The 275,290-nt window shown below is 40.4% G+C and overlaps 10 protein-coding genes across 19 annotated transcripts; 7 read left to right on the forward strand and 3 right to left on the reverse strand.

Annotated features, from left to right (window-relative positions):
- Positions 1-17,223: 17,223 nt before the first annotated feature.
- On the reverse strand, positions 17,224-25,257 carry tap1 (transporter 1, ATP-binding cassette, sub-family B (MDR/TAP)). The gene is made up of 13 exons (XM_061240267.1): positions 25,166-25,257; positions 24,394-24,716; positions 23,937-24,126; positions 23,377-23,491; positions 23,140-23,270; positions 22,468-22,673; positions 22,078-22,275; positions 21,495-21,623; positions 21,064-21,252; positions 20,614-20,787; positions 20,209-20,368; positions 19,774-19,910; positions 17,224-18,515 (listed from the first exon to the last, which is right to left on the reverse strand). The coding sequence occupies exons 2-13, from the start codon at positions 24,706-24,708 to the stop codon at positions 18,276-18,278; spliced, it is 2,184 nt and encodes a 727-aa protein (XP_061096251.1). The 5' UTR covers positions 24,709-24,716; positions 25,166-25,257; the 3' UTR covers positions 17,224-18,275.
- Positions 25,258-26,346: 1,089 nt separating this feature from the next.
- On the forward strand, positions 26,347-35,793 carry notchl (notch receptor, like). 2 transcript variants are annotated; one of them, XM_061259080.1, is made up of 11 exons: positions 26,347-26,603; positions 28,613-28,757; positions 29,006-29,335; positions 29,423-29,643; positions 29,984-30,308; positions 30,802-30,986; positions 31,235-31,296; positions 32,694-32,823; positions 33,806-33,903; positions 34,190-34,521; positions 34,775-35,793. In XM_061259080.1, the coding sequence occupies exons 1-11, from the start codon at positions 26,546-26,548 to the stop codon at positions 35,298-35,300; spliced, it is 2,412 nt and encodes an 803-aa protein (XP_061115064.1). In that variant the 5' UTR covers positions 26,347-26,545; the 3' UTR covers positions 35,301-35,793. The 2 variants fall into 2 exon arrangements, with proteins under 2 accessions (XP_061115064.1, XP_061115068.1); XM_061259084.1 differs by lacking the exons at positions 33,806-33,903; positions 34,190-34,521; positions 34,775-35,793 and adding an exon at positions 33,361-33,795.
- A 1,597-nt stretch (positions 35,794-37,390) lies between these two features.
- On the forward strand, positions 37,391-43,116 carry LOC133132401 (tapasin-like). Its single transcript, XM_061247837.1, has 9 exons — positions 37,391-37,563; positions 38,253-38,441; positions 38,624-38,872; positions 39,595-39,954; positions 40,281-40,604; positions 40,970-41,071; positions 41,198-41,226; positions 41,736-41,776; positions 42,500-43,116. Exons 1-8 carry the CDS (start codon positions 37,503-37,505, stop codon positions 41,745-41,747), a joined length of 1,326 nt encoding a protein of 441 aa, XP_061103821.1. The 5' UTR covers positions 37,391-37,502; the 3' UTR covers positions 41,748-41,776; positions 42,500-43,116.
- Positions 43,117-45,142: 2,026 nt separating this feature from the next.
- On the reverse strand, positions 45,143-56,568 carry pbx2 (pre-B-cell leukemia homeobox 2). 4 transcript variants are annotated; one of them, XM_061259186.1, is made up of 11 exons: positions 56,031-56,568; positions 55,092-55,165; positions 52,870-53,004; positions 52,718-52,768; positions 49,220-49,464; positions 48,947-49,137; positions 47,893-48,028; positions 47,426-47,567; positions 47,146-47,240; positions 46,010-46,066; positions 45,143-45,735 (listed from the first exon to the last, which is right to left on the reverse strand). In XM_061259186.1, the coding sequence occupies exons 1-11, from the start codon at positions 56,264-56,266 to the stop codon at positions 45,664-45,666; spliced, it is 1,434 nt and encodes a 477-aa protein (XP_061115170.1). In that variant the 5' UTR covers positions 56,267-56,568; the 3' UTR covers positions 45,143-45,663. The 4 variants fall into 4 exon arrangements, with proteins under 4 accessions (XP_061115170.1, XP_061115187.1, XP_061115178.1 ...); XM_061259203.1 differs by having other exon boundaries at positions 52,870-52,950; positions 56,031-56,567; XM_061259194.1 differs by having other exon boundaries at positions 52,870-52,953; positions 56,031-56,567.
- Positions 56,569-57,726: 1,158 nt separating this feature from the next.
- On the forward strand, positions 57,727-61,469 carry LOC133140412 (G-protein-signaling modulator 2). The gene is made up of 5 exons (XM_061260356.1): positions 57,727-57,907; positions 58,342-58,913; positions 59,680-59,830; positions 60,401-60,639; positions 60,907-61,469. Exons 1-5 carry the CDS (start codon positions 57,877-57,879, stop codon positions 61,045-61,047), a joined length of 1,134 nt encoding a protein of 377 aa, XP_061116340.1. The 5' UTR covers positions 57,727-57,876; the 3' UTR covers positions 61,048-61,469.
- A 4,574-nt stretch (positions 61,470-66,043) lies between these two features.
- Positions 66,044-74,059, forward strand: dnase2 (deoxyribonuclease II, lysosomal). The gene is made up of 6 exons (XM_061222953.1): positions 66,044-66,166; positions 66,926-67,088; positions 70,014-70,113; positions 70,417-70,581; positions 71,810-72,046; positions 72,564-74,059. Exons 1-6 carry the CDS (start codon positions 66,069-66,071, stop codon positions 72,914-72,916), a joined length of 1,116 nt encoding a protein of 371 aa, XP_061078937.1. The 5' UTR covers positions 66,044-66,068; the 3' UTR covers positions 72,917-74,059.
- Positions 74,060-76,703: 2,644 nt separating this feature from the next.
- rgl2 (ral guanine nucleotide dissociation stimulator-like 2) lies at positions 76,704-98,411 on the reverse strand. 6 transcript variants are annotated; one of them, XM_061251967.1, is made up of 21 exons: positions 98,168-98,411; positions 96,359-96,528; positions 92,047-92,175; positions 88,671-88,718; positions 88,408-88,485; positions 87,321-87,487; positions 86,893-86,949; positions 86,360-86,553; positions 85,856-85,965; positions 84,910-85,125; positions 84,423-84,526; positions 83,896-83,980; positions 83,354-83,413; positions 81,967-82,053; positions 81,834-81,866; positions 80,771-80,892; positions 80,479-80,568; positions 80,003-80,096; positions 79,549-79,776; positions 79,173-79,287; positions 76,704-78,864 (listed from the first exon to the last, which is right to left on the reverse strand). In XM_061251967.1, the coding sequence occupies exons 4-21, from the start codon at positions 88,701-88,703 to the stop codon at positions 78,683-78,685; spliced, it is 2,055 nt and encodes a 684-aa protein (XP_061107951.1). In that variant the 5' UTR covers positions 88,704-88,718; positions 92,047-92,175; positions 96,359-96,528; positions 98,168-98,411; the 3' UTR covers positions 76,704-78,682. The 6 variants fall into 6 exon arrangements, with proteins under 6 accessions (XP_061107951.1, XP_061107928.1, XP_061107921.1 ...); XM_061251944.1 differs by lacking the exon at positions 92,047-92,175 and adding an exon at positions 97,890-97,975; XM_061251937.1 differs by lacking the exon at positions 92,047-92,175 and having other exon boundaries at positions 98,238-98,411.
- Positions 98,412-105,614: 7,203 nt separating this feature from the next.
- phf1 (PHD finger protein 1) lies at positions 105,615-118,472 on the forward strand. The gene is made up of 15 exons (XM_061250593.1): positions 105,615-106,012; positions 106,485-106,563; positions 106,694-106,775; positions 107,368-107,454; positions 108,096-108,190; positions 108,584-108,732; positions 109,151-109,246; positions 109,478-109,546; positions 109,992-110,115; positions 110,556-110,623; positions 111,328-111,459; positions 112,164-112,242; positions 114,040-114,155; positions 114,693-114,776; positions 116,431-118,472. Exons 2-15 carry the CDS (start codon positions 106,486-106,488, stop codon positions 116,690-116,692), a joined length of 1,521 nt encoding a protein of 506 aa, XP_061106577.1. The 5' UTR covers positions 105,615-106,012; position 106,485; the 3' UTR covers positions 116,693-118,472.
- A 2,659-nt stretch (positions 118,473-121,131) lies between these two features.
- On the forward strand, positions 121,132-243,337 carry syngap1b (synaptic Ras GTPase activating protein 1b). Its single transcript, XM_061253979.1, has 22 exons — positions 121,132-121,197; positions 144,560-144,693; positions 155,843-155,948; positions 192,076-192,575; positions 195,006-195,127; positions 205,740-205,893; positions 206,309-206,407; positions 207,686-207,925; positions 208,244-208,579; positions 209,283-209,427; positions 209,720-209,864; positions 210,105-210,341; positions 210,612-210,813; positions 211,955-212,160; positions 212,249-212,459; positions 213,197-213,757; positions 214,748-215,155; positions 216,620-216,790; positions 218,543-218,754; positions 225,828-225,900; positions 235,411-235,693; positions 240,531-243,337. Exons 1-22 carry the CDS (start codon positions 121,176-121,178, stop codon positions 240,575-240,577), a joined length of 4,614 nt encoding a protein of 1,537 aa, XP_061109963.1. The 5' UTR covers positions 121,132-121,175; the 3' UTR covers positions 240,578-243,337.
- A 1,801-nt stretch (positions 243,338-245,138) lies between these two features.
- Positions 245,139-266,432, forward strand: smg5 (SMG5 nonsense mediated mRNA decay factor). Its single transcript, XM_061216045.1, has 22 exons — positions 245,139-245,540; positions 248,544-248,642; positions 248,759-248,882; positions 249,359-249,515; positions 250,254-250,343; positions 250,765-250,854; positions 251,762-251,840; positions 252,236-252,361; positions 254,199-254,267; positions 254,596-254,807; positions 255,312-255,449; positions 255,983-256,771; positions 257,622-257,791; positions 258,382-258,457; positions 259,703-259,878; positions 260,573-260,731; positions 261,378-261,437; positions 262,754-262,913; positions 263,871-263,961; positions 264,468-264,542; positions 264,636-264,774; positions 265,637-266,432. Exons 1-22 carry the CDS (start codon positions 245,476-245,478, stop codon positions 265,718-265,720), a joined length of 3,228 nt encoding a protein of 1,075 aa, XP_061072029.1. The 5' UTR covers positions 245,139-245,475; the 3' UTR covers positions 265,721-266,432.
- The last annotated feature ends 8,858 nt before the right edge of the window (positions 266,433-275,290 follow it).

The following is a 275,290-nucleotide window of genomic DNA, read 5'->3' on the forward strand; positions in this document are numbered from 1 at the left end:
TCACCGCTGGTGTCCACCAGCGGGTTCTTGGGTTGCCGCCCCGACAGGCACCGATGACCTTCTGGCCACAGCTCCTGCTTGCCGCCTCTGCAATGGAGGCTTTGAACATGGCCCACTCGGACTCCATGTCCCCAGCTTCCCCCGGGATGCGTGAGAAGTTCTTCCGGAGGTAGGAGTTGAAGACCTCGCGAACAGGGGCCTCCGCCAGACGTTCCCAGTTCACCCTCACTACATGTTTGGGTTTACCGGGTCTGTCAGGCAGCCTCCCCGGCCACTTGATCCAACTCACCACCAGGTGGTGATCAGTTGACAGCTCTGCTCCTCTCTTCACCCGAGTGTCCAAGACATACGGCCGCAGGTCTGATGATACGACCACAAAGTCGATCATCGATCTTTGGCCTAAGGTGCTCTGGTACCAAGTACACTTATGAGCTACCCTATGCTCGAACATGGTGTTTGTTATCGACAATCCATGGCCAGCACAGAAGTCCATTAACAAAACACCGCTTGGGTTCAGATCAGGCAGGCCGTTCCTCCCAATCACCCCCCTCCAGGTTTCTCCGTCATTGCCCACGTGAGCGTTGAAGTCGCCCAGCAGCACTATGGAGTCTCCGGGTGGCACCCTTTCCAGGATGCCACCCAGTGACTCCAAGAAGGCCGGATACTCTGAACTGCCATTTGGTGCATACGCACAAATGACAGTCAGAGCCTTCCCCCCAGCGACACGTAGTCGCAGAGAAGCGACCCTCTCGTTCCCCGGGTGGAACTCCAACACAGTGGCACTCAGCCGGTGGCTTGTGAGTATCCCCACACCCGCCCGGCGCCTCTCACCTTGAGCAACTCCAGAAAAGAACAGAGTCCAGCCCCTCTCCAGGAGTTTGGTTCCGGAACCAGTACTGTGCGTGGAGGTGAGCCCAACTATATCTAGTTGGTACCGCTCCGCCTCCCGCACTAGCTCCGGTTCCTTCCCCACCAGAGAGGTGACGTTCCACGTCCCCAGAACCAGTCTGCGACGCCGAGGATCAGCACGCCCGGATCCCCGCCTTTGCCTACTGCCCGTTGGGCAAAGCACCCGACTCCGATGCCGACCCCTGCAGGTGGTGAGCCCACAGGGCGGCGACCCCACGTGACCAGTTCGGGCTGTGCCCGGCCGGGCCCCATGGGATAAGGCCCGGCCACCAGACGCTCGCCGACGAGCTCCCCTCCCGGGTCTGGCTCCAGCAGGGGGCCCCGGTTTCCCTTTTCCGGGCGAGGTAACTGGGTCTTTGTGTGGCCGTGTCATGGGAGTCTTTGAATCGCTCTTAGTCCGGCCCCTCCCCCGGGACCAATTTGCCTTGGGAGACCCTACTGGGGGCTAACAGTGCCCCCGACAACCTAGCTCCCAGGATCACCGGGACACACAAACCCCTCCACCACGTTAAGGTGGCGATTCCTCGGAGGGGAAAAACATGTGACTTCACATAGGATAGGTAACCTGCTCTCATTTTATAAGTGGGATTATTTTTATAGTTGACATGTGTACTTTTCACACCTTGGATGTTCACATATGGTCAGAGTTTCCAAATTATTGAAACATTGCATTATGGAACCTATCAGGAAAATGTGCACAAGAGTTGGAGTTATACTAAATACCCCTTTGATAGACCCAGCATCCTGGATATATGAAAAAACAGAGAGCTGATTGATGACAGCTGAAATATTTCAGTTTAACTATTTAATAACATTTAAATGTAAACATCACCTCAGTCTGTCACAACCGACCGTAGATGACATTACATTCTTTATTTAATGAGTTGACTCAGACAGGATGATATTTACACATGCATTACTATATTCATATTCATTTACAAATGATGAGACAATATTTTTCAATTAATAGATCTGGGATGGTCCTTGTGATGTAGATATTTATTGCTAAACTATGTTTTTTTTTTTATTGTTTTGTATTTTAGTGTAACTTTTGTGTACACTGTATGTACATGCCCTAACATGAATTTGTTTCTCAAGTTTCTGAATGGTACAAGTCTCTTCTTTAATTTAAGTCTTCAGCCACATCCTCGTATGCTGTATGATATATAATGAGTAGCTATATCTGGCCGTTATTTTACATTTCATTATTCATTATAGCATTGCAAACTGGATTCTTAAACATACATAATTCAGTTCATACATGTTAGGGCTTATATATTGTTATTGAAATTATTATTTATTTTTTTTAACTGTGAAAGGAAATGTTACATGAACAGAGTAGTCAATACCATTGGACATTTTAAGAAAAATACCACTAAAATAAAATACCTGAAAATAGACCAGGAAAATACAACATGAAGGATTTAACAGCCCCAATATTGCATAGTACATAGTACATTCTTATCACAGAATGGCACACAGTCTGATGACATATGGCGTATTTTTCAATATATGAAGAACAGTGGGTTGTACATCATTTACTTTTTAAAATATCCATAAGACAGAAGATAAGAATTTGTGAAGCAATGCCCTGCTACCCTTTAAACGATTCAATATATTGGTTGTTAAAACACGAAAGAAAAGCCATTTCCATATTGTGAAAACATCTGAATCTATATCCAATCCAAGCAAAACAACATTGAATGCATCAACATATTATTTAAAAATTAGATTAAAAATATGTAGACTAAGTTTTCAATCACCAAGAAACACAGAGTTCATCCTCATGATCCAGTTGCTTAATAATTCTGCACCTAGAAATGACAAGAAAATCATATAGCCAGTGAGTTAGAAATACTATTGAACAGTATTAGAAAAATCAACTGAAAACTGAAACATAAATTGAAAGTGCAACATATACAATATGCATGACCATTTTAAATATAATACAACTATTAATACTATTCCTGGTATTACTCCATAATATGACTACTAATAAATGATGTCATCAAAACCATCAGTGGAATAAACAATTTTAGAATCATTAGAACAACAATACCTTATCTTAACTTGATGGGACCAGAATTCTCCCTGTTAATCCAAAACATATAAAACACAATAACTCTCAACGCCTTCCCTTTTTGCCTAGTTATCAAATAAATTAAAACTGTATCTTCAATTGTAACCAAAAGCTGGCAGAAGGCAATAAATTATCACCTCTATGATCTTATTCAAGAAAATGTAGTTCACCAGGAAATTCTTTTCATTATATAAAGTAATTTGCAATCGTCTAAATTCCTGATGCCCAGTCAAATCGCAAAGGCTAATTGAAATGCTTATTGCAAGTTACATCAAACTATGCAAAAAGGCCTAGTAATGATTCACAATTTTTATTTGAATCTGTTGATAATATTTCTATAATCACATTTGTCATAGTTGAACTGATAAAAATGCCCTTTTTCATAATCAACATCACTAGCACGGTCAGTTTAAAATGAAATTAATAGAGAAATAGTGAAGTTAAGGGGATTATGAAATTATTTTTTTGATTATTCATTTATTTTGTATCACCATACTATCATCCAAAAACAGAAACAGCACTGGTCTATTATTGATCACAACATTAATAGTGACAACAGTAATAGCGATATCAAAAAAAAAAAGGGTAGTGCATATAATAAGGACACTGGAGGGGTACGTGTACTGAATGTGCTTTTAAAAAAAAAAATTATAATTTCAGATTTTCTTTCAATTTGGTAGCCAATTGTATCGCATCTAATCCAATTAGAGTTAGTGTTAGATACACCGCCCACAGCCTGTCCCTCGGTGGCCGAAGGCTCGTGACCGTGATTCCGAGGCACCCAAGGTGCTTTATTGTGCAGTGAACAGCTAGCCCTGCTAAGTCCCTCTCCTCTGGAACAGAGAGCCAATTATGCTGCTTCACATGTCCCGGCCAAACCTTTTGGCAGGACGGGGAATCGAACCCCAGTCCTCGGTGTGCAACAGCAGTGAACTGCAACTGCAAGTGCATTGCATCTTAGCCTGTTGCGCGGCTCCGGAACTGAACGTGCTTGTTGGAATATTTGTGCGCTTGCTGAAATGACCGCATCAGTGAATGAATCACGTAGTCTTTGAGTAGAATCTTTGGACTGAACTGAACAAACAGATGCAAAATGATCTGTCATTTCCACCACTACTGAACACAAGACTACAAGGCAAACCTGACCCAAAACACAACAATATGTTTAATGTGCCATGTATACAGCATGTCACCAGTACATAGGCTTTTGCATTTCCTATGAGCTTTGAGAAAATATCAGCACCGAGAAAATGACTTAAGAGTTCAGAGCCTAAATATCTTGTCTAAAATAGTATTATTGTCCATCCATCCATCCATTATCTTAACCCGCTTATCCTGAACAGGGTCACAGGGGGGCTGGAGCCTATCCCAGCATACATTGGGCGAAAGGCAGGAATACACCCTGGACAGGTCGCCAGTCCATCGCAGGGCACACACACGATTCACTCACACACTCATACCTATGGGCAATATAGACTCTCCAATCAGCCCAACCTGCTTGTTTTTGGACTGAGGGAGGAAACCGGAGTACCCGGAGGAAACCCACACAAACACGGGGTGAACATGCAAACTCCACACAGAGGCCCCGGCCGACCGGGATTCAAACCCAGGACCTCCTTGCTGTGAGGCAGCAGTACCAACCATTGCACCATCTGTGCAGAATCTTAATTATTTGGACTACCAATTACAGGATCTATGACTAAAACTACCTTCCCAGACTGAAAATATGTAAATGCTCACCTATAGTCATTAATGATACTACATTGTTGCATTTAATTATGATAAAAAAGAATCCATATCAGATATAACACAAATAGGACTACATGCTTTGTTTAATGATAATACTGTAGGTGGTTGAAAGCTTGCTTCTTACCAGTGGATTTCTTCTTGTAATAGACCACTCCGGCAATTGTGATTATTAGCCCCAGCACCAGGCCAGAGGCACCAATGATCACCTTGTTTCTCTTTACTTCAGACATGTTGGGGTCTGAAAAAACAATGTTCTCCTTGAGCCAAGAGCTTATTCCAAATAAGAAAATCATGCGTTCATAATAATAATCCATTTTTGAAAGTGTGGATATTGCGACTTTTGAGTGGATGTTTTGAACTGGCTAGAAATAATGCTTACTTTCTAAACAAATGCATTTTTGAAAATAAAACTGCACTGCAGACTAGCATGGAGGTGTGCTTGTGACTGCTATGTGAAGCAGATCTGATTTTGATGGTGGGTTTGGGTATATCTGAAAACAAGCACACATCATGTTTTATTTCCCTTTCCTCATACCCTATTCTATATTTTCCCATTTCAGTCCTCCACTATCGGCTCACATTTGTTTTAATAAAATGTGTAATTACAGAATCACACTACATTATGGTAATGACTGAGATTACATCATGAGAATAATCAGAATTGGGTCTCCCCCTATTGAAGGAATGCTTTCGGTTTAAATAAACTGTCAAAATGTTAACAATGATGGTGGGATTTTCATCACCCTTAATACTCACTTTTCTTGTCCAGTATGTTTGTAAAGTCCAGTTCAGCATTAGGCCTGCAGTAGCCATCCAGATTTGTATGCTATCCTTCCACAGTTCCATCTTTCAGCATTTTTCACCCCATGTTCAGTGTAGCCAATGTATTTATTCAGAGTGCAGTTTTATCTGGCATACTCCAATTTATTAAAGATGTATCTGTCAATGAATTCCAAGTCATGCAGGTCATTAGAGCTGAAACGGCACTCACGGAGACTGTAGTGGAAATAGGCATCTGATTAAAAAACAAGAAAGAAAAAAAAGCGAATCAGGTCAAATGTGTAATACATTGGGTGAAAGGCAGGAATACACCCTGGACAGGTCGCCAGTCTGACACTCATACCAATGGGCAATTGAGACTCTCCAATCAGCCTAACCTGCATGTCTTTGGACTGTGGGAGGAAACCGGAGTACCCGGAGGATTATGATATGTTAAATGGAAAATACTATTCTCGATCACATTTTCACACAAAGTTGAAGATGTGCAGCATCCTGTCAGTAGTCAACATACAAGCTGCACCTTCCACTTCAAAGGGCTCAGAGTGCAGACATGTCCCAACACTGTCATGATAACTTGCAGTTACTTGAACTAACAATCCAGCGTCTGGCAAAGTAACAATTACACAGAAAACAAGTTAAGAAAATATCTTAATCTCATGCTTGGTTAAATAGATCTCAAAGACAACAATGCAGAACCAGAGAGACCCAGTGATCCACAGTGAAAGAAAGAAAACAGCTCCTGGGCAAGTAGTAACTTAGAGTGTGCACTGAACTTAGCAAGAGCACCAAACTGAACAGGGAATCCAAGTTCTCGTCATTACAATCCCCAATGTTTCTTGCACTATCTGAACTTCAAAATTGCACGGAAGCGATATCGATGCTGCCTGATTATCTGATTTTAACAATTCATTATTGCTATAATGGCGGCACGGATGGTGCAGTGGGTAGCACTGCCGCCTCACAGCAAGGAGCCGGGGCCTCTCTGTGCGGAGTTTGTATGTTCTCCCCATGTCTGCGTGGGTTTCCTCCGGGTACTCCGGTTTCCTCCCACAGTCCAAAGACATGCAGGTTAGGCCGATTGGAGAGTCTAAATTGCCCGTAGGCATGAGTGTGTGAGTGAATGGTGCGTGTGCCCTGCGATGGACTGGCGACCTGTCCAGGGTGTATTCCTGCCTTTTGCCCAATTTATGCTGGGATAGGCTCCAGCCCCCCTGCGACCCTGATCAGGATAAGCGGGTTAAGATAATGGATGGATTATTGCTATACATTCATGCCTCAGGATGTTCTGATGCAGTCATTGCCTCCCCTCCCCTGACAGAAAAAGGAAACCAGACTGGGGAGATGGGTGGGTGACAGGGTGTCAGGAGATGCAACAGCACCATGCTGTGATGAACCCAGTGCTGCATTAATCTCACTAAACTCATCAGTTAGCCCATCTAAACTGTCCCCTGAGTTTTTCCCAAGGCATGTAATGATATCCTTGCAGTGTTCATGTATTATGCCAACCACTCAGCAACAGAAAAGGACCAAGGACAATTCAACTCTACACATCCAACAAACAGATTCAACTGCATATCAACTTAATAAGAAACACGCTACTCATTACTTCATCTTGCACATTTCACAACCGCTGAAAGCAATTTCAAAATAATATTCACACATTCCTGTCCTAAACAGTGAATGTTGGAAAGAGATGAAATGATCAGAAATCAATCAACAACTGCCGGCATTCACCAGATAAACCTGCACCATTATTGAAATGCAGCATTTTGCTATGTTTGTGAACACATTAGTATCATTCAGGTGAAAATAATGAGATTACTTATTAATCTGAAAAAAGGGCAGGGTAGAGGGGAGAATGGTAGGGGATATCATACCATGTCTAAAAAAAAGTTACCCTGACACAAAACAAATTAAAAAACTGCACAAATAAAAAAATTTACCTGACTTTATGGTAATGTGCCTTAAGATATGCACTGCCACAGCAGCAGGGAAAGAACATGGAAAAAGATATACTGCCCATTGCCTTTGCATCCCCATAGAAACTGCTGGCCTTTCCATTGACTGCCAGACTGCCATAACCCATGGCAACCATCCCACACACCACCTACAACACTGGGCCCATAGGAACAGGCTGACAGTAAACTACAGTTGTCTCTCGTAATCCAAGGCCATGGGCTTCTGTAAAACATATGGATTTTATCATTAGACACTTTTTTGCCAAGTGCTGCTTTTTTGATGGAGTGCAGGGATGAGCTGATCTTTCCTGCTTTAGCCATTTCTTCTGCCTGGTGGTCTTGGAGAACTCTCTCAGCTCTGAGCTCCCAGCACACATGCTGCTCACTGACTGCCCACTGACACGCATGCCCACTGACACGCATGCTGCCCACTAACACGCATGCTGCTCACTGACACGCATACTGCCCACTGACACGCATGCCCACTGACACGCATGCTGCTCACTGACACGCATGCCCACTGACACGCATGCTGCCCACTAACACGCATGCTGCTCACTGACACGCATACTGCCCACTGACACGCATGCCCACTGACACGCATGCTGCTCACTGACACGCATGCCCACTGACACGCATGCTGCCCACTGACACGCATGCTGCTAACTGACACGCATACTGCCCACTGACACGCATGCTGCCCACTGACACGCATGCTGCCCACTGACACGCATGCTGCCCACTGACACGCATGCTGCCCACTGACACACATGCTGCCCACTGACACACATGCTGCCCACTGACACGCATGCTGCCCACTGACATGCATGCCCACTGACACGCATTCTGCCCACTGACACACATGCTGCCCACTGACACACATGCTGCCAGCATGGGAGCGCTTGCACCACAGCACCAAGTCAGCCCAGGTCGATGGAGCCCTGCCATTTGGCCATAGGCCAGTGGGCAAGTTTCTTAGCAAGAACAAGGCTGCTACCTCTCGTAACCCAAGGCAGTATTCAACTTGATTAACCCCTCTGTGAAGAATTACATGGATTTAAACTGCTGATGTTGAAAAATAAATTAATAATAATAATAATAATAATAATAATAATAAAGTTTTCTAACAATTAGCCCCACTGAAGCAGCCAACAGAGCGTATGACCTGATCCACTCTCTGGTGCTTACTTTGGCTTCCTAAAGGGGTTGCCGTTGGGAAGTTGAGACAATTTTAGCTAAAGCCTCGTGAACCAGACAAACAAACAAGGCTAAACACAAGAATACAACGCTCAACTTAAAAATAAAACTAGAATGGAAATATTATTGAAAAGAAGCCATATATTATGAAACTCATCTTAAATGTCCTGTCTCGCATGCAGACGAGACATTTAAAATGATGCATGAGCAGGCAACATGGGAAAAGGAGTCACCTGTTCCACAACCAATTCCATCAACTATCAATAAACCTCAGGTGATGTGTTCAATAGCTTAGACTGCAAACACACATTCAAATTTGAAGACCACCTTGGGCACTCCAACACACAAGGCGTGTTGAGGGAAGACAAGGCCACAGCATAGCCACAAAGCACTTCTCCATCCTGCTCATTTCTCAGACACGAGCCGCCCGCTAGCCACACCACCTTTTCGCTGTGCTCAGCATGTCAGGATAGCAGGATGCTTAAACTGCTGTTTCTTGGAAAGAGGGAGGAAATATGGCTCTCCGGGAAGTTCAGCAGAATAGAGGATGAGATCTGCATTCAAATGTTTTAAGTTAAAGAGTCTAATATATACTACCTAGAAAGTATTAAGTGTGTAAAAAAACATGTGGCTCACAATTCTGGCACTGCAGGGTCTGCATACATTTCCTCCCTCCTCCCTTTCACTTTCTGGGGCATTTTGGTACTACTTCATCATCCAAAGGCTATAAGTGAGCATATTACCCAAGTAAATTTCAACAATGACATTTAATCATACATCCGGTTGGAAGAAGTTGGTATATCCGGAGCCAGTTGCACTAAAGGAAAGTAGTACCTGCACAATATAAAACAGACAAATTATTTGTATGTACAGCCTCTAGAAACACAGCAAGTGTTGTACCAGCTGCTTTAGTCACTCAGAATACATTTTATTGCTTTAGACCAAGCGCCATTGTAAAGCCAGCTGCCAGTCCAAAACTTTTGCAAGTATCCAAAATATAATTGAAATTTGAAAAAATACATAAATACATTGACTGGAATTATCAAAAAATATATCATAACACTCCAAATTAACCCTTTCAATGAAAATGAAGCACAAAGAGAAGACTAGTTAAATTCTGGAGCCAACAACAGCAGCACATAAAAGCAAGCAATTATTAGCATTTTGAATAAAACTTGGGACAACTGTTGATTTGATTACTTTATACAATCACAAACATGTTAGGTAACAAGGAAACGAAAATATGAAGACAATTTTTTTCAGAAAGTTGTTTATTAAAAAAGTTTAATTAAAGCAAATGTGGCCCAAGTACAACAAATAATCACCTATAAATGCAATTGACAGGTGATTTAGCAGGGTACACAAAGAAATAAAGGCTACAAAAATGAACTATAGCAAATAAACTATTCAAAAATATATAAAACATACCATGAGGTATTAATGCAATTTGCACAGGTAACCAAATCAAAATGTTTTTTGCGTACCCAACAGAAGATTATAAATGCCTGAGAATAAGGATAACTAAGGATTAATTGCATCACAGGTACCCTTTCATTGAACAGAAAAAAATAAACAGTAACTAGACCCGTTGCACTTACACTACCTTTGCAGTATCCAAGGCTTGGAAATGTATGCCCTAATTATCCCTTTACCATAGTCAGTTAAAATAATGTAGCTAATGTGGGATATTTAGTGTCAGAATTCAAAGAAAGGGCTTAAAATGTAGCCAAAACAATTACTTCCAAAGTACATTTTACATTTACATTTTTGTCATTTGGCAGACGCTTTTAATCCAAAGCGACTTACAAGTGCATAGGTTCTACCATAAGTCAAAGCATCACACCCAGAACTAGGAAAACACACATGGAATGTTGTTCTAAACATAGTCGTCATCATAAGTGCAATTTTATTTTTTATTTTTTTTGGGGGGGAGGTTAGACAAGGATAGGGATATCAGAAAGGAGGGGTGGGGGAAATCAGGAGGGAGGACTAACAGATGCAACCAATGTAATGCAGACAAAATATTTTCTAAATAGAATGCTTTAAAGTTTAAACCAATGAAAGGTCTCCGCTACATCAAATGAATGGAATGCTACCTGGCAATAAAATAAAATGATTCAGACTACTTCAGAGTTTTACATTTCAACTGGCAGTAATTTAGCCATTCAAAAATGAGTTCAACAAATCAGAAGTAAAAATATTTGTGCCCCTACTTTGACAGTCAAATGTATGTACGACAATTAATTCGCCGTAATACAATGTTTGTAAACACGGCACGGGGCTCGCGAAACATCTTGGCAACTAAACGAGGGATTTCGCGTGAATGTTCCAGACTTTAGGTGTAGCTAACATTAACTTATACTTTATTTCAGGGACGCTATTTGCCCCAAAAAGCGCTCGGAAAAGCATTCCCTCATAACTTACAGTAATATTTGTGCTCGATTTAGAGCGGCCTGTGGGGGGGGGGGGTGTCCTGTAGCGTAATGGTTAAGGTACAGGACTGGAATACGCAAGGTCGGTTGTTCTAATCCCGGTGTAGCCACAATAAGATTCGACACAGCCCTTGGGCCCTTGAGCAAGGCCCCTAATCCTGCATTGCTCCAGGGGAGGATTGTCTCCTGCTTAGTCCAATCAACTGTACGTCACTCTGGATAAGAGCGTCTGCCAAATGCCAATAATGTAATGTAATGTAGACAAGTTAGATAGGGATGGGCGTATTGATACTGCAGTATTGACACTTCGATATTCACAAGCTACTCAATTTGGTATCAATCCCTTTTGAGACTTTTGCATGTTTTGCCAATGGAAAGTCCTGAGCTGGTCCGTGTGTCACATGATTGTGGAAACCTGTGACATGATTGGCCACATAATATGCATGATTCAATCAAATAATTTAACATTTGACATAATGGTGGAAAGAAAACTCAGTGTTGCCTGGTGCTACTTTTCACCACTTGATAAGAATTCAGCAACCTGTAGTATTTGTGACAAGAAAGTGTTACACAGCAGTAACACCAGCAACTTGTTTAAGCACTTAAAAACAACACACCCAGATAGCTACAGAGACGGATTTCCTCAAATCTAAGTGTCCTGCACCACCCTCTTTCCAGCAGATTACGTTGCAGGAGAGTTTCAAGAGAAGCTTAACATACCCAGGTAAAACCGTTATTAGTTATTATTATGCAGTCTTATCAATTGCAAATTGCAAGCATTCACCTCTCGTTGTTGTTGTTTCTTATAATATAGGGAAACAAACAGTAGCCCACAATATGTACTGTTTATGGCAGAATATTGTGTAATGTGTACAAGATACAGCATTCCCTCTCAAACAAGCTAACATTTAAAGAGATTAATTCAGAAAAATGAGTGACATTGTCTTGATGCAACATGAAACAGAAATAGTGTAAAATTCATCTTAAGACGCTTGGTAATCTATATTTTTCCCCCTCATAAAAAGTAACTTTAAGACAGGTGAATGCTTTTTTATATTTACGTAATGCAAGACAAAAAGGACCCAAATTAATTCAACTTCCATTTTGTAATAGGAAACTTTAATCCTTTTCAGATGATTCCCAAAAAGCCCGAGACATCTCATGGAGCCTAGCCAAGATGATTGTTGCTGACTTGCAACCTATTTCAATGATTGAGGATGCAGGTTTCCGTTATTTTATGAAGGTGGTTGATCCCCAATACAAAATCCCTAGAAGGAAATCCAAAGTGAAATTGCAAAGCCATATGAGCAAGTCAAAACAATACTGAAGAACTTCATAGAATCTGCAAGCAGTGTGGTTTTAACAAGTGATATGCGGACAGCAAGAACCACTGAAGCTTATTTGACTGTGACAGGACATTTTGTTGACAAAAATTGGCAGATGCAGGCTTGCACTCTTGAGGCCATGTAGCTTTAAAGCACACAGAAGACAATATATCTAAACTCCTCACAAAAATATCTGATGACTGGGGCATTACCAGCAACGTCCATGGTGGGGAAAAATGAGCACAGTTCCCAAACACTGCTATTAGGAAGTGTTAAATGTTTTTTACAAAATGTAAATCATTATGTAAAAAGGTAAGTACAGGTCCAGGGTTTGTTTTCAGACTGGAGTTGAGACAACTTTTGTGAAGTCGATTATTTTCTTTCAAATTATAAGAAATTTCTATAAACACTAACAGATTTCAGATTCATTTCAAACCCAGGTCCAGAGCTGTGCAGATGTTGAAATGATGTTGAGTCAGAAATCTTTAAGAAAGTGCAAATGTGCACGTATTTTGTTATGGTTATTTTAATTTAATTTATTCATATTTGTTATATGGGCGGCAAGGATGGTGCAGTGGGTAGTACTGCCACCTCACAGCAAGGAGGTCCTGGGCACGAATCCCCGTCGGCCAGGGCCCCTCTCTGTGGAGTTTGTTCTCCCTGTGTCTGCGTGGGTTTCCTCCGGGTACTCCGGTTTCCTCCCACAGTCCAAAAACATGCAGGTTGGGCTGATTGGAGAGTCTAAATTGCCCGTAGGTATGAGTGTGTGAGTGAATGGTGTGTGTGTGCCCTGCGATGGACTGGCGACCTGTCCATGGTGTATTCCTGCCTTTTGCCCAATGTATGCTGGGATAGGCTCCAGCCCCCCTGCGACCCTGTTCAGGATAAGCGGGTTCAGATAATGGATGGATGGATGGATGGATATTTGTTATATTTATTTTATTATTTATTTTTTGTATTTTATTTCTATTATTATTTAGAAAAACTTTTTTGTGTTTGTGTTTTTAATGGCTGGTATGTGTCTTGTGATTTGCCTTTTAACGTAATGATCTTTTTTAAAATTACCATTATTTTTTTTTTTTAAATCACGTACCCATCTAAGAAATTACCAGTATCAATATCCGTATTGGTATCGGTAATTGTAACAAAAAGTATCGGTATCGTATCGAATTTCAAAATTTTGGTATTGGTACTAGCTATCTTAAGCAAGTTACCTCCCCAGACTGAACCGTTATCCATTAGCTAAGGTTACACACCACAGACCACATAGCAAGCTAATCTCAGCGACCAGACCTTGTGTCACTTGGTCGTAATCGGTAACGCTAACTATGCAAGATAGCGGTCTTGATACGCCTTTCAACTAGTTAGCTAACGTTAAGCTTGCTAGCCAAGTTAATCATCATCAACAGGATATGGCGGCGTTTCCCGCAACTCCGATAATCATTAGCTAAGCCAAAATTAATAGCTTGCGTTATTCTAGTTATATTAAACGACAATGAATGTGCCATGTAGCTGTAATTTGCCTCATGCGAAATGTATACGTTCGTAAATCAACGATACCTAGGATATTATTTTATTTTATAATTCGCTCATTTTAGCGTGGTAACCATTGGCATAGAATACCATAGCAACGTGCCTACAGTAACAACAACAACAAACTAACGTTAACCTATTCCGTCGGCCAGGTCTGCCAGGTGCAGTCTGTGTAAAAGGAACCACTGAGACGACTAATGTCAGTCTGTAAGGCTAGCTATGGTCAGGTCCTGAAGAGTGACTGGCTAGCTAGCTAGAAAATGCACAAATCCCGCACTGTAGAGTACGTAACTTAGACAGAACAAATAGCGGCGACGCAGTGACGATATTTGAGAGCGCGCATAGAGCGGATTCAAAACAGTCAGAGATGTAATGGAAGTTATCTAGATGGATGGACAGGACAACAAAAACATGCATTGGAAACCTAAAAACATACACTGGGATATTGTATTCCACCAAGGGCCAGAAAATAGTGAGCGTACCAAACTTCAAATACACGATACCGAGGTAGTTGATAGGAATCCTGTCAATATCTGTTCGACACGCAAGTTTAACGCCTGTGGTTCCAACAGGTACCTGTCAAGGTACGGATTATGGCCGTTTCCATCCGGATGGATGCTGATTCTTTTCTATTCTATTCATATTTAAAATAAAATAAGATTTTTTTGTTATGGAGTCCCTTCCTTTCCTTTCACTTAGGCACCCTCCAGCACCGTCCGTCTGTGAAATGGCGCCGCATCACATCCGTCCAATTCAGTTAATATGCATGATTCTGAAACTGAACGTAATTCCCGTCACCTGTCTCCTGCCAGGCTTTATTCCAACGCAGTTCACATAAACACGTCCGCTTGTTTCTTCTCTTCATCGGCCTCAACTTCAAGGGAAGGGGAGGTCACATGGTTTCTTCTTTTTCTTCTTCTTCTTCTGCTGCCGCTGCTACTGCTGCTGGTTTGGTATACTAGGGGCGGTCAGCGCATTGCTGCCTTTCAATCCTCCTTAGCACCGGCCAGTTTTATACCCCAGGGTATAAACTCGTTGTAGTCAGGAACTGGCTAACTTTTTCTTCCACCACACTCTGTTGATCTCTTTCTCCCAGTTACAGCTACCGTCCTGGGTTTTTGCATACACTACAGTTTCAGTGTACACATTCTTAATGCGAGAAGGAGACCGGACAGACTTGTTCAAGTTAACAGAAGGTAACAGCTGTTAGCAGAATGGTATGTCTGAACACACAACTTGTAAAATCTTGAAGCTGAATGGCTACAGCAGCCGAACATCACGCCGGGTTCCACTACTGTTAGCTACGAGCAGGAATATACGGCTATAGTGGGCGCATTGGTCACCAACAGTGGAGGATTTGAAGAGCTTGGTCTGAAGAGCTTTGTTTTATGCTGCGACATGCAGATGGTATGGTCTGTATACTGTACATCAGTAGTCAGATGTTGAGATTTTTTTAACTGGGAACCTCTGGCAGTTACATAATACATACACACTGTACATACAGGCTATAATAGATTATTATAATTTTCACTAGATGGCAGCATAGGGCTTTTGTGTTTGATTTCTATGCTGACTGTATGCTTGCATGGTCCCAAGATGCGTTGCATGATATCTATACACAACTCTTTTTTTTATTGGTTCTCACACCTGCACCATCACCAGTTACTAGAGCAAAGACTGCATAGGGTTTGTCTGAAAGGCAAATAGTTATCCTCTAAAATTGAGGCAGAGGGTTCTTTTATAATACACTTGTGCAATTCCAATGTTTTAAAGGTTAAATTGAGGTCATTGGTAAGCTCCTAGTTCACATGCCTGAGGCTTTGCGACAGGGATTTCTATATTCTCTTCCACTGGGTGAAGTTATTAAAAGCATGTGGGCAGTAGTGCAGGTGCTATATTTGTGAGGGACGCTCCTCACTCAGAAAAAGGAGATACAGGCCGTTACTGTGCAGTAACTGTTTATCTGTATTAGGAAGTAAAACTCTATTCAATGGAATGTGATTTGTGACAGGGTATGCCTCTTTCAGCCAGTATGTGCTGGGCAAACCCTTGTTGCTTTGATTTCTCCTTAACAGGTCTGAAAATGAAGTAAATGGAAGGCAGTTCTGTACCTCGTACTTCAGCACATTGCGTTGCAAATTTGTATGAAATTTGTATGAAATTGACCAAATTGTCACCATCATGAATATAGTAGTATTCCCTCTAGGGTCTTTCAGCGCACTTATCCCTGGTTATGGGTATGCACTTTGTTGTGCGTCGCTCTGGATAAGAGCGTCTGCCAAATGCCATTAATGTAATGTAATGTGGTACTGCACTTTGTTTATAACATGTTACATGTATGTTACTTTACAAATTTATTGGCTTGAAAAGATATTTTTGCCCTCATATTTTTGCCTCACTGTGTGAGCAGATGTGAGTTGTGAGCTGCTCCCCCAAAGTAACCAGTACCGTTGTTATTTGACGGATGAATGATACAACTCTTTTTGCATGATTGTTAGGACTCAAAAACATTGTGGTTCTGTTGAGAGAGCTACAATTAGGTGGCTCATACTGCAAAAATTAAAGTGAAATTAGTAGAGATGGGACTTTCCAGTTAAAAAAAAAAACCACAATACACTAATTAAACAATATCCAGCTGCTCTTTGCAAAAAAGGTTTAGCCATACCGAACATTTATAGCCTCATAAGGGCCATTGACCTGGTGTGGGATTTGTACAACCAACTAAAACGGTTCTTTGGGTCAACTTGCAAATATAAAAGAAATACTTCAAAAATAAATATTCAGTTACTCAAATTAGCTGTACCAGCTAAATCAGAACCAATGGTTTCACTACTGATACTTTCCACTACTGAGTTTTTGGATCCTCCATTCCCAAATAATTAATAAAGAACATTTCACCAGTTATATGCCTGTGTACTGTGTAAAATTCTTACTTGTAAGAGTGGCTTGATACATTAATTTAGCTGATACATACATTCATTTTAAAATTCTGGAGTCTTGCCCCATCATTGCAAGTTAAAATTATCCTTAAAAAGTCTGAAATGTTATGTTGCATGTGAAGTTTTACAATTTAGTCGTAACTATTAGCAATTACTACTCACCATTTTGTTGAAAAGAATAACTACATTTCAGGCATACTAATGACTAATTTTGTGGTGATCGTGTTAGCTGGAGGAACTGCCCAATAAACACAATTACTTAATCAATATACATTCAAACATACATCATGCATCCACATAAAATGTAATCATAGACATGTCAAAAGTTTATGGAAATATTTACTGAGTTTGAGAGAAATAATGAGGAAATTGAATAGATACCAGATACAGTGCAAGAGTTTTTCTGCTATCTTCCTAAAATATTCACTGTGCCTTTCAGGGAGCAAATGAAAGTTACAACCAGGTCAATAGAAAAGTGTAAATGCCACTGTGTTTTGTCTGATGGAAACTGGGCAGCATCAAGAACACATTTCCAGAGCTTCAGATAAACATATAACTGTAAATACCACATTTACACAAATCTTATGTTTCAAAAGCAGAGATGCTGTTTTTAGAAAAAAAAAAAGGGAAACCCTGGAAATATATACATAGAAATAAAATAGATTTTAGGCTCACAGGAACTTAATCTGCACCATGTTCAACGGTGTAAGTATAAGCACCTCTACAGTTTACATATTTTACCTTTGAGATTTGCTTTCACACATACATACTTTATGAAGACAGAGATCAACCATTTAGGAAATTATTACAATTCATGACTGCCATTTCTGCACTGCATACCACATTTTCTCCAATCATTCATTTCCCTGGAAATGTGTTTGCTGGGATGTCATTTAAATACTGATGTGATGACATCATGTGAGCAAATGGAGACAAATATGCAAACTACTTATAGGGACTAGCTAGCCAAAGCCATATGTGAGAAATTTAAATTAAGACATCTATTTTTATGAGACGGAAAACAACTCTTTTAACTAACCACATCCAGCAGTGTGCTGACAATTCACACGCAATTATGTGGCACCATGCATACAATCTTGAGAGGAAGCCTCTGCAGCCTGACACTTGCTTACATTTGTGCATCCTAATATACCTCTTTTGCTTCATCTTCTCAAACTGTCAAGTGATGTCATCACAGGTGCCCACTCAGTCATGCCTGCCTTTTAATCTATGCTCATTTAAGCCTTATAACCCTTGTCCAGGCTTCTCTGTGAATTAGACATTGGTCTCAGTGTAAATCTCCCAGCCAAAATAAATAAGAATAAGAAGATAGGGTGGGAGCAAAACCTCACGAATCATAACACAGCACCAGATCATATGGCAGCCTCCCTGTCTGCCCCTTCCTCAGTGTTACGCTGGAAAGCAGTGTTCTGCTTCTGCACAAGCTGTGCGTAGGCCCCGCCTTTCTTCAACAACTCCGCATGGCTTCCCTCCTCTAGCACCTCCCCTCCTTGGAGGAAGATGATATGATTGGCTTTTTCCACTGTGCTCAGCCTGTGAGCGATCAACAGAATGGCGCAGCGGCTTGAGCTCTTCAGCAGAGCCTGGTGAACCTAGGTACACAAGGGGAGATGTAAGCAAGAGCAAGAGCAATGTTCAGTGCCCAATTGATAACAACGAGAATTTACAGAGAGGGGTGTTAGGATAAGAGGGGGCACAGACATTCTATAATCACTAATGATACTACTGTACAAGGACACAAAGGAAGACGAGAACAAGTTTGGTGGAAAATAATGTTGTTTCTGCACAGCTAAATAAACAGTTATGCAGTTGTCAGTGTGAGGCTGATTGTCAGTGCTGTTGTGTGGGATCAGAGCGTGAGGCTGAATGTCAGTGCTGTTGTGTGGGATTAGAGAATGAGGCTGAATGTCAGTGCTGTTGTGTGGGATCAGAGCGTGAGGCTGAATGTCAGTGTTATTGTGTGGGATCAGAGCGTTAGGTTGAATGTCAGTGCTGTGATGTGGGATCAGAGCATGAGGCTGAATGTCAGTGTTATTGTGTTTCTGCACAGCTAAATAAACAGTTATGCAGTTGTCAGCGTGAGGCTGATTGTCAGTGCTGTTGTGTGGGATCAGAGTGTGAAGACATACTGTCTTCATAAAGTATGTATTCTCTGTTGTGTAGAATCAGAATGAATGTCAGTGTTATTGTTTGGGATCAGAGCGTTAGGTTGAATGTCAGAGCTGTTGTGTGGGATCAGAGCGTGAGGCTGAATGTCAGTGCTGTTGTGTGGGATCAGAGCGTGAGGCTGAATGTCAGTGCTGTTGTGTGGGATCAGAGCGTGAGGCTGAATGTCAGTGCTGTTGTGTGGGATCAGAGTGTGAGGTTGAATGTCAGTGCTGTTGAGTGGGATAAGAGCATGAGGCTGAATCTCAGAGCTGTTGTGTGGGATCAGAGCGTGAGGCTGAATGTCAGTGCTGTTGTGTAGAATCAGAGAATGAATGTCAGTGTTATTGTGTGGGATAAGAGCGTGAGGCTGAATGTCAGTGCTGTTGAGTGGGATCAGAGTGTGAGGTTGAATGTCAGAGCTGTTGTGTGGGATAAGAGCATGAGGCTGAATGTCAGTGTTGTTGTGTGGGATCAGAGAATGAGGCTCATTGTCAGTGTTGTTCTGTGGGGTCAGAGAATGAGGCTCATTGTCAGTGTTGTTGTGTGGGATCAGAGAATGAGGCTCATTGTCAGTGTTGTTGTGTGGGATCAGAGAATGAGGCTCATTGTCAGTGTTGTTCTGTGGGGTCAGAGAATGAGGCTGATTGTGAGTGTTGTTGTGTGGGATCAGAGAATGAGGTTCAATTGCAATACTGTCTGTACCAGGTGCTCGCTCTCAGTGTCCAGGGAGCTGGTGGCATCATCAAGAACCAGGATCTTAGGGTGTCCAATCAGGGCTCGGGCAATGGCAATTCGCTGCTTCTGACCCCCTGAGACCTGGCCCCCCTTCTCTCCAGCATCTGTGACAGAAGATGAATTGTAGTAATATATAGAGAGGTATACAGTAGTTATTATATAGAGGTTCAGGAGGTTCAATATCCAATGCAGTTAAAATATGCATCATTGTGCAGCTATAGATCCATCTGAACACACATGCATGCTTATGCAAAGATGCACACAACAAAGGAGAAACAGATAAACCTTGGCTGGTTATGTTATCGACATAACCAGTGTCAATATCAACATTATTCACAGCATAGCAAACACTTAGAAACCATCCACAGAAGCATCAACAACTACAGTGTTTCTCAGACTGACCTGTGCTGTATCCATTTGGCAGGTCAATGATGAATTTGTGTGCATTAGCCATTTCAGCAGCCCTGAAAATCTCCTCGTCAGTGGCATCCTCTCGACCGTATTTAATGTTTTCTTTCACAGAGCGAGCAAACAGCACAGGCTCCTGGCTGACCACAGCAATCTGAACGCAGAAAAGGAGAAGTCATTGAAATGGCTTGTTGGGCATCAGAATGGTTAGGGAACTGGTCTTGTATTTTCCCCACTAACATTCTTTCTACTATCACCATGCATTGTTTGCCATTTAGTATTCTGCAGTGGACAAAGACCACTGCAGCTGTATGCAATTGTGTGGTTTTTGTTGTAGGTACAAATTACATCATGAGGCAGCTACTTTGTGCATTCTCCTGTGCAGAACATGAATGGTACCTTTCTGTGCAGGTACTGGTTCTGGTAGCTGTGCAGTGGGTTTCCATCCAGCAGGATCTCCCCTTCCTGCGGCTCATAGAACCTTTCCAACAGACTGACGCAGGTGCTTTTACCACCACCTGAGGGTCCCACCAGGGCAGTGATCTCACCTGGCTTCAGCTCCAGAGAGAAGCCCTGGGAAACCATTCACAAAGCATTCAGTGTTCACAGAGCTGTCACACAGAGTATTTACAGGGAAAGGCACAGGGCATTCACTGAGCATTCACAGAAAATGGCATAGCCTATAAAATGACACACACACACATTTTAACACATGGTAAATGGTAAATGGCTGGCACTTATATAGTGCTTTTATCCAAAGCGCTGTACAATTGATGTTTCTCATTCACCCATTCATACACACACCTACACACCAACGAAGATTAGCTGCCATGCAAGGTGCCAACACACCTTGAGTACAGCTGTTTCGGGCCTCTTTGGGTAGGTGAAGGTGACGTTTTTGAACTGCAGATGTCCCTCCAGTGTCTCAGGGGCCAAAGAGCCATCAGCAGGAACCTGTGGCTTGCGGTCCACGTACTCAAAGATCTTCTCTGAAGCTCCAATGGCCTTCTTCACATGGGGGTAGTATGACATGAAAACCTGAGGGGACAATAGCCAAGCTTACAGAAAGCTCAATACAACTAAAAACAGTCACTTTCAACCTCACTGACCGCAACTCAACTCAGATCAATTCTAGTCCTAAATACCGAGTCTACTTTACACCCCACTCATAGGAATCAGTTCCTTTATCTTGCAAAGGACCAAATCACCCAGTGTGGAAACAAGACTCAAACGGACACAATATTGCCAGGGGCTGAGATTACATTGAAAAGGATCCGTACCTCTATAGCGGAAGTGAACTGCAGCTCATACAGCACAAAGGACACCAGGTCACCACTGCTGACAGCACCGCCTGTAACTAGCCTTCCACCATAGTACAGAATGCTGACCTTCAGGGCCAAACTGGACAGCTGGAAAGAAGTTCATTTTATTATTTTAAAAATGAGTTCATTTCAATGAGAGTTATGCCATGACTCTTTCATGGAAAAAAGTACTCTGTAGAGGCTAATCAGGTTAATATATACTGCTTTTGCCTCTGCTCAAAATGTATTTATAACTTTTTCATATGAATAGCTAACCATGGGTTTCAAGTGTAGAAAAAGAGGCATCAAGGGACAGAGATGGGAAGAAAATCGGATCATTTAACCCCCTTTTGAAACAATGAATATACGTGCTTTACTGTATGTATCTCTTCACAACTTGTACAAATTATGTGGTTTTGGCTACCTTTTCCATATGCTGCTTGCCCTTGGTAAATCTGATTTAATTATTCTTACAATGACATTATTGACCATGCAGGTGTGAAGTCAAATATCTGTGGACCTGCTCCTGAATTATGGCATCTCTGAAAAGCATCAGACTTACACTGTTGGTCCAGGTAGAAGCGGCATAAGCTGCAGCCTCCTGCTTGTTGAGGGAATATGTTTCCTCCAGCCGCTGCTGGTACCTCCGCGTCTCACCATCCTCATTGGCAAAGCTTCTCACTGTCTTCATGGAAGAGAAGGTCTCCATGGCAACATCATTGGCCCGAGCAAGAGATTCCTGAACTTGTGCTGACAATGACTGGAAGAGACACAGACACAGACACATAGTGTACACATTACTTAAATTACATAAAGTCTACGTACACAGTGGAAGTTAGGGAAGCCAAATAATAAATACTTAAACTGTAGTCACTGTTGGAAGTTGAATGGAGGAATGACTGGCCCTTTGCCTATTGTGCCAAGAGACTGTGTTTCTGGAAATCGGCCTTACCTGGTAGAACTTGCCAGAGAACTTTGGAATGACCCAGATGATGGGCAGCCCCAGGGCGGTGAAAATGGACAGCTTCCAGGAGAGCCGGAGCATGAAGATGAAGAGGAAGATGACACGCATGCAGTACCACATCAGCAGACTGAGCTTCTCACTCAGAGACTCGCTCATGGTGTTGGTGTCCGTGGTAATGCGTGATACAATGTCACCTGTGAAACGGGTGGGGGAGTATAAGAATGTACCACCTTCACTTTCATGGAAATAGTTCAGTCAGAAATCTAAATCAGTGGTTCCCGAACCCAGTCCTGAGGTGTGTATGGTGCAGAATTCTAACAAGATTTTTTTTTATGTTCAGAGGAATTATTTACCCTCTTAAGCTATATTATGTCAGAAATAAGTGTGGCCTGAAGAATAAAAATCCTATGTTCACATTGTGCTTACTGCACCACATTGCAAACCATTACAGAAAAGAAGGTAACAAGATTTTCGAGGTGATCAATATTCTAAAGTATATTTAAAACTGTGAGGTAACAACCACTCTATTATAATGGATGTGGCTCCCTTCTGGATTTTGGACTCTTTCCACCATGGCTTAACCACTGTGTGCGCTGTGTATATAGTTTATGTATGCATTCCATGTAAATGTAAATGTATGAGCCCCAGCAGCCATCTCACCAGTCTTCACTGTGTCAAAGAAAGCAATCTCCTGCTTCAGGACAGACTGGAAAACCAGGCCCTGGATGAAGGTGTGGATGCAACTCATGGTGATGTTGTAAATCAGGTCGCAGATAAACTCGCTGACTGCACTGAGAGTGAACAGAGGAAAGAGAATGAGGCAAAGATTACTTCATCGTTATGATCAGTATAATTATTACGTCTGTCAGGGCTACTTCTGGCCCTAAAGCAGCTTACCTCATTATAGTGATCAGGGACATGACTGTGATGGCGTGAGTGAAGGCTTCAGGGTCGTCCTCGTTCATGATCCAGTCTGTCATTTTGCCCGTGTAGTGGGGAATGGCCATCTCACCTGTGAATAGGCACACAGTGCTGTCATGGAGTGACTGCTTGCTTAGCTGTCTGCATTCTGTCCTTTAATACTAAAAATGTTATCAATGGCATTTAGGCCTCTATTCAATCTAACTGCAATGTACTTTGTCCTTCAAGAAAGAATTGACAGGGAAACATCCCTGGGATGGAATTAGGACATAAAGGAAATAAAAGTTTGTAACTACCCAGATAACAAGTGACCCCTGACCGGATCTGCACCAATTCTGGTCTGAAGTTGCTTATTATCTGGGTAATATTGCATCTGAAAACAACACCATACACTTTGGAACAAAACAAATGACTACAAAAAGTTGTTCAGCTTCAAAACAACTGTGACAGAAGTGCCAGCAGAGTCACTGTACACTACTGTACTGCAGTGATGAAGCAGCTTCATTTTGACATAAGGTTAGCAAGTTTATTCTTACCCAGGGAGGAGATCACCACAAAGAAGATGATTGCTGCAAACCGCTTAGTGTATGGGCGCATGTATCCCAGAAGTCTCTGCAGTGAAGCATTTTTTTTCTCTGGTTCCTTTGTTGTCTCAGTAGAGAGTGAAGGGATGTATTGTTGCCAGAGCAACGCAGACACAGCTGTGACTATGTACCCCTGCACTATCTGCAAGACATCACAATGTACTGTACAGTTAAGAAAAGAACAACTGCCCCCTTCAATTATTCAAAACAGCTATACTTCTTTTTCAGCTCTTTGCCTATACAATCAATGAGTACATTGCATACACTCTTGAATTAAAACCAAAATTATTCTCATACAAATACTTGGAAAAAATGCTAAGATATATCAGATCTTAGTTTTCATGAATGGTCACATCTGGTCAAGTGCTCTTAATTTTGCCATGGAATGGCAAATGGATGGATGACATACCCCGAGCCAGGAGTGCCATCCCCAAAGTAGCTCCAGTGTGGACTGCCCACAGACCCACAGAAGGGTGATGTAAGCTGGGGAGAGGAAGCTGTGCACCCCCAGTGTCAGGACCCAGTCCTGACCTCTCAACCACTCTGGGCACCCTGGGGAGAGGGTGAGGAGGAGCAGAAGAGATGCACGGAGCAGACCACCACCCCACAGAGCAAGAAAAGGATGGGAGACAACCGACGGCAAGAGCTGGGCCAGGCGCACTGTCTGCACAGCACAGACGTCCACGCACAAAAGCAATAGCGTTGAGAAAGCCATCTTCGGCATTTTAGATTCTGGGGGTGAGAGAGAGAGACATAGAGATTTGGATGAGGATGATACTAACCATAAAAACAGCACGCAAATTCACTGTTTAGATCAAGGACGCTCGGAAATTCCCTAAAAGTTCTGACAGGTTCAGTAGATCGTTTAGACTTTCGCTTTCACTTTCTGCTAGTTATAGCTGTGCCTATTTAGCTGACTATTATTAAATAACATTCGTATTATTTCTCCAAGCAAGTCATCGCTGTAACAGGTTAGCTAGCCACATTAAATTAAATAACACAAGTGTGAATTCGAAGTAATTTACGTGTTCGTGAGTCGAAGCTTATACTACTAGGCTACTTGGTGCAGCAGCCTCCCTCTCCTATAACGTAGATACACGAATTTGCTATTCTATGATTATTGTGTTTTAGAAAAAACAAGCTTGTGAAAATTTACGATGTAAATGATATAAATTAGTTACCTTCCTCCAAATACGTGCTTACTGTTGACACCGCTTTGTGACTTTGCGCTAATCAAAACCGAAAGTAGGCTGTAGACGGCAGAACACGCCGCCTTGTGGAAATGAGTTATCATAAATGCGGGTGGGACTTATTATTACAGGCGGAAAACTCTTTCCCCAAGAAAACGTGCATTCATTCAGACAACGCGGTCATAACTTGTTGTCTGTGCTTAACATGTTTCATGTGATATAGGGGAGTTTATGCTGTATGAAATAATTATGCTCTATGAATTAATTAATAAATGGTCTGGTCTAAGCTGGTTTCTAGCTGGACAAAGAGGTCAAAGCTGGTTAAGCTGGTAGAGTAAGATTGTGGTCAACTGGTGGAGCTGTAGGCTGGTCAAGTGACCAGCTAGTTGACCAGCTAAAAGTGTTGAAAACATATCTTAAACTAGAATGACCAGCTTAGGCCGGTTTAAACTGGAATTTTCAGCAGGATGGATAAATAAAGAAATAAGTTGGCTGCCAATGCTAATGTGAACACTGGGAATCCATTATGGACCAAGTTGTGCCAGGTTTCACTGCAAGTAGGTTTAAATGAAACTCACACCATGCAATTTATGACTCCTCCTCCCTCCTCTCTGGGCCATCCAATCTATGCTATCCCAGTAAACTGCCTTTGAAATCTTATTCTCTTTCTGTGGAGGGCTTGACTGATTGTTTCCTGCTTCCAGTGATTATTGAGATAAGGGCAAAGTGGTCTTAGAATCGAGGGTATCCACTTCAGAGGTCATTTAAGATGAGCTTGTGGGCTCCACCTAGGTTTAGCTACACATAATGACAATATTACATTCATCCTTCCAAAGCATATCACAAATATCCAAAAAAATAGGTTTCCTCCACAAACAAATATGCTACGTTATATCTCTTGTGGGGCTTTTGACTTAGACAGCTACAGCATTGTTATCCCATCACCTCATACACAATTAACACAGAAGTATTAACATAGAACATTCAAAATAGCTAGTCTGCACACACGTAGTGTACACACTCACTCTGCTGCAATCCATACACAATGATACACACACCCTATTCCTATTCTTTTCCACACAGTGGCAGGAAGTTGTCCAGATATCCGCAGTGCTTCTGAAAAAGAAAGAGAGCACGGGGGGCGGGGGAGCATAGGCTAAATTCAAGCTTTCACACGGTTCCACAAAGCTTAGAAACAGAGGGGTAAGAAGACATGATCAGAGGAGACCCCGACACAGAAAAGCCACACAGAGTAACGCTTCACAGACACACGCTGGACACTGGCATTGTGGAAGACCATTTTTCTTGTGAACTAATATAGTAACACACAGGGGAGGACGATAGTGGCCCAGTCTCCATCCTTCTGCATCCATGCCACTGGCTTTGACCACTGCTCTGCTGCTCAGCTCTTGGGGATGGCTGGGGCAAGGTAAGCACATAATCACATCACTCCACTCTGCAAGGGTAAAACTGAGTGATATAACTACATGGTTATGTATCTGCGCTTACAGCAAGTTGAACTGTGATGATAAAAAATAAGTTTGTGATACTGTTCAATTTATGTAAACAGGAGTAAACACACTTGATATTGTGATCTGATTTCATAGTTTATAGCATACTTCTCCCAAAAATACTTGCAGCATTTTATTCTGTGATCATTTTCTCTTTAATTTAATTTAATTTTCTCCTATATATTCCTCATTATGTCTGTCTGAGAATAAATGGCTTGGTTTGTGAATTTTCTTGTTTGCCTTTCGCTGAAAAATAATTTTACTGTAAAATTGAGGCACAGCAATGAACATGCAGACATGTATCCCGGACTACAGTTGTAAAATTACTGTGAATTCCTGTTCCATTGTCAGCTCCTAGCCTATGTTTTGGATTCATTGTTCTCTACACACCTGCCAAGTCTATTGTTACTTATTACCACAGTGATGACCTTCAATCCTCCACCATTACCACCCACCCCCCTCCATTTCCCGTTGCAGCCTGCCTCTCCTGGAAACTTCCTGTTTGTGTCAGGCCCTCGATTTCCTATTTCCTGTGCAGTTCACCCTTAAGTTCTTGCAGTAATAGAATTGGTAGTAATGCAGTAATAGAAAGGATCCACAGCACATTGTGATATGAGAGTTTTTATTATCTCTTAGGGTTTTTTTAATCCTTATGTCATTTTTATGTACTCAATCATATATTTATGTTAACATAATCTGAAGATTCATTCTGCATCAGTATTTGCAGCAAAACATTTAGCATGTCCTTGTTTGTGGTGTTCCTCATACACTGTGGACACTTCCATTCTTAAGGAAATATAAGTATATCAGGTATAAACAATTTCACCATTTGTGCAATTCCAATAGTGCTGACTATGGTCAGCAGACACGTACAGGGGCATACCTGGCTGCAGGATCAGGAGCTTAGGATTCCATGGGATTGTCAGTGAAATTAATTAGTTTTAAAACACTGTAGCAGACTGCTACATACACTAACTGTAAACATATTGTTTCTATTGGCCACAATCAGTTACAGATATTGTGCACCTTGTTCAATAAAAGGAATAAACCTAAATTAATAAACATACAACAACGTCCAAATAAATACATCATAAGAAAGAGGACATAAAAGTTTATCTCAAACTATTCATAAGAATGCAAAATTCAAATCTGAGAGAAGGAACTCAAATTTCTATTTTACATTCTGGCCAACAATACTATGATGATTTGTAAGGATCTACACATTTTTAGTTAAATCAGTATTGTTTTACAAAAACAGTGAAACAGTATGGCACTTTCCAGGCCATCCAGTGGGAACATATGTTAGCTACAGTATAAAAATGAATTACTGTACACATTAATCGACATTCTCAACTTAATAAGATAACAACTGTCAACATTTCCAAGCTGTAACCCTGGGAACAGAGCGAACTGGTTCAAAATGGTGCTATCTTAGAAGTTGATACACTCCCAGGCTAATTAAAATGAAATTAACAAATTAGAAAATTGGTAAACTAAAAGTAGTGGATACATTTTTTAATAGTGTAATGAATTTCATCTCATTTTCACATGACATGCTTCATTTACTGCAGGAATTTGCACAATTGATTAAATTGTGAAGGATCAAGTACATGCAGCTGAAATAATGCTTTGTGATGCATCTTGTGTCATTATTTTGCAGTGATGGGCTCTGGCTTTTCTGAATACAAGGCACACAAATACGTTGTGGCAGTTTGACAAGCAGATAAATGTATTAGCTTTGTCATTTTTTATGTGGAATTCTGTGTGCGCATGTGGTCCCATGGAAAACTAATTAAATTAAATTAATCAATTACTAATTCATCAGTCCTAATGCAATTTATATCAAGCAAATATTCAGCAGACACTTTTATGTCTGGGATCTCAATATGTTCTACTTTTTCTCTGTTAATATTTTTGTTCATCACAGCCGCTGTCCCCAGCGACCCCTGGGCCCAGTGCCCTTCTGCCAAGATGTGTAAGGATAAATTTGCAGATGGAAAATGTGACAAACAATGCTCGGAGCCAGAGTGTCTAAGAGATGGGTTTGACTGCCTGGTGAAGAACAAGTGCGAGTAAGAAGGATGTGCCCGACAGGAGAGCAGGCTTCCTTGTTGTCACCCACCTGCATACCCCAAAATTGCTTGAATTGATCGATTGATTTTCTTGTCACATGTCAGGAAAGAAAAGTAACCAACATGTCCTTAGGTGTCCTTCATTAATTCCAAATTATAGTCAAGGCATTATTAATGTGTTGGTTTAAGGTTTCATGTGTTTTCTTGCCATTTAAACCCCCCCCCCCCCCCCTTTCCTCATCTTTCAGTGCACATTACAAACAGTACTGCCAGGACCACTATGGCAACTCATACTGCGAGCATGGATGTGACAGTGCTCCCTGTGGCTGGGATGGGAGTGACTGCTTCAACCAGCAAAGCCCTCTCTGGGCAAATGGTACCTTGATCCTCCACACCAACATTCCCACCCAGGAAATCCAAAGCCATAACAGGTCTTTGCTGTGGGCCCTCAGCATTGTCTTACAAACGGCTCTAAAACTGCGGGGTGTTGCACCATTCTGCTCCAGCAATAACCTGTTCGACCCTGACCCTCAGAAGCTGGCTGAACTGTTGACTCAGGTGTCTACACATGATAATGGGTAACTATTGTAAGTACTTGTTTATTTATGTATTCTGTTTCTCAGGTTTTAGTCGATCATTTCCTACCCTGTTTCTTCTTCTCTTAGGTCACTATTATACCTCCAAATTGACAACAGACCGTGCTCCAGGCTCCCCTCTACCTGTTTCCAATGTGCCACTGAAGCAGCCAACTTCCTGCGCATGCTGATGACATTGGAGCATACAACATATCGCCAACTCCCAGAAATTGAACCCGTCATTGCTGTGAGGGGTGTGAGTGAAGAACTGGGAGAGCGAGAGAAGTACACTGCAGGAGAGAATGCAAACAGTATGCCAATTATGTTCTGCAGACCGCCTTTCAAGTTATGTTTCTCATGTCGCCATCCAATAGTACTGAAAAATGTATTTTACCTGAAGATTGGAGGGCTGATGATTCCTCGACACTGTGCATGAATCATGAATCATGAGTCATGAATTTTTTCAATTGCTTTGTGCTTGAATTAACAGGTTTCTCAAAACAATCTATTGATATACAAAATAAAAGTAGCAAACCACAAAGGATGTATTTTTTCTTCAATGTATGTTTACAGAACAGTGGCTATTTCATTTATTACTTTTTGTGCTGTCCTTATTTATTTTATTCTTTCACTTAATAATGTATTCCATAGCTTCTCCTTCATGGTTATGGGCAGTGGTTGGCGTGGCGACTGGACTTGGATTGATTCTGGTTATACTGGTTGCCGTGCTGGTGAGGCGGGCTCGGCAGAGGAGAGAGCCACGGCAGGCAGGGCCGAGGGTGCGACACAGGTCTACAGCTACAGACAGTGGGCAGGAGAGGCAGGCCTGGGCCCAGCATATACCACAGAGAGGGGAAAGAATGAGAGTTGACAAAGAGAATGGGAATAAAGGAATTGGGATAAAAAAGAAGAAAAGGGGAAAAGAGAACGGGAAGAGGCGCAGAGAGCCACTCGGAGAGGATGCCATTAGACTACGGTGAGACTGACTCTTAATTCGCCACAAAGGCAGAAATCTAACATGAGCAGTACTGCAGTACCCTCTCTTCTAAACATATGTGTAACAGGTATTTTATTATCTGTTTAATAATGTTCATTAGCATGTCACCGAAAAGCTGCAATACAAAAATTATGTTTGATTGAAATTAACATTTAGGACGACTTTAAGGTTGACAGAGACTGAACCGTGAAGAGTGCATTTGTATAATAAGCTATTTTCTGATTACTAAAGTTATTGCTATTGTAAAAAGAGCATCCTATAGAAAATCTGAACAAAAATCAGTGTATAAGATGAATATGTTTAGGCTGATTTTTATGCAACTGAGAGATATAATACCTTTGAATTTTGTTAATCCTAGCATTGAATAGTTTCTTGTTTTCTTCAGCAGCTCTTATTGCGCCTGGGTAAATTGAGGAGATATTGGCATATACTTTAGCCCTTGCATCTCTACCCCCTCTTCTGTTTGTCGCAGGCCTCTCAGAAAAGAATTGGATATAGGAAGTGATACAGATATTACTCAAAGTTCTATGGAAGACATCAACGTGAGAAGTTCACACCGACAGGACAAATCCATTTGTGACCACCGGCCCCAGGAGCAGAAGCAGTTTCATGCCACTCCTAGCAGCCCCCAGTCACAGACACAGGGCAGCTACGCAGGTCAATCTCACACTTTAAAGACATTGGTTGTGTGGGGTCTCGTTTTTCATGGAAATGTTATCACATTTAGATGCATGTACTTTATACAGTTTTTCTTAGAGTTAATGTCATACAATACATTTTTAGTTTGAGGGGAAGGTTGCAACAGTTTTGAATGTTCATTGCATCCAAGATGAAAGAAATAGCTGTGTAGCTAAGGTCTGATGCAGGCAACACTGTAAATACAATGAAAACATTTATATTTACAGCTTCACCTGGAGGATGGGAGAGAAACAGCAGCCCAAACAACAGGAGTCTAAATCATAACAATGTGAGTCTAAATCATATTGTATTTGTATTTGTATTTGACTGAAGCTGACTTTAGTTTACATGTTTTTTAAACTCATGGTTAAGAATAGTATATATATATATCTCAATGTGATTTCATAGCCACAAATTATAAGGCAATTATCAGGGTTGGGAGGTTATGCTTCTGGAGTGCCATATTTAATTTTGATTCAAACCCGTGTTCAGTTTGCTACTGAACTGTATATACTATAAGTAAAATGTTTCACATAAGGATGCAAGAACAGTCTTCAGCCATCTTCCATAAGCTTATGAATAAGAAATGTCACATCCCGTAGGTTATTGGGCTGGTCATACACTCAGTGATCACTTTATTAGGTAAACCTGTACACCAGCTGATTAATGCTCATTTTTAATCAGCCAGTTAAAAATGAGCATTAATTAGCATGTGGTAGCAAGTAAATGCATAAAAGCATGCAGACAATGTCAAGAGGTTCCACTGTTTTTCAGACAAAATGTCAGAATAGATAGGGAAGAAATGTGATCTAAGTGACTGACTGTGGAATGATTGTTGGTGGCAGACAGGGTGGTTTGGGTATCTTAGAAATTGCTGATCTCATGGTATTTTCATGCACAACAGTTTCTAAAGTTTGAAGAGAATGGTGCAAAAAAACAAAAAACATCCAGTGAGCAGCAGTTCTGGGCAGAAACATGTTGTTAATGAGAGTGGTCAGAGGAGAAAGGCCAGACTGGTCAAAGCTGACAGGAAGGTGAAAATAACGCAAATAACCACACATTACAACAGTGGTATGTAGAAGAGCATCTCTGAATACACAATACATCACATCACATACAATACATCAATACAAAAGTGGATAGGTTACAGCAACAGAAGACTTAATAAGTAAAAAATAAAGTAAAATGAAAAACTTAAAAGAGTGCTCAGTGAGTGTATATTGAAGAGGTAAATTGGCATTAAATACAGAAACAGATACAGCCATCCAGGAAGGGGGATTCTCACCCCTGCTTCACATGGACATGTTGCACATGGTAAATGGTTGGCATTTATATAGCGCCTTTATCCAAAGCGCTGTACAATTGATGCTTCTCATTCACCCATTCATACACACACTCACACACCAACGCCGACCAGCTCGTCAGGAGCATTTGGGGGTTAGGTGGGACACTTCGACACAGCCCAGGCGGGGGATTGAACCGGCAACCCTCCGACTGCCAGACGACTGCTCTTACTGCCTGAGCCATGTCGCCCCCGTGCACATATGAAACATGCTATACCTTACCATATAGTGCTCTTAAAGCAATCAGAACTCCCACTCTCCCGCTGTGTCATCCTGCAGGGTGTGTGTATTACGTAGTGATGTACTGGTGTGGCCAATATAATGCTGTCTGTTTGTTTTCCAGACTGCTCCAGTTCAGTGGTGTGGTCCAGATGGATCTGTGGTCCTAATTCGCGCAGTCAGGAGTGGTCTTGATCGAGTGGTTCTGGAATTGCTGCGTGCTGGGGTGCCGGTCAACAACACAGACCACACTGGTACTGTACTATACAGCATATCCCCTCACTCTTTGCCCCGGGCTCAGAGCTATGCAATGTATACAGGTTAATACCTTTTAATACATTACCTAGCCCTAGGGTTCCGTGCTTGGACACAAAAATAGAGGTGTGCAACTCATTTTAATCTCTTTAGACTGGTGGCAATTTAGTTAAGAACTGAACTGGAAACAAAGGCATTTTAAGCTGTATGCCATTATATCTGTATCTCTAATACTTGTACTTGTCACCAGCTGGTGAGCTAATTTGTCTTTTCTGTAGCACACTGGCAACTCTAAAATGAATAATTTAAGTCATACCTTATCATTGTGTATTTTATGTTTCTGTACTGCAGAATTCCATCTCTTTGTCTTAGTATGGCATTTCCTGTTCAAGCAGAAGGGTCCTGTATAAACTGTTCGACCTCTCTCTGGTTCTCCCCACATCCCATTCCTCCTTCTTTACTTCCTTTTCTGCTACTCGAAAAACAAACGATTGAAAAAACACTGCTTCCTCTGCTCCACGTCTTTTTCACTGTAGCACCTCTGCTCCCCCCTTCTGATTCAGAACAGAGTTAATGTGCTGTAGTGTCCAGTCAGTGTGAATGTACTGTATTAACCTCACCTGCTTATCCCTCTCTCCTTTCTCCCTCTCTCCTCGTGGGCTGACTCACTTTCATTCACTGCCCGCCCCTGCTTTTTCATTCTCCCTTTCTCTCCCATTCCATCTTTCCTGGCTCTCACCCTTTTCTCACCATCCTGCTTGTACTATTGCCCTCACACTATCTGACATATTCTCTCCATCCGTTCTTTTTCATATTTATTTCTCTCACCTTCTCACGCTGCTACCATATTCAACACATATCTCTCTACCTTATTTTCTTTTGCTTTTTTCCCACCCCACCCACTCTTCTTGACTTCCTCCCTCTTTTTTCATTTGTGCCCATCTACGTTCCACCCCTTCCCCCTCCCCACCACCCCCTCAGGGAGATCTGCCCTTCACTGGGCATGCTCAGTTAATCACCTCTCCCTGGCTCGAACTCTCATTCGCTATGGTGCAGTGGTGGACCTACAAGACTTCAAGGTATCAAAAAAAAAAAAAAAAAAACCTTTAGGATAGTATTACTATCCAGTTCTCCTTTTTAGAACATGTAATATATGCAAATGTGTGCTATTGTGAAACGGATAGCTAGAGCAGGATCAAATTAGATCAGAGGGACCATAGTCCTTAGATCACCTAGCTAATGGTATATTTTGTCATTATCATGAAGATGATGAGGTCTGTGGCTTGAAACCGACAGCAGATCTAGCATAATCATACGGAGTACTGCAGAATAATATGATCCTGAACACTTCCTCTCTTTTGCCAGGGTGAAACTGCTCTCTTCCTCTCCGCCCTCCATGGTTGCTATGACACTGCCAGGTTTCTCCTCCTCAATGGGGCTAATCAGGATTTGACTGACCGCCGAGGTAGACGTCCACTAGAAGCAGCACATGAAGGATTACATCATCATGTCCTAGAGCTCCTTTTGGCTCACAGGTCCCATAGAGGGCATGTCTCCATGGAAGCAGTCAATGACATGTTATGTGAGGACCGCAATTTATCCTATTCCCAATGGGTTGCACCACCTGGCCTATCTGGGAGAAGCGCTTCCTTTTCGGGAGTTATTGGCCATCGGGAAGCCTTGCCACCTTACCCCAGGTAAATCAAAATTAAGTAAAGGTAAAGCTTTGGACCATTCACCACAGTATTTTTCAATCTGTCATGTTTAAGGTCTCCACCACAAACAAAAGTAAGCAAAAAAAAAAAAAAAAAATTGTAAATCTATTTCAGGCATTCCTTATGGCAGCATAATGTGTTATGTTTCATTCACCTTTACACAGTGCAACTGATGTACTGGCACAGAAGAGTTTTGCTAAACATCAGCTTTATCAACTCTTGCCTCTCTTTGCAGTGATTGGTCAGGAGGTAGAGAGCGATGCGCCTCTCCTCAGAACTGGCGCCCACAACCACTCCAATCAGTAACTGCATTGGTCTCTCCCAGAATCCTTGGACGCCCATCTCGTCCGATAAGCACTCTACAGGAAGTAACCTCGGAAGCAGAGGAAGAGGACAACGAAAGGTCCCAGGAAGCTGCTCGGGCAGCAACACCCCACTTCCTGTCCCCCCAGCCTGCACCTAGGCAGCGGTCTTTCTCGTGCACACAGCATGCACTGCAGCGTCGCTCAAGTGGTGCCCAGTTTGAACACCCTGTTGCATCACCCGGGAAGCCAACAAATGAGCATATAGAGATAGTGGTGTCTGGCCCTATTACCGAAGCCCCCCTTCAGCCGGAGTTTAAGCCAGCTTCTGGCCTCCCCAGTCTGGTTCAATCAGACTCTGAGGCAAGCAGCAGTAGGAATTGCAAACAAGAGCAACACGGTGAAAAAATAAGCAATCCACATGCTGATTCTGAGACTTCTGGCCAAACTGCCCTTTGAGAAAAGAAGACTGACTGGACTCTTCAGTACAGTACACAAGCCTGCTCAAATTGTTTTGGGCAGCATTCAACTTGTATGTAGACCTAGTGCCAGACCTCTAAAAATCAACCTAGCTCTGCACCCCCTATACATCAACAGCATAGAACATACAATTCTGACTGGTTATGTTTTTGTTTTGTTTGCTTTGTTCTGTTGTTTTGTCAAAATTTCATGTTGAATATATAATGTGTAAAATTTAATGAAACCATATAGAATTTTAATATTCTCTCCAGGCTTCTTACATTTGAGCCATATTGCACTTCAAATTCGAAGTTACTATAAATATACATAAATAAAGATAATTTGACAACTACTGATTTGACAGCTTCCATAAAACACTTAGTTGAGAACATTTTTTAGTAAATAGGTCAATAGGTTAAACTACTGGAAGTGGGAACCTGAGAGCACTTCCAGAGGTAAAAAATAATAATCATAAAGAACTGTTTGAAAATTATGCATACTGGTTGTGCCTGCTTGTTGTTTTTTTCACTGATAAAAAAACATTCATATTCCAAGGCAATGCCACATGAATTTCCAAGCAGAAAAGACACATATTGCTGAATGGTAAAAAAAAGAAATGGAGGGTTGCCGACAAAATTTATTTAAGCAAATTTGCTTTTGTAAGCAGGATCTACTGATGTAAGTTATAGAATTTTTTCATTAACCATAGCCACACAGGATCAGATAGGGTTCATGGCTCCAGCTGAAAAAAATGGCCACGCCCACAACAATTTATTTACTTGTCATGGTCATGAAACATTCTATGTAAAATTTGGTGAAGATTAAATTAAATTTGTAGAATTTAAAATAATCGTTGGGAATAAGCCAAGGAATCAGAGGAAAAAATAATTATGATTCTAGATCACGCGGTTGAGGAGTTATGGGTAAAATCGTAAATGGCAGCGTTACAGTGCAACCATGTGGCCATAAGGCGTAATTGCGATAACCCAAGTAGTGGGGGAGGATAATAACATAACTGCAAAGTTCCTTCCATACCTCTGGGACCTGTTTTTGCTGCCCATTCTGTTTTAGGGAATAATAATAATAATAATAATAATAATAATAATAATAATAATAATAATAATAATAATAATAATAATAATAATAATAATAATAATAATAATGTTTGCATGTTCTCCCCGTGTCTGCGTGGGTTTCCTCCGGGTACTCCGGTTTCCTCCCACAGTCCAAAGACATGCAGGTTAGGCTGATTGGAGAGTCTAAATTGCCCATAGGTATGAGTGTGTGAGTGAATGGTGTGTGTGCTCTGCGATGGACTGGCGACCTGTCCAGGGTGTATTCCTGCCTTTCGCCCAATGTATGCTGGGATAGGCTCCAGCCCCCCTGCAACCCTGTTCAGGATAAGCGGGTTAAGATGATGGATGGATGGATGGATAATAATAATAATAATAATAATAAGAAGAAGAAGAAGAAGAAGAAGAAGAAGAAGAAGAAGAAGAAGAAGAAGAAGATGATGAAAAATATGTATATCTTTTAAATTACTAATCAGAAAAAAATAAGAAGAAGAAGAAGTTGATATTGATATTATGATTTGATATTTATTCATAGTATTTCATTATTTATTTATTAAAGACTACCTTTCACTCTTTTGAATACTTTAGAATGGCTAGCTTTGTCCAGAATTGCATTCCATCTCTAAAGGTCGCTGCAGCCAGCCTTACATGTACTGCCAGTGAGGACGCGCGTTTTTCTAAGAAGTTTAGCGCCATCCTGTGTTTATAATCGCATTTTAATTATTAATTCATTCATTCAACTTCGCAAATGCTTCGCAAACTTGGTGTAGCTACGAGGTTATTCTGCTTTACTAAAATGTATTAATTGAAATAAAGTGAATTGCATGTCTAACGCAGGCTTAACTCACATAGCCTAAATGTCGATGCAGCAGAATGGGCCAAAATGTTCTTGAAAATTTAATTCAGGTTATTCGATACCGGATGGTTTTTCAAAGAAGCCAAGCTAATGTAACCCGAAAACGGCATCTTAGAACGACATCTATGCGCATGATCAGTTTAGTGAAACCGAAAGTGAGTAATAAATTCACTGCGTTATCAACGGTTCGACAGCGCACATCTGTTCTCTTGACTTATTTTAACATTGAGGCATTGCATATATAATATATGAAGTTGATCGACGCCAGCCATCATGGCAAATAGTTCGACTCTATACACACTCGCCTTGTTGGCCGCGAATTACATTTTGCAAGGTAAGTAGCGTGAGCACGTTGACGTATGGTTCGCAACAAGATGAACGCCTGAATGTATGCATAATATATCATTGTTAATGTGGAAATGTATCAAATATTGCTAATCATTTGAATGGATTATTTATTTTTGAGTAACTACTGTATGTGTGTGTTCGTGAGTGTAAAAGCGAGGAAGAGGGAGAGAGGGGGTGGGGTGTCGGCCGTGACTGTTGCTATGTGTCAGTAGGGTTCTACTCTCAAGTAAGTTTTAGAGCAAATTGAAAGTAAAACAGTTGGACGATGTTCTAGGAAATATTATATTCACAGACAGACACACACACGCACACAAACACGTATACACACGCACAGCGCCACACGCTGTATGACCTCCATAGCATTTCGCATAAATACATAGTTTTTCTTTATTTGGATCTGTACTCCACAATTTTAGATTTGTAATCAAAACATATTTCACATCGGTTAAAGTGCAGATCCTCAGCTTTTGTTTAAGGGTATTTCTATATATTTTGCCGTCACCATGTAGAAATGACAGCACTTTTGCCCATTTCAGGGCACCATAACATTTGGGACATAATTCTTATGCAAATTAAAATTGTCATGTTTAGTACTTTGTTGAAGTCTTTGACCCATAGAAATCACCAAACCTCTCTCTCTCTCTCCCTCCCTCCCTCCCTCCCTGCTTCTATCAGTTTATGGGACAAATTGTCCAGTTGTGGAGTGTTGGTTTGTACAGGAGAAGCCAGGGCATGGGTTCCCAGCTGCTATGAGTCAGGACAAGTCCTTGATGTATGTTAGAATAAGCCCCGACAGTACAAGAGCAGAGTCGCAAAAAAAGCCCCCTGTTGGCATAGACCCATCAAGAATCTACCACGTCACTGGTCAGTATCAGTCTGCATATCAACATGGTTCATGTAACGAATAAGTTTCTGAATTAAAACCCGATTACCACTGTGGAATGATTCCAAACACTTTCTGATGAACAGACACATGCATGAATGCAGTTACTTACTCATTAACTCTTAACTGCAAAGAATGTAATGTTTACCTCTCCTGTTTACAGACCCAAGTGGCTCCCTGTGCAGTCCATCTCTTCATTCACCAGAGGGCTCTGTGAAGAAGCCCCAGTGTGAAATTAACCCTTTCCTGCCCCATCCTTCTCTTGTCAATTGGGCCGCCCCCCTCACTAGATCTGGGCTCAGCCCAGTCTATCTGGAGGCTGATTGGTTTTCAGCTTCCCTGAAGGGTCTCGACGAACAACTAGTACTATCTAGTGTAATACGGGCTGCCAAGACCACCAATGAACTGAATGGTATGGTATTTTAAAGAAATAGAGCAAGTTATATCTAGGGTGCATTAAATGAATGATACAGTTATGTGAAGTTTGCAGAATAGCCAGCTCCAAAATGCTCACTGAATGACAGATTGTGTTCATCTTTAGTGTGGACCTCCAGAGAAAAACAATGAGCTGTGACTAATGATAATATCAACACTGCCTATCACAGATAAAACTGCAAATAAATTGGGAATATAGTACAGCTTTAAGCTTACACAATATTAAAATGGTTACAATACAATAAGTCCTTTACAGTTAAATATTCATTTTAAAAGTGAAGCTTTAAAAATAAAATAATTCTAGTGACTTTAATGATTAATAGTAGTAGTTAATTCCATGTGCCAGGTAGCTAAATTGAATTGCAACAGATCAGAACATTAAAATGCAATTCAGTTTCTGTGGTACAATATGCTGTAATGTCAGATAAAGTATTTTTCTCAGTTGGAGAGAAAGCAGTACAATTGGAAAGTGTATTTTTGTAAATAATCAAGTGGTGTGGAAACTTTGGTGTATAAACAAGTCTCATTATTCAAATATATGATATTCTGTTCCGTCCTCAGGTGTTATCAGTACATTTCTAGATATAAGAATGGGTACTATAGACATTAACCGTAGTAGTTCAGCTCAAATGCTGAACCACAGCATTTACATTGAAAGCTTTACCCACCCATCTCATTTTGCTCCTCTCTCCCAATCAGTGATCCTCGCTGTCTACAGTACATCTGCTTTGGTCCGCTCCAGACTTGGTGTACCTGTTGTTCTTAACTGTTGGTTCTGGAAGGAGTCCTCCTCCCCCCTCTCTGAACTGGGGTTTGCAGTAGAATGGCGCTACCAGTTCCGGGGGGAAGGGAGGCTTGTTGTGGCCTACGATGCCAAGAACGATCGACTGGCTGAGACCTCAGAGAAGGGGGCGGAGCTTGACATCAGTGGCCTGCATCAAACAGGAAATGCTTCACTACTCCTTGAGGATGCTCAAGTCAGACACACTGGGACTTACATCTGCACTATATACCTTCCATACCTGCTGGCTCAGGTCACTATAGATTTGGAAATAGTGGGTGAGTGGAAATGTCATTCTTTGGAAGTCCGTAACTTTTTTGCTCTATAATGGCTGCTGATTCAGCAGTTACCAGTCACAAGGTATTTTGTATTATGTACATTGCCAAAGCCTGTTTTAACTTTAGAACTAATGTAATTTCATACTTATCAGTATTCAGCTATCGAACTGATTAAAAAAGGTTTCCATGAGAATGGTTATGAGAAATATTGTAATGTTGGTCATATGTCAGTAGTCACTCAGCTATTGCTGTATTTATAATAGTCCTTAAGGATTGTGTATTCAGTGTCTATGTATACCGTACTCATTGTATGCTTTCTGTCCCAGAACCCCCTTCCCTCTCCATCTCCCCCTCTCCTCTCCCCATTTCTTTCCCTGGCCAGACTATTACCGTGCAGTGTGAAGCCTCTGGCTTTTCCCCCCTCTCTCTGGAGTTCCGCTGGGAGTTTGTGGGGGCAGATGGGGCAGTGCAGCCCCTGGTCAACGGGGGGATGTCAGGGCACAGGCAGGCCGTGGATGGCACCTTCAGCCAGAGCAGCTGGCTGACGCTGGACCTGGGCAAGTTGGACCTGGGCCGGGGAGGAGAAGTGACCTGTGTGGCTGTCCACCCTGGGGGCACCAGGCGGACCAGCACAACCCTTAGCATCATTGGTGGGTTGAGGAAGGATGTGGTGTCAAATACTGTTGCTCTAGAGATAAAATCCCACTGTACTGCAAAGAATGGTCTGAACATGCTGAGTTTATACTCTATTTTCTTGAAAGTGCATGTATTTATCTACTACCACTTGTAATACTTGTGTCCAATTGAAACTTTAATCATACAGACCAATCTACGACCAATCCTATTTCCATTGTGTACATATGATTGTATTCATTGCAGTATGTAATTGAATGGCTGTTTTCAGTTAACAATTAGCCTAATTCAGTCTGGAAACTGATTCTTCATGTAATTCTGTAGTTGTAAAACATGCTATTTCTATATTTTCCTCTTTGCTGTTGCTGGTTTTCTCACTCAGGAGTTAGTGGTCCCACCATAGAAGACTCCATGGCCATGGTGGCTGTGGCCTTGGGATTGTACGGTCTAATAAAACTCTGCTCTTGGATGTTCACCAGAGCTGGTAACTCCTTTCTTCTCACTCTTACAGTATTTAGTGTAGTAATATTACTGAAAAGTGGAACAGTTATTACCATTGTATTATCCAAACAAATTTGCCCTCCCTTGACTGCTGTTTCCCATTGCACAGGGTCCATTGACAGTGATTCAGAGGAAAAGGTAAAGTAATACCATGTTCCAAAGGAGAATACAATCAAATGAGGGAGTGTTTGGTTTTTGTTGCTGAAATGTTGCAATAGAATTAGGATACAGTGTAGTTCAGCATGCATATTGTTTCAGTTTAAACCAAATGCATATTGTTTAAATTTAAATTTGGCTTTTGGTCAATTTCTAATCTAATGACTGTTATTTCATTTCTCGATCAGTAGCACAGAGGGAAATTTGGGTCATTCTCTGATTTGATTTATGAAGTGTAGGAATTATTGTTATTCCTGTATTTGCTGTCTTCTGCATTTCTCCATCTGTCTTTCTTTTTTTGAGGTTATCATTCTCCCTTCCCTTCACCTCTTCAGTTCATTCCTTTAATTTCATTACCTTTTAACCCCTACTCTTTCATTTTTAATATACCTTTCTTGAGTTTTCTTCTCATTTCCTCATGGCTCCTTCTTTAGAACTCACTCTATTAGCCTCGGTTGTTTTTCTGTAAACATTCTTCCTTTCAATTCTAGAAGGAGAAATAAACTTGAGAAGACAAAGAATGGCTTTGAAGGTGAATATGTCGTTCTAAATAGCGATGTCTGAATTCAAATGCAAATATACAGTATTGTATTTTTAAATGTTAAATTTTAAGTACTCTTCTTTGTTATCAGCTCTTATGTACTATGGAGACTTGCATAAAAACCTTTCTTCCTCATTTATTTTGTGAAAAGAAGTGAATAGATGCTCAATTAATTGACTTATCTTAAATCAGGGGTGTCAAACTCCAGTCCTGGAGGGCCACAGTGTCTGCTGGTACTTGTGGTTTCCTTTCAAACAGCAGTCAATTAAGGCCTTGAGAACAAGGTGTGTGGACTCTTCAGCCAATGAAAGACTTGGATCTCTCATGCTGAAACACACCAAAACCCAGCAGACACTGCGGCCCTCCAGGACTGGAGTGACATCCCTGTCTTAAATGTAACATTGTGGAGTAAAGGGAGGTAGTGTTAGGTTCAGTATAATTATAGTATTTATTTATACTGATTTCACAATCAAATATACTATACTGAAAATATACTGAACATGAATAGACTAATTATGTTTGGAAATATGTACAAAGTTCACAATCGCTTTAATATTCCTATATTTGTTTTTATTTGATTTTGTAATATTGTCATGGCTTCTGAATTTTGTACAGATTAATATGATTAATTGTGAGTTTGATGAAAAATAATGATCAAAACATAGTAGTAATTCAATAGAATTTATTTTTTTCTTCCAACAACTTGTTTTACAGATGCATAGATACATGCTCCTGTGGAGGACCTTGAATTGTGTGTGTGTGTGTTGTGTATCTCAAGTTTCTTTTCTGTTTTTTATTTTATTTGACAAAAGGGCTTGGTCTGGCAGTGCCATTATTTCTTGCAGGTGTGACTCATCTATCCTGAACAGATTCAGTGTCCATGTTTTACTACTACCTGTACGGTTGATGATCATTTATCTATGCAGGGTCATTTGTGTTTTTTTGCTTTTTGTCTATTTGTAATGAATACAGCTACAGTACATTTTCCCAGGTTCTGTGACATTGAAGAGCAGATTAACTTTACTTTGTGGGTGGTCGATACAGATCGCAGGGCCTATTGAAAATGATTGAAACGAGTACAACTACAAACTAGAAAATAAGAAAATTCTACTGGAATAATTTACCTTGCACAAATGTATAAGCACCACCACATAGCTTGCCCAAAGCCAAAGAATCCTTGTAGCCATTTAAGAGAGACTGTGAAATCCGGCATGTACATAGAATGGAAAAAAATAAAAGAGATGCTGTATATTGAATTATTTTTGTTTCAATAACTAGATGTTTTATTGCATAATTTTTCTGGGTAACTTGAATTAAACAATTTGAGGTAATTCTTTGTATTTTATCTTTCATTTCATTTTCTATAACTGAACCTTTGTCCACAAAATCAGAGTAGAGCGTAGTATCTATAAACCAGGGGTGCGTTTCCCGATAACGGTGTCTCTTAGCGCTTTACGAAGACTCTGAGGTATACCTTACTAAAGTTGTTTACTTTTCTACGTGCGTTCCCCAAACTATCACTTAGGCCAGAGGTGTCCAATCTTATCCTAAAAGTGCCGGCGTGGGTGCAGGTTTTTGTTTTAACTCAGCAGTAACACACCTGATTATACTAATGAATATACTAATGGGGCGGCCTGTAGCGTAGTGGTTAAGGTAAGGTAAGGTATGACTGGGACACGCAAGGTCGGCGGTTCTAATCCCGGTGTGGCCACAATAAGATCCGCACAGCCGTTGGGCCCATGAGCAAGGCCCTTAACCCTGCATTGCTCAGGGGGAGGATTGTCTCCTGCTTAGTCTAATCAACTGTACGTCGCTCTGGATAAGAGCGTCTGCCAAATGCCAATAATGTAATGTAATGAACCAATCGTGGTCTTTAATCAAGACCTTGAAGAGTAGAATCAGCTGTCTTAGTCCTGTGCTAAAACAACAACCTGCACACACCGGCCCTTTCTGGATAAGATTGGACACCCCCGACTTAGGCTGTTGCTTAAGCTTCTACGTGCGACGTAACTAGGCACATCGACTCGCTCTAAGATCGATTATGCACTCCATGCAGCGACTGTTTAAAAGCGTTAAAAGAGAAAGTAGGGTTATTTATGAATAGAACACTGCAGGAATACTTTGAATTTATGACGACTGTTGGGAACGTATTAATAGAATTAGAAACTTACAAACTAAATTATCTAACGGAATATATAATTATATATACGGTTAGTGATACGGTTTGTGGATACTACGCCTTCTTTGGCATGTGATGTTTTATATATTTTAATTTCTTTGTCATAGTGCCTTAAATTACTTTGCATTTGATTTGGCAGAAGCACCATCACATTACTGGTGTAATTAACTATTTTCTCTGATTAGCTGACGTTTTCAATGAAAGCGCACCAAGAAGCAAAACGAACACGAAAACAAAAAAAAGACAAGATGTGGCGGGAAAAAAACTAAGAAATAAGCGGTCCTCACAGCAAACGAAATGGAGATATTGTTAGACGTGGTGCTGAATAAAGAAACATTATTTTCCAGTTTTAGGACTACGGTGTCCAAGAATACCAATAAAGAACTATGGTTAAACATGGCTCTAGCACAAAGAGATATAAATAACATTAAATAACATTTAAAAGGCAATTAGGCAACATGTTCAATAAAGTGCAACATAAAGTGCATGGTAACATCCTTCGTAATTTACAATTTTATTATTTGCATGAAAACAGTGCTATTAATGTGGTATTTTAGTAATATTATTAGCCAACTAAAACTGTAGAATTATTAGTGTACATACTACTTAACAGATTGAGATGCAACTAAGAGCAACAGCTGATTTCAGACGCTTGCGGTGGTAACAGTGGTGGCCACTAGCGGAGTGAGCTGACAACATCGCTAAGGTATAGCTAAGAGTGGTCCAGACCAACCTTACGAAAGTACGACGTACAGAAGGTATACTTGGCTAAGAACGTTTCGGGAAACACGCTGAAACGTTAAGGTAGAGCTTAAGGTACAACTTACGAACGACGTAGCGTTAAAATGGCTTCGGGAAACGCACCCCAGATCCTTTCTTTCTTCACACTTTGGACAGCTCTTTGGTCTTCATGTTGGTTTATCTTTTCTAACACAAATGCAGTCTTCACTGCAGGCAAACCCCCAAGGCTAAAACCAAGAGTAGATATTCAGATCTATTTATATTTTTTAACCAATCAATCTAACAGGACACAAAAATGCTACTGTTACAGTAAATACTATGTGGAGATATGACTGATTGAATAGGCATAGATAAAGGGACCAAAACAGAGGCATTAGTATATAGGGTTATCCAGAGAAAATTAATCTTCCAGGAACAAGCACAGAGCCCAAGAAAGGTACATGTGTATACAGAGTTTATTGTAAAAGAGGTAGAGAATACAGGTGTTTCACTGTACAGAAAAAAGACAGCACTATTGATATACTCATTCAAACTGTTAATATCAACAAGGTACACACACCTCATTCGTATAATTAGATGCACACAAGCAGCTCAGTATAAAAAAAAAAAGTGTAAAACAAGCACACACAAAACAATCTTTGGATTTATTTCTATTGCCCCCTCATCCTTATACTTTCACTTCCATCTTAGCACAAAAGGTAAAAATAGTAATATAATAGTAGTGATAATGGAGTTTCAACAAGTCATCCCTCCCTCCGCACTCACACAGCAGTAACAAGCAGTGGAAAACCCAGTCCCAGTCCTAAACCTGACATACACCACACACTCAACCACCCACACACCATCCTCATACAGGGATCGATGCTTTGGGGGGAGAAGAGGAAAAAGAAACAAAAAAAAACATGGTGACATAACCCTCTTTTCTTTCACCAGCGAAGACGCCTCTTCCAACAAACCGTCAGTTTGAGTTTTCCGAGTGGTCACTACCAGGTGAAGGGGGCGTGGCCTGCTCCTGCCAACTACCATTAGTCTGAAAGTGAGGAACAATTGATCAATGTAGACAAGGATGATGAACACAAAGCTCTTCACATTACACATCATAACAAAGCCATATACTGACAATTCTGCACTGGCTGCAGGGACTACTTTCAAAGTCAAGTGGAAATATATTAATGATTGTAACCATTCAGAAGCCCAAGATCACCACACTACTGATCGGATATGAAATTAGAAAAAGATACAGCATGTGCTAAAAATGGATTTAGGATTATTAGGCCCTACTGATGTGATATTAATGTTCTCACCCGGCTCTCTCTGGGGCTGTACAGTCTGTCAGGGAAACGGGACTGAGCCACCGGGTCCTAGTACAGAGAGAAGAGAGGGTGTTCAGACAAAAGCACATCCCAGTACAGAGAAGAGAGAGGGTGTTCAGACAAAAGCACATCCCAGTACAGAGAGAAGAGAGAGGGTGTTCAGACAAAAGCACATCCCAGTACAGAGAAGAGGGTGTTCAGACAAAAGCACACCCCAGTACAGAAAGGAGAGGGTGTTCAGACAGAAGCACATCCCATCACAATGAGATTCAGTTCTTACCCATGTTCAATATTTGAATATGATCCCAGTCACAAATTATATCATGAACACAGATACGCACACATTTCAGTAAATGTATGACTTGTTCACATTAACAGGAATGACTCTCCTGGGAAACCAAATACTTTTTTAAAATGGCATTTAAAGTCTTTCAATAATACATAAAAATAAAAATGATTTTTTAAATATTTTTAAATACTTAAAAAACACACCAATTCATTTGATTCAATGTATTATAATTGTAAAAATGAATATTAAGATTATTATCCATTATCTTTGTCTTTAAAACCAGGATTAATTTATCTATATTACTATACTATAAAGTCAGTAAAGACAAAGAAATGAAAAGAAAAATTTTCAGATGTCCCAGTGACAGACAACAATTGAAGGTTATTGGCTGAAATGGTTCAACAATCACGGCAGCACTTAATAGATTTTGCCATAGATCTGGCACGTATACCGTGCCATGTGATGGACCACGAGAACTTCTGGAAGGAGGCATTGGGGCCAGATGAAGTGTATGGCACAAAGCAAACATCACAGCCAAGTCATATCATCCCTACCATCACACAGGGACTGGAAAGCTCGTTTCCACCGGGACCAAGATGGATGGAGCCAAATACGAGCAAATCGTTGATAACTAATTTCAGTCCGGCCTTAATGATGAATACGAATATATTTTTGTATGATTTATTGTGTTGCTGAAGGGGAAATATTAAAATGTATTCAAATGTTAAGGTATAATAGGGAAACGTGGGCAAAAATGCGGATAATTTGGGGCATACACTATGAAGGCATTGTATGTAAAAGGTATAACACCACACAAAGCAAACTGAAGGTTTAGTACCTGAGCCCCCATGTGGTAGGCTGCCTGCTCTCCATTCATTGGAGGAGCTCCCAGAAACAGGTCAGCTGATCCAGAGAGAGAGAAGGACCCTGAACCTGCAAAAGGAAGCAGAAAAGAACGGTTGACTAAAATAAAGCCAACACACCAGCACGAAAAAAACATGAATACTTACAACTTATGATTAATAACAGATTAAATCAAAGTAACACATCGGTGGAGGACACGTTAATCAAGAAAAAAATTGAGAGAAACTATTAGAAATCCACACGTAGAAACTCACCCGTAGAGTTTGGAGTGTGTGGAGAGTCCTCGTTCTGGGTTGCCCCTATGGCAGTCTTCATAGCGTAGATATTTGCCTCCTCTTGGAATTTGCTAATGTTCTTCTTGTAACGGATCCGCTTATTACCAAACCAGTTTGAAACCTGTTCAGATTCATAAACGTTAACTTGTTAACATATCCTCTTAATCCACAGACCACTACTCGGAACTTATTTACATACACAGCATGAGTGGTTCAAGCACTCAGAAAAAGCAGTGGGCTGTAGACTGCAGATGAGGCTGTAAACACAATGAAACAAAGACATGTAGAAAGACACAGTATCAGACGTGTGCAGGAAGTAAGGATTGTGCCAGTCAGTGGAGTAAGACCATGTCTGTATGTCTACCAGGCATAAGTATTATCAGAGTGCAACAGAGGGAGGAAAGACAGGAGAAAAAAAGAAGAAAACGAGAGATGGAGTGACATACCTGAGAAAGAGTGATACTGCACTGCTTGGCCAGCTCCTCCTTGGCCTCCTCGCTGGGGTACGGGTTTGAAAGGTGAGAGTAAAAATATTCGTTCAGGACCTCCGTCGCCTGCTTGCTGAAGTTACGCCGCTTCCGCCTGTTAAAACAAAGGATGCAGATGTGGGCTTAAACAGCAGACGTAGGCTTATAGCGATCTACATCTAGACCACCATAATGTTATGACAGCACAGTAAACTGGAATTGGGATCCATTATTGTACAGTGAAGGAATGTTGTTCCCTATTTATGCCCAATGGTGTGTTTCTTGTTTTGCTGAAAAGATGTGACAGTCTGACAGATTAGGCCTAATGCTGGACTAAATTGCATTCTCTCCATACCCTCCATCCGCCCTATATTTCCTAGCCAATTCTAAATTCTTCTGAACCTTTTCATGATATCGCGCATGTTGGAAACTATACACGTGGGGAAACCATGTATGCGTGTGTATCTAGAAGACACAAATACAAGTAACCTTGTGTTAACCGGCCAATAAGTGAATTTCTCCAACTCTTTAATTGAATCTGTGATTTTAAAACTGATACTAGCAACTCACAGAAAAATAATATGATCCACAATATGGAGATGTTTATGGCAGTACACCCTTAAATCCCAATCTACTGTGGTTGCAAAATTATTTAATGTGTTAATTCTTAATGTGTAAAACAAATAAAAGTAGAAGATAAAAGTAATGTCATTCACTGACAGCAGTAAGCACAGCACCTTGTGTCAGTGGCCGTCAGACTCATCAAGAGGCGATACTCACCTATATTTGTTATCTGTATAATTTATTAGCATAATTATTGATTTAATTTATGAATTTAATTTTATTATATATTACATTTAACATTACTGTCAAACTCACTGTTTGCCCAGTGCTAGCCAGAAGCAGATGGGCTCCCTCTCTGAATTCCGTGCTGCTCAAGGTTTCTTTCTGTAAGTCAAGTTTTTCCTTGCCACTAGGCTTGCTCTGAGTGGGTCGGGGCTCTTTTTGCGAAGCAGCTGCTTTGTGCACACACCTGGCGTCCAGGAAGCGGGACCGCAGGATCATGACTGCCTCGCAGGTGCTCTGTTTGAGCTGGGTCTGGATGGAGCTGAACTTGCGGTGTATGATGGCCACCATGCGTTCGATCTCGCGGGGGGAAACAGGACGGGTGCGTGACTGCTCCCTCAGCAGGTTCATCACATGTGTGGTGAACTCACTGCAGGCCTGGAGGAAAGAGTCACATGATCACTTCCACTGATCTACTGGACAAGTCCAAACTAGTCCACTAAATACACCAGTAAAGTACCTGCTCGTATTTCTCAAGCTCAGTGTGGTAGATGTTGCGAATCTGGCTCAGCTTGCTCTTGTAGTCAGAATGCTCCAGTGAGCTGTCCGGTGACATTCCGCCCGAGCTGGTTGCCGCGGAGACGGCAGCTGCGGCACCGCCTCCTTTTTCTGGCCCGGCAACACCTTCTGCCAGCAGCATGTTGTCCAATCGCACAAGCTGGGGATCCTGGGGCTCCTCCTCTTGAGCGCTTCGCATAGACAGGCCTGAAACCGAGGAGAAGTCTATCAGTTTTGGCTGACCAATCAAAAGTTGCCGTCCCCTTAACTATTCATGAGACATTGTTCTGTCAGACTTCTTGTGGGCAATAAGCCGTCCAATCCTCAATGTCAAATACCTACTTCAGTCTCTTACAAAACAAATAATATTCTGGGAAAACACCTAGACATCAAAATGCAAAAACTGCTTGGATGCATACGAAAGCCTAATTGTAACCCTGTTGTAGACCTGTGTCAAATATGCAATATCTTTGGGATCCACATACTTTTCTACCCTTTACTGAGCTTGTCTGGTATATTTGGAACATATGAAATACTCTCACAAAGCGTAAACATAGCCATCTGCTCCTCTTGGTAGGCTCAATTGCACCAGGCAAGATCAAAATATAGTATATGACTCCAAAACAATTACATACTTGACCAAGGTCTGTCCTGTTGTCTAATTTCTTAGATAAAATGTTCAGGACTTCAGATAAAATGATTCATACCCAACTAACTACGACCCCATCAGATACAGAAAGTGGGTTAAATAAAAACAACATGTTAGGGGCCCTGTATCTACGGTCTGCTTTATGCACAAAAAAGCCCCAGCTTTACCTTTGGTAAAAGGTAATTATTAGGATCTACAGATCGGCCACCAAGCTTTTGTGGACTATATTTATGAAAATAAATGTGTGATTATTTACACAACGTAAGTGCATAACTATGCAGGCTCTGTCATGAAATTGGACTCATTATAAAAGTACATTTTAGATCACCTCTATTATAAACCTGAATGACCTATATGCCAGAAACAATATGGAGCATGAGGACACTTCTGTGCCATAGGAATGGCAGGTTGGTGCGGTTTCATCCCACCACAGCATATCATATTATGGGACCTTATAGGTTATGACAAAACAAAACATTAGCATAACAGTCATTGTGATTGGCTTAAAGGGTATGAGGTCGAGAGTGCCACATAGCACTCTTGGGATTTAATGGTAGATACGCTTGAGTGCCACATGGGTCTGAAAGGGTTAAGGCAGAAAACGAACTTCCCAGATCTCCCTGTAAGTATCATATCTGATAGAAACCTGAGATTTGGGTAATACATTTTTTATTTTTTATTTATACATTTTTTTCTTAAACCAAAGTGCAGCAGTTTTGACCCAAAAGGAGCCTCTTCCTCAAGACCCTGTAATGTAATATGCGAACGGCACCGCTGATTGGGGAACATCCACGGTTCTCTGAAACACTAGTCACAAAACACAGCTGCTTATTTCACATGTAGACTACTGAAGCTTGCAGAGCCGAGTCGAAGGTAGACCCATCACATGCAGCTTTAGCATGCAGTTCACAGGCTACTGACTGACCATGGAGGGGGGCTAGATGGCAATGAAACATGAGCCCCAAACACAGTGGCTCCCAACCTTGATCCTCCATGCAGGTTGGGGCACGAAGCAGGTTTGGCTCATTCCAATTTGTCTCCGAATTCTTCATTATTTACCAACTGGTTAGGTTTAGTGGTTATGTGTCCACTCTCATCCAACTAGGCACCTAATTGTTCCACTTCGGTCTTTATCTTGATCAGTTAAATAATTTAGTTACCTCTTTTAATGAAATTGCAATATAAATGTGAACATGGGACATTTATTCTACATGGCATGCATAGCGGTTTCTAACATGGGATTTAACAGGGAAATAATTCCACTGAACATGATCAGCATTGAACTGAATAACAGCTTGTTAAAATGCTGGGATTGCAACTGTTTGGAACAAAAATAAACATGCACAGGGGGCCCCAGAGCCAAGATTGGAACCACGGCCTTAACTGACTGAGTCCTCCCACAACCATGCGTGTGCGCCCTGGAGCTACCGGCCACCAGTGGCACTGGCACGGATTTGATTCATCCTGAGACTGAGACACATCTCATGCACCACAACATATGACTACATAAGCCTCTTAGCGGTCCTCAGGTAATTTCGAAGTATGCAGCCCATAGATGTGGAAACCCATCCGATTTGAGACGACTCCCACAGAAAAGATGCAACTTTAATTTTCTTAAAATCACCTCAATTAAATGAGCGTATGTTCCCTGTTTTCAAACCCGACCAAAAAGTAAACTGACAGGGACAAGAAAAGTTAATCACAACACACTGTTCTTTTTGGACATTCTCAAAATCAGTGGTTCTCAAACTCGGTTCTCGGGGACCCCTGTATGTCACAATCGCAATCCCAGAATTTTAACAAGCTGCTGATTCGTTTTTATAAATTAGGTACTTGTTATGTCTGCAGGGATTTTTTCACACTTAGAAGGTACAATAGGTAATTTGGCACTCCTCAAAGGCGGAATTGCAACAACAAACACCCTCAAACCACAACACTGTTTATCCCTCCCCCTTCTCGGTGAACGCGCTGACGCTAAAACTCGCCTGCTCGCTCCAGGTTCTCGTGTGCGGTTTTGGAAAGCGGACAGTGACAAACGGCAACAGAGCCTGCCGTCTTTTCACAGTGTTCTATTAAGAAAATGCTGATGCTGACTTTACGAAATGTTGACTTTGTTGTGCTACGCAACACTGTTTATATTTTTGTCTTTCCGAAGTTTTAACTTTAGCTAAGCAACTATATTATGAGCAAGCAAGTTATTTGTCTATGTAATTGGTGGCTATATAACTAACATATGATATTCTGCGATGCAGCTGTATGGCAGCTAACAATACAGGTTTAGCTAAACGCCGTTTTTTTTTTTTTTTTTTTTTTTTTTTACAGACACAACACATACAGTACTGTGCAAACGTATTAGGCAGGTGTGAAAAATGCTGTAAAGTAAGAATGCTTTCAAAAATAAAAATAAACTATTCACATTTTTATCAATTAACAAAACGCAAAGTGAGTGAACAGAAGAAAAAACTAAATCAAATCAATATTTGGTGTGACCACTCTTTGCCTTCAAACCAGCATCAATTCTTTTAGGTACACTTGCACAATGTGAGGGATTTTGTAGGCATATAGTTAGGGGTGTGATTAACCAATTATACCAAACAGAAGCTAATGGTCATCAATTTAATATGTAGGTTGAAACACAATCATTAACTGAAACAGAAACAGCTGTGTAGGAGGGTTAAAACTCTGTGAGGAACAGCCAAACTCTGCTTCCAAGGTGAGGTTGCTGAAGACAGTTTAATGTCAGATGTCATACACCATGGCAAGACACAGCAACAAGACAAGGTAGTTATACTGCATCAGCAAGGTCTCTACCAGGCAGAAATTTCAAGGCAGACAGGGATTTCCAGATGTGCAGTCCAAGCTCTGTTGAAGAAGCACAAAGAAACGGGCAACATTGAGGACCGTAGACGCAATGGTCGGCCAAGGAAACTTAGTGCAGCAGATGAAAGAAACATCATGCTTACTTTCCCTTTGCAATTGGAAGATGTCCAGCAGTGCCATCAGCTCAGAACTGGCAGAAACCAGTGGGACCCAGGTACACCCATCTACTGTGCAGAGAAGTCTGGTCATGGAAGAATTGCGGCCAAAAAGCCACACCTCTGACGTGGAAACAAGGCCAAGCGACTCAACTATGCACGAAAACACAAGAACTGGGGTGCAGAAAAATGGCGGTAGGTTCTCTGGACTGATGAGTCAAAATAATATTTGGCTGTAGCAGAAGGCAATTTGTTCACCGAAGGGCGGGAAAGCGGTACAAGAATGAGTGTCTGCAGGCAACAGTGAAGCATGTTGGAGGTTCCTTGCACGTTTGGGGCTGCATTTCTGCAAATGGAGTGATTTGGTCAGAATTAATGGTCTCCTCAATTCTGAGAAGTACAGGCAGATACTCATCCATCATGCAATACCATCAGGGAGGCATCTGACTGGCCCCAAATTTATTCTGCAGCAGGACAACAACCCCAAACATACAGCCAAAGTCAGAACTATCTTCAGCGTAAAGAAGAACAAGGAGTCCTGAAAGTGATGGTATGGCCCCCACAGAGCCCTGATCTCAACACCATCGAGTCTGTCTGGTATTACATGAAGAGACAGAAGCATTTGAGGCTGCCTAATCCACAGAAGAAGTGTGGCTAGTTCTCCAAGATGTTTGGAACAACCTACCTACCAAGTTCCTTCAAAAACTGTGTGCAAGTATACCTAGAAGTATACCTAGAAGAACTGATTCTGTTTTGAAGGCAAAAGGTGGTCACACCAAATATTGTTTTGATTTAGATTTTTCTTCTGTTCATTCACTTCTGCTGTTCATGCATTTTGTTAATTGAGAAAAATAAATCATTAACATTTCTATTTTTGAAAGCATACTTATTTTACAGCATTTCTTCCACACCTGCCTAAACTTTTGCACAGGTCTCATTTGCTTTGGTTTAACCACAGGAGCTGAAGAATCTAAGCATCACTTGCGGGTAGACTTCGCCATTGTTGATGGGCAAGGTTTATGCTTGTGCCCCCCCCCCGTACAGTGTTTTGGTACAGAGTGTCAGTCCATCAACTGTATATTTTGAAACCTGAATTTAAAGACAGACAGAGGGTGAGTCAATATGTCCGTGAGCCTTTTTATATGATAAAAAGGGATTTGTGATGGACATGAAAAATCTTACCTATTGTACCTTTAAGCCACATTATGTCAGAAATAGCTATGCATGACATGAAGAACAAAAGTCTCACATTCCCACATGTGCTACATTGCAAACAATGGCATGGAGTAACATAAAATTACCGGGCCATGAAAACTAACTGTAGATTGTGTAGGAAGTATTCAAGTACAGTGTAAGAAAAACATAATGAGACAAACCTGCCAATGTCAATAAACTTGTTAAAGTCGCCAGACAAAAATATGAAAGCACTTTCACCTACTTTCAGCAACTTAATTAGGAGCCTATTGGATAAGTTAAAATATGTGACCTCATTTTATGATTTTAACGACTTGTTAAAAAATTTGGGATTGCGACGGTGGTTGGAACGAAAATCAGCATACACAAGTCTGAGAACCATTACTCTTTAAGCTTTTGATTGTCAATGGTATTGGTCTCATCGACACACTTGAACAATTGATGTCTTAACACCGGACAGTGGCTCACATTTTGTTGAAATTCTGTTAAACGACTTACAAGAACCATTATCATGCTTAGGCTGTACGCACCCTAATGCACATTGATGTCCATCCCTTTTCCCAACATGTTTTCTTCTCGGCCAACATTTAAGTGACTTTACGAGCCAAGATGGCGTCAGCTTCTTGGTGAAACCAAAACGCTAATTTGCTAATAGGAGAAGCAGTAACGTTATATACTTGTCCTATCACTACTGTATTATGAATTCAATTACTCAGTAAAAGCAAACAATGGAGAGAATCATTGCAAATCTAAAAAAAACAAACAAAAAACATTTGACCGACCACCAGTTCTTTCCACTTTCCTTTTTTAACACTAACAGGAGCTAGCTAGCTAACATTACCAGCTAGCTGAAGATATGAACCAATATGGCGTGTGCAGATCTTGTGTGTATATAGCTAACATTACCGACTGAATGCATATAGAAAAAATAATTGAAATAATCTATTAAACGAAATAAAAGATAAGTGTAAACAATAGTAACCGCTAATGAAATTATAATAAAAAAGAAAACTCACCGGTTTTCTCTTTGATTTCACACAACACGCTGAACAAAGCCGGTTTCATTCGGTGACAATTCAAGGCGTGTTTTCTGTCGGGTAAAAATAAATAGCTATAGCTATATAAACAGAACTTCATAAAGTAAAAACAAATGTCTGCATTAACGTTATTTTGCGCAAATATAACCAGCTATTGATGACGTATGGTGTGAACTGCATCGCTAGTCAAGTTAGCTAGCTTGATCCAACTTAGAATTTCAGGTAGCTAGCTTTAGCTGCTGTATAACTAACCCGCAGTGGTTTGCTCACAACAAGCGTTGGGTTTCCATAACAAACATGAATTGTCAGGACTTACAAGCCGGCTTTATAACCGACTTCGTTCTCCAATTTTTAGGCTTAGTGTCCATTTTAGCATTAGTTAGGCTAGCAGTTCAACTTAAAGTTAACGTTCGTCGATGTAGCAGCCAGAAAGCCCTGTGTTTGCGAACGCAATACTGGCTGACTTTTAGCCAGGCTAGTCCACACGAACTTAACGTTGGCTTACTAAATATAAAAGTTAGCATCGAGGGCTAGGTGTTTGGAATACACATCTTAAGGATTAAGATTCAGCAACGATAACTCCGATATGAAAGTTTTGTGTCTGCTTGCAAGCGCAAAAAAAACAAGGAATATGCAAGCGATAGCTATGTATTTGTATGCTACTAGCTAGCTGTACTGTATCTTCGAAGCCAACTACCTACATAAAACAATGAGCTAGCTAGCAGTAGCAAACTACTACAGCACTTGTCAAAACTCACCGAAACGTCATAAAACTTGACAAAACGTATAATTTCAACAACATAGCAAACTAGTGTTACTGCAAATAATAAACCAATCGACGTTAGTTAGCTAACGTTAGCCAGCAAACTTAACGTAGTCTAACATAAGTTAGTTGAAAGTGAATATTTTGTTACTAACTTTGCTTGGGCTTCGTCCAGACTCTGGTCGGTAATAGTCATAATTTGTTGTAAAATATCGCCGATGTCTCTACGGCTTTCGAGTCCATTTTCGGAACCCTCCAGGCCCGTTTCCCCTTCAGAACGGTGTTGCGAGGGTGGATGCACCGCGTTGAGTGCGTGCAGACCAGGGTGCGTATTCATTCCGAGGCCTCGGCCATTGGGCCTGTTCCCCGTTAGAGGCTGCTGCTGCAACATCTCGCGCAAACGGTCAATGTGGCGGTCGGTACTCGTACGTATCCTTCAAAAGTTACACATAAGGTCCCCTAGCGACGTGCAGAAAAACGACGTGAGGTTGCGGAAGTAAATTTAACTTGTGACTTAATAAACAACATGAAACATAGTCAGCAAAAGTGTAACAACTCATAGCTACTATACATGTCTGCGGTGATATTTTAACAGACACAGATTTTAACCCTCTTATTTTGCAGCGTCTTTTTTCAAGTGTTCCTATACCCAATTGATGTGCTGTTCTGTTGTTGTGGCTAGAGTCGAGTCATTCCTGTATTCCCCCGGTTATACCTTTTCTTCTAATTTGGAATGGATTGACCGTCATATGTGTGTCTCATCACTGTCATAACCCCTCCTAATGGTTTCCTCCAAGGTGCATGTTGCCAATTGACATTTATTTTCTTTGCAGTTCACCAGTGTGGAGTCATTGCATTGTAGGAGGGCACTTAATATGTAGTTGGTGCAAGCAGGCTGTAGGTCAATCAACCAGAGTCACAGTTGCACATTGAGACAAAGAAAATCCAATTGACCCAATTCATGTACAGGACTCTGCACTTGTGCCCAAGAGTAGTCTTTGTTAATACCCTCCAAATATATACACTGGTTTACATAATTAGACATCAAATAATAAAGTAAGTACTTATTTAATGTGATACAAGGACCAAAGCTTTAAATTCAGAATATTCTAAAGAATATTATCATTTTACAATCTCTTTCCCTTGTTCTCTTGCTCTTTGCCAACACTACCAACATCTCTGCCTCCAATTGTTTCTTTTTTTCTGGCGCTCTCTCTCTGTCTGTACTTCTCTTTTAGCCATAAGTCAACAGGAAGTCAGTATAACCACAAATTCGTTGTCACACAAACAGATGCCGAGTTTCAACATAGTTTCTATCATAAGCCCTGTTGCAGATGCTCTGCAAACAGAACAGATTAAAAAATATATGTGGACACTTACCATAATTTACCACACTTTAATAATTGAGGCACATTTTTCATATTTTCAGGTCAAATGGAATTAAACAGTGACTCATGCAAACATTCAAATTCACATTCCAGATAGGCCTCTGCAGATATGGACAGGTTGTGTAATGTGGTATACACAAGCAAAACAAAGACGAAAATGATAACTATTTCAGTGTAAAGTGTACAGTGCAAACATAGGGGTGTTAGTCTAAGGTGAACAAGGTCACAGTAGCATGTAATTGCACACATTCTCTTCAAAATGAGATTGTTTTTGTGATTAAAAAAAAGTTAGGTTTCTTACATTTGACTGAATATTTGCAGTGTCAGACCCCAGAACAGCAGAAAACCTTCAGTCATAGTATACACTCAATCTACCTCATCAATTTTTACCGCATAATGTCAGATGCGTACACATATTAGAGATATGGGTGGGGGCTGGGGGTAAGAGAGAGGAACAGGAAGAGAAAGATACAGACGGAGGGAGAAAGAAAGAACACGCCTTGTGACTCTGCATTCCCTGCTTAATCACAATTTTTTGTCGTAAATTTGTTTGCAAAGGACAATCTTTTGAGTGAATTATGCTGCCTGTACTTATTGTCAATTCAAGGAGCTGATGTTCAGCGAACGACAGATGTCAAAAACAGGTAAGAGAGCCTGAATGTTTATTTTATGGGTAAGGAAGTGTGGGGGTGGACAGACAGACAGACTCGAATGCAGTTTCTATGAGGGAACATTAGAATTACAATGGTACTTATGTACAGTCCAATGTGGAGGAATTTCAGGAGAGAGTCAATTTCTTAAGTCTGTGTGAGTACTGTGCATTGCTTTAAGGATGATATACAACAAGTCCTGATAATATACAGTATAGGACAAATTTGTTATGCCATGAATGGTGTCTGTTGATTAATTTGTGGCAATGTCATGGAAATGCATATGTGAGTCAAGCATGCTGTTTATTGAATGTACATTCTATGCTTCAAAAAATGTAGGAGTATTTTTATGGTTTCAGTGTTATAATGAAGTATATTAATTTTGCGTGTCACAGTTAATAATAAGTGTGTACGCTTATATTGTTCAGGTTCCATGTTTGATGGTGGACTGATACAAACATCAATGGAGGCAAACACTGAGTCTGTGGACATCAAAGTTCATACTATGAAAGAAGATAAAGTTTGTGAAATAGACAGTGAAGATGAGATGGTCAACAAAGAGGACACAGAAGATCCAGAGGAAGAGAGAAAATACTTTAGTGGAAAGGGAGAAAGTGAGGATGGTGAGACAGGGGTAAAGAATATAATACAAGACTCAGAGTTGGAAATAAAGAAGCAGAACAAGGTTGAGACAGAGAACGATGAAAAAACAGAAGAGGTGAATCAGGGGCAAAGGAGGGACAGTGAAGAGAGGGAGGAAAAGAGGCAGGATTTTGAAGATCAAACAATCAAAGATGTGAATGCAAAAATAAACAGAGAAGAAGGAAGCCATATCATAGAAGGGATTAAAACACCAAGGGAGACAGACGCAGAGGAAGTAAAAGACAGAGAAAGACAGCAGGACACAACAAATGCCAAGCCAGTAGCACAACTTCTTGCTCCAATATCAGCTGAACCAAAATCCAGAGACAGATTGAGTCCACAGGATGTGCAGAAACAGGTAAAATGATCCCCTCTATTTTCTCTGTCACTCACCCTCCATCCCCTCTTTAAGTAAAGGTATCTGGTAAAGACTGGAGGACTTGGAGGATGAGCCATCAAGAAAAATATACCCCTTAAGGGAGAAAATGAATAATAGCTTATAGGGAATTGCTGGGATATGATTAAAGCTTTATGAGAGGGGGAAATATGGAATACACAATGACTTGTGACAGATATTTAGATCATCAATTGAAGACTACAAATTATGACACACAAGATACACACAAGATACTGCCATGTACTGCTATTCTAGATATAGCACACTAATGATGCATTTGTAAGATTTTATTTACATTGTCCATTTTTAGGAGGGTCTTTCAAAAATCAGTTTTGGTTCCCCCTGTTTTAATATACTTGAAAACAATACAACAGTGCAACAGTAGCCAAAACGATTGGCTGAATAAACATGATAAACATTATCAGATGTAGCTGTAGCAGACAGAAACGAACCCACCAGCATCATCTCACATAATTATTTATCTTTCAAAGGAATGGATTCATTTAAATTTGCAGGCACCAAACACACCTATTACATACAGTGTATTTATGAATGTAGAATTGAAGGCCAGAAGTTGCCAGGTCTTTCAAATTGATATATGGCTGTAAATATTTACTGATGTGGCACAAAGAATTAGCAGATATATCATGACTGTGTGCAATAGGTAGTATAAATATAAATATTTCACACTCTTTTTGTTCCTTCTTCCACCCTCTCTCTGGCTTAGATCCGCAGACTAACTCCTGACTTCCCAGACTCGCTGTATGAACTGTTGTGCTCTTTACAAGAAGGAAGAAGGCTGAATGACCAGCGTTGCTCTTTCATAATGGAGAGGAGATGCCATTCTGAGCCAAGTACTCCTGTACCGCGGCACCGAGGTGAGAGTACACTAATGGCTGTAATGCACAGTAAAACATTCTTATGACACACAAGCTGCTTGTTCATAAAATTACAGAATCTTTCAAGTTTTTATTTTCTCAGAGTGAGACTAACACAATGGTGCATTTGACCTGAAGAAGCATTCTCACAAATTTACTCTCTCAGTACTCGCTAATGACATAGATTGAGTTCAAATTCAAATTTGAATAAGAATAAGAAAACAAGAAGGAAAAAAGGGAAGTGAACGAGAGAAAAAAGAGGAATTCTGAAAACTGTACAATAGATATTAATGTCAGGCATGCTGTGATGTGCATATAGTTATGTTTGAGTTGTATTTAATGTGCAATCATTCTAAAGCTTTGGAGAACATTTTTACTGCTTTTACGCACTTTGAGCTACATTTTATGTATGCTATTTAAATAAAGCTCATTATTATTTTACAATTAAAGAACTGTTCCAAGTTGAGTAGAATTTGCAACACTGCTATAACTACAAACTTTGCCTGTGAAAAGTATATGCAATATGATGAAACTTAATTACTATGTTATGTTTTCCATTCACCACCATAGTGGTTTTCTCCTCGATGACATCATTGCAGAAAGAGGAGTTCTTTGAATTTGTGGCTACATCCCAAGGCCGCCGTCTTGATGACCAACGAGCAGAGTTACACGATGTCCCAGCCCCACAACCACCTCTTCAACCAAAAGCCAGTGACAGGAAGACTAGCCTCAAGGGGGCAGAGGCAAGGAGAGTGGCTCCAAGACCTGCTCCAAAAGAAGAATTATACAACATGATTCTGACTTCTCAAGTAATTATCATGATAGTTTCCAGGATAATGGGAGCAATAATCTTCCAGATTAATATAATATAAAAGCCTTTGAATAAATTATACAGGAATTAAATGATGCTGTTCTAATAATTTACTCCATTTCACAAAGCAGGAGCAAGGAATTAACTTTCATCCAGTTGAATATGATTCAATTCAAGATTGTACATATACATTCCTATTCATATACATGTAGTTAGACAGTGTATTGTTTTCCATTTTTGTTGTCACTTTCTTCCTCTTTCACAGGCTCAAGGAAGACTGGAAGAGCAGCGTAGTCCTGCTCCCGGTCCAATGGATGATGAAGATTTCTTCTCACTGCTCTTGAGGGTACAAGGAGGCAGAATTGATGAGCAGAGGACAGAGCTCCCTATTACACTTAGAGACTAAAGGGTAGGTGACCACAAAAGCAGGATGGGACTCCTCACATTCAAACTCTGCACAAGACTACCAGACAGATGCTACACATGCTGTTTTGCAAGTCACCAGTTCTACCAAGTTGGTTTCCCTGTCACAATACTTAATTTTCACAAAATATCCCCTGTCGACACAAAAAACTTGCTTGCTTATTTTTGTATATGTGAAATGTATCAATCTAAGTGCATTTTTATGTACAGAATATAGTATTTTAATCAATGTGCAAAATAAAGGTGTGAATCAGTTAATTTGAAAACATTTTTCAAAAGCACAAAGGTTTGAAAAATATTTAATGGTATGGTATATATTTAAACCAACATTAAAATGTATTTCAATGAAGAGTTTCAAGTGTTAGCATACATAATAAACTGCATATAATGTGTTCTTGTGAACAATGTCTGTATATTTACTGATTTGCTTTTGGTTTCTGTTTGTCAAACCATATTTTAATTATTTATAATTTTACAGCCATATTTCTAGTATAAGACATTGTGCCTTAAACATGCAGGATCGTTCACCCTTGCTTTCCAACAAATAAATGAACTGAAAATAAATGTACAGCCTACAGTAAAAATACTGGAACTGACAAATATACGGTATTTATATCTACGCAATTAAAATAATAAAAAGTTTATTAGTCTATTAATGGGATTATATAAATGTTATATTTATTATTTATTGGCTGATAGATGAGGATAGTTCTCAACAGTTAATAGTAATGCAGTTCATTAAAACAGCTCCGCTCCGGCATTTAATTAACTGCATTACTAGTAACTGTTGAAAACTGAGAAAAATGCGCAGACCAATATCACTGTCATTTAACCGTGACCCCTAGTGGCTAAAAGCTTCCATTACTTTTCTTTCATAAGGACAGGCAAAATACATCCTACATTTTACCTTATGACCAGTAAAAAAATCGTGTCACAAAAACATGATTCATAAAATTAGCGTACGGGTGAAAATCATTTTGTAAATCACACCTTTTATTTAGGAATCACAAATATCCGTAAAAGTGTGCAAACGAGAACGCGCTTTAAGACGCCAACCAGTGAACGCTCTCAATTATCCTTATGTGGTGGCTTAGTGCATCTTATTTAGCTATTTAAGTAGTTGTTAAATCGCTGTAAAAATATGTCAAATAACGCCATTGTAATTACTGTAAAACATAAGGGAACATAATTGCAGACTGGCAAAAATAATAATTTTCTCATTGAAATAGGTGTTAACGAAGGCAAGAGCACAACTTTAGTTTGGTTAATCATCATCAATAGGCTACTGTTTCCAGCGAAAGGAAATATCTTGCTTGGCAAGCTTTAACTAGTTAGCTCTGGTAATGGATTTCTTTTTTCGTGAAATCTTCCAACGGTGTTATAGCGCAGCTTTGAATGTGAATAGCTCACACATGGGTTTTTATAGTTATCTATAATGAGTTAATATTGTAATATTTCACGACTGTAAAGAAAGTTATTGTTGCTGGTGGCATCACGTAGCAATACAGTAGGCTATTTTCTCTATTCTATGCACCTATAACGAGCGTTAACAAAAGTAATTGACTTAACTAGACTACGTGGTTCGTTTGCTACGAGACTATACCCAGCTTGATTTTAGATCTATTTCAACAATGAACAGTTACAATAGATTACTTTTATTAGAGGCTATGAACCTACAGAAATGTGTCACATAGGGAAAGGGGTACATGTTATTTACTTACGATACAGTGTGAGGTACAGCAAGTAACCTATCTCTTTCTTTGTCGTGCAGTGTATCCATTTACATTTTGTTGCTTTAACGCAATATTTAAATGTTTCGGCTCAGGCTCAGTTGTTAACGTGATTGCCTTTGTTTCATGATATTCTTTTTAACTGTTGTGCAATATCATGGATTTTAATACAAACCACACTAAGTGCATGTAGGTAGGCTATTAATTACATTTTTGTTGGAATTCTGTCCATATTATTCACATATTGCGGTCGCTTTTAAACGACCAAACTACATTTTCACTGCCCAGATCGTAGGCTACACATTTATGCTCTTCAGATATCAAGGTTGTTGACAGGTGTAGAATGTCATGAGATAATATCTCATGCCTGCAATACAGCTGAACAGCCACAAGGAATAGTTCGTACGGATGGTCTGGATCAGGTGTAAAGGTACGGACATTTTCACGATAATTTCAAGTTTATAAATATTAACGTTGTCGTGGATTTCGGCATAGACACAATTCATGGTAAAGTCTTTATGTATGAGGGCCCTGGTGTTGCTTAACGTCTTTAGGAGACCACAATGGACAAGTAATTAGGTACCTATTATTTGAAAGCAATTAATTTTACTCCTCGAGGGGAGTATGCTATATGCAAATTGTTTTCTTGAGTAGCTTTCCGTAGTTTTGTTTCAAATATTACTGAGCCGGAACGAATAAAAAAACGTTTTTTGTGTAATAAGAAAATAAATATCTCAGTTCCTTTTTATGTTTTTAAATTGAAGATATAATAATGAAAAAATAAAATAAAAACGGGAATAAAGATGACCTGAAATGAGAGTCTGCCAGCAAGGTATTGCACGCTGTTTAGGAGTACCAGGTACCTGCAAATTAGCATGTTATATTGAAGCTCAATCAGGTTTACACCATGGTGTTTTCTTTGGAAACTATGTCAAGATTACGGTACATTCCAATATAGCTTTCAGCATGGATTTGTAACTTGCTGATGGCACATTGTTGCAGTTGATCACTCCATTAGCTTCAGTGTTTGTGGGCTGTTGCGGGTGTCTCTTTTAAACACAGTAACTTGAGAACTTTCAGGATTGCTGTCCGTGTTGTCTGTCATAGCATACACACGTAAAGTCTGTAAATATGGCGTTTAGGGTTTAGGACCCACACTCAGAGGACAATGAATCTTTGGCAATGTGGCAAATAGTGGAATTGTGAATTGACATGTGAGAGGTACAGTGCTGTGTGTTCCATGTGGACATTAATTTGTCTCTCGCATTCACATACCATTGCCATACCAGTTCAGATTTCTGAAAATGATCATAATGTCCAATTATATTGATAAAATATGACCATTGGATTGCTGATCAACTTTCCTTCTGAAAAAAGGGAAGCAGACTCGTGTTCATTTTCATTCACCAGAAAACTGAAATAAATTCATCCTCCCTATATACTGTATACAGTATGTATAGAGGAAGGATTATAAATTACCTTGCAGCTGCTTACAGTTGAGCGCAGTTGAACCCTGTGCATGAAAAATAATCTGACCATAAAAACAAGACTGTGTCAGAGTGCATATTGTACACCCACTCTTGCTCTGCAACATCAGCAGTTAGTGTTCCAGAAAATGTGTCTGCTTGACTCAATATTTCACTGCAGTGTTAATGCATTGCAGTACCTAGTATGTATAGTATGGACAGTGTGTAAAACCCTCCCCTTCTAGTATTCATAGACACTCCCTCAAAGGAGCTGGAGTTCAGTACCCTCAGTACCCAGTATATCTCAGCAGTAATGTCATGGGAATTGAAGTCCTCCAGTCTCTGTCCCTTGGATTCTACAGTCTTGAGGGCCAAGGCCAGTGCCCATACAACGTCGTATGCCAGGGATGCCTTCTGGAATCCCCCAGTCTCCTCTGCATTCTTCTCTCACAATCGAGTCATCAATTGAGCTAGGAACCCTTGAGATGAGTAGAGATAGTGAAGACAAAGAGAGGTTAAATCTCCTCAAAATGGCTGTCACCCTCTCTGAGTCTATACAGATTATTTTCATATGGTTTGTGGACTGTCACTGCTTCATAAATATATATTCCGTTGTGTTAAATTGACATTCCAGGGCTATGAAAATAGGGCTATGACAGTCTGGGACGTATGCACCTACAGTCTCCTCCAAAAGTATTGGAACAGCAAGGTCAATTCCTTTTTTTAGCTATACACTGAAGACAATAGAGTTTGAGGTAAAAATATGTACAGTACCAGTCAAAAGTTTGGACCCACCTTGCCTTTTTCTGGATTAAAAATATAGTATATAGTTATATACTGTAACTCTTTGCATTTGAATGGATATCTATGGGAATTGGGGGGTGGGACTAGTCAGCTGTAAATTACTGTATTGTGTCAAAGGGGAAAATATGTATTCCATGGAGGAAGTTACACGACATTACATTACATTACAAGGTATTTAGCAGACGCTCTTATCCAGAGCGGCGTACAATGAAGTGCTGCTTTGTTTCAGTTTGGGACCATCATGTAGATATATGCTCAAGGTTCTATGCTCATTATTAAGCAAAGCAATATCACTTTGCAAGTCTAAAAGAAAGGGCGAGGGAGCGGCAGATTTTGCAATAATTTAGCTGATGTCCACAGAACTGTTACTGCCACTTCCTTCTTTCAGCCTCCACATAATCTCCGCCCACTTGTGGAATTGTCTTTGAGACCAAAACAGTCGCTAGCCGGTGTTTCAACCGTTTTGAATCTCGGAAGCGAAGATAAAGCCTGCAGTAAGGGGTGCTCGAAAACAAGTGAAATGTTCTGCGTGAGAAATTGAGAGCTAGCTAGCTAGCTTGTATTTTTCATAATTATGCTTACTGTTTTGCTGGGTCGGATATAACTTAGAACGTTAGCTAAACAAAGCGAAGTGTCAGTTCACCAGAGTATGCAGGCTAGTAGCTGGTAGCCGAGCCAGCTAATCATAATAATTATCCTGGCAAAAATGTAATAGCGTAAAAAAGAAATAGCTTAATAAAAAAACACTGAATTTGAGTTTTCTGTTAATTTATAGCAAATAAACAGTTGAATGACTTACTGGCTGCAACAGCGTATAGCTAGCGACCAGCGGTTAATGATAAGCTCTAACGTAACGTTAACATTAGGTCAATCTAATTGTGATTATTCAGCTAAAGTGTTGATATTAGCAAATAATGAATCAAACAGTTTCAATACATTGAAATTCGCTAGCCAGAAAGATGTTGTTACTTTGTGAAGTTAACTCTACCTGTCATTCTCAGGTCATGTTTTCACTCGGTTTCTTGTTCCTGCTGTATACAGCAGCAGAGTGTGCTGCATCACCCATCTCCTGCTACAATGACCAAGGGGACACCGTGGATTGGTGAGCAAAAGTATTTAAGTCAAGTGAATGTGCTGCAGGTTGTGGCGTGGCAACTGGTCCACATGCTTTTTGGTGAGTTAGTTCAAATAGTTTTAATATATTAGTTCTAATATAAAATAATGAAATAGGTTTTAATAGGTGTAAAGTTGTTCTGAACATGTCCCCTGCCCCAGTCCCTGAGCTTTTACAGAACCATGTACAATATGAGTTCTCTGAATTACCGTAACTGAATATAGGTAGGGCGGCCTGTAGAGTAGTGGTTATGCATGACTGGGACCCACAAGGTCGGTGGTTCGATCCCCGGTGTAGCCACAATAAGATCCACCGTTGGGCCCTTGAGCATGGCCCTTAACCCTGGAGCAATGCCGGTCTCCTGCTTAGTCTGGGGGCGACATGGCTCAGGCCGTAAGAGCAGTCTGGCAGTCGGAGGGTTGCCGGTTCGATCCCCCGCCCGGGCTGTGTCGAGGTGTCCCTGAGCAAGACACCTAACCCCCAAATGCTCCTGACGAGCTGGTCGGGGCCTTGCATGGCAGCCAATCGCCGTCGGTGTGTGAGTGTGTGTATGCATGGGTGAATGGAGAAGCATCAATTGTACAGCGCTTTGGATAAAGTCGCTATATAAATGCCTGCCATTTACCATTTAGTCTAATCAACTGTACGTCGCTCTGGATAAGACCATCTGCCAAATGTCATTAATGTAATATAATAGCCTGGTTGACTCCTCACGGCATGTACTTATTACTACCCCCCCGTTCTCAGGTTCTATTTGTACAAACTCCCTCATCGCAAACACAAGCCAGATGAAGGGCTGAAATATCTGCTGATGGATGGAGGAAGTGAGGGATGGACAGAGGGAAGGGGGCTGGTGAATGACAGTGCAGGAGCTTTGGGCAGAACTGTGGGACAACTGTATGAACAGAAGGTGTGGGTCTGTTCGTCTTAAATTCTGTGTGTTTGGCTCAATGCCTGACAATTACTGGCTCATAACAATTGCTTAAATACATTTCCTAATACTACTACGCAACCAGTGGAATTTCATTAATATATCCTACAGTGACAGACCGTCAGTTGTACTCAGTGTGCTAAATGAAAAACTCTGAAAACCTTTGCTTTTCAATTGGCTCATGTCTTGTCAGTGTTATATCTTCTAGTTTACCTGCAAGGGTATAATTTATAGGGGATAGGGGTGTTATAACTATTACAATAGTGTCATATTACAAAACAAGTCAAATAACTTCCAATGAGCAAGAAGAGAAGGAAATGCTGCTTTGCATGACCGATCCACTGCAGTCCGTGGCAATATCCTCACATACCTCCTCCATTGACTGGAGGAGGGGCGGGCGCACATCTTCCACCGCCAGGCCCCAAATTCTTTTTTTGTGAAATGTGTGATGTAGAATTGCTATTTAACCAAAAAGCAAATGTATTGTATTTTTGCAGAATTGGTATAGGAATTGGCACGTGTGTCAGGTTCTGGTAATCGGGTCTCAAAATTGTGTTTTTATGTGTAAACACCTGCAAAAAATCTTTATCCGAACAGTATCTAATTTGAATACTAATCAAGAACTGTATTTAAATATCTAGAGTTATTACTACAGAATTATTGCCACCCATGACTGGCAATGCACAAGAAATATTCAAGAATTCACAATATAATTATTGATAAACTCACAAATGTCAACATGTGAAAAGTACTGTACTTTCAATGGAACCTATCAAAATCAAACATGGATTTAACCAAAATCAAAGTTCCATAATTATTGGAGTCTTTTCCTGTAATGCTTGACAAGGGATTTTGGACCATTCCTCTATGCAGATCCTTGCATGATCTTCGATTTGCCCTCTTCAGTTCAGCCTACAGGTTTCCGATTGGACTGAGGTCTGGCACCTGAGACAGCCACTGCAGAACATAGATTTTGTTGTCACAGAACCATTTTTGTGTGGATTTGGAGGTATGCTTTGGGTCATTGTCTTGCTGGAAAGTCCACATACAGCCAAGTATCAGCCTTGTGGCAACCAGATTGTCAGCTAAAATGACCTGATACTTGGAGGAATCAATTATATTGATCTTATTGATCTTAACCAGCGCCCCTGGACCAACAGCCCGAAACATCACTGACCCACCACCATATTTCACCGTGGTCATGACATGCATCTTCTTTTATGCGTATCTATTTTGACGCCAAACATACCGATGCTTTATCTGACCAAGCTGCTTGGTCACACCTGACTACTGTACCACTTGTTTGATCTAAATGACAAAATGAGACCACGATGGGCTGGCTTGGTCAGATACGGCATTGGAATGTTTGGAATTGAAACAGAAAGGCATAAATGGAGATGAGCCTCATACCCACTGTGAAATATGGATGAAACATTTCTGTTTGTTGGTTCCATTGAAACATGAATAAAGTAGAGTATTTTGACATTTTTGAGTTTATCTCAATATTTAAATTGTTTCTGCAGTGACAGTCAGGGGTGCCAATAATTCTTGAGCCCACTGTATGTAATAGGCCTACTCTGTGTACATCTGTCCAGGACATGCACGTATGAGTATGTTGTCCACAAATAAATGCAATATCTATGTGGAGTTACTTAATCAAAACACATACTTCATTGACATAATTGAAAACACTTGCTAGGGTGTATTAGTAGAATATCCCATTTGGATTGATTTCTGAATTTGTGACTAAGAAGGCCATGGCAATAAGGTTATGTTCTTGAAGCCATCTGCAAATTAGGTGTACTGGTGGAAAGGGGATTTGACATTTTACAAATCACATCTGCTTATGGGGAAAAATGTTCACTTGGTACCCAAGTCAAATTTGACATCAGCCATATTTTCTAAGGGAAGTACAGAACCCTGTCAATGGTGGAACACGGACAGTAAAGTTTTTTTCTTTTGGATTATTTGCTATGTGTACCATGGTTATTCCTAATTCTCTCTCTATTTCAGGATGTGTCCCAGTATTCTGAAGTGCTCTAGGCAAGAATAGCCTTACAGTTGTATGTTTACTGTAAACTTTGACCTACACTGAATTTGTGCTTGTTTGCAGATTATGGTATCATATCATATGATTTCAAAGCTGAAAGTATGTTAATGTGCAGTTGATATTTTTTGGGGAATAGAAAAGGAACCAGAAAAGAAATGTGGAACTGTGTGGTTTGTCTTCTTTTATTATTCAAAAATATGCTATGTACGGTAAAGGTTGTGAAATTATTTTTTCTTCAGTGCCTAGCTGTGTTGCTCATATTTAGTGCAGAGATCTCATCACATGATTTTTGAATGCTTACCACAATTTATTCCTATTAGATTTGCCCATGCTGTGATATGCTATTTTGGTTTTACTTGACCTTTCAGTTTCAGTGATAGCTTTAATAGTAACATTTCCCCATTTCTTCAACATCAAAAATGTTTTGTAATGCTCTTTCGCAGATGGTATCCTGTATAAAGTCTCTATATTGTTATGAGCCTTTTATACAGGTGCATCCTTTATGTTCCATGAAAAAAAAAAAACATTTTTATTCCTTTTGATTGGGGCTAAAATGGGTTAACTGTTTTTTTGTTTTTTTTTAACCAATATTTAGATTACAGTTGTAGTTAGAGTTAACAACACTGGTAACAGCAATATAAAGTCACTTAGTTGGGTTAATATGTTTAAAAAAATAAATATCATAACTTGGCCAGTAATACATTGTGTCATTGAAACAATAATTTTGTTACTGTACAGTAATAGAACGTATCTGGAATGATTCTCAGGACCAAAGCCACTTAGTCTGGCTCATTGCTTGTGTTTGCTTGGATTTTGAGGTGTCTGTATGTTACATCTGTTTGTCATATTTTCAGGGTAGTGAAATTGCCTACATCCTGTACAATGACCAAAAGCCCAATAATACAGGCGAAAAGGGAACTGATGTAGACAGTAATAGAAGAGGTCATACTAAAGGTAGGATAAGTCTCATACATTAAAAACATGCTGAAAAAAATAAAATAAAAAAGCAACATGTATCACAGTGAACCGCACCCTTTATTATTCATTGTAAAAATCCAGCTGTAAACCAGGATGACTGAATCAGCTACTTAGCTTTTATTTTATGAGCTAGGCAATTGAGAAAATTGGGTGAATAAAAAAGAAAGTTATTTTTGTATCAATAACTTAGAAACCATCTACTGTGTTGCACTCTTTCTCTCAGTTCAAATGATGCTGTGAAATGCACTCAGTATTTTCTTGACGTACCCTCTCTTTCAGGTGTTGTACTGGTGGATAAGACCCAGGGCTTTTGGTTGGTCCACAGTACACCTAATTTCCCCTCTGTCAAGAAAAGAGGTGAATTTTCATATCCACACTCAGGGATCATGAATGGACAGAACTTTCTCTGTGTCACGTACCCACTGCGGATGTTCCAGACCATTGGTGAGACTATACAGTACATTTTGGGGTTTAAGGGTGGTGTCCTGAAACTGATTAATTACTGTAGGTGACATTATACGTTTTTAATGTCAGTAACTGATTTGAGCTAAAATTATGAAGCTTCAGCTAGTGATTGCCTGAGATTTGTTACTTTGGAAGTAATTTGGGACGCCAAACTATAAGTGAAAGCATTAGTGCTTTACAATTAACTACTACAGCTGTGCCATCTTTGTAAGTGCAAAAGCAATCCTCACAGCTGACACTGGAACACCTGCTCCCACCATAGCAACTGTAAAAATGATGCTTGCAACTGGCACTGTCAAAAGGGAAATGAATACTTGTAACTAGTACTGTTACCATAGTAACTGGGAATAACCCTTGCAGATGCCACTATCACCATAGTAACCAAATGTAACCCTTTCAGCTGGCAATGTAACCATAGTTACAAAGCTGTGTAGTCTGTGTTTTCGCTCTTGTGGTGAATGAAATGAGTATGGCTGATTTGGTGCACTGACAAGTTGTTAATTGTGATAATTATGTGAGATTTCTCAATGCTGGTCCTGACCAGCACTGTCTTCTCATTTGGTCTGACCTCTTAATTACCCTGCCAAATTGACCTGTTAATTAAGCACACTCATTTGATTCTCCTTATCTCAGTATGTCTCTGAAAGATCCAACAAAGATTCTCTGATTCAGAATAATACAACATTCATGACAGCTGCATGCTCTGAATGCAGTTGAGATCACATTACATTCATTATTGGCATTTGGCATTTGGCAGACAGACTTATCCAGAGCGACGTACAGTTGATTAGACTAAGCAGGAGACAATCCTCCAACATTCCAAGCATTAGAAAATATTTTAAGAGGGAAAGTCATTAACTGCCCTGGGTGACGCATACTGAGAAAGTGGCTATTTCTTTTTTTTTTTTTTAAAGGGAATCTGTAGACAGAGACCTGATGATGAATATATGATGAAAAAAGAATATGTTGACTAGTATGGCAATGTTACTTTATGCTAAAAGTCCACCAGTTCATAAAAGGTCTGACGTAAGCAGAGATTGATTGCCGTCAGTAACTCAAGAAACAAAGCAAATAGTGGTTGTGAGGTGCTGTCTCTCCAGGCGCTATTAGGTGGTCATCAGGGCAATGATGAATGAATTTACCCATTGTTGGGCACACTGTTTGTTGCAGTGGTATGTTCATGGTGTTTCCACCTGTGGTTTTACAGGTGAGCAGCTGCAGATCAATGAGCCTGTTGTCTATGACTGCAATGTGCCTGATTCCCTGGCCTCTGTCCTGCCATCCATGGCTGAGGTCTGTAGGAGGGCCAAAGGTGATGAGAGAAACCTCAGTCTCTCTCACTCCACCCACTTCTCTTCCCAGTTATCCAATCGCAGCGTCTCCCTAACCTCATTGGCTGGAACCAACTTCATCAGCTTTGCCAAGAGTGCATCTTTTAGAAATGGTGAGACAGTTGACAGGAACAAATGAGTATGATCTAACTATAGTATCACGGTGTACACTCCGCTTCAGGTAAAAGGTTCTAGAACTGACAAATATGTAGCTTTTTCTTACAGGGGCGACTGCATGCTGCTATTTTTTTAACCACTGTTGGGTCAGATGAGAATAGTATATGTGATGTAATATATTTGCAAGGTAAACATTTGGGAAGAAAAACAGTAAATGATTCATGATTTATGCAAATGTATGATTTTTAACACATGTATTCTGGTATTGGTCTCCCAGATGTTAATCAAAGCTGTCTTGTCAGACACTAATAATGTATTACTGAGCATGTTAATGAAAAATGTCAGCAAAATTACAGGTCATGTGATGTTTAGAAATGTATCAGCTCCATGACTCAATTGTGAAATGTGACAATGTAAAAATAGAAGAAGTGGTACAATTCTTAGTAGCATGCTGTGGGATTTTCAGTGATTATATTTTATAGTACAAAAATATGTCTCTCCTTTGACTCCCAGATCTCTACCACTCTTGGGTGGCCCCAGCACTTCAGTCGGACCTGCTGGTCCAGTTCTGGCACTTGTCACGAGGCATTCTTCCCTCAGACTGCTCCAGCAACTGGAAGGTCCTGAACATCAAAACTATCTCGCTCGGGGAAACGGCCACATTCAATTCCACTTATGACCACTCCAAGTGGGCAGTCAGCAAGGGGTCTGGGGCCCAGGATGAGGCAGGGGGCTGGATTTGTGTGGGTGACATCAACAGAAACGAGGCAGAGGAGAAGAGAGGGGGTGGGACAGTGTGCCACAGGGATGCCACCGTGTGGAAGGCCTACAGGACTGCGGTGATGGAGTGCTTCCCCTGCGAATGAGTGGTGCGCTGGGATCAAGGGGAGGGCTTAATCAATGCATAATTAATCAATGCATATAATGCTAATCTGGATACGGTTGATAACACACAGTGAAACAGCTACGCAGCAGAGAATGGTCTAAGGGTTATGTATGTTTGCAAATTAATTTTATTTTGGTATTTTTAGAAATTCAGCAGTACCAGTGAGATAACTATATGCTGCAGTAATAGCATAGATGATCTGAGCAATCAAATGCGTTACTAACATTTTAAAATCCTAAAAAAAAGTCACAACAGATTTCATGAGAATAAAAATGTTATTTTAGTTAGTCATAGTAAAAATGAGCCTATTCTGTCATTTAACTATTAAAAAATAAGCCTATTCTGTCATTTCTTCTCCAAAAGTAAACTAATAATATGGATCATCTGATATGGTCATTACATGTACTGGCTTCTCCTGAAGCAGTTCCAAAGACTTTGGGCTGAACAGCATTCTCAGCTCAACTAGATTCTGTGGATTTGCACGTCAAAGGTTGTAACTGCATCCACTCTTTCTGCTGTTATATGTAGAATAAATGAAAGCTTCTATAGACACATAAATTGGTCCAACACAAATTCAACTAATCATATATTTAATCTAATCTCTGGCCATCTTCCAAGACAGACTGAAGACCTACATTGCTCATTTTGATTTCCTCTCTGGATAATGTTACCTGTATAGCTGTGTAAAGATAGATTCTCTTTTTTGTTACAATACAAACTGGTTTATTTTGTTAATAAAGCAATCATTGATTGTATGGGCCTTTGTGCCTTTCTGAGATGAAGACTGGTGTTCTTCACTTCTGTTAGCTGCTATTGAAAACATTGAGGCTAGTACATTCTTCACTTTATGATTCCCGCTTCATATCATTCTACTGCAATTATTTTGGTTATGATTTTTAGAATTTTTTTTTTTTTTAAGTATTGTTTTTTGCTATAGCAATGCTGCTGCTTTTTTGCACTGTTACTCAGCACTGTAACTGGAAAGGTGTGGGATAAGGAGGACAGCTAAGCACAGAAAATGAAGCACAGAATCAGAAATCATTTTTATTTTTCTAAAGAACATAGCAAATGTGAGTATTGATTTGTCTGATTTGAAACTAATAAAATGAATTTTCCCAGTTAACATATGCTGGAACTGCACATTTATAATGTCAGGTAGCTTGCAAAATGGGTGAAGCTATTGAATTATTGAATTTACATTTTCATGAATACACAAATCTGAATTTTCATTATTAGATTTGATTCAAATGAAATCCAAAACCTTTAATAGAAACTGAAACTAAATTTAAGTGCATCAGGTAGATAGAATCCATTAATTAAAAGTAATTCATTTGATTAAAATATGAGCTATGCTGTAATCTCAGTTTCAAGGGACTGTAGCTCGATTACGACTGAAGTTCTTTCATATACCTTTTTGGACAGTTGCTAAATGGCAAATGCACAATTAAGTGGTAAATAAATTAAATCTAAACCCAAACAGTAGCACCACAAGCTGTGATTAATGCAAAACTTTAATCTCTGCACACCAAAGCAATGGAATAATTTAACAAAGAAGCAGGAATTTGCAGAGAAAAGGCCATTCAGACAATTTTGCCTGATCACTGTTCTGTACTGTACACTGTACCTAAAATAATAACATTTCCCAAACTATGGCACTATTTTCCAAAATCCTATGTGGAATTCTCTTCTCTCTTTCTCTCTCTCTCTCTCTCTCTCTAATTCAGGTATGTGGGAGAACTATGAGTATATAGAACATGGCACAGACTAAGCTGCCTTTTAACTAATTATTTCTCTTGAGGTCTTGATAACTTGGCTAACTGAATTCACGCCTTATCGTTAAATCAATGAGCTGCCCTCATCCCATCTCATGGGGGTAGCACAGCAATTTGGAAAAGGAATTTAGTGGCATCCCTGGTAATAAATGGTAAATGGTTGGCATTTATATTGGGCTGTCCAGTTGATGCTTCTCATTCACCCATTCACACACCAACTGCTCTTACCTCCTGAGCTATGTCGCCTCCATAATTAACAGATGCCTGCCCTGTCACACAAACAAGTATATACTGATGGGAAGGAGGAAGTACATCCTCTTTCCATTATGTGGCTTTACAGCCACATCATTTCAGAAAATATATTTTGCAATGCCAGGCATCCAACTTTCTATAATTAGCTCCATGTAGACAATTTGAAGAAAGCTATTTATCCAATGAGACCAGGATAGGGAGTGTGATGGCTTCCGCCTTTGTGTAAGCATCTTATGGTAGAGGCTCGAATTGACACCTTTACTCGTAATGGAAAATCAATCTTGTGACCATATAGTGCTAAAACTTTGTGTGATTAAAATGATTAGATTATGGAATATTTCAACAATTTTTATATTTTCTTACCAGTGTGGGGCCAGTGTCCACTGCAATGTTTAAGTGAACATTTCAGGGCGGACTTAGGACAAAGTCTTTAAAGTGATGTTTGATTCTTTATGTCTCAGATTCCACATGGTATTTTTTTATAGATCATAAAAATGATTTTAAATATAAACCAGAAATGCGCTATCACACCTAAAATATTTTATCTACCAATGATTAAATATGCATCTGAAACCACATGCACTCACCAAGCACTTTATTAGGAACATTTTTACTTTATATGCTACATGCTTATTCATGTGATTATCTAACCAGCTAATTGTGTGGCAGCAGTGCAATGCATACAATAATGTAGATACGGGTCAGGAGCTATAGTTAATGTTCACATCAACCATATGAATGGGGGGGAAATGTGATCTAAGTGACTTTGACTGTGTAATGATTGTGGCAGATGGCAGGGTGGTTTGAGTATCTCAGGAACTGCTGATCTCCTGGGATTTTCACAGACACTAGTCTCTTGAGGCGGCACGGATGGTGCAGTGGGTAGCACTGCCGCCTCACAGCAAGGAGGTCCTGGGTTCGAATCCCCGTCGGCCGGGGCTTCTCTGTGCGGAGTTTGCATGTTCTCCCCGTGTTTGCGTGGGTTTCCTCCGGGTACTCCGGTTTCCTCCCACAGTCCAAAGACATGCAGGTTGGGCTGATTAGAGTCTAAATTGCCCATAGGTATGAGTGTGCCCTGCGATGGACTGGCGACCTGCCCAGGGTGTATTCCTGCCTGCCCAATGTATGCTGGGATAGGCTCCAGCTCCCCAGCTCCCCAGCCCCCCTGCGACCCCGTTCAGGATAAGCGGGTTCAGATAATGGATGGATGGACTAGTCTTGAGTTTGCAAGAAATGGTGCAAAAAAAAAACAAATCCAGTAAACAGGAGTTCTGCAGACAGAAATGCCTTGTTAATGAGAGACGTCAGAGGAGAATGGCCAGACTGGTCAAAGCTGACAGGAAAATGACGGTAACGCAAATAACTACACATTACAACAGTGGTATGCATAAGAGCATCTCTGAACACACAACGCAGCTCTAAGTGGATAGGTCTAAAAAATAAGTCTAATAAATACCTAAGGTGCTCACTGAGTGTATGTTCTATCTCCAGAAAATTTAATATCTCTGTTGAATTCCAGTCTGCAACAATATTGGACATCCAGTTCAGTTGTCTGTTTAAAGAGAAACAGATTGTATGTGCCATTATTTAATAAAAGTACAGGTGATCCCTGTCATGCAACTTTTAAATCATCTCACAAAACTCAAAGCAAAAACAGAAACATTTAATTTATTAAATGACAAGGGATTAAAACATTAAATGCAGAAATATCCATTATAAAGCTGTGACACTCTCTCCCCCCCCCCCCCACACACACACACATAGTATAAGACAACATAAACAACTTAAAGAAGTCTGTAAATTTCAAAGCACAATGAGGTAAGCCCATCTGACAGCAAGGCACTTGAAACAGCTGGTTGATACGCCTGTCTACCTTCCAGAAGATGACTCCTATCACCTATACTTCCATTTTCATGCCTCAGTTTCAAGAATACAGAAACTTCATCAGCACTGTCAGAGGAATCAAGGTTCACAAGAGCTCATCTGGTACATACTGCTATGATACTGCCAAATAAAAAAATATATTTTAATAATTTATGATACTTTTAAATGTAAAACTGAATTTATTTCCTAACCCACAAATCAATGGACATGAAATAGTGTCTATGGAACCACTGGTAGGCTCTATTATAAAGCTGATTCAGTCCTATAGAATTAGACTGTGTGAAATGTTTTCATGCATTTTGCCAGAATTAATATATTGTACTTTTCTATGACCACTTGGAATTAAAAAATATATATTGGCTGCTTAAATGTACTGACTTGTGGTTATCAATATGTCCTGTAATCTTTTGAATACTTGATATGTACAGACCACCTAGTACATAATCATTTACTTATTTGGGCTGTGTCAAAAATATGTCCATGCAATAACATACTGGCAGCCATGCCATAAATGATGGCAACTTTGACATGGCTATTTCGTCCAAGGTGACACACTTTCAGAATCTATCCAGTTTGTTTTCTTGGACATGGTCTGCACTGTAGTACACTGCATTACAATGTTAATCACCCATATCACAATCTACCAATCACAGTGGCTCAAAGATAAACCTTTGAAAATACAGTAACAGTATTATAACAGTGCTATGAATGGAAATATCAATGTCATCCAAATGATTTGATCCACATTCCTGACAGACTGCTCTTTAAGAAATGTAAACTGATTTTGCATGTCACCTGCACAGTTCAATAATCTTATATATACAATATAATTACATAAATATCAAACAAACAATCCTAGTGTATTACAGTGTTATAAAAATAAAATGCTTGTCTTTGGAATACATTTTCCAAGTCTGTCAAGAGAACATATAACTCAATATCACAATGCAAGTCATACTCAGCACTTTGTCAGTTGTGTGACATTCCCTGCATTTCCTACAATCTCAAGACACTGACTGACTGACTCACCCACAAATGAAAAATATCACCTAGCAGATGATGCCATTTCTCTTTATCTCAATCACAAATTAAGACTTAGAAATTGTGATTACTTGGTATGATGAGGTTGTGGTTTAAGCTGCACAGACTTAAAACCATTTTTTAAATATACTTTTATGAATTTACAACCTGTATTCAATGCTTACAAATTTTATATTAAGGTAATCGCTGAAGTACCTTTCTCAAGTGCACAATGCCAGTGTCTCACCTGAGATTTGTGCCCAGAAGCCCAGATTCGGGTACCTTAGGCTCAACTTTACTACTGATCTTATTTGTGGGGGAAAAAATTACTCACATCTTATATGAATATAATGTTCCCTGAGAAACAGAACTCCAGGACCACCTGCCATCTATACAGGCCGGTGTGTGATTTCTTTTGGGTGTGCCAAAGTTTTGCATTCATCCATGACTGTATTTAGGTCAGTGCAGCACATAAAACCAGCACACATAGACCAGTGAATACTTTTTTTTTCCCACAGGGAGTGTTTACATTCTTGGGTCATTTACCTGACTCCATTATGGAAAGGAATCATTTATGGTCTTTGTTGGTGTCACATCTGACAGAAGTAACACATGTTAATCAGCCCTTCACGAATTGAGTGATGAGCTGAAGGAGACATTTCAATCACCAGGAACTCTCAAAACACAGCAAAAATCAGTTTAGATGAACAGGAGAGGAAGACTGCATTGCTTCAAAGTTCTGCCAGAACCTCCTTTAGAAGCTGTGCGATTTGCAGTGATGCTTGGTGTTTAATTGGGGTTACAAAAGACAGATGATGTCAAAAGAGTGTCCTGACCAGTCTCCGTCCCTTTGCTTTGATTCGTGGGAAGGTGGCACTGGTCTCACTACTGAACGAATGAGAGCCAAGAGGTGTGGTCATTCCCTGCCTTCTCAACTCGAAGTCCACACTGGAGGATGTCATAGCGTAGAATACATTTCCTGTGGCCGGTATTGTCAGCTCTGACAGATGATAAAAAGATTGATAATTAAGGTTATTACTGGGCTTATAACATATAACCTATGTTCCTATAGTATTTATGTTACAATAACTTATTGCCATTTTAACACATCACATTGATCAGTAAGACGAAGGTTTCAACCTGTGTTTTTACTGCGATCGTTAAATTTGTCACATCATTGTATCTTTCTATTGGTGATGTAACAGGAAACAAATCCAATCTCATTGGCTTTTTTGTGGGACAGGAGCCATTTTTGTGGTTCAAATTTGAAGATGGGTAAAAATAATAAAGATAAGAAAACACTCCAACCTTTTCCATCAGGCAACAGTTGGATCAGCTCATATCGGCAGGCTTCTTTGGGGTCCTGGTTGTGCTTTACCAAGGCAGCGCTGATTATAGACGGAGTCTTGTCATTGCTTGTCACCTTATTTGGCAGACAACAATGTGTATGTCAGCAGTCTGACTACAGCTTGAATAAAAAATGTCCATGATATTAAGTCTACATGCTGTGCTTTGATAGAACAAAGATGGAGATTTTATGGATGCCACAATATTGCTTACTTGTAGACATAACATAATACTCATATTATCTTGGATCATTTTTACTTGAGAAACTTAACTATTAGATAAAAATGAGATGTATTTTATGTTTCAGCTAATGCATGTCATCAATGTTGGTTGATACCAGTATACTGCGATATAAATTTCCATCTTCAATGTCCATTCGTATCCTGATGATTCGCATATCAGGCCCAGCCCCTTGGCTGTTTTTGGCTGGAGTGTTGCCACAGGAAACAGAGCGACGATGTGATTTGACGACGTTGGTGGACGGGGTCAATGTGGAAGGGGTTTGATCAGTGGATGATGGGGAGGAATCCACATCGAGACAGGAAACCGAGGGTGATTTCATGTGCTGAAATAACAGCAATGATGCTTCATTAGACAGGCTTCATTAGACAACAAATCATTCCCGACACCAAAACTATAACAACAACACTGGCTTTTCTGATACATTTACAGTAATAATCAAACTTTTGTATTTATTGCAAGAAAATAACAGTATTTATTCCACAGAGGAAGGATATCTGTAATACATCAATGCCAAAAATGAAAACAGGTATTAATAATCAAGATATTACCTTGGCAAGTTTAGAAAGCAGGTGATTGACAGGTGAAGGAAGTTCAAAAAGCCCTTCATTCTCAAAGGCAGGGCTGGTCTCTGATGGGAGAATGCTGAGAGAGACAGAGGTGAGGAAATTAAATGGCAGTATAATAACTTGAGGATTTTGAGCCAGAATTCTGTCAAAAATTAACAGAGATAGAGTCCCATCAAAGGCAGTGCTAGCTAGCACAGGGTTCTGTACAACATTGAGCAAAATGTTCCAGTTCAAGCTATGTTTTTACAGGGAAGTGGAATATTTTGTCATTTCCCACACTTCCGCCTACTACTTTGCAAAAACCTTCCAGGACAAAAATATGTTTTATGGGACCTCTAAGTTGTGATGAATAGTATTTCAATAATATATATTTATATACAAAATGGCTAAAATATGACAAAAAATATTTTAGCCGTAATCAACATCAATGGGAGTGGAGATCCTCTGAACATACTTACTCTGGGCAGCTCGTGATTACAACTGTAGGATTCAAGCCACGAGTAAGGCTTGATTCAGACAGCCCTTCAATCTGATTGGATAGTCTGTAGCTGTAACAATTGGCACACCATTGAAGTTATATCAGTAATGTTCAACTTCTAGTAAAGCCATTTCATATTATTCAATTATTCACATTCAAATATTTTTGATAACTGAACATGCTGGGCTATTCATACTATGTGATTTAGTACATGCCCAAGTTCTAACAAGAGTAGCAATAATAACAACCACACACTAAACTGTAATACTTACCTCTCCTCCTCACTCAAAGTGGGCACACTATGGTACCACTGTAGAAAAGCCTCATCACGGATGAAAGAGCAATTTTTACAAGAGGACTGCAGGAGTTTTATTTGAGCTAAAACTTCAAATTCCTGAAAATAACAGAAAGCGTTAATACACACCACAATTTTGTTTTAGCTCATTCTGGAATAAAAATTCATTCAATCTGTCCCAATTATTATTGTACATAAACTTGACAAACTAGATAATGCACTCTATACACTTTCTTGTGGAGCACTGTGTATAGAAACAATGAACTGAGAGAACGAGAGGGTAATATAGCAGGCACACATTGATTGACTAAATAAGGATGTCAATGCTGGATTGATTAATAAGTTACACTCAAGCACATTAACACTGCATTGGCACACACTGACAGATGCAACATTATCATAAAAACAACCCATACCACCCCTAATGAGAATGCAGATTAATCACTTAATTGAAATGCTCAAGGGAGCACTGCAGTGTACAGACCTACAGCACATTTACATTGCTGTGAATGTTTGGAGGATTAATACATATCCTTCTACCCCTGTTCTTAGCCTTAAAGGTACAATAGGTCATTTTGGACATTTTGGTCAAGAGAGGAATAGCAGTAACAAACACCTTCAAACCACAAGACTGTTTATCCCTCCCCCTTCTCTGTAAATGCACTGACGTTGAAACGCCATTGGCTGTGGCAATTGGAACCAATTTTCAACCAATGAGCTTGAATTATACAGTTGTACAATTGTACAGTTATACAATGTTTTGGGCCATCAACTGTATATTTTGAAACCCAAATGTAAGGACTATAAACACAGGCAGAGGGCAAGTCAACATGTCAGTGAGCCTTTTTCAGTGATAGGAAGGGATTTACAATGGTCTTGCAACAATGTTTTAACACAAAAATCCTACCTATTGTACCTTTAATAGTGTAAAATCGAGTACCTTTAAGAATAGCAGACCATTTGTACCCATATAACATGTTAGAATGGATTTAACAAGTAAAATGTTGCTGTGCATCTTTGGTTATGATTTCGATACTTACCCGTCTTCGTTTGTCAAAGTTGACATAGCCATTCTGAAATTCAGAAGAAGTTGTGTTAATACTCCTTATTTCAACTTTGTTTCATATAGCTGTGTGCAACTGGACAGTTTCTATAGACAGGTAAGTATCTTACCTCCAGTCGGTCTTTAACTGCTGCGTCCAGCATGGTGAGGTCTGTGAGAAACATGCCCAAGTAGGGGACAGTACCCTGAACCACAGACTTAAATAGAATCAAGGACATAATTAGCAAAAAACACAATCCTGATTGCTTGAAACATCAGATAAAAAGTAATGTTTTAATTGTTTTAATGTCCTATGTGATCATTTCTTTATGTGAAGTGCTATGATATGCACTCAATGCCATGTACCAACTACTCATACAGTACATGTTCATGTATGTATTTGTGTTTATCTAAATGCTGTCAGCCTCTTTACATTTTTATATATACACACACCGAGCACTTTATTAGGAACATTTTTACTTTATTACACTACTACTTATACATGCGATTATCCAATCAGCCAATTGTGTGGCAGCAGCACAATGCATACAATCCTGTAAATACGAGTCAGGAGCTTCAGTTAATGTTTCACACACTCTAGTCAGTAGAGTTTGCAAAGAATGGCATTTAAAAAAATTCATCCAGTGAGCAGCAGTTCTGCAAACAGAAATGGCTTGTTAATGAGACGTCAGGGGAGAATTGCCAGACTAGTCAAAGCTGACAGGAAGGTGACAGTAATGCAAATAACCACACATTACAACAGTGGTATGCAGCAGAGTATCTCTGAACACACAACACATCATAACTGTGTGGATAGGCTACAGAAGTAGAACTCCAAAAAATAAATCTAATAAATACCTAATAAAGTGCTTGGTGAGTGTATATATGCCTGTCACTACCAAACTGCATGTGTGATGTGGAGTCTTTGCATGTCATCATGTGATGCATAGTTTTGTGCTTTTTATGCATTCTGCATGTGCTTGTTTTCTGCTGTATATGCTTGCCTTATGTGCGCCATTGTTCCTTTGCATGTGCCTGCTTCTGTGTTGCTTATGCCTGCTTACAAGCTCTATGTGCCTGTTGTAATGTGCTTTTAATGCTGTACTATGGCTTCTAGTCTGGTCTGGTTGTTATTAATGTGTAACATCAGGCTTCCCAGGGACAGCAGATGGGAATCTGCCACATTTACATCACAGAACAATGATGTAGATCAATATGTTTTGTCCCTGTCAAATAAATAAATAAATAAATAAATAAAATCAATGAGTATCCGGCACAGGCCCAAGTATCAGCCAACAAGAGCCATATAAGCAAGTAAATGATATGTAATTTCAGACTAAGTCAGTGGCCTGAATTGTTCTGAAGGCATGGTATGTAGAATATATGTAGAAAACAAAAGCCTTGTTAAACCCACAACGTTTACAAACTGTATGTTTGCTAGCTCCAATTACATATTGAAGCCAAGAAGCCAAAAGTGAACGAGCAGAAATGGCTGTTATAGAAGGGGAGCCCTCTTACCCCGACTTGCCTTCCGTGGTTTATCTTAGTGTCCAAGTTAGCAAATTTTGATGTGCCCTCCTGAAATGTCAAAATAAAACTTTTAAAGCATGTCATTGATGAATGATGTCAAGGACAACCCCTTATCTATTATCTATCATTGTTGCAGGATTATGGCAGGAGTATGACAGTAAGATAAAAAACAAGGAACCTAGGATGCATGAATTCATTCACATAAACCTATGCCAATAGCATTGTTGTTGGACTCAGAAAGCCTGCCATCTTTTCCTCAAATTGTTCTCTCAGGTCTAAACTAGCTCCAAATCAGCCTCCCAGAACCACACAGTAAGCCTATTAGCAACATTTCACACCTCATATGACAGAGGTAGCAACATAATCCCAAGTCAAAGATGAAGGATAGCAAGCTGCTTGATGAAATAAAGACCAGCTTGTACCCATTGAAGTCAGCCAGCTACTGTAGCTGTTTGTCATGTCAAAGTAATTTTCTCTCTGCAATTTACTGAAAGGAATAAATGAAATGTGTTTTTGTCATTGGGACTCACCTCTTTGAGCAGCTCGCGGCTATGGGAGTAGTTGTCTTTCTCAGAAAAGATGTCTGACAGCTCCTCATACCTTCTCACGGCCTCCCTGTCAATGTCAAGCCACAATTTCGCCAAGCACACTTTTCAATGGATTTAGGCTGCCACACCGCACAAAATGGGAAATATATTTCATCCTTTAATACTTTTCACATGGACACATAATATACATTTGAATAATAGACACTGAACAACTCTGTTCAATGTCTATTATTCAAACTATTGAACTTTCAAACAATAAAAAAAAAACCACACACAAGAAGGAAAACTGACAGTGGCATTAAAATGACAAATCAAGCATATTTGAACTAGCATATGTTACTTCTTGGTTATATTATTTTATAGTGTAAAACTGTACTTGAAAAACTTGGCTTTTAAAATATTTTGTTCCTGTGAAATGTTTTACATTTTTTATTTCATGTTTCATTGCATCTTTAAATCCTGCCATGCACATGTGCGAACCAGCTATGTCTGTTACTCCATTGGCTGACCTGTCTGTCTCTGCCCAGGTGCTTCTCAGCCGGTGAAGGGGGTTGCTCTGCAGGGCAGACACAATGGCGTATAGCGAAGAGAAGTTCTTCCTGGCACGACACTCCTGTCAATAATCAACATTGCAGACAGGCTCTCACTAACAGTAAATGAGGACAAAGGAAGCCACAGAACTTTTGCCAAGTACTGAGCAGTCACTGACAACAACACATCTTAAAGGAGGACATGAGATTACTTTTATTAATGTATTTTGACCATTTGTAGAAGGCAGACACAAACAAAAAATTTAGGATGATCACCATTATGTGAAGAGTCATGTGCGTCAAGAGACAGATGGAGGGAGAGAGAATTTGTGTGGATAAAAAAGGTGTAGGAGAACAGGGGCAACACATGCATGAAAATAGCGATATTGTGCAGCTGCCGCACACAGGCTTACATGCTTCGTCAGGTCCTGTAGAGGGAAGTTAAACAGGACAACTCCACCCTCACCTCTGCAACACGGATCCACTTCTCCAAGAGCCGGGCCCTCTGTTGGGTCCGCAGGCCCGTGTTCCACAGGCAGGAGGCCGTCACGGCGTTGGCCAGCCGGTTAAACTGCCGCACCGTAGCCCGGACGGACCAGCAGAGCCCCTCTCTCCCCTTCTTATCCCGCTGGGACCACAGAGAGCCCAGGCAGTGGTAGGGAACCAGACGCACAAAGAGCTCCTGACAGAGAGAGGGAAGGTTAGATAGAGGGCGGGGAGACTCAGGCCCCCTCCAACATGTATTTCAGGTTATGTAAGGTGCATTCAGGAGAAATTGTGTTCCAATCGCCCAAACCGCCTCCAGAGGTAGTCAGGGATGCATTGTGACCGCACTGTGACCACATTAAACACAAGTGTAAATGCAAATGCGTTTTCAATACACATGCAATAACCACGTCATTAGAAATACGTGTTCACATAGCTTCATGGATGACCACCATTATCTTTCATCGGATACTTTTTTATTGCAATAATAACACAGTAACGTTAGCCTACAAGTTGTTCAGGGGATTTCTGCACTAGGGAGGACATGCTGTTGTTTGAGCAGGAAGTGACCGGATCATGATCACATCTCAATGCGGACAGTGGAGATGCCTATTAATGCCAGATGTTAATGTAATCCGGCTAAATCATATCTAGCCAGTGTCCGTAGGTATGAACATACATGAAATGTGAAATATGCTCTTTCTTATTGTATTGCCTGTTATTTCAAATATTGAAATACTGAACATGTATTTAGAGCAAAAAAACAGCACTGGAGAAGGTTCAATTGGTAAAATAAATCCATTTGTTTACCAAGCTGTCAAAAAAGTGTCCGTCTCTGTCAGAACATGCAGAAGCAGGTATGGGCCACGCAGTGCTGTACAGTGAAAGTGCAGCCCCATGGCTATCAGTCTGGATCTCTGACTCACCGTCTCTATCATGGTCAGCTGCTCGGCAATCATCTGACCAGGAAAGCCCAGAATGTTGGTGGCATCAAACTTGGCAGGGTCAGTGGGCGTGAACACAGAGGTGATGCTATCTGCAAAAACCCATCACGCAGTGTGACATCGATCCTAGCCATCGCTTAGGTACACATCAAGGTCTGTCTCGCTATTTTAGGAAGCTTTCTGGGAAAACTGCCTACATCAAGGCTGTCAGATCACAGCAATAACAAACAAAACAAAGGGTGCTGGGTAATAGAGCTCTAGAGTTGCAGATACTGCTGTGCACCTGTACTTCAGCTGAACACAATCACTTTATTTGCAAATGTGGATCATATGAAAGCTTTCAAATGAGTAGCTTCACCCAGATGCATCAGCAAGTCAAGGACAGAGTGCAATGTGAAAATTACTTAAGGGAGCATAATTGCCATAGATATCAGAAGATCAGAATAGAGACTGAAGGAAAACTAAGAACAGAACGGTGACTGTTACCTGTAGGAGAGTCACACAGCAGTGTCTTCTCACTCAGTTCTTCAGCGATTTGCAGTAACCGACCTTTGACCTCTGACCCAGAGGAGTCTGTGGGGAGGAGGGGGACGAGACGGAGGATGGGGGCTGGATCTGAGAGGGAGCGGAAGTCCTCGGGATACTCAGCCAGCCATGCGCTGAAGACTGAACACACTGCCCTGTAAGAGTGAAGCAGTTGAGGGCTATCGCGCACACACGCACACACACACACACACTCATACACACAAATGCACATGCCTGCACATAAACACACAACACAGAAGCAGCAGTGTTGTTCATTTTGATTCCTCAGTGTTGTATTCTAACTAAATATATGCAGGCATCTTTGTCCTGTTCCTTTCTACGGTATAAACCATGCTCCTTCCTATCAAGGGCACCTCATTCAACTATAATGATAGCAACAACAACAACAACAACAACTAAAAAACAGTGATAATGGCATGACAGCGTGACGATGGAGCGATATCATGTGGTATAGTATATTGGCTACAACTCACATGTTGAAGGCCAGTCTGCTCTGGCTCTGTCTGTTCTCCCCGGGTGGATGCTCCAGTCTGCACAAGACAGACGTAATACAGACAGCAATATACAGACAGCAATATACCAGTGCCTGTGCCTGTCTCCATTCAGCTACAGACTCAGTGTGACCTAGCCAAACTCACATCAGTGTTCATATGGCATCAATACATCACATTTATCTCATTTCAGTAAGCAGCGAACTCATTACGATATAATCGTTTCGGAACAAGCTTATTTACTTTTGAAGCTGAGAGTTAGGGATAACCGCATAGGGATATTGCAGTAGACTGATGTAGGCCCTATGTTATTGCATTCCCTGAGAGGACAGGTTCATGGTAACGGACATACATACACAAAAATCATACACTCTTCTGCAGAAAGTGGCATATAAAGTCTCTCTCTCTACCTGTCAGTGAGAATATCCAGCACTCTCTGTGTGGAGGTGAAGGAACGGTAGGTGGAGAGGAATATAGAGACATAAGAGGAGTCCCCCATGGAGAAGGAGTGCAGGAGGTGACGGACCAGCTTCTCTTCAGTCCCTGCTTTCACGCACTGAGAACGCGAGGTCATTGGCTGGAGAGGGAGAGGGAGAGGGAGAGAGAGAGGGGGGCGATAGAGAGAGAGGGTGAGAGTTTTTTTGTTTTATTGTGACACTAACACATTGTAACTAAGTATCACGGGCTATTAAATGCAGAACAGCCAAAATTGAAAAAAAAGAAAGAAAAGAAACCAAGCAGACAACACAAAACACAACACATAACTACAGCAAAGACAAAGAAAACAAAAAATGTTTCACAGAGCAATACAAAATGAATCAATGTCTGTATACACTTCCTCAATGCCGTGAACCTGGGGCCAAAACTAAAAACCTTGAATGAAACTTGATACAAACTCTTCAGCAGGCTAATAACCTGTGCTAAGCGAGAGAAGAGAAGTGGGCTATAGTCTGACTCCACAGAGAGAGAGAGATTTAATAATTGTGAGCACAGTTTTTTGAATACAGTGGCATTTACTTCCTCCGGGCTAATCTATCAGCAGCTATAATATGTTCCAACAGGGACCTGCACACAGCTGTTGACCCACAATCCACAGGCAGCTGATTCCAAAACAGATTCACATGCGGTATGCAATGTGCCAGTGCTCATTAACCTAGCAACAGCACACATTAATCGCACATTACAGGGGCAGCCTGTACCCTCGTGGCTAAGGTACATGACTGGGACCCGGAAAGGTTGGTGGTTCAAGCTCCGGTGTTTGCCACGATAAGATTCACACAGCTTTCCGCACAGCAAGGTCCTTAACCCCACATTGCTCCAGGGGGATCGTCCCCTACTTAGTCTAATCAACTGTCGCTTTGGGCGTTACTATTAATCAAATTAAAATTCCATTTTTACAGACTACTACCTAAAACCATTCTTTGCTTATTTTTTGCATGACTAAATTAGATAGTGTTGCTGAGCAACAATAACAAAAACAAAAATGTGCAGTCTCACCGCTGGACAGGTGGGGGAGACATTCTGCTGTTTGACTGTGTAGATCACCCCATCCTCCTGCTTTTCTGACACTGATGACTGTGTGAGGAAGAGATAAAAACATGTGAACAATGGGAGAAGATTTACAAAACATGTATTAACATACAGAGTTGTAGTAATTAATTGTTCACCCGCACATTTTCAAGTCAGTCAGTCAGTTTTACTGCACTGTATTGCTGTGCACCTACAGTTCTCTGTCTCTAAGTTTATTTGGTTTGGCTTACCATGTCCAGTGGGCAGTACCATGTTGTCTTCATTGGTGAAGAATCCACCTGGACAACACAGATACCACATACTGAAGCAATGAGTAGGCAGTACCACAGCTGATCTGCTGCTGATCAAACCCATTAGAACCAAGAGTTAATGGAGAGCAACACTATTCACGGCGGGCGGGCGACATGGCTCAGGCAGTAAGAGCAGTCGTCTGGCAGTCGGAGGGTTGCCGGTTCGATCCCCCGCCTGGGCTGTGTCGAAGTGTCCCTGAGCAAGACACCTAACCCCCAAATGGTCCTGACGAGCTGGTTGGCGCCTTGCATGGCAGCCAATCGCTGTTGGTGTGTGAGTGTGTGTATGAATGGGTGAATGAGAAGCATCAATTGTACAGCGCTTTGGATAAAGGCGCTATATAAATGCCAACCATTTACCATTTACTATTTTGGTTGGGGAACTGGGATTGATTCTAGAGGTTATTACATTCAAAATTCAAACTACTTTCTTCTTATTATTCTTCTCATCCTTATCATTAGAGGTTAACCACACAAACTGTTATTCAGATAAGAGTAAAGTAGCTTTTGAACTAAAGAAGAGAGTACCCTGTGAGGCACAGTTTAGCGACCTGCTAATCTAGGTCATGGTCACTGTGTCCAGTCACTGATACACCTTACACCAGCAGTCATCTCCTTTTACCATTACACTGAAACAGACCCGGTGGCCTTGCTTCTAGAAACAAGCTACCTTGTGACAGGCAAAATACTAAAATATTTTACATAGCATTCTATTCAACCTATATGCAGAGCAATTGCAGGAAAATCTATACATTTAAAGTAACAACCTCTTTCAACTTATTATGGTATTACAATTTTTAGCAATGTAAGGTAGACAAAATTTCTTTCCATCACAAATTAACTATTGATTTTCTTAGCTGACCTATACGTGTTCTCTTCACAGACAGATTGAATAGATATCCCCTGAAATGCATTTGGACAGATCTGCTTGTTAGTGCTCAATATACAGTAGATACTGTAGGCTTCCATCCTGAAAGAAAATGTAATGATGAAACATGACCTCACCCACCAATCACATCTTAAATCACTGTTTTGGAGAGCTACAGTACAGTCAGAGAACTACCCATTTTCTCTGTCATAAACACAACCTTGTCATGACATCTCCTATAATTTCTGCATGCATCAATCTGAAGGTGCCACTGCCTGTTAATCTCTATTGCTCCCATGCATGTGGTGGCAGCTGTGATACATTAAGCCATGTTACTGTCCCTGCAGAGGTTTCATTAGGATCACTCTATTATTCATGTGCCATGGGGGTGGCCTTATTTGATCCATGACTACCACTGACTTAGATGTTGTTTTTAAAGAAATCTGAAACAAAACATAAATTCCTACCCCTCAATATCCATGTTTTCCCGAGAAATCCAGGCCTGAAGTGCCTGAAATCCAAGTGCCTGAAGTGGCAGCGAGGCCTAGCCCTGTGACTGTCCTGTTCCACATTGTTCCACTCCAACTGTTCATACAGTACACCACTGTGGCCCTCTCTACCTCCTGACCCGCACTGCACCTGCATCGACATTCGGCAGCAAAACAAGGAGTTACCTTGGACTTAACAAGTTCAGACGGGCCGAGCGTGGCGAGCTTCCTGGAAATCTTCACGATCTGGGAGAAAAGGCTGTCTTCCACACTCTCTTTCATCTGGCTCTTTGAAATGTTTTTTCTCTCCTGTGGCCTTGTGTCTGATGCGTGATCGTCTGTTTTGCCACCGTTTCGCCTTTGTTTGTCTTCCTCTTTCTCTCTCTCTCACAAGCGAACACACCTGAAGCCGTCGCTAGGCCACCCCCCCCCCCCCTTCTGTTTGAACGTCACGGTGGCACACCCACACCGCACACACCTCACACAGCCTGTCGCTACTGGCTGCGTGGTGCTCCGTGTCAAATCCCTTTCTCTCTCTCCCGCCCCCTGCTTATAGCTCTTTATTCCTCCTATACTGACAAACCTGTTTGACAGAGCGGCTGCAGCAGACAGAGAGAGTGGAGAATGGCAGAGAGATATTGTGGTGACTCTGTAGTGGATCAATTTCAAACCATTTCACTTCTTTCAATCCACTTAGAAACACAAAACTATGCAGCACAGATACCACCACACACTTTAGCAGGGATTAATTTAAACAGACAGGGAACAAATGTATGAGGAACTCCACAATGTCTATTGTAGGCACTAATCACAAAGGCAAGTTGATACATGTTTACTAAGTAAGATGTTTTCCGTTGTGCTGAATTTTTATGGATGGTTGGGTTACCTGTTACATTGCATTACATTACAACAATTTGGCAGGCGTTCTTATGCAGAGCAACTTACAATGAGAAGACAAGTTTGTCCAAGATGTGTTTGTCAAACACTACAGCTACAAACATTTCAACTTGGGTCACTACTCCATTGTCACTGCCAGCTTTAATTTCAGCTCATATCAAACTTCATCTTCGAACATCAATAACAAATTAAACTCCCTTCATGGTTCTATGTTCTTAACTCAGGGCCACAACAAATACAATTCTTGCATTTAATTAAATGAAATAAAAATAAAAATAAAATTACTGAAACTGTTTCTGTGAATATCTAATACCCAAGCACTAATGTTGAAACCAGGTCATATATAAATTATAAATGATGCTGTGTTCATTCCTCGTTCTGAGAGGAGAACTTGAGGCTTCAGTAGTTTATTGCTCACAGGGTTGGTTTATCCTGTTTTCTGTGGCATAAAGCAGGCTGTCAGTGAAGCACAGCACCTTGACAGGGAAGCAACCTATCACAGGCCTTTAGCCTGACTGATCTCTAATGCTGAGGCAGTGGGGACCCGTTTAAAAGCCTTTGATACTGCCCAGCTGGAGATTAAACCCGGACCATTCTGAGGTCGGTCTGACCACAGGGCATGAACAACACTGCCACAGAATGGCTTCCTATCTTTCTTCCATCTTTGTATGTGACTTTGAGAGCCGCTCCCTTTCCTCCACAGTCTGGCCTTCAGTGCCACCATTTTTATCTCCTTTTTATTTCTTTCTCCTTTAGTTTTTCTTTCCCTATCCTTTCTGTCCAGACTCAATACTGCATCTTTGTTCTATTTTCAGTCCTTTCTTTGTGTAAGAAAAGCTCTGTCGCTCTGTGACTCTCTCCTCGCCTCTTTCCATTTCTGTTTTTTTCCCCCTTGAACAGGAAGTGCATAATGGGCAAAGACAAACACGGGAAACAGGACACGCTGCTGGCAGCTGCATTTCCTCCTCTGTCCACCCTCAGGGAAACACACAGCAATAGTGTGGACCAAGAGCAGTGACAGCATGGAGCAAGCTGAAGAATCTCTCTTTCATTCGGAACCTACCCCCCATTCCCTCTCCAAGCCTGTACTCCAACGCCATCCCCAGGTTTCTGTAGTTTGCTGTGTTTAAGGTTGAACTGAGTGAGATGTTCAGCGCAGATTCAGTTAGGCACTCTGCTACCTCCATCATGTCTGCTTAAACAAACAATGCATTTTGAAGTCACAAACACAGCCTAAGGAGACTTATTTAAAGAAATCTATTGTTCTCAGGGCCTTTTCTGTCCTCCCCACCTCTTCCTTCCAACATCTTCCTGCTTCTTTTCTCACGCTTTCCTCCATAGACTATGAGTAGGCTAACTTCCCCATCTCTCTCTCTGTTTGTAATTATTTGAAATCATTTTCTTTGTATGATACAGGAGAATGAAGCACTGACAAATACTGTATATACATGCAACTGATTAATAAAACATGCTTTTAGAGCCTTGTTCTGAAAACGACTGCTCATTCATCACGCCTGCATCCTTGTTATCTCATACAATTGCTTGTGCACAGGACACATGAATGAGTTTCAGACATAACCAATCAATTACATTGTATTTAAGATTTAAAATAGTGCCATTTATAAAGGACCTGGCTGTGAGCGCCTCACAAAGAGCTAATAAAAAGCGATGCCTATAACAACAGAGAAGCTATTTGGTGTTTTGATGGCAGCTACAGCATGCACTGGATGGAATAAGCTCAGCAGTGATACACAAGACTCACTGCTACTGAACTGAAGACATAAGGAGTCAAGGAGACTGGCACCTACTCTCACAAATTTTTTCATGGAAGGGGATTCATTCCATCCATCCATCCATCCATTATCTGAACCCGCTTATCCTGAACAGGGTCGCAGGGGGGCCGGAGCCTATCCCAGCATACATTGGGCGAAAGGCAGGAATACACCCTGGACAGGTCGCCAGTCCATCGCAGGGCACACACACACCATTCACTCACACACTCATACCTACGGGCAATTTAGACTCTCCAATCAGCCTAACCTGCATGTCTTTGGACTGTGGGAGGAAACCGGAGTACCCGGAGGAAACCCACGCAGACACGGGGAGAACATGCAAACTACGCACAGAGGCCCCAGCCGACGGGGATTCGAACCCAGGACCTCCTTGCTGTGAGGCGGCACAGCAAGACTTTTTTTTCAAAATAATTCTATTAAGTAAACGCATCAAATAAATTAGGGTTTTATGTGGGTATTCATTTTATTTTTGAACGAATCATTTGAATTATCGTATGAATCACATGTTCCCTGTGACATGAAGATCCATATCTTGCAGTCCTAGCATGAAATGCAAGTTTTCCATAAAGGGGCCACTTAGTTGCAATGCAAGGCTCTAACTCAGGCCTTGGTTCAAACTACTTTTACCATTTACTCTGACTAAAAATGTTTATTTTTCTCTTCAGCAATCAACTTCAACTTGTGAAACTGGTCTTGTGAAGAAAAAAAAGGCCCCTTGCATTTATTTGTCTAAGTCAATGTTAAGAGATAATGAATCCAAGCCATAGCCACAGTTCTTTAAAATATGTGACTGCTGAGTGCCTACCGAGTCGACCACAGTCTCAAGCACAGCTTTTGGAAGAACCCACAGGTTGGGGTACTGGTCCACTTTTAATTACTAAATTAATCTCTAGCTGAATACTAAATGTTATGTTCGGCTGAATGCTGAATGGTACGTCCAGGTTATTTTAGGTATTGAGACATATACTCAGAGAGCAAATTATTAGGTAGACCTGTACACCAGCTTGTTAATAAAAAGGTTCAGCTGTTCAGACCAAATGTCAGAATGGGGAAGAAATGTGATCTAAGTGACTTTGAAAAAGGAATGATTGTTGGTGCCTGACAGGGTGGTTTGAGTATCTCAGAAACTGCTGATCTCCTGGGTTTTTCATGCACAACTGTCTGTAGAGTTAGCAGAAAAACCAAATAAATCCAGTGCGCGCAAAAATGCCTTGTTATGAGAGAGGTCAGTAGAGAAGGTCCAGACTGGTCGAAACTGACAGGAACGTGACCATAACGCAACCACACATTACAACAGTAGTATGTAGAAGAACATCTCTGAACACACAACGCATCAAACCTCTTAAGTGGATAGCTTATAGCTGCAGAAGAAGTAATAAAAATTAGTCTAATAAAGTTCTCAATGAGTAAAGATACTAGAAGATAAAATATAATGGCACTACCATTGGCTGTCATTTTTAAATTACAAATTGACATTTGCAGTGTATGCTTTGATACATTTTGCTATCTCACAACAGATGCAATTTTAAAGTATTTAGGTTGTTTGGTTAGACAAAAAACCAGGGAAACTGTAATTAGAAATGCTGTATGTTAAATCAGATGTTTTTAGGGCCTGGTCCTGACTTAGTGCCCTTTAAATGCAATTATGACTTCTGCTGCAGAACTGGTTCTCGGGCAACACTGCTCAACCTGACCTGGGAAACATACTCTGTTGAAAACTGAAGAACTGGCGGGGAGGGGGTGCATTGTGTGGTCTGACAACAGCACAATTCAGGTCTGTCCCTGTGCTTAGAAGCGTCCTCATCACTCTGTCATGGCCGCACTACGCTGCTAGGTACAGATACATCTCACTGAACCTTCCCTGGGCTGGGCTGTGTCATCTGAGTAACCCAGTTCTTCTGAGAACCAGTGAATTATACAGCAGTCATTACTGCATAATTTACCACTCAGTTGCGAGGTAGTCACATGACATACAGTGGAGGGAAGTTACCACAGAAATAACTGTCTGTGTCAGTGTGACTTCTTTTTATAGCCTCTGGAGTTTCTGGAGTCTAGGTACTAAATGAAGCCGAAGTGTTGTGGAAGTGAACAGGGACCATAAACCCTGAACAGCAGCAGTTTAGAATAGCGGTGGCAGCTGTGCGCTCAACCCAATGGTTATGAGTTGAAAACCACGGCCTGGCTTTCTTTTATCTTTTACATGTCTTTTAATGTAAAAGAACACACCCGCTGAGAACTGGCCAATAACACACTGTTCATTGTTCCACTGTGCCATTTAAACCAGGGGGCATGAACTTTGTGGAAGCTCAGGCTGCCTCTGAACACCAGCACAACACTTCTGTTTCAGTTTGCAACTAAGCATGAACATTGAGTAAGCTGACATATGCAGCACTGTACAAGAAGCCTTTCACTATGCATTCATCACTACCTGATTACCAATTTCATTCAAATGTATATGAAATATTGCACAGTTCCAACATTTCCAACACAGGAAAATGTGTGTACTTTCCACAATATGGCAGTTAATGCTTTTGCTGAAATTCTCAAAATTGACAAATCATTGAGAGAAGGCCTGTCTTAGTTCCTTCTGCTTTTGCGATAGTGATACTGTTGTGGTCACCTACAGTATGTGTCACATACCTGCAACCTCCATTTCTGAGTAAGGATTCTACAAGTGTATGCATGATATGAACAGAGTATTTTGGTATGGCACATGTCCATATACTGTATAGCAATGTAGCATAAAAATAAATGCTATATACAGACCAACATAGGTACAGTAGCTCATTGATGGGGAGTCTCCAAGGTCTCTCTATTAAGAAATGGCTTGGGTCCCAGGGAAACCAGCCAACTGAATCTGCTGTTTACCCAAGCCACTGAGGCCCTGCTACCAAAGGATCAAAATAAAATAGCTAGCCTAACAAACACCTACAAAACACTTACCCTAACTGGTGCCAAATGAGAGAACACAAAAATGAATTAATGTTTGTTGGAAGGCAAACGGAACCTGGCCTAATGATGTAAGAACTGAACAACCTTGTGCTGAACCTTCTGTTTTGTCTCTGCAAAATGAATGAGTCACTGTGTGCCTGATAAAAAGATTTGGATAAAAGATCCTCCTCAAACAATGGATGGATTATCATGCAATAGTACCCCACAGAGCACTGATCTCCCTGTTGCTGCTTCTGTAGCCTATAAGATACTGGTGGCTGTTTATGGCTGAAGGCTAACTGTTTATGGGACAAACACACATGTTACCCAGTGGAATCTGCATATAAACGTAACCATTTTTTCCAATTTCATAAATGAAAATGGTGGTTATAACAATTCAACTTGATTCCTGAGATATAATATATGTATATGTGGAGGAGGGGACTTTGAACCCTGGTTGATCACTCTATAATGCAGCTTCATTTCCATATTCCACAAAACACAAAGTAGAATGTCCTGCTTAGCTGGTCTGACAGTTATGATTAACACACAACAAGAACACTTTGGCAAAATAATGGAAAAAATTGCCACCTGTCCAAATTCAACTATCCTCGAATATTAGCTACCAAGATACCATAGAATGAGTCTAACCTGTTGCGCATCCAACTGCCTGTTGTCTGCTTGTTTCCCGGGTTCACCACTGGAGTTGTCAGTCTCAGGCTGCAAAGGCCGATAGCCAATCAGGGGCACATCCCTTGGCCCCACCCCTGGCAGGTCCATAACAGTGGTACGCATACTGCGAGGAAGCATGGTGCCAACCACTATAACACAAAAAAGGAGGTGGAGTGGGGGTTATAGGCTACCTGCTGAGACTGTGACATTGACATTTAATTATAATTATGAAAGGCCTAATCTGTTAACATATAATATTACACTTTGGAGTTTAATGTTAAATTAAAACTCAGTAACTGATATGTTATGAGATATGTTATCTGATGTGGTCATTCTCATATGCAGTTGCTATCTTATAATCAGATAAGAGAAGTGTGAGTGAAGAATTATCCAGGAACTAAGAGAATGAGCCACAGGAATAAAGGTACAGTATTGTGCTGGCATTGCAAAAATATGTTGGTAGTATTACAATTCTCTTCAGAAAACATTAATGCACTGTGCCTGGATTATTATTATTATAAGGAAATAATCAGTCATTGGTGACAAATAAATACTCATTCTTCTGTTTTCATGCTATAATTTGCCATCTTTACTACTGAACAATGCTCTGGATAAGAGCATCTGTTCAGTGACTGTAATGTACGCAACGTAATGTATTTTATGTAAACTAATACACCTGTAGTTCCAGAGAATATATTATCGGATTATGCAAAAAAGCATGGGTAAAGGATATGTATCCAATACATTATAGAACAAAATGCTTGAGCAAAAAAGTGAAAAGATCAGAGATGTAGAAATATTTAAAGTAGAACAGTTGCCACTTCTTTGATGCAGTGCAGTCACTTTGTTTATTTGATTTACATGTCGCTAGGCCATCAAATTTTGCATCTAAGCTCCTCCTTCCCTTTCCCTTACCTCTGTGTTTGGATTGCCATACTGTATGAAAAAAAAATGCCTCTCAAAATAGAGGGAATAAAATAGAGGAAGAGGGAGAAAAGATAAGAAGGCCTATTCATGACATTCTGACAACTTTGCAGCCTATCGTTAAAGAGCATCGCGTTTTACGAAATAAATTATGTCTGTAGCAAGCAGACATACTTTCCGTTCACGACTAGATTATTAGTTCGTTGTTTCTGGTAAACTTTTAATTTTACGTTTTGCCGATGGCTACATGCTGCAATTATAGAAATGAATTGCCATATGTTTTAACATGACTTATGTCCTTCTGTAGGCTACTTTATTGGGTTTGTACACATGCCACTGGTGAAAATAATTAACTCTACTGTAGCCTACAGACAGTACAGTGGGGCTTGGTAACCGCTAGTTAGAAGTCCTCAACACTTGAAACGCGATAATAAACTCCTGCATTTTCTTGCTTTCAGTTTTAAATAACGTTCTCAAAATGGCTGCCAATAACCAAGGCAAAAAATATAATAACAGTGTCATACAGTAGCCTGTTATGTCACACCCAAATGAATATAATGAATATAATGTCCCCTTTCTACTGTACCAACGACTCAACCGATGGGTGGTGCTACATGCTATGGCGTAGAAGCGGGCGCTCGAAGCGGTTGAAAATAATTCCTTGTTAGAAACCTGCGAAAACACATCAAACAGCAAGCATTTTTTTCAATGTCATATGACATTACAATTATTGAAAGGAATATAAAGTACCGGTAGCCAAGCAAGGAAAGGCACAAACAACACAGTTACAGAAATCATAGCGAATATTTCAGTTTGGCGGTAATTTGGCAGCAGTTCTCTATTCACAAAGTAGGCTACACTCACTCAGTGAATGCCCGGTCCTGTGAAGATTTGGCGTTTCCAAAAATTACAGTTAGCGAGTTGCAGAACTCACAGTTTTTGTTTAATATATGTAGACTGCAAACATGTCATTTCCATCCATTCTCGTTGGCCTCTCCTCGCCGGGGTCTGTAACCATCTCCCTATCTCTTCGTCTCCTTCTGGTCGCCTGTCAGACCTTATCGTCTGATTGCAGTACGTGTCGTCCACAGTACGCTCACTCCCTTGCTCTGGCGGGGCAGTTCCTGGATAAGTTGTGTACTCAGCGTGTTTATTAACACAGTCGTCATACTAAGTGGGAGCGAGAGGAACAACCGTCCTGTAATGAACCGGGGCTGGTTGCGTTATCTTAACAACATTATTCTTCCATGTGTGCAGTGTAGGGGAGACCGGGGATGGTTAAACATTGGGTTTGTTGTAACACCATCAATTTGACCAATTTGAGTTTGGTAATGGTATCACTATTGTTCATACCCATATTCAATTTTGAGCCCACAGAAGAAGTTATTGGTAAAACAGATTTTATGTTACAAAATGTTAACGATATTAGAGGCCGTTTTATATTTCATCTTTAACAATAAAAGTCTTTATTTTTAATTAGTTGTATTGAACATGACGTACTTTTGGCCTATTCAGAATTTTTATTTATTTAAATTATTGTGTACATTTCATAGTGAGGGTCTGATTTAAAATGTTCTGTTCTTCTTATATATCTCCAGCTATAAAACTCAACCCAGTAGAGGCGGAGGTTGTAACAGTAGAACTGTTTTTATTTGACATTAACTCACACATTCTGTGATATTGTAGTAGATGTCTAAATGACTAGTATTAGTAGCAGACACATATGGGTAGCTAATAGCAACGTTTGAGAGCATAAACACTGGTTTAGTTATCCCCTACATTTTCCAGAAAATAAACTTAATGTCCATTGAAATAGGTTCACTGTCATATCATCACAATCGCGCAGCAAACTATATCCTACATTAGAGGTACAATAGGTAATTTTGGACTTCTAACGGTCAAGAGAGGAATAGCAGCAACAAACACCTTCAAACCACAACATCCCTCCTCCTTCTCTGTAAACGCGCTGATGTTGAAATGCCATTGGCTGTGGCAATTAAAACCAATGAGCTTGAATTATTGTACAGCTATACAATGTTTTGGTACAGAGTGTCAGGCCATCAACTGTATATTGTGAAACCAGAATTTAAGGACTATAAACACAGGCAGAGGGTGAGTCATCATGTCAGTGAGCCTTTGACAATGGTCTTGTAACAATGTTTTAAGACAGAAATCTTTGTACCTATTGTACCTTTAGGCTATGAGTGTATTGTGGCAAGTGTGCTTCTGATCTGATAGACAAAACATGGTAATGCAATCCGTATCAGTGTTTTGAAGATGGGCCTACATATTGAAATACCAACAAGGTAATTGCAAACCACTAGGTTTATATACACCCATACATTACATTAATGGCATTTGGCAGACGCTCTTATCCAGAGCGACGTACAGTTGATTTAGACTAAGCAGGAGACAATCATCCCCTGGAGCAATGCAGGGTTAAGGGCCTTGCTCAAGGGCCCAACAGCTATGAGGATCTTATTGTGGCTACACTGGGATTAGAACCACCGACCTTGCATGTCCCAGCCATTTACCTTAACCACTACGCTACAGGCCGCCCCGTACAATTTATTAAGCACACCTCCCAATAGTCACTCCACTTTCAACAAGAATGTAAGAGAGCAATTTTAAGCAGATTATAGCCAGTGTAAAGATTAAGGTCACCACAGGAAACACAACTATGATCAGGTTAGTGATAAAGTATCCAACAGCCAATTATGCATTTCCTTATGCTGTTTATTCAACTTTTAGAGAAAGATAAAGTAAAAGGTCAGCCTACAACTCCTGCCAATGCTATTTATGGGCTCGTTACCATATGCAAATTACAACAGTGAGAAATTAATTAATATCAGTTTTTTTTTTATAAAGTATGCATTCCTCAAAACAATGAACACTTGAATAACTGTTTAACATGACTTTCGATTTCATGGTGGACAGTTTCTGTCTGCAGCAGGTAAAAACTGACAGCTCTCCTGAATACACACCTGTCACCAAAGATCTTGGTGAAAACATTTTTAGAGCGAACATATGATCCAGTGAGGTCATGCAGGTTCACATGCCCTCCATTCCTTGCCTGAGTGCATAGGATCTCAAAGTGAAGGACTCTTGCAGAACTGCACAGTAATAATCAGTGGACAACTTTAAGTAAATGGCCTAAATTTTAATTTCGCTCTTCTTCATTTTATTGCCACACGAAAATATGAGTACATTCAATATCAATTCATAATACAATATTCTTTGCCTCATCACATACAGCTGAAAGGCAAGATTTTTTTTTTGTAAAATGCTGATCTATGCTGAATATAGTGACAATAATACATTATTTCCAAACATAAATACAAGACCAAAAATATTAAAATCCAGTTTCTTTCACAGTGGTCCCAACATCTGAATCCTGAATCAACTTTATATCCAACAAAACAAATTATGCATTGCATAAGTTCTCATTTTAATCTCTGATGTCTGTAAAACCTCTTGTCATAATCATAGATTTCCATGATAAATCAGCCCTCTTAAAGAACAGGTTTTGTCTGCACAACAGTAGATGTGCCTTCATCTTTGGATAGGATAGATGATTGACGAGAATAATACATTCCAAGACAACATGCTTTGAAATCCACACTGCAGAAAGATGAAAACAAGCTGAATAGAACCACTGAATGTGTTCACTTTGAAACTAGGTACAAACATCACATGAAAAACCATGCATTTGACATACTTCCATTACATACTAAAATGTATGGTTGGCATTATTGTTGAATAAATAAAACAGATCTCCTCCTTGTACATAAGAAAAATGTTACATTTCCAGATAAAAGCAAAGAACAAGAAAGCATAAAACGCCATCTTATACCATCAGTATACCCTTTTCCGAGATACTGGAATTCTGAAAGCTGCCATTGATAGCACCTGGCAAATAGTAGTGTCATTAACCCTTCTGTTATACGTTTGGCAACAAATATGGCAAGACATGTTTTTAACAAGGAGCAAAAATGTGTGTTGTTTACACAAAATATTTAAAATTCAACAAATCTCACAACCCATTTGCAGTTACTGATGAAATGTGTTAATTCATTAAATTAATAGGTTGGACTATTTCCAGAATTCACAAAAAAGTAAAAGGTCAAGTGCCACCAAGTTCTTATCTTTGTTACAAAATCTGTTTTCTGTTTTCGGCAAACATGTTGGGAGTATGTGCAATGTAAGATTAAATTAAATTTGAGCACCATCTACTGGACAGCTGTTGCATAATGACTCTGTACATATGGCTGTTTCCACATTGGGACATTTTAAGAGCTTGTTTTTGGCCTTGCTATTTCTTTACTCATTTCAAAGACATCATTCTCCTCGGGAGAGCTATCTTAAACCTACCTGAAAATATGTGCTTCATGAAAATAGCATGTTCCGAATTTAAAATAGAATGAGTTTCCAGCGAAGCAGTTTTGTTCAACAAACAATACTGTGCAGCCTGTATTTGGACATTGACACAGTTTTAGCACTGTAATCCAGAACATTGGATTTGAAATTAAGCAATGAATATGAGGTTAAAGTTCAGACTGTCAACTTGTGAAGGTAATTACATATCCATATCAGGCTGATTTACAGCCCACATATTCATTGTTTCATTGTGCTGGAGTGGAGTGCCAAAACAACAAAAAACACTGGGTCATACTCAGCCTACAGAATGCACTGTATCATTTAAATTTATATTAATCTTTCAAGCTGGACAATGTGAATTTTTAAAATGGACAGTTACATTTTAGTAACAGGAATTCTCTAAACCAGTTTAATCACCTTTTATTTTTCCTTTGAGGCCATGTGTATTGCTATAATCAAGTTGTGTACAGTCCATGCCATAGCATAATTCAGGAATTGCAGACAATTTAATTGTGAAGAGATTATAATGCACTATCATAATAGTTTCTGAGCCAGCATTTGAACCGGTTGATTCAGCCCTCCAAAACCTATGTCACATGCACCCACCCACCCACACTTTATCCAAAACTGCTGTTTGGGAGCTGTTCCTCCTCCCCAACTAGTTTAGATAGAACTGTGTGTCCCCATCTAATCTATAGTTATCATTTACATTAATTAAATAGGCAAGGTACCTAGATTACCATGTTACCTAATAATATACAGTTTAAAGGTCTCAGGCTTTGGGGAAGGGAGGGGCATTACCTCCCTGGTGGGAACTTATGAGTAAACTATAGGTTTAGAGATTATTTTTTACAAAACAAGTTATACATTTTCCCAATGAGAGTTTAATTGTGCACTTGAATAATGTTCTAAAAATGAAGGCTCTTTGACCCAGGCCTAACTGAGTGCCAGAGCTGACTTGATTCAAACCTAATTTGAGTCCTGACAATATCCAACCAAAAATGTTGCTGGTAAAGCATACATAAACACACAACCCCATTGAGGGCTGTGTGTTTATGTAATTTCTCCAAGACACCCTTGCCCTGTACCTAATTAGCAATGGTTCACATTGTCATATTGACCTGCACTGTTTATTTAGCTTATTTTGATTTTATAACAATACAATTGTGAAATATAGCTATTTTAAAATACCCAATATACCCACAGGGTTTTGGACTCATCTCATCACATCACATATCCACAATTCATAAAAATAAATCGGACAAAAACGCTGCAGAGCTATTAGCTCTCAGAGCCTTCAGGAGATTCTTCTGAAGCTAACAAGGCAGTTTGTTCCCTTATCGGTTCTCCCTTTAGCTAAATGGTTGGGATTTATATAGCGCCTTTATCCAAAGCGCTGTACAATTGATGCTTCTCATTCACCCATTCATACACACACTCACACACCGACAGCGATTGGCTGCCATGCAAGGCGCCGAGCAGCTCGTCTGGAGCATTTGGGGGTTAGGTGTCTTGCTCAGGGACACTTCGACACAGCCCGGGCGGGGGATCGAACCGGCAACCCTCCGACTGCCAGACAAGTGCTATTACTGCTCAGGGCAATAAAACACAGGCAGCCTCTGCATACCCTGGTGGTTTGTGACACCCTGAAGTACATCATGGGCAAGCGGCTGCCCGTGGGCTGGATACGGCCCGTCTCTGTGACACGATTTCAAACTGATTAAACTTTTTTAAATGAACACCATATTTTAAAATGCTGTAATACTAACTTAATGACTGCTGTCCAAAATGAGCAAAAGGAAAATTGATGATGAATTTGAAGGTCCAACAGTGTTATGTTGAACCTGCAGCCTGTTAATTATTTGAAGCTGACTCTAAGCCTGGTGATGCAATTTGCGTCAAAAAGCATCCCTTTAATCTCCGGGAAATATAGGAGACCAGAGAACAACCAAACACTTTTAGGTTTTTGCTTAGTAAAAAAGATATACATATTAGAGCAAATATTTTTAATCCAGAAAGATATAGGTCGGCGACACGGATGGTGCACTGGTTAGCACTGCCTCCTCAGAGCAAGGAGGTCCTGGGTTTGAATCCCTGTCGGCCGGGGCCTCTCTGTGTGGAGTTTGCATGTTCTCCCTGTGTTTGCGTGGCTTTCCTCCGGGTACTCCGGTTTCCTCCCACAGTCCAAAGACATGCAGGTTGAGCTGATTGGAGGGTTTAAATTGCCCATAGGTATGAGTGAATGGTGTGTGTGCCCTGCGATGGACTGGTGACCTGTCCAGGGTGTATTCCTGCCTTTCGCCCAATGTATGCTGGGATAGGCTCCAGCCCCCCGCGACCCTGTTCAGGATAAGCGGGTTAGGATAATGAATGAATGAATGAAGATATAGGTCTTTGCTATGACTATAAACCATCTGTACAGTTCTAGGACATTCCTGCCAATTACAGTTCAGTCGAAAGTAGTTAGAGTGAAACTGTTGCAACATAATCTTGCAATAATTGTCCTGTAAAAATGGTCTATATTTTGTGTAGACCAACCACATATGGCAACATTAATAGGCCATGTAATGAATGCCTGGGAAGAGATGGATAAGAGCGAGTGCTAAATAGGACTGCATGCACGGGACACATGGAATATACAATGTTACACTACAGGTTATTGTCAGGTTGCCATCAACTGCTGTTCCTTGGTCGACCTGTTCGATATCTGTTGCTCAGTACGGCAGTGGTTTCTTTCTTTTTCAGGACATTCCAAGTTGTTGTACAAGCTATCCCCAATGTTTGTGCAATGGCTCTGATCGATTTATCGATTTCCCCTCTTTTCTAAACTTCAAAAAGGCTTGCTTTTCTCCCAAAGACAGCTCTCTTGTCTTCATGTTGGTTTAGGTTTTCTAACACAGATGCAGTCTTCACAGGCAAAACCCAAGGCTAAAACCAAGAGTAGACATTCAGAAGTATTTATTGTTTAACCAATCAATCTAACAGGACACATCTGGGCAACAAGAAACACCTTCCAATATGTTCCAATACTTTTGCTCACCTAACAATTGGGTGGTCTGATACAAAAGGTGTTTTAAGTTGTTTAAAAAATCTAGATAAAAAATACCAGGAAATAAAAGCTGATATTCGGATCTGTCATCACATCTAGTATGACCTCAAACTCAATTGTCTTCAGTGTATAGTAAAAACAAAGGAAATTACCTTGCCGTTCCAATTCTTTTGGAGGGAACTGTATATAAACACTTCTGGGATACATTGCAGTTTTTTGTTTGCCGATGTGTGGGAAAGTTATCTTATCATTTTATTTATCATATTAATTCCTGAATGAAAGTATTGTAAATGAAAGCTTGAAAGACTGCGTCGATCTGAATACTTTTGGATACTGTTTTACGATCTGAATCTGATGGATAGGTCGAGAATACGAAATAGCTATAAGAAATATCGTAATTATTCTAGTTTTTGGATTAAATAATGTATCCCGGAAGCACTGTCGATTAAATTGCGGCAGATTTAGATAAATAATTTTCTAGAAATTACTTTACCTGTCAAAATTTTCGCGTGCAAATGTTTTACAATTATAATCGTGTTTTGCCATTTAGCAATTGATATAGCTTATCGAAAGATCACCGATTTCAAACTTTCTTTAAAACTCATTATTTAATTTTCCAGGCACTTTACGGTAGGTCTAGGCTAATTAGCGCCACACTTAAATTACCCGCAATAAATTAACGCCCTTGCCGATTACTGAATTTATTTCGTCGTAACACGTCTTCATTTTCACTTATTTGAAATAAACATTTATTTCAGTTGCTCCACCTGGGGGTTTTGGGTCAGACCGTCGCACACGAAGATGTTCTCACCCCTCTCCTTTGGTCGCTCTATCTCCCTCCCTCTCTATCGTTCTGTGTTTTATGTCTGCGTCACAACAAGTCGGTCGAGAGAGAGGCAGAGATGATGGCGTCTCTCACGGGTTGATTTCTGTGCAGCGCTGGCAAAAACGTTTAATAACATCAATAGGAAGGGAAAAGAGAGGAGAAAGACGAGAACATGACGAAACGACTCCGCGACAGACAGAGAGAGACCGACGGACAGACGCCTTTATATTGACGGGTTGACTGACATACCCGTCTCTCTCTCTCTCTTTCGCTCTCTCTCGCTCTCGTTCGTACACACGCGCGCGCGCGCATACGCACGCACATATACTCACATGCTCACACACGTACACATACACAGACTAATTGAGACGAGGAAAAACACTGGATGTACAGAATTTCATGTCAAGCTTTCATAGTTATCTCTGTGTCCCCGACGGAGAGGAGTTCGACTTGACAGGTAGCTACAAGCTTTCTTGCTATCCAACTGTACCGCTGTATGCATTTATCCACCTAATTATGTTCTGCCGTATGTTATGACTTGTGTGCATGGTACAGATCCTATGTTTGCATTATTTAAAATTACATTTTTAATATGATGTGTTCATCATAGTTTTCAGACATTTTTTGCCAAGAATAAGGAATACATAACTGCATAAAATGTAGTTTAACCAACAACACTGTAATTAAACTACAAATATATGTGTGTAGCGAGTGGAATCAATACACACTGTGTATCATGTTAAGTGAACACTGAATCCACTTAAAATATATATTACCAGAAAATAACTGAATTAACCCTTCCATCTGTATCTGATTATGTGCCTACAGTCTATAATGATTAGCCTCTCTCTCTCTCTCTCTCTCTCTCTCTCTCTCTCTCTCTCTCTCTCTCTCTCTCTCTCTCTCTCTCTCTCTCTCTCTCTAATCAGGATGGGGGGAGTGAGTGAAGGAGATGATGTTCTGGCCCGATGGAGTGATGGACTATTATACCTAGGCAATGTCAAAAGAGTGAGTGTGTGTGTGTGTGTGTGTGTGTGTGTGTGTGTGTATGCGTGTGTGTGTGTGCGCGCCTGTGTCTGTGTGGTTATGTAAATGGGTGTGCTTGTGTGTGATCATGTCTCTTTTCCTTCTCTTTCAGGTAGATGGAGTTAAACAATGTTGTTTGGTGAGATTTGAGGACAATTCTGAGTTTTGGGTCCTGAGAAAAGATATCCACTCATGTAAGTAAAACATTGAAAATGTGCATCTCTGATGTACTTTACAGTATCTGCAAGGACTAAGACAAGTGTGCTGAGTGGACCTTATACTTTAAACTGGTTTTGAATTAAATAAAAACTCTGTTGGTAATGGTAAAGCCAATCATACTCTGAGGCTAGAATATAACTTAGTACTGATCCACAATAAATTATCAAGTGATTGATTATTATATATTGTTACCATAATATAATAATTCTTTACAGAACGAAGATGGAAACTAAAAATATAATGTGCAGATAAATTACTTGATAAATGTAAATGTTTACTTTTTAAAACAGGGTGTTAGATCAATCTTCTAGTGTGAGAGAGTGCCCCTTATTCCGTACAGGCAGTAACAGGAACTACTGCTGGTTAGAAATGATGCAGGGCCAAATATTCAGATGTCAAAAGGAGTGAAATGTGAAAGGGTTCTGGAGACACTGAAATCAATGAAGGGCCAAGGAAGTGAATCAATATGCATAAATTAACTCAGAACTGCAGAATGATCTCTCTCTCTCTCTCTCTCTCTCTCTCTCTCTCTCTCTCTCTCTCTTTATCTCTCTCTCTCTCTCTCAGTTTCTGCTGGAATAGAGGAAGTTTGCTGTGTCTGTGATGCCCCGCCTCTTAAAGAACCTCTCATCAACTGTCTGAAGTGTCGCCATGGTAACCAGAGTGCTCACATCCAATATCTTATACATAGAATGTCATTTGAGCCAGTTTATATTAATGCCTGCTATTAGGGAATCATTTGTAGAGCTTACTTGAGTTAATAGATTGAATAAATACTGAAATTATCTTAGTATGGTATTCAGGATTTTCTGTTGTAGTGGAGAGACTTTTCAAATGGTTTAATGAGCACAGTCTTAGAAGAACATCATGCCCATAATCAGAGAGTCTGAATACCCAAAATCCCATTTCATAATCCTAATTTATTTTTCATCTTTTGTCAAAATAATGATGTATGATTGTGTAATGATTTAAAGAATAACATATGGTGTTTATGACATCTTACAGTCAAAAGAGATATTGAAGCTACCCTTATCTCTGTATATTTGTATTCTGGCATTATTAGCAGTTATCATATTTACTGTCATTGTCCCATACATTTAAAATGAAACCGTTTTTATTGATTAATTATTTATATTTTATGGCTAATATGTATGTTTCGATAACTGAACAAGTCCAACATTTAAAAATATCCATGGGAGCATACAGTATGTAACTACATTATTTTAAGTTAGTTCAAAATGAATTTGACTGTAGTTTTCAGTGGTTTACATTCACTTCCTTTCCTGCCCTCTCAGGTTATCATCCCCAATGCCACATTCCATCGATAGAGCCTGAAGCCGACAGCAATACTTGGATATGCCGACAATGTGTCTTTGCAGTTGCAACAAAGGCAATAAACTCTGTCTCTTTCACCACAAGAAGCTGTGTACACTTACAAGAGCAATTTATATTGTTGTTATTCTATATGCATTTGCTTAGTAGTGAATGTATTGGAATGAATTGTATTTTGTTAGTGTATAACTTTATTAGACTAAACAAAGCTAATATTGCATAGTTTTGACTATAATCTGCCACTCTAGACCAAGGCCACAGAATGCAGCTGTTTGTCTAATGAAGCATTGACGCATTCTGTGGCCTTGGTCTAGAGTGGCAGATTCTTGCCAAAGCTATGCTATATTTGTTGTATGACTTTGTTAGCCTAAACGAAACATATGTAGCATAGTTTTATATACTTTTATTGTGCCATTAGAGTATTAAAGTTACAGACTGCTTTGTCTCTTAGAGAGGGGGAGCCTTAAAACGGGGCCGTTTTGCCCGCCTCATGCAGCTAATGAAACTGGGACTGCCCTATCAGCTTTCATCGCTGGATTGGGATCCCCAACACCTAACAAATCAGCAACAGTGTTACTGCTACTGTGCTGGCCCTGGAGAGTGAGTAACATTGTGGAAGTCTGCTTAATAGAGGAATATCTTTGTGGGTTTTTTTTTAATGTTGACTGGCACAATTAGATTATTTTTGAGCAGAACATAGTGCTGTCAAGCTAAATCCAAATTTCAAGTAAACAATTTCCATGGTGATATGTAATAGAGAAATATGTAATGGAGAAAAAAATCTTCCAAAAACCGATAATTATTGGGTCACTATTATTCAGATTTCCTTTGTGGTCAAATGTGGTTTTTATTCAACAATGTTTTTTTTCCACTTAAAGCATTGCCCTCTACCTCTATCTATCCAAAGTTGTGGCCACTTGGTTCCAAAACCATTATTATTCTCATAACAATTATTGGATCTTTATTCAATAATACAATATCTTATGTTGTGTTTTTTTTGTTGTCCATTTTGCTGCAGGTGGAACCTGAAGATGTTGCAATGCAGTAGTTGTGGTCAGTGGTTTCACGAAGCTTGCACACAGTGTCTAGCCAAACCACTGCTGTATGGAGACAGGTGATGCACTGCATAGTCTGATATAATTGTTACCCATTGCTTCTTGTCATTGAGATTGGAGTTTTTACAATATAATGGTCCTTGGAATATAAATAAAAAAGACACACAATTAATGCTTCACTGTATGTCAGTAGAATTATGACCTGAGAAGACATCAATTTGTTAGATCTTTAGATTAAACAGCTGTCCAGAACAGATGCTCACTCTATGTTCTTTTGTTTTTTTCCATAGGTTCTATCAATTCCAGTGTTCAGTTTGTACCAATGGGCCAGAGACAATTCAAAGACTTCCTATGAGCTGGTGAAAGATATTTTCTATATCAGTTTGAAACATTGCACATTAACAAATTAACAGCTATGATTTTTTTTTCAACATGCCACCTTCCTGTATTCTTTGTTATTATGTTCCTGAAATTATAAACTCTAAAATGATCTAAAATTACCACCCAGTAATATAAAGTGGTGAAACTGAGTTGTAATAACAAATTCTCCACTTAGGCCCAGATCCAAAGCAATGCAACATTTTACTTACTCAAAGCATATTTTTCTGTACTTTTTGTTATGAAGTCATTGTTTCTGAGTGAGTAAACAAAGTCACCATGACGTATGTCAATGTGAAGGACAAGATGATGTTTAGTACTGAATGTTGGATGCCTTGGGCCGGTTTTGCCTGCCCATTTGTTTATTGAAAACCTCATTTTTCTTTTGTAAATGGGTTTTTCATTGTAATACTGTTGTTATTGCAGGGTAGATTTGGCCCATTTGGTGCTATATCATCTTTCTCTTTGCTGCAAGAGGAAATATTTTGATTTTGACCATGAAATACTGTCCTTCACCAATGAGAACTGGGATTATTTGCTACTGGGCACGGTAGGAAAATCTATTATTCAAACATGAATGAGAAACTCCTTAAAATATCACTAGTACTTTTACTTTCACATTTCTTTAATACTGCAGTTTTGTCTAAGTGTGTTTAGGTCACTAATACCAATAAATGATCTCAGTTCATACCGGCACTGTATACGGTCAACTGTATTTTCAGCTTTGAAATGTACTTTTTTGCACTATGAAACTGCCCCCAGTCATTGTAAATTGAGAGGCGCAATTAGCAATCCTAAACCAGGGAGAAAGATTCCCCAATTATCCTCTACCATTGTTACCTGTATTCATATCACTGATACTTTTTCATGACATCATTCAATTACTCCATTTATTTCAGCAGTGACATTAAATCTCTTTCCTCTTCCTAGTGTTGTAGAGATTACCCTCACTGCCCCTCCTCTCTCTTCCCACCTTGTTTCTCTCCCTAGCTGTCAGACACACCAAGGCAAGATCGCTGTCAGAATCTACTCAATGCTTTAAATTCTCATAAAGACAGGTGAGAACTTGGACATTAACGCTCAACAGGGGGTGAAACCATGATATACTTTAACGTACAATCTAAAATGGGAAATTTTGATATGGTACATAGTCTGTTTAGCTATCAAGAATACATAGATTTATTTTCATTCATGATTTAGTTCATATTTATTTCCATGAATTACACTGTGCACGTGTATATCTATATCAGTATTGCAATCTAAAAACAAACTGTAACAGTTGAGAGCATACAGGATTAAGCAAGAGCAATGCTACCAACTCCATATTTACATATTATGCCCTGGATAATTGATTTGTGCCAGTCTATTACATTCTCAAAATTGATTATGGTCATATCAAGCTTCTTGCCTATTATAACATCAACCTCACATAAATGGCTTATTAAATATTGTATTTATGTTTTAGATAACATTTTGTTTAGACAGTATTACAGACATTTCATTTGGCAATGTGGGTGTGTTATGTAATATAGTTATTTTTATATGAGCTTCTAGTAGTACAGAGATATGTATCTAAATTTGATCTCATAAAATTGAATTACAAATCTCTGTTTAACCTGTCAGTGGCAGACCAGCGTCAAGCTATTCCTTATTTCATTGATGTTACATCATCCAGCAATGTGTTTTTATGAAATACCTCATTTAAGAGTGACAGCTGAAGCTTTTCACTGAGTCCTCTGCCTGTCTCCCTGATCTTGTTGAGGTTCGTCTCTGGCAAAGAGATCAAGAAGAAGAAGTGCCTTTTTGGGCTTCAAGTTCGTGCTCCTCCTCCTCTGACCTCTGACATGTCACCCCTCATCACAGACCATCCCATCAACATCACACACAGGAGAAGGTGAGCCAGGTTTCAGAAACTCCACACCTCCTCCGCAGATGAAGACCACATTTTGCCAGTAACAACACTGCACATGCCATTCACACATCCAGGAGAATGCTATTCTTCATAAATTAACATATCAAATGCGCAAGGTAGTCCCCTTGGCATACAGACTGCTGGGTGCAGTTTGATTATATTCAACTAAACACTTTCCATAATGTTTGCATCTCATTTAGCAATTTCCAGAAATTTATACTGAATTTCTGTCACGAGCTGGATTCATATGAAATCCTGGTGTATTCATTTCCTTAAAGATATCCTTTAACATACGTTTGGAGTGGTCCAAGGAATATTGCAATTATGTTAAATTTGAAGCAGATGCATATGTATGTATGTTAATATTGTAAACTAATGTTTGCTTTTTGGTTGTAATATCAAAGGCAACTTTAAAACATCATGTACTGTAGTCAGCCTCAGAACCCCTGACACCACAGATTCACATCTTGCCTTATTACCTGTGTGCCAAGTTTGGATAATAGCTGATTTTACTGTAGGGACACTAATTAGGTGAACGAAAAAGATGGCTGCCTGTGTACTCGAAAACGGGGCTGGCATCTTGCTGCAAAGTTGTAGAAATAAAGAAAAAGCAAGATGTTCACATGACCAGAACATGACAGTACTCAAACTGACAGTGTTTGTCTTTGGTTTTATCTCTGGTTTAGCCCCCTGTCTTTGACGTGTCATAGACGAGCAGCAGAGTCTGAGTCGCGGAAATCAAAACGTCGTATCATGGAGACGCAGGTGAGGGGTTCAGCCTACAACGGGTGCTGAATTCAGAGAAGGGAGGTCATTTTAAATATGAGTGCTGTCCTTACCTGTGAAACTGGATTAACATTTTCTTTCTTTTAGTGGGGGGGTGTTAAATTAGTGTCAAGGCCATGCAAGAAAGCAATATTGAAGATACTAATATATAAGAATAGGGTTATATGCAATATGCTGTTTTTATGAGGATTTGCATAACTGGAAAGAGGGAAATACTCTGTGGGAAAGCACCATGGGTGACAATAAACGTGCATATCTGGTAGCCAACCAAATTGATAAATACACAGCCTCATACTAAATTTAGCTGAACTTTATGTTTGCTGTTGTAATGAAAGCATAGGTATACAGTAAGATGGCACTCCAGGAGTGAGTCCAGTTTCACTTCTCAGTGGTTTGCAGTTTGGCCAGGTGGCCAGTGTTACAGAGCAATGGTGATTGAGCGGCACAGATTTAAAGGCAGAACTCACCATGGAGGGACTTTGTCATTCTCCAGTATTACATGGAAAGTAATGCACACCATAAACACAACACAAGTAAAGGGCCTAAACTGTTTTGGACATTAAAATAATTTAAGTTTAAGAGGAAGAATTTGCCCTTTACTAAAGCTGCTTTCTATGTCAGCAAATATTTTGTGTAAGGAAAGTAACCCTTTATGTGGACTACAGTTAATGTTGATACAAGAGCAAAGCCATAGCAAATTGTACAATAAATAATTATCTATTCATAACTTTTACAGTTTACAGCCATTTTGTATTGAATTAATATAACACATCCATACATTTATATAGAATACTGCAGGCCTGAATTCAATCGACATTGTCCTTAATTTTGAAAATTACACTGGGCTCCAGAATTATTGGTAGCCGTAATAAAAATGGACAAAAAAGGACAACAACATGGATAATGATCTATATGTTATGTTCAAATATATGGAGGTACTTTAATTTCAATATACACTCTGAATATTGGGAACTTTATTATGTAGACCTGTATACCAGCTTATTAATGCAAATATTTAATCAGCCAATCATGTGGCAGCAACTAAATGCATGCAGACATGGTCAAGAGGTTCAGCTATTTTTCAGACCAAATGTCAGAATGGGGAAGAAATGTGATTTAAGTGACTTTGACCGTGGATTGTTGGTGCCAATATCTCAGAAACTGCTGATCTCCTGGGATTTCACACACAACAGTCTCTAGAGAAAAAAAAGTTCTGCAGGCAAAAACGCCTTGTTCATGAGAGAGGTCAGTGGAGAAGGGCCAGACTGGTCAAAGCTAACAGGAAGGTGACAGTGACGCAAATGACCACACATTACAACAGTGGTATGCAGAAGAGCATCTCTGAACACACAGCGCATCATAACTTTAAGTGGCTAGGCTACAGCAGTAGAAGTCTAATAAGTCTAATAAATACCTAATAAAGTGCTCACTGATTATTTTTCTCAGATTTTTCTTTGAAAAAATGTGTGTCAAACTGAAGATAAGTTAGGATAATATTAGTTCACAGCATTTAATAGCCTTAAGTCATTAAAATAATTCATATCTAAATAATAAATATCTGTATGTCAGATAGAATAACATATGCTAAGTTATACATTTTGGAAACAGTACTTTAATGTAAAGTTGGCCATAAAAAAGTCACAAAACGGTTATTTATCTTTCCGTAACTCTATATATATATTTTTTGTTTTGAGCATATGAATAGATAGTTACATAATTACAGATTTAGCATTAGATTTCTGAAGTGGTTCATGGAATTTGTTTTTTTGTCTTTAGCCCCATCCGCAAGGTGTTGATGCCAATTCTGTTGATTTGGTGCCATGTTGTCATGGTTATGTCGGTGGAGCCAGCGTCTACAACTCCAGAAAATCTGAGGATGAATTGAACTCTGGGTTAGTACAATGCATATTCCTATATGTGTGTGTTTAGTGTGTGCGTGTGTGTGTGTGTGTGTTTGTGTGTATATACGATGCCCTTAAATTATTTACACTATGAAAATCTGTATGGAATAAGCAATGCAGGCAATGAGCTATAATGTGCTAAAAGTTCTTTTCTTTTACACTAACATAATTGCTTGGAGAAAAACTATTTTTCCACCAAAATTGTTATCACAGTTATTCACAGCAATGGATTCAACACTGCGTGTACCCTCCCTTCACAGGGTTAACATTACTTAAGTGATCGTCTACATGAGGATGAGGATGGTGACCATATTGGGGTTTTACCATTCCTCCATACATCACTTTTACATTCCTTTAATCTGTGCCTGTGGGCTCCCCTCTTCGATTCAAATCACAGAATTTATGTATTGTTCAAGTCTGGAGACTGAAATGGCCATTGCAAATGGTCATTTTTGTATTTGTGGTCAGTTATTAATGTCTTAGTTGATTATAAAGTATGTTTAGGATCCTTGTCCTTTCACGTCCAAGGTCTCCCCCTAAGAGGATGTTTGCCCTCTACCACCCGTCTTACAGTGGAGCACAAACCCTGTCCAGAGCTCTACATCATTACAGGTCTGTATGCAACCTAAAAGTATAAAAATATGCATGACCTTTCATTTGATTCCAAATGTTTTTCAAATGTTTGACAGCCCAGTGGCCCGCACACCTGGTCCTGCAGAGCCGCAGAGTGTGCTGTGTTTTTTTTGTTCGGCTGAAGCCACACATCCTGCGTTGAGAAACGATAATGGCATCACCCACGTTCATTTCCAATGGGAAGAGATTTTCTGTGTTTGCTGGGCATTTTGGGATACCTGGTGATGTCAGACAATCAGGCAAACTATGTTAAGTGGCCACTGGTTTCCCACCAATGTTGCACAAATTTATGATGCAAAGAAAAATAATGCATTCTCAGAATAAACTGGTAGGCTAATCATTGTACCTATGGTCTTCGTTATTGCAAGAATAAATAGTTTGATTGTTAACCAGGCAATCGGGGGTTGGGTGGGGACCCCTGGTCACTTCGCCTGCTTCTCTCCCGTGGCCAGATATCCCAAAATGCGTGAAAAATCTCCTCCCATTGCAAATGAATGGGAGTCTTACTCAGCACTTAATCGATCAATTAAAGTTAATTACACAGTTAACTCACCTCACCTGGTTTCTTGGGTCTGAATTAGTTGCTGATATTATGGCGAAAACAAAACCCAGAACACCCTGCAGCTCTCCAGGACCAAACAGATTTATCTAATAGATACCCCCTCATGCAACACATAATTTATTCACAAGACTTACAGTATCTCTATCCGGAAATGTCAAGTGTAGGCCTGGATATGATATGGTTTAGTTGGTGAGCCCCATTATATGATAAAAAATGAATTACTAAAAAATATGTTCCCTTGAGTATATCTCCAAAATCAAAAATGTCAGTTGAGGTATATTCTATATTACAAAGGTTGTATAGTGTAACCACATCCTATAGCCGTGTCAATAGGCCATGCCATTGCTTTATAATGTATAGAAATATCAGCAGTACCTGGTGTAACTGAAGGGTTTGGTTTTCTTTTTTTTGATAACCATGCAACCAATTAAACAACCAATTCATAACTATGCATAGCAATACATTATAAAAGAAAAGTAAATATAACTATCTATATTATAAAAATACAAAAATGAATAGGTCAAAAAGCCATTATGGTTTGACCGTCAGAAAATTGTGCAGAGATAAACTTGGCAAACAAAAGTAAAAGCCTTTATTACTAGACAGCAAGAATTTAAAAAAAGCACTGAACCAGTGCATTGTAGGTTCATGTGGCATGATGCAGGGAACCCTGATTTTCGTATTTGATTTGGTACTTCACACATTCATTTTTATGTTTGGCATTTGTGGTACACTCTACTCACTTACATGGGTATACTCCAAACAAACGCGAAATGTTTACTACACAATGATTTAAGGTTCACTTTCATTACAGTATCTTAGTGTTTGGGGTTGGTGTCATTATGGCATCCACACAGGATAACGCCCTGCTTACTGAGGACCTGAACGACCTTTTTCAATCTAGAGTATAGCCATGTAACTAAAATCCATGTAAAATCCTAACTAAAATCTACTGTCATACATAATTCCAGTGATATCATTCTCTCTTTATTTCTATCTCTTCTATTCCCTCCCTCCCTTTTTTCACACTCCATCCTCACTGCCACTCTCTCTTTGTGTCCCTCTCTCCAGTGCCGAGGATCTCTGCAGCCTTCCGCCACCCTGCCCTCCTTTCTCAAAGTCTCCCATTCACCAGGCAGAGCAGAAACCTGACCTGTGCCCTGCACTTTTCCTGCGTGACGTCACTTCCTGTCCTAGTGGGGTTGGGGGGGAAGGGTCAGTCCAGGACAGAGGGTGGGGAGCCGGGGAGGCCGTGAGGATCCTGGCGAGACGAGTCACGCCAGACGGGAAGGTTCAGTTCCTAGTGGAGTGGGGAAATGTGAGTGTGTACTGAGGACTGGGAGACATGCAGAGAATGCAGATTACGAGGCAAACCATTGAGGTTGTGAGGCCAAAGAGGAAAATGGGGAAGAGAGAGGAAGACAGATCTAACCCAGGCCGCAGCAACACACCTACTAACAGTGTGGCTGGAACAGAGGAAACACCTGGTGTTGCATGGTTGAAAAGCTCAAGAGCTACACCAAGCCAAGAGGAAGTGCTTTATTTAGAAAACCTGGATTATTCTCAAATATGGGCCTTCTCAATGACGTTAATTAAAATTTGTGTGTCCAATAGAAATCTGAAGGTTTTAAGTGATGATAGCTCACATTATGTCCCCTTCACTATTAACACTTTCAGTTTTGAGTAAAACATATCCATCCAACATATCCACATTAGCATTTGCATTTATGTTTCACTTTGACACATTTGAACAGTACCAGAGTATCAGTACTCATTGTATTTGTGGTTTCCTTGCCGTTTGACCTTTATTTACAGTAGTGCTATGATGCTGGTGTTTAAGCTTACAACCACATCATTCTTTCAGCAATGTTCTGACCTTTCTCAAAACTTTAAGTTACACATTGCAATTATTCAATCTAATGTATTATTTAATTATTTCTCATTGAAGAATTCCAATGGGAGATAAATGGTCTTGCAATGGCAGTATACAACCGCAATCCAATGAAAGAGAATAATAAGGTGCCGTAACATTTAAATCATATCTTGAGATTGTATATGTGGGCTTCACATTTCTAAACAAACATGAAGAAAATAAGATTGAGAATTAACAATTTGTATGAGTTTGTCCAATGGGACACCTCTATGACTGCGTTTTAAGGATAAAGGTGGTAAGTGTGGAAGAAAGAACTGCAATGCTGCAGAAATACCGAAACCCAGTTTCAGACGTTCCATCAAAGATCAAGCTCATTGATAGTCAGCGTAATCCTTTTATCTTATATAGGGGTGAATAATTTAGAGAAAAAAAAAAACTACTTTCAGAAGGCTTTTGTGCTGTTTTGTTCATTGTGTTCTTACATAATATTAGCAAAGATTCATGAGGAACCACTGAAACAGCTATGCATTCATATGTGCAATTTAAACTATGATCAGTGACCGGAATATTAAGTTCTGAAAATGGACAATGGACAACCCTAAAGGATTGAGGGCGATTATTGTATGAGAGGTGAAAGAGTGACTGTGTTTTTCAAATTCTTCTCAAGTTTATTTGTTAGAATATATTTGTATATCAAAAAATCTCAACAATAATATTTGCATTTTAGGATATAAACAAATTGAGAAATTTGTGCTTCTGCGTGGACTGTAGGATTGCATCATCTTTAGGACCCAGCAGATGGAGTTTACAGTTAATTGAAGTGTTTTAAGTCTTTCTCTGAGTGCCGATGCATGAATGCAGGTAATAGGCAAGGTCCAGCCACATTTATGGTAGAATTACACTTTCAAAGAAATTGGCTGTAATTGGCTACATAGGAGCGACTTCTGCTAGTGGATGGTGGTGTATTTGTGCTGTCTTTTCTTGGGGTTTTTGTTCCTCTGTCAGATGGTTGTTAGATCATGGATGGAACTCTAAAAATCTCCCAAAAGCCAGTGATCCGTTTCAAGCACAGGAGCTGTAGTGAGAACCTGTAGCAGTCAGTCTGTTGTCAAGTCCCAAGTTCAGTTTGATGTATTGTTTTTGAGTTTTGTAAAAATTCTGTTTATACTTGTACCCAGGGTTGCTGCACCAAAATAAAAAAATAAAAACAATTAATGAATAAATAACTTATCCATCACAACTGTGATAACAGTGTATGTTGTTTCACTCCACTCCCTTCTAAGTTCTTTGGTAACATCTCACATTTACCACGGCATTTCTTACCCACTGCTGGAGAAATTCAGCTAATGTTCTTTGCATGAGAGTAAAACAGTGTACCACAGTGTTTGGGATTCAGACAATGACATTCAGACAAAGCATGTGGACTTATTGTATAATATTTAAATAATATTCATATGATTATTATGTGGACCCCTTAATGTAGTTAATTAGCGCCATCGGGTTTCATGAGGAGAAATTATACTGGCCCTTCGATTGCAAAGTTCAGGGTAACCATGTGGACAGCACTGGAGACATTATGTAACATGGAGGATCAAGTGCACCAGCTGCACCTCAACTGACAGAAACCCAAAGGAGAAAGTTCTCTGGGGAAAACTGATCATATGGCAAGACATGCAGTGTGAATGAATGTGAAGACATTGGCATTAAGTTAAGTTTACTGACTGGCCAAGTTTGTTGTTCCAGTTCAAAGAAATTATTACATCACTATCTGTCAAAGCTGGACATATGCTGGACTAATGCCATCCATCCATTATCTGAACCCGCTTATCCTGATCAGGGTCGCAGGGGGGCTGGAGCCTATCCCAGCATACATTGGGCGAAAGGCAGGAATACACCCTGGACAGGTCGCCAGTCCATCGCAGGGCACACGCACCATTCACTCACACACTCATGCCTACGGGCAATTTAGACTCTCCAATCGGCCTAACCTGCATGTCTTTGGACTGTGGGAGGAAACCGGAGTACCCGGAGGAAACCCACGCAGACACGGGGAGAACATGCAAACTCCGCACAGAGAGGCCCCGGCCGACAGGGATTCGAACCCAGGACCTCCTTGCTGTGAGGCGGCAGTGCTACCCACTGCACCATCCGTGCCGCCTGGACTAATGTATTATTCCATTTTTTTCTTCCCGCTGCCCAAATGTGACAATTATAGTCTCCACTACATGGATGATGGTTAGCGTCCAATGCCAAGGAGTTGCTATCAAATGTAAAGGCATTATCTAAACATGAAATTACTTACAGTGTCCGCTAGGAGGTTTGGTTGAAAAAAGACGTGCACTTTACTGCAACAAACCCCATTTCAGTGGAAGGTCTTGCTGTGTATCAAGTCTGTTGTAACCATATGTGACCAGTAGATGGTAGCGACGCACTGAAATTGATTATCCTCTTTGCAAACAGGTAGGGAAACTGTTCACCAAGCTTATCGCCATCTTGGCTCTATGTACTGTACGAAATTTTACTCTTTCCTTGCCCGCTGCCAAAATCATCATGGCACCGGCTTTCTTATCCATTGCAGCTGAACTGCTTGCCGTATGTGTGTACGCGCCCGCGTATCCGTTTACCAGTATTTTAGATTAGCAGTGCAGAAAAAAGAAATGCGACGTAGTTGTCTAATTTGGTTGAAAATTTTCATGACGGGCTAATGAAAAGGCACAAGCGCTTGCAATTTAAATGTAATACATTTTGATTACATTACACTTTATTTACATTTTTACATTGCATTTAAGCATTAAATATTTATATGTATTTTGTGTTGTCATAATACTTCCATAATATACGTAGGCCTACTTGTAATTAGTTTTATATGTTTATGCTGTTTCACTGTGATTGTGATAGATCCGTTTTCTACAGCATATTTTACAATTTTATTAGTAGCCCAGTTCTTAAACGAGCCCAAAAGCGCGCGAGAAATTCTTTGCTCTCTAATTGGTCAAAAATGTGAAGGGCTCGTGGGAAAGTTGCCCATTCTGACCATAGTCATCTAATTTCTATACGTCATTTTCCCCCCGCTGTTATTGATCTCACCTATATATGTATTCTATACTACTAAAGTCATATAAACGCCATAAAAAATAAGCCGTACAATATGTTTAGTCAATATCCTGAATTGAAATTCCTCAAATACAGCCCACTATTCACGTTGTATTTTATGCAATACTGAGACGTAAAGGGACGTTAAAGCAACATAACCCACGTTTAAAAGCCGCACGTAGCTAGTGTGAGAGTGATGGTTGCGCGCAATTGGCATGTGAGCGTCTCCTCTCTCTCTGTCCCACCCCCCACCCCCCTCACACACACGCACACACACATACACTCCCTGTCTACATCTATAGGGGGTATGTGAGAGAGTGCGTGCGGGTGCGTGCGCGTGTGACGGGGTGGAGGCAGTCGTATTCAGTACGACGACTTTGAATGGCAATATACTTTTAATGCATTAAGTACGGAACGGAGAAATGAATTCATAGTGTATATAGCTATACACTGAAGAACACACACGCGCACTCACTCACACATTTCCTCCCTCCCTCCCTCTCTCTCTCTCTCTCTCTCTCTCTCTCTCTCTGTCTCTCTCTCTCTCTCTCTCTCTGTCTCTCTCTCTTCCCCCGTTTTTTCCACACACCTCAAATAACGGCTCGTGTGATATATTTCTGCATATAATTTGTGTACAAGGGGCTATATATTTTGTCGACGTGAATGGCTTTCAGCGGTCGTGGATTTTAAATTTTAATATATATTTATATATTTCGCTGGAATATTGCCCAACGTCGTCTGCAACTGTGTATTATATATTATTTAATTATTTAATTTCTGGTTGGTGTGATATTTTTTGTGCGCCGAGAGATTGTCGACAAGCGAAGACTACGTTCAATGCCGTTAGAACATGTCCTATGTTCCCTTTCAAGGTAAGAGAGCTGATATATTCACCGCTGCATCTCTCTCCCTCCCTCTACCCCTGTGCCTCTCTCCTCTCTCGCTTATCCGCTCCCCCCGTCTCTCTCCCTTGCGCTATCATATCTCTGACAGAGAATTTAGCTAATGGGTGCATTGAAGAGGCATGTCGAAATGCAGTGAAAGTGTTCACGGTTGTATGTGATTTTATCACCCTGTGTCAATATGTCAGCGTGCCTGTGTTTGTAGGCTGTTATCGTGTGTTGTAGGGTCTGTCAATGTTATTGAAGAGTCCATGCGTGTTTGTGACAGTGTAGTACAAGTCGGTATTACAGTGTGCAAATGCACATCTTTGGCAGACAACGTTGAAGTACTTACGCGCAGTGCATTGCCTGCATTCCGTTTTTTTTTTTTTGGTCATTAGAACCCTTATCAGCTGTGCCTTAAAGAACATAAAGAAATGACTTGATCACCTGCAACAAGACGTTTCGAGGCTACTTTTTTCGCTTCTTTACAGAGTCTCTGAATTTACAGAGAAATCCGTCCGCCCAAAGAGTGTAGCTACAAATCCAGTTCTCCGAGAATGAACTGATTTGTGTCACGTGCAACCATGACTAACACTTGAATGACTCTCAAAGATACTAACAACCTCCATTAATCGTAACACTATTGATTTATTCTAGAATATGATCAAATTTGTGATCATAGCACATATTTAGGATAAACAATATTGGTAGACAATTAGCTTTTGTGCATTATTTATTTTATATAGAATTGGAATTTGCCTTGACTGGCTCATGTCAATATTCACACAGTGGACAAACTGAATATCTGTGCAAAAGACAGGAGTAAATCCTGTTGAGTTTCAGCTGTAGTCACCACAGGTCTCACCAGCCCCAGGGTGTTCTAGATACTGCATAGGCAGTGGGTTTACAGGCCTCATCCAAATACAGCTACCCAATACAGCTGTAATTATGTGAAAATCTGTGGAAGAAAGAACACTGAAGTTAGAATAATAGCAGGTTAACAGGATGGTCTAGTAGTGGGCAGGATTATCTAGTAGTAGCACTGGTTCTTGTGGTGATACATTGGAATAGTTTATTGCATAACTACAGATGTGTTGGTGGGTCATAGACATTTTTCTGAGAGACAAAATAATTGGTCGTATGGTATTGCCATCCATAATTTTACATATTCAACAAAATGAAATACAAGAATACCTGCAGTGATTATTTATTTATTTTATTTATTGTGTTTTGTAAGGTGTTCATGCTTGCTCACTGTATTTTATTGAATCTCGGGAATAATTATGCCCTGCTGAATTCATAGATGCTTCACTAATATTTATTTTTATCACGTTTCAAAGCAGGGTCACTGTATAACACATGCAGAACCAAAAGATCTGTGATCACTAAAATCAAACTGAACTGTGTGCCACACAGTCTCCAAAGCATTCAGATGTCAAAACCATTCAGCAATAAGACAGAGCACTAACTCATGCATACCAATATGTGCACAGTTAGAATGAGACATCATGGCATAGTCTAGTTTTTTTTACAGTTCAAGTAATATGTACACACATACCTTAAAATGGGCCATACATTAACACATTAACCAGGGTCTACCATACTCTTGAAATTGGCATGCTGGGTTAACGATGAAAGTACAGATGCAGAACATAAAAGATAAATCCAAGTCTTCGATTGTATGGTAGCTTGGTACAGCATCACTAAAGCATGAAAATTTAAAGAGACAGCACATCCTGAGCATAAACCACATATTGCAGCAATTCTTAATACGAAAGTGACATGAGTCTTTCTGTTTCCAGTCAAACTGGAAAAATCAAGTTGGGAAATGAACTGTGAGAAGAACTGATTTTTAGTACTCTGTAAATCCTACTAATATTTGTCAAGTAGATCATTGCTTTCAAATGGAATTTCAATGTGAGGTGAGATATAAACTTTAGATTTGAGCAACACTTTACATGATGGTGTAGATTTATGAAATCCGTTTTCAATTGTGCTTGGAAAAAACATATTTTGGCTTTTGTAAATACATTATGATCGTACCTACTAGCAGTAATGGAAATGGGCTATAATAATCCAATATTTTACACAATTTAGGAAAAGATCAATGTACCCATGACATGTCTTGAAAAATTATGATATCAGTTCCCATAAAAATAGTTTATGAGCAATATTTAGGACTCATTTTGCAGGTTGATGCTTTGCAGGTTTGTCCCATAATAATATATATGATTGAACATGATGACATAGAACAATGCTTTCGATACAATAGTTACATAGTTTGGATACAATGTGTTAGGCCTAAAAATAATTGTAAAAAAAAAGAAAAAACTAACTTTTTCACTGCCTGGTAATTAGAATAAAAGTTTGTGCACTCTCCACTCTGCTCAAAGATTGCATTAACAAACCAATATATTAACCATGTACCACTAGTCAACTCACTCAAACCTCAGAAGTGATTCATTTGCATATATTAGCATTTTCTCTGGCACTTTCACAGAAAGATACTGCAGGTTCATGGAATAGCATTCAGAGGTGTGTTACAGTTGGGCATGAGGGGTAGCAGGCCTGTTCCACACATGATCTAGCAGACATGGCAGGACAAAAAATGAGTTTATCTTAGTGTGTGCTATGCTGAACTCAACTTTACATTACAGCTAATGGCCAGTGAAGACTTTTATTTATATAATTTATCCCCCTGCTTTTTTCAGATTATTGTAATGCTCACTCATAATTAGTAGGCTGCTCCCAGCACTACAACACCAATGCTCATCTCAGGTGATCACACACGAGTATGTGCACACTAGCTTTGAAACATGTATAACCAGCTGCTGATTGTTTTCACTCTTACTCATTAAGGCTGGATGCACCAAGCCTACGGCAAAGAACTAGCGGCAACCAAGGCCTGTCAAATCGCTTTGAGTCGCCTCACGTTGCTCGTACAATATTGTAATGGTAATGGTTGGCATTTATATAATATTGTGCAGAAACACACTGCAAAGGCTACAGCTGATGGCCGATATGCATGTACGTTCTGCACTGAGAGGAAATAACTCTTCATACCAGGAGGTGGTGATAGTCTGTATCTATGGTCTATGGTCTGTATTCGCAATTCAAAAACAAATTGTCAGTCCTTGTTGTTTTCATTAGGCTTATTTATGAAGGAATAATGCACATTGTACTCTAGTAACAAGTCTTATCCCAGAATATGTTGGGATGTGGGGCGACGTGGATAAGGCAGTAAGAGCAGTCGTCTGGCAGTCGGAGGGTTGCCGGTTCGATCCCCCGCCCGTTCTGTGTCGAAGTGTCCCTGAGCAAGACACCTAACCCCCAAATGCTCCTGACGAGCTGGTCGGGGCCTTGCATGGCAGCCAGTCGCCGTCAGTGTGTGAGTGTGTGTATGATTGGGTGAATGGAGAAGCATCAATTGTACCGCGCTTTGGATGAAGGCGCTATATAAATGCCTGCCATTTACCATATGTTATTGAGAACAGTTGAAATTAAATGAATTTTTACGCATTCCCAAAAGGCTTGAAATGAGAAGCAATGTGGACATCTGGTTTGTCCACCTTAAGCTAAGCGTCTCTATTCGTTGTCATGCATTTTATTCCATTCAAGCTGTGTTCCTGCCAGCTGCTCTATATGCGAATATCTGAGCTATTAACAACTAAAACCATCTATTAATTGAATCTGGCATCTATACCTCACATGTCTCTGCTGCTGTTCTTATATTATAAACAGCTACACTCGTTTTCACGTATTAAAAAAGAATCTATTCTTGAATAAGTTGGCCACCTTGTCTGTTCATTCATACTGAATTAGATAGGAGGCCAACTGCCATTTGTTCAAATGACATAACGTGGGGTCCAAAAAAAACTATAAAAACAAATCACGTAAAATGCAGGGTCATGCCATTGCGAGGTTACTCAAAAAAGAAAACTTTTTCAGTAAAAAAAAAAAACCCAGCTGATAATATCTGACTCGTGGCAAAGGTCCGAGACATTAAGCCTTCGGGTGACATTAGGCCACCAGCCCTCAAAGACGGCCCAACTATGGCCAAAGATCAGCCTGGTGTGTCAGGGCCTTTTGAGCTGTTCCGTCATTGTGCCCATGCACTGTGCTCGTTTGGCAGCTCATGCACATAGACTTGAGTTACTTCATTGGGAGGGGGACTGAGGCAATGGGGGAGTAAAGCTCTCTCTTTCAGGGGTTTCACTGCGCTAATGCAATTATGATTAGATTCTGCTGTTCTGCTGCACTTGAGAACAAGTACTTTAGTTGTATGTTCCTCCTTACAGCCCTCCCAATAAAGCCTTTCAGAATTGTTCTTGTTCGTGACATTAGACGTTTTCCCCGGCTACTATGTCTTTAAGCTTTCAAATATAGCCCATGTGGCCTGTCCTAGTGGAAATGATTCCTCAAGATCACGGGCCAATCTGCAGTTTAGCCTGCTGTGCTTGAAACACCAGGTCTCTCCCTCAAACGACTTTAGCTCTCTTATAGAAGGTAATGTCTTGGTACAAGGCTGATCATTTCTGGTCAGATGGGTGAAAGGTAATTAAGTCTGGGCCATGGGTCAAATTCTGTGCTTTTGTTGAACTTTTAGCTATAATCTCTCTGCTGAAATCAATTTTCATTTTCACTGGTCATATCAATTTATGATAAGTATGAGCTTGCTAAACCTCTATACATCCTTCTCACAGTCTACACCAGCATTCTCTTATGGAATTCTAATGATGTAATCAGTTGGTCATGAATGGCCAGAATGGTCATGTAAATGACAGGAAGGTGACAGTAACTGAAATAACCACACGTTACAACAGTGGTATGCAGAAGCGCATCACTGGACACACAACACATCACAGCTGTGGACGGGATACAGCAGCAGTCCAGAATAAGTCAAATAAATAACTAATAAAGTGGTCACTGACTGTGTGTATATATATATAGTGGGCTCCAGAATTCTTTATAAAAATTCAGAAAAAAGTTAATTTAAATTTAAAGGTTTGCAGACATTTTATGAATCATATGCTCCAGCACATTGCAGACTGTGCAGACTGTCACCTTTAATTTGAGGGTATTAACATTCATATCAGGTAATCTGTGAAGGAATTACATCCCATTTAATAAATAGTCCCTTTATTTAGGGGACCAAAAGTAATTGGACATTTGTCCTGTCAGCTATTTCTGATTAGGCAGGTATACTCAATCGCTTTCTTAGTGCATGTATAAGAAAGCTTTCAGTATCTAGTTTTCATTTTTGGCATTTGTCAACATGAGAACCAGAGTTGTGCCAATGAATGTCAAGGAAGCCATTATGTCATACATAATCAGAGACATCAGGCAAACAATAGGCTTACCAAAAACATCACCAGGAAGAGCATTGGTGTATGTTTGGGATCATTGCTTTGCTGTGGGATGAAGTACTCTCCAATGAGTTTGGTAGCATTTGAGTAAGCTTGAGCAGATAAGATCCTTCTGTACACTTCAGAATTCATTCTGCTGCTGCAACCGTTACATTATCAGTGAAGGCAAGGGAGCCAGCACCTGTGGCAGCCATACATGCCCAAACTACTGTACAACACCCCAACTACGTTTCACAGATGGGAGGGGGGGAGGTGGTACTTTGGTTCTTGGGCAGTTTTTCATCAATGTCTCCGATTAATTTATTCTGATATTTCAGCCAAATGATGACCTGCTGGCATTGACATGAGACCTACACACATCAACTCAAGACCCTTTGCTTGCTCCTTTATGAACTAATGATGTAACTAAACACGTATCCAAGAAACATTTGAGAAGCCAATAACTCTTGGTCCCCTGAGATTGGAGGAGGTGGGTGGGGGGGGGCTATGTTTAAAAAAGAGCTGTAATTCCTACACAGTTGATTGACCCAATATGGATGATTTTTTTTGTTTGCTGGAGTGCAGAGCGAAAACAACAAAAACTGTGTCACTGTCCAAATACTTACATACCGTTTTAGGTACATGACTGGTACCTGCAAGGTCAGTGGTTTGATCGCTAGTGTAGCCACACAGCCATTGGGCCCTTGAGCAAGGCCCTTAACCCTGCATTGCTCCAGGGGAGGATTGTCTCCTGCTAAGTCTAATCAACTGCACGTCGCTCTGGATAAGAGTGTCTGCCAACAACCATTAATTTAATGTAAAAAAGTATTGGAACAGCAAGGCTGATTCCTTTGTTTTTGCAATACACTGCATACATTTGGGGTTGATGTAAAAAGATGACAAGAGTTCAGAACTTCAGCTTTTATTTCCTATTTCCTATTATTTACATTCTTAGAACATAGCCCCTTTGGTATCAGACCACCCAAGTCTGGGTAAGCAAAAGTATTGGAACAGAGAGTACTTAAGTAAATTAAAGTAAATAACACTTAATTTTTGGTAGCAAATCCCTTGCTTGCAGTAACAGCATCAAGCCTGCGAGCCATTGACATCACCAAACTGTTGCATTCTTCTTTTGTGATGCTTTTCCAGGCATTTACAGCAGCGTCTTTCAGTTGTTGTATCGGGTCTGTAGAACAAGCGACCCAGATGTGAGTTTATTATAAATTAGGCAGGCGGCACGGATGGTGCAGTGGGTAGCACTGCCGCCTCACAGCAAGGAGGTCCTGGATTCGAATCCCTGTCGGCCGGGGCCTCTCTGTGTGAAGTTTGCATGTTCTCCCCGTGTCTGCGTGGGTTTCCTCCCACAGTCCAAAGACATGCAGGTTAGGCTGATTGGAGAGTTGAAATTGCCCATAGGTATGAGTGTGTGAGTGAATGGTGTGTGTGCCCTGCGATGGACTGGCGACCTGTCCAGGGTGTATTCCTGCCTTGTATGCAATGTATGCTATCCCACTTAGGGATAAGTGGGTTAGGATAATGAATGAATGAATTAATTAATAAATTAGGCAGGTCAGACAGGCGAGGGTCAATAGCCAGCAAACAGATACAGCAGGGATCAGGCAGTTTGTAGTTCGTAGTAAAAACGGGAGAATTGAAACGCGGAAGTCAGGGACAAAACAGGTCGTAACAGCAGTCTATCAGAAAACGCTGGAAAGTATGGATTTGACACATAACAATCTGGCGGGGAACTGAACAAACAAAGGAGTTTAAATAGCTCAGGTAACGAGATGGAAATCAGGTGTGGGAAAACAATCAGGAAGTGAAAGACAGGTGAAACGAATGAATGAAGTGAACGAACTGACAGGGTGGCTATGGTGTGCACAGAGGTAACAAAAACAGAAATGCTAACGACATAGACAAAATACAATACATAGAAAAACACGAAACCTAACATGTTGTTTGTTTCGGGGATGGTGGTTCCCTTCAATCTCTTCTTCAGGAGGTGAAATACATGCTAAATCAAGTTAAGGTCTGGTGATTGACTTGGTCAGTCTAAAACCTTCCACATTTTCCTTCCATTTTTTCCCTAATGAAGACCTTTGTTGTGTTGGCAGTGTGTTTTTTCTTGCTGCATGATGAAGTTCCTCCCAATTACTTTGGACGCATTCCTCTGTAGGTTGGCAGACAGAATGTTTTTGTAGACTACTGAATTCATCCTGCTGCTACCATCATGAGTTACATCATCAATAGAGCTTAGTGAGCCCACTCCAGAAGCATGTGCTTGTGCAATGGATTTTCCCTCTTTTCTCCCAAAGACAGCCCTCTGGTCTTCATGTTGGTTTATCTTTCCTAATACAAATGCAGTCTTCACAGGCAAAACCCAATGCTAAAACCAAGAGTAGACATTCAGAACTATTTATTGTTTAAACCAATCAATCTAACCAGACACATCCTGGCAACGAGAAACACCTGTCAGTCACATGTTCCAATACTTTTGCTCACCTAAAAATTGGGTGGTCTGATACAAAAGGTGATATGTTCTCAGTTGTTCAACAAATCTAGATAAAAATACCAGGAAATAAAAGCTTGTATCTGTCGTCTCATGTACATCTTTTGACCTCAAACTCAATTGTCTTCAGTGTATAGCAAAAACCACGGAATTGACCTTGCTGTTCCAATACTTTTTGAGGTGACTGTATATGCTGTATATACACTGATAAGCAAAAACATCATTACCACCTGCCTATTATGCTGTTGGTCCTCCACACGCCACCAAAACAGCTTTGACCAGAGGCGTGGACTCCTGAAGGTGCCCTGTGGTATCTGGCACCAAGACATTAGCAGCAGATTCTTTAAGTCCTGTAAGTTGCGAGGTGGAGCCGTTGTGGATCTGACTTGTTGTTCCAGCTCATCCCACAGATGCAGGATCAGATTGAGATCTGGGGAATTTGAAGGCTAGGGCAACACTTAAACTCTTCGTCATGTTCCTCAAACTATTCCCAAACAATTTCTGTTGAGTGGCAGGGCACATTATCCTGCTGAAAGAGGCCACTGCCATCCGGGAATACCGTCACCATGAAGGGGTGTACCTGGTCTGCAATAATGTTTAGGTCAGTGGCATGTGCCAAATTGACATCCACATGAATCCCTGGACCCAGCAGAAAATTGCCCAGAGCATTACACTCCCTCCACCACTCCAAATAAACAAGAAATCACAATTAAGTGTAGTTGTAGGCAAAGAACAACTTGTATATGCTGAGTCTAATAAATCCATCATCACTGCCTTGTGTAATTATTATTTCCAGCTTTGCATGTTCCCTCTTTTCATTCCAACCAGGCATTACATCATAATTCACATGGGGGCTGTGCTTTTTCATGTGGAGCTGTACTGCAGACTAGTGCCAGTGTGATGTTCGTCAACAGGCTATTGTGTCTTTAGCACTTGGAAAAAGGAACTTGGCCCTCAACTATCTGAAATGAGTTGCAAGAACGATTGAATCGGGGTGTCTCGGTGGCGCTGCCTGTAGAGCACTGACCGCATGCTCATTGTGAGCCGCGACGTCGGCGGTTCGAATCTGACCGTCAGACGTTTGTCGCATGTCTTCCCCTCTCTCTCGCTCCTGTTCTTCCTGTCTTTCTATACTATATACTGTCCAATGAAGCTTAAAAAGGCCTAAAAAATATCAAAAAAAAAAAAAAAATGATTGAATCAACTTTGCTATATTAACATTTTTTTAAATGAGTTCCTTTGAATGTTAGGATTCAACTCTTGACCTATGCTTTCCATGACACTACTGATTTTGCCTTGCATTTCACAATTATCAAATGAACTTATTCATATTGATGGATATTGTTCCTCTGTTTTATATCCTGACATTGCAGTGCTATTTGATATAGAAATGATATTCATGGAGAGAAGCCACTGACTGGTGTTCTAGCTTGCAAGCTTTGATTTCATAGCAGATGTCACACATAACCAACAAGGCATCCATACCTGCATACAGCTGTATATTTACTGTTCCATATAGTAGATGTTACTGATCAGATGATACGTAAATGAGGTGGGCAAATAATGTATTAGTTGTCAAGCTATTTAGTTGCTTACGTGGCAGTCATAAAAGAAAAATAAAACTTAAGATTTAATTAAACAGAAGCTTGGTAACAGGTTAATAGCTTGCAGCATTAGTACATGCTTCAATTTTACATTTTGGATATTCTGCACTGAGGCTTGTTAGCCATCTACAGTAGTTATATTTCTTATACAGTACCAGTCCAAAGTTTTGACACAACTTGGCCTTTTCTGGCTTTTTTGATTAATGTTTTATTTCCACTGTTTGTAATCAAACAATTCATATCTGTTCAAAGTGCAGATTCTTAGCATTTCTTAAACCATATATCTATCCAATTTTGTTTCACCATGTAGAATTACTCCACTATTACTCCACTATATTTTACACTACTCCTATGTCTTAATATTTTACACTCATCTTTTTATCTGCTTAATGTGTGTGATAAGTCAGTTGAGGTACTGATTCTTACTGTAAACAATATGTCTTAGTATTTTAAACATTTGCTTGCTATTGCTAATAATTTGAATAACTTGATATTTTTGATTGCTTTCCTGTTTTTGGCTGATGTATGGAAGCAAGGCATATTAGGTTGTTATACTTGTGGTTTATCGTGGGAGACTTTGTATTGTGCCTGTTTTTATGGATCGGTAATGATTTATGTACATAAGTAGATGTACTGTATTCATCCTTGTCCAAGCTCTGTTTTTCCACCTGGTACCTTTGCACCTGTAGCTAACAGTTTGCTGACATTAAGTCCTCTTGTTTTAAGCAGAATTTTGTAGATTACCCATTGTATTTTTTTATATTCATGGGTATAAAGATGAATCAAAAGATGGTGAGTGAAATAGTGATTGGAACCCTTTTTTCTGAATTGTGGCCAGTCTAACTGTGTGCATTCTACAAGACAAATGGGAACGTAAGGGATCCTGGTTCAAAAAGAAGTTGCATTATTGTCATGGTGTAATCTGCACAATCATGTATGTTTATAATTGTTGGTTGAATTATTTTAGTTGGGTTTTTATTTATTTATAGTAGCACTTTTTATTAGAATGATATTGCTGATTGTATATTTAGCAAATGCATAAAACTGGGATCTATGTGATAAGTTAATTACATGAATTATCCATCCATCCATCCATCCATCCATCCATTATCTTAACCCACAGGGGGGCTGGAGCCTATCCCAGCATGCATTGGGCGAAAGGCAGGAATACGCCCTGGACAGGTCACCATCGCAGGGCACACACACCATTCACTCACACAATCATACCCACGGGCAATTTAGCCTCTCCAATCAGCCTAACCTGCATGTCTTTGGACTGTGGGAGGAAACCGGAGTACCCAGAAGAAACCCACGCAGACACAGGGAGAACATGCAAACTCCACACAGAGAGGCCCCGGCCGACCCAGGACCTCCTTGCTGTGAGGCGGCAGTGCTACCCACTGCACCATCCGTGCCGCCGACATTAATTATTACATTAATATAAAATAAATATCTACATTGTAAATGGGCAATGTTCGTGAGAAGTTCCATCTGACATGTCCGACATGGCAAATAATATATGATTAGGTTAGATCTATTGCAGGCGGCACGGATGGTGCAGTGGGTAGCACTGCCGCCTCAAAGCAAGAAGGTCCTGGGTTTGAATCCCTGTCGGCCCGGGCCTCTCTGTGCGGAGTTTGCATGTTCTCCCCGTGTCTGCGTGGGTTTCCTCCCACAGTCCAAAGACATGCATGTTAGGCTGATTGGAGAGTCTAAATTGCCCGTAGGTATGAGTGTGTGAGTCAATGGTGTGTGTGCCCTGTCATGAACTGGCGACCTGTCCAGGGTGTATTCCTGCCTTTCGCCCAATGTATGCTGGGATAGGCTTCAGCCCCCCTGCGACCCTGTTCAGGATAAGGGGGTTCAGATAATGGATGGATGGATGGATGGATAGATCTATTCTACACAGTTTGATTATTATTTTAAATGGTAAAGCCATAATTGATTTCTTCTATAGTACATGCCTTCAGAAAGTATCCAGACCCCTTTAATTTTTCCACACTTCGTTGTGTTGTATATTTAATTTTAAATGGATAAAACTCAATAACCCATAATGACAAAGTGAAAACATACAAAATAACCTCATGTTCAGTGCATTCCATAAAAACTGGAGGTCTCGATTTTTATGTGGCATTGTGTTAATCATAAAACATTATAACCAGAATGTAATAACACAGATCACTTCATTGTCTATTCAAATAATGTGGTTAGTTCAGACCTTCTCCTTGGGTCTTTTAAACACTGGTGTGGACACACCCCATTGCCACACCAGTCTGTGTTTGTTGACTTTATCATTCATTGCTTCATTGCTTCACAAACATTGTGGGTCACCTGAGGTGAGTTCATTCATGGCAGTTGAGTTCTCAGATTTCGTGAAGGGGTGAAAGAGTGAAGGGGTTTGAGTACTTTTTGAAGCCACTGTATAATGAGATAATGGTACTCATACGAAATATGTAGGCTCTATGTGCATATTAGTATGCTATGGATACTCATGGCTGTTTTAAAGGATAATTGTTGTTATGTATGTTCTAAAGCAATTACAGTTTTATTTTTATATTTGAGGACTATTTCAGCTCAATTATCTCATACTTTGTTATTAAATGTGTTGTTTTTCTACCCCTGAGTTATACATTTATTGGTTCTCTAAGTCCGTTTGAATAACAGATAGATAAATAAATAAATAAATAAATAATACATACAAAATATATTATGATTATGATGATGATGATGATTATGATTATGATAATATTATTATTATTATTATTATTATTCACAGCAGTGTATTTGATCCAAAAAAAATGGAAAGAATATGCTGTCTCTATGGTCATACCTGAAGCAGGGCTTGTGATATAGCAAACTGGATCTAACTATCTTTTCCCAGGATGTTGATTACATTTTTTGAGCAGGGTGTACATTTTCATCTCCTTGATAAACACCCAGTGTGAGGGACACTTACTCAAAAGGGTAATGCACCATTTTCAGCCCAATGGCAATTCTATTATAAATTAATATCTCTGTCATCTGCTTTCGTGTTTATAACAGTTCAGAGTAGTGAATGCAGTTGCACAAAGTCAGAATATTGAAGGCTGCCTTCAGATTCACGGATACTGGGAAAGGATGACGTATGCTTGACAGTGTTCCATGGTTCATTCCAAATGCGTTTAATTATACAAGTACATTTACACAGAACTTCACGCTTCTCTTCCATCAACCTCAATGCAGCTCATTTACAGCAGTTCTTAAATGACTTGGAGCTGTTGTTTGGAAAAGAGAATCAAAATGTTTTGACTGATTATCTTAATTTCTCCTTTGATGACCATGTTCACTGTTGTAATCATACAAAGACCTTATACCAGGGTCATACTGCGTTAAAGATACAGTGTGCTAAAGAGTGAGACTGACACTAAACGTACAGTAGGCTGACCTCACAAGAACTCGGAGAGCAGTTGTTGGGAGTCATAATAGAGTTGTCTTCCTTAGCTCTTTCCTCTTGTTGAGCTAATGCATAAATACATCAACACTTTTTTTATTATTACTCTTCCAGTACATGCTGACAGGATATATTCATGACCTGCTGTATCAATGGACTGTATTTTAGTCCCTTTTTCAGATATAATGTGGAGGTACGCAAAACTGACTGTCCTCACGCCCAGCTATTCTCTGACAGAAAAGGTTATGTGGAAGGGCGTGAACGTGATGTGGGTTTGAAAGCATTCACACTTAATTCAAAGTTGCTGTTTCCCGTGGTTAATGGTTCGCAATGCCAATTCCTCAGGAGAATAGTGTTGGAGGAGGAGAGAAAAGGAGGACTCAGAGGCAGCTGACAGACAGTAGTGGAGGAATCTGGGAGCTTATAGAGTGCGTGGTGAGAAAACTGATTTGTGTTTCGGACTCAGCCTTGCAGGATTTGGATCCTGTCTCTCAGTTGTCTGAAGATGCCTGTCCCATAGCGTGACACCAGCTGACATGCAGCATGGAGAAGGGCCTTGGGTCTGAGCCTGAGAATTAGGTGGCCAATCATGCTGGATTCCTTTGTGAGAAACTCTTGGTATTGATACTCATCACAGCTCTTTCCAGTTCTTAATTCCACATCCAGTATGTTGCATTACTGGTGTTAAAAGTCATTTAACTGGTATTAAAAGTTGAATTGGTTCCTCAAGCCATGATTTAAAACTGCAACACTGGGTCATTGACCATGATGATATGCGGTCTCAAAGCCAAAATGACAAAAGAGTGAATGCGGATGGAAAGGCGCAGTACAAACACATTCACAGTGGATCTGGAACTTTGGATGCTTTTCTTTTTTTATTTTCTCATTTTGGTTGGAAGCTGAATATTAAAGTCTTGTCACTGTGCTTACACATTCCTGCAGAAGGATCGCGCTTCATTTTCACCCAAGTGATAATGAGAAGTCTTGCAGAATTTGGAGATAATATCTTCAGCTCTACAGCATTGGTTTCATACAGTAGGTTGATAAGGTTTTTGAGTCAGGCATGACAGTTGAAATGGATATTCAGAATAGGTTCAATGAGGCTCCTGTTGACAGAGGCATGTTTACATAATAATATGAACATTACTGTGCACAAGCAGTGAGGCCTAAACTAAAGGATATGTGCATCAAGTGATACTTTAGACATGTGAATGTTCTGGCCATTGCACATGCATTCTGTAACCTTTAGGGGAGTTTGGATTTGGGCTAACCTGTCATCTGATTTTGACAAGATTGCAGGACCAAAATGAAACAATTTCTGTTTTTTTGGCTTGGTACTCCAGCCCGTTGGATGTGAAATTAAACAATGAATATGGAGTCAAAGTGCAGACTGTCACCTTTAAATTGAGGGTACTTACATCCATTTTGGGTTTTATACACACTCCACACTCCATTCCAGTGGACCAAATGTAATTGGCATGTTGGCTTCTCAGCTGTTTCTGATTAGTCTGAATAAGTGCTGTTACAGTATAAGAATGCTTTCAGTATCTAGTCTTGATTCTAGGCTTTTGGTGTTTGTTATTGGTGCCTGTCAACATGAGTACCAGAGTTGTGCCATTGACAGTCAAAGAAGTCATTATGAGGCTGAGAAATGAGAAAAAACTGTCAGCAACAGACTTACCCTCATCAACTGTTTGGAAAATCATTAAGATTTCTTAGTGCAGGTATAAGCTTAACCTGGTTTGGATGCATTTAGCTTCAAATTAAACGTGACAGATTGCACCTTAACCTCATATTCATTATTCATTTTCAAATACAATTTGAAAAAATTGTACCACTGACTAAACACTTATGGACTGCACTGTATATATATTGGTGTGTACTCTCAGTGATCACTTTATTAGGTAGACCTGTTCACCAGCTTGTTAATGCAAATATTTAATCAGCCAATCATGCCACAGCAACTAAATGAATAAATGGAAGAGCATCTCTGAACACACAATGTGTTCAACCTCTAATTGGATGGGTTACAGCAGCAGACCTAATAAGTCCAAAAAATAAGTCTAATAAATACCTAATAAAGTTCTCAATGAGTGTGTTTTGTTCACTTCTATTATTTGCTGACTCTTTCTTGATAATGTCCATAATACTAATAACACTTTTCCATAGATTATTTGATTATTCTTTCAATCTAGCATACTTTTGAAGATTTTTTTGGAATGTTTTTTCAAAATTCTCAGTCAGTGTTCTAGAACTCAATTACAAGTAGTGTTTGTTGCATCAGCTTTAGAACGGTCAGATAAGAAGGATTTAATCACATAGTTGTGATCTCACACCTTGTGAGGGATACTGATCAAGGGGCTGTGCATTATGCAGTTTGAATGCCCAACACGGAGGAACTCAATTTCCCAAGGTGAAGCCAAGAACTGTGATTAAGCTTTTGACGGTGCTACTTCATAGCTGGGCAGTTATGGAAAAATAACACACCCCTCCCAGCCAAACAAAATTGAGTATTCAAACCATGCCATTTTATAAAAAGGGTTAACTATACTAGGATTCCATGCCTGTAAACGTTATGAAAAACAGAAGCAGGGCCTGCTTGTGCTTGTCACTCTGTTTCCTGGTTGCCTGTGCGATGGGGGGGGAATGTGTCCTTCTTTGTTAGGGCTTTTGTACATGTCGCGGAACCCCCGAGGTGAGATTGTGCTGCACTCTATCGGAGCATCACCCCACTATGCTGTATCTGTGCTGCTGTGGGGCACAAGGGCCACATGGCAGCTGTCAGGGTGTTCCTCTGCTGACCAGAATGCCTGGTTGGGTGTTACTTTTTTGCTTTTCAGCGCAAACACATAAAGAGGCTGTCCTTACATCCATACTGTAACTGTGCAGAAATGCTGTGAGCTATATCACATCTTTAATTTGGGGTCAAGTGCAGTTGGTAGATTTTAAGTATTTTCACATTTACAATTACTTTGTGAGTAGAAATGAAATATATTTTATGTTCAAGAAAATATCGAGAGATCTTTGCACACAGCTTTACCAAAAACTTGTAAAAAGTGCAAATTATGGGCCTTACAGTATTATCAGCAATTGTAGGGAATAAACCATAATCATGACAAATTTTCCCAGTTAAGCTCTTTGCACTTCAATAGGTAGAGCTGATGTTATGATGAATTTGCTCAACAGAGTCCATTATCTAGGGCAGGTTTGAATGCATGCTTGACATTCTACATGTTGTTCTCCAGACGGAATTAAGATGTAATGGATTGCTCAAGGGGAGATCATAACTGTTGCACAAACGATTGGATCCCATTGTAGTCTGGTCTGAAGTTCTGTGCCACCCCCCCAAGTTGACATATGTATATATACACTCAGTGACCACTGTGTACACCAGCTTGTTAATGCAATTTAGTCAGCATATCATGTGGTGGAAACTAAATGTATAAATGCATGCAGACATGGTCAAGAGGTTCAGCTATTTTTCAGACCAAATGTCAGAATAGGGAAGAAATGTGACTTTGATTGTTGGTGCCGGACAGGGTGGTTTGAGTATATCAGAAATAGCTGATTGTCTGGGATCAGTCTCTAGTTTGCAGAGAATGGTGCAAAAAACAAAAAAACATCCAGTGATCATCAGTTCGGCAGGCAAAAAACTGTTGTTAATGAGAAAGGTTAGAGGAGAAGGGCCAGACTGGTCGAAGCTGACAAGAAGGTGACAGTAATGCAAATAACCCCACATTACAACAGTGGTATGCAGAAGAGCATATCTGAACACACATTCTGTCAAACCTTAAGTGGATTGGCTACAGCTTTACAGGATAAAGTCAACAAATACACACTGGTATGTGTCCACACCAGTAGAGGCAAAGAGACTGTCTGGACTAACCACATTATTTCTTATCAATGCAGTGGCATTTTCCGATGTTATTATGCTAAAGTTTTTTTATTAACATCATGCAACATAAAAATTGGGATCATATCCTTATCTCCAGTTCTTGGTAGCCCTCACCTTTTAAGTGAAGTGACGGCACTTCTGTGGTAGGTAACCATATTCCAAGACAGCCATAATATATTATAACCCTCTATGAGTAATCAGTTATGGAATGCATTGAGCATGTGGTTCTTTTGCATAATTATGTCTGATAACTGAACTCTTAAAGCAGTGAGAGGATTTGAATGGACTGCAAACAGGAGGCTAAAATTCTCTGGACAGCCTGCTTCTCTATAGCCTGCCTTTCTCATGCTATGAAGGGAAAGAGAATGCCCCCCATCAAATTTAGGTCAGAGGTGTGACAACTGATGTTTTGTGAAAAACCAAATTACCAGTGGCACCTGGTTTACTTATGGGCCTGCCCCCTGTCACAGTCCAGCGTTAATGTGCTTTCTGAAGTGCATGCATCCTGTTCAGTCCATAACGTACCTTCCCCTAAGATGGGGGAGTATAATTCTGTACTCCTGTAGAAAAGTACCCACACATTCAGCTGTCTCCATGGGAATAGTATGTGTCACTGGCAGAGAAGTACTGGCAACATTGGTGAAACATCTGGACTGCAGTGTCCTATACAGAGTTTTGCATATGCAATGAGAGACTGGCATGTATAGCGCAGTGCATTCAGGCAGGCAAAGACTGTAAATGTTATAAAGGGCACTTTCGCATGCTGGGGTGTTTCTAAATGCTGGGACCCAAAAATCAGGCACCTGTCCCTGTGTTATTGCAGGCTTTGATGAACCAAAATATACAGCATATGCTGTACCAAACTGCCAGTAAAGAGCGATTCATACCTCTTTCACTTCCGCACCCCTCCCGGCATGGTCAGATCCTCTCCTTCAGAGATGGCATACCAAATCATCAGCTTCAGAATGCCCAAGGATTTATCCTAGAAAGAAATTAAAGGTTGCTGCTTTCTCCTTAAGCATACATTAGAGTCATTCTTACAGTATTTTGTGCTAATAATAATAATTCCCTCTCCCTTGTTAACCAGTTAAGGTATCTGGATCATGTGCATGTGAACATTAAAGAAGTAAATATTTTTCTTCTGTTTAGTTTCTTTACCGTCTGGATGATTAGGATCCTGTAGTTCACCTCCCTGACTACTGTGTTTTTACCCCAGATATTAGTGCATTCAGCACATTTCTGGCAGCAGCTTTCTTGTGTGAGCGTGCTTCAAGATGGAGAGCTTCATTGAAAAGCATCCTCATGGGATGTCTGTACCTCCTTCACCTCCTGTCTCCAGGTTGCATTTTTTTCTCAATAAGATGATTCTTCACATTGTCATCCCATGAAAGTGGGCGGGGCTTTTGACCTCGCTCTTCTCCATTGTGGAGATTGTGAGTTGAGGTGTATGTGAGTGCTCTCAAGGCAATGATATAATGACACAGTTCTTATTCTATCTATGGATTGAGGACAGATCACTATAATTATTCTTCATCTCCCAGGACCAAAACCCAATCCTCTTTCTCTCTCTGGGGCATGTAGTGGAAGACATAACAGACATGCATGCAGTGCCACAGCAGATAACACATGGATTGTTTACCAGAAAGTCACAACTACTTTTTGACATGCTAACACAAGGAAGCAACACCTTAACACAGTGAGATTTGCTTGAGAAAAAAAAAAAACATTCCCTTGGTGAACACACTGTATATTATTTTGTGTTACTACCTGGCCAAGACATTCAGTTCATGGCCATGGATATAGACATACCCACAAGCTGACATTGTTAATGAGACTTTTGCAGCCTTGTATTATTTTACTGTATTGAATATGAAGCAGTACAGTATTTCGGCATCACCAAAGCAGGCCCAGCAGTAGAGCCCAATGGAATGTTTGAGTGACAGAAAGACAGAGAGCAGGAAGTAGACGGCACATTCCTTTTTATCTCCCAGTACTAACAAGAAAAGCCAATTTAGTGTGCTGAGCACTGTATATGCCATCCTTAAGACCTATGTGTGTCTGTGTGTGTGTGTGAGAGAGAGAGAGAGGGAGAGAGAGGGAGGGAGAGAGAGAGAAAGGGGGGGTAGGGTAGGAGTGTGGGGGGCTGAGAGACAGATGGATAGACAGGGAGGGAAAGAGAGGGGGAGGGGAACGATGAGATGGAGAGAGACAAGGAGAGGCTAACAGCGAGTTTGTGGGAAAGTTAATTCTCAATTTATTATACTGTGATATACTGGGCTTTTAGGCTGTGAAATATTACACGGCTTTACTCACTAATTCATACATATATTGTTGGCCCTGTTTCCCATGTTTCTTGGCATGTATCTTTTTCACAATATCGTGCTGTGATAATGTTTCATGTATCCTACTGGTATACCTGCCTGTCATGCATCTGTATCTGCATGACCATCTACTTGGAAATATAGAGAGAGGGAACAGAATGGAGGGGAGAGAGGGAGGAACTAGTCAGTATTTCATGGGTGGCTGGGTTGCTATGGGAACAAGATGTGGGTTCCTTTTTTCCAAAAAAGTGTCCTCCTTTCCTGTATTCCTCTCTTTTCCACCATTTCTTTCTCTCTGTGGTCCAGTCCCCTCATCCTCCCGGGCATGCTCATCTCTTCACCTCTCCTTCTCTCCTTCTGTTCTTCCCTCCTCTGCCCCTATATTCCCCTCCTGCGTCTCACCTTCTGCCACCTCTGTTTCACTCCGGCTTTCCAGTCTTTCTGTCACTCTCCCCCTCTGTTCCCCGCTCCTTTCACCGCCCCTCTCTGTCCATATCTCTCCTCCATCTCATCACCTCTTCTCTTTCCCCCCTCAGTTTCTCTCTGATCATCTGTCTCTTTAACACTCACTTATATTCTATTCTTTTCTCGGTTGTCATGGCAATAAGCTGGGGGCGTGAGAGAGAGCGAGAGCGAGTGAGAGTGGGTGTTTCGGAAGTGACATCTCTTGGGCAGTAACCTTGTTTCCTGTATTTTGAGTTGGGGGCGGAATCTCAAAAGTGCAGCAAGAGTGACGCCATGTGGACAAATGTTCACATCCTGAATCCAGATGAGAAGCCGTACCACTGCTCCAGCGGCATCGGTTACTTTGCCGGAGAGCTGTGCGGCTCTCCCCGCCGAGTAGGCCTCATGCCTCCACAGCACTTTATCCTCGCGCTGTGCCAAGGCCAGAGCACAATATCACAAATGTGTCCAGCGTCTGTACCATCACACTTCCTCCATTTCTTGAACTGAGAATATTCCGGCACATTCTGGCATGTATGATCTTGATCTTTTTTTCATATATTAAAAGCAAGATGCCATCCTGCTAGATGCCATGTCTTTTTTGTCCCTCTAGTTTGTTTTTGGCTGCATATATTTCTTAGGTTGTAGCAATCTGTCTTTCAGCAGCAATAACCATATCTGTCAGTGCATTGTATTTCCTAAAGGGAATTGCAGTAATGTATCATATCTGGACGGTATGCTCAGCCTCTAAAGTAGCTGTGGCCATTCTTGTTTGTGCATTGCCTGCCTGGGGCTTTGCAAGATTTACGTGATTATTTTTAGCCCAGTTGGGAGTTCAGCGATGTGAATAATCAACATTACCCTGTCGGGCTCTCTAATGACAATGATAAGTTAAGCTGACCCTGTGCAAATGTGAGATTTTGGAATCCTAACTCCTCACATACTGTACAGAAGGCTTAAATGAGAGAGATGGCTATTCCAGGAAACTTCACAGGAAGCAGATTTGTAGGTGTGTTGAGTGCAACATCTACAGCATTCACCAGTTCCCACTAACGCCCCCTCACCCTCATCTTGTATCTTCTCCACATTTACCACGGCAAATTGATTGTGTTTTGTGGTGTTGGGAATTTCAGTGTGGCATTGTGGTCAGTGTCACCACAATGTTTCAGGAGGTTTCAGGATGAATTATTTGTTGGCAAGCTGTCTTTTCAGCACAAATCGATTGCTTAAATATAAATCGCTTAAAAGTAAATATCCAATTGTGACAATATCATATCCATAATGTATTGCTACAGCTTTGGTTGACTGTTTGCATTTTGAAGGGCTGTTGCTAGGATATAAGATATTTCCTCATTCTGACAGATCATTTTAGCCCCTTTTGGATTTACATGGGATTTCAGTATGACTAATTTTTTTTTGGGGGTTTTTTTTGGTGTGGATCGAATTCATTGAAGAAAATCAGATAATAATTTTGTATAATTTTAAATATGAATAAGTTGGTCCCCCTCTTTTCAGTTCCTTTAAAGAGCCCTTCATTTACGTGGGATCTCATCTTAGGGTCAGATGCCAATGTGCTTCATTTGTCATTTGAATGTATACTGCTATTCTGAGAAAAGGAAAGAAAAATAAACTACTATTGGTGTCTGAAAGTAAAATCATTTTCATGCTGGCACTAACAAAATACATACAAAAGTATTGTAGTTATAGTATTGTACGCTTGCTATTGCAATGACAAAATGGTTACAAATACTGTTTTTGTTCAGAAATGAGGTCCAAACCTTTTTTGTTTAGTTGTTCATCTATTTTTCAAGAGCATCTTTATTCAGTTAAGGGGGGTTTGACACAAAGGCTCAATGATCAATTAATGAAAAAGAGGAAATCGCCCTCCTGGCATTAAGACTGTGGATGAGTTAAGTCAGGCAGGTTGTCCTTAGTGCAGGGGCACTGTGAGGGCAGAGCCAATATGTCAGGCAGACAGGATGAAACACAGTCATCTGTTGATGTTTTTCTAACCGAGCCAGAACTGAGCTGTTGTGGGGCCAAGCCATGCAAAATTCACAGGTTTTGTTACTCTTCTTTTTGGAGATTTTCCATTACATACAGTACCCATCATTGCTATTTATTCTCTCGACCGTGTCTGTGCTTAAGTCATGCAACCTGTACATGTTAGGAGTTTGTATTCTGGTATTCATCTCTGCTAAATGCATACCTTGCTTGGACAGTACTGAGGTAAATTAGGGGGGTTAGCACTCTGGACTAGTGATATTTTCAGTTGCTGGAAAGTGTAAAAATTCACATGCGAGATGGGATAGAGCTAATATGTCCTAAGAAGCTAATTTGCGCACTTTTATGCGGTCTGGAGGAAAATAATGTCTCAGGAGCAACCTGCCACTTCAGCTCTTTAGATCTCGTCCTGGTTTTTCCATAACACTAAGCTTGGCACAGATTGAGTCCAAAGCTCCGCTCATCCAGCAGCAGTGCTCGCACTTTCCAAACTGACTTTCTGATGGCATGTCCTTCTGGTGAAGAAGCTGAGTCCCTCTGACAAGAGGCCATCTGCTGCTGTGGTTCTGTGAATAGCACGCGGGTCATGGGTGGGTTTGCTCCCGATCTGGAGGCAGGCTGGGCAGGGACTGAAAGGCCATGTTTGGGCCAACTTTGATTTCTATGTACAATCATGTATCAATCATTTTCTCCTGCCACTCACCATGCTTATTTTGACCTTTTTGATGCTGACACCGGGATTAATATCCAATATGCAGTGTTCCCAATATCACAGAAGCTCCCTTTTCAGCCCAGGTTTGCTTTTGAAAAGTGGAAGCTGTTTGGATAAAATCTTTTGTGACCTACAATGGTACAAAATCCATCCATCCATCCATCCATTATCTTAACCCGCTTATCCTGAACAGGGTCGCAGGGGGGCTGGAGCCTATCCCAGCATGCATTACGTGAAAGGCAGGAATACACCCTGGACAGGTCACCAGTCCATTGCAGGATGCACACAACATTCACTCACACACTTATACCCACAAGCAATTTAGACTCTCCAATCAGCCTAACCTGCATGTCTTTCGACTGTGGGAGGAAACCGGAGTACCCGGTTTCAAAATGGTACAAAATGACAATTTATTAGACAACAAAACAATATTTTGTAGAAATAAACTTACTCATGGCCCACATTCACATTTACATTTACAATGAACTCCAGAGTCCCCTGCTCCAGACCTACTCTCCATGGGGCTGTAGTGCTGTAGTGCTGTAAGATTATTTCCAAGGTGCTCTGCATTTTTGGCATACAGAATTTCTTCAGTCAGCAACACAGTGAATGATTTAGGTGCCTTTGATCGGTACATATTTGCTATTGGATATATGCCTGCTCTTCAGTACTAATCGTCTCTGTGGTGAAATTAATCATAAACTTCTCTCTTTCTCTCTGTCTGTTTCTCTCTTTCTTTCTCTCTGTTTCTCCTTCTCTCACTGTCTCTCATGCACAATCTGTTATATTTTATAAAATCTATTCCTAATAGAATTTTTTTTTTTTTTTGACGAAGACCTACTTTTACTGACAGTCTCCAATATTCATGATTCAATGATTCAAACTGCCAATTATATGCTGCCAATCAAATGTAAAATTCATCCCGTTTAAGTCTTGCTAAAGAAATGCTTTGGTGTTTAGATGGGTTTCATAAATTATACAAGGGATGCTGTATGTTCATTTAATTTAGCTCATTTCTATAGGACAGTGTACGGCTGTGATGTGTTGCTAATGGAAGCTCACTCTCCCCCTTCCTCTCATCCCCAGATGCGAGATGTGCCGCCCCCCCCTCTTATCGCCCCCATGGCCCGCCCCTTGGTCCATCCTACGACCGTCCTGGCTGGAACCCACGTCTTTGTGTGATATCCGGAAATCAACTCTATATGTTAGACCAGGAGGAGGTAATATGAAATACCCTTATTCTACAGTGAATCTGTGGCTCGACTAGCGTTTTTAAAGACTCACTTTTATGTGTCAGAGCAGAATATGTCTCTGAGCACACATGCTGGCATTGCTATTGCCAACATACAGTACAGTATTTTGGAAATCAATATTTAATGATTCACCAGCAGGGGGCACTGTTTCTCTGCTGTCCTCTAGCAACCTCTGCACTCCACTGAAAACAGTAGCATTAAAGCAAGAACTACACCGTAGAAAATAATGTTTTTTTATTATTTCCAATAAGTAGTAAATGTCGATCTTTCAAATTCAAACATCCACATCGAGTATGATAATAATGGTTCGTTATATAACAGCAATATCACGACTCGCACTATGACAGTGCCGACCAGTTATTATGATGCCAGTGACTTCACAGAACACTGGTCCTGATGACACTACGCATTGAAGTGGATTAATAAGTTCACTCACATTTAAGTGTTCATTTCACATCTCATTCAGTTGACCCAGTACTTTGAATAGATTTGAATCAGTCATAACTGGATGACACTCATTCCCTCTCTGCAGACAAGTATGAACTATTTATGTGTCATTCATGTTACTGTATGTAGTGAGCTTTTTTTCCTTTCAGGCATGTGAGAGCTCTGTCTCCAGCAAACCTGGCTTCTGCTTGTGTTTGAAGGAAACCGTATTCCCAGATGTCTTTGTACCTGAGAGAATCACGTGCATGAGATGCATTGCTTTTTGAGGCACACATACAGATCCCAGTTCCATGACTGCCTGCAAGTAATGGCAGCAGGTCATCAATGTGCCATTGCTGAGGCACATAGAGTCGACTGCCGAACACATTTAATTTCTAATTTGCAAACACCAAATTTAATCTAGCACGTGCTCTAAAGGCTTGTTAACCCTTTAACGTGTTTGACAACATGCAACACCTGCTTCTTAGCTTCTATCTGCTCTGGCTCCTGGGTAGGGGAAGAAATTATAGGCGTTGGAGGGTGAAAAAATTATATTTATTTGTTTGAATTTGTTTATGGCAAACTCCACACACAATCACAATGTCTTCAGTCCAATTGGATATGTGTAGACTGAGCCCTGGAAGAGTGAGTCAGTACTCTGATGGCTGACTTGTGATGGCTTACACTTTACAGGTAGATATTCTACGTGATATGAATCCAGATTCAGATAAGTAATTGCCAGTGCTATCTTTCGTTTGGATCTTGATTTTAATGTATGACAAGGGCAACATTTCCCTTTGATGCCCTCTTGCAACACTCCTCTGTGTGACTCAGCAGGCTGTTATTATTGTAATCACCACCAGGGGGAGAAAGAATGGTGTTCATTTGTGACATCCTTTTCAAAATGCAGGTGACAAGAGTTCTGCATCATGGGCACAATCTAAATGCACCAGTGCACTATTGCACGCTCATGTGTGGCTGTATCGCAATCTGTTATGTATGAAATAGAAAGGGGCAAGCCCACTGCATGAATGAAAATGCTTACAGCTGCTTTTGGATTGTTTAATCTGTTTTGGTGAACATCTTATGGGATATATTCATATATTATACATGGTTGGAACAATACTGGTACACAGCATTAATCACTGCATACATAGTCAACTGTGCATCGTAGTTTGTCTGTAGCTATGGTTGTCACAATTCATAAACTGTAACTCAAACCATTTGCACTCTTACTTTACACATGCATGACCCATTACATTTTTTCTGGAATGGTGGGCTGACTGGTTATGTAATAGACTGACAGAATAGATTGACTAATAATGAGGAGCACATTTATTGTTTAATTAAATTACAGAAAAGTTATAATGAGTTGTCAGTTATATTATATTGTGCTGCAGTCTAATATTTCACAATATTAAATTGCATCATTAGTCAGTATTTGTGGCACAGAATTATTTGTTAGAGAATTATTCTATAATTTTACATCAGAATTATGTGATATGTGAAATATATTCAGGAATCATTCCCAGTATACCGTCCCGGTATACCTTCCTTCCAACAGGAAAGGATAATGTACTTTGTGAAATGGCTCATTATCTTGTTGGAAACATATATTTTAAAAAGGTAGACAGTGGCCTTGAATTTATGTTTTGGCATGCCATGGCATTCCTATGATGCTCAATTTACATGAAGGGGACTAATATGAGCGAAGAAAACATTCCCCACCAGCCCAAACCTCTCACACAAGGCAAGATAGATCCATGGATTCATAGTTTTTATGCCCAATTCTGATGCTACCATCTGTATGTTGCAGTAGAGTTGTCAGTCCAGCTTTAGTGATCACATGCCCATTGTAGCCTTCTTCCTGTTCTTAGCTGACAGCGGTCTAACCTGGCGTGGCCTTCTGCTGTTTTGGCCCAGCCGTTTTATTCATCATTCATTCACAGATAACCTCAGAGAACAGCTGCTATTTGAGCGTTTGTGGCCTTCTAGAATAAGTCTGCCTATTCTCCTCTGAGATCTCTCAAGGTGATTTTGACCACAGAACTGACGCGCACTGGATGTTTTTGTTTATTGCACCATTCTCTGTAAATTCTAGAAACTGTATTCAAATACCCCAGGGGTGTAGCTGTTTTAGAGATGCTGGATCCACCACATCTGACCAACAATCATGCCAGAGTTGCAGCCGCATGATTTGTGGTTTTGAGGAGCAGGTAGAGCAGGGCTGCCCAACCCTGTTCCTAGAGATCTACCATCTTGTAGGTTTTCACTCCAAGCCTTACAAAGCACACCACGTTCAAAAGCTGGTTGAGCTTATGATTATGAGAATCAGGTGTGCCAAATTATTTAAAATTAAAACCTACTGGACAGAGTCTAGGGTTTACAGAGAATGGCCCCGAAAAACAAAAACATCCAGTGAGCGGAAGTTCTGTGGGTAAAATGCTTTGTTAATGAGAGGAGGAGGAGAATGGCCAGACTGGTTCTTGCTGACCAGAGGGCGACAGTAACTCAAATAACCACAAGTTACAACAGTGGTAAGCAGACAAGCATCTTTGACCACACAACACATTGAATCTTGAAGTGGATGGGCTACAGTAGCAGAAGTCTTATAAATACCAAATAAGATCATCACTGAGTGTATAAAACCTCTGTACAAAGGTCACCACCAAGGCAGGTTTCACTGTCTTTGTGTACAAGCAACACCTATTCAGTATTTTTGCCTCCATCAACTTTGCAAATTGCTTAATGTTTTTGCTGAATGACAGCTACTGGCTTATAAGATTCCATTTTTGCCTTCACATTATGTATGCACCCTGTGTCCAAATGGCCAAAATGACCCACCTTGGCTGGACCCCCTGTGATAAAGCCTCTTCATTGAATTTTAAACCATAAATCAATATTTTGTATAAAAAACCTGTTACTCATCAATAAATCAGTGAATAACTGTTTTCCTGCTTCAAAATCCAGAGAGGCTGTATTTCTTCAGTCTCCACCAATCGTTTTTACTACAAAGCAGACATAATTTTTTTTTTTTGCTGTAATAGATGTGTGGCTCTTAACTTTAATTATGACTACTGATTTCATGAATGCAGAGTTGTAAAAAAGGCTCATAACCCAGTTTTTGATGGTGTATGGTTTTGATAAAAATATAAAAATGGGCAATGTCGAATGTTTTTCTAATGGTAGGAAAAGTCATCAAATTTCATGCTGAAAACACTTTTTTCTTGGGGTGTTCATTGCTGAGATACTCAGGACACCCGTTTGATGCATTGTACATTGAGAGATGCCCTTCTGGCCCCACTGTTGTAAAGAGCTGTTGTTTGAGCATGTGTGGCTTTTCTGTTAGAATGAGTCTTCCTATTCTGTCAGGTGTGGTGCAGCTTGGTACAGAACATGACTGGAGGCTTTTGGTTCCTTAATTTGAAATTGTCTGTGAATTTGCAGCAGGACAATGCACATTTTGTAAAGTTCACTTCTGTCTGTAGTGCAGATAGCTGATTTATGGGAGACTTCTGACCACTCGCAGAGTCGCCGGTCTCTCCAGGATGTGTAGACAACCTTTTGCTGTAGCCCACCTGTAGCCACTGATTAACAATATAATTTTTAATAAAAAATAAATGTGATCATCATGCACATCAAGAAAGCTCCTGTGGGAGAGCACCAGCATGGTCACGCCACAGCAGGTTTCACTGTACAAATATTGAAATGTAAATAGAAGTGGTCAGTATGCTGTAAAATGTCCAGTGTTAAATGAACTCTAACAAGAGTACATAATGAGTCCAATATGTACTCTGTATGAGTTGATTTAACACCAAACATTTTATAGTGGTCAGAAGTGGCTGTAGAATGTCATGACCACTACAAGCCAATAAATCAAATGAATTTTAGAGTGGAAATATGTGCTGTCTGCAGGCCACTCAACACCGTGGAGGCAGGTGGTCCTTCTGCTGGAATATTTTTTCTCTTGAGTGCAGTGATACAAGCAAATCATTTACCACAGGAATATCGTTATTCATATGCTGTGTTCTGTGATTTCATTCTACTTTGGGTGAGAATGCACTACAGAACAGCCATGTTCTGAAAATCCTAATTTGTGCCAATGTTCAATTCTTACAACATGTCCAAGTTGTGCAGTTGGCAGTTGGGACTTCACAGTATAAAAATGACTGTGAGTAAATGTTCAGATTTTTCCTCACATTCATAATCAGGCATTATAAGAAGGTTCAGTCATATACTTTCTTTCCTCTTTCTTTAAAAGCAGGCGTAATCTTTCTAATATTCATTGTGTTTTTACTGAACAATCTCAAGAACCAACCTGCATATTGAGTCCCTAACATCCAATAATATTGAATGATTGAAGAATGAGGGCTGAGAAGTAAGAGCTGAGAAATGAAAATGTATTGTGATACTGTAAATCCTGCAATATGAAGCTTAATATTTTCAAATAGTTTTTATATTTGAAAAGATTTGAAATTACATAACAAAATTATCATCCAGTGATATAAAGATATTTCTTTCGAACATGGGCTCCAAATCCTGTTTCAGGAGAGCCACAGAGTCTGCTGTTTTTCATAATTACATGACATGAACGCAGTCATGTGGTTTAACCTCATGTGGTTTCTTCAGTCTTAATTTAGTTGCAGATTTTAATGTAACCAGCATAGGTTGCGGGTGAGTTTTTCGCTGGGGAATGCATCCATGCAGGGACAGTTCTAGAATGCATTGGCAGGTTGGGCATTTTTTAATCTCCATTCGGCTTCCTTTTAAAAAGTAATGAACACAATTCACGCATCAATTTTGATTTGACCATTAGTAACAGTAGTCTGTTACAATTGACAATGTTCGGTTGTATACATTAGGCTATTGCAAATTTACATCGGGCTAAACAGATAGCAACTCAAACAAAACTATTAAAATGAGCCCAGGCTAACCTATAGCTTACAATCAGATCAAAAATCCCAGAAAAGAGCTGGTTTGCCACTGCCGCAGCTCACATTGTAACATTAGTAGTCTTAGGTTTGCAGGCTGTGAATACAATGCGTAGGCTAACTTATGCTATTCATATTTACCAACTTGATCACTGGACTATAGTAGTTTGCTAGCCACCTAGCTAGGTAATAAGTACACAGAACTGCAGAACTGCTTCATACTAGTTAGCTAATAACCTAAAGACATTAGCTACAATAAAATCCACCCATCACTGCCATGACCCCTCAAACTCGCAAAATCTGCAGATGCATGGTGGCCCAACTCTAATAATTAGAAACCGGACAACTTGAAGATAACTTTATCTATTTACTCATTTGAAGAGCATCAGACCAGCCATGCCAGACAAGTGCAAATCTGACACTTGTCAATTCTTCCCACTGATTCTCAGCTAACATTAGTTTTTCATTCATTTAAAAATTTTGACATGGTTGAGTTGGAGACTACTTTTTAAGCCATCCATTCATCTGGTTTCTCTTTTCCACTTCTTTGGCATTTTGACTTTCTTTGGCATTGACTTCTTTGTAGCTAGGATTCTTCCCTGCTCTCATCCTGACTACCAAGTGGCTACCTGAAAAAAAAGCCATATAAAACAATAATAATAATCATATATTTCTATATTTCTAGAGAATTAATATTGCTCGCTGTTTGCAATATTCATTCTCTGATTTGACTGGGCAATATGGAGGCTAGGGTGGGCAACACCCAACCCTGCCTACCCCTGTTACCACAGCTGCTTGTGCTTGTTGAGTTTGTTGACTCTACCGACTGACCCAAAAGCCTGTGAATAGCCTACTCACCCAATATTTACTGGATTACTGTATTAGAAATGTGGGAAGGCTTAGCCTGCCCAAGCCTATTACATACACCACCTATTGTAACCAGCCAAGATATTCTCATTAGATTCATGCAGAGAAAATGCAGTATTTCTGTCCAGACGTGTCGCATTATGCAAATAGGAAGATTTATTTTATAATTAAGACAAACTCCAGCATACACTGGCTGTGACCAACAGCCGGCCTTGACTCTTCCATCAGGACGTGCTTGATGCCATCTGAAACAAACTTCCACTGCTACTGTAAGACAAATGGTTTTCTGGCTTTCTGGTAACAGCCTATGCTAGGCCAAGGGACATGGACAGGGGCAGAGGGCGGGGGACTTGGTGTGCTGATGAAACAGGTTTAGGCAGTGATCCATTAGGCCTGTTAAAGTGTAATGGATTACACACCTGTCGCCTTTCTCCTCCCTCTCTGCTTCCTGTAGATGCTGGACCCAATAAGGCAGCTGTGGCATATGGCTGGCTTCCTACAGGGTCTCATAGCTCTCTCTGCCAGAGGAAGCACATCCATCTGCCCAGATTTATTGCTCCTTTTCCCCCCTCACTCTGGTACTGTTTATCGGAGGGGTCGAATGTTCTGGTTGTATAGCTGAATTCAACCAAAAGAAATTCAATGTCTTGGGTCATCAACTCTGGTCTTATAAGGCCAGCCATTCCCTCCCCCACCCTTCTCACTCTCGTCTAGCCACTTTGACTCTTGGAATTGGGCAGAGTGGTTAAATTGGTTTAATCAATACAACCATTAGCTAAATAAAGTCTTTAAGTATATCTAGCAAATGCCTGGACACACCATGGTCCTCCGGGGCCAAGGTTGAGAGGCAAGGGTAATCTTTTTTTAGGTTTCTTTTTATTTTATGGTCAGAATGAAAAGACAAGCTACACTTGAAATAACAGGTGAAGGGCACTGCAATAATAACAGAAATAAAAATCGGGAGGGTTAATGTTCTTTGTGTTTGACTGATAACCTCAAACACCAGTTAGCGAGTGCTTCTTTGCCAGTGTTTTGGGCCAAACTAAAACACATGTAGCCCTCCTAACAGGATGTCCCTCAGCTGTTCTCACAGGAAGCTGCGCTGTAAGGAATGCAACCTGCCCTAAAATCGGGCACAGGTGTTCCTCTTTCAATCTGGCGCGGCCTGGCTCTTCTCTCATGGATCCGATAGGTCAAACCTGTTTTGGAAAACGTGTTTTTCTGTGGTTGCAGCAGCTTAAATTATAAGCATTGGCTAAGAAGCGAGTTAGGCTTGGGGAATGGTAGATCTTTTTCCATTTTGAGTCTTTTGTGCAGCCATTCTCATGCAATGGAAGGAAAGTAGCCTTGAAAAAATCACACTTTGACAGGTGAATATTGGAACATTGTAGCAGAACAAGGAGGCAGGCTTCAATAATGACTTAATGTTACCCCTTGTAATGTATTGGTCTTGTCAACTTATATTACATTAACATTTTATATATAATCAAATTATATAGCTGAATATTTGCTGAAACAATTCAGGTACCCTGGTCTAGAGTACAACAGCAGCACCCCACTGGGGAATCAAACTCAAGTTCCCCAACCAGGAGGCTATACACTGCCAGCAATATACTCTGAAATAGCTATACAGAGAACTGGGTATATAGGACACTCAGCCACTAAATTAAGTGGCTATTCAGGGATGGACACCCTATTCCTATGATCTAGCAGATTTTCTTGTTACACAAAAGGTTGAATCACTCAATACCGTGAAACATTTTCTCTACCACAGCAGTTACTGAAGTTGAGACTTTTCTATATGCTTAGGGCTCAGTGTTTATGAGCAAGAACTTCTGATTTCCATACCAGCACAGATACCCATTAGGTTATTTAGACTGGAAGTCATTTTAATCAAGATTGACTCCCCTGCCAAGTCTTCCCAAATAAGCAAAACATGTGGCCTCTCTGCATGGCACTCAGAATTGCCAAGATAGCCTGAGGTTCCAGTAATGGGCTTTCTTTTTTGGAGAAGAGCTCATATGCTTCAACACTATGTCCTCTATCTGTGCACTGGGATTTCCCAGAAGCCAGGCCAGGAGAACGCACATACTTTTGTGCCATCTGAGAATCTAATTACCTAACTCAACAGATTGTTGGTTTAATTGAGCCAGCCAAGCAACTTTTTGACCGCTCAGTTGAGAGCCACGACTCAGGATAATGAGAACTGGAAAAAACTTGCCCATAGGATTAAACACAGCTCTCTTGCAGATTTCTTTTGTGTCCTGAAACAAGAACATACATTGAAATGATGTTCGTTGGACTACATCTACTGTAACACTTGATCTAATAAAGTAATTAAAGATACTGTCAGGACCACAGTTGCCAGTTGTTAGTATTAGTAGTAGTAGTAATTTATTTATCCTTAATAAGAATGTTTACATAATGGATGCACATAGAAATAATTAATAACAATATTGACTGAAATGGTGTAGGCTGAAACTTTAGCTTATTATACCTACCCTTTTTACATAACATATTCAAATAGTCAACCCTTTCACTACAAGGTTTAGGCTATACAAAAACAAAACATACGAGTAAAGATTGTGTGAAATTATTGTGTGCTCCAACAGTCGCACTCAGCAACCTCTGCAGCACATCAGAGGGCTGGACAAGCATGATAACTACGGTGGAAAACCATGATAATGAGCTCAATTACAGAGTTGGTCACTCAAGCCATGCCGCCATTGAATCTTTGCAAAGAGAGTGACATGCAGTGGGCTATTACCCCAGCCTTGAGGATGTTGTGTTCTGCAAACCTATTGGAAGGAAAATGGACACTGTGTGCCTCTAGTAAGAAATGTAAATGGCCACCAAAGATTCAACTCAAATGAAAAACAAGAAAAAAATGTATTTGGACTTACCATGCATTCACCGATCCTGATATGTGCTTTGCTCCAACAAGAATGCTTTACCTCAGTTTCACCAATGAACAAAAAATGTATTTTCTTTGTAATATTATGATTTTATGTACAGTATAAAAAAAAAACAAAAAAAAAAACAATCCGAACACTTATGAGAATAGGGATAAGAATGGTAGCAGTAGGGTGAGTTTTTGAAGTATAAGCCAAAATCATTACAAGCAACAATGACACTGTTATCTACATAGAGGCTGTCATGAATATAATATACAGAGAAATTGAATACCTTGATTAATAATTGCTGGACCCGATGGACCAGCCTAATAGACTACTTATTACAGTTATTTTTTATTGATCAGGCTGATCTGTCACTTCCTGCTCTCACTATATTTGATGACAGCACTCTACGGAGAGTGTGTGTACAATACAACAAGCATGCATGACTGACGGGCTCTCCCTCTCAGTGCAGCTTTAGACTAGTGCAATAATTTCCTTTGTGACATTGGCCTCTCTTAGGACCTCAAGTTGACTTGCCTTAACATGGAAGAAACTTAGTCCCTTCTCTGTGTCTTGATACACAGTTTACTGCTAGTGCAATAATATTAATAAACGTACCTTATATTTTCACAAAATACATAGCTTTTCATAAGATATTTTCTGTATCTATACTCTGTATATCTGTGTTTAGAGTAGGAGGGCAAGTGCTTGAATTAAACCTAAATTAAACTTAAATCTGTGTGCTACATTTCACTAAGCACTAGTGGGTGGAATCATTGTCTTTAAGCTAAGATGTAAGTGGCGTGTAGCTGCATTGCTGTTTCTAGAGCTGACTCTATAAGCTTTTCTGTTTCATGCTAATGCTAATTTAGTGGTTTGATGCACATCCATATTTTTGCTTTGTATTTGAATTGGAGGACAGGATATGACAATATTAATTTGAATAATGAATGACAGTACTGATAATGTTTTGCAGGTGTAGGATGCCGGCCTAATCCATATACAGTATTATAATAATAATGTTTCCATTCTGACAACCCAGTCATTGTTGGTCACATCCAAAGTTAGGTCTGTAAATTTACAGATCCTTCGCTCATGGGTGCATGAGCATATGACTGGATGTGTGATTAGTTTGAAGTTGCCAATTTATCAAGGAAGAATAGACTACTTCAGTAAGCAGATGTGCTGATATAGGAAAACATTTAATTAGCTTACACATTTGCAGAAATAGTCTGTTTTGTTTTATTAATGTGTTTACAAACATGAAATGATGAAATGTTAAATTTGACATTGCCTGTTGGTAATGTCACTGTAATAGGGTTTCCAATAACGCTAGCTAGCTAGTTTGCACTGGTTTTTCATGTTAATGATGTTGGCTAGCTAACGTTAGCTACTACGTTAGGGGGGTGCTGACAGCTAACGTTAACGTTACAATAGCTAGCTAGACCACATCATATAGATTTTATAAATAAAACTATTTCGTTCAATTTTCAAAAACATTTTTATATTCCAACATTTACTTGGTTAAATGACACAGAAAACACTATTCATATTATTCAACGTCAGGAAGAGCAGCAGAACCAGATCCGTTAACCACCCTGAAGTAAGTTCTTTGCTGTTGTGACGTCACACTGATTTGTCCTGTAATGCACCATTTTCTTGCAGCTACAAGCTAAATTCTCAAACAACTACACTGCTGTCTAGATCAGATCCAAACCGTACTACAGTTGACTACATGCTGGTATTATATAATTCCAGGCCTAGAGAAGTTGAGGCATCCAACATTCCTGTTAGATGTACAGGACTTCTATAGGCAAAACTCTTTTGATGTTCCTTGAGAGCTCAGGCGGAAGGCAAACTACCTTAAGTGCAGTTCTCCAGGGCCTGTATTATGACTGCCTGCTGTATGAGCATGTGACAGTATGCACATGTGTGCAAAGTAGCGTGTCCCCTGTGCGTGCTCATGCTCTCTCGGCCCTCTCCCTTGGCTCACAGGTTCACCCTCTCTTGATGCGCGAACGGCGCTCCGAGTCGCAACGGAACAAGCTGCTGCGGCGGACGGTCAGCGTGCCTGTTGAGGGGAGACAACACCCCGAGATCGGTGAGTGAGGCGCTGATGTTCACGGAATTGGGCATGGCCCATTCAGGACTCGTAGACTGATGCCAGAGATCTTCTATAGTGAAAAGATGGTAAGCTCTTGCGTCCTTTCTGTCCTCTATACTAAGTTTTTCAAAGAGGTTCCAGCTGGAAACCAGATTTTAATTTGCTACTTTACAGTTTATGAATATTTATAAGGAAGCATGCCCGAGGACAGAACATCTATTTCTACAGTTTTGTGTTTGGTCACACCCCTACTTGAATATTCAATACATGCATACATTTGGTGTTTTTTGGCATCAACAGTACAGCATCAGAAGTTTCAATGTAAACAATATCAAGCTGAACATCTGGATATTCTATGTTAATGGACAAACACAGTTCTGACAAGTATGTAGTTCCTATGAAACCAATGTACTGTACCTTACGCACTGACACTGTCCTGGAGCGATGCAGACTTTCTCTGATCCTCTGAGTAAGTGTGCTTTCTCTGTGGAACTGACAATCTTACTGCACACACTGGCATTCTGCTGGCACTGTGCAGGGTTTCTTACACTGGTGTTTATGCTGAGGATGTGATGTGTTGGTGCTCAGGGAACAGCAAAGAGTGCCTACTGACTGAGACCGATGACCTGTAAATAAATTAACATGTTGACTGATACTGATCATCTGTGAATCTGAATAGAATATAGAATATATCCACATCCAGTAATACTCTAACACTCTAGTAATACTCTAATTTCAATGGACTTGACCTTACTGTACACACATAAAGTACATACAGTATAATTCACAACTAACTAGCCAGTGATGATGTGTCATAAGCCTTGAAAGGTCTTGCCCAAATTCCAACAGCAGCTCATCTGACGCCATTGCCACCAGGGATAGTGTTCCTCTGTAAAGTTGATGACTTCGAAATAAAACAAGTTGTGTGATTATTCTTAATAACTGTGGCCATTTATATTTGATATTTGATATATTAAACAAATCGATTATTTTCTTCCTCAGAAAGTATTATTAAATCCCTTCCCTTTCTATGTCGGAAGGGAAGATGCAATGGGAATACTTTTTATTATACTTTTTTGTAAAAACCAAAAAAAAAAAAATATATATATATATATACAGTGGTGTGAAAAAGTGTTTGCCCCCTTCCTGATTTCTTATTTTTTTGCATGTTTGTCACACTTAAATGTTTCAGATCAAACAAATTTAAATATTAGTCAAAGACAACACAAGTAAACACAAAATGCAGTTTTTTAATGAAGGTTTTTATTATTAAGGGAGAAAAAAAATCCAAACCTACATGGCCCTGTGTGAAAAAGTGATTGCCCCCTAAACCTAATAACTGGTTGGGCCACCCTTAGCAGCAACAACTGCAATCAAGCGTTTGCGATAACTTGCAATGAGTCTCTTACAGCTCTGTGGAGGAATTTTGGCCCGCTCATCTTTGCAGAATTGTTGTAATTCAGCCACATTGGAGGGTTTTCGAGCATGAACCGCCTTTTTAAGGTCATGCCACAGCATCTCAATAGGATTCAGGTCAGGACTTTGACTAGGCCACTCCAAAGTCTTCATTTTGTTTTTCTTCAGCCATTCAGAGGTGGACTTGCTGGTGTGTTTTGGATCATTGTCCTGCTGCAGAACCCAAGTTAATTTCAGCTTGAGGTCACGAACAGATGGCCGGACATTCTCCTTCAGGATTTTTTGGTAGACAGCAAAATTCATGGTTCCATTTATCACAGCAAGTCTTCCAGGTCCTGAAGCAGCAAAACAGCCCAGACCATCACACTACCACCACCATATTTTACTGTTGGTATGATGTTCTTTTTCTGAAATGCGGTGTTACTTTTACGCCAGATGTAATGGGACACACACCTTCCAAAAAGTTCAACTTTTGTCTCGTCAGACCACAGAGTATTTTCTCAAAAGTCTTGGAGATCATCAAGATGTTTTCTGGTAAAATTGAGACAAGCCTTAATGTTCTTTTTGCTCAGCAGTGGTTTTCGTCTTGGAACTCTGCCATGCAGGCCATTTTTGCCCAGTCTCTTATGGTGGAGTCATGAACACTGACCTTAACTGAGGCAAGTGAGGCCTGCAGTTCTTTGGATGTTGTTGTGGGGTCTTTTGTGACCTCTTGGATGAGTCGTCGCTGCGCTCTTGGGGTAATTTTGGTCGGCCGGCCACTCCTGGGAAGGTTCACCACTGTTCCATGTTTTCGCCATTTGTGGATAATGGCTCTCACTGTGGTTCGCTGGAGTCCCAAAGCCTTAGAAATGGCTTTATAACCTTTTCCAGACTGATAGATCTCAATTGTGTTGTCTTTGACTAATATTTAAGTTTGTCTGATGATCTGAAACATTTAAGTGTGACAAACATGCAAAAAAAAAGAACAAACACTTTTTCACACCACTGTATATATATTATATATATATATATATATATATATATATATATATACAGTCTCCTCCAAAAGTATTGGAACAGCAAGGTCAATTTGTTTGTTTTTGCTATACACTGAAGACAATTGCGTTTGCGGTCAAAAGACATACATGAGATGACAGATCAGCTTTTATTTATCACCTTTTGTATCAGACCACCCTATTTTTAGGTGAGCAAAAGTATTGGAACATGTGACTGACAGGTGTTTCTTGTTACCCAATCTGTTAGATTGGTTAAACAATAAATAGTTCTGAATGTCTACTCTTGGATTTAGCCTTGGGCTTTGCCTGTGAAGAATGTTAGAAAAGATAAACCAACATGGAGACCTGAGAGCTGTCTTTGGGAGAAAAGCAAGCCATAGAAAATAAGGGAAATCAGAGCCATTGCCCAAGCATTGGGGATAGCATGTACAACAACTGGGAATGTCCTGATAAAGAAAGAAACCGCTGGCGTACTGAGCAACAGACAGCGAACAAGTCGACCGAGGAAAACAACAGCAGTTGATGACAGAAACATTGTGAGAGCTGGGAAGAAAAACCCCAAAACATCAGTCAGTGACATCACAAATCCACAGGGCAGGGGTGAAGGTATCTCAATCAACTGTTCGAATAAGACTTAGAGAGCAACAATATAGAGACTATACCACAAGATGCAAACCACTCACAGTTTTCAAACAAGTACAGAGATGAGCCACAAAAGTTATGGAACAAAGTTTTATGGACTGATGAGATTAAGCTCTGGCAAAGTGATGTATAGGCCAAAGAAGAAGGGATCTGGTTGGCATTTATATAGCGCCTTTATCCAAAGCACTGTATAATTGATGCTTCTCATTCACCCATTCATACACACACTCACACACCAACGGCGATTGACTGCCATGCAAGGCACCGACCTGCTCGTCAGGAACATTTGGGGGTTAGGCGTCTTGCTCAGGGACACTTCGACACAGCCCGGGCGGGGGATCGAACCGGCAACCCTCCGACTGCCAAACGACTGCTCTTACTGCCTGAGCCATGTCGCCCCTCCATGTGTTGGGTCTGCTCATGATTCAAAACATACAAGCTCATCTGTGAAGCACAGTGGAGGAAGTGTCATGTCTTCAATCTTTATTGATGATGTAACTCATAATGGTAGTAGCAGGATGAATTCAGGAGTCTACAAAAATATTCTGTCTGCTCACTTTCTGAGAAATGCGTCTAAACTAATTGGGAGGAACTTCATCATGCAGCAAGGCAATGACCCAAAATACACAGCCAACACAACATAGGACTTCATTAGGGAGAAAAATTAGAAGGTTTTAGACTAACAAAGTCAGTCATCAGACCTGATTTAGGATGCATTTCACCCCCCCAAACAAACAACAAACGAAAGAGGCTGCATCACAAAAGAAGAATGCAGCAGTTTGGTGATGTCAATGGGTCACAGGGTTGATGCAGTTATTGCAAGCAAGGGATATGCTACCAAATATTAAGTGTTATTTACTTTCATTTACTTAAATGCTCTCTGTTCCAATAATTTTGCTCACCTAAAAATGGGTGGTCTGATACCAAAGGTGTTATGTTCTATGTAGTTTAACACATCTATGTGTAAATACCAGGAAATAAAAGCTGAAATTCTGGACTCTTGTCTTCAACTTTTTATCTCGACCCCAAATTTATTTAGTGTATTTCAAAAACAAAGGAATTGGCTTTGCTGTTCCAATACTTTGAGGGGACAGTACGTATTTTGATTACAATTCCCATGTGAATATGAATGGGGCATCCTTCTATTTTAGAAAAGCACATTTTGGAGAACACATTGTACATATCTAGCTTCTGTTTTGAGAATGGCAAAACATAAACTCTCCATAAACATTGCAACCAAAGGCCCCAGCGCAACTTAATCTGTTCCTAATAAACTTCCGGTCAGGCTCGATTTCTTTCTAGCCGTTGTGACAAATGCTTATTTTTTAGTCTTCCTATTGTTGATCAGCAAGGATACTTCATTACTTGTTGGTTTTTAAAAAATCCATTTATCTTACATTAACTATCTTTGCCGCCAGCTAAGTTTACTTTTAGTCATATATTGAACATTTTAGTCATATAGAGCTACGCATTAAAAAAGTACGAAGCAGCTTCATTGCAGAGAGTGCTTTTAAATAATGCTAAGTTAGCATGTAAGTTAGTGTAGCCTTTAGTGCAGATAAATTGCTTTTAGCAATGCTTCTAGCTTTGTTAGCTACATTTTTTTAAGTTGGCTAACTATCTCAACATGCTGTTTTCGGTAGGGGGGGAGCGGGAACAGTTTTCATATATTTGGCTCAATTATGAAAATATAACCAGAGCTTGATTAATAGTTTTTATTATGATCAACATTCAACCCTTGCCTATGATTACGTAATATAATGACATTTCTGGGACATACCATACCAGTACTGCAATTTGACTGTAAATACTGGGAGTGAAATGTTAGATTTAATCATGTGAGGGGGTACACCTACCAGTTTTAAAAGTTCACACAAAGTAATGTAATTCAATACAATAAAAAACAGTAAGTTTGTTTCACGTTGCAGGGAGCAATCTACCTGTGAAAAACATGGCCCAAATGTTGATTCAGACAGTTGTATAGATAACATCGCCTCTGATTTCTACACGAGGTATCTGGTATTAGCAAACTTGTAATCAAAACACCCCACACAATGAAAGTTTTCTAGGATGACGTCATGTCTGCTGTTCATAAAGTTTGAAATGGTCTATACCAAAGCTCCTGTATTGTCGCTGTCTATGCTCTCATGAGATGTTTGAAGACTAGCTTAAAACAGTGCTGCATAAATCAAAAGAATACCAGTCAGTGCATTCAGATCTGTGCTCCATTTGTTTATGGATGTGGCTTTAACATTCCATTTAGATAATGAACCTTCCCATTTTATCCCATTATTTTAATTAAAAAACATGTCTGGAGCTTGCATGCATGTTATGACAGAATTGAATTCTAGCTTGATATGTAAAGCTGATGGGATGAAATTGGCTACAGACTGAATGTGTACTTTGAATGTCCTTTGACTGTGCATCAACGTGCTCTTTGGAAAATAAAATGTACATGGCACCAATTCAGGACAAACCATAATCTCTTCCATTTGCAAAAAAGCTACAGTAATTGTCTGTTCTCCAGTGCCTGACGGCTCCTCCCTCACCTCACAAACTTCTGTGCCATTTACTTCCTCACCTTCCACCACTGTAATGGCAACCCCTTAATTACACCTCTGATACTCTGCTTACGCACTCCAGTATTCTGCATCAGTGGTGAACTGAGCTGTCCACCGTTGCATATTTTGAATTAGAAAATGATTAATGATTTTTTTGTTCATTTCATCAAATTTATCACAACTTTAAGTATGTATAAATATATGCTGTATTATAAGCTCTCTGTAAGTTGACTTAATTAGGGACATTCTGCAAGTAACTAAATAATAATATTGACTGTGAGGACAGCTCTACAGAGAATATGAAGTCATAATTCCGTGTCTGAAAGAACAGCAAATCCTTCCAAAGCTGTGCTCTGTCTTTCTGGAGACATGCTGAATCATCGTGCAGCCTTGTGTCTGAACTTGGTTTGAATACAAATTCAGCACTAGTTAGCTGGCTTGTGGCAGCATTTCACATGGGATATCACTGGGTGTATATTCACTAGATATAGAAGGAAACAAAGAGTTGTTCTTTCTCTTTGAGTATCTGTGTTTTCATACTGTACTGAGAAACTACAGCCATAGCCATGTCTAAATGGTTTACAAGGGGTCATTTGGCAGCCAAAACTATTCATAATGATATGTAGTTTATACACAAATAGAAGAGTAAAAAGCATGGCAAAACACATAATACTGGGTTGTAGGGGTTGTCCTACATAGAGGTGATCATTAATTAAAAGGACGTTTTGGCCAACAGAAATAAAATGGAATAATTATCCATCCATGCATTTATGGGAACAGGGTCTTTTAGAGGTATTATGGAGGTATTACATGAAGTACTATTTAATCAATTTCAGATTTTATTTTAGTTCATTCAGATATTCATGCTTTTTAATGCCTTCCCTCCTGGGGTTGGAGTATGGAGTTTGGGACTGCAGCTTGCCATATGAGGACAACCAGCTTTTGAGCCCTCATTTGGAAATCTATAAAAGAAGAATACAAAAAAAAAATAGAACTAAGTAGAAGTTGGTGACATGGAGCCATGCTGGAAACATGGTGATGTATACCTACAGGGACAGCAAGTTAATTTAATAGCATGAGGGGTTGTCTCACAAAATTATCTCCTGAATCTTTCTATGAACTCTAGTTATGATGATTAAGAGACTAGTGGAAAAAGAACATACTTTATATTTAATTCTGCAAGACAATTGCTTCAGCATTCTTTTTGGTTATGCAATCATAGCAGAGGACATAATTAAAGGCTTTTAAAAATTAAACCTCCGGCAAATTTTCAGGAGCACTTGGTAAAGACTGATGTTGGAGCAAAATTGCATGCCTCTATTTTTTGCTTCTTAAATATCACAAATGATTGTTACTATAGTTTCTATGTGGCGGTGAATGTCAGAATGTCTCTCTCTTCACACTGAATGTGATTTACTGAGATGATGTTGTTGTCTTACACAAAGAACTTGACAGTGCATTGCTGTAGGTATGTCTAGTGGGTTAGAATGCAAGGCTTTATCCAGATGCTGCACTCATGTTCTCAAGCCAGCTCTAGAGCCTCCCCTATGTCTTCCAGAGCTATTGTGTGTTTGTCAGTTCACATAAACAACTGCTGTAACAGCTTGCAGGCTTTTTCCTTTTCCTCAGTGTAACCAAGGGTAGAGTTTCTTTAATTTGCTGAAATGATGTGCCGGCTAAGTGATTTGGACCAATTTAAGTGGATCCCAGGTTTTTGTTTAAGTAGCTTCGGTTTATGTAGGACACTGCTCATTTTCTGAGTAAATGGTTGTGGCCCATAAGCCTGTGAACTCACAGCATTGTGGGTTGTTCTTGAATGCTGCCAATATCATGGCAAGAAGGTTGGGTCGGCCTGTAGCGTAGTGGTTAAGGTAAATGACTGGGACACGCAAGGTCAGTGGTTCTAAACCCGAAGTAGCCACAATAAGATCCGCACAGCCGTTGGGCCCTTGAGCAAGGCCCTTAACCCTGCATTGCTCCAGAGGAGGATTGTCTCCTACTTAGTCTAATCAACTGTGCGTCGCTCTGGATAAGAGCATCTGCCAAATGCCAATAATGTGATGTAAAAAGGTAGTGAAGAAGAAGTGTAAAGTGAATGATTTAACATTCACCTCTGTTCTTAGTTGCTTGTACAAACAGTATGTGCTTTGAAATATGAAGAGCTTAACTGATACGGCAGGTTGTGGGGTTTTAAGGGATTTTCTCCAATCTTTTTTCCACCAGTAACCTCATTTCACTTCAAATGGCAGTGCTGAGTGGTTACTTGTTATAATTAGTAACAATGCTGCAGTCATTAGTTTTTTTCTCCTATTTGTGACTACAATGCTTTCCCCCCAACAGAATGTAGTTGGATATTATGCTATTTAGGCAGTATTTCTGTCACATCAAGTACAGGCAGCCAGGTCACGATTCCCGTCATCTCCTATTCCACATTAAGAAAAAACTCCCCAGGGCAACATTGCAATAGCTTCACGTTCATATCTCACTACCCGCAACAGATTGCACAGGAATGTTTTACCACTGAGGGGACTCCCAGCTGAAGGACAAGAAGCAGAGTGGTTTGACCTGCAAGATTTAATACACATGTAGCATTACAATGTTGGATTCTTTTCCTCAAAATACACCACTGCCCTAAATACTACGTAGCTGTCTCGCTCCCCCTGTTACTCAAAGAATGGAGCAGTTGAGTAAATCATTTGGCATAAAAGTCTGTCTTGTGGGATTGTATTGATCAAGAATGAATTGCTGTAATGTACAATGGCTCATTGATGAGACAGGCAGCAGAACTTAATGTTCATTTCTGGAGAAGAAGCTTTGAAAGAATTACAATAAACATGTTTTTGAAGTAGTGCAGAGCCTCACTGGCTGCTTTTGTTTTATGTTATGTTAGAAATGAGCTTTTCTGCTGGGGGAGTAGTATATGGCATTGGCTGCCGATAGGATTTTGAATAGAAAAAATCTTGCATCGAAAGGGACTGATGGCACTGAGAGACATTGCAGTGTCTCTCACAAGAGGTATTTAGTCCGTTCAGCTCCCAGTACTGTAGCTAATTTTGGCTAATGCTGATGCATTGTGTCTGGTTTTTTGGGAGCTTTGTTGGTGAAAGGGCATATTGGATTTAATATTCTCTAGTTGGAGTGATGTGATAAATTGCCTTTCTCTGGGGATGTTGTGCTAATTTTGCAATGACTGTTGAGAGCCATTATCATCCCCCACTACACTCATGTAACAGTACAAGCGTCCACTTTGTAACCCTCAAATTCATTCTTCTCACCAGCCGGCAAATCTGCACCTGGAACAAATCAGCCGTACTGCAGAATACATGCCCCAGCTCTAGGCTCCTCTAGGCTCATTTAGAAGACAAGCTGATACAAAGGGGTGGTGCTGTTTGCTCAGAATGGAATTTGGGATGGTGGTCCATCCAAGTTTCTTTGATGGTGTGTAGTAGGCGCTAGGTAATAGGATGTCTGGAACAAATGGCGATTTGTGATGGACATACTTGCATCAGCCAGAATGATCAGTGGACCTCCTGCATGGCAGTACTTGAGAAGGAAGGCCTTGTTCATGTCCCAGTGGAATATGAATCCACATCGTCAGTGATCTGGATTAGCATCACGGCTGAACCCTCTCCAGCTTGGTTTGTCTGACTTTATTACTGAGCCCAACCAAAGTGTTAGACTGAAGGACAGTACTGATTAAACAAAGCAGGTGTAAAATGCTTACTGTACTCACTGAATGACATTCAATTTGAGGAGATTCTGTGTAGGAAGAACAGTTTTAGTTTGTACTCAATGACAAATGGCTTCAAATGTCCGTTTTTTGTCTATAATTGTGACCAGATATTTAAACTTACAATTGGTTTCAAAAAAAAAAAAATGGCATCACCCCATTATTGGAATTGGTTGGTAGTATTTGGTATTACTACACTGGCCCTTTGTATAAGACCCACTGAGATCTTTCTGTCAAGAAGAACATTACCCATATGATGACATGAGGGTTAATATGCATGTTCTGTAATTTCTGAACCATTAAATGCTGCTGAATTTTTTGTCTTTTGCACGGGGATATGATATATGACTTTCACAGAGTTGGTACTGTGTGCACCTTGAGTGAGGGATTGAACTGATCACAAAAGACTGGAGCTAATTGACAATGAAATGGTTGCAATACAAGATAGCTCATGTTGACTGGACCTCACAGACAATGTAGTTTGTCCACTTTTTTACTTCACAGCAGTGGCGATAAAACATACAAGAAATAAGTGCTAGTGTGTTAGCCTTTTTTGACACCTGTATGAGGTCAGTATGATGTACCTAACGTTCGCACTAACGTTAACCCATAAAAACTGTTTAGCGGTATTTGTTCAGGATTTCAAGAATGCAATTGTTTTAGCTAAGCCCGAACATTTTGTGAGTATTTATATTGTTCCAAGTAATTTATTTTGTAATGGTTCTAGTGTTGATTTGACCCTTTTCATAAACATATTGACATTCATCATCAGTTAGTTATATTTGTCAAATCTGCAGTAGCAGTTACCTGCTGTAGAGTCTCAGCAAACTGATTGCACTATTCTGACTGAAGGTCAGGGTCTTTCTGCTTTGTTGGTAGACCTGAAAGGATCTTTATCCTTCTCCAAGCATCTTTCATCTGCCCCTCTTGAAACAGATTTTCAACCTTCTCTCTGTATATTTCTGTGCCTCTTTCATTTGTTTATTCAGCCTGACCTGGATAAGTTTTGTATCTACTTTTTCTCCTAATTGGAGTGTTCTCTTTTTCTCAATTAATGTTATTTTAAGCTCCATGGTAATCCAGGGGCCGCCGTTTGAGAGCTCTTTCACTGTCTTTGATGGAACAATAGTTTCCTCAGAGAATTTAATATAGCCAGTCACACAGCCTCCACAGCCTCATCTAGTGTGGCATTCTATAGAGCATGGATCAGCTCTTCAAGGTCCTCAAGGCTGAGAACTGCTGGTTTCCCACCCTCCCTTTACCTGGGAGTCAGGTATGAAGACAGTCTGTCCAATCAGTAGCACTAATTACCCGGGAGAAAAGTAAACCAGGGCTTGATTTGGATTTGTGGGCCAGAGTTGATGATCCCTGCAGTAGAGTTTCACAGATATAATAATCCAATTGCTTTAAGGTTTGTTGAAAACCCACTCCCTCCCTTTGTTCAGTAGGTTGGTGAATGAAGTGAATAGCATTGTGATTTGCTGTGCTTAATGGTGTTTTTTTGATGAATTTATGTGTATGCATTTTTGATGTAACCATAGTAGAAATATAGTGTTTTACTGCCACTGGTGGCACAGGTGATTTACTGATAATATGATGTTAGCTATTTCTCAAGTTTACAACAATTCATATCAACTAAAGCTAACAATGGTTATTCAGGACATCTTGATTCCAGAGATTGCACATAGGACAAAATGATATCTGTTGACTGAAGGTAGAGCATACATAAAACATCTGTCCAATTTAGGTCTGAATGACAGAGCGAGTAACTTCACATCTGCACAACAATATTTCAATAGAATAACAGCCATCGTACTCCATGATTTACTGGCATAAACACAAACTTTGACTTCTTACAGCAGTGATACTGACAAGTTTGCAGTAAAAATAAATGATTTAGTCACTTTCCCACTGTGGACATACTTTTCTATTATTTACTGTACTTTAAAGGTACAACAGCTAAGATTTTTGTATTAAAACATTGTTACAATTGTAAATCCCTTCCTATCATTGAGAAATACTCACTGACATGTTTACTCACCCTCTGCCTGTGTTTATAGCTTAAATTTGGGTTTCAAAATATGCAGTTGACAGCCCGACACTCTGTACCAAAACATTGCATAACTGTACAATAATTCAAGCTCATTGGGTGAAACTTGGTTCTAATTGCCACAGCCTATGGCGTTTCAACATCAGCGCATTTACAGAGAAGGGGGAGGGATAAACAGTGTTGTGGTTTGAAGGTGTTTGTTGCTGCTATTCCTCTCTTCACCATTAGAAGTCCGAAATGACCTATTGTACCTTCAGAGAAAGATGAACATAAGTGATGCAATGAGGTTACTGCACTATGTATGTGTTGATACACTAATACTGAAAAAAATCCAAGAAGAGCAGACTAACATCACTTATAAGTCAAATGATCTGATTACTGCCACATAACTTTAAATCAAGAGCAGTGCTTGGACTTCAATTGAATTGCTCTGACTTTTATTGTGTTATGGTCATTGGGGTCTGGCTTAACATGATTGAATGACTGTAGTTTCTGACAGCAAAATCTTCTCTCTAAGGATGTCAGTTTGTGTTTGTTTGATGGGCCCCAAACGGGGCACATAGGGCAGTCATTTAATGAATCAGCATGTCACCAATGAAATAATCAAAACTCATTCCAAGCCTTTTTGAATGTTTTCACTCTTTCAAGTCCTTCAGGCACTGTTAGACTGACTGTCCCATATTAATACATAGCATAAAATACAGCTAATTTGATTTGTCAGTTGAGACTGCCTAATACAATCTAAAGGAACCACAATATTTCAGCCAATTAAATGAATAAAACCGAAACATCACCATGTGCAAATATACATAAATATACAGGATTATGATATGACTGCCATAGCAATGATGATATGTAGTGAAATATAAATCAGTGTGAATTCAATGAAATATCTCAGAGAAAGCACGTACCAGTCACTGACCATTGTCAGAAATTACTGCTCACATATACTCCTACTATATACTCCTAGTTGTGCAACTATGTGCATATTTCATAAGCTCAGATTTGTCCAATTATTCCTCTTATCAGTTCACTAGTACAGCAGTCTAAACTCTTAAATTCTGAAATGGTAATATCCAGTTCAAGTACAACATCATAACAACATAATGGCATGAACAAGTGGATGTACAGGTGTTCCTAATAAAGTGAGTGTATATTGTGTCATTCCATCACTTTCTGTTTAACTAGAGTATAAAAAATGAGGTAACAAGTGTGCAAAATTTTATTTTATTTTCTATTAATATACAGAGACATTTGTACAGTACTGTACATTATACTGTATGTTAATGTTAATGTTAATGGTATTCATTTTGACCAGTGCTGGGAAATTGGACAAAATGAATACCATTACCTTTTTGTGTGTACATACACATAAAAACAAAAGGTTATTCTGAAATGATCATGAACAGATATACTACTGGCACGTACTGTAGATAACGACAACATAAGATAGATTTGCACCCGCACAGCTATTGCAACATTGAAATACAGTGGCACTCTCACACTTGTTCAATTTCTAGAAATCTGATATGGAATTGTACAGTATGTCCTTTCTTGCCCTCCCATTTTGTGATTTTTGTAGCCGTGTTCCCACAGAGCTGTTTCATGCCAGCACAGCTGTGGCTCTTAATTGAACATACACACACAGTGACACTGCAGTTTTGGTGCTGCATATCCAGCGACAGAGATGGCAGGTGTCCTTACGCTGAAGTACTTTCTGATATTCCCGCCAGTCAGAACCTCGTGCGATCCTGGGACCTGCAGTTTTGTGCATCACGGAAAGACATTACATTACATTAATGGCATTCTTATCCAGAGCGACGTACAGTTGATTAGACTTATTGTGGCTGCACCGGGGATCGAACCACCGACCTTGCGTGTCCCAGTCCTGTACCTTAACCACTACGCTACAGGCCATCCTAAGACACATATTTTTTTAATTTATTTTTTTGAGAGAGTGAGTCAGTGTTTATGTATGTGCTATTGAGTATCTCCGTGCTTGTGAAAGTGTGTGTATGAGCCTGTGTGTTCTGGTAACTGTACGTGTGTTCGAAAAGGTTTGTACACTGTACATCCATGCCTGCATGTGTGTGAGAGTGTGTGCATGTATTTGTTTAAATGTTTGTGATTGAGTGTTTGTGTGTGTGTGTGTGTGTGTGTGTGAGAGAGAGAGAAAGAGAGAGAGAGAGAGAGAGAGAGAGAGAGAAAGATCACGTGTGCATGCCTGTGCCATCGTCACAGTTGTGGAGTCTGGGCGCTGTGCCTAGCCAGGTTTTTCTGTGCACGCTTCAAGTGTGTCCTCATTCTGATGGCTCTGATCACAGCACTCTGCTAGGTGCTGTTATCCCTGACAATGTTCTGGCTGTTTGCTTTCTCTTTGCCAATTTTCTTCCCTTTTATTTCACACTGTCAGTCTTTCGCACTTTATATTCCCCTTTCCATTTCTCCTCTAATCTGTCATATCCACCAAATTTTCTCAGCCACCATCTTTGCTCTTTCTCTTCCTCATCTCTGTCCTCATCACCATCTTTTATTCTTCTGTTTCTGCATTTCACTGCCCATTCTCTCTGCCTTCTATTCTGCCTCTTTGGAATTAAAAAATCACATTCAAATGTGCCATTTTAATTACTCTAAACAGCAGTTACAGTTTAAGAACAAAGTCAATATGCTAAAACTTGTGCATTCATTAATTGGATAAATTTTTTATATTTTGCCTTCCTTCTGCCTTTTGCGTTTTAATGTTTTTAATAAAAGCACAATATCTTGTTAAACATTACATAAACTTACAGCGTCCTGTATTAATTGGCTGTTACCCCTCCCCGAATAACAAAATTTACACATGAGTTATGAGGACATTTGTTGCAGTGACACAATTCTGTTCTGTTAATCTGTTAATATGAAGGCATTTTCCTTCCTTTTTATCTTTTTTTGTGAAATAAGGCTGTAGGTATCTTGCTTAGATATGGTTTTTTATGCCCTTGTCTAGCCTAACATAGTTTGGAATTTTTCTGAAAAGATTTTAGACCAGTCTGACCTAAACAATTGATATGAAAAATGTGAAAATTGGATAGTTGTACGATTAATAAACTGTCCATGGCTTCCTTGGAGAATATTGATTTTAAAAAAACATTGGAGCGCCAACTTGGAGACTCAAGTTCAATATCATTCAATTCAAAGTACTCCTAGATCACTCATTTGAAGAGATTTAAGCAAGTTAAGAACAAATTAAATTGATACTGGTTCTTGCATGAGGCCCATTGTTTTATTTAAAATCAGAAAATAACAGAAATTGTACTACTGTCCAAATACTTACAGACTGCACTGTTACTGATGTATTTAAATGTGTTCCTGGGTTTGAATCCCGGTCGGCGTGGAGTTTGCATTTTCTCCCCGTGTCTGCGTGGGTTTCCTCCAGCAACTCCGGTTTCCTCCCACAGTCCAAAGACATGCAGGTTAGGCTGATTGGAGAGTCTAAATTGCCCGTGGGTATGAGTGTGAGTGAATGGTGTGTGTGCCCTACGATGGACTGGCAACCTGTCCAGGGTGTATTCCTGCCTTTCGCCCAATGTATGCTGGGATAGGCTCCAGCCCCCCTGCGACCCTGTTCAGGATAAGCAGGTTAAGATAATGGATGGATGGATAGAATTTAAACAATCGCAATTTCATATATGATCGAATCCTTTTTTACCATCTGCCAAAACTAAATATTTTTCCTGGGAAGTCTCTTCTCATGTTTGACCAATTATTTTCCAGTGAAGACCATTGTCATGTATGAAAACTTATTCTATTTTGTAGTACATAGCTCCTTTTTAGCAATATGCTGGCTGAATTTGTATTATTGTTGATGCCTGATGCCTTGTTTATGGTGGGCCTGAAGTGGCAAATGTAAAATGTTAATACATGAAGTTGTGTTTCTTTAACTTGGCAGACGTGAGTGACTGGCCAGCTTCTTATGTGGGAAACTATGTACATGACATCATGCTATGTTGTCACATCGGTGGTAGGGCATTCACATTTCTTTTGCACAGGTTCTGCCAAACATTCACATAAAATGTCCCTGGGGGTCACTCAGTGACATATAAAATGTCTTCATGATATAGGGGAAATCTGTGCATTTGTGGGAAATAATTAATTAAATAATGCAGCAATTCTCAGCTTCAGAGTTGGTGTTTAAGGTATTTAGCAAATGTATGTTACTACTCTGCAGTAAACTTTATTGTTTTGTAGGACTGGCAGAGAATTTGTCAGACAACACAGGTTACCTTCTGCATTATAACTGTCATGGAAAACCTTTTTGTTTTGATCCTTTTGTAAAGTTCTCAGTGAGCATGTATTTACCAGAGTCTCCATAGTTCTGAGTTGATATGGTGGCGATGGCTTTAAAAATATGACCAAGCTTAACTCTTGGGTGGTGCTTATTGTGGGTTTATGTTAAATGTTTTAACAGTACTGGCAAAAGGGCAGTGATGGCATAATTGCTGTGTCTGCACAAAAGCTACCTGGGGAGTCTACACTGTGTAAAGTGCTGACTTGTGTTCATGTGTTCCTATGTTATTTGCTTTGTGTAATGTATTCTGCCTGTAATTTTGGACACAGGTAGAGTGAGCTATGACTCCAGTTGTTGGCATTATGCTGCAACATTTGTTGGTCATCAGCCATGCTGATGCCCTCAGGTGGACTGGCACCTTTTGTAGGGTGTTGACGAAATCAAGCTATGCTTTGGCCTGTCAGTGGGGATAGTGTTCTCATGCATGAAAATGTGTTATTTTGTTACCAATGAATACATTGATTTCAGCATTAAACATTTTTCAGAGGTCCCTGAAAGCTGATGTTGCTTGGTTTTGATGTTATCTGTTCTGTATAGGGGAACTTGGATCAAATTTGTTAACACATGAACAGTCCGCATAGGTTGTGTGCATCCAGGGGTCAGAACTACCAAATGGCTGCTTTTGTAATTTGCTTGTGCTGCCAAATGAAGAATGTGAAGAACCAACACTGCAACCGGTCTCTTGCCAAACTATTAAAGCTAACAGTGTTGGGTTCTAGCTTTAATAGTTCTTCCAGGGAAAAGATGTTGATGAACCAGCAGGAGGTGTTCTTCCTCTGCCAGGATGAGGCATTGAATCACAGCACTGGTCAAGCCGTAGTTATTAGAGATCTCATAATTCATGAATTGAACATGACAGTAAACACAATTGAAGATAATTTGTGTGTGAAAATTAAGAAATGGGGCTGAAAACTAGGGAGACGATACATTTAAGTGGTGGCAAAGAAAGTAGTAAGCAAGCAAAATAATACATTTCTATAGGGGTGAAATCACTCATTGATGGTAGCCATGGCAATAACTATTGAGCAGATAGTGGAGGGGAGATGGAGATTGGGATAGTTCACAAATTGGCAAGAGAATCATTTCTGTCCACTGTACATTTATTTTGACATACAGTGGGCTCCAGAAAATAATAAATATGCACAAAAAATGCTGTAAACCAAAAAAAAAGAGTTATTAAATAACACTTTCTTTTTCAACATGTGAAAAGTTGTATGTTACATTTGCAAATAAAAATATATATTTCCCCAAAAAGGTTGCACAATTATTGGTTTAATACTTTGTGCAAACACCCCTGACAAACATCAAAGCCATGAGTATTTTCCTATAATTTGTGATAAGATTAGAGAACAAATTTGGAGGGATTTTTGACCATTCCTCCTTGCAGAACTCATTGATATCTTTGGGTTTGCACTTATGGACACCACTCTTCAGTTCAGAGCACAGTTTTTTGATGGGATTTAATTCTGGAGGCTGAGATGGTCATTGCAGAACATGGATGTTGTTTTGTCTTATCATTTTAGTGTGGATTTTGCTGTATGTTTGAAGTAATTGTCTTGGTACTTTGTTGAATTCATTGTGGCATTGATCTAAAATAGTCCCTCTGGCAGCAAAACGTCTTTAAAACATGAATGATCCACCTCCATATTTGACAGTAGGTATGAGGTGCATTCTTTTTTGCCACGAAACAAGTAAATGGTATAAATGGCCAAAACATTCAATTTGATTTTATTTGCAATAATTGTTAGGGGTGCCAATGACTTTGTATTGAAATAAAAGTATATACTGTAGTTTACCCATCTGTTTGAACATAACATATAGATCATGATCCATATTTTTTAGCATGTGCTGCCTTTTTTCCGTTTTCATGAAGGGTGCCAATAGTTCTGGAGCCCAGTGTATGTCTTACTGCAACCTTAGTTCTTGCACCACATATGCCATTCAGTCTTCATCTCTTTAATTTCTACCTTCATTCTTGAGGACATCCACTTCCCTAACCAATTCTCTTTCTCTCTCTATCGCTCTCTTGCTCTCACGCTGTACTATTATGGGTTAAAAGGTTGTAATCATAGGCTTGCAGTTGTCCTGGAAACAGGAGACATGAGACATTTATCCCACACACCCCCGTTCAGTCTGAGAATTGCTGATTGGTTGAATCCTAGGACTTTCAACTATTTCTCCCTACCTGGTATAAACCATTTCAAAATTAGAATTAGGAGGCTCGATATATACACTCAGTGATCACTTTATTAGGTTTTTTTTAATACTTATTGGTCATCTGCTGCTATCTACTTAGAGGTTGTGTTCAGAGATGCTCTTCTGCATACCACTGCATGTTATTTGCATTACTGTCACCTTCTTGTCAGCTTTGACCAGTCTCGGCCCTTCTCCTCTGACCTCTCTCATGAACAGTGCGTTTTTGCCCGCAGAACTGCTGCACACAGGATGTTTTTTTATTTTTCCACCATTCTCAGCAAACTCTAGAGACTGTTGTGTGTGAAAATCACACAAGAACAGCAGTTTCTGAGATACTCAAACCACCCTGTCTGGCACCAACAATCATTCCACGGTGAAAGTCACTTTGATCACATTTCTTCCGCATTCTGACATTTGGTGAACCTCTTGACTACATCTGCATGCTTTTATGCATTTCGTTGCTGCCACATGATTAGCTGATTAAATATTTTCATTGACCAGCTGGTGTACAGGTCTACGTAATAAATTGCTCACTGAGTGTATATATACTATACTATATACCTATTGCAGTCTGTAAGAATTTGGACAATGACACTATTTTTGTTGTTTTGGCTCTGCACATTGGATTTAAAATTAAACAATGAATATGAGGTGCAGTTACATCAATATTGGGTAAATCATGTAAGAATTGTAGCCCATTCTGAACATAGTCAGGGGGGCCGAAAGTAATTGGATAGTTGGATGCTCAGCGTTTTCTTAGCCAGCTTTGTGTCCTGAGTTAATGTGAAACACCAAATATTAATTAGAATTTGGTGACCAGACAGGACAATAATGCAATGAAGCAATAAAGTCAGCTAAGAAAGGAAACTGTGTTTATCCTTGCAACTTCTGAACATTACTGGCCAAGTCTCAGCCTGTGACTTGGTCAGCGTTATAAGCCGTTAATGTGCTGTTTTATTGCTCTGCTTTGCAAATAAGAGGCATATAAGAATCTAAAGTGCTGTTCTCACTAGCGGAGAGTCTTTTTAACAATCTTGACACATGACAGTTCCATCATCTATCTCTTCCTGGTCATACAATCTGATGTAGGAGGCCGCCATAGACAGCACCTGATCATCACGGTAGGAGAAGTTCATACTAGCAACGGCTGCAAAGCTGTAACTGGTTTACAGCGGAAATGCTGATCCCAGGATGTAGCCTTGTTTAGCTCAGCAGCTTCTTATAGCAACGACTATGGAACCTGGACTGGCTTGCAGCGGACACACTGGCACATAAGCTAGTGTCAATAACCTTGTTTAGCTCAGTAGCCTTTAGTAGCATGCAGCTAGTCGCAACGGCTACGGACAGCTAGTAGTAACATTTATGGAAAACTGAAATGCAGACACCAGTTTGTGGTCTCCTTGTTTGGACCAGCAATGGCTATGAAAGCTGTCACTCTTTTCTTTCTTTGTTTGGATCTGAACCGCAAGCACACTGCTCTAGACTATAATCTATGCTGTGGGTTAGCGTCAATAAGGTGAAGTAAACGTTGCTTGACAAACCACACATAGAATGCTGGAGAGAGGCTGGCTTCTCAGCAGCATCTGGAGAATACGATAGTTAATAGCTCCAACCCAGGCTACCGACGGACGAGCTACCAGCAGCGAGGAAAGTTTATCACTCTCTGCAATTGTGAGAAGATTTTTTAGGAACAGACGGTCGGATAATGCGGGTACTTATGGGGCTGCATTATGTCATCAGCCTCACATGTGACTCTGTTGGTGTAAGATCTCAACCTGCGTATGCATCGTCTTTCTGACAGTTAGAAGGAATAAAATAGAACAAAGAGTTTTTCAGGGGCAAAAAGTGAAATGTTCTCTAGCCAGGTCAATCACCCAACCTCTTATCCAGAGCGATGTGCAGTTGATTAGACTAAGCAGGAGATAATCCTCCCCTGGAGCAATGCAGGGTTAATGCAGGGTTAAGGGCCTTGCTCAAGGGCCCAACGGCTGTGCGGATCTTATTGTGGCTACACTGGGGATCAAACCACCGACCTTGCGGGTCCTGGACCTTAACTACTACACTGCAGGCCGCTCAATCCAACTGAGCACACGTTCCAGTCTAAAGACTAAAGGCAAAAAGCCCCCAAAACAAACAGGAACTGACGATGGCTGCAGTACAGGCCTGACAGAGCGTTACCTATTGTTCTGCCTATGTCTTGGATTTCACTTATTCTCAGCTTTATAATTGCTTCCTTGACTTTTGTTGGCTCAACTCTGATCCACATATTGACAAACGCCAATAACAGGGCCCAAAGGCAATCAAAAGCATAAAATCAAGGCTAGATACTGAAAAGCTCTCTTATACCGGGTCTACGGAAGCGATTAAATACACTTGACTAATCAGAAACACCTGTGAAGCCATTTGTCCAAAAATTGATGCCGTCCTGAAATGGGGGATTATGTATAAAAAGTGCTGTAATGTCTACATGGTGAGGCCAAAATGTATAAAAATACTTATTTAAAAAATATTGATTAAAAGTGGAAACTTTGACCACATGTGAATTGTTTCATTACAAATCTAAATTCCAGTACATTGTCCCAATACTTGTATACATACACTCCGTGAGCAATTTATTAGGTAGACCTGTACACCAGCGTTTTATTGGAAATATTTAATCAGCCAATCATGTGGCAGAAACTGAATGCACAAAAGCATGCAGACATAGTCAAGAGGTTCAGCTATTGTTCAGACCAAATGTCAGAATGGGGAAGAAATCTGAGGTCAGAGGAGAAGAGCCAGACTGGTCAAAGCTGACAGTAACACTAATAACCACACATTACAACAGTGGTATGCAAAAGAGCATCTCTGAACACACAATGCATCAAACCTCTCAGTCGACAGGCTACAGCAGCAGAAGACCAATAAGTCTAAGAAATAAGTCTAATAAATATCTAAAAAAGTGCTCACTGAGTGTACATACGTATGAATATTCAAAACAAACTAGGTTATCATTTTGCAAATGTTTTACACCTGTATAATCACTATTATTTTGTGATGGAAACATTTTGTGAAGATCTATAATATATAAGATTTATAATAATAAAGTTCATTCTATGGAGATAATTAAGTTTATTTCTCCATCAGTTCCAGCTGTGCTGTTGTGATTATTGTTGTAATCAGCGTGTGGACGTGTGCTTAAAATATGTACCATATGCGGCAGCTTCCCACACACAATCCCTCATCTTTCAACCTCCCTTCATTTTACTTGCTCCTGTCTCCTGTGCAGGCACACACACAGCAGAGAGAGAGAGAGAGAGAGAGAGAGAGAGAGAGAGAGAGAGAGAGAGAGAGAGAGAGAGAGAGAGTTCACTCTTAGAGCCTCATAGAGTACTTACAATCACTCCACATCCCATTACTCTTTCTGCCAAGCACCCCTCCCCCCTAACCCCCTTCTGCATTTTCTCCCTCCTTCAAAACGAGGGTACTGCGCGTAGGGTGGCTTGATCCAACCATTATATAGCCTAGAACGCCGACCAAACGTCAGTATCCTCTCTGGCAATACATGCATAGCCTATCCACAAGCGCACGTGAAGGGGATTATTGAAATAGTTTGATGATATCAAGACCGGGCTTACGAATCCATTGGGTATCCATCTTGCAGTCGTTCTTTTGAATACATTATTTCCTGAAAGAGACGTGCTTATTTTTACCTACTACACTCGTGGAAATATGAGAGATGACGACCGGAGATCTTTACTTTAAGGGATGGTGATCCTTCTCTAATAGACAGCCATTCAAGACTGAAGGAATAACCGATGTGTGACAAAGCCTCTCCTACATCACATCTATTCTGCAGTTTGGAAACTGAAAGAGAATCGCTTTATCAGAAATTTGAGTGCCGGAGATTTTCTCTCCCTGAAGTAGGCGACTCTAACGGACTGTCAGCGCTCCCCATCTCGCTTCGACCGAGGATTGCATAGCCTACATATAAAACAGTTGGCATTCAGTAGGCTACAGTAGCTACGCTGGAACACTCGATTTTCACTCTTTTCTCACATAGAAACGCACGAGCACACAAGACACCCTCCAGAAAAAAGCACGAGCAAGCGATCCGTGTAGCGTGTTGCACTAAGTGGCATCACACGTAAGCTAGCCTACAGTCTATGTACAAATAAAGATAGCTATAAACCAAATGTATGCTTTTGATCATGGGAAATATTTTTGTTCATGAAGAGACCATATCCAGAGTGAACACACATTTATACATATATGTAGGCTTACATAAGGGATACATATAGGCTATTTAACTAACAATTAGCGACAAATACTTGAAATGTAATACTTGTTTTGGAGGAAAATTGAAGAAAATCCACCAAAAGTACCGTATTTTAGCTTATAGCAATCAAAATAACCTATAACGAATCACTATACAACCAAAACATGAGAGAATTTCGCCTCGGAAGCGATTCTGCAGGTTACCGAGGAAACGGCAGTGGGATAGCGACACAGCGTGTGGATTGTGGAAGGGTCGGGGGCAAGGTAGCGAGTGAAAAAGATCAGGGAGAGGCCGGGGACACGGAGCTCTCAGCGAGACTGCCTGCCGCGGAACAGCCGCTGCCGGTGCTGGAGAGCGTGGCTGGGGGGAGCTGGAAGAATGAACCGAATATCCGTGAGGAATTCTAACATTCGCTTCGTTTGGAAATAAAGCAACATTTTTTTTGCATTTTAACGATCTTTTGGGTGACATATTAATCTACAGTTATACCTTGTGAACGTTGTATTGATAGCCTGCATTTATACCTTGGAAAATATAATAAACATATGAAGAGAGGGTGGAAAGAGAAACGAAATACAAATAAGGATTCGAACACACACGATACCTTCCCTAAATTTGGTGTTTAACCTTTGGTGTTTAAACTTGGGCAGCCGAAGGAATGCTTTTTGGAACGTATGTTGATGATTTAACCTGTACTTGTATTTTAAGAGTTATCCTAATATGTCAGTGAAAGAGTCATAGTCTCGATAATGTATTGCACTTATACTACGACATGAAAGAATAATAGATTATAGCCTACTTTTGTGTAGTTGAAAGGGCATTTTTTAAATTATTGCTTTACTTTTTAACACTCCTGCATACAGTAGATGCTGTTGCATTTGTATAATGCATTAGGATTATGTTAGGGGCGTGTGGTATCCTATCCATAGTCTAAATATTCTCTTCTGTATTTATTTATTTATTTATTTATTGATTGATTTATTTGTACATCGACTAATGAAGCGTTAAAAAAAGATTAGTGTTTTATTATTGGGCTATTTCTGTAAACTCTGACTGCCCATCTTCAATGAGATTTGAATAATTGTGAGATTTTGGAATAGTCGTGCATGATAAAATCAAATACATGTGAATCCAAAAAATACTATGACCAGTAATACTGGGTTAAAGTTAACTACAGCAATGCATATTATGTGAACTATTGATGTGCCCTTTTCAGTTGTCACATTGCTACCATGGCACACACTTATGTATACATCCACATACAGCAGGCTAAATGTAAATATGGATATATCATTAATTTCTGCACATCTGCATCACTCATTTTAATTGATCACATTTTGGCTTTGGACTGAAAGGAAAATAAAATAAAACAAGAAGAAACTCCAAGACACCAAGTGACTGCAGGTTTGAAGCTGTGTCTACATCTTGTCATATAAGAAGTGTGAACAAAAAACCAACCAATCTGAGGACATATTTTCAGGAAGACTGGGAACAAACTAAACTGTAGCCATCCTTTCCAGGTAGGATCCTCCACTATTTGGGAAATGTTATTCCTGATTTATTGTAATAGTTTTAATTCAGAATGTCAGGAAACCTATCATTGTCATCCTCTTTCTTGCTGTATGTGTCTACCATTTCTGAGTTCACACGTGGTAGTAACTTTTCACAGAAATAATTGGTTATAAAATGTTTCACGCACTCATCAGATGTGCACTTTAAATGTATGCAAACTGCTTGTGATGGTTCATGGTGCCTAGCTACCCCCAGCTATGCCCCACATAACCTTTGCATAACTTTCCACAGTATTGTCCAGCCTAATTTGGTATATTTATTGCTCATGCTCTCTTGGCATGAGTGGAATGCTTTTCATTGCTTAAGTTAATAAGCTGTGCCCAAAATGTCTGCCAAAATAAATTTTCTCACATGTGTATAACTCCTCACACCATTCGCATGCAAATATTGCTTTGACTGTAGGTGTGCATAATCTAGTTTACTTAGCTCTTGGTCCCTGCCTACACAGAATATGCCGACTGTTAATCTGTTTCTATGGGGTTTGGCAGAATTCAGTCATTTATCTTACTTACATCCTGTTTCTCCGGCATAGTATATAACTGTTCTTGAACATGGTGTATTACATACATTTTGAGTGAATTTTGATTGCAATAACAGTTAAAGAAAATATTCCTCTATGTTTTTTAACAGGGTATTTAATGCTTCAAGCAAGTCAATACTGTAAAATACAGAATCGGTTTGTTCATTAAATGATTGATTGCTAATGTGGGAGATTGCTTTGCCACTTAGCCCAAAGATAGTTCTATCCATTGTTTGAGCATTGAGAAAACCACGGCTGCTACTACTACTTGGTAAATGGTTGGCATTTATATAGCGCCTTTATCCAAAGTGCTGTACAATTGATGCTTTCTCATTCACCCATACTTACACACACTCACACGATTGGCTGCCATGCAAGGCACCAACCAGCTCATCAGGAGCATTTGGGGGTTAGGTGTCTTGCTCAGGGACACTTCGACACAGCCCTGGCGGGGGATCGAACCGGCAACCCTCCAACTGCCAGACAACTGCTCTTACGGCCTGAGCCATGTCTCCCCCATACTACTTCTGCTACTACCACAAGTACTGATATAACAATGTTACTACAAGCAGCCCTTGTAACTGGAATCAGAAGTTACCTTAGGTAAGGATACTTCTCAGCATTTTTCCGTTTGACCTAAGGCAGGGATAGCATATAAATGCAGTCTGTATGCACATATGTTTTAATCGATATTGCTATATTGATTGAACAAATGCTGGTTTGAGAATCTTAAAAAAGTGAAGTGCATAAATATAGGGCAGCCTCTAGCGTAGTGGTTAAGGTAAATGACTGGGACACACAAGGTCGGCGGTTCTAATCCCGGTGTAGCCACGATAAGATTCACACAGCCATAAGGCCCTTCAGCAAGGCCCTTAACCCTGCATTGCTCCAGGGGAGGATTGTCTCCTGCTTAGTCTAATCAACTGTACATCAACTGTACATCGCTCTGGATAAGAGCATCTGCCAAATGCCAATAATGTAATGTAAACAAGAAGAACAAGCAAGGACAAACTTAATGCACAAGAACATTTACTGTACTGTGTACATTGCACTACAACTGCTTAAGCTTCCTAAACTCAGCTGACAAGGATACTATATAAATAACTTAAAATGACCATATACACTAACTGAGCACTTTATTAAGTAGACATGTACACCAGCTTGGTGATGCAAATATTTAATCAGCCAATCATGTGGCAGCAACGAAATGCATTGCCAAAGGTTCAGCTGTTTTTCAGACCAAATGTCAGAATGGGGAAGAAATGTGATCTAAGTGATTTTGACCGTGGAATGATTGTTGGTGCCAGGGTGGTTTGAATATCTCAGAAACTACTGATCTCCTGGGATTTTCCATGCACAACAGTCTCTACAGTTTGCAGAGAATGGAGAGAAAAATTAAAAACATCCAGTGAGCAGCAGTTCTGTGGGCAAAAATGCCTTGTTAATGAGAGAGGTCAGTGGTGAAGGGCCAGAACGGTCAAAGTTGACAGGAAGGTGACAGTAACGCAATTAACCACACATTATAACAGTGGTATGCAGAAGAGCATCTCTGAACACACAATGCCTCAAATCCGTTAAGTGGATAGGCTACAGCAGCCGAAGACCAATAAGTCTATAAAATAAATTTAATAAATACCTAATAAAGTGCTCGCTGAGTGTATACAAATATACACAAATAAATACGATTGCAAACAATTATTTCTAAAACTGCATTTGAAAAAATGCATTTAAGTTAAATGTACAAATATGAATGTCTGTCAGAGTGCATAGGTTGATGTTCATGGAATATCCATAAAATGTGTTGCATATAAAAGGCAGACACCCACACTCTTTTTTTTCTGCAACACTCTCTCTCTCTCTCTCTCTCTCTCTCTTCCTTGCTCTCTTAGGGAGTTAGCTTGAAGCTGTTAACACCCACACACATACACTTGAGCCCAACATCAGATTTACATTCAGAATGAAACAGTACACTATCTTTCTCTCTCTCACACACATACACACACACACACACACACACACACACAGATAATATATGCATCAAAATCTAAATGTATGCATGCCCTTACTGTACTGTACAGTACAATCACACTAAAATATGTTTTATGTTGCTTGTACCTTTCTAAATGCTACAGAATGGCTGCATACTAGTGAACATAATATTGTTTATATGATAAAAAGCATAAATCTGTATTTGTGTCATTCAAATGAGTCCTTCAGGCTTCATACATATTATGTACAAAATTATTTTGAAGGGTGGTTGTTTAAATCTAGATATGTTTATTTAGTATTGAATGAGTGTTTGTGTGTCTTCCATTCTGTCTTTCTGTTCTGTGTCTATGACTGAAATGGAAGGTACTTGGAATTGTTGCCATAGAAACCAAACAAAGAGCTGGAATTTTGATTAAAACGGTTGAGAGTGAGAAATGGAATGGTACCTACTGTATAAATAAAATATTTTTGCATTGCTTAATTATTTGAGCTATTTTAATGATGCGTGACAATTTAATTGATTTCATACAGTGACTTGCATGGTTAATCTTACAGCAATTGTCATATTACCAACATTTTCTTGTATTGAACACTGCAGTGCAATTTCACGACATCATAAAATGTTGCAGTCTTACATTGATTAATGGTTAATACTTGGAGATGGAGGGCATATCTTATCATGACCATCACAACGTGAACCAAGAAGCCTCCCACTGAAAGACATACCTATATTACCAATAAAGACTCCTATATTACATACACCCAATAGAATAGAATTTGATGTACTTAATGCTCAAATATCTATTCATGGGAATTTGGGGTATTTCTGAGATGATAATATATAATGTATTATCGGCAAACTTGTTGCACCTTTTGGTTTGGGATCTTAAGGTGTAATTTAAACTCCTGGCTAGACAAGAGGAAGTGAATGATGCTAGATCTTGTTAAAAACATCTTTGATTGGGTAAAACATAGTATTCTACGATGTTGCAGAAAGATGAGATGTTCAGTCTTTTAATAGTCAAGCCATTTAATATTATAGTAACATTTAAGTTAACAAATTGTATGTTCAGACTAATTATAATTTTTAAATGAAAATTATTTCAAATGTGCAATCCTGTAAATACAATGTAAAACCGAGCTTGCCAACCCTGTTCCTGGAGATCTACCCTCCTGTAGGTTTTCACTTCAAGAAAGCACAGCTAGGCGGCATGGATGGTGCAGTGGGTAGCACTGCTGCCTCACAGCAAGGAGGTCCTGGGTTCGAATCCCTGTTGGCTGGGGCCTCATGTTCTCCCCGTGTCTGCGTGGGTTTCCTCCGGGTACTCCGGTTTCCAAAGACATGCAGGTTAGGCTGATTGGAGAGTCTAAATTGCCCATAGGTATGAGTGTGTGAGTGAATGGTGTGTGTGCCCTGCGATGGACTGGCGACCTGTCCAGGGTGTCTTCCTGCCTTTTGCCCAATGTATGCTGGGATAGGCTCCTGCCCCCCTGCGACCCTGTTCAGGATAAGCGGGTTAGGATAATGAATGAATGAATGAAAGCACAGCTAGGACAGCTAGAGATCTTGTTGAGCTGCTAAACAGGCAAATCAGGTTGAAAATAGGGTTGAAATGAAAACCTAGATTTCTAAGATCAGGGTTGGCAGATCAGGATTGGGCAGCCCTGTCTTAAAATCATTTGTATTAAGATTTATCATTATTAGGGAACAAATTTAGTTTAGACACAGACACTGATCCTTTGAGTTAAGTGAGTTCTGTACTCCAACTTTCAATTTGAAATAAAACAATGGCTATGAAGTTAAGCTGCAGACTTTTAGCTTCAATTTGAGGGTTTTTACGTTATTGGGTGAACAGTAGGAATTGTAGACATTTTTATACATAGTCCCCCCCCAATTTCAGGGGCAAAAGTAATTGTTCAAATGTTTCTTGGATAGGTGTGTTAAGTTTCATCATTAGTTCATGTATAAAAGAGGTAGCAAACGGCTTTAGGAGTGCCGTCTGCATTTGGAGTCTATTGTTGTATTGCCACCCCACAAAGCACACATACATCGCCCGATGTTTTCACAATGAAATCAAATTCATTGTTGTATGTAATGTTGTATTTATGTTGTTTGTTCACTAGCACTACGTTGTCACAACATCACTGTGGAATGCATCGAACATCTTAGTAACATGAAGCCACCGAGCAGCCGTGCTAAAGTTTGAACGGGGACGTCACGCCGATGTAGCGCTAGTGAGATAACAATGTAAATACGATATATTCCCAATGAGTCTGATTACATTGCGAAGACGTCACAGCAACAAAGAGTGCTTACTGGGATATGAAGACCAAAGAAGTATCAATGCCAGTAAAGCAGTCCATCAGTAGGTTTAGGCGATTCTAGAGTATGTGGGGACCCCAGGTAAAAACATTCATGGGGCCTGATTTACTTCCCCCAGAATGACGTTAAATGATCTGCCATATCAATATCAATGCCATAGGAGGATATATTGGAACTCACAGAACTGTTAAGTGTTGATACCACTATCAGTCGACAATAGGCCTCCTTGGCGTCCAGCTTGACCAGCTTGAAATGATGAGCTGCCAGCTGTTTCAAAACATAGCTTGAGCTGGTCAAACCATGTTGAGTATGGTGTTGGTCTGAGCTGGTCAACAAGCTACCAGCTATTTCAAAACCTAGCCTGAGCTGTTTTTTTCAGCAGGGCTTGATGATGAAAGGAACTTTAATAATGCTCCCGGAACAAGACATGAGAAAAACAAATGGGTAAATTCTATCAGTAGCAATATATCCTTCCTTTTTGGTACATTGGTTTAGACCCGTTTTGAATCAGAACCTGGTTCATTATGAGACTTTGAGGCAAGGCAAAAAAAAACCCAATGGGTATAGTAACAGTAAATTCTATCAGTAGCAGTACCTCTTTCCTTTTAGGCACATAGGTTTAGACCAGTGGTTCCTAAACTCGATCTTGTAGTACCCCTACATATGCTTGTTTTCGTTCCAGTCACAATTGCAATCCAAGAATTTTAACAAGCTGTAATTTCTTTCTTAAAGGAGCACTGTCACGCTTTTTTAAGTTGAGCTTATTTGGATTAAATGATTTAACTATTTGTGTAGGCATATTTAAAATCACCATCAGTGTAGCCATTTCCTGACTATGGAGAAAAACATTTCCATATGACGTCACTAGACGTGTTTAGCTTGAATTTCCAGCCTGTGTTAACCAGAAGGTAACGGCCGCTCAAACTCCACCCTTGAATACAGAGACTGCTTTATGGACGGCCACCCATCCAGGCGATCACATGACGCTCCACCGAAAATACCGTAACGTCATCATACAGATATCACCAAACCTACCTTGGCTAGCCTGAGCGATATGAGGACTTATCTGTGTTTTGCTGCTGTAACCTATTCACTGTGTGGCTATTCACGTTACTGTTACCCTGACATCAGCTTCGACCAGTCTGACCTCTCTCATTAACAATGCATTTTTGCCTGCAGAATTGCTGCTCACTGAATTATTATAATTTTTCTCCAAACTCTAGAGTCTGCAAACTCTAGAGACTGCTGTGTGTGAAAATCCCTGGAGATCAGCAGTTTCTGAGATACTTAAACCACCCTGTCTGGCACCAACAATCATTCCATGGTCAAAGTCATTTTGATCACATTTCTTCCCCAGTCTGCCATTTTGTCTGAAAAACAGCTGAACCTCTTGTCTACGCCTGCATGCTGTTATGCATGTAGTTGCTGTCTTATGATTGGCTGATTAAATATTTACATAAACAAGCTGGTGTTAGCAGGTCTACCTAATTAATTGTATAAAGGACAAAGTACAATTTAGGGGTAAATATTTACTACACTGCTATAGGGCCATTTTGTGTCAACACACATGAAATGCAGCAGAGCATCTCTTCAATTTCTCTATTTTTGTGTGGTGGTAGGCAACTATGAGGAATAGAAATCCAGAACTTTCATACGTTGCATGAAATCCTTAATTCTACAAACAAACTTTTTTTTCTTGGGAATGTTTTGTGTGTAAAATTAAAATCTGGTATCAAAAAACATTAATCTATTTTAATTTTGAGGATATCCGGCCTTAAATGTGATATTTGATATTAGATTTTCAAGGGGTCGTATCATAAACTAAACATATTTTAACTTTACATTTTTTGTCTATGTAAGTCTTATGAGAGACCATTCTCCCTTAAAACATTCAAATACGTTAGGTTATTAACAAAGAAGATATAGCTCCTGACAAATCCAATGAAGTTAATTTAGACATAAATTGATGCCCCCAAAATGTTAGAAGTGTGCCACCATCCTCAACTTTGGATATGTTGCAGATTGACTCAAGATCACCTTCCATGAAATAAATTGTTTGGTACATGTGTAAGACCTCAGTAGCTGAGGTGCTCTGAAAGCAAGAGATAAGTAAAGTCATTTTCATGACTGCTTATTGTTCTAGAATGCATTGTTATTTTGTTTTTGAAAATGAATTGAATGATAAAAAATTCAACATTGTGATCACATTCAGACAATTAAATGCATTTACTTATATATTGGCCTTTTTGGGGAAGAAAGTTACCCCTTATGGGACATTTATAAATGACAGTTACCTCAAAAAAAGGTTAAAGGATTTGAAAAAAAAAAGGTTAAAGGATTTGAAAAAAAATAAAGAACAAAATAAATACACTAATTGATTTTGAAGTGCTATTTCATAATGTGTACCGTACAGGGTTAATGAGTTCCGTATCGGGAAACAAAATAAACTGCAACAAATCTGAACGGATTAACTGTCGTGTTGATATCCATCCCTCACTCCATTTGATTGCCTTCAACAATTTTCAAAACATTTCTACACAACTAGAGGCTGGTACATCCCCACAGATTTCAGGATGTAATCCACTGAGCATTTCCTCTGGGACAAGCTAAATTGTGTTTCGGGTCCATAATCTCATATCTTCTCACAATTGGGGAAAAAGTCATGAAACATTCAAAGGCCATCTACAAATGACATTTAGCCATTCCCATTTTTCATAACTATACACTGTTAACCGACTCCTGTCCTCAATGGAGAACAAAAGGAATTCATACATTTGGTGACATTTTTGAGCAAAATGACCTCCGTATCACACTATGACGTACCTGGTACATAATTTAACTTTTACCTATGTTTGCATCTGGCAATGAAAACTTACTGGGTCCCCTGGCGAACAGACCTTCCAAGGGGTTTAATCTCAGCCCTTTAGACTTTCTCCTTAGAGCCTCAAGCCCCTTATAATCCAATCAATTTGGGATAAAGATCTATCCACTAGTAATGATGATGTACCTTGGGATATAATTTGGCACATTTTGGTATTTCATGTGTGTCTACTTGTCCTTATCATCAGCTCATACACTACAACTTTCTTCACAGAACATACATAACACCCAGACAACTTCACATCATGAAGCATGTTCATTCTCTGATCATGCATATATTTTGGGATTTCCCCACTGCAAATAAGTTTTGGAACCAAGTGGCCAATATTGTTACAAGTGATATTCCATGCTTGAGGCTGAGGGGTTAGGGGGGGATGTTTCAATGGAAAATAACTGGTAAGCACAGCAATGGCAAACGATCGGGTAGACTACGGAAGATCAGTGTAGTGGATGAACAAAGAATCCTTTGAATGTTGAAGAAAAATTGCTTTGTAACTGTTGAACAGATCATAAACACTCTCAGGCCTGGCAGAGCATCACTGGGAAAGATACCCGGGATTTGGTGATGTCTATGGGTCGTAGACTTCAGGCAGTCATTGTTTGCAAAGGGATTTGCAATGATATATTGAATGTGATTTTGACTTTATTTCAATTAGTGTTGATTTGTCCGATTACATTTGGTCCTCTAAAATTGGAGGGTCTATGTATAAAAAGGGCTACACAGTTCACCCAATATGAATGTAAAAGCAGAGCAAAAACAACAAAAAATGTGTCACTGTCCAAATACTTACAGACTGCACTGTATGTGCCTTCATTGTGTGTCAAGCGTGTTTCATACTACATATTACTCAAAATTCAACATATTCCCCACCGGCACATGAAAAAAACTAAACTATAGCAGTAGGTTTGTGTAAGGTTTTTGTGAATAACAGCATTATAGTAACATTTTACCATTGCTTTTCTACCCCAAAAGTAGTCAAAACAACTTGATAGTGTTGTATGTTGTTGGTGGGCAAAAAAAAAAAACTTGATCTGATTGTATCCAGCACAACCTTATATAACCTTGCTCGAAATTGTAAAACGTTGCAATAACGTTGCTAATTCGATTTAGTATTTCATTTCACTATCTCTATCTCTATTCATGCACTGTATATATTAATGTCTCCTTCATTAAGTTCTTCATTGCACCTATTGCAATACGGCATACATGTAGACTCAATGTTGTATATAAAGCCAGAATACTATACACTATGAACGTTGAAACAGAAAATGACAGAATTGTAATTGGTAGTTCTCCAGACCAGTCAAAGTCACACATTTGGAGCAGAGCTGATGCAGTAAAACCCATGTATTAAACAGCTTAGAACAGAAAGTGGCAACCAGATAACCTTGTCCTCTGTGGTACTGCAGAAAGCTGAGAAGGAGACTACTCAACATCTAGGTTGACTACTATGTGTGTGAGGCCTGTAGGCTAGGTCAATACAGTAATATCATGTGTAACTGACCTAGATCTCTTGCCCTGAGATATTTACTGTAGTGACCTAGCTTTCTTATTGCGGTGCATTGCATTTCTGAAGTAAAAACACTGATCTACGAGCATTCCATTTTGATGTTTTGAATAGTGTTGAGGTGCGTTTCCCGAAGCCTTATTAACGCTACGTCGTTGTTGTACCTTCAGCGTGTTTCCCGAAACGCTCTTAGCCAAGTACACCTTCTGTACGTCATACTTTCTTAAGGTTGGTCTGGACCACTCTTAGCTACACCTTAGCGATGTTGTCAGCTCACTCCGCTAGTGGCAACCACTGTTACGACCGCAAGCCTCTGCAATCAGCTGTTACTCTTATCAATCTGTTAAGCAATATGAACATAATAATAATAATAATAATAATAATAATAATAATAATAATAATTCTACAGTTGTAGTTAGCTAATAATTTTATTAATATACCACATTAATGGCACTGTTTTCATGCAATTAATGAAATTGTAAATTCCGAAGGATGCACTTTATTGAACATGTTGCTTAATTGCCTTTTAAATTATATTCATGAACTGACGATTTCCCACTCTCTCTCTGTGTTGGAGCGATCTTTAACCATAGTTCTTTCTTGGTTTCGTGGACACCGTAGTCCTAAAACTGGAAAATAATGTTTCTTTATTCAGCGCTACGTCTAACAATACCTCCATTTAGTTTGCTGTGAAGCTGTGGGACCGCTTATTTATTTGTATTTTCCGACATATCTTATGTAAAATAAAAAAATATATAAATAGAAAGAAAAGGTTGACCAAAGGTGTTGGTGCGTTTTGCTTGTTAGTGCGCTTTTATTGAAAACGTCAGCTAATCAGATAAAATTGTGAATTACTCCAGTAATGTGATGGTGCTTCTGCCAAATAAACCCTGATTGCAAAGTCATTTAAGGCACTATGACAAAGATATTACAATAATGACATGACATGTCAAAGAAGGCGTATTGCTAGATGGCATAGCCACAAACCGTATCACTAACCGTATATATAATTTGGCGAAAATTCTATATACGGTTGGATAATTTAATTTGTACGATTTTAATTATATGAATAAGTTCCCACCAGTCGTGATAAATGCAATATGTTTAAGTATTCATGCAGTGTTTTATTCATAAATAACACTACTTTCTCTCATAACGCAGTCAAAACAGTAGCTGCATGGAGTGCATAATCGATCTTGGAGCGAGTCGATGGGCCTAGTAACTTCGCACGTGGAAGCTATCCCTTAAGTGATAGTTCGCGGAACACATTTAGAAAAGTAAACAACTTTAGAAAGGTATACCTCAGAGAATGGATTTTCTTCCTAACTGAGGAAGAACTGACTGATCCTAGCTAAACTGTGCAATAGCATGACATTAGGGCAAAGAGGTGGACTAAGGCATATAGCTGAGCATTGCAGGAAATGTGCTTTATCTAATGCCAGATGTTGTTGGATATGTGCTACAATGTAATATGCACAGAGAAACGTAAAGGCATCCTATGCAGAATTCTTTGCCTGACCGTGGTTCTATGTTTACAATCAAATATATGTCTTCAACACAGCCCATTCATGTCCATTTTTAAATATACATTTTATACCGTTTTTATATCTGTTTTTTATTATTATTATTTTTTATTGCTGTTGTCGGCCAGGAAAAGCAATTCCAAGGTTGACTCTGGTTTATCAATGAGCCCAGTCAGCTTGTCGTTTACCTTCTCTGCGTTTCTTCACCTCTTCACCTTCACCACTTCACGTTTCTTGCAGTAGCTACCTACCTACGAATGCTCCATGGAAATCTGACTCCACCCCACTGGCTCTGTAGCTACGCCCACCTCCGCAGCCCGCATACAGAAAAGAGCGACACACACAGAAACACTGAACCACATCTTAGAAGATGAAATACAGGCAGAGGAGCATGGATTGTGTAAAGATAGAATGCCAGTGCATCACAGATATGACTAAGCATGTTTATTTAATAATATTTTCTGGGTAAAATGCTGCATAGTATTCATTTAACTACCCACCAAAAGATCATATCACCATTTAATTTGTTTTTGATAGACATCTAGACTGTACATGTGTGTGAATGTCCGTGTGTATGTATGTGTGTGTGGGTTTGCAAAATGTTTGTACAGTATATGCACATAGCTGTCTTGTAGCAGGAGCCTCATCTGCCACAATGCTGGTGACAAATGGCATTGTAATACTACTTGACATATACTACTGTGTATCTTTGAATAGCACCTTGCCTCTTCAGTAACATGATATGCCAGTCACAAAATTATTTTGAATAGCACTCTACTTGAGACTAGAAATACAGAGAAAAATTGGGCTGATTGTTGTATGCAGTGGAACGAGGAGGAAGGGACTTCGGGAGGAAGGGACAGAAAGAGGTGTTAGGAAAATTATGTGGCAAAAATGCATGAAAATAAAGTGGTGTGAGACGGTGAGGTTTGAGTGCATAAAAAGAACTCAGAGAAGGTGGAAAAGGATGGATTGCATGAAAGAATAAATGTAGGTTATAAAAGAAGAAAGGAAGCACAGAGGGAAGGAGAGAAGGGGGATGAAGGGAGGAGGGGGATGAATATACCATTTGAATTATGTAAAAGAGGTGCGTGGGAGAAAAGGAAAGACATGGAAATGGTATGAAGGAAAAGGAGATACAGCCATAAATATAAAGAGTTAACATTGATCATCTGGGAGGGGAAAGCTGAACGGCAGTCTGTGCATCTATCATCACACTGTTGAAGGCTTTTTTGCCGACTGTCCTGCTGTTACATTCACACCCCGGAAAACAGCTCATTGACAGACTGGCATACACACTTACTGACTGATTCACTGAATAAGAGACTACTGAGTCACGGAGTCAGTAAGAGTACCAGTTATGCAGCAATCTTTACTGGCTTTTCGGCCCTAACTGTGTGCAACACTGATTGCCTCGCTGAATACCAAGGTGGACAGTCTCCCCAGGCTGCCATTAATAAACACCCTCCATTCTTCTGCCCCGTAAGCCTTGCCTTCTACTGAAAAAGAAAACTGTATGCTGTGAAAATCTGTGTTAAACCGACACAACCATATCGGTGCCTCTTTCACCCTTCCTCTCTTTTCTCACATTCTTCCCTTCTCCTGCCCATCTCTCTGTCTCTCGCCCCTAGAGCACGCTCGCGCCCGTCGAAAGAGCATAGCCACCGGGAAACAGCCAAGCATGGAGATTCCTCCCACAGCCCCCCCTCAACCCTTCCGACAATCCGTGAGTACCCCACCTTCCCGGCCTCCCTCCCTCCCTCCCTCCCTCTCTCTCTCCCTCCCTCCCCCCTTGCGTTCACCTGTCTCCCATCAGGCCTGCCAGCAGTTCGCGGCCACCTCTTCGGTCCCTCATTCCCTCCCCCTCACTCTTTCTCCTGCTTTCTCTCCCTCCTTCGCTGCCTCTCTCACTCCTTCCACCTCCCACTCCTGCTCTCGGCCCTGCAGACAGGCAGCGGGCACCCCTCCCCTCCCTCGTTCGCTGCCTTTCTCTTCCTCCCTCTCCTTCCCACTGCCTCCTTCATCCTGCTCCTCCACCTCCTCCTCCCTCATTCACTGGGCTGATGACTGGAGGGTCGCAGGTTCAGATCCAGGGCCAGGAATCTGTGTTGCACCTCTGCCCTCTATTGAGGTATGTGAACGAGATATCTTGTGTTGGAAAAGCTCCCCGCGGAATTGTGCTGTACAGTCTGTGGGTTGTGCTAAATGCCAAATGTGATGCAGGGAGAGACAGACATTTCAGTCAGACGCATACTACTTAACATGTCAGTTCATGCGTGTGACTGAAGCTCAACCTAATATTTTGGCCTTTTTTGGAACATAAGTAAAGGAATCTGTGTGACATTGAGGATAGAGTGGAGAGAATGAAGCTGTGGGTGTTCCTGGTGGAACACTGCATATGCCCTCCAGTACAGTGAGAGGAGCTTCACCAGACATAAAGTTCCAGAATTTATTTCAAGAATGAAATAATGTCCTGTTGGTTGAACTGAAAGGGGACTTCATTTCAGTAAACTGATATGAATAGAAGAAGCAACCAGTAAAGAGAAAGTCAATAGTGGACAGATAATATGCACTCTTACATCGGATAGTACAATTAATCTCCAGTCATTGATGGCAGCAATAAAGTACAGATACTCTGTACTATTGCCTTGTTAACTGTGTTCCTAATCCAGGCTTAGATTCAGTGAAGGGCACTATACTTTGATCCATTTTAGGTTTTTATCAGAATTATGTTATATTCCATCTGTGTGAATAGTAACTGCCCATATTCTGTAAATGTTCCCATGTAAGAGATTCCATCATAGAAAGATTAAATGCATTCAATTAATTATTGGTGGTGCATGCTACTCAGGAGACAATTGCAGCCAATGTATGAATATACAAATGACGAAACAAATCGAAGTCAAGTTAATTTTGAGCTTCTTTTAGCAAACATAATTGGATATTGCATATTTGGATATGGAAAAATATGCTATTATGGTATTAATTCATCATATGATTCAATGGTGAACGATTTATTTACACGTCAATGGTGTTTGAGTAAATAGTACGGTGAAAACCTGCAAAAGTCTACTGCAACTGCAATGCTATTCCTAGCACTGTGGTTTAAGTCTGAAGCTTGTGTGGCTCTTTGTCTTCATGGAATTATACTTCCCTCTGCTGGTAATATGCCACTAATGCAGGTTCATGATTAAACTGCAAACTGTGAACTGTGGAGAAGTTTAAAGTGACATTTTACTTTTCTCTTACTTCATCCTCAGCCTTGTTTAAATATTTTTATATTTTCTTTCATATTTTATGTTATTGTATTTAATCTTTTTTCACTTGCATTTTCTTTGTCTCTCACATTCCCTGCCAGTCTTTCAAATTAATATACACTCAGTGGCCACTTTATTAAGTAGACCTGTACACCAGCTCGTTAATGCAAATATTTATTCCGCCAATCATGTGGCAGCAACTAAATGCATAAAAGCATGTAGGCATGGTCAAGAGGTTCAGCTGTTTTTCAAATGTCAGAATGGGAAAGAAATATGATCTAGGTAACGTAAACCGTGGAATAGTTGTTGGTGCCTGCCAGGGTGGTTTGAGTATCTCAGAAACTGCTGACTTAACAACTATAGGTCTAATAAAATAGGTCTACTAAATATCTAATAAAGTGCTCACTAGTATATATATATGTATGCATGTATATATATATATATATATATATATATATATATATATATATATATATATATACATACACAGCACTGTGCAGAAGTCTTTGGCACCCTAGACTTTATTTTATATACATGGTTTTTTTTTTGTGTTAGTATAAAATAACATTTAAGATTTCCAAATATTCATTTTCCAAAAGATTCAATTTTACATGACATTTTTGTATTGTAATTGTATTGAAGTATTGAAATTTATTTGTATTTAGTATTTTAAAAAGTGAAATATCACTGTAAGCAATTGACTACTTTTTGCATAAAAACTTGATCAAGGCTGTCTGAGATCAGAAGCAAGGACCCAACCAAAGTCTGCAGGAGAACTGTGGCAAGTTCTCCAAAATGCTTGGAACAACCTCCCTGCTGATTGTCTTCTAGGACTGCAAGAGAAGTGATGCATTTTTAACGCCGAAGAGTGGTCACAAAAAATATTGATTTGATTCAATTTTTAACTATTCTGCCAAATTACTAAAATGTAATGTAAAATGTATAGTACATTTATTTAGGACCTTTCATTGACTTATTTCTGAAAGAATCTTATTTGTACAAAATGTTATACAGGTGCCTAAGACCTTTGCACAGTACTGTATATATATATATATATATATATATATATATATATTTTTTTTTTTGTTCTTTGCCCATACATGGCAATGTCACCATCATTCTGTTTTCCTCCACTTTTTTATTTTCTCTTTTAAACCAATCTCCTCCCTTTACTTATCTTTCATTGCGCTGGTCCCCCTACATCCATTCTATCACTCATCATTGCTCTGGTCCCCCTACGTCCATTCTATCGCTCATCATTGCTCTTGTCTGATGGCCCTTCCCACCTCTGACCTCTCCTGCAGAGTTTTCTCAGTAGACGCTTGAAGGGCTCCATCAAACGGGCCAAGAGCCAGCCCAAACTGGACCGTACCAGCAGCTTCCGCCAAATGATCCTGCCCCGCTTCCGCAGCGCCGATCAGGACAGGTACTGGACCTTTTCAGTTCAGAATGTGTGCGTGCCAGTCAGCTACAACTGCGCCGCAAAACTGGAATTTGCCCCAATCACTGCGCCTATATAAATATGTATTTTGAGGGCATATTTTCGAATTGCCTGAATATATCCCTAAGTGAGCAATGAGTGAATTAGCTGTATGTACATGTACACTATTTTAGTTTCCATGGGTGTCTTGAAATGCAAATATCTGTCTCCACTATCTCTTGGTTTCCCTGTTTCACATTTGCGCCTGTAAACTTGTAGCGATGTTAGTAAAGAAAGATGCCGGCAGAGCTCAGGGCTTTTGGTCCTGCATGACCACCTATGATGTCACAGGTCATTTCTCTGTCGATGGCGAGTCATCCCTGACCAAATGAGAGACGATTCTGTGGCCTCACAGCTCCAGGTCAGCATCACTGCTTTGATTGCCGCTCTCTGTGGGCTATTATTAGGCAATAGCTGGCATCAAGGCATAGGTGTTAGAAAACTGTGGAGTTTCTGGGATCAACTCCCAAGTAGGGCACTGCTGTTGTACCCTTGAGCAGGGTATTATCATGAAGTTGTTCAGTAAATACCCAGCTGTCCAAACACAGATTGTATGTACATTGAGAGGAAAGCTGCCTCAGAAAAGAATATCTGCCAAATGAATAATTCCTTTAAAATTGCCAAAAAAAAAAAAAAGAACTACCAATTGCGTTCTGTGTCATATTTCCTTCCAACATCACAGGCAGTAAAGCTAAAAATACACTCCTATCCAATCACTGGACAGCTCTGTCTGTGGCTGTCTGTGGTTTACTTGAGAGTCACAGATGCAGTAGAGGGGGAGCCACTCTTGCACTTGTGTGCTGTTTTACCCTTCATTTGTTTGAATTGGTTTTCTCTGAGCACTTAGCACTGCTCCAGGCCAGATTCCTGGGCTTGCATGCAAATGCCTTTCCTGTTCTGTCGCAATGTGAATTATCTTGGAGTACTGGGCTTTTTTTTATGGCTTTAGATCATGTCCACACAAGAGTGGCCTCTGCTCATGCTACAAATGCACTTCTCACTCATCCCCTATGCTGTAGAGCCAGAGGCACACCTGTGGCTGGGTTTTAGTATTAATGTCCCACCCTCTGCTAGTATTTTCCTGGAGGGAATGCAAGTTTCCATTGATAAATATGCACAATGTATTGAAGGCAGCCAGGCAAATATCAACTAATACAGAAATGGTGACAAAATCAGCTATATTTTGAACAATATTTAAATCTGACCAGGAGTCTGCAGCATGCACAGACCAGCAGCATTTTCATTGAAATGCCAGTTGAGAGGTAGCGTTAGCTTTTCTTTGCCTGGAGGTCTTGGAGGCACTGAGAGAAGGTGTCTCACTGCAGTCAGATGAAGGGTTCAGTTAGTTCCAGCCTCATTTACAGTTTCCGTTCTACTCAAATCCTGCTCAATGGAAATCGCCCCAGTTAACTCTGTATTGAGCTGCAACATTGCATGTGATGGCCACATGGAGGACTGCCCATGCAAACAGACTGCCATGAAGCATTAAAAACAGAAGTGCTTTTATACCTTTAGAATGTATGCCCCTTGAGTGCTACAGGGGTTGGATTTTGTTTGATTCTATATGCATTGTTAATTGGATTGGACACATCATTATTAGTCTTAATTAACCTCAGTGAGCTTTGTAGGTCAGTGCTCTTGAATATCACAATCCTGGTTCTCGAGTATAACTATTAGTATGTGTTTCGACTGGGATGTTGATCACATATTTTTTTCTTGAATGCTATTTTGTATTTGCTTGGTGAGGTATTTTTGTGTGATTGAAAACAGAGGAGTACTGGCGTTTTCTTCTATTTACCTTTGTTAAAGGGATAGCTCACTTTTTCAGTTTTAGTTTATGTTCTTGAATAGCTATGCCAGCTTTGCAATGGCTGGTAATGAGACTTTCAGAGGTTTGTGGTCTAAAGCTAGAAAGTACATCTCAAGTAACTCCAAAGCAGCTTTTACAGTCACATTGTGTTTCCACAGGCTGTACATCTGAAGACATTCATTCTATAATAATTTGTAATGGATTTCAATAATCTATTGCCCTTAGCATGCATAGTGGAAGCTGTTTCTGGGCCCACACTCTCCAGTCTGCGTGTGATCTATGAAACCAACTGAATCTTTCTGAGCTTCTGCTTTGCACAGAATAATGTACATTGTTAATTGAAGTATATTGGTCCAAGAGGAATCACATGCACTCTTGTGTAGTTGATTTAACACTGACCATTTTACAGCATGCTCAAAGGGATTGTTCAGCTTGTGGTTTTTAAAGTATTATTTCAGTTTCAGTTTATGTGTTTGATTAGCCCATGCAGTTTTTATGTACAATGAAGAATATGCATTTGGGTGTTTGTGGTCCAAAGCAAGAAAGTAGTCAGGTTACTCCAAAGAAAATTCAACAGTTGTTTCCAGATGCTACACGTAGGAAAATATGAATTGTATATTTGTAAATGTAAATATCAGTTGTGCTGCTAATTCTTTCATTGAGAGGATGCTACAGGTTGCATATGCCATAGGACATAGTTCCAACCAGAAAAACTGTTTTAACACAATTTTAATAATTAAAATGAGCTAATAATAATGAGCTATACTTGTGAAGAATAAAAGTTCCCCTAGAGTTATTATTAGTCCTCACCTATAGATCACCAATATATGCATTTCACAGTGGAACCTGGTATTTCCTTTCACAGTTCACACTATAAGGATTTATATTTGTCTGTAAATACTTCCCAGTATTTTGATGTATCACATGTGACCATTATCAATAAATACATTAAATGGTCAATGGATGTTATTGACTTTTTTATCTTTAATCTTCAGCTCTTTCTATCTTCTACAGTCAGGAATTATGATGGGAACAGGTTTACTATGGTTTGCTTTATATAATAACATTAATCAAAGAAGGTGCCATTTTAGTCATATTTTTCAACTTGATGACAAACGACTGAATGCAGGATTTCATTATAACTGACACAGTGCTTTTGAACCAACCACAATTTTTACAGATGTCAGTGGTGTAGTTGTATGAACTCAAGGTTTAAACCCCTGCTAAGGTTGTTGAACCCGGCCTGTCAAGATTTGACAGTTAAAATTTGCTAGCTCTATCTTTTATGTCCTTGGGTGGAAGAGGCTTAACTTTCTATTATTAATTAATGCAGCAAACAAAGCCCTGAAAGCCCTAGATGAAATCAGGGGTCAAGGATATTTGTAGTCATCATTGTGCAAGGACTGCAGTTCTCTTAAGGGACTTCAAAGCAAAGGGCTTATTTCCCCTTTGAAGATGTTGATGCTGGGGGGATGGGCTCTGGTGTACTCAGGGGGTTGGCCTTAGTTGCTACTGTCAGCATAGTCTTTCAGTCAAGTTGCTAAACTGCTTGAGTGGATGCACTGTTTAAATGACTTTTGCTTGCAATACAGGGCCGTAAAAACGTATCTTCTGAATGCTAATTGTTGTGGACCTTCCATTGGCTTGCATGAACTATGCTAAACTCACCTGCATTCAGTTGTCTTTTCACTTGGATATCAACCAATGCAGCAGCAGTGCCTTTGTGCACTTTTAATGAATCAGAGTAATCAGAATTTAAACTAACCCCATTTAAAGGCTGTGAACCTGTGCTAATTTCATTGGAGGCTTACTATACTTTTTGTATCAGTATGTTGCTGTTTTGGACAAGCTCAGCCATTTTGCTCAGTCTTGAGAAGCAGGAGACATAGAGAGACCTACTGCTGTGCATGCTTTGTCAGACAGAGGATAACGGCCATGGCCTATACCTGAAGGTGTAGTGACTGTTTGGCTGAATTCTAGTTTGTGTCTGAAGCTGAATTCCATACTTCCATGTCTGACCTTAATGTTAGGAACATGTGACCATGGTCCTAGAGGGGAGGAGCTTCCTTTGTGTCTTCTTCATCCAAAGCTTAAATGACAGAGTGGGCGAGGTTATGCATTTTCATTTGACAACATGACTGTGGCTCCTCTAATCCTTTCTACCCTCACAGGTCACTGACAAGTACTCTGTAGCTCATGCGAGTTAAAACGGGTTACACTTTGCAATAAGGTTACATGAATTGGCATTTCCTAATGCTTAACTAACTAACTACTGAGAAGTCAGTCTGTACAGATTTGTTAATGCATTTGTATATCATTAATTCATGTTATCAACTGTATTAATGCCAATTCATATTGGAATGTAATACATATTACAATGTATTTGTTCATAGTTAAAGGTAAGATTTTTGTGTTCAAACATTGAAGACCATTGTAAATCCCTTCCTCCATACCAAAACATCATATAGCTATACAATAATTCAAGCTCATTGGTTAAAAATTGGTTCTAATTGCCACAGCCAATGCCGTTTCAACGTCAGCACGTTCACAGAGAAGGGGTGGGATAAACTGTGTTGTGGTTTGAGCGTGTTGTTGCTGAAATTCCTCTCTTGATTAATTAATTCATGTTAACAACTATATTATTCATTCATTCATTCATTATCCTAACCCGCTTATCCTGAACAGGGTCGCAGGGGGGCTGGAGCCTATCCCAGCATACATTGGGCGAAAGGCAGGAATACACCCTGGACAGGTCGCCAGTCCATCGCAGGGCACACACACCATTCACTCACACACTCATTCCTACGGGCAATTTAGACTCTCAAATCAGCCCAACCTGCATGTCTTTGGACTGTGGGAGGAAACAGGAGTACCCGGAGGAAACCCACGCAAACACGGGGAGAACATGCAAACTCCACACAGAGAGGCCTCGGCCGACCGGGATTTGACCCCAGGACCTCCATGCTGTGAGGTGGCAGTGCTACCCATTGCACCATCCGTGCTGCCCACAACTACATTAGTTAGTGCCAATTCATGTACCTTATTTTAAAGTGTGGCCTAATGCCTCAAGTTGTGTGATTACCTGTATGTACTTCCACCCTTTCATATGAGAAGCCTGTTCCCCTTTCACCTTCACACTGTGTAGCATGTCCTCCTCTCCATAGTCTTCTCCAGAAATGAGTGTCACACTCGAGTGTCGCAATCACATACACACACGTTTCCACAATCAACCAATCACAAACACACAACACATTTTCATACCTACCCAATCACTGACACACATCACTAATGGAGTGCCTTATCGCAACAGTCAGACATTCCCACGGTCATTGCTTGCCCTGATGCTCTGCATCCTTTGCTTGCTACTGCGATATTGCTGCTCACCGTCCACCACTCCGGCTACCGCCTGAGTTTCTTGTGTTTCACATACATGGGTCAGACATGGCCATCAAAGAGACCATTTAGTATGCCACCAAATAGTTCCTTGCGGCCCTATTCTTTTTGCATTCTTCATATGGGTTGGAAATGAAGTAATGTTGGTTCAGTACGTGGATCTGTAGGAATAGAGCAGCTGCTGTAGGATGCTGTGTTGTGCTCTCTGTTCAGTATGGCAGTGCATGCTGGTGTGTGCATTGTAGTACCTGAAGCAGATCAGCACCAAACCTAAAAATATTTATTGTCCTAATATTTATTAGTTGTCCTGACTGAACTCATCATGGTTGAAATGTCCAATTCTCCTGATGTAGATGCATGGGACAGACAATACACTCATGTTTTGGTTAGTGAGAGTAATATACTGCAGGTGGTTGCAAAAAGAGGAGTGGGGAGACTCTTAATTGAAATAGCTTTTTATTATGACACTTACCTGCATCCACATTTACTAAAGGAAACCAGTTTTACAGAAGGCACCAGAAATCAGAATTCACAATAAGATCAGTTATTTTAAAGTAAAATGGGAATGAATAACCATGTCCTTACAGTTGTCATCCCTAAACCAAACAGAGAACTGTAGAGGCAGCCTGGAAGTGGAAATCACCTGGCAGATCATACCATGAGTTTCACGAGATCAGGAAAACCTAGAATGGCTACATACTGTAGACTCATGAACTACTTTATTACAGTAGGGTAATAAATAATACCAGGGTACAGATCTCTCTACTGTAATAAAGTATTACAGAGAATGGTGCAAAAAAACATCTAGTGAGCAGCAGCCCTGTGGGCGAAAATGGCTTGTTCATGAGCGAGGTCAGAGGAGAATGGCCTGTTTAAGCTGACCGGAAGGCGACAGTAACTCAAATGACCACTCGCTACAACAGTGGTATGCAGAAGAGCATCTCTGAACACATCAAACCTTGAAGTGGATGGGCTGCAGCAGTGACCAATAAGTAAAAGAAAACAATAATAGTCAAAAATACCTGATAAAGTGGTCACTGAGTGTATATGAACTTGAACATGAACTATTCCTATATGCATTTGCAATGTAGGCTAGCATAATGTACTGTTTATACCACCTCTTGTTTTTAGCTCATTTCTCTCTTTCATTATTTCTCTCATTCTGTTGCATCCTTTCTAGTCTTACAGTTTACATAACTCGATTTCCTCTGAGTCTTCCACCCTCTCTGCTTCTTTTTCACTCTATTGCTCTCCTCTCTCTCTCTCCCTCTCTCTCTCCCTCCCCCACTCTCCTTCTTTTATTTCTCTCTTTCTGACTCATTCCTTTGGGTCTATTTTTAACTCCCCCTTCTCTCCACATCTCTCTCTCCTGTCTGTATTGCATGCTCTGATGCCTATATTATAAGTGAATGTATGCAAAAGTACTGAGACAGGAAGAACACTGCTGAGACGACACATCAAAGACATCATAGTAGGGAATATCTATCTTTCCTTCCTGTTCTCTTTCTGTGTTGTGTCGCTGCCCACCTCCCCGTCCCTTGTCTTTTGGTCAGTAGTGTGGCAATGCAGTAAGTCAGTGTGCGTATGTTCGCTTTATCTAAACGCTGTGTTCATGCATCACAGTGTACTGTCACTTCACATATGTGTCAGCGAACATCATTTTTACTGCCCTGGGACAGCAAGTCTCATTGCTCAAGGGTCCTTTTCATACAAGACTAACAAAAGAATAATACAAGTCAAGCAATTGCTATAAGTGCCACAAGCAACACCTTTATGCTGGCTTGTGCACATTAGCCTCCAGCAGTTAAAGCTAGGAGTGCTCTGTGCTGCTTCTGAAGAAGCTTTTACTTTCAAGCCTTTGTAAAAAATGAAAATAAGAAGGGTTTTTATGGGTTGACGTCAACATTTTTGGAATTACGATGCAAGGAAGTGAGTGAACCAACCTTTGCGGCATTTACAATTGTATGTATACAAAAGAGATGTCCATGGTATGTCAAAGATCAGACCAGAGACGCAGCTACATTTTGTCTGCTGTTCCCATTCTATCTGTCTGTAATTGCACTATACAGTGTCTGTCACATGATAAAATTGCCATTTCTTTCTCTTGCAGTTTTGAATATTGATTACCATTAATTAAAATTAAATTACATTTTTAAATAGCATTATAATAGCATTTTACTTGAAAATGGGGATGTTTGTTGCACCATAACATAGTTGTTTATTAAATACAAATAAATAATTATTTGTCATTCAAGTTAATGTTTATTCATAAGACTGTAGCTCACACCTCACCTCTTCAAGTATTGTCTTTTGTATGGATGTAAATTATGATGGAGACAATACTTTTAATTACAAATGAGTTAAGTCATTTCTTTTCAATTTCAATTTAATTTTGTATTCACACTACTGTCACAATTACTAAAACAAAAGTACTAAAACTGTTCTCTGCCAACATCTTCATCATTCATTTCAACATTCATTTGAGTGGAAAATGCTGGTGTATATATCACTGTTCTGTCTCTGGTGAGCAGCTCAGACATATTCTGAGAGTAATTTAGGTTACTGTGAAGCTTAAACAGTCAATTTATTATTTTCATTTCAGTTCCATAATGGTCTGCATAAATATGAAGAAAAACAAAAGTTCTGAAAATTAGAATATGTTCATGCTGATATATGTTTAAATGTGTAATACATGTTTTTATATGAAATGTGGTCTAAGTAATCAATTTTATTTATATTGTGACAGCTGAGACATGTGGCCCCTGCTTTGAGTGAATGCTGGCGGGAGTGTTTGTTTTCAGAGGATGATATGCATTCCCTCTGCAATGTTACCATGAATTGCAACAAGCCAAGTGCTTGTTTTGCTTACTTTAGCTATACATTTTCTTAAAGCAAGCTAGCCAATATCTTACTTAAAGTAATACAATTAACTACAGTACTGTGCAAAGGTTTTAGGCAGGTGTGAAAAAATTCTGTAAAGTAAGAATGCTTTCAAAAATAGAAATGTTAATAGTTTATTTTTATCAATTAACAAAATGCAAAGTTAGTGAACAGAAGAAAAATCGAAATCAAATCAATATTTGGTGTGACCACCCTTTGTCTTCAAACCAGCATCAATTCTTCTTGGTACACTTGCACAAAGTCAGGGTTTTTGTAGGCATGTAGTCAGGTGTGTGATTAACCAATTATACCAAACAGAAGCTAATGATCATCAATTTAATTTAACAAGGTGGTTAAACTGCATCAGCAAGGTCTCTCCCAGGCAGAAATTTCAAGGCACACAGGGGTTTCCAGATGTCTAGGCCAAGGAAACTTGACGCATCATGCTTACTTCCCTTCACAATCAGAAGATGTCCAGCAGTGCCATCAGCTCAGAATTGGCAGAAACCAGTGGGACCCAGGTATACCCATCTACTGTGCGGAGAAGTCTGGTCAGAAGTGGTCTTCATGAAAGTATTGCAGCCAAAAAGCCATACCTCCAACGTGGAAACAGGGCCAATCGACTCAACTATGCACAAAAACACAGGAACTGGGGTGCATTAAAATGGCAGCAGGTTCTCTGGACTGATGAGTCGGCTGTAGCAGAAGGCAGTTTGTTTGCTGAAGGGCTGGAGAGCGGTACAAGAATGAGTGTCTGCAGGCAACAGTGAAGTATGGTGGAGGTTCCTTGCAAGTTTGGGGCTGCATTTCTGCAAATGGAGTTGGGGATTTGGTCAGAATTAATGGTCTCCCCAATGCTGAGAAGTACAGGCAGATACTTATCCATCATGCAATACCATCAGGGAGGCATCTGATTGGCCCCAAATGTATTATTGCAGCAGGACAACGACCCTAAACATACAGCCAATGTCATTAAGAACTATCTTCAGCGTAAAGAAAAACAAGGAGTCCTGGAAGTGATGCTATGACCCCCACAGAGCCCTGATCTCAACATCATCGAGTCTGTCTGGGATTACATGAAGAGACAGAAGCATTTGAGGCTGCCTAAATCCGCAGAAGAACTGTGGCTAGTTATCCAAGATGTTTAGAACAACCTACCTGCCGAATTCCTTCAAAAACTGTACAAGTATACCTAGAAGAACTAATGCAGGGTGGTCACACCAAATATTGAATTGATTTAGATTTCTTCTGTTCATTCACATATTCTGTTCATGCATTTTGTTAATTGATAAAAATAAACTATTTACATTTCTATTTTTGAAAGCATTCTTATTTTACAGCATTTTTTCACACTTGCCTAAAACCTTTGAACAATACTGTACATGCAGTAGCTTAGAAAGTAAAAACGGGAAATGTGGGGTTTTTTATCACTATTTTGAATGAGATACAATAATATTATTGTTCACCGATCATATTGATCAACTTGGTCCTTTGAAGTCAATTCCAATGATCAAGTTACTGTTTTTGCTTTCCTAGAACTTGCAGTGTAAAATGACTATGGTACATTGATTACTGTATAATGATGTAGTCTAGGTCTCACAATCACGGGTCAATGGGTTCTATCACTTAAAGTCACAGCATTAATTATTGTCTTATTGATATTAATGTCATGATGATAGAATCCATTGACCACTGATCAGGAGACCTATACTATGTCATTATAGAGAAATCTAATTAGCTTCTTAGGTAATTTTTAAAACACTAAGTTATAAAAAAGGAAAATCAGTAACTGATTAATTGGAATCTTATTCAAATAAGAACAAAAATGGTTAAGGGCCCAACAGCTCTACAGATGTTATCGTAGTTACACCTGAGCTTGGACCACAAACCTTATGTGTCTCAGTCATGTACCTTAGCCACTACACTACTGGCTTCCCACATATATATGACATTACTTGAATGATTAATTTGTTTGATTTTATTTGTTTGCTTGCTTCACCCTTTATCTTTGTGAGATGTGGAATTGCTAAATTGCTAATTTGAGGCATTCCCTAGTTGAAAGTCCCTGATGTATGACAAATACCCACACACTCACAGTCTGGAGGATTGTGTTTCCTCATTACTGTTCAGTTTCTCATTACCAAGCATGTGGTCTCAGAAGTGACCTCAAAACAGACCCATGCAGGACTATTTTGGTCTTGGATCAAAGATCGCAGTCAGAGGGCAGCCTTGTCAATTAGTGAGTTTATAACATCCCCATCCCTCTGCAGTCCTGGATTCTAACATATTGACCACACCCTCATCTTTGTGATTGGCCAGTGTCTGCATTATATTAGTCATTATAGCACATCCAGTGTTAGAGTAGCTCAGCAGGTTGACCTTAAAACTGCTTTTAGTAACTGCTTCAGTTACTGTGTTTGTGCAGTCTACTGCTTACTCACTCCGCTGTCCTGTCTTTATCTGTCCCTCTTCTAGGACTCGCCTGATGCAGAGCTTCAAGGAGTCCCACTCCCACGAGTCCTTGCTGTCCCCCAGCAGTGCAGCGGAGGCCCTGGACCTCACCCTGGATGAGGATGCCATCATTAAACCTGTCCACTCCAGCATCCTGGGGCAGGAGTACTGCTTCGAGGTGCAAGTTTGTGTCCATGCATGATGTGTGCAAGTGTGTGAATGTGCTTGTGTGAGTGTGTACTCTATCTGAGCATGTACTATATTAATAATAATAATAATAATCATAGTAATAATAATAATAATAATGTGAAGAAGAACTAGAAGAAGAATAATGATATAAGCTATCTGTCATTGGTGCAGATGACAGTACTGTCATCATTTTCCAAAACTTCATTTGCAACCAATTATCAGTGGGATGAAACTGACTGTACCAAGTGAACTCACTTCTACTTCCACTTCATTGATCACCAAATGTGATAGCTACCCTCAATTATTTTATTATGTTTTATGATTCAGGGGCGACGTCATTGAACCTGGGCATCTTCCCATGTGCTAATGGCCATGGTTATTGATATCAGTGTGCTTAATCTCAGGTGACTACAGCTTCAGGGACCAAGTGCTTCGCCTGTCGCTCGGCTGCAGAGAGAGACAAATGGATCGAGAACCTACAGAGAGCTGTCAAACCCAACAAGGTAAGAACAGAGAGAGAGAAGGGGAACCAGGTCTGGTCTATTGCAATTTTCTATTTCTATTTTAAATATATCAGCCTGTAAACCCTCTCCCCTCTGCTGTGCTTACAATTATCACTCTTTGCAGAGTGTTGTAATCTCTGTGGGTGGTGGCAGTGTGTCTCCTAATCAAAGCAGTCATCTGAATAGGAAATGTAGACATGGGCAGTGTTAACGTGTGTCCTAACCAAGGCATTAATCTGAAGAAGAAATACAAATTAATACACTTCCAATCAGTGAGATTTAATTTTGAGAAATTATATTTACCAATGAGTTTCGTTTGAGTGTGATTCTACACACAGTCTTAGACAAACAGCCATATATGATAAGATACTCTAAAACCCTGCCTTATGCATCCCGTCGATTGTGTATTGAATAAATTAACAGTCACTAGTTTTGAGGAACGCAGTTCAGTAGGCGTTCGTCCTCAGTGATACAGTGTTTAAACCTATTACAGGATTTGATGAGAATTGAGTCTGTCATTAAAGCTCAAATGAATACTCAAATTAATATATCACTGGAGATGTCTGACTCATCTACTCTCTGTGGGAGTGGACCCTGCAGGCTCATTGGGTCTGGGAGAATTTGACATGAGGCTCTGAGGATCATCTGTAGCATAAATATCGCAGGTTTTCTCACTGACATGTTTTATTAGTCATTGTGACAGAATTCTTTTGGAAAGGTGCTAAACACTTGAAACACAATGATTGACAGATCTTGTTGGCACACTCTTGGGATGACACATTTTGAGATTGCTTCTGAACTCTTCTGAAATTTTGGTTAAAGAGCTTTAAGGTTCCATAAGCCTCAATTAATTCAACATGTGTCCTTAACACACTTGTAACTACTAGATTTACTCTAACTTTACAAGCCCCAGGTTAGGAATCACCAGAATACTTGCACTGCTGCCTCGCAAGAAGGAGGTTCCTGGTTTGAGTCCTGGCCGGGTGGATCCTCTCTGTGTCGAGTTTGCATGTTCTCCACAGGTGCAAATGGATTTCCTCTGAGCACTGTTTTCCTCACACACTGGAAGACATGAATTAAAGGATAGGTATGGTGCTGCCATTACCCTTAACCAAGGCAGTTGCCTCAGAACTGGAGTTGTCCCTGTTGCCCACTGCTCCTCGGATGGGTGAAATGATGAATATGCAGAGGTTCAATAAAGTATGTCTTATCTTATCTTTTTCACCTCTTGCCTTTATCAGTGATCCGTACTGTCACCCTGTCCTTGGTTTGTTCCAGGACAACAGCAGGAGGGTGGACAATGTCCTGAAGCTGTGGATCATCGAGGCGCGGGAGCTGCCTGCTAAAAAGCGCTACTACTGCGAGCTGTGTCTGGATGACATGCTGTACGCCCGTACCACCAGCAAGCCCCGCACCGACACCGTCTTCTGGGGTGAGCACTTCGAGTTCAACAACCTGCCGGCAGTCCGCAACCTGCGCCTGCACCTCTACAAGGAGACGGACAAGAAGAGACGCAAGGTGAGGGAGCTGCATGCACTGGTGCGGGGACTGTTACTGCGTTAGTGCTGTTGCTCCTCTTTAATGGCTTGGTCACATTGTAATGGCGTCTCTTCTACATTGTAAGTGTTTAATTTCTGACCATATTTATTACTTTGACTGCTTTCAAAATAAGAGACTAAGTACTTTCTTATAATATGTATTAAAGCTGCAGTCTTTACTCTTGGCTGAAACAGAACTGAAATTCCTGTGTGTTCAGTAATCGTACCTAAGAATGCTGGACGGGCACACACAAATACACACACACAGCACACTCTCAGTGTCAGTCTCGGCCCTCAGGAAAAGAGCACTTACCTCGGCCTGGTCAGCATCCCCATCTCCAGCATCACCGGTCGGCAGTTTGTGGAGCAGTGGTATCCCGTCATCCAGCCCAGCGTCCTGGCCAAGGGAGGCGGTGTGGGGGGAGGCAAGATCATCAACGCCTCCCTGCGCCTCAAGGCCCGCTACCAGACCATGAGCATCCTTCCCATGGAGCTGTACAAGGAGTTTGCCGAGTATGTCACCAACAACTACCGCACCCTGTGTGCTGTGCTGGAGCCCCTGCTGAGCGTCAAGAGCAAAGAGGAGGTGGCCTGTGCTCTGGTGCACATTCTGCAGAGCACGGGGAAGGCCAAGGTACGCACTTTAACTTACTGAGCGAGGGGATGCTATGGTACACGCTGTTACTTACAGAGTGTAGGGAAGGCCAAGGTACGCACTTTAACTTACTGAGCGAGGGGATGCTATGGTACACGCTGTTACTTACAGAGTGTAGGGAAGGCCAAGGTACGCACTTTAACTTACTGAGCGAGGGGATGCTATGGTACACTCTGTTACTTACAGAGTGTAGGGAAGGCCAAGGTACGCACTTTAACTTACTGAGTGAGGGGATGCTATGGTACGCGCTGTTACTTACAGAGTGTAGGGAAGGCCAAGGTACGTGCTTTAACTTACTGAGTGAGGGGTGCTAAGGTACACGCTGTTACTTACAGAGTGTGAGGAAGGCCAAGGTACGCACTTTAACTTACTGAGTGAGGGGTGCTAAGGTACACGCTGTTACTTACAGAGTGTGAGGAAGGCCAAGGTATGCGCTTTAACTTTCTGAGTGAGGGAATGCTAAGGTACACGCTGTTACTTACAGAGAGTGAGGGCAAGGCTAAGGTAAAAAAAAAAAAAAAGAACATTAAATCAGACAGCAGACAGCAACTGAGTGAGAACATAATAAGCATGCTGCAGTTGCTCAGCCCTGTGGTTTGTAGGGAAGTTGCACAGGACCCACCCATGGGAGGAAGCACTTGCTGTCAGCTGTGGTTAATGTCTCTGTTGATATCTCTTTCAGGACTTCCTGTCAGACATGGCGATGTGTGAGGTAGACAGATTCATTGACCGGGAACATCTCATATTCAGAGAGAACACTCTGGCCACCAAAGCCATAGAAGAGTACCTCAAGCTGATTGGACACAAGTACCTCAAGGATGCCATTGGTGAGCTAGGGCATCCCGTCCTTCTTTTCCATGTCCCAGGATTTGGAATAGAGCATTCTGTACACTGCACCACGGAGACCAGCACTGACAGCTCCTCCCAGTGGGGATACTAAGAAGTGATCTTCTTTGGAAACGTTCAATATTATGGTCTGCTTGATTGTCCATATGTTACAACATATACGATTATAAACAGAACACAAAAGGGGTGTAGTCATGCATATTAGTTAATGTGTAGACATCTTACATGCAACTGTGCACACCTGTGCATTAATGAAAGGTGTGTTTCATTCAGGTGAGTTCATCAGAGCCTTGTACGAATCAGAGGAGAACTGTGAGGTTGACCCCATGAGGACTCCGCCTTCTGTCCTCCCCGACCATCAAGCCAATCTGCGCATGTGCTGCGAGCTGGCACTCTGCAAGATCGTCAACTCCCATTGGTCAGTCGACTCTGTGCTGCTTTGTCTACACTCTACACTCTGTGCTTAATAAAAAGAATTCATACAACTTAATTTACCTCAGTTTTTGTCCATATTCATGTCAGCCATGTGTGAGGCTCAGTGCGGTACATAGAGCAGGATCTCCCCCATCTTTTCTCCCAGTTCACCCCTCCTCTCTCTCTCTCTCTCTCTCTCTCTCTCTCTGCTGTCCCTCTTCTCGCTCCTCTCTTCCCTGTCCAGCGTGTTCCCACGGGAGCTGAAGGAGGTTTTCGCTTCCTGGAGGGTTCGCTGTGCAGAGAGAGGGAGAGAGGACATTGCAGACCGCCTCATCAGCAACTCCCTGTTCCTGCGCTTCCTGTGCCCGGCTGTCATGTCCCCCTCCCTGTTCAACCTGACCCAGGAGTACCCGGATGAGCAGACCTCCCGCACCCTCACACTCATCGCCAAGGTGGTGCAGAACCTGGCCAACTTCTCCAAGTCAGTTTTCACTATGACAGCATTCTCTCTGCTTGCATATCCCTGATGCCAATTAATGAGTTAGTTATACAGATATGGCACATAGGAGGTCAAACTGCTTGTCAGTCAAGGTCAATCCAATCTGTATAATTGGTAATATTAAGGATTTACTGACGAAAAAGAAAGCTTGTTATTGCTATTGCTTATTATGAGAAATGGATATCTGTGTTTTTATTTGATGCTCAGCTGTGACCTCTCATTCTACCTGTTCTCCTCTTTCTGATCCCTTAGGTTTGGCAGTAAAGAAGAGTACATGTGGTTTATGAACGAGTTCCTGGAGATGGAGTGGGGCTCCATGCAGCAGTTTCTGTACGAGATCTCCAACTTGGACAGCATGACCAACGCAGGGGGCTTTGAGGGCTACATCGACCTGGGCCGGGAGCTGTCTATCCTGCACAGTCTGCTGTGGGAAGTCATGGCTCAGCTCAGTAAGGTACTGTACAGTACAGAGGGTATAGTCCATCAGTAAGATACTGTACAGTACAGAGGGTATAGTCCATCAGTAAGATACTGTACAGTACAGAGGATATAGTCCAACAATAAACTACTGTACAGTAGAGAGGGTATAATCCATCTGTAAGATACTGTACAGTACAGAGGGTATAGTCCATCAGTAAGGTACTGTACAGTACAGAGGGTATAATCCATCAGTAAGGTACTGTACAGTACAGAGGGTATAGTCCATCAGTAAGATACTGTACAGTATAGAGGGTATAGTCCATCAGTAAGATACTGTACAGTACAGAGGGTATAGTCCAACAGTAAACTACTGTACAGTAGAGGGGGTATAGTCCATAAGTAAACTACTGTACAGTAGAGAGGGTATAGTCTGTCAGTAAGGTACTGTACAGTAGAGAGGGTATAGTCTGTCAGTAAGGTACTGTACAGTACAGAGGACATAGTCCCTTGGTAAGGTACTGTACAGTACACACACACACACACACACACATACACACGCACAATATACAATATGTGACATAATTATTATTCAGAATTCCTGCAGTCACAGCCCTGAATTTGCATTTCTTCAAAGCCGAGTAGCATTAATGAATTGACTAAGATAAAGAGAGAGATTAGAAGAAAACTGCTGAATGTACATTTCAAACCTGCCATGCCTTGTTTTTTTTCCTGATGCTGCTTTTATCCCAGAGTGGACCGATCTTCTTTTAAGAGAGTCAGCCAAAGTTTTGATTTAATCCTGGTCGAGATCTCACCTCAGTAAAATTGCTCATTTTCCGAACTATCCAAGATCTCAAAGTAAGGCACACATCAAACTGAACCTGACAGGAAGCTGTGCCAGTTGCAGGTGCAAAGCAGGTATTGGGCAGTGAAAATTCTCCCCTTATTATAATCAGGCATGGCATATCCACGAAGAGGGAACTTGGTGCAAGAGGCAATACATGCTTCTAGTCTTAATGGAAGGCCTAAGAATTTAGTGCAGGACATGCTTCTAGTCTTAAATTGAAGGCCTAAGAATTTCTCCCTCTTTAGCACTTTAAATTTTAGAGAACCAAAAAAAAGTCCTATCCTTTCTGACACGCTGTAATTTTCCCTTATCTCTCTCTCACTTCCAGGATGCTATAATCAAACTGGGCCCTTTGCCGCGCCTTCTGAATGACATCAGCATGGCCCTGCGGAACCCTCATTTGCAGAGGCAGCCCAGCCAGCAGATGGACAGGCCGCCCCCTGACAGACACACGGAAAGGCTGCTCTCCCGTCCCAGCTTCACCCGGGGCTTGTCCTCGGACTACCAGAGCTTCATGATGAGGGACCTCAACAGGTCAGTGATGTGTGTGAGCGGCAGGGCGTACAGATCTGCTTTCGCTTACTTTTTATTCCGTCACGCAATTCTGTCTACAATTCTGTAGTTCGATAGACATGACTCGACTGCCTTCACCTACCTCCGGTCTCTCCAGTGGGGGGGTCATGCCATCGCGGGCGGGTATGGGGGGCTTCGCGGACCGGGATCACCAGCATCGGGCCTCTAAAGACGTATTCTACGTGACCCGCCCCCCCTTGGCCCGATCCAGCCCGGCCTACTGTACGAGCAGCTCTGACATCACTGAGCCAGACCCAAAGGTACCTACCATGATGCCCCGCCTGGGTGGGTCCATTGCAGGCAAGCTGTACTGTATGATTGAACACAGTAATGTGCTGTGCTGTACACTATAAAGCCTTCAGATTTCTTTCCTCATATTTGCCTTACCATTTTCAAACGTAACTTATGCATACAGTATGTATAACTTCACTTTCTAATGTGATGTAACTTTCACTTTCATTAGATAATCATATGAAATACTGATGTCTTATTGTGCTATCCACAATAAGGTGTGAGTTGGTATTGGAGTTATTCAGTTCTGTCCTTTTCATACTTTATCATATTTTTCTTGGAAAGTGCACAAAATGAAAGATAATTACGTAGAAAAGAGGAATGATAATATAGAAAATTATTGTTTACTAGGCCTGGGGCTACTCCATGGGTCACTTGAAGCAATAGGTTCCTTCTGGCTGTTTTAGTCATTATAGCCTTACCCTCGCTCCCCTCTCAGGTTCTCTGCACTCTCAGGTATAAAGATACGAGAAGTGCCTAAAAACGTACAGGTAAACTACAGGTTCATACATTTCTACCCCCCAGCTATATATAACTCATTTCTACCTTTTTTGCTTGGAAAATGTACCAATTTGTACCCAAAGAGAACGTTACTGTACTTTCAGGGTACATTTGGGAAAATTGATCTTGAAGAACAAAAGTATACCTCCACTGTCACTTTATTTCTGAGAGCGTGTGTCTGCGAGTGTCTATGTCGGATCGCCAGGACCCTAGAATGAACAGTATCTCTAACCTACAGTCTGTGGGCGACATGCTCAACTCCTCCCAAGCCTCCATCTCCGGTCTGGGCAGCTACGGGGGGCTGGGGGGCCTCGGGAGCGGCCTTGGGGGGCCGCTGCGCGCGGGGGGACGCCTGTCCGCCGGCTCGGGGGGGTCCAGCATGTCCGGCGGCCTGCGGCTGAGCCAGATGGGGACCACCACGGACTCCCTCTCCCAGCAGCAGCAGGCAGCTGCCCTCCGCTACCCGCTGTCCTTCCAAAACCCCCTCTTCCACATGGCCGCTGACGGTCCCCAGCTGCACCATCAGCACAGCCGCGCCCAGCCGCCCCCGCCCCTCCTCCTGGCCCCCGAGCCGGAGGGCATGCACCCCTCCTACATCCCCGCCTTCGGGCACGGGGGCTTCTCCCGCAGTGAGGACCTCTCCACGCTCAGGCCCGGGGCCAACCTGGGCCAGCCCAGCATCATCCACTCGCACAGCTACAGCGACGACTACACCCGGCACAACCAGGCCGACTATGGCCGCCGGCAGCTGTCCGTCCACATGCAGGTACCCTGCTAGGCTACAAGCTGGCTAACATGGTTTTGGGCACTGGGAATTTTGTATAAGTCTTGAGGACAAAATAAGTTGCTACATATCCATAGCTTACTAGCACAGGTAGCTAGACAGACAGAAAATTAGTCACCATTCTAATTCTCCCAACTGACAGTAAAATCAACTCCAGATTGCCTATTCAGAAATCCTTTACTTAACGTACGAGGGAAATTTAGTGATCCAATTTATTTTGAAATGGTGAGGATATATGTTCTTATAGCTTAATGGACCCTTTAAAGTAAAAAAATATAATTTTGATGATAATACTCATTGGTTCACATAGGAACCAAAACAAGATTGTGTTTTGAGAACACAATTTGAGCGCATCCATATTATTATATTGATTTCACCGCATTTCAGTGTTTAAACTTATCAAATAATGCTATTCACTGTTTATCATGAAAATGGTGTCCTTCTGTTCATATTGTTTTTGATTGAGACTGAAACTGTTTACTGGAGTGATTTAGCTACTTGGATGATTGTATATGTTAGTCAATGGTAAACAGTCTGCTTATCTACCAAAACTGCCAGCAGTTTAATCCAGGTTTCCATTAAGATTTTACTTTGGGGATATTCATTGTTTTTCCTTATTATTGCAAATATAGTTTTTACTATGATTTTAAAGAGGCATGTTTTTGCAACTTCTCAAGTACAGTCCTGCAGGTTTTCATTTTAACCTAATTTGGCACACCTGATTCAACTAATTACCAGCTGAACACGATCTCTAGCTGTTGAATGAAGTGTGCTTTTTTAGGGTTGGAGTGAAAAGCTACAGGATGGTAGATCTCTAGGAACGGGGTTGAGCAGCTCTGTCTTAGAACAAAATCAGTTCTAACATGGTGAACTGCACACTCCAGTGTTGTGTACCAGATGCGAGTGAGGATTTAGTTTAATGTGGTTACCTCCCGTTCGCCTTCCTCTTTCCTCCAGCCGGATAATATCCAGCAGCAGCAGCATCTTGGCACCTCCCATTCCTCCTTGGCCACGCCTCCTTCCACCGTGCAGCCAGTCCGGCAGAGCTCCGTGGCTCCTCCCCCTCAGCGTGTCAAATCACAGGCATCCCACCAGCTTTCAGTCAGTTCAGCTGCCGCCCCAGCACCCCCAGCTAAGGTGCGCCCACCCAGTGGAAATCTCCTACAATCCCCGGAGTCTGGCTTTGGGGGCCGGCAGGCACCACGGCAACAGCTGTCAGTCAAGGACAGCCCCGCCCCTGGTCTGCCGCACCAGCAGAGTTCAGTCAGAGAGAGCCAGGCCCCCCCTGGACCGCAGGGCGGAGCTCCACAGACCCCACAGCAATCGCAGCAACAACAGCCTCAACAGCAGCACTTACTGAAGCCCTCTATCAGCAAACAGGTGAATGAGGAGCACCCAGCTTCACCGACACTTTGCAGAGCTTTGTTAAACAGCTAAACCGTCTGATCTATAGTCTTACCTCAGGTAAACCCCCCCCCCTCAAAAAATATGTATTTTTACTCTCAGAGTGATCAGTGATCAGATATTTTCCTCATATTTCATATTCCGCTTTTTGTGCAGTTGCATGATCAAGCAGTTATGGCAGAATTAAAGACCCCTGCTTCAGCATGAGATTATCTATAGGCTTTCTTGCGGTCATTATAGCCATATAGATTAAAATTGAGTGACTTGTGACGGGGGCTCTGCCCTGAGCATTCACGGTAAAGAGGGAGTTCGGCTGTGAAGAGATTGGATCATTTACCAGGTAAAATGAAAGACAATTGGTTGTAGATAGCAGTGTAGGGTAATGGGATAGGACCTAAGATCATCACCTGAAGGTTGCAGATTGAATTCCCACTTTGGACACTGCTCTTGCGACCTTTAGGATGTACTTAATCCAGATTGCTTCAGAATCCAGCTATGGAAACTGGTGCTGCTATGCACACTATATTGTAATATAAAATGTCTCATGTTTGTTGGATGCTTTATGAAAAAGAGAAATACACATCATGCACATAAATAGAACACATGTTGTGTCATTAATTTATTGTAATTGTGCATGAATGTACAGTGAGATACACTACATTTCTTTGAGGTAAAATATTTTATCTATTTTATGGTCAGTTATCTGGCCTGTCACCAATTTTGACACCCTTTATGCAAATTCATGTTGCTACTTGCATGAATAAAATGTCAAATCCAGTAAGTAAAGAATATGGAGCATAAACATTGCAACTTTCCTGTGCATATACTTCAAACAGAAGAGCATATATTTTACGTGTCATATCTCCCCTGGTAGCTTTGTCTAAATCATTGATGCAGATGATTCTCAGGCAGAAGGCTAACTGCATCCAACTGTTGTCTCAAAGGACTGTAAGCCAAGTGTATGTGAGATTAAAATTTGGTTTAGCAGACCAAAAATAGCAGTACAGACTGTGCATACGGGACCTACAAGAACAGTTCTAATGGGTATTTCTTCATTATGAAATAGCCATGTGCTGCTGTAGGCTGTCCAAAAAAATGTTAAGTGGGCTTTTGTGTGATTTGGAAAATTATGGCTACAGCAAGTGTTTTTGGTTGGGTGCAAAGAAATAGAGCATGTGTTATTGATGAGGCTGAAGTACGTAGAAGAGAATATTAGCAAGATTAATATGTCGGTTTTAGTATTATAGTAGGAATTATTGCCTTTCTGCAAAAAAACACTCTGCCTAATTGCCTTACTAATCTCTGACACCGTCAAGCTTTCCAACATTTCCAAACACCATTTTTCAACTGTAAAATGCAGGGATTTTTCTGTTTCTGTGTAAAAGGGGATTGGTTATGATGCATGGTTTCTATACTTTCATTTGTATTTAATTTTCTCAGGGTTCTCAGTCGCCTTCAACCCTAACCCCCACCCCTGCTTCAGAACGAACTGTAGCTTGGGTATCAAACATGCCTCATCTCTCCGCTGACATTGAGAGGTCACGCATCGACCGGGAGGAATTCAAACTCAAAGAGTACTCAAAGAGCATGGACGAATCGCGTCTAGAAAGGGTCAGTCTGTGTGTCCCCTCTAACCAGTGTGATCTTCCTGAGCTGTGCTTCCTCCTTTCTGTCTGTCTGTCATCATTTCTATGTCAGAGTGTGCAGTTCACTTTTAACTACCTGTTTACAATACAAATACTAAACAGTAATACCTGGTTATTTGTAAGCAGTAAATCCAATACAATAAGTGAAATGCAATTTTATTTAAAAAATGACTAAATTACAGTTATTGGTTGGGAAATGTAGTGTGTAATTACTTGCTTTATCGCATTGTTGGGTCTCATTTATTATAATAACTCTAGCTCAGTTGTGAATTTTTAAATTTGCTTTTAACCTTTGTGGCTTGACTTCTTCGGAATCAAACTTTTATTCAGCCCCCCCCCCCACATATACTAACACCACCCCCACCTCCCACCCATGTCACATTAAGAAGCTTGCCTTTAATTGTTTAAAAAGTGCTCCACAATACTGATCCACATTGCATACTGTGGGGTCACAGTTAAGAGATCTCCAATGGCCTGAGTCATATTTTTTTCATCTTAGGCTTCTCAATGCACAGTGCAGATGTCAAGAAAATGCAAGTCATGTCTATCAGTGGTGAACAGATGGTGTTAAGGAATGCATTCATGAATAATTTACACTGGAGCTGTTGAATGTGATCTTGAACAATAATGAGTCATTGAAAGTAAACAGACTTGAGAGACTTGCAGTATGGGTGTAAAAACGGCTCTGCCCTTCAAAGGCCCCTCAGAGAAAGGGCACTCAGTGACTTACACTCTTCTTCGGCTGTTTTTTATTTTTGTTTTATCCAAAGCACAGGCAAACATGATGCCTTTGCAATGTGTAGCTTCTTTGTTATACATTGTTTGGCTGCTGTTTGATATAGTGGATGCAGGACTGAATCTAGTCGGGCACTGTTTTGCACCCATGAACAAACTGCTGAATCTGCTTCAGTAACCAGACAGAGTGAATGGAGTCATATGACCCTTCTCCTGGCTATCTGGTGGAGCTAAGCAGGTGCATTACCTTGATGGGAGATTTCTAATGAAAACAAGGTTGCTGCTTGCTGGTGAGCCAGTAGGGGGCACTGTGGAGCCCTCAGGAATCCAGTGTGCCTGTGCAGTGATGGAGCTCTGGGCTGTGGAAAGTGCTGTCCTGCAGATAAGACATTAAACTAGAGCCCTGACTCCATATACAGTAGTAGGGGCATTAACCCTGTGGCCTTGGGGCAATTACCTTGCAGCCCTACTCTTGTAGCGTAGTGGTTATGGTCAGTGGTTTGATCCCCAGTGTAGCCGCAATAAGATCCATGCAGCTGTTGGGCCCTTGAGCAAGGCCTTAACCCTGCATTGCTCCAGGGGAGGATTGTCTCCTGCTCAGTCTAATCAACTGGATAAAAGCGTCAGCCAAATAACATAATGTAATGTAACTGGTGAAATGAAATTGTTAAACTTAATAAGATATACGAATTATGAAAGTAATAGGTTTGTTTAAAACATATTCAGTTCTTATTTCTGCTTATATGATTTAGAGCCTTAAATCTGTTTGCATTAATAGCTGACTATTCACTGAAGTTACGAATTGCCGTAATTCACACATACGGCATTAGGTGGCACTAGAATTCCAACCCAACCGTGTGACGTGTATAGGCTGGGATTGCATTGCAATGGAAAAAACAAAACACAAAACATACGAGCTGTGACACATGGTAATATACACATAATACACATAAGTGATACACATAATACCCTTTCCTCTTAGGTGAAGGAGTACGAGGAGGAGATCCATTCTCTGAAGGAGCGGCTCATGATGTCCCACCGTAAGCTGGAGGAGTATGAGAGGCGGCTCCTCTCCCAGGAGCAGCAGACCAGCAAGATCCTCCTGCAGTACCAGAACCGGCTGGAGGACAGCGAGCGCCGCCTGAGACAGCAGCAGGCCGAGAAAGACTCCCAAATTAAAGGAATAATCAGCAGGTAAACAGAGGGGCAGAGGGTGGAGGACAGGAAGAGACAGAGAGAGAAGGTCTCAAAAGGGTGGAGAGATGGCAGAAGCCGCATACTTAACACATTCATTGAAGACTGAAATTAAATATACAGGAGCTTTAAGATGGCATGTACACATATCTAACTATCGGACACATTCAGGCTCATTTGCAGGGCAATACTATGATTTTCTGGGTGGGTATGATAGGTCAATGAGAGGTCAATCAATTGATATGATATGGGTATGATAGGTCAATCGTCGCTCTGGATAAGAGCGTCTGCCAAATGCCATTAATGTAATGTGATGTAATGAAAGAAAATAACAAAGGCACAGCATAGTTTTTATCAACTGTACCAAGTGCAGTGAAATAGTTGCTTGTGTTGATCAGTCTGATCTGTAATAAGTGTGATCTCTAATCATGTCTGACAATGTTGATATTTTGGCGATGCCTGGTCTTGCAGCACAGTCATCATAAACTAAATGAGCATTGAGTTGAATCGATTTATGATTTTAGCTGTCTAAAGTTTAACAGTTTATGCGCAACTTTATTACAGTAGCTCAGCCATTCATAGCATTAAATGTAAAATGATTGTTTAATGACAATCACTTAAATTCATTATTAATATTGCATTGAGGCAATCTTGTATAATACATATTTACTTATTATTTAGGCCTCTGTGGTCTGGATGGGGATGAAAAGCATTCCACTATGTTTTTGAGGCTAATACCATAGCTTCTAGTGGCTCATTAGAAACAAACTGAATCCTGCTTGTGATTCAGTAGGACTCCATGTACGGGTTTTATATTAGCGGAGAAGTTCATTTTAAAGTCATTCTGCAGTGTATGTAGGCTGGTTGCATGGTTTATGATGGTAAGATAAAAGATCAATTCAATAGGATACCCACAGGCATAGTATGAATAACTACAGTACGTATGTTAGATATACCTACAGTCCCCTAAAAGTATTGGAACAGCAAGGTCAATTCCTTTGCTTTTGCTATGCACTGAAGATAATTGAATTATCAAGATTTGTTAAACAACTTAGGACATATCACTTTTTGTGTCAGACCCAATTGTTAGGTGAGCAAAAGTATTGGGACATGTGACTGACAGGTGTATCTTGTTGCCCTGATGTTTCCTGATTGATTGGTTAAACAATAAATAGTTAAATAACTGCATTTGGTTTAGAAAAGATAAACCAGCAGACCAGAGAGCTGTCTTTGGGAGAAAAGCAAGCCATTTTGAAGCTAAGAAAAGAGGGGAAATCAAAAAAGAAAAAAACCACTGGAGTACTGAGCAACAGACATCGAACAGGTCGACCAAGGAAAACAACAGCAGTTGCTAACCGAGACATTGTGAGAGCTGTAAAGAAAACCCCCAAATATCAGTGAGTGACATCACAAACAATCTCCATATGGCAGGGGTGAAGGTATCTCAATCGGCAGTTCAAAGAAGACTTTGAGAGCAGCAATATAGAGACTATACCACAATATACAAACCATTCATCAGTAGTAAGGATCAGAAGGCAAGATTACAATTTGCAAAGAGGTACAGAGATGAGCCAACAAAGTTAATGAACAAAGTTTTATGGACTGGTGAGACCAAGATTAACCTCTACCAAAGTGATGGAAAGGCCAAAGTGTGGAGAAAGAAGGGATCTGATCATGATCCAAAACATACAAGCTCATCTGTGAAGCACGGTGGAGGACATGTCATGGCTTGGGCTTGCATTGCGGTTTCTGGAATGGGCTCACTAATCTTTATTGATGATGTAAGTCATTATGGTTGCAGCAGGATGAATTCAGAAGGCTAAAAACATTCTGTCTGCTAACTTATGGAGAAATGCAATCAAAAAACTTGGAAGGAACTTAATCATGCTGCACGACAATGACCCAGAATACACTGCCAACACAACAAAGGACTTGATTAGGAAGGAAAAGGGAATGTTGTGGACTGGCCAAGTCAATCACCAGACCTTAACCCAATTTGGATAAAGGCACTATTTAATTCCAACCATTTACCGTCTGTATAAATGGCAATCCTTTAAAAGCACCACCAAAGAAGAATGCAACAGTTTGGTGATATCAGTGGGTCGCTGGCTTGATGCTTTTATCCCTAGCTAGATATTGCAATCAAGGGGTATGCTGCCAAATATTAAGTGTCATTTACTTTCATGTACTTAAATACTTAAATGTTCTAATGCTTTTGCTCATCAAAAAATGGGTGATCTGATACCAAAGGTACTGTGTATAAATAGTTGAACACATAAATACCAGGAAATAAAAGCTGAAATTCAGATTTCTTGTCTCGTGTTCATCTTTTTATCTCAACACCAAATGTATTCTGCGTATTGCAAAAAGAATTGGCCTTGCTGCTCCAATACTTTTGTGGGGACTGTACATGGACTGACAGCATAATTTGTCATGGGATAAATATAACACAATGTTGGCATCTGTCCCAATATAGACTTGTTCATGAACCTTCATTATGTTGTTCTCTTTGCCTTTTTCTTTTACATGTGTTTTGTAAGCAGGGGTGCTTTTGATACCAAACACTGCTACTATTAAGTTATTTTCTGTCCCCACCCACAGAAAAGTATGGCTTGCTGTGCTACACTGGTCATTGGTCATTGTATGATCCATTATCCATTGTTTCTGAGCATTACCAGTGTGACTTGTCTGGAAGTGACCAATTTGTGTATGTCGACTTGTTCTAAGGTTAATGGATTCTAAAGATCAATGTAAAACAGCAAACAAATAAATATTTATTAAAAATTTTTAATGGAAAATGTATTTTCCGGTACATAGTGAGACATACGTGTTTCCTGTAAAACAACACCAACATTACCTTTCTGTGTCATTAAGGTACGGTAGAAATAATTGTGATGATTGGTCAAAATCTTCCTCTTTTTAATTGATTTCATACTGTGTAGGTATATTTCATACTACATTCCTCATTCACTTTTATAGTTGATGACAGAAAATGTGTTTACTTTACAAAAATGTTATAAAGTCTAATATTACTAGTGGACAGCTCCCCACACAATTATCGAATGAATACTCCTCAATTGTTTACTGGTTGCTAAATAATGTTCTGTAGCATGTGCCGGTGTCACCATATTGCGTTGTAATGTGGACATTACAGCTAAATCAACTTAGCCAGTGGTGTTAAAATGGAATGACAAACACAGCAAAATAAATTAAAGTAAAATAAAGGATTTAATTGCTATGAATTGAGTATTCAAAGTTGTTACAGGACAGAGAAGCATATAGGGGTGTGAAGTTCATGACCTCGGCCAGTTCTGTTGTTCTGTGGCTTTAAATAATTTACATGAAGTATAGTGATTCACATGGAAACACCTTATTGTAGACTGATATCTTTATTCATATTCAGGAAAACCTCTGAAGATGTTGACAATGTGACCCCTAACCTGGAAAATGGAGAAAACTGAAAAACAACCTGCAGTAATACCTGCTCACTCCTCTTTTTCTTATGGACTAGTACCACCTGTCCATTACACCTCTCCGAAACTGTCCGAGTCTTGCTTATGTGGAAGAGTTTTTGTACTACAATGTGGGGGTATTGAACCAGGAGCATCGCTGGATTAAATGTGTTAAAATCAGGGTAAATTTCTTTGGAAACTAGTTCATGGGCTGTTAAGTTACTGTAAGACCAATTTGGAAGGCTCCTACATTTCAAAATTCATCCTCACAAACTCTTTCTAGGGCTTGGTGAAAAAGCACAATGCAAAGAATGTACTCTAGCTAGCTAGCAGAGTGAGAGAGCATTTCAGAAGGGTACTCGTGAGCAATAAATGGCATTACTAATTACAGACATCCTAAAGGATTACAACGGTCAGTGTTGAGCCCGGAATGAATGATGAAAATGGGAACCAAGCATGTTCTGCTATTCCAGCTGAACATTTAACCAAAGTGACTATGATCCCAGGGGACACGTTGTGGAAAGTAACAGGGCACAGTACCAGTAATGTTGTCTCAGGTGGGATTTGTATAGAAACCCAGTGCATACATTTTTCTCAGAATGACATCAAAAGTTTAATAGACATGAATAATCTTTCTTGAAGATTGTTTTAATTATGACACTAGTAATTGATTCAGATTATATTGCACTATCTAAATTAGTGATACAAAAGTTACGTTGTCTGTTATTGGTAGCCTAATGGAATCTTCAGTGCTGTATATATCATACAGGTGTGTCGATAGATATAATATATCATTAAAATGTTGAAAGATAACTATTTTCTAAAATATTTCAGTCTATTGTAATAGCACATGTATATTGTTTAAGGTATGCAATAATATGTGTGGAATTTATATAAAGGTAAGCAATCTATAATTGAGTAGGCAACTATTCCCATCTGTTACAAAGATGGACATAGCAGCCATACAGTATTGCATGGTTCTCTGCCTGATAACTGTCAGGCAGCTATATATGAGTAGCAATTGGGTCTTGGCCTAGCTGATATCTTAATTGTAGTGGAATATGTTGGCTTCTACATTCTCAGGCTTTGTTTACCTTTGGTGTCATTAACAAATAGAAATCAGATCATGTACAAAGATGATACAAATAGTATTGGTGAGGTTTGTAGTATTGCTAAGGTCAGTTAGATTGTACATTTTTTGATTTGATTTAATAGTTTTTAGTTTATATTTTATACTTTTTGGCAGTGCCAGAAGGGAATGTGCCCAAAGAAATGTGGCCATGCTGGTAAGATTTTTCAGTGGAGATTGAACCAGGCTTATATTACCGTAAGTAAAGTGCTGTAATTTTGTTTTATTTGTGTCATATAGACTGTGATTCCCAGTTCTTGGACATATACTTTTAGAAAGTTGAATTGCATTGTTCAAATTTATTCAAATTTTATGAAATTTATTGACATTTTTATCTTAGTCTTTAATTTTGGAAAATAGAAAAATAAGAGGACTGCCAAAGCTGTTTATGATAAGGAAATTTGATGAGCAAAACTCATAATGTTTACAGTGCCATGCCCCTGCAATATATAGTAGGTGGTAGCAAGGGCTTGACGTCTTCAATCTGAGAGTTTCCGTCATTCAGTTAATGATTCCTTGGAATCTTGCTTTCTGAATTGCATAAAACTCCCAACAGTTTGTTTTCTTGTATCTGTTTTTTTTATTTTATTATTATTCTCACACTGTTGTGACCGCACAAAAATCATCATCCACTCAGCATAATGCTATAATAGTTGATATGTTGTCTTTTTGTTGTATTTGTCTCTTTCACTCATGTGAACCCTTTGTCTACCATAGAAGTCTTTAAATAATTAGCTAATACTGAATTGTCAGTAGTTCATATTGTTACTGCCTCATTACTGTATCATTTTCTCTGTCTGTAATTGTGTTTGAATTTAACTTTCCTTCCTATTTTGTAAAATAACACTGCAATGTATTCATGGAATAAAGCTTCCAAACACCAGTGTTTGAAATATTCACATTATATTCATTATTTATTAATGTTACAGTTAACATATCTATCTATATGTGCTATACTGTATATGGTTTGTTCTGGGGAAATATTTTTGGTGAACAAACCACACACACGCAGTTCACAATTCATGATAAAGAGGGATTTTATTCCAACTCTGGTTGTATCGTGTAGGGCATCCTTATACATAAGATGCCCTTACTAGTGCATGCTTATATGATTTCATTATTCATATTCCATGGTTTAAAGATCACACTTTTATTGAAATGTTTTCTGCCAACCTTTTCTTTTTTCTTTAGTTGTTAACCAACATCATTCTGAGATCGGAAAGTGTGCACTGTTACCCCAACCAAAAGAGAATTGGAAACATATTCTTCCTTTGTTGACACAACACACTTTCTTAAGGGCAAAGAGGAGTACTGAGCACCACTGCTTTATTCAAATGGGTCTAATGGTAGCATGAGAAACTTGATGCTTTTTTTCTCTTTAGGGAGATAAAAAATGTCAGGATATTACCACAGTGCCACAGAGACTAAAACCATTTAAGACAGGCAACCACTGGATGATTCTATGCAAATTATACTAGAACACATTGTAATTAAACCCTGTTAAAAGTACATTCAGTTTGTCCAGGCAAAAAGAGGAATGTAAGATAAAATAATACTACAATCTAAGGAAAATCAAGTCCTTCAAGTATGAAGGCTGTATATGTTTTACAGATTCAGGTATGTTTGAAGTTTGATCTTAGGTTATCCTAACTAATGTACAGTATTTTCATGTTGCCCTGGAAAACAACAAAAGGTTCAACTAAAGCACTGTTGCCATGTTCCATGAATACGATTGGTGCTTTCACTTCACTTGCTTCAATTAACCCATCATTCAATTTCATCATCACACTGATTTTTGAAAATCTGAAATCATCAGCACAGAAACTCAAGTATTAGTCCCGTACAGGAATATTATGATCTGTTGTCACTTTTTGTTCCAAACTAGTAAACCAAGTAAGTGTAACTTATTAAATACAGAAATGCAGAAACTAAGGGACGAATATTGCAACAATTACCAGTTTGCATCCCACCATTTGAAGCCCTCTAATGGGATTTCACTGTTCATGCTTGTCGGTATGCATGTATCAGTACCACATAAACATTGGGGCAGTTATTTTTAAGTTTTGCCAATTGAATATCAGTTCAGTGCATTATTCACCCGGCACATGTAGATCTGGATGACCTGGTGTAAAGATAGTAGTTTATCTGATCACGAAAGGAGATGAACACCGTTGGGAAAACGTGATTTGTCTCTGGAATGGCTTCTGTTCTGTTTCCGCATCACAGACCTATTTTACATTACCCTGTAATGACATCAACATGAGAAAATAACTTTTCTGAATCATTTTTATGGACAAAATCAAGAAAAGCTCCTTTTCCATTTTCATCGGCTCAAAGTATTTTTTAATTCCAATGGAATAATGATGCACAGGAGATGGAAAAAAACATCCTGTAAAATGACGCATGCTTTCCCTTGTGCAGTGCTCTGTTTGGTCTGATTGGTCTCTCTCTCTCTCTCTCTCTCTCTCTCTCCCTCTCTCTCTCTCCCCTAGACTTATGGCTGTTGAAGATGAGTTGAGGGGTGGGGCTGTTACTGATCTCAAGCCCAGAATGTTCGCAGACCAGGTCTGTTTTCTGAGTCCGTATGTCTCTCTGTCTGCATGAATCGTTTTTTCTCATATGTGTTTGGAGCCTTCATTCACTTCATTCACTTACTGCGTGAGTGTGATGTGTGCGTGTGCGTGTGTATGTGTGTGTGTGCGTGTGTGTGTGTGTGTCCATCTGTCTGTATAAATCCTTTCAAAATGACCCCGCTGTTTGAGTGAGTTTTCCTTTTTGTCATTCAATGTATGTCATTTCATTTGACTGTTTCACTGTAGATATGGTTGTAATGTGAGCTGTCTGTCTGTCAATTTATTCATCTCTGTATCTGGTTGTCAATATGACTCCTGTATTTGTGTGTACTCCGTAAGTGGCGTTTCAATCCAACCTCAAAGTGCTATTAGCTTTCAGTAATTTAAGGTGGTGTTGCTAAGTTTGCACAGCATTAGATTATTATCCAGAAAGGTTGTGAACAAGAAAAATGCAGCACTTCCTTAAATGAATTATTGAAAGCAAAGACCGGACCAGTTAATGGTTGGATATATTAGCCTAATGTTTTCCATTTTCTTCCCTGTGCCCCCGCTTCTTCCACCATCACTCAAATCAGATAACTTTTTGTCCAATCATAAGTCACCTGTCAGAAACACCGGCTTATTGTCTATGTCTGGCCATGTAAGTAACTCCATAGTTTACGCAATTGGGGTGCTCACTCTGCTTAGATGACTTCAGTGCCTTCAACATTGAGAAATCTGAAATTGTCTCTCAGATACTATGTGCAAATGGAATGGCTTTTTCCAAACCTCAGCCAAAACTGACTTTAAAAAAGACATTAATCAATTGTCTGCCAATCATATAGTATAAAAAGGTAAAAAGCAATTTAATTGATTAGATAAGATTAGATTAGATAACGCATCAGTGTGTATTCTGCTGGACTGGCACAGATCTGGATGGGGCAAGTCTCTGGGACTATGTGTGAGTTGAAAAGCCTCTGGGTGGTACTGTTTCTTTAATGAGCTGTTATCCTCGTAAAGCAGAGTGGGGAGAGGGAGCCAGAGCGAGGCGGAAAGCAGAAAGCAGGCTCCACAGAGGAGCAGAGGGGAATGTTAGGTCAGGACGCCAAGAGCACAGAGGTCCTTCAGTGGTTGGAGTTCCTGAAAGATGGCAGATCTTACAGTCACCATACCAGATATTGTTGGCAGGTGAAAGCAGAGGGACCTTAAGAAAGCGATTTGATCGTGGTCAAAGAACCAAACTGTTCCCCCAGTGTCAGCGTTGTGTTTAGCTGTTTTCATCTCTCCTTTGTTGGAAATTGGAAACGAAAAAAAAAAAAAAAGCACAGCTTGTGGGCATGTCATTTCAATATGCATTTGTGAAGGACTATACACCCACAAGATCTACCATAGAAGGGAAGGAAATCAATAGATTAACATGCCACAGATAGCTTCAATGTTCATTTTATAACCAACCCATGTAGTCTGTTGCTATAGCATCTTTGTATATAGAGGTCATTGTTGTGTGTCATTTTGTGGTGTACTGTAGCATGTATAAGAGGGCTGTTTCCCTACCCTCTGCCTGCTCTTTTTTCAGTTGCACTGTGACTAGGTGTGGGGACCTAGTATTTGTGTATGAATTGCATTATGTGTAATGTGCTCTGTGTGTGCATATGGATACCATGATGTCTTTCCCAGGACCTGTCTGTATGTATTAGAGAATGCGGAACCCTGAGAGAGTAAACAGGGTGAAGACACATCCTTTTGCATTTTTGAGGTTGAGCACAGAACAGCCTTTTTGCGTCAACAGCTGTTTATCAACGATATTTGCAATACCACATGCCAGCCTTTTATAGATTGGCTTTTTTTGTGGCAATGCATTTCATTTGTTATGTTTTTAAACTTTCTGTGGTGCCTTAATGGTGGCTGAGTTTCTGGTGAAATTTTTTCACTGTCTCTGGTTGGTTGGAAAAGCTGATTTTAGTCAATACCTCTATTTTATGGTGTTTTACTTGTGATTGGATTAATCATAACACTCACACCAGAATGAGTAATACCTAGGAGCTGTGTGAGACTTCATTAATTTCCTACAGCAAGATATGATATTACCATATTCATAAATCACAAAAAAATGGTTGCTGGGTGAAATCAAACCTGATTAAGCCAAGCTGTTATAATTTACTGGTGTGATAAAAGGAGCCCATTTGTACATTGGTGGTAATGAATTATAATTTAATCCAATACATTTCTCACATAAAACACATTTCTTTAACTTTTCATATAGCGTATTGTGTCAGTGTACAGACTACCCTGGCGTAAAATCCAGCTATGACTAGCTTGCAATACTAGCTACCAGCTGTTTCAAAACCTAGCTTCAGCTATTTTTTTCAGCAAGGTCCTGTAAATATTTACCTCAGTGAATGTACACACAGTATGTTTTAAAATTTAGGTTTATTGCAGTATTGATCACATTTTGATTAGAATGAATGAACAGATCCATATTAAACTTTATTTCACTGTTATATTACATTATATTTTTCCTTCATTTAAATCTTGCCCTCATGGCAATGAACCCTTCCTTCATTTACAACAAGTTATTAATCTCTACAGTTGTTGTTAAAGCTGTTTAATGAAGATTAGTGAAGCCATTCGTGTCATGCATCTAAACAAGGTACTAGAGCATCAACTCACCACCATGAAATGTTTAAAATCAGGTTACAAAGAGGTTTTTTTATGTATAATCCCCACCTTGAGAATTGATGTGCACTGAAGAGTAAACTAAATATAGCCAAAGATAATGGTACATGCTTCATTTGAGAACATCATACTGTTTACAGTAGACAGTAGGCATGTACATAGACAAGACATTATTATGATTCCACTCTCACAAAAATAACCATCTTGAAATATATATCAGAATTTTCAACTGCAAAATTAAAGGATTGCAAAAACAACTGAACAATCAATCTATAGTTATCTTGTGTACAGGTGATCTAAACTAATGTTCCAACACCGTGTTTCATGATGAATTAGTTATTTGAACCAGTTTGTAAGAAAGAGTGATTATAAAAAAACTGTAATACATGCAGTACAATACAACTGGGCAGATGCTGTGCATGCTTGTTGCACATTATTAGTAATGAAGATACAATGCAGACTAACCCACTAAATGGTTTAATGAATTAATTCCAGTAGTAGGATCACATTTTAAATAAGTCAGTCCTCATCTCTCAAAAACATAAAAAGTACCCCTTGCATGTATTTCATGTTTATATTTGTTCTATAAGTTCTGTTTCCTCCATGTGGGTTATGTTGTCTGATGATCATATTTCCGGAGTTTCTTATTGTGTTGTGTGTACTACATTGTGCTGTGCCTACATATTCATGTGCTTCTTTCTCCTCTGCTTCTTATTGTCTCGTGTGGTCTTCTGTGTGTGTGTCTGCGTGTATGTGTGTGTGCGTATTTGTCTGTGTGTGTGTCCGTGCATGCCTGTGTGTCTGTGTGTGTATCCTCACCTCATTAAATGTTGGTTTGGCATCTGTCTTTTTGTATAATTCGATTCATTTTGTAATCCTGTGCTAGTGAAACTTTCAATGTTATAGCTGAAGTTTTGTTCTGTTTCTATGTCTTAGTGCATGTTCTCTGCAACCGTTCTCAATCTGTAAATCTCTTTTTCAGACAGTATGTGTGTTTTTTTAAAACCATGAATACCCACATGGCACATGAAGTGGCATGTCCTCTGTCATAGCCTCTGTCATAACCCCAATTCATAGTAACTCAGAGTGATTGTGGGCGTGGATTTATCGAGCCAGTGTGTGTGCAAATGTGAATCACCAGCATGTAAATGGACACAAACTCACCACTATGCATCACATTACCTTTTATTTCAATTGGTCGTCTTCAAGCATGGCAACTTTGTGATTGGTTATTTTGTGCTAAACAGCATGAATATGATATTGCAGGTGCTTCCTGGAAGCATTTATAGATGAGGTTCTTTCATGAGTGGATTTTTTTACCTAGTGTAGTGAATGTATGTGTGTGTGGGTGTTAGTTATTCTTGGTTTTGGAAAATCCACAGCTTCCCCTCCCCTCAGATACTTTTGCACAAACACACCCTCCACCCCTCCCTACCTGCTCCCTGTCTCTCTCTCTCCTCTCTGTGTTGATGAGATACGGTGATTTCTCTTAGGGGAGGCGGCAGTCCATCCTAGTGCAACCCCGTCTTGCGCCTGTCCCACCCCGAGTACACAGGTAATATACAAATAAGTAAGCACCTTGCTGTCACTAACAAGCTGAATATATACATGCTGCCATGTTGTGACATGCACTGTATGCACATCTCTGTCTATGTAATGTGCTCCACGGATGCATATTCACACGGACTGACTCAGGGCACACAGACTGATCCATTTAAACTCAGGTAGGATGAAGGACTGACTTGTGCTGACAGCTGAAGCATATTCATAGACTATACATATATAACACTGTAAAGACAGACTTGATATAATTTAGTAATGCTGCAGTCGTAGCATTTCAATGCTACATAATGCATTCATACAAAGTTAGAAAATCAGCAGGTATATAATGCTGAGTAAATCTTAATGACCTGTACATTTCCCATAAGCCATGAAAAGTTTTACCATTGACCCATACTGAATATTGAAGTCAATATTCACGCTGAGGTGGAAAATCACTTTGAACAATCGAAACTGCTTTGCCAGCTATGAAAGCACAACACTGACCACAGTACTGACCCATTACAGTATTGCAAAGACTCAGCAAAACAATAGTTACACAGACAATGCTCAGATATTCATGCTGGAATATGCAGACAAGCAGATACGGAGATTTCTCATAATGCTTTTCATTGGAAAACTAATTAGTAGGTCATATCCAGTGAGATGTATTTTACTGTTATCAAGAGTCTATTGTCTTTCATTATTACATGTTCAACAAATGCTGCTAATTCAATGTGTACCTTAAGCAAATCACCTTCTTCAAACATTCCATTTTGTTTCTTTTTCCAATGAATGATAAACTGTCTTTACTGAACAGGGGAGTTTAGATAATAAACTTTATTTTAGGCACACATGAACAGTTCACCTGTACATATTGATTCACTGGCACATGTGGATTTCCATATTTGATTGTTTACAGAAACTGACTAAAACAAATTAATAGAAAGCTGCCACCACTATAGAAAGACATTACCAACTTTCTGATCAAAATAGACACATACTGACCTAACAAAACCAAATTAGGAATTCTCACACTTCTGGATATTCACACAAAGTACACTCAGTATGCATCCACACAGAAAATTCCCTAGTTATTAATCACTGTTATTAATGGTATATTGTCGGTTTTAATAATTCAACAATTCAGTTTTAATAATCCCATTTGTTTGCTTTTCTTTGTATGACTTGTGCTTCTTTGTCGGGTTGATAGTTAAGCAGGCCATTCATCATGCTTCGCTTGATGGTGTAAGTGTAAATCAAACCAATATTTTGATTTACTAGGAGTGAATGTTGGTTTATTTTCTTTTATGTCTACAACACTTAGGCTGGTAGTTATTTTATCATATTAAATCATTCTAAATTGTAACATTCTGGGGAAGACATCATGAACTGGAAATTGTAGTTTAATGGATTTCTAAAAGTGCATGCAACTGATTGTTCAATGTTTCCTAATATGTAAATAATTTCAACATGATTTATTACAGAGAAAAACACTTTGTGCTTTGTAACATTCTTAAATGCAATGCTTGATCAACACTGTTGCCTTTACCATAACATTTTCTTTGTATAAAAAGCACATATATATGCATGTACAAACATGCATCCAAACACAGACAGATATACACACAGTACATTTTCTCTCCAATATGAATATCTCAGCCCCTTTATATAAAGAAATAAAGACCTCCTAATATCCATTTCGTTGAATTTTGATAATCAAACAAATATTATTCAATTATGGGAAATCTCCGTATTTGACATGATATCCCCCTTAGAAGAAAACATTTATTATGTATGTATGTATGTATGTATGTTTGTTTGCGTGTGATGGCTATTGTATGTAACAGTCGCAGTGTCTTTGTTTCTTCATTGTGCCTTTGAGCCAAGTATTTGTTAATGTGTATGTGTGTCTTTTAAATGTGTATCCCTGGTCGTGTCCAGTTGTAGTCGATAAGCATAGCATTATTCAATTCCCTTTGAAAAGTGAAATTCTGATTCCTGGGTGGGAGCAGTCTAAGACGCCTAGGTAAGATGAGGTAGATGGGTAAAGTTCAGTAGTATGTCTTTGTGTCTGTCTCACTGTCTTTGTTAGTGACCATACTCACAATTCACCCAGCACTGTAATACTACTACAGTTAATATTTCCTTAGCGCTTTTGTGTGTTATGGCCTAACCTGTTAAACCTGCTCCCGTTTGTACATGTTTTTTTACAGTTTTATAGGATACTCTTGCACCCTAATCACTTGGGTATGGTGGAAAACTGTCAGTCCCATGTTTAGTCTGGCAGGAGAAAAAAAAGAACACTTGATCTGCCAGCTGGTCTGTGTGTCACATACTTATTGTAGAGAGTGGAGAGTCTCATGATTCATCTGCCTATCAGTGAGGGAGTAATACTGTAATCTATGGACCATTTACACAGTGTAATAATCTGTTATTCAGTTAGATTGTGAACTAATCAGCATGCTCATTTGGTTTGGTATGCTGATGAACTGTTTCATGAATCACTCATTCACAGAATAAGTATTTTTGGTTGTACACTGATTGACAGAATCACATAGTCACTCTATCAGGAAACTACCATGTCAGACAGAGATTAAAATAGTCATTCCAATCAGTGAAATATAGTATCATTGGAAGGGTGAACAGTTTTGGTGGTTGATTTGGGGATATTGCTGTGCTCTTCAATGTGCCAACAATGATCAAGTACTGACAGCGACACTTCTAAGCCTTTACGCCCATATGCCTCTTCCTACTGGTGCAGTGAAATTGTAGGGAATGGGGGTGTGCATCTCCAGGTGTTTTGTAAGTGCTGAAACTCATGTTTTACAAGGTTCTGAGTGAGAAGAGAAAAAGTCCGCTGATCCAGTTCTGCTGTTACCATCATTATAAGTACATCAGAGAAAAATAATGAACACTTGCTCTAGACAATAACATTATGCCCACAGCACAACACCCACTGAAATGTTTGAGTGTATGTTAACAGTGTTGACCTTTCTTAACAGAACACACTTCAGCATAGTCTCTCCTACCTTTCCTTCCCTCCTGTACTTCGTTAAAACAGAAAGGGGTAATTTTATGGGTTATTAGTGATTTGAAAATGGCTTTGAATGTCCTAACAGTTAACTATGTATATATCTATACATATATACAAACTCATTCTCACAAGCCTGACTGCTCAACCAGCATTTAAAACAGGAAGTAGCATATACAAGTATACCTTAACAATGTCATCTGTATTATCATTGAAACCAAAGTTACTCTTTTTATATAAACCATGGCTAATTTGCCCACATAATATTCTTTAGTGATTTTACTTTGTAAATTTTTGTCTGTGATACTGCAGAGCTTGTTATTGATTTGGAGTAATTGGCTGTGCTACTTCCTGTTTCCTGCAAGTTTAGTTGAACAGTCAGTCTATAGTTCTGAGGTTTGTATCTCTGAGATATATATTATACAAAAAAGTAATAGTGACTGTTTAGCAATTTAATTGACATTTAATGCCATATTTCAACCGACACAGTACTGCACTGAATTAACCAAAATGTTTTCTTTCCCACTGCTTCGATACAGACTTCATTGAATTGGACTGGACATGACGGCTTGTACAATGAACTTGATTAGTTAATAACAGAAATCACAATCGTATTGCCAATGATGTTACGCTACGCCATATGTAGGTAAGAATAGCTGACAAGACCAAATAAAAGCTTTGTCTTATCCACTAATCACAAATGATAACTTGGTTCTTCATAAAAGATTTAATGTTGAGTGAAGGAAAGAAGACATTGAGTGAAAGGAATGTTGCTAATGGGCAGGCCTCTAAATTTCTGATCAGTGGGTTGGACATAGTTTTGATTTGGTTTGAAGACAAGTCTTATAGAAACATCTATAGCTACTATTTAGTGTTAACATTATAATACAATGTATATCTGTTGCAACGTAAAATTTCTATACACTTATTCACACTTCTGTCAATACTATTATGATATAGTATTACTCTGAAATATTTTCATCTGTCATTTGACACAATGTTATCTCATTTAGTGAAAAGTTTTCATTTACCCATGCTTTTGAATGAGTTCATTTAATTCTACAAGGAACATAAGATGAAGTGTATTTATGTGCATGAGGCAAAATACAGAAATGGAAGATGTGACCAGATTTCAAGGCATGGGCCTGATTCTGTAAAATTTATTTTCTTTTATCTGTGTTATCCCAATAAAAACACACTCCAAATAGGTTAAAGGATTATGCTCAATGTAAAGGTCACCCGCATATTAGCAGTGATTGTCACATTGCTGTTAATATAAACGTTTTGTGAAATCTATTTTTTTTCACAAGCTGACAGTTTAATGAAACATACTGTAATGAATGCCATTGACCAAGCCTTTGTTTGAAACTACGCATCGCTGGACTGTTTTGACTTGTTTTGACATCCATCCATGCTGACATGCTAGTAGTCCATCCTGTGCTCTACAGCATCTTGAGAAGAATACAGAACACACTGACCTGTTTGTCGGCCCCAGATTTTTAATCCCACCCATCCCTTTCTTTTTCTCTGTCCCCCTTTCCCTCTTTTATTCTTTCCATCCATTGGTTGTACCTCATTATGCTTTGGAACTCGTGTTTCTTTCTTTCTTGCCATTTCTCTTATTTTCTCTTTCCTTTCCCACAATCTCCCTCTTCTCTCTCTTCTACTTTTCCCAACCTATTACTACTTTCTATATATCCATCATCCCACCTCAACTTCACTCCTTCCAATCAACTCTCTGACTTTCCCTTTAATCGCCTCTCTGACTTTCCCTTTAATCACCTCTCTGCCACACGCTCCAATCACCTCTTGACCTTACCCTCCATACACTGATTAACTTTACCCTCCAATGACCTCTCTGCCTCTCCAATCATTTATCAACTTTGCTGTGTGATTTTCTCTGAACCTCACGTATCACTTACTTCTCAACTTCATCGTCCACCTCAACCTCCTCTCATTCCTACCCTCCATGTACGTCTCGTCCCCCCACTTGGTTTCTATTCTTGGACCTTCTTCAATGTGAAACACCTTCATTTCATTCATCTCTTTTCCTCTTTAAACCCACCACTACCCTTTTGTCTTTGCCTCTTCTCTACTCTCTATTTCTTGAACTTCTCTTTTCTCTCCTACTCCCATACCCTCACTCCATCTTTCTTCTTCTCACCTCACTCTTTTTTGCCTCCTCTGGCTCTCTTTCCCCCCCTTTCCCATGCCCTTTGGATTTCCCCACACCCCTCTACCCTCCCCACTCCCTCTCTGTCTCTGTCTTGCTAGGAGGAGCAGTTTTCCTCCCTGGGTTCTTCAGACCCCGGTGTGAATGCAGGAGGAGGAGAAATGACCATCCTTCCTGGCTCTGGAGTCTCTTCTTCGGGTGTCTCCTCCGCCAGCTCCCCCTGGAATGGAGTCCTCCCCTCACCCTTAACTCCTCCTCCTATCCCCCCTCCTCGTCTGCACCTCAACCAGAATGGAGAGCTTGGCGGCATCCAAACGTCCTCCCCAGTGACAGCCGCCATATCCCCTGGGACCACGGCAACAACAAGAACAGGAGGGGGAGCAGGTCAATAACAGACCCAATCAAATCAGAGAGAGAAGAAAATAATTTCAAGTGTTCCCTTATCTTCATGCATTTCTTCCTCTTATTTATGGAGGCAGAAAAACATGGCATTATTTCCCCTCTTGTGCCAAAGACAGAGAGAGGGGGGACCCAGGGGGTGCACACACTGTAAACATTACATACTCACACGAAAAGGGCTATCCAATTGACCTGATCTTACCAGTTTGTGTTTTTTCATGGTCAAAATGGGCTTTGGTCAGTATCTGTGTTGCAGGACAGGATAATGGTCCCTTCTTTAGAGCTCTTTGGATATCATGGGGTCTTCTTATATGCTACCTGAGATAACTAGGTCCAAGTAGTATGGACCTGCCAAATAAGCAATATGGGCTAATGTTTCCTACATAGTTTTTTTTATTTTTTTTATGTTTTTCTTCTGTATATTTTGTGTTTTCAAGTGGGGTTTATTGCCAGGACCTTGACTTGGAGCTAAATGGTTTCTGTCATGTGTTAATACAGCTTTCTCTGACAGTGGAAAAACTGGTATGAACCAGTGCAATGAATGGTTGTACTTAAGCCCCCCAATTAATTTATGGTCATTCTGCATGTATCATCCCATGATTCCTAGGGTGAAGAAGCAGGGCTCATTCCTGTCCTGAAAATGCCAGCTCTCAGATTCCATTGTTTGAGACATAGTCATGTGGTCTGGCCTTCTCAGTGCCTTTTAGTATCTTCTAACAGGGTTTTCAAATAAAAAGCAGTGATGATGTTACCACCAAGAGTCACAGTTTATGACCATGGCTTAACAACACAGGGTAAATAGAAATTCAAGAGGCTATTCTGTGAATACAAAGCAGCCTTGAGTTGAGAGTGATATTTAAACGAGTGGAGTTTAGTGTCTGTGGGAAAGAGGATATAGTATGGATTTGCCTGAAACATCTTCAGAGAACTCTGATGTTCTCAAATGGTACTTGAGGACTGGACTTCACTTAACTGGACTGGACTTGTGCAAAGTTTTCTCTTCTCAATCTCAGAACCAATATGTGATGAACCGGTGCTATATGAACAAACAGTGCCATTTCCAACATAAAACTGTCTCATAGTACTGCCTTTCTCATAACTTCCTTCCTGTCTAGCTGCTTTTCTTCCACTATCTCCTTCATGCAATGTAGGCTGTTTCAGTGTCTGAATGTAATCTCATTGTCTCTGTGTTTGTCTCTGTGTTGTGTTTGTGTGTGTGTGTGTGTGTGTGTGTGTATGTATGTGTGCGGTAAGATGAGAGGGGTTCTGGGGTGTGTTCAATGATTGTGTGTGTTTAACTTTGTCAAGTCTAAACTGTGCTTCTACCAAAATAATTTTAAGGACATAAAACATAAAGAATAATCATGAGGTAAGGTGGGGTTAAATATCCAGTTAGAGACAGCTGATAGTTGTGGCTATTTACGTAATTCAAAGTGATCCCCAGTTTTACAGAAATGCCGATCCATAGGGAAGTAGCAAAGTCAATCTTCACTTGCGGGAACATCACGCCAGGACCCATGTTCAAGCTGCAAAGACATTATTGAGAAAGCTTCAACATCATATCCAGTGCTCACTTGAACTTTTTTCATATGGCAAACAATGGTACCATTTTTTATGTTATGTAAAATAGAAATATGTAACATTTACTCTTTAAAACCTGGATCAGAGATGTTTGGTACTACAGCAGAAGCCTGGGAATTTAGTATCCAAATAATAGGTATGCCAAGACACAGGAACTTGATCAGATCTCTGATAGTGAGGTTATTGTCAATCACTGTGGCAAAGAAAGTTCATGCTTGTCTTTTACCAAAGAATTGGAGCTTTCCAAAACTAGTGTCTTGATTAATAGCATTTTTTAAATTGCACAGTCTAGTGAAGTCCCACAAAGAGGAAGTTTTATTTATTTATTTTTTATTAATGAGAGTAATTAAAAAATGCAATTCATTAATGAATTTTAATTAATGAAAGTATGTACTGTATTTCCAGCCAATAGCACCCCTTAATATCCTTTGGCATAACTGGAGACTTGATGTAGATATGGATTGGAATTCATCCAAGGAAAACAAGGTGGCTTTTGAACATGGTGTTGGTGGGCTTGAAGTTGGCACCATCCCCATTGACTAATTCATTGCATTATAGTTATTTAGCTGATGCCTTTATCCAAAGTAACTTACAGTTCATTCAACTAAGCAGGGGACAATTCCCCCTGGAGTAATGTAGGGTTAAGGTCGTTGCTCAAAGGCCCAACAGCTGCATGGATCTTGTCATGACTATAACCGGGCTTAAGCCACCAACCTTCCGGGTGCCGGTCATGTATCTTAACCACTAGGCTACAGGCTGCCCCATGCAATGACAGACACCTATTTGCAATGATTGGGACACTATCTGCTAGCACTATAGCACTATAGCCTTATGATGTATCTTCGTGATGCAGTAGACTAGATTTGAATCTTTTTTGTGGAGGTCCTTTTGCACACTTGCAAAGGTATGGTAACACTGATGGTCCAGCCAAATTCCAAACCTTTCTTTCCCAAACAGGTCACTCTCCTCAGCTGATGTTACAGATACATGCTGGTTATCAGTAATGTGAATTCAAAGCTTTGGGTTCTGACAAAAGGTGCTTTACTTCTTTAAGGAGTTATTACATCTACAAGGACTAAATTATCACTACACGCTGCCTTTGTCAAAGCTTGTCTTTCAGAGTTGCTTTTTGTTGTTATTTTCCTGTCACAATCTTATTTGTGTGCAGTACAATACAGTCTATGTTCGGAGATGGGCCTGAGTTCCTACTTAATCTGTGGCACTTTCCCATAAACCATATGCAAACTGATGTGCTCATTTGTCAGAGAACTCCACACTAATTATGATTATGATAAGTGATTTTGAATTGGATCAGTTTTGATTAGCCTGTCCTGCTCTAGGGTATGGGAACTATGCCACCCCCAGCTGGAGCCAAATGGCGTTCATTATTTACTTACAAACCGTAGCCATAGGTGATTATATCAGGCCCATGTACATTGATTTACATCAGATCATGTGGGGAACAGAGTGTATGTCCACATAGTGCAATGTCAGTTGAGTAAAAAGCTAAACTCCAGAGCTGTGCATACTGAGAAAAAAGTTTTCAAATGTAGAAAGATTTTGACATTTTCTCCAGAGAGAAAATATAGCAGATTGAGAAATACAATGAGAGCATATGAGATGCTGCAGAAAAATACTTGTGTCTGTCATGTTGCCATATATATACAACTTGCCAAATGTATAGACAGGGATTCAATAAGGATTTGTTCTCAACTTTGACAAACAATTACATTCAGCATTTAACTCACACTTGTGTTGAACTGAAAGTCAAAGTTAAGGACAAATACTAATTCAAAAAGTGTCAACATTAATATCATTCACACAGAATGGCAAAGCTATAAATACAAAATAGAAAGGGGAAAATAGCATCAGTTTTCCTGAAATGCAATTTTAAATAGAGGTGTAGTTGTGCATTAACCTGACCATCACCTTAAATCTGGGGGGAACCTAATATTCATAAAACCAGTCATGTTCATAAAGTGACTTAATATTAACTTAAAAACAGTTCAAACATAATGTGCATCTTAAAAATTTTACTTTACCCATATCAAATTGAAATAAACATTTAGTGTGCCTGTGAATAGCATACATAAAAGTGACATAAAGTGACAATAAACTATATCTTCATTACAAATGAATGTACATTTGGTTGCTGATACATGTACTTGATTTTCACAATCTTGACCTACACATAGTGCTGTTTACCTTGGGACTGTAATTGAGGGTATGCCAAGTGATAGGTTGTTGTTTCCAGAGACAGAAAAAAATTCTGTATTCTCAGTTTGCCCTATAGTAACAAATGTCTGAAATCAGTTGAGATTTGTTCTAAAGTTTTACCTTTGAATAAGGTAAGATGTATTTTTTTGCACAAATGCATTCTGGCAAGATCACTTTGGTGAACTTGTGAACAGTGTTGACTTGATCCTGCATTGCAAATTTATGCTTAGTTGAATTTTCGTATTCAGTGATAATGCCACTGGCAGCTAGATTTAATATCTCCCTACATCCCTCATTCCTGGAAAAAATCGTGGTGCAGTTATTTTGAGGTTTACAGGAGGAGCCATATCAGCTTCTTGTCTGAATATGATTGTGAACGCATGCTGTACCTTGGCACTATGGGGTACCTTGGTGTGTATACTTTTTAGAGCTGTGCTCTATTTATTTTATTTTTTTCAAATATGGATTGTTTTCTGAGCACAACTCATTTCAAGAGTTTATTTTCCTGGTGGTTTTAAGACTTGGGCCTCTCGACTGAAAAATTTATTATAAAACAGTAAGAGATGTTTTTTTTTTTTTATGCCATTTTGAATATTTTACACAAAAATGGCATTGGTCATTATTAAAAACTTTTATTATTATCTGTACTTTGGTTAAGTTCAGAAAGACTGTATTTGCAATGACATGATTTCCATAGAATAATAAAAATGGACAGTCAGGCTGCTTGTTGGTTATATGTTATAGTCCATGATTGTAGATACATGGGTCTGCAGGGTTCATGATTGTTAAATGTGCATCACCATGAATATACCTCAGAAACAGAATTGAGAGACTCAGGTAAACAATCAATTGCCTCAGAGCTGAGCACAGACTGACAAAGTCAATAGTCCACACTGAACACATACAGAGTGATTGCCGAAGGGCAGTCATTCCATCAACCGTAGGATCAGTAGCCATGATTGGACACCACTTCATCGAACACCTCCCCCTCCTTCTCTCTCTGTCTCCCCTTTTCTTCCTCCAGCCATTCACAAAGCGTCGATGAAGCCAATCTGGAACCTGATTGGCTGATGCAGAGTGGACAGACATCAGATTGGCCCGGCCTTAATCCAGGAGGCCACCCCCGCCATCCGATTGGCTGACAGAGGGGGAAAGCGGGACAAGGGATGTGCACAGCTCCTGTACCCGCCACATATTGGATGCTCCACAATCATGGATGATCCTGCAAGAAGCTATGTCATTGGAGGATTCAGATCAAAGGGGTGTCCCTCTTTACTTGTGCTCTCTCTCTCTCTCTGATTGACTGATTGGCAAGACTTTTTTGTATTTGACAGCTGTGGTTGGATATTTATTTTCTTCAAAGACAATAAGCACTTATCTGCCTATATGTTGTGATGGCTCAATAAGTATGAGGACAAAAGCTTCCTGGTTGGCAGTTTGTTTAACCCATTGTGTTTTCAATATTTATGGGGAAATAAGAACCAACAGAGAAAGGGATAGATTGGATTTATTTATTTTACATTTCCCCATGGTTTTCCTTATTTCTCCACAATCAGTTGTACTTAAACCTTCTTTCTAAGTGACATCATCCTATCACATTTCCATTTATCACTTATTTCTAAAGTTTGCTTTGCCTTTTGCCTGTTTACTCTCCCTGTTCTATTCCTTATATTAATTTCCTCTTTATCCATATTCTAAGTTTCCATAATATCTCTCCCTCTTTATAATTTATTCCTGTCCTTAGTAGTTCAGTCCTTGCTCCTTATCTCTGTGTCTTTCATTCAGATGAAACTTTAAATATGCACTGCCTCAATACAATATAAACTGAATAAATAAGTTTGGTTCCAGTGAAAACCTTGGGAGCTGGAAATAATGGACTTACTATAATTTATATTTTTACCATTATGATACCTTGCGCTACTTGAACACTTATCTATTGAGAAGGACTCCCAAATGCATATAAATACTTCTTGATAATGCCACAGTAAGGAGTTCTAATAAGAAATTAATCTGTTTTTAAAAACGACAAATTTCTCATGTGACAATCTCTTGGGACATTTTTTGTGGATGTTCATTTTCCTGGGATTTAAATGAAATGCAAAACTTGTTATTCCTGCTCCCCACTCTTCAGCGATTTGGACATTGCCGTGACTCAAAGCCCTTCCTTCCACTTTGTCTGGTTGCCTGACAGAGAGGTGGGTGGGTCAGCTTTCTTAAAAATCGCTGTGGAGCTCTTCATTTGCGGACGATCACAGACTACATAGAAGAGAACAACTGTTATGTTAACTTCTCTGCCCCTTCCTTGTTTGTTTTGCTTCTTGATATGATGTGCTATACTGGGCAGCTACTGTAGCTGGTTAATCAGTTGATCGGTGCAATGATGAGACAACTATTGGGAGCTGAGTTTATGTCTCTTTTCACATTGAGTTCCCTGTGTGGACTTTATTGATATGAGGATGGGATTATTCCTCTAATTCCCTCTCTTTTTTACACCACTGGGGGAAAAAGAGATCAAAAATGCATAGAGATTTAAAATTGACTTTGTTTAAGTGAGTGAATGTATGTGTGTATATATGGTGTGTGTATATTCTTTGTGTATATACAGGATGTGTGTGTACATAAGGTATGTCTACGTGTATATACGGTGTGTTTGTATGTATGCGATCAGTGTGTGTACATAGAGAGTGTGTGTTTTCTCTCCTCTCTCTACCCCCTTCTATCTCTGAGCATACGCATGTTGAAAAACAGGGTGAGAACATCTCTACATTGCAGGGATGCTGGGAGACAGGCAGATCAAACCAGACATACTATAGGACAGGCATCCTGGAAGCAGGTTTACTACAGAGACCGGATATAAAGAAGGGAGGAAATGTGTCTCTGATACATGCATACTGTCTCAAACACACATGCACACACCCACAAACACCTGTTCTTTCCATATTTCTCTCTTGCACTCATTTCGTCACTGATGGAGGCATTTTGGAGTGATTTTGATGTGACCTAGCAATGTGTGTATATATAGAGTATACTACTATTTCCAGTTACCACAATCTTCATAAATATTACTAATTCCTATTACTATTATGATTCTTCCTGGTTTGTTGATCTTCAGTTATATTCCTGAATTCTGTGTTTGCTGGGGTTGTACTTCAGATTTATTTAACTTATTTACACAGATAACCCCTTGTTTTTCAGATCTTGTTCCCCGAACGCTGCCCCTCTTAGCTCTGCCCATGTTTTGTTATGCTGGGTTTCAGTTTGTACAGATCATCATAATAGCTGCTAAGCAACTCAAATTCATCACCAACCTTTTGCTATCCTGTCTTTTAACATGTACAGAGCTCCTATTATATCCTAATGCCATGTAATAAGTCAGCTTAACCATATACATCATATTCCATTCCCACAAGAAACATACCCCCTTGACAAGCCATAACTTCCCCGACCCTTCTATTTTGTTGGTTTTTAAATGGACAGACATTCGGGGATCGACTTTGTATATATCAGTGGAAAGAGTGAATATTGAAATGTGCATTGCACTATACATGGATTTGTTATGAATGTGGATATTCTTATTATTATAATAATAATGATAATGACAGTGATGATGATGAGGATGATGATGATAATGATTATGATTATTATTATCATTATTATTATTATTATTACATTAATTTTATTGAGCAATTTCTTTGAGATGGTTCATGCCAATTTCTTCATTTCTTTTTTGAATAAGCAGGAGTTTATATTTTTCAGGTGGGAGAATCCTGGAGATAGAAATAAATGAATAATTGAATACGTAAATAAATAAACAAATAATTTAATTCTTAAGTTCTGTTGTGATGTGCACTTCTTTGGCTAACCCTTGAGATAAAAAGAAATTGAACTCAATGGCGAATACCATACACTGGACTAAGACATGATGAATTCCATGGTGCCAATTAGTTGCCTATCTCTAAATACAGTACATTAATAGTACATCCATCCATTATCTGAACCCGCTTATCGTGAACAGGGTCGCAGGGGGGCTGGAGCCTATCCCAGCATACATTGGGCGAAAGGCAGGAATACACCCTGGACGGGTCGCCAGTCCATCGCAGGGCACACACACCATTCACTGACGGGCAATTTAGACTCTCCAATCAGCCTAACTAATAATGACTCAGTGAAATGTTTTTTTATGTAACAGATCACCTTTTGCTGTTACATTATTTGTCTCCTGGTTCACATTAACTCCTATGCAGCATAAAAGGAAATGTGCACACATACATGGAGATAGAGTTCAGGTCAGGTCAAATCAAGTTGATTAACAAGACAAAATAAACATTTAGCCAATATCAGTAAGCATTGTGCAAATTTTAACATGGCCATCCTTAATCTTCTTTTTAAATATAGTTTGATATATTAATTAACAAATCTGACCTCTCTTTTGGTAAAGAATCATATTTCAGCATCTCAACATGTATAAAAAAAGTTCTTATTATTTTTTGTTGTCAAGTGAATCAACATGTACATTCACAAAATGATTAAGAAGTTGGAAATGTTCTTATTAATGCCGCTGAATTTGGAGACTAGTTCATAAGAAATCACCAAAGCTCTGCTAGAGATTGTCCACAATGACTGGATGCACCAGTGGAGACCTACATGGCTCAGCATTACACAGTGATCTAGCATAGCTAATCTATGTGAGAGAGAGCATTGACACTTAAAGAGAGACATACAGTATAATACAGACAAGAATTGCTGCAATTCATAAACGTTTAGCCTTGGCAGGTAATACATTCGTCAGTATATAAAGTTTCAGTTGGTGATGGCCTATGTAAATAAATATTTGTGTGTTTATTTATCATCATGAACACAATTGTAATTTTGAATCACTTGCAGTCAAGATAACACCCAAGGGGATCTGTGTTTATTTGCTCCATCATTGGTTATGCTGTGCTAAACTGTGATTTGTCTTACAGATTAAAGTCTTTGAGCATAATATTGCTGCAACATTCAGTACTGGATAATGTGTCAATTAGCACAAGGTGATGTTGTCCTCTTAGTTTGATTTTCTGTCAGGCAAAAAATAGGTTATTTCCTGACAGGAAAACCTTACATACCAACTGAAAAACATTTTTAAAATGGTCAAAACATGGCCTGATTTCCAGGTGGGGTGTATCAGTGTTTCTCAGAGGATTTGGGGTTTTTACACTGTGAATTCAGCAAGCTAAAATGCTGTAAGTCAACACGTATTATATCAGCGGATTGTTATTTAGCCTACTGCAGTTTGTCAGTCTCTATTTAAAATGTGCAATCCCATGTTGCCATGATAAAGTTAATTCTCCCAGGTAGACTAGGCCTACTGCAGCTACAATGTACCATTCTGGAACCATAGTATTAATTTACCATAGTTGCTATTACCCTAGTCTGTACCATGAAATTACCAGGAATTGTCAACCGCTTTCAAAGTAATTTATTGATTAAGCATATCTTAAAAGGTGAGGATCAACTTGGCATACAACACTCATCCAAGATATGGATCATTGTTCCAATCATCACTACACCTACCTCAGTAGCTGGAAACCCTTAGTATTATCCTGCGATCAGGTCTAAAGTGTAACTGCAATTCTCGCGATATTTGCGCGGTCCATGTCTGAGCAATAATGGCCGCCCTCCGAATCATACCTGGAACGGGTAGTAACAGAACATTCAAACTGGGACGTGAAAGCTGACCGATAATAAACTAAAATATCCTGGCACTCCCTCCCCTACCCGGTTACTGAACGGATGGGAAGAGGGGGTCAACCCCAAGCAACGTAAAGAAACAAAACGGACAAGTTCGGTGGCAGGCAGACAAGTGAAGGCTACACAGCATAACGTTAGCCAAGGAAGCAAGAGGAACCTAGACAGCCACGGTTTGGCAAAGGGTGTGTATACAGTGAACGTCGGGAGAGAAGGACAATATCCTTGGCGCTGCAGCTAGTATGAGTGGACCAGGGCAGGACAGCGAACCGGAGGCGAAGGTACTTCACATCAAGCGGCTGTACAGGTAAGTTAGCTTGTTTGCCAAGGCCGGTGTAAAGAAGTGTCCGCGAAAACCAGTGGAACTAACTAACGTTAGCTATATCACTGGTGTTCTAGCTAGTTGATTCGTGTAAACATTAGCTAGCTAAATGGAGAGTTCATTGCGTTAGTTAGCTGACCATAACAATGTTGATTGCACGGTCGCTGTGTATGATAGACATAGCTAGCTTGCTAACGCTGTCTTGAATATAGACAGCCGGTTAGCTTGCATCCATATAATTTAGCTAGCTAAATGCTAATGTTAGCTAGCTAACCATCCTTACTTAACGTTACCAAGCTGGCGAGCTTAATTGGCTAAATGCAGGCATGTTAGCTAGCGAAATGTTTCTAATGGCAATATGATTTGAAACGTCATTTAAAATAGCGTTCGTTATCTTCTGATTTTCAAGTTGGCTAATCTAGCTAACTGGGAAGCCAGGTAAAAGGAGTGCGATAGCCTAGCTACAGGGCTCTACCTTGCATACCGGTAGATGGCCAATGCTACTTAAAATCATTTAACGTTATCCAGAATGTATGTTGTATTGCGTTAACAAGCGCTGTTCTTTGTGGGAGGTTAACTCTAGTTGGCAAGTTAACGTAGCTACCTCGTGCCGACTAAATGTGGCGACGGTCGACCGATAATGCCCATGGCATGGCATGGCACGACACGCTTAATGGTTGCAAGGAAGCTAACTGTTAATGAAGCATGGTAGCATAGTTAGGTTGCAGGTCTCTTAACTAGCAAGGTGATGTGTTCATCGACTGCTTGTTAAGCTTGCTAGCTAATTCTGTAGTTAAACAGCAACGACCTAGCTATGATTGTTTTGCCAAGTTGGCTAGCTAGCTACGTAAAATTGGTATGACAGGTAATATACTGTCAGGTGTAAGTTACTGCACACTTTGGTAATTACATTTGGGTTTATTTAGAACCTGTGACATAGCCAAATATCTAGTTGGTTAAGCTCAAGGGAGTTGCCTACTATAGAACGTGGAATGCATACAATTGACCTGCACAGTTGGCGAAGATAATTTAATTTGTTGTCAGTGAAAAATATCTTACATTTCATATTACATCTTTGTACCCACCGCAATCAATGCATTAAAATAATCCTGGCGTGGATAGAATGCTGGAGTTGGAATGCAGGATTGTGTTTTTATGCCAATTTAACGCACATTTATAAACAATTTACCTTAGTTGCAAGTTCCAGGACATATCCCTAATTCCTAACACTTGAGCTCCATTGACCCTGAGTGAAATCATATTCTAGCAGCAGATAATTTGCTTAGGGCGTTAAGCTAGTGTGTGATATAGCCTAAGATCTTGCTTTTGAGCTATAGTAGTTGCATGCTAGACAATACTCCATTTTTTCTTCAAAGGAGCCTATTACACAATATTAATAGTTACAGCAAACAGTGGAGCTTAATTTTACAGAGATGTTTTTGTGTTTAATTAAAAAAAGTAACATATTACTGTAACCAATTTACTACTTTTTACATAAAAACTTGATCAAGACTGTCTGAGATCAGAAGCAAGGAGCCAACCAAAGTCTGCAGAAGAACTGTGGCAGGTTCTCCAACATGCTTGGAACAACCTCCCTGCTGATTGTCTTAGCCAACGCTGTCCTGCAGTTCTATATCTCAGAGAAGTGATGCAGTTTAACGCCGAAGGGTAGTCACAAAAAATATTGATTTGATTCACTTTTTAACTATTCTGCCAAATTACTAAAATGTAATGTAAAATGTATAGTACGTTTATTTAGGACCTTTCATTGAATTATTTTTGAAAGAATCTTATCTGTGCAGAATATTATACAGGTGCCTCAGACTTTTGCACAGTACTTTAGCTATCAGTGAAAGTGCCTGCCTACATCACTGTAATCACCAGACCCCACACAGAAACCACAACTGTGAACATCACTTTTTGCTACCCCTTTAATATACCCACCATTTTGACTGCTTTATTGCCTTTGCCTCATTCTTACAAAGGGATAAATGTGTGCAGTGACAATTCTGTGACATTCACAATCTCAAGAAAGTTCCTGTAACAATTGTATATGGTTATTGAGAAAATTAATGGCAGTGTCTAGATCATTGTTTCTTAATTACTGTCCTCGGAACCCTTGCCAGAAGGTTTTTGTTGTAACCAGGAACTCCCACACCTGAGGACTGGAGTTGAGAAACACTGGTCTAGATGAATATGCCAAGCATTCGGCAGTTTGATGGCTTCATTTTTTGGCATGTCCAACTAAAGCATTTCCTTAGTTTTCATTCTGAACAGAGCACGAGTCAACTACCAATTCCCAGTTAAAACGGCTAGATTAGTCTGTTATCAGGCTGTAAGCAGGTGATTTACTTTTAATCATAAGGAAGATGCACAGTGTAGGTGCGACTTTACAGGACAGTGAGGGATTTCTTCTTTGTTGGAAATTGTTATGCAAATATCTTGTCTTTCAAGGAAATATTATGTGGTCTGCTTACAGCTGAGGTACTGTTGCAGGCAGTCCCCATCATCTCTTATTCTAGCAATTCCATACCTACCCAGCCCCAGAATAATAAATGGATGCTGTTTGGTGATGGGTCCACTGCTCATGAATTAAAACTATTTAATAGCCAATCGGGTCTTCTACATGAAAACTGAACGAATGCTTCGAGGTAAATTTCCTCAAACCTTAATTTTTAGCCTGGTCTCAACATGGGACTGCGACAAGCAGGGTTTATTTTGTTTTGTTTATCAAAATCTCACCTCTTTGGGTAATTTTTCTTCATTTGACTCGTTTTGACATGACCATCAATGATGGTCATAAAATTTCTGATCTGTTGTAGCATCTGTTCGCTAATATCTGTGGCACATTATCAGTATAATTCTATCCGTGGAATTATGCTAGCATATGTAGGTCTTATTATTGCCTTGGCCCAACCACACAAATTTATTGCATGCAATGCACTTAATATGAAAATGTATTCCTTATTCCACTGTCACATGGCCCAGGGCTGTAGTGGAGTCTGTTCACAAGCTGGATGTCATCATCAGCAACAAGTCATCATACAGGGAGGTGTTCAAGCCAGAGAATATCAGCCTGCGTAACAAGTGAGTTCCCCTTTCCTAGCACTAAATATCTGCAATTGTCTTATTTTATGTTCGAGCCATAATCCTTTGTAAGTCTGGTCTGAGACGGTCCCCGTTTGACTGTTTGACCCCCCCAGGCTGCGAGAGCTCTGTGTGAAGCTGATGTTCCTTCACCCGGTGGACTATGGCCGCAAAGCTGAGGAACTTCTGTGGAGGAAGGTGTATTATGAGGTCATCCAAGTCATCAAGACCAACAAGAAGGTAGTGCTCCATCTTATTTGCTCTGCTGAAAGATGCCTGGCATTGCTCATCCATTGACTGGCCAACATTATTCAAATCAATGGTGGTGTTATGGAGAATTAGCCAATGCCAGGCAGTGTGCCCCTCAAAGAGAGTTTGTAAAAAAAGAACTGCGTTCTTCCAGAACATTAGGAGAGAACGTTAGAGTGGCTTCTTATCTCAGTCAGATTTGTTTTCGGTCATTGTGAGTGCTTGAGAGCTTTTTGGTTGCAAGTCCCTCCATCTTTCTCCTTCTCTGCTCAAGTGGTGTTGGCTTAACTGCTTTTGGCAGCCTGGAATTGTGCTTCTTTGCTTTCTTTCATTGTTGTGAACTAATTAAACACCACACCTTTCTCCTGGTCCCTGTTTTTCAACCCATATCACTTCTTCCTCGTCAATGTCTATCTTCCCTTCCTCTTTCACTACCTCCCTCTTCTTCTTTTGTTTTCTTGTTGTAGCACATTCACAGTCGCAGTGCTCTGGAGTGTGCCTACAGAACGCACCTGATTGCTGGTGTGGGATTCTACCAGCATCTGCTGCTCTACATCCAGTCCCACTATCAGCTGGAGCTGCAGGACTGCATTGATTGGACGCACGTCACTGACCCCCTCATAGGTGAGACATGTAATGAAAGCCTCCAAACTTTTCTGTTTGTTCAAAACCCCCAGTTCTTCCGCAATCTTTTATTTTCTCAGGAAATCCATGTGGATTACTGAGAATGCCTAGATTAGGCTTTTGATTTGATGTGCGATTAGCAATAACCTCATTGTGTTGATCGCTAATCACACACTAGGTTTTGAGCTTTTGTTTTTGTAGTTTTGAGATTGTACTTCTGAACAGGAAGGAGGCAGTGTGATCAGGGTGTTGCAAAGTATTTTCTGTTGAGTCACTCTTTGCACTATGTGCAAAACCCAGGGGTCCTGCAGCTTGTATTGGGTCTGCTCCCTGTCAGTGTCGACTGTGGCTGGGAGTCAGAACTGACCTTATTGGGTCTGCTCCCTGTCAGTGTCGACTGTGGCTGGGAGTCAGAACTGACATTATTGGGTCTGCTCCCTGTCAGTATTGACTGTGGCTGGGAGTCAGAACTGACCTTAGCTCACCCAAGGAGGGAGGTTTTCGGTGCCTCACAGCACATTAGTCAGCTGTGTAAATTGTGCCATCCCCTGGCGCAGTGTCTCTGACTGCTAGCAGATTGCAGGGTGGAGCAAAGCAGTGGTTTGGCTGCGTGAGGTTCTCAGGAAGCGCGTGCCATACGTCCTGCCTGCATCGACAGGGAAAACCTTTTGTAGCATGTGCAGGTTTTTTTTTTTGTTGTTGTCTGAATGCATGTTCAACTCTTGTTTTGTCCCGCAGGTCGTAAGAAGCCGGTGTCGGCCACTGCCAAAGAGATGGAATGGGCCCAGATGGCTTGCCATCGCTGCTTGGTGTACCTGGGCGACCTTGGTAAAGCAATGCTCCACTCCAGACACACAAGCACCGGTTATGTAGGGGAGTCACGGTCTGGTTTACCTGAAGGTCAAGCATGTTGCCCTTATCTTTGTGGAAAATTATATTCCTTGAAAAGAGTATTATAAAGTATTTTGTGTGTGTTAACTGGCTGGGAAAGTCAGAAGAACTGAAAGTGGTGGGGGGGAGTGGGGTGGGGTGGGGTGGGGTGGAGTGGGGGGGGGGGGCGGGCGACGACTGGGGTTGGGTTTCTAGAAAAAAAGGAAAGAAGAAAGAAAAATAAAATACAGATTAAATTTTCATTCATTTATTGGTTTAATTTGCTTTGGTTTAATATGGCATGGTATCTTGTGGGAAGTGTGAAAAATGTCTGGTCTTGGGCATCAGGTGCTTGATGGGATGTTGTGTTAATCTGCAGCACGGTACCAGAATGAGCTGGCGGGTGTGGAGGCGGAGCAACTGGCCGAACGCTTCTACCACCAGGCCCTGTCAGTAACCCCCCACGTGGGTGAGTGACCCCGCTGTCCCCCAGCCAGAGCCCTTCACTTCCACTCAGTGTTTCCTTCTTACACTCTGAGAGAAGCTCCAGGTAGCCTCTTCCAGAAGGTCCGAGAGTCTCCTGGAATTTTCTCCCTGATTACCCACCTGTGCTCAGAAATCTCCTGCAAATCAGTGGTCTGCATTCTGCACCACAGGCAGGAGTGAAGTTTAAACATTAGAATTTTTCCGTTGTGAATTGATGAACAAACCAAACCAAAAAGCATGGCTGAATCCCACCAGGCAGCATCTGCCCCAGGCATCCCCCAAGTGGGTCTCCTGGAAATAGTTTTTGCAAGGGTGGGATGTGTGTATTATGCTGTTTATCCAGTTCAGTTATTTTACACTCTGCCTCTTCCATGCATACAAACCGTCACATACCAAACGGACCGTTCATTTCAGGCAGGTTTGAGAAAAGCACAGTTTAGTTTTGACCTTGTGTGCATGTCAGTATATGTCCATGTTCGTTATGCTGCTTATTATAATTCTAAACCACAGCATGTCCATCTTTTGGACATTAAATAAATACGTTTGAGTAAAACATTTTTTGAATTTAAAAGCACAATCTTTGGTCATGTTTTAGACATCTTAATGTCCAAAGTATGGATGTCTTAATGTCCAAAAGATGACCAGCAGTTTTGTTCATTAATTTCAGCATTCACAAAAGGTGTAGTCTCAGTGATCAGGGAAAACGATTAAAAGTTACACGCACAGTCTTCCCGGGGAAATGGCCCCTAAAGGCAGCTCCAGGTCAGATCCCACAGGCTGAGCTTGTGGCTGTGTCGTGTGAGCATAATGAATAGCAGGCTTGCTGGTGGCGGGATCGGTGAGCTGCAGTGATGATCACATATCTGAGTGTTTGATGCTCCGTGTCACAGGAATGCCTTTTAACCAGCTGGGCACTCTAGCGGGGAGCAAGTTCTACAACGTTGAAGCCACCTACTACTACCTGCGCTGGTGAGAATGCCTAAAATCATGCTCTTGTTCTTGTTCATGTTCATGTTCATGTTCATGTTCATGTTCATGTTCATGTTCATGTTCTCCTCATGTCGCTATGCATGCAGTGTACAGATGACTCTGTCATTGCATTTTGTGTCATGTAAGCAATGAGCATCAGAGAATGATCTGCATGTGGAAATAGTTTGTTCTAACTCAGGACAGCAAATGTGCTCTATATTTGATAGTGATAGTTACTACAGCAGGTACGAACACACCTGTAAATGTTATCTTCGATGAAACTATGATAATTTTAAGCACCGTTTATGTTTCATGATTGGTAGATCTGACCGTGTTTTCCTAAAATCCTTGTCAATTTTGTGGGTATTTTTTCTCTGTGTTTGTGTGTGAGGCAGTATACAGTCAGAGGCGCCTTTTGAGGGGGCCTATGGGAACCTGAAGCGCTTGTTTGACAAAGCAGCCAAGATGTACCACCAAGTGAAGAAGCAGGAGATTAAGAAACTTTCTCCCTCGCGGCAAAGGTGCGCCCGTTCATACTACTGTTCAAGCTGGAGTCACACGCCTTTGTTTTATAACTTGCACCATTGGTTGGAATGTGTCGTAGTGGTTAATATGTATATGCTTTTGTAGTGAAGTGCTCCGCAGAGTTTTGTGAATTAAAAAAAAAGGAACATTGGCAGTTGTATGCAGGAACGACCTGAGCAGTGATGGCTTCTAATCGCTTTCGGAAAAAAAACTTTATTGCACTGGTTTGCAAACCCAATTCTGTGTTATTTCCACACATTCAGTGTCTCTTGAGGAATAATTCTTATTAACAATACAAGGTCCATATTCACATCTCAGTAATTGAATTCAGTAAGACCACTTAAAGCTTTTATTGACTGTTTACATGCACATTGCTATTTCACTGTTGAATATGCAAGTATTCAGACTATGACATGAGTAACGTAAACACCTTATTACCAAAAGTGCCCCTATCCTGATTATGAATAATGGGACTTGGGATGTGGCTATATTAAATAGAATTTTATGGCTTGTCCAACGCATTTATTGGAGTATACCTCCGACAAGTAAATATAAGGTTACACTTGTATGTTCCATTTAACAAGGAATTTTGGCACATAATTCACTCACTAGCTTGCGGTCATGGCAAATTCTCAAAAGGACAATCATTTTTTGAGCAACTGCTAGACACTATAGTCCTTCTTTTTTAGAAAGATATGAACATAACTTTAATGAATGAAAGCACTTTGGTGAGATAATACTGTGACTGTGTTGATGAGTCCATTTCTTTTGCATTTTGAAAAAAAGAAAAACACTGCGCTAAAGTAACTATCCTTACAAAATTATAGCTAAGGGAAGAATGTATTGCATGTCCTGGACTTATTTGAGATTCTGTGATCACATTTTCTGGAATATCTTCATATCTCATGCAGCTTTTTCTGAGCAGAGGATAGTAGAGGATAAGGACCATTATCCAGAGTACAGTGCTTGTAAACACTTGTTATTTTCTCAAATGTTGTTTGGAAAACACATCCCTTATAAAAGATTTACCTTATTGTAACCAGTTAAATGGCAAAAGTGAAATCAGTGGGGTCCTATTCGCTGAAATTCATCAGCTGTAACTCAAAACGAAATTTGCTGTAATGAAAAACAGCATATATAGGGTGTTTGTACTGAGTCTGCATGCCACTTGAGTGAAGGGTCAATATTGAAAGGGTTGCTTTCTCCTGTTCCAGCCATACCCGCTTCTCCTTTTCCCCCCTATGAAATCTTCCCAGTCAGTGGCCTACAGTATGCTTTATATGGTGATGTACTGGGCAAGTGGCAGCAATGATGCAGTCGTCGTGTTAGCATATGTCGCTCTGGCTCGTACAGTTGAAAATGTCTGGGAAAAGGACGCATTATGAACAGCAGCAGGAAGCAGCCGAGTAGCAACCTTCTGTGTCACATGTGAGGTTCCCACGGCAGTGGAAAAGCCTGAGACTGAGATGGTCATAAAACCCCCTGGATGACGGCCAGACTCTGAATTATTGCTGTATACTGTATATAATTACTGCTGTATACTGTGTATTTGTTGTATACTGTATTCTTGCTAAATCTGGAACTGATTCATACCCAGTATCGACTCTGATGTGTACAGATTTACCAGTCTGCAAATTGACCAGTTTTCGCATATGGGATTGTACGATCAGATGTTTCAACAGCTGGACAGAATTATGTTTTCTAATGTACACACACTCAGCATGTCGGGAAGAGAACTGATTTGTGTTGCTTGGATACATTGAGAGTTGCACATGCCAGTGTTCCTCTGTGCTTTTATGGAATCACAGCATATCGTGTTCTATTTTCACACAGGTCTAAAGACATCAAGCGACTTTTGGTGAGCTTCATGTACCTGCAGAGTCTGTTACAGCCCAAGAACAGGTGAGGATGTAGTACTAAATGATAATAATGCTGACTTTAGTATTAATACTGACTCAACAGACAAGCTGAATAACCACTAGCCCATGAATAGGCCCATGCTGGTATGAGCACCCTGCTTATGGGCTCACTAATTTGGATTTTAAAATTTGAATTTTATATTTGAATATAAATTACGGTAGGTGAAAGTAAGTATTTCTAGGACGGCATAGGATAGGATGCACAAACTACCCATATACTGTATATGGAACTGCATTGCTTCTTGCAGCCTGTAAAGGATTAGTCCTCGGATTGTTCTGGAAGCTAATCTGTCTGTTCCGTCTGGCTGCAGCGTGCTGGAAACGGAGCTGACGTCGTTGTGCCAGTCGGTGCTGGAGGACTTTAACCTGGTGCTCTTTTACCTGGCCACGCCCACGCACAGCAGCACCTCAGCCGGTGAGGAAGAGGAGGAGCAGGACACCGGCTGCCCCTTCCTGCCCGACACCCTGGTCTTCAAGATGGTGGTCACCTGTCTCATGGTGGTCCACAGCCTCAAGAGGGGAGGTCAGTGATGAAAAGTGGATGAAAGGATTTCTTTTAGAATATGCTCATCGGCACCTTCAGTCAAATTGTTCTTGTAGCCCCCGTTGTAGCTTCCTCTTGGCCTGGACTGACCAGAAGACTACAGATGCTTTTGTGGATCAGTGATAAGTGTTTATTAAGCTTTTAGATTAACTGACAGGGCATGTCAGCGGATGGACAGCTCGAAAGCCCTGCTGCCCCCAGGAGACTTCCAGTGAAGAGGAGCTTTTAACTTCTGTGTTTTCCTATATTTCTTGTTTAGCACACCAAAATGAACCGTTATAAATGAGTATTTTTGCAGAAGTAATTCAGGTTGGGAAGTAAAGGCTCCTGCCACGCAATACACAGCTCTGCACAATATTGTTAATAATATCTCTTTCTTAGCACACTGAGTAAACTGTGTCGGATTATGGCATTGCCAAATATTATAAAGAGTGTTTCTCAGGAAAGAAAAAGAAGCTGTAAAGCTCATTATCCACTTTTCAGGTTCGAAGCAGTACAGCGCGTCTATTGCCTTTACACTGGCCCTGTTTTCCCACCTGGTCAACCACGTCACCATCCGGCTGCAGGCTGAGCTGGAGGACGGAGAAAGCCAGGTGCCACCTCTTCACACGGACAACCCAGGTAAGGAGATGACTGGACTCACATGGACACCATTCCTCGTTTCAGCTTGAATTGTGGAAGATGCAGTTTACGGTCTAAATCTGAGTGAAGTGCAGGGTCGCATGCTGTTTCCACTGCTTTTGTGCTCTTGTGAAAAAGGGAGCATTTGTAAAGGGCTGACAATAATTTGTCATGATCTCCCGCTAGTTTTCTGAACCGGTGTGCAGGTAATCTTGTAGGGAAATGTGTTCCTTTCTTACTGATTGAATTACATTACATTACGTTACATTACATTATTGCCATTTGGCAGACGCTCTTACTCAGAGCGACGTACAGTTGATATGATTAACCAGGAGACAATCCTCCCCTGGAGCAATGCAGGGTTAAGGGCCTTGCTCAAGGGCCCAACGGCTGTGCGGATCTTATTGTGGCTACACCGGGATTAGAACCACCGACCTTGCGTGTCCCAGTCGTTTACCTTAACCACTACGCCCAGGCCGCCCTGACGCATCTTTGATGGTTAATTCTGGGCCATGCCCTTCTGCTCCTTCCAGATGACCCTGAGATGAGAGAGACCGCAGGGCCTGCGGCCTTGGAAGATGAGGGCCTTCTGAACGGCACGGGGGGAGAGGAGGAGGAGGAAGAGGAGGAGGAAGGGGAGGGCGGGCTGAAGCTGGAGGAGCAGAAGCAGAAGAAGAAGTACTCGCGCCTCTCCATGCTGCGCCGGCGGCGCTGCGTCCGTAAGGAGGACGAGAGCGACCTGAGCGAGGGCTTCCAGAGCGACGAGGACGAGGAGGAGGAGGACAGGGGCCAGGCCCACAGCCCGGGCACCGCCGGGCCCCCTGTCAGCGGCCCCGTACTGGCCAAGGAGGCCAAGCGCGAGCGGCTGCCCGTGGAAGCGGGCTGGGGGAGCGGGTCCGAGGAGGAGGAGGGGGGCACGGCCTTCGACGTGGAGACCGACTCCGACATGAACAGCCAGGAGTCCCGCTCTGACCTGGAGGACATGGAGGATTCGGAGAGCCCGCCCCAAGACCCCCAGCAGCAGCAGCAGCAGCAGCAGCAGCAGCCCCCCAGGGACGAGCGGTCCACGCCCCCCGCCACCAACGGCCCCCTCCTGCCCAGCGACCCCAGCATCACCAGTAACCTGCAGGCCATGTCTTCCCAGCTCTTCCAGGCCAAGCGCTGCTTCCGCCTGGCTCCCACCTTCAGCAACATGCTGCTCCGCCCCCAGAAGGCCTGCAGCCCCACGCCGGACTCGGCCCCCTCGAAGGAGGCCTCCGTACCGCCAGGGGACACGCCCCGCACTGTTAGCCCTAGCACAGCCAATGGAACAAATGACAACGGTAAGCTCTCTGTCCTTCTGTCTGTCACAGCTACCCCAACATCCATAACCGCAAGGTACTTTCGGTTATTTTGCAAGTATTTATTAAATATTGTTCAAGGGGAGCCCCACCCAATACATTTTATATTACATTACATTAATGGCATTTGGCAGACGCTCTTATCCAGAGCGACGTACAGTTGCTTAGAGTAAGCAGGAGACAATCCTCTCCTGGAGCAATGCCGGGCTAAGGGCCTTGCTCAAGGGCCCAACGGCTGTGCAGATCTTATGGCTACGCCGGGATTCGAACCACTGACCTTGCGGGTCCCAGTCATGTGCCTTAACCACTACACTACAGGCTGTTACATGATGTACTCTTGACTTAGTCAAGTCTGTCACCTAACTAATGTGGATGAGTCAGCCATGGTAGGGGTTGGTGAGGTTTGTGAAGACATTATCATAGTTAGGAGAAATGTAAGTGGGAGTTCCACCACACACAGCATCATGCCCTGTGTGTTCTGCTGGTGAAAATCCTAACACCTGCCTCCCAATGATTCCAGCTATTGCAACATCTGAAGAGAATTGTTCATTTTTACTGTTGAAAACACTTTCTTCTGTAACCGCTGTAGAGATCAAAAAAAAAGAAAGAAAGAATCTCATACAAATGTATGTATTGGGTAAACGGTTGTACTGTATTATAACTTCTGATTACCTGAATCAGTGTGCAAGTAGCTTCGTGAAGACGTACGTGCCACTTTGCTTATTGAATTAATGATGTATAGCTGAGGAATATCGGGGATGCTTTGTGTCTAAAAACAAATGTGGATGTATAGCAGTTATTTGAGATTTCATTTATCTGGTGTTTGAAACAGAGGGTGAGTCGGACTCTGAGGGCAGCGAGCACAGTAACCAGTCATGCCACAGTGAGAAGACCCTCTCGGAGAGACTGGAGATTCTCACCAATCAGGGCCTCATCCAGGTTGTCAAAGTCTTCGTGGATTGGCTGAGAACAAATACTGACATCATTGTCATGTGTGCACAGGTAAGGTTTTGTCTTTTTTTTTTTAAACTGCCTACACATGGAGCTAGAAATGCATGCATTTGGAAGGCTTTAGGTCCTTTTAAGTCCTTGGGCCCTGGTTGATTTGTTTTTTGTTATTATTTGAATTCATTTGCATTTGTGTTTTAACCACTTTATTTTTGGGGTATGCTGTGTACTTCCTGCAACTGCACAGTTGAGTTATAAGTCACTGTGTCAGGTCTTGTTGCATTCTGAAAATGGCTGTACGGGGGGGCAGCCCTTAACCAGCGGTATTTTCAGTTTTGGAACTGGGTGCAAGCTGAAGTGTGAAGGTTAGTGCTCTGAAAAATAGGTGCACCTACGTTCCTCAGACGCCCATTCCTGACTTCTTTGATTGATTGTGGAACCTCTGTGCCCTGTTCTTGTACAGCATCCTTCCCAGCTCCATATAGAACACACTAATTTCTCTATCCATTTGCCTGCATGTACACACACGCACACACACACACACACACACACACGCGCACACACACACACACACACAGTGGATTGTGAGGGCCTAATTCAGAAAGCTCTGAGATGGATTGCCCTTTCCCATTTCTCTCATATAGAGTTCTCAGAGCCTGTGGAACAGACTGTCCGTGCTACTCAACCTTCTGCCTGACGGCAACAAGATGCTGGAAGCAGGTGAGATACAGCGAGAGATGCAGGAATGGAGGGAGCAACAGGAATGGACTGAATGAGAGAAGGAAACATGCAGCCCGTAGTCTGCTCTCATATCTATAGTTTCTGAAAGGATGAACATTTTTTTTGTTTATCTCCTGAGCTCTCTCAGGGCTTTGCAGCTATGTAATAACCACCATGCACTGGCAGGCTCCAGCTGTAGTGCACTCGTTCATTGGGCAAATGCTTCTACTTGGTTTAGCTGGTGATGGTTAATCCCTCTTTGAGAGCCAGTTTGCACAGCAGTTTTCTGAGATTCTATTTCTCATTTGTAGCGTTATTATCAGTGTATCACACTTACCTTTTATCTACTGCCAGGGTCTAACTTCAATACTGTGGTGAATGACAGTTTCTGTAGGGAGACAGGTGCTCATTCTGAGAGCTGATGAATATTTTATGGTATGATAGAATGGGCTATTAATGGACCCGTTTTAGTCATGCAGTTCCCCTGGCCTGGCCCTGGGGACAGGCTGCACACACTGGCTTCTCTTCCAGCTGTTGCCCGTTCATTTGATATGACTTGGTTTTCGTTTGGAACTGGTTAAGATGGTGCATCACGACAGTGATCGGCTTGAAGTCAGTCTTTGAAGGGAGTAATGTGTCAGAGCGTGTTTGTATGCACAGACTCCAGTATCTGATATATTACATTATTGGCATTTTGGCAGATGCTCTTATCCAGAGCTGTTTAGACGAAGCAGGAGACAATCCTCCCCTGGAGCAATGCAGGGTTAAGGGCCTTGCTCAAGGGCCCAACGGCTGTGCGGATCTTATTGTGGCTACAGGGATTATAACCACCGACCTTGCGTGTCCCAGTCATTTACCTTAACCACTACGCTACAGGCCGCCCCAGATATACTTATCTGATATAAATTTCATTGATTGTGGGGCGGCCTGTAGGATTGTCTCCTGCTTCGTCTAAACAACTGTATGTCGCTCTGGATAAGAGCGTCTGCCAAATGCCAAAATGTGATGTAATGTATGATTGATCAGTTAATCATCATAGGCCTTTTATTGAACAAGTGTTTTTCTTAATTTGAAATGCAATAAACTGGTGGTAGTTAAAAAAATTTACCAGAAACCGAGAACGTGAACGTTCATAGCTACCACAGGGTCGACACAGAAGCAGCTCTGGGGAAAAGGGTTTCCCCTCTGGGGGGTTTTTGGCTGTGTGTGATGCTCTGATGCTCTCTCCCCGTCTCTGTGCGTCAGAGCTGGGCCTGAACCCGGAGGTGACGGAGCTCCTGCAGGCGTGTGAGCGGCCCGGCCTCGGCCAGACCCTGCTGCTGCCTGAGGACCTGGCTCTGCGCCACCTGCCCGCCCTCAGCCTGGCACACCGCAAGCTGGACTTCACCCGCCAGAGAGCCCCCCTCAGCTCGCTGCAGGAGGTACCCAGCCACAGATATCACTTAGACAAATAAGAGTCGACTGTAGCTGGAAGTAGTGTAGATTCTTCTGGTGGGTTTTCGGTTTGCCGTTGCTAATTGCAGTTAGAGCCACTCAAAGCTGTTTCTTATATAGCACTTATATACCTGTCTTTTTTGGGTAAATGCTGTTCAGTAGTGTTGTGTTGCAGAAATTATGGCATAAGCCTTAGCACTGTTCAAGTTTTAAACTGGTGTTCTACTGGTGCAGAAAGATAACCTTCTTTGAGAGCCTTAAGTGAGGAAAACATTGCTGTGTTGTGGTTCATTTACATCTATTCATTTTGCTATTGTGAGTTTTGCGTAGCTTTTTATTTTTGGATGTCTGCATGCCATATTCGATAACTTTTGAACTACACGCATTTTCATAACCACATGAAAAAAACATTTTCTATTACTGTGTGTAATTTTTTGCACTTTGAGCTCAATGGGCTAAACTGTGTCTGGCCTGGGAATGTATATATTAAGGAATACATTTCATATACTTCTCATTGAGATTCTGTATGGAAAAATATTTTTCAAAAACTAATAGGCTTTTCAAATATTTCAATAATAAAATTCCCCTTAGCATAAGGAATGTGCCCATGTACTATATTGACATTAATTTAGTTTTCTGTCCTCATTTCTCCCCTCCTCCATTTACCTCTCTGGCTCCCAGTGTGTGGTGCGTCTGTGCTGTATTCGCAGTTTTGGCCACTTCCTGACCAATCTCCAGGGCAACGTGCTGCACTTCAACCCAGAGGCGGGCATCTTCACCAGCATCAGCCAATCGGAGCAGGACAACCTGGTGCAGCAAGCCAAGGCCCAGTTCCGCATGGTGAGTGACAGGCAGCGGAGATGGACACAGAGCTCTCCAGCCTGCCGCAAGGCGCAAAGACAGAGCGATCATCTGTGGCTGTTTATACGGAGGGAAATGGCAGTATTCACATGCCCTGCACTGGCTTCACTGTGTTTTACTGAACATACTTCACATGGTTCTCAAAACAAGAATTTCATCATTTTCTCTAGGCCTCCTCTTTGCGAATGCTGTTGTTGTACTTGAGTCATGCTGTGTAACCTCTCATCACTTATAATTTCATTGAGTTGCTCTGGAATGTCTTACTGAATACCAGTTGTGTTTTGTGGTAGACCACTGGTGCCTGGTTAAATGTGACGGTAGAGCAGATTGTGTCATGCCTATTCTGCACTTGTTCTTTAATCACAGGACACACATCATGTCATGTTATTTCAGTGCAGTTTTACAGTTTCTTTGTATCTTTTGTTGCATTTTGGTGCTACAGCTAGATGTACAAAAGCTGTATTGTTTGTTGAGTGCACATGCACCTTTTTGGGAATACCCCAGGCTCTTGATGGCTGAAACCCAGGCTCTTGTTAATGGGCTCATTCTGTGTACTGAGTGGGCGTGCTGGAGGTGTGTCCTGTATAAGGCCTTAATGGAGTGTGCTTATCCCCGTGTCCTACAGGCTGAAGAGGAGGCCCGTCGCAACCGGCTGATGAGAGACATGGCCCAGCTCCGCCTACAGGTCTCTCCTCTCATACTCACTCACCCTCACTGCTCTTTCTCTGTTACAGCATCTCACTCACTGCTCTCTCTGTTACAGCATCTCACTCACTGCTCTCTCTCTCTGTTACAGCATCTCACTGACTGCTCTCTCTGTTACAGCACCTCACTCACTGCTCTCTCTCTCTCTGTTACAGCATCTCACTCACTGCTCTCTCTAACAGCATCTCACTCACTGCTCTCTTTGTTACAGCATCTCACTCACTGCTCTCTCTCTCTGTTACAGCATCTCACTCACTGCTCTCTCTCTCTGTTACAGCATCTCACTCACTGCTCTCTCTCTCTGTTACAGCATCTCACTCACTGCTCTCTCTGTGTTACAGCATCTCACTCACTGCTCTCTCTCTCTCTGTTACAGCATCTCACTGACTGCTCTCTCTGTTACAGCATCTCACTCACTGCTCTCTCTCTCTCTGTTACAGCATCTCACTCATTGCTCTCTCTCTCTCTGTTACAGCATCTCACTCACTGCTCTCTCTCTTACAGCATCTCACTCACTGCTCTCTCTCTCTGTTACATCATCTCTCTCACTGCTCTCTCTGTTACAGCATCTCACTCACTGCTCTCTCTCTGTTACAGCATCTCACTCACTGCTCTCTCTCTAACAGCATCTCACTCACTGCTCACTCACTGCTCTCTCTCTCTCTGTTACAGCATCTCACTCACTGCTCTCTCTGTTACAGCATCCCACTCACTGCTCTCTGTTACAGCATCTCACTCACTGCTCTCTCTGTTACAGCATCTCACTCACTGCTCTCTCTCTGTTACAGCATCTCACTCACTGCTCTCTCTCTCTGTAACAGCATCTCACTCACTGCTCTCTCTCTGTAACAGCATCTCACTCACTGCTCTCTCTCTGTTACAGCATCTCACTCACTGCTCTCTCTCTTACCGTGTCATTCTCACTGGCCTCTTTTTTTAGTGGTGTGTTGTGGCTAGTAGCTTTACAAACTTAGTTTAGGTTGTAGCACTGTTATAACTAGGAATAAGCATGCAACACTTTCAGAATAAGCTATAAGTGTCACTCAGAAATGTGATGTTGATGTACTTTAATATGGGAATTATGCCTTTTGAATCCCAAAACATACATTTGAGCAGCTTTTAAATCCATATTCCCCCATGCACTACCATACCATGCTACATTAAGCCAGCTGAATTGGAATGTACAGTTCTGGTGATGGTGGTGCAGGTGACAGTTGAATGAGTATGTAGAGTTCTGGTGATGGTGGTGCAGGGGACATCTGAATGAGAGCATTTGGTGTCTATCGCTCACTGCAGTTGGAAGTGTCCCAGCTGGAGGGCAGCTTGCAGCAACCCAAGGCCCAGTCCTCCATGTCTCCCTACCTGGTTCCTGACACAGCCGCCCTCTGTCAACACCTGGGCATCCTGCGTCAGCTGGCAGGGAGCGGCTGCTTCATCATCATCATCCCCCGCACAGGTACTCACTCCTACCACAGGAGCTGCACTTTACATTACTCTACTTTTATTTCTTTCTTTTTGAGCATGTTAGGCATTCGACAGACGCTCTTATGCACGGCGCCACGGCTAATGTTCCAGACTGTGCAAGCGAGGGCTCTTCACACTTGAACCATAATTCCTTCAGCACTATATATAGCAGCATGCCCATCTTCTACTCTGGTCTGCAGAGACGCTGATAGCAGGGCTCCTAAGCAAGCTTCAGCCTTCCTCTGACTGTCTGTGGCGGCACGGCTGCATTGTCTGTCCATGGCAGAATTGTGTCATTGAGAACAGTTTTCCAGCGGGAGAAGTTTTTCAGTGGGGGCATGCGTTAGCGCGTGCAAAGTTTTCGCCCTCGCTGCGTAGAATTCACCAGCCGATCGAACATCACACCAAGCTGAGCAGTGGAGCCGAAAGCAGGGGTTACATGCCGACAGTGGGGGGTGGTGTGGGAAATGCCATTGTGTGCAGCGGAACAGAGCTGGTTTTGTTCCTCTAAACCCAGAGAAATCTTCCGTCGGTGTGGAAGCCCTGTAGTGCTGATGGAGATCCTGGTTAATATGCATCTTCTCAGCTGCAGTTTGAACATTAATAAATTACTCAGAAGGGTGTTCATTTATCTTCTCAAAAGAACCCCACAAGAGGAATGAAAGTATTTTTCACTGCATTTTTCACAGCTTGTTCAGAAGAGCACCTAATCCGTACTTTGGTAAAACAAAATTGTCACTCGTTTTGCCATTACATTTCTCATATTGGGATGCACAGAACAAAAAATGCTAGGCAATACACTTTGACCATTGGCCTGTTCAAAGATGAACATTCATTGAATTAAGTAGATTATTCAGTTGTAGGACTGGATTGTTCACAGCAGGGGAGGCATTTTGTCATTAGAAAACAGTTACTGGGGCAGACCTGAAGCCGCTCTTCTCCCACACAGTGATCGATGGTCTGGACGTGCTGAAGAAGGAGAACGCGGGAGCGCGGGACGGAATCCGCTTCCTGGAATCGGAGTTCCGCAAGGGCAACAGGTAGGCCTTTCCCTCCCTCTCCATCTTTACCGATTGTGCCCCGTTTCCCACAGCTATTTCAGCAACCTGCAGACCCACCTCATGCTTTGATGGTGTGTCTGTCTGCATCCTTTGCCGGTAGCTGTCTCCAAGTCCAGCACTGGATATAGCAAGCGTTTGCATGCTTCGCACAAGTACAGTGTTCACAAAAGTTACCGCAAATGACTAACTTAAAGATCACACAGCTTGTTATAAAGTCCACACATCTATCTGTTCAGTATCTTAATAATTGTTTTGGTAAAAATCTAGATTTTTCTGATTAGAAATTGAAATTGTTAGACTTATGGGATAACTAGCTAGTGGAAAACTTACTGCATCTCAACCCTTCCAATCAGACTCAAACTCATTTATTACACATTTTATAATTTTATTTATGTTTAAGGCAAAACTATTAAAGGGATTCCTTGTGTTTGGGACGTGCCCTTAAGGTACAGACACTGCCTCTAATGCCCCCCTCTTCCCTCCAGATACATCCGCTGTCAGAGGGAGCCTGGGCGGAGTTTCGAGAGGGACAAGTTGAAGAGGCTGGACATAGAGGCGTGGTAAGCTTGGCCCTGACTAAGCCATGCACAACTCAGCACTGGGGCTGCACTCTCAGAATAAGAATAATGTTTCTTCTGGTGTCTCTGTCTCAGGCACCTGTACAAGATGGTGGACAGCTGCCGCCAGCTGACCGTCTCTCAGAGCAACGGCGACGAGGACACGGCAGGCATGGTCACCATCCTCACAGGGCACTCCACAGAGGACCTGTCCGCTCGATCCCCGTCCATGAAGGTAGGGCAGCCTGTAGCCTAGTGCTAAGGTACTGACTGCGACCCGCTAGGTTGGCGGTTAAATTTCCGCAATAACATCCACACAGCTGTTGGGCCCTTGAGTAAGGCCCTTAACCCCACATTGCTCGAAGGGAGGTTTGTCCCCTGCTTAGCTTAATCAATAAAAGCGTCAGCCAATTAACATGTAATGTAAAAAATGGCCCTGTCTGTGTCTCCACACCTACTTAACCGCAGTGCACCCCAACCCATATTACACTTGCATTTACACCAGCCAGATTATTCAGAACGGATCAATCCATATGCACCAAAATCAAAATAGTAAACTATTCCTGTACAGCTCTTCAATTACAATTTATTATTATTTAGTTTTTTTATTCATAATTGTCCTGGCCTTCTAAGGCAACAAAACGGATCCTGCATTTTGGATGGATCCCCCATCCTAATTACTTGGGAGCAGAGCAGACACACTGCCACATCTGGGGAGACCACTGCTCTTATATTCATATCTGATGGGCTTTCTGAAATACATATATGATTTGCTATATAGATGGCTAGGTTCCTAGGTAGATCTAGAATCTTGCTCTTCAATTGGCTAACCAAATGTATACCTGTCTAGACACAAATGTATTTTAAAGTGAAATTGAGCCTTGGCTTTTGAGCACTGCAGTTGTTGATGAGTTAATTATTTAAATAATTTAAATTGTATTATGAAAAGCAGGCTTGATGACATGGGCCATTTTATGTGTGGCCGCGCTTATTTTATATTTATCTTGCACTGTCCCTGCATCAGACTCTGTGGAGTGAGGATGATTCAGGGAAGCTGTTGGAAGGTGATCCTCTGACTCCTGGCTCTCTCCCCACAGTCGGCAGTCCAAGCTGTGGCCGCAGCTGGCATGGAGCTGAAGAACATTCTGGAGTTCTACCGGCAGTGGAAGGAGATTGGCTGAAAGCGTGAGAGGGCACGGTCGGCACGGCAGTCAGCTGATCACACACTCACTCCCTCTCTCTCTCCCACTATTTTGCTCTGTCTGTATCCACGTCTCCAGGAAACATGAATAAAGAAGGAACGAAAGAGGGTGGAAAAAGTGCAACAGTAGGGGAAAGAAAAGCGAGAAATGGGCCTGGGGGTTACTAAAAAAACGTCTGGAGATCCCTACCCCAACAGAGGAAACCATTCCACAATTTGGGGTGGGGGTAAGAAAGGGGGACAAAACAACCAAGTGCTCCCTGTACACGTCATAACCAGGTATATACTGTGTATGAATAAATGAGTATATACACGCCGAGAGAGAAATTTACACTGATACACACATAAATATATATCTAGAGAAGTGCTTTTGTATTTTTGTTTCATTCTTTTACCCTGAGTTCTTGTGGAGATGAGGGGATACAATCAAGAAGCCTGTGTTTGGTTTGCATGGCTACAGCTGGGTTGTAACAGTAACCTGACAGAAAGCGAGAGGGGGAACAAGTCCCTGAAGAATATCTGTCCAGTGTTCAGCCCCAAAATCAACTGGGACTTAGAGCTTAAAGGGCAAGAAAGGAATCAGGTCAGTGGATGTACACTTCTTAGGGATTGTTTTCTCGCGTATGTGGCTGATCTATTTTTATTTTTTTGCTGTGTATTTTTGTGACTGGTGACAAAAGTATTGTATTGTCTGTGGGGGCGGGGGTGGGGGAGGGGGGGGGAGGGGGGAGATCTACAAAGGCAGGTTGCGCCCTGGCTGTTTGAATTTGATTTTATTTTTGTATGTCGTTCTGTAAATTTTGCTTTTGTAAGCTGTGTTATAAAGAAACGGAAATTACGGGGATCGGGTCAGTGTCTTGTAACCTTCCTGAAACTCATCATGCCTCTTTTCTGAAACTGTCCCCACTTCCTGCCAAGGCAAAGTTTGTGGGGAGCTGGTCAGTCTATGGACATACATGGTCCAAGTAGATGGTAGATACAACAAGTGGACTGCTATAAGTGCAGTTCTGCTGCATCTCAACTGTTCTGAAATCCAATCCACAGTTCACTAAATTCCATTCACACATCTACCGTTACTACTCCATACCTCCTGTTTCATAATGCACTGTGCAGAGGAATCCAACATGTGTGGCCACACTTTAAACAATAAAATGTTTCGTTTAAGACCCAGAGACTCTTTCTTTTTTTTGCCTGGAAAGAGGAAGCTACGAAGTGAGAATTGTGGACTGAAGGTACTGTGTGTGTTTGAACCAAAATGTCTTTAATCGCAACTTCCTAGCACCCCAGTTAAAACATCAGCCTGATATCCTTCAATTCAATTACACTTTACAGAGACACTGAGGAAACTGAAAGGAATTGGTGAAACCCAAAACCAAACACTGATGATGGGGAGAAGAAACTGGCTGCAGAGGGGAAGCTGTTAGCTGGGTTCCTTACACTAATTATTTGCATTTCCTTTAGCGGCACCATAGATTAATTTAGAATTAATCACAAAAACTTTTAAGTTAAATGTTTGCATTTGCTGAAAACCTCAAAAGACAGGAAATTAAATTGATCAGCCCTAACGCTAACATCCGCCTGCTCTCCATCAAGGCATCAGCACCAATCTCTGACATGCTACAGCCATGTACAATGTCTACTCTACTTCAAACAATATGTGTCACCATTGGGGAGATTAAGATTCAAACCTCTCAGAATTCATTATCTTAGTGTAGTGCATGGCAATTTTGCATATTAAAGTTAGAGGCAATATACTTACTTTGCACTTTTCTAAAGCATCATTCATTTCCAACATGTTGAATATGTCATCTTGGGACCACATACAGTGCATCCGGAAAGTATTCACAGCACTTCACTTCCCACATTTTGTTATGTTACAGCCTTATTCCAAAATTGAATAAATTCATTTTTCCCCTCAAAATTCTACACACCCCATAATGACAACAAAGAAGTTTTTGAAATTTTTGAAAATTTATTAAAAATTAAAAACTAAGAAATCACATGTACATAAGTATTCACAGCCTTTGCTCAATACTTTGTTGATGCACCTTTAAATATGATGCCACAAGCTTGGCACACCTATCTTTGGGCAGTTTCGCCCATTCCTCTTTGCAGCACCATCAGGTTGGATGGGGAGCGTCAGTGCACAGCCATTTTCAGATCTCTCCAGAGATGTTCAATAGGATTCAATCTCGGCTCTGGCTGGGCCACTCAAGGACATTCACAGAGTTGTCCTGAAGCCACTCCTTTGATATCTTGGCTGTGTGCTTAGGGTCGTTGTCCTGCTGAAAGATGAACCGTCACCCCAGTCTGAGGTCAAGAGCGCTCTGGAGCAGGTTTTCATCCAGGATGTCTCTGTACATTGCTGCATTCATCTTTCTCTCAATCCTGACTATTCTCCCAGTTCCTGCCGCTGAAAAACATCCCCACAGCATGATGCTGCCACCACCATGCTTCACTCTAGGGATGGTATTGGCCAGGTGATGAGCGGTGCCTGATTTCCTCCAAACATGACGCCTGGCATTCACGCCAAAGAGTTCAATCTTTGTCTCATCAGACCAGAGAATTTTGTTTCTCATGGTCTGAGAGTCCTTCAGGTGCCTTTTGGCAAACTCCAGGCGGGCTGCCATGTGCCTTTTACTAAGGAGTGGCTTCCGTCTGGCCACTCTACCATACAGGCCTGATTGGTGGATTGCTGCAGAGATGGTTGTCCTTCTGGAAGGTTCTCCTCTCTCCACAGAGGAACGCTGGAGCTCTGACAGAGTGACCATCGGGTTCTTGGTCACCTCCCTAACTAAGGCCCTTCTCCCCCGATTGCTCAGTTTAGACGGGCGGCAAGCTCTAGGAAGAGTCCTGGTGGTTCCGAACTTCTTCCATTTACAGATGATGGAGGAGCTCATTGGGACCTTCAAAGCAGCAGAAATATTTCTGTACCCTTCCCCAGATTTGTGCCTCAAGACAATTCCTTTGACTTCATGCTTGGTTTGTGCTCCAACATGCACTGTCAACTGTGGGACCTTATATAGACAGGTGTGGGCCTTTCCAATCAACTGAATTTCCCACAGGTGGACTCCAATTAAGCTGTAGAAACATCTCAAGGTTGATCAGTGGAAACAGGATGCACCTGAGCTCAATTTTGAGCTTCATGGCAAAGGCTGTGAATACTTATGTACATGTGATTTCTTAGTTTTTTATTTTTAATAAATTTGCAAAAATCTCAAAAAAACTTTTTTCACGTTGTCATTATGGGGTATTGTGTGTAGAATTTGGAGGAAAAAAATGAATTGAATCAATTTTGGAATAAAGCTGTAACATAACAAAATGTGGAAAAAGTGAAGCGCTGTGAATACTTTCCGGACGCACTGTATCTTGTATCACTCTTTCAACACAGTTTGCGCACAAACTGTCAGTACGTAGCATACAATTTTTAAACTAGTGTGATTAATTGATAGATCCTGCAAAAAACTATATTCCAGAGTATAGAGTGTCTATTGCTATGATCTCATTCATACAGGCCTACTATATGTTATTTTGGATAAAAGTGTAGCAGCAGATATGTAGCCTACAGTATGTATGTATATGGGCCTATACATATTTATTAACATTTGTCCAATTTATCCAACTGACCAATTAAACAAAGTCGTGGCTAATTACTGTGCATTCACCGTCACTCAATCATAGTATCACCCACAAATCACTTTGATTATCACTGTAGGAATACATTTTATAATGTATGTAATGTATACAATTAATGTTGTCAAAGATCTGTGCTGAGAACCTGGTGGAGAGAGTAGGCTCATGTTACCCTAAGAGCTTTTGAGGCCTTCAGCAAATGCGAACATTTCACTTTGCATTACATTACATTAATGGCACTTAAAACATATATATTTTTTATGATTAATTTCCTTAGTTTTTAAACCGGGAGGTTCAATTAATACTTGATAGGTCATTATAAATATGCATTAAAAATAAAACCCTTGGCTGAGAACTTGAGAAAATATCTATTCGGCCCCACTAGCTGTTTAACTGTAACTGCCCACATTTCTTATACGCGGTTGCCATCTACTGACAAAAAGTGGTATTTTTCTTTTTCTTTGTTGAACTTGAAGTTCTCTCAAAGGTTTTGTTTTTATAGCTAGCTAGTATGCATAACGATGCATGATTTAAAAGTATAGTTAGCGTCATTCTTTTCCATTTCAACGATAATCCTGCTGTCTAAAACACATCAATTCTTCAGTGAAATCTTAAGGAGACGCCAACTGTCTGGCATCAACACGGTATTTGGATTTTAAGTTACCTTTCCTAGAGAGATTGTATGTTCTCGCATGTATAATGTTAATGAGAAATATCCCACATCAGCCAGTCAACTAACTAGCTAGCACGGTATGACTACTTTTAAAAGCCTGACTGTAGACTAGTTAGCTTACTAGTTGGTATTAACACTGTCACTGTTCTCGTGTAACTAGGAGCTAGCTGGCTAGCCTAGTGAACTCAATTTGTTGGACGAGCCTAATAAACTAACATAGCTGGTGATTTAGCTGAAAAATGTCTGTTCATGTACGCCAAGCTAGCTGGCCCCTTTTTGGTCACCTTCGCTTTACTTTATCCGAAACATTTTCTCAAATTGGGTGCTTGCTTTCGGCTTTGGGCAGACAGTTTAGACTGGCTGCTGTTACCTTAGCTTTTCCTTGTTATATAGCAACGACCTGCACGCATTAACGTTGCGGAACATAACGGTCTCATGCTAACGTAAGTTAACCTTTATCATAATACAAAAAAATGTTGAGGTCAAATGTACAGTCATGAAATTCTCATGTGTCGAGATCAATTGGATTTCAATTTAGTTATTTTTGCACAAAAAAGTCCTAACGTTATGCTAATTTGTAAGGGTATCCATAAGACATACTACACTTTGCCATTGAGATTGGTTTTGAAATTGGTCAGATATTAGCTAAGGTTTAAAATGTGCCGTTTTGAATGGAAGTGATAACCAACGCAAACATACAGTTCCCTCCAAACACTGAAGACGATTGAGTCAGATGATGTACATGAGATGACAGATCAGAATTTCAACTTTTATTTTTTAGTATGTTTAATCTAGATTTGTTAAACAACTTAGAAAATATCACCTTTTGTAGCTATCAGTTTTTAGGTGAGCAAAAGTATTGAAATGTGACTGACAGATGTTTCTTGTTGCCCAGATGTGTCCTGTTAGATTGATTGGTTAAACATTAAATAGTTCTGAATGTATACTCCTGCCTGTGAGGACTGCATTTGTGTTAGAAAAGATAAACCAACATGAAGAACAGAAAGCTGTCTTCGGGAGAAAAGCAAGCCATTTTAAAGCTTAGAAAAGAGGGGAAATCTGGGGGATAGCTTGTATAATAGCCTAACTTGGAATGTCCTGAAAAAGAAAGAAACCGCTGTCATACTGAACAACAGACATCAAACAGGTCGACCAAGGAAAACAGCAGTTGATCACAGAAACATTGTGAGAGCTGTGAAGAAAATCCCCAAAACATCAGACAGTGATGTCATAAACACAGGGCAGAGGTGAGGGTACCTCAATAAAACGTTAGAAGAAGACTTAGAGAGTATCAATATAAAGGCTGTACCACAAGATGCAAACCACTCATCAGTAGTAAGAATCGGAAGGCGAGATAACAATTTGCACAGAGATGAGTTCAGGAACAATGTTTTATTGACTGATGAGACCAAGGTTAACATCTACCAAAGTGATGGAAAGCCTAAAGTGAGGAGAAAGAAGGGATCTGCTCATGATCCAAAACATACAAGCTCATATGTGAAGTATGGTGGAGGACATGTCATGGCTTGAGCTTGCATGGCTGCTTATGGAGTGGGCTCACTAATCTTTATTGATAAAACTCATGATGGTAGCAGCAGGGTTAATTCAAAGGTCTACAAAAACTTACTTGGGAGGAACTTCATCCTGCAGCAAGACAATGACCCAAAACACACGGCCAACACAACAACAGGACTTCATTAGGGAGAAAAAGTGGAAGGTTTTACACTGGCTATGTCCATCGCCAGACCTAAACCCAATCGAGCATGATTTGACCTCCTAAAGAGCAGAAGGGGGAAAAAAACCTGAAACAAACAACAATTGAAGGTGGCTGCAGTAAAAGCCTGGAAAAGCATCACAAAAGAAGAATGCAACAGTTTGGTGATGTCACTGGGTTGCAGGCTTGATGCAGTTATTGCAAACAAGGGATATGCTACCAAAAAGTGTTATTTACTTTCATTTACTTAAATACTCTCTGTTCCAGTACTTTTGGTCATCTAAAAATGTGGTGGTCTGATACCAAAAGGTGCTATGTTCTAAGTAGTTTAACACATCTAGGTGTAAATACCAGGAAATAAAAGCAGAAATTCAGAACTCTTGTCTCGTGTTCAAGTTTTTTTATCTGAACCTCAAATGTATTCCATTTATTGTAAAAACCAAGGAATTGGCCTTGCTGTTCCAACACTTTTGGAGGGGACTGTAACCCTACCATGTTCACTATAATGACCTTCCTAGTCATAAATGGGCACTTGTTACACCACATCTTTCTCATACAAAGTCTAGCCGAAATGGCATGGTGTTTAAATACTGCAGAACTATTTTAATGGAGTTTCTCATTCCAGGGAATTACAATGTAGGTCAATTATAACCTGCTTTGTTGTGTGAGAGAAAGTGAGTTGAGGGAACAGATTGTATAAGGAGAACCAGAATAAAGAATAAGCCAGCGAAGCTGAAGGAAAGTACAGGGCTTCAGCCCACCATGCACCCAGCATCACATGACCATAGCTTTGTGTTCTCATCCTCTCAGATTTATAATGAAGCCAGCCAGGCCAATGGGAGCTGAACCAGGGGGATCCTGGCAGCCAGTGTGCGAGTAATTGCAGAATGTACTAACATTGCCACTGGGAGACTGATTTGCCACAGACACTGTAAGACACAGGGCTCTATTTCTTTGTTCCAAAAGTGCTCCTGATTTGGATTCAAGGTTTTTCTTTGAAAACAGGCATCAATTAAAGGTTTTGCGGCACTGATTGGGTTTGCTGTTGAATTTTTGACCATTTGTGTTTATATTCATATCTTTCTGATCAGTATGTAGTTGCTTTTCCATGTATATTTATAAAACGTGATTAATCTGGTTTCGATGTCAGTACCAATAGCTTTATAATGTTTGGACAGCCTTCAAGGCAATGTGTTGTAGCCTTTCTTTGCATGGATGGGCACCGTTGCCTAAGCACAGAGGACTCTTCTCTGAAAGTGGATTTACAGTATGGGAATTTGTAGACTGCTATGTGCTTTCTGAGGTTCATTGATACATTCACATCTACATTATATCATGGTTGATTGTTGTACGTCGCTCTGGATAAGAGGGTCTGCCAAATGCCAATAATGTAATGTAATGTAATAAAACAATGTTGAGAGGCCCAAACCATCTTAGGGGCTTAACTGTAATAGTTCATTGAACTGAATCTATAATCCTTAAACTAATGTTACCACTTCCTGGAAAGCTTATTAGCTCCCCAGCCAGTGCCTCATTTTTGGCTTAACTGAGAACTGGTATTTGGCTTTTGTCATCATTGTCATTTTTAACCAGGTTTAAATCTCAGTTGTTGAAGTCCCATTTGTATTTCCGCAAAAATTGTCATTGTTGGGTTCAGGGGCAAAACAATAATTTGTGAGCAGGATAGACCATATTTCCAAATGAGTGGTTATGATAAAGCTGAAAATAACGAAGTAGTCTTATTTTAATTGAAGCAAGTTCTGAAATCTACAGTAACAATTTAAACTCAAGATGTCACCACTTAACCCTCAAGCAATATATACTTTCATTGATATCTTTATGGTAATATTTTATCCTTCCAAAATGTATTGATTTTGTCAAGCACCATGTCCTCAATAAATACATACTCTTTATTTCTGGGTTTTGCCTTAATGTGGAGTGATGTGATGATTAGGTGATGACATATAATTTGGGGTCACATATTATGACCCCAGTCAAAAGCAACACATTCCTCCAATGCAACTTGAAAAAAGAATCTTTATAAGAATCCAGATTTCTGTGGAGACAAGATAGTGATACATACCCAAAGATTTAGGCAGGTAAAATTATGTTCCAAATTTAAATTATTGTATACTTGCGTAATTAATATGTCAGTGGGTATACAGTACTGTGCAAAAGTCTTAGGCGCATGTATAACATTCTGTACAGATAAGATTCTTTAAAACATAATTCAATGAAAGTTTCAATAAACGTACTATACATTTGACTTTACATTTGAGTAATTTGGCAGAATAGTTAAAAACTGAATCAAATCATGTGCCAGACGTGCTGGTTTGAGTATTTCTGTAAGTACTGATCTTCAGGTATTTTCACGCACAACAAGAGTTTACTCAGAATGGGGCAAAAAAACTAAAAACATCCAGTGAGTGGCAGTTCTGCAGACGGAAATGCCTTGTTGATGAGAGAGGTCAATGGAGAATGAGTAGACTGTTCTGAAGTGTTCTGTTCAGAGTGATGAATCTTGATTAAAGATGGTAGGCATGAATCCATGGACCCAACCTGCCTTGTGTCAACAGTCCAAGTTAGTGGCAGTGGTGTAATGGTGTGGGGAATGTTTTCTTTGCACATTTTGGGCCTGTTAATAACAAACAAATCATTGCTTGAAAGCCACAGTCTATTTGAGTATTGTTGCTGACCATGGGCATCCCTTCATGACCACAATGTACACATTTTCCAATGGCAACTTGCAGCATGATAATGCACCATGTCACAAAGCAAAAGTTGTCTCAAACTGGTTTCATGAACATGACAATTCAATGTTCAATGTTCATAAAGTGCTCAGTGAGTGCATATTGCCCTCACAAAGGTTACATGTGTTATAGGTTACTACCCCCCATTCCCCTATATAAAGCTGTGGGTGAGTGACATTAATGATTACTAAATGTACTTGTAAATATGATATAGATATATATTTTAGTTTTTTTTAATGAAAATTAAATGTATTTTACATGTTTAATGACATTTAAATAGAAAACAGTTTTTGAATTGATTGGGGCTTCTTTTTCATTAGTTTGAAATTGTCCCTCGTTGGTCATTGGTGTTTGCGAAATATATTGGTTGCTTGAGGGTTAAACTCAAACTAGCTATGCTAACATTCATTTGTTTGTAAAATTGACCCACACATTTTTCTTTGCAGCATCTACTCCACTTATTTGGCCCACAACCCCATCTAGCCTCTCTTACTCATTCATCACCAAGTCTGATTGCTTTGTAACTAGGGCCCAGTGTCCCCACTATTCTCTGCACTATTGAGAGGTCTCATGGGTCAGCCTTCACCAGGCGGGATGCCCAGTCTGTGTCATGGCACACAGAGGTGGCCACCTCTTGGCAGAGACTGTGCTGCTGCATTAAATAAAGATGGCAGTCCAGTGTCACACTTTCTTGGGGGAATTTCACACAGGCCTGTCCTCATACCCAGATGAGCCCTAAACACGTCAGTTAAAGGCGGACTTAACACAGCAGAAATTTCA

This window comes from Conger conger, chromosome 1 (genome assembly GCF_963514075.1).
Source record: "Conger conger chromosome 1, fConCon1.1, whole genome shotgun sequence".
Taxonomy (NCBI): domain Eukaryota; kingdom Metazoa; phylum Chordata; class Actinopteri; order Anguilliformes; family Congridae; genus Conger; species Conger conger.

Excerpts from the sequence above, each read along its gene's own strand:
- syngap1b (XM_061253979.1), top strand. The coding sequence starts at position 121,176 with ATGTCCTATGTTCCCTTTCAAG. Across the intron at positions 195,128-205,739 it reads CGCAGCGCCGATCAGGACAG|GACTCGCCTGATGCAGAGCT; the intron begins GTACTGGACCTT and ends TCCCTCTTCTAG. Across the intron at positions 218,755-225,827 it reads ATTAAAGGAATAATCAGCAG|ACTTATGGCTGTTGAAGATG; the intron begins GTAAACAGAGGG and ends TCTCTCCCCTAG.
- tap1 (XM_061240267.1), bottom strand. The coding sequence starts at position 24,708 with ATGCCGAAGATGGCTTTCTCAACGCTATTGCTTTTGTGCGTGGACGTC. Across the intron at positions 23,492-23,936 it reads TGTGGTGATCTCCTCCCTGG|GTGAGATGGCCATTCCCCAC; the intron begins GTAAGAATAAAC and ends GCCTATTCACAG. Across the intron at positions 18,516-19,773 it reads ACACTGAGAGCGAGCACCTG|GTTCACCAGGCTCTGCTGAA; the intron begins GTACAGACAGTA and ends TTGTGTACCTAG.
- dnase2 (XM_061222953.1), top strand. The coding sequence starts at position 66,069 with ATGTTTTCACTCGGTTTCTTGTTCCTGCTGTATACAGCAGCAGAGTGT. Across the intron at positions 66,167-66,925 it reads CAAGGGGACACCGTGGATTG|GTTCTATTTGTACAAACTCC; the intron begins GTGAGCAAAAGT and ends CCCCGTTCTCAG. Across the intron at positions 70,582-71,809 it reads GCGGATGTTCCAGACCATTG|GTGAGCAGCTGCAGATCAAT; the intron begins GTGAGACTATAC and ends GTGGTTTTACAG.
- phf1 (XM_061250593.1), top strand. The coding sequence starts at position 106,486 with ATGGGGGGAGTGAGTGAAGGAGATGATGTTCTGGCCCGATGGAGTGAT. Across the intron at positions 110,116-110,555 it reads ATTATTTGCTACTGGGCACG|CTGTCAGACACACCAAGGCA; the intron begins GTAGGAAAATCT and ends TTCTCTCCCTAG. Across the intron at positions 111,460-112,163 it reads AACATCACACACAGGAGAAG|CCCCCTGTCTTTGACGTGTC; the intron begins GTGAGCCAGGTT and ends TCTCTGGTTTAG.
- pbx2 (XM_061259186.1), bottom strand. The coding sequence starts at position 56,266 with ATGTTGCAGCAGCAGCCTCTAACGGGGAACAGGCCCAATGGCCGAGGC. Across the intron at positions 53,005-55,091 it reads TGAAATCAAAGAGAAAACCG|AGGTGTGGCTTTTTGGCCGC; the intron begins GTGAGTTTTCTT and ends TTTCCACGTCAG. Across the intron at positions 47,241-47,425 it reads ACACACTCCAAACTCTACGG|GTTCAGGGTCCTTCTCTCTC; the intron begins GTGAGTTTCTAC and ends TTCCTTTTGCAG.
- rgl2 (XM_061251929.1), bottom strand. Across the intron at positions 86,554-86,892 it reads AGCAGACTGGCCTTCAACAT|GGCAGTGTGTTCAGTCTTCA; the intron begins GTGAGTTGTAGC and ends TCACTCTTACAG. Across the intron at positions 85,966-86,359 it reads GCTGTGTGACTCTCCTACAG|ATAGCATCACCTCTGTGTTC; the intron begins GTAACAGTCACC and ends GGGTTTTTGCAG.
- smg5 (XM_061216045.1), top strand. The coding sequence starts at position 245,476 with ATGAGTGGACCAGGGCAGGACAGCGAACCGGAGGCGAAGGTACTTCAC. Across the intron at positions 260,732-261,377 it reads CCAAGGCCCAGTTCCGCATG|GCTGAAGAGGAGGCCCGTCG; the intron begins GTGAGTGACAGG and ends CGTGTCCTACAG. Across the intron at positions 262,914-263,870 it reads CATCATCATCCCCCGCACAG|TGATCGATGGTCTGGACGTG; the intron begins GTACTCACTCCT and ends TCTCCCACACAG.
- LOC133140412 (XM_061260356.1), top strand. The coding sequence starts at position 57,877 with ATGTTCAGCGAACGACAGATGTCAAAAACAG. Across the intron at positions 58,914-59,679 it reads CACAGGATGTGCAGAAACAG|ATCCGCAGACTAACTCCTGA; the intron begins GTAAAATGATCC and ends TCTCTGGCTTAG. Across the intron at positions 60,640-60,906 it reads ACATGATTCTGACTTCTCAA|GCTCAAGGAAGACTGGAAGA; the intron begins GTAATTATCATG and ends CCTCTTTCACAG.
- LOC133132401 (XM_061247837.1), top strand. The coding sequence starts at position 37,503 with ATGGCAAATAGTTCGACTCTATACACACTCGCCTTGTTGGCCGCGAAT. Across the intron at positions 37,564-38,252 it reads CGCGAATTACATTTTGCAAG|TTTATGGGACAAATTGTCCA; the intron begins GTAAGTAGCGTG and ends TGCTTCTATCAG. Across the intron at positions 41,072-41,197 it reads TTGGATGTTCACCAGAGCTG|GGTCCATTGACAGTGATTCA; the intron begins GTAACTCCTTTC and ends CCCATTGCACAG.
- notchl (XM_061259080.1), top strand. The coding sequence starts at position 26,546 with ATGCCACTGGCTTTGACCACTGCTCTGCTGCTCAGCTCTTGGGGATGG. Across the intron at positions 30,987-31,234 it reads GACACAGGGCAGCTACGCAG|CTTCACCTGGAGGATGGGAG; the intron begins GTCAATCTCACA and ends TTATATTTACAG. Across the intron at positions 31,297-32,693 it reads GGAGTCTAAATCATAACAAT|ACTGCTCCAGTTCAGTGGTG; the intron begins GTGAGTCTAAAT and ends TTTGTTTTCCAG.